This window comes from Nilaparvata lugens, chromosome 1 (assembly GCF_014356525.2).
Source record: "Nilaparvata lugens isolate BPH chromosome 1, ASM1435652v1, whole genome shotgun sequence".
In the NCBI taxonomy this organism is placed as follows: Eukaryota; Metazoa; Arthropoda; class Insecta; order Hemiptera; family Delphacidae; genus Nilaparvata; species Nilaparvata lugens.
The window spans coordinates 34,847,526-35,096,522 of NC_052504.1; the positions used below are offsets into that span (position 1 = coordinate 34,847,526).

Genomic DNA, 248,997 nt, shown 5'->3' on the forward strand with positions numbered 1-248,997 from the left:
AAATATCATTTTACCCCTATTACGTGTGCTTTGTGATTGGACATGTTCATTAAGAGTTGTTTCTGGTAATTTCTTTAAAGAGTAAGCAGCAAGTCCAAAGATGTAGAGATTGATGACCGTCTAATATTTAATTTTATAAATATAGGCTTACAGTGATCCAAGGGACCTGAATTAGCTGAATTACCTTCCTCTTCACCAATGCCGGATGGGTTGCGTCAAGTGTTGAAAATATATAATTTTTCACATTTATCGAGATGGCAGTACACGTCAGACAAGGCCTACCAAGTCGTTGAGAAAAAAATCCTGAATGGAATAAAACGGTTCTCTCCTAAGCCAACACTTGAGTCTCAGGTTGAATGCTGGTGTGTTCAACATCTTCAAATCCCCTGCAGCCTATTGAAGATCCGCAAGGCCAATGCAGGAAATGCATCACGGATCTTTGACAAGCGACGATATGGCACATCTATGAGACCTCGAATTCTAGTGTCGTGACCATGGAAGTCACTCCTCGTGTTAAAGTTTTCAAGATTTGCTCGCACATACACAGCACACAAGTAAATGTAATGACTGTAGATGGTCATTACACCTGTGGATTGGAAGAGAGAACAACAATGATCCAGAAATCCACTAAAAGTAGTAATGCGGATGGCCCTCTTTTGCAGCTTGAAGACATCTTCACATGCAGAAGCATGACCCCACAGCAGCAGTCCATAGCTCAGGATGCTATGAAAAAGCGCATGGTACACTACCAGCAAGTAGGGCCTGCTCACCAACTGCGTCAACTTCCTAAGCAAATAGGTGACTCGTGACAACCTCTTACAGATGCCCTAAATATGGCACACCCAGGTAAGCTTTGGATCAATGGCAAATCCAAGGAGAGACACATTGTGAGCACTGATGGCCTGACCGCGACTCAGTGTACAGACCCACTGTCTTTTCCACATTCAGTAGCAACTTATTATTTGCTTCCAACCAACCTCCAGCAGCATCAAACAGCAAATCAGCCTCCTGCTGTACCTGGGCCAGAAGAAATCAATGTGGTATCGTCAGCAAACTTCAGTGCCCTACCTACAGGTCCCAGAACCGAGCCCTGAGGGACACCATGATTTATAGACAGTGCCCATGAACTTTGCCCCTCCAATGGATATGACCTGTCTTCGATTCTTCAAGTACGATTTGAGAGCCCGAAGAACAGCGCACCACCCACACCATATCGCTCAATCTTGACAATCACTATTTCATGAGATACATGCAGTCAAATGCTTTACTCAGGTCGCATAATGTCAGAGACAGGCAGTTGGTTCCCTCGAAATATTCCTGAATTCTCTCAACAAGCTCAGAAACTGCTGTCACGGTCGACCTATTCTTTCTGAAACCATGTTGCAGATCAGAGAAAAGCTCATTAGTCTCGAAGAACTCCACCAGCTGCATCTTCATTACAGTCTCAAAGATCTTGGCAAAAACTGGAATGACAGATATAGGTCTGTAGCTATTCATGGTGCAAGGATCTCCTTTCTTATAGATAGGTACTGTGCGCGCAGTTCTCAACAAATCAGGGAAAATTCCAGCCCTCAAACACTTGTTCATAATCTCACACAAAGGCAGGCGATGACACCAATATAATGGCTTTCAACATGAGAGTAGTCATTCCATAGATATCCTTGCTGTTTGAAGTTTTAAAGTTGGACACAATTTTTATGATGTCAGTTGGTGTCACTTCCTGCCAATGAAGTTTTCTCACTCTTCTTGACTTCACACTACCTACTGGATTCTCATTTGTAGTTGGTATAGCCGAGACAATCTGTTCAATATTTCGCAGAAGAAATTCGTTGAACTCATCAGGACTAGCCTCACAAGCAACTCCAGATGCTCTCAAGGGACCCCTGCTTCTGTTTATCAGATTACATGCAGCTTTACAGGGGTTTGGTGCATTTGCAATCTCAACATTGGCACACTTTTTGGCTTAATTGACCTTACATTTATATATGTTCTTCATTTTAGAATACAATACATGTAGGTAGCCTAGACTAATAAGTTTTATTTTTCCATTGGACAAGTACTGACTACATAGTTGTCTCTCATCATCAGTAGCAAGCCTCTGAACCTGGACAACTCAGGTGAAAACCAAGATCTCACTATTCTAGCTTTACTCTTAGGCTTATTTTTAGACCTAAAATTATGCTTTAAAAGCTTCAATGGAAAAATAAATTAAATATTTCATCAATTTTGCCAAAAAACTTATTATAAGCCTCTTCAGGTTCTTCCCCCCTGTAGTTCACTATTCCAGTTGACCTGAGACACAGCATCTTTGAATCCAGGGAGGGTACCTTCATCAATCCTTCTATAGCTCCTCTTGAATAATGGCAATACCAAGTAGGAAACCGAGAAGATTCACTCACCATATGGATGTTGGCTGACACCATTATTACTGCACTATGATCAGCAACAAGAGAATCAGTAACATGTACTCTGAACCTCGAGTAATCCATATTTGTTGCAATGCTATCTAAACAGCGATCTCCTCTAGTGGGCACCTCAGATACAACATAGAGTCCATGAGTCCGCAGCAAATTCTACAAGTTCTTGTAGCCGGTTCTTGAAGCATTGATAATCCTAACAATATTTCTGCAACACTCGGAAAATTGCCCCATACAAGAAGATAGTATTTTATAAGGGACTCGAAAAACGCAAAGTAAGCCATTCTCACACGGTGTTGAGTCACACATTGCTTCAGACGTCCAATACTTCAGGACAATAATATTATTACATCATTGACGCTGACATATTTTTTACAATTTTTAACATATAGAATGAATATAATAGTACCTATCATACATTATCCGATAAAAACTCATGATTTCAATAAAATATAATACGGTAATACATTTGTATGAAATTTATTGATGGCATGCATTGCATTTCGATCATTTGAATGTCTTGCTTGAAAGATGTGTCGTGATTGGTGGAAGGAGTGTAGTGGTGCAAGTAGTTACGTCACCGGGTACCTTCCACTTCCACTCATCCACCTGCGCCTGCGTGCACTGTTCTTTCATGCGCTGCGCGGTGCGCCATTCATAGTTTTAGCGCAGAGTTGTAAACAACGCTCAAAGCTGTTTCTGTTTTGTGTTTTCAGTTTCAGTGTGTGTTGAGGTGCAGTGTTTCTAACTTTAAAACGTGGACATAGAAAACTATTTGTTTTATTTTAGTCAAGGCCTTTCAACTATTGTTTGTTTTAAATAAATTTCAAGGATACAAATTGGAATTCTGACACCGTTGTTTTTCTTCGAGGTTATCTTGGAAAGTTTCTTGGTAAGTTTAAGCAGGTTAATCTATTTTGTATCATATTCTTACTTGATTGAAGACTAAAACTACAAGCTTAGAAGTCTTTAAAACATTGACAAATTTTTTAAGAGAGACTTTATTTAAGTTTGTGGCTTAATAAATTAAGCTTAACCATATGATTGCAATGTTTATTTTTGATCTGGTCCACACGACCTTGAATTATCTTGGACCCTTGGACGTAGGTTTACGGTAGCATCTCAAGATTGAATTGAAATTGTTGCTGTTTTATTTCAGTGTCAATGAAATTTCAGTTTCAAAGCGCAATTGCTGCTGTCAATCAACAGGTAGACAAATATCTGACCCATTTTACGCCGCCTCTTTGTAACCTTGACAACTTTCTAGGTACGGTATCTGCAAGTTGTTTGCAAAGAAGGAAAACATTATTGTACTGCACAGACCTACCATATTCAGTGTAGAAAACCTGTTTATTGAATCTATTGCTGCTGGACTGTTGCTTTCGTTGTTGGATACTTTTATTACTGCAGTAGGCCTATAATATTCCACGCACTGACCAAGTACCGTACCGTTTTTTTTTCTTGAAATGTCGAACAAAACAATTTCTTTCAAAAACAAGGACAACAACCACCAAAGCATACATATTATTATTGTCTTGCCAATTTATTTAAAAAAAATGTAGAACTCTCAAGGTTTTTTTGTAGAGGATGATGCCCACATGAGCTCTAGGCTTGTGTGTGTGGTTAATGAGACGGATGATGTTGACATATGAGTGGACTTACAGCTGTAGGTGGGTTCCGAACCACCGGGAACCAATTTTTAAACTCAAATGGTATTTATAGGAATTTGGCTCTTGAAGTGGTCACCCTTACAAAAACGAGTAGCAGGCGCATGAAGTTTAACTTATCTTATCGATAGCTTATCAGCGTTCAATTCAAGTTACTTTTGATGAGGAGGGAGTTTGTAAACCACAAAGGTTATTGAACAGCAGAGGAAATATATGAGGGGTAAGAGAAATAATTTTTGTTGATAAGACTACTTACCGCCCTTGGAAATTTTACCATGGGCCCGGTCCAAGGAGAATTTTGCATCCCGGGCAACCTCTGTGCTTATTCCCTTTCCTGAGAAAACACCTACCGTATTTTTGATTTTTTAAAAGTCAATTTCTAGTGTTGCCAACGCTCTGCCAAGAGGGATGGATGTTGGCAGCATTGACAGCTGGTGCGGCCCGCACCGCAGTTCATAAACACTCTCATAACCCATAAGAATCATTGTACCTTCTGACCGCAGTACACTTGCGGCCTGCAGATCAGTCATCCTCGACCTGGGCGGGCCTCACCATAGCAGTTCATAAAAACGCTCATTATTCCACGTTCAATTACAACTCGTCTCCGCGCAATCGCAACTGTAGTGTACCGTACATCATAAACGGGTCCTTATGTTTTCAAAATTCGAAGCTGATTATTTAAAGCGTTCAATAGTTGTCCAAAATAGAAATGCCAAAAACCTCTAGTCCAAACTAATAACTCGCTAAGCTTTTGTTCGATTGTGGTCTCACGTCTCTTACATCATACACTCAATCTTGGAAACGAAAAGTTGAATTTCCAATAAAATAAGTTTCCAACAATATTTATAACCAAAATATGATACTATTTAATATAAGATGGAAAACGTTATTGGTAGTGAGTCCAAAACACAGTAGGTACTGTATATTCAAAATGGCGTCTTTTTGTACAAAACCAACTCCAAAAAACTTACTTTGTGTTTTCATTTGGAATTACTATAAAGTTTTCAAAAATGTTGTTTCAATTTTGTTATCATAATGAAGAACCGGTTTGTAGTTCTCTCTTCTTCACTCTCTATACCTGTTATAGCGAATATCTGTGTTTTTATAAATATTAGAAAGAAATATAATATCTTATGTTATTATAATATTTTCAATATCATGGAAGTTTGAAATAAGCAAGCGGCCAGTTGACTCTGTTCCGGTTGCCTCTATGACATTGATTTTACATTATCTATCTTGGATTTCAACTATAATTAGCATGACGTCTGCTTGATATTGTAAACAACACCATTCAGGCATGTTAATTCTAATAATAGCTATGCTGGATAGCTGAATTTTTGCTTTTACTGTGAGGTAAAGTAATTTATAAAAATCAAAACAGTGTTTAGATCATCAATAACATTGCACATTGGACTTCAATCGTGACAATGAAAGTAAGATCAACTTGGACTCCGAGTGATACATTTATTGGTGGCTCATTTTTGATTATAAAAATTCGATTGCTTTAGTGAATAAATAAGTGACGTTTGTAAAGCAACACTACAGTATCCGCCCATGTTTTTGAATAGCCGTATCTCGTCCAAGGAGACCCAATAATAAACTTTTAATTAAAAATATTTATTTTGCAATACATTCCTTCCCTAAAACAATTTCAGGCCCAACACAGTTTCTTGAGAGGAAAATACATGAAAACAACAAAGCGTTTTTCTGTATTAAGTAAACATACGCTCACACTATATTATTCAGCTCTATAATAATATTTTTTATATCATAGCTCTTCTCAACCATGGTATAGTCATATTCCGATGATCTGTCCATACATTTTATTCAGCCATCACACAAAAAAAAACTGTAAAAAGTGAAATACTGTATACCATGCATATAAAATCATCATTGTGAATTTATCTTTTCTTGTTTTCATTTCTATACTGGGTTAAATTTTTGACCAGCTCTAATTATTATGAGCGTCCTGAGTATTCCTGAATAGGATTGCAGTGAATGTTATTGAATTCATCCATCTATCCATGTACATATCTTGGGAACATGATATGAATGGTTTCATTTTTTTTTCTTGAGAGTAAGATGGTCATCCCAAATAATTAAAAGCGGTTACCTGTAACACTAACAAAGAGGAGGAGCGTTGTGAGTAAGGCCTATTATTTGTGCTAGTGTGAGTTGGTGTGGAATTCGATGAATTTGTATGGTGGTTATCAGATGGGCATATAAGGCATGGGCCGTGGATGTAGCAGGCTGAATAAAAAAGCCTGCTGCCGTTATGTTTGAGCAATGGTGGTGCTGTGCAAATAGAAAAAGAAGGCAGCGCCAGTTTTTTGTGGCGTTGACTTGGGCGCTGTGAACCGATTCAACTGTCAACAGCCGCAGCCGCATTCAACCGCCACCGCCCCACTGGCCCCTCCAGTCCTCTCACAATGCGATGCGCTGTGCACCCAATCAAAGCTCGCGAAGGAAATGCAGTTTACATGGCTCCAGAGGTTATTCACATTCATCAATTTTGAATAGATGAATCGATGGATGGTGTCCCGTCAAAAAGTGTTTAGAAAAATTGTATTTTCAAGACATTATTTACATTTATTAGAACTCAAGGAGTTTAGAATTCATCGAAACTTGCAGATAAATTATAAATTAAAAATAGAAGGAGGAACTGACTGTTGAACTAGATGGAAGCCAACTCAAATCTTATGTGAGTGTATCTGGGTTCACGCTTGCAAAGGGACGGTGATCTGGATGCAGAAATACAGCATAGACTGAATTGCGGATGGTTCAACTGCAAAAGGATGAGTGGTGTGCTCTGTGATAAGAGAGTGAACTGTAAGATGAAGGATAAAGTGTAGATCGGTAGTGAGACCAGCTATGTTGTATTGCGCGGAAACCTGTCCTGTTTCAAAGAGGCAAGGGAATAAAATGGAAGTGGCTGAGATGAGAATGCTAAGATGGATGTGTGGAGTCACAAGAATAGGATAGGATTCGTAATGAGGTGATTAGAGGTACAGTTGGGGCGTGAATATTGGGTAGGACGATGCAGGAGGCCATGATGAGGTGGTTTGGACATGTGCAGAGACTTGAGGATGATTATGTGGGTCAGAGGGTGCAGGATTTGTATCTGGGTGGTAGGAGAGAGCGAGGAAGGCCAATGATGCGATGATGAGGTGGTGAGAAAGAGTGGAGGCTGATCTGCGGGAGAAGGGTTTGATTGATTGAGTACTTTATTTATGTAGATTACAATATATACTGGCTTATACACTTATATACAATAGCTTACAATACAGCAAAATTATAGATGAATTTAAATAATATAGACTAAGAAAATAATTATTGAACTGTATATGATATGAAAAAGTAATTTGTAATATAATAACTATAGATAATTATATTGTTATGCATCTACATAAATTGGCGGAGATTATTATCTACATAAAAGGGTTGGAGAAACGGGGAGGAGATGGACAGTATTTTGATTCGGATAAGGTTTAGCCAAAGAAGAAGAAGAAAACTAGAAGATAAATTATTCTTGAGAGGCTATTCACATAAAATGAGTAAATTTGGAGTTTTATTGGTGAGGGTTCCCTTACGAAAAGATCCTAACTAGCCCGAATATGTTATTTAAACAATTCACTTATCTAGAGTTGGAAAAATGACATTTCGTAAAGGTTTAGACTCTATAGACTACACTTTTTTATATGTTTTGAGACGTTATACGTATTTTCAATAAATAAGTTGCTGATGGTAACAAATCTACACTAGAAAAAAAATCTTTCAATAGGTTACTTATATTTTTCAAACTCCAAAATAAAAATCAGTATAGGCTACATTTTTTGAGATGTTCTTCTCATTTGAAAAGTTATTACAAAGAAAGAAACAAAGTGCAATAGAACAGATAGAATTCAACTATTGAAAAGAGAAAATTGTAGATTTGAATTCTACAGTGGAAAAAATTATAAATTTGTAGTGTAGCATCCATGTTACTAGGTAATCAGCAAAATTTATTTTATACTCTACCCAAATCAATTTTGCTGAGTACCTTCACCAGTTTGCGCTAATTTAACATCTATGATCAATCACAGCTTTGAATTTCAAACTCACATTATTGCTCTAATTTGACAAACGTTTTCCCCAACACATTCCAAGATAAGCCAGATTGTGTGGTCGTTTTGCAGTTGCATACTCCTTGTTGACTGTTTAGCATAGCATTGCGACAGCAGGTAGTTTTGAGATTGTTTTGAAAGAGAATTGAACGCTGAGAATGTGGCCTATGATATCTGTTTGTCCTGAGGGCGTCACTCAGGACTCAGCTCCACTCGAATATTTGGAGAAGTGGTTTTTGTGCTCTGTGGACTATCCAGTGAAAGTTGATTCGCCGCAGCTGCGTTGCTCTCAACATGGATATTAAAGGTAGCGCATAGATGGCGTTCCGTTGCGCTGTCTGTCATCTTCTCACAGATTTTCCTTCTCAATTTTTATCAGTTCAGCTCAAAGTTTGTGGACATGTTCCATGATATTCATTTCTATGTTTTCGAAATTCATTACCTACACTTCTCCATGTAAAAAAACTTTAATCATATAATTAGTTTGAATATCAAAAATTATATTAGGGACCACCTGACATGAGAACCCACTGACTAATTTCTTCTGCAGATTGGCAAACGAGTTCAATCTGTAGAATAGTTCGAAATTATAATATGCTCGAAATTTGACGTCCATGGGTAGTTATCATGAAACATACGAAAGCCAAAATTCAGGAATCCAAACTAAGAGCTCGTTCAAGTTAGATGTGTTTATTCATTCTTATTATCATGATGCTTCAATATTTGTAATTGAACGAATAATGGGTAGTAAACTTGTCAAGCTGGCTCAGTTATTTGGATTAGCTTTTTTAACATGTTTTATCTAGTTTTAGACAGAAATAATTCTTTAATAGACCGCAAAATGTTGAGTGCTATGATCTATGATACTGGACGAAAAATCAATAGATGAAATTTCTCAAAATTTATCTAATGGTTTTTTCGGACTCGCTTTAAAGGATTCAAATAACGTATTTAATTATTTTTCCAGTAAGAAATCATTTTTGAGTGAAGATTGGAAACTGTTGAATAAAAACACTTTCTATGTGGTTTTTATGTAACTCGACGTTTTCGGTGAGCAGCTGAATCGATTTTGATATTTTGTGGTTATCGACGTGGAATGCTGTTTCGATTTCTTTTTTACATCGATTCAATGTCGGATACGATCTCACTTTCTTCTCACAATATTTCGAGTTCATTACATATTTGCAAAACTATAAAACTTGTTAGTTTTTGCGAAAAATTAAAAGGCTTTGAATATTTATATTATTCTGGGTGTAATTTTAAACTAACAAATGGCTGTTTGGAGCTTATTACGTTATTCTACAAAGGATCTACTAAGTTTTTCTGCAGAAAGTTATGAATAAGGGACTGATAATTATCTTATTATAACCTAATAACCATTCCATTATCCATTATTGTATCTACTTTCCAAATTGTATTGCTATCAAGAAGATTTGCATTGACAAGAGTGGATTAAAGAGAATGAAAACTAGGAAATGAGTTTCCTCCCAAGAGAACGTTCCGTGTGATGAAGAATGAAGTCTTCTAGTTTTTTCGAAAAGCTTGGTTGGGGGGGGGGGTCACGGTACGTCGTGGATGCAGTCTACGTTGAGCCTGTGAGAGAAAATATGATTTATTGCTTTTGGATAATAAGGAAGAAAAGTGAAAATAAACAGATTTACTAGCCACTCATGTCCTTCTCTCATATATTCTCAAATCCATTGACTCAGTCAGCGTTTAACAGTGATAATTTATGTTTAATTGTTCACACATTTGTGCAATTTAACCATCAGGGAGACTATGATGCCATTTAAACTTTCTTTGCGAAAAACCTCCCCGTGATGTGACACATGTGTGACCTTACGTTGCTGGCCTTCACAGCTGAAGTTGAATTTAGAAGAGAAGGAAATGCCTGCTGATATGTGACATTAGTTCCGTGTGACATTTTCAATGGTACATGGAGTATAGTATAGTATGGTGGTACACCTTGAGTAGTGTGGATGCTATTCCAACAATATTAATCATTCCCATTTAATCGCTTTGACTTTCTTTTGTTTATACGTCCTGCTTTTTATCAATGCTTGCATTTGACCTTCAGAAATATAGGAAGCAATGACAAAAAGTTTACCATTCTACTCGTTACTTTCATCTTTTAGGCTTGAGATATCGTACTAAGAGAGAGCCGTTTCAAGAAGATTTGTTGTACCGCATTTATTGTTCTTGTATTCTTATTCAATGATAAGAGTTGCATTTCCACATGAGACCTAAGATTTAGCAAGTTGTGCTGTAATATTTTAAAATTTACTTGTGGAATAGTAAATTATCTGTAGAAGAAATTTGCTGCCTCTGCCATGAAATTTTTATTAATCAAAATTTATTTTAGAGCACTTGCAGTGTTCTTCATGAACCACTCATTTAAGAATGGTGCTCGGAAAGTTGTATTCATGCATTGCACTATTTTATTGTCCATTTATGAATGCATAAATAAATATTAAATCTCCATCAAGCACAATAAAGGGTTTTTATCTTGTTACTATTCCGTAATATTATTTCTCGTGAAAAGCCATTTTTTTGGAAATTAAACCATCATTTTTCATACGAAATAATTACAAGTTTGATTAATCCCTCAGCATTGTGCTGGGTACTCGTTCAGACCATTCAAGGTTTGATAAGTTTATTTATTAATTTATTGGTTTAATTAGGCAAGGTTTGAATTCAACGTGAGTCTTTACTATTTGGATTTCTTTATTTCACTACCCTTTTATATTCCTTTTATTCATCAATACTTCTACTCCTTGAAAGCAACACCTACTCGATTATTGGATCTTATTCTAAAGTTTATTATTCTTATTCAAAAGTTCAATAGTTTAATCCGAGATTTACTACACTAGGACCTGAACACTGATTCTGGTTCACACTTCACACCTTGCACATTATTATGCATTGCATTGCCAGCTCAGGTGAGCCACTTGAGCCACAATCAATCACAATGTTACGTTTGAAGAATTCAGTAAATCCATTAAGGTAGTGCGATAAGGAGTTCCCAGAGTGCTTGAAGACAATGTGGTACGTGCTTGCATGTAATTAAATTGATTTCATCTGACGATAGGTGATCCATTGTTAAGGTGAAGGACCTTTTCTAATCACTATGACGTCACTACAGACTATAGTTATAGTTTATAAGTTCTAGACAAAATACATTAACATTTCTCAACGTAGTTTCTAACTCTTTAGATGACTTCGCGGTTTTGAAAATAGAGCTGTCAACATCATTTTTGTATCACTTTTGAATTTGAGAGTAGAGCGAATACATTTTATAATTTGGGAATATCTATTTTCTTTATAAAAACAATAACAAATAATCATATTTATCATTTTCTTACTTGAGTAGGGCAATTATAGAACAGAAGTACCGGTAGGCCAGTTTCACACGGCAGAGACCTCGCTCCTGGAATATCATATTACGGAAGATCATATTTCATATTTTGCAGCTCTCCTGTACTTTCACATGGGGATCTTACGAATAAGCCGACAGATCCAACAACTATGCCGACGTTTGCTCAAACCTATGACTCATCACTTTTTCTCAAAGTCTAACTTCCTTAAAAATATAGATAGAAGATTTCTGATTTCGGATTTGGATTCAGCGACCTCAAATTCTTTAAAGCGTAAGTCCCATTTTCAAAAATACCCGAAAACAAGGGAGTTATAGCTGTTTTTAATATAGCTTTCCATTATCATATGATTATATAGTACATACTAAGATAATAATACTCCTGCCTCACAAAGGGACAGGCAAAGGTTTTAAGAAGTTTTTGAACACCTGAGAAGTTTATACATAAACATTTTTAATTTTTAAAAATTCTAGTTTTCCAAAAAAATATTGAACTATGAAAAGATGAATCCAAATATGAAATCATAAATCATCTCCACTCATCACCCAATAAAATAGGAGGAAAAGGAATGTTGTACAGTAAAATTCACTGAATTTCAATTGTCATTCAACAATCCAATTTATCAGGTTCAAATCGTTGAATATCACTTTGAATTCCCAGCAATTATTGACTATTTCTTTTTACAATCTGGGAAATCTAGATCGATAATTCTAGATTGTTAAAAATCATCTCAGTTTTGATAGACTATTCAATTTAATAATTAATTAATGTTTATTGTCTCTTGAATTTTTTTTAATGTAGGCTTACGTAGTTTATCCTGAGAGTAAAATTAATTTGAATCCAGTGTACTCAGATTGAAAAGTTTAAAAGTTTTTATACTTGTTTCTCAATCTCCTTTCTAATACTTTATTATTGAGTTTCAAATGAAATGTGGATGTAAAAAAGGTTGTAATTTCTTCACTTTGCAATTAAACTCTTCTGATGTAGTATTCGTTTTAATAAAGGCTTGAGCTCAGTAGGATTGCTTATCAATAAAGAAGCAATAATAACGTCAAATTCATGTAGTTGGCGAAATCTAAACCCAGTTTTGGTACTTTCCTACTAGAAACTTGATCATGGTGGTTTCTCTCTACTGGTTGATTGCCGTTTATATTCAACCTGCCAATTGTTATTATGTTTTAAAATTTCGCTCAGACGAAATTTAATTGTTTGAGGAACCGGTCCGACGTATCTACGGCAAGTCAAGTCGCTTAGAAAGTTGAAGGTGACCAATTTCGTAAATTGCAAATCTGTTTCTATTGCACCGGATATAAAACTAGCTCTATTCAGTTATTCTTAGAAATGTAGTGACATTAAATAATAGATTCAACTCATAGGTCTATAAACTGATTGATATTCAATAACTTACGACTTATAACATGTTTATCAAAAGATTGAAATAAATTGACATCAAAAGATTGATTGATAGACGATATAAATCTTACAATATTTCCCAGGCGGTAAAATCTTATAATTATTTGCAGACGGTTGAAGCTAACTAAATAGTCATCGAAACCTGAAGATAACATTATTTCTTTCTTTATAAGTCATCTGGATGATCCCAGAAGTGAACCCCAAACTTGAAAAAATATAGACCATACGATTGATAATTATTCATTTTCGCTTTTAGTTATCTTTATTATTTGGGAAATACTTCTAACTCTCAACTTGAAGTTTATCTAGAGGTCTAACTGTATTAATGATTATTACGTTTAAGGCCATATTAGTGAGTTAACTGGCTGGTTATTATTGTTATAACTTTCACCTGTTTGAAATCATTGTATAATTTCAGGCCATGCTTTGTTCATTTGTTGGAACTCATTTCTTCAAGCTATTTCAAAATTTGCAAGTTTCCTGATAAGATACTTACCTCCTCAGCAATTCTTAATCAAGTTGTAACATTTAATTTAATATTCAAGTTATAACATTTTCAATTGCTTTTCTCACGAGATTCAATGTAGAACTTAAATTTAAATTGCTCATCAAAATTTAATGTGCAATTTAATTGTGATTTCATATGATTCTGAAATTCGAGCAAGGAACCAGTTTCCAGTCTATTATGAACAATATTTTCCTGAATACATTTCTCAATTCTTTTTTCAACTTATATCAGCTCATTAAATTTCAGGAAATATTTCTTGAGCTAAATATTGTCACATCAACTAAAAACATTGGTATTGTAATAATTGCCGGAAATTACACATTTTTCAAGTTTTCCAAGAGTGGTCAAGCATGAACGTAGCGTTACTACAAGCTGCAAGAGAAAGTGATTTACAATGTAGAGAATGGACTCACAATGCTCAGCAATTCAGACTGCTACTGGAAACTCTATTATTCGTGCCATGCAATTTAATATTTAATACTGATCTGTTGCTGGTTTCCTACTATTGAATATTGTATAACAGTACTAACTAATATTATACTGAACTATAATAATTATTATAACGAGTTCTGGATTACTGTACAAAATAAAAATTGACCATTGAAGATCAAAAGAAGTCGATGGTATTGACGAACCAGATTGAGATTCAATCAGTTTTACGCTGGTTGATTTTTCTTTGTGATAGATTGATCAACATATCGGTCTTCAAGGTATATAGGGATTCTCTTGTGGTTAAACTTCTCGAGTAATTTTCTCAAGGCTGCTGTGACGTTCTTGAGCGGTATCCACTTTCCTTTTTTCTGTTTAATTTGTTAATTTGTCACATTAGCATCCAAGTGTGAATCCACATGATTCCACTCGAGTCTGATTTATGTAAATGCTTTGAAAACCAAATTGTGGATTCCGACTTCCAGTATGAGTGCTGGTGCTTATCAAGTTTTGAAATATTTCTGTATACCAACTTTCTGAATCCACAATATTGACATAATATATTGAATGCATTAGAAAATATTGTCAGTTTTTCACATAGTTTAAAAATGTGAAAATTATTATTTGTTGATTCATAGATGGTTTCAAAGCTCATTAGCTCTGCCTGGGTAGTGAAGACAAGGATGATGTAATAATCAGTATATGCCATCAGGTAGAAAAGGAATCGAACCCAAGACTGGAGCAGTAAAAATTATATATAAAAATTGTAATACAAAGCAATAATTACAACTTAACAACTCTTATTACAGTGTCCTCGCCATGACCAAATTTCAGACCTCTCTTTCAAATTAATAGACTACTTGAAAAATCTGCAATACGCTTCAGAATCAGTCGTTCTGTATTGCAAATGTAAAATTATATTCAAGATGAGTTCAATTGATCTATTCATCTAGTGTACACTTACTCTATACATTGTGTGTATTCTATTCATGGCTCCCTTATTTTTGTGTTAGCTGTGAATCCTTGACGAAATTTATATTATTACAAGACTGAAACGACTGCTCTTTCTCATAGCTTGCTTTCGCTTTCGGTTCCAGTTCAGCTGTAATCCTGGTTATTTGTGTCGGTCACTGCTCACCAAAGTCCAAGTTCCAAGTACAGTATGTCTTTGAGGAAACATAAACCTCTGCTTCTGTGGTATGCTACCTTTAAAAACTAGTGTCAATTCATCAGTAAATTCGGTTGAGTGTATGATAGTGTGATGCGAGAGTACAAACAGACACTGTACTGGCGATCGCGCATAAGAGAGAGAGTAGACGTAATTTACAGTTTCGTGACCTGGTATGCAAGATTTCTCTACGGCAGCAATGCGTAGTTTCCATTGGCTGCTCCTCCTCCTCTCCTCTACACCATCTATCACTCACTCACTCTGATCGCGAAAAACTGCCGCATTTGACTAAAAACTGCAATCTATGCCACAGTAGAACAGGACGATGTAGATTAGCTCTGATTCGGTTGGACGAGCACAGTGCACCGACAATGAAAAGCTTATTCGTGTAAAGACCGCTTATCTCCAACAGAAGCATGAGTTTTAAATCATCGGTGATTTTCTCGTTCTCCAAGTGATAAGATTTCAACCTGAAGCGAAGCTTACGTTCCAAAGGACGTACCACGTGGCACACCCCACATTCATAGACGTTGTAGTAACAGGCCTATAGTCAGATTGCTAATTGACCCTTTTATTTTACAAGGCTTCTCCTGGCATATATGGGATTTAAACCATTCATACTATATTCTAACATGATGCAATTTCTCTAACTTTTGTACGATATCACGATTCTTTAGCCCACTATACACGATTAGTCGATCAGTACAGTTTTTGATTAAATATCTACAGTATATTATATTGTAAGTTTTTCAAAACAATGATAATTGAACAAGCTGTGAATATGTGCTTCTTCTGTTGGTTCCCTATCTTTGTTTACTGTAAAAATATCCTTATTGCTTTTATTGGTGGGAGTTCCTCTACGGGAGCTCAAACGTGCCTGATATATTATGCCATCAATGGGTCTCATACCTAGTAAATTAGTACGACTTTATGACTGATGCTATTTTTGCTGACATACGGGAATGCTATATTTGGTTAGTTGAATGAATTTGAAGTAAAAAATGATTTGAATTTAATATTACTGGTATAGTGTTATATTAATTCTAGTAGAGAGTATATTTCTAAGAATTTCTTGTAGAGAATTTTCAAATGAAACAAGACTGCAATTCATCTTATTATAAACACTAAAACAAGAAAAAAGGAAACAAGAGTTTTTTCAGGAAAAAATGTTTTTCTTCACAATAAGTTCATTCACTATAATTCCTTTACTTATTCCTTTCAAAGAGTCAAAATAGGTTATGTTCACAGTTTTGATCTTTGCAAGATTTTGTCCCAGATCCTAAACAATGAAATTTTCTGGATAGTTGACGAAACATTACTGTGTTGTTCTCATTTCAATTCGGTCATAGTTTGAGAAAGTGGTTTCCGCTTATTAAAGATAACTAGCTACCTGACTAGGAGACAGTTTAGTAGAAGATGGCGGCGTAGTCATTAGATGAAAAATATAGAATACGACTGGAATGAGAGAAAATGACGGAAGGCATGTTTTGTTTGAAACGCTTGTTGGCATTGTAGAGCATGTTGCTGAGTGCTGAGATGACTGCAATAATAACTAGGCCCACACCCGGCTTGGTTCCACGCTCAGGATTCCTGTTTCATATTCGTCCGATTTCATTGCACGAAACGCTGCTAAACCTGATAAAAATTAGAACTCCTTATAAATGGACTGATGTACCGTTTTGAAAATCTGTAGTCATTTTAGAGCTATGATTTGAGACATGAAAACTAAATTCAACTCACATGCTGATGTTTCAAACTTCGACTTAATCCAATGTTTTATGAACTTTGAGGATTTTTCTATTTACTAATCCATTTTGTAATTGTTAGAAAGTCTAGTGTTTTAAACTTTTGACAGTCATTCCAAGGAACTTGGAATACAACACACTCGTAAGTGTAATTGCATGATAATCAGTTTTTGAAGACTTCAAGAAAACTCCTTTGTTTTTTCTGGTGTCTCCCTTCTTCTGTTATACAGTACTACCAAGAATTTATTTTTATGGATTGTTTTTGACCAAAAAAACTAGAACCAAATCAAAGAAATCTAAAACTTGTCTCAATGCATTTTTCAGAAATTTCTACCTGTGGCCATTTGTATTGACAGTATATTCCGATCTTTCAATTTCAATTCACCCAATCTACTACTACTATGTAAGATATTCCTTCTTTAGTTATTTATTCATTTATTTAATTATTTATTCATCTTCAAACGGTTAACACCAATTTACAGGAAGATAACGGAGATAAATACTCCAATTTTACAGGAAAAAACCAAAAACAGATACAATATACAATATAAATATTGGTGTATTTGTACTATTAACCTTGTTCAGTAATAAATAGCTTTTGAATGAACCCTATTAAAAAACTTTTCTTGTCCTTAGAACCTTGACTTATGTTTCTAGTCTTATAATTTTTTGACTGGTGAAACGGTACTTCTGTAGCCTACATATTTGAGCAGTAAACCTACTGTTCTATATTTAAACCATAAACTTCCAACAAAATGTTAGATTGTATACATACTTTGAATAGAACAAAATGACTGATATTGTGCTCCATAATAAGCAGTACTTCCGCACTTTACATTCAGTTTTATTATAATGCACTATTTTCCCCATTTACCACATTTCTTCAATGTTTCATCCGCTTTCTTCAGAAACTCCATGCGCTGAGTGTGTGGTTCGACTTTTTTCCAACAAACAACTCTGCTGAGAATAATTGTAGGAAGTAGTAGGCTAATCCATCTAGCTCACAGTACAAGCCAGTATTGCAATTTCCATGTAAAGTTGGCCGTGTTTTTGTTCTAGAACAATAAAGTAGTGTCGGTAACGGTTCGAGCTGTTATAGAATTCAGTTCAAGTAATTCGTAACGAGTTGGTGTTTAGCTCGGCTGAAACTATTCCAAATGAGTTCTCCGTCCACGTAGCTGATTGCGGCCCAACCAAACTCAGTCTCAAATTGTGACCACAATGAGAATTTCGATTGTTATCACTAGGTGCCACTTCGCTAAAATGTACACTTTTAGAATGAAAGATTCGTTTTTGTGATGTGATATTAGAATGGTTTGTATTTTATTGGATCATTTGGCATCAGTATCGTATTTTTCAACCTGAGAAAAGTTGGAAATTCCGCTTTTACAATAATTATTCTAACATCTTCCTTATTAAAAAAGTTTTTTTTTAAGAAATATTATGAAAACTAGCCATCTAGTGAAAACCACCCACCTCGTTGTAATGAGTCGCCTTGTTGACTGGCAGTTTCATATGTTCCTCTTTCCTGGAAATAATTTTATAATCAACCATCCAAAACCACAGTGATTGAATCTTAAAAACCATCCATGTACACATCTCCAGTTTCTCATCTACAATCATCCCCTCAACTTTGGTATTTCAATTAAAACTTGAGAGCTGTTATTGTCCTTATTTTGTTTTTATTCTCGTCAAGTTTCACATTGATACTTTAATCTCTGTATGATCATAGTCTACATCACACGTCACACCTATTAACTGTTTTTAGATGATTTTATAGTTTGCTGCTTGCCTTCTAATATCCTTTTCAGTATCAGATCTCTCCACTATATAGGAGAATTACATGAAACTTTTATAACTTTGACTTTATTTCAATATTTTTCGCATAGAATATTCGATGAAAACCTTTCCTTATCCGCCAAATGATTCCGTAGATCGTCACATACCTACAGACAAGCATCTAATCATGTTCATTGATTAGATCAGATGAAATACATACAAATGAGAAGCCGGAAGCGGTGCGGTGAGTGCGGTGTAGTAAGGCAGTTATGATGGAACTTGAATCAAAGCACACTGCACACATAGTCAGGCATTACCGTAACGTCGATCAAATAACGGATCCCGGCTCTGTAATTAATTGAATAGCGCATCTCGCCCATATATAATACGATACAGGTATCTGGCAAGCATGAGGATTCCGATCCATGCTCAGACACACTGGCCACTTCTGAGAAAGTGTCAAGAGAAAGAAAGAGAGAGAGTGTATGTGAGAGAGAAAACTGAGAAGCGAGTGAAGAAGGGGTGAAAACTTGGGATGAGTTTGTGGAATGGATTGCAGTCTGTTCTCGAGCTGAGTGCAGCGCATCATGATCGGCCGTGTTGCATTTGTGGCGATTCGATGTGGTACTTTACACTTCACCAGTCGTTCAGCCTGTCGATAACTAAATAGGCCACTTATTGACTGGGGACATGAGTATAGAGTATTATCAGACAGTATAGAATGTAATACATTGTATACTCTGAGTATTATCAACCCCCGTTGCATCAAACGTCTTCAATAGATAAATGTATATTGTGCTAAATGTATCAAGGCTACCCGTGTGTCCCATTAAAGGTATTTTTGTACTGAACACGGGTATAGTATTATATTATTTCTCGAAAGCATTTTTTCGAGAGAAGGCCGAGAATAAGGTGGGACGATGAAGTAACAGATGATCTCCCAAAAATGAAATGTAGAGAGGGTGAAGACGATTTACAAAGGACCTATTATAGAAGCGAAGAGCTGCAGTGGAGACGGCTAAAGCTCATATTGGGCTGTAGTGCTGTAAATAAAAAAATCTTGAGAGAAGATTCTTAATATTCGTACTCTTCAAGTACAATTCCTCTTTTTATCAGATTTTGTGTATTTGATGATAAGGATGAGTTTTCTGTGGATGAATGCACAGAATGCATTGCAATTCAAGGTGTCATTGCTATTCTATGCTTTGAATAGCACCTTGCTTCAAGATGTAGTGTTTGCTGCGACTATGATCACAACCACGATCGCATTTAGGAACTCATTCAATACTATAGTCAGGTCCACGTTATAATGGCAGTATTTGATTAGGTATTGCTATCCTTGTCCATTATTCAACAAAGCGGATAGCGCTATCTCTTTCTCGCTTTGCTCTGTTGCCAGATCGTCTTTTAACAATGTAGAAGTAATAATTAATTAACAAAATATTTCATCTTCATTATGAAACTATTGAAAAATATAATTTCTTGCTTAATAAAATGTAATTGATTATTTCAAACGAGATTGAACAGTTGTTATTATCACATCAATAACCTGTATCAGCTACCGTCTATAGAAGACAGAGGATCGGCAACGTTGTTCTCCTATCTTTCTCCACTGCCATTATAACGTGGACTTCACTATAATAGTAAATGAAAAATGTATGAATCATCATTTAATCCACTTTAATCTATCACAGGTAAAATTCAATTCATTTTTGATTAGATGATTTGCTGACAAGTTTCTTATAAACTTGTTATCTCAGAAACAAAATCGATTCAATCTTCTACGAAATCTTTTAAACGTTTAATTAATTGCCGAGTGATTGATATTAAGCATAAATGAGCTGAAAATGAAGTCAAGGTGGACTAATGAACTCTTGTTTGTGATTAGGTTTGCAGAGCGAGATGATAACTGCACTGCTCTGCTCTCCTCAACCTTCTCAATTATTTCGACTTTGGCGATAAGATCTGCATTCACGTTGATCGTGTGCAGACAACGTATTACTTAATTTTCACTTTCCATGTATAGAGAGAGTAACTCTTTGTTTCCACTTCATAATTTAGTATGTGAACTTTCATTTTATAGCTGACTACTATATGCCAATTTTGGATATTGTAATATTGCATGACAGTCTAAGTTTTATGTGTAATAAAAAACTTTTCCAAATTTGATCATTTTCTTCATTTTGTGAAAATTGCTGATTTGATAGGCTTTATTGAGTGGATTTCTTTGATGCGATTCTAAATGTGAGCATAATTTATTATATTTAATTTATTTAGACTATTTTATCATCAAAATTAGGAAAAAACTCGTTTTGGATTTATCGGGTTGATTCTCTTCCAATCATTAATTTGATGTTGTCATTAGGAGTTAAGTGATTGTGAAATGTCATTGATTGTGAAATGGAATAAATATTACCGTATAAGTATTTCAATTATTTATCCCACAATCAAAGAATAGGAGAATATTTTTGGTCAGTCTCTTCTTTTCAAAATATTGTTTGTTAGTAGGTACTCCTAACTAACCAATATAATTTTTACCTTTTATTTCTTCAAGGATTTTTCTGTTTGTAACTGACCAATGAAGATTTTCAGTATTTTAAGAATTCTTAGTGCTTCTGTTATTGTTATGTAGTTAATTTTTCAATTTGCTTTATCTTGACCGAATACACAATTCACTCTTCTGTATTTAAAATTCGTAAGTAGAAATCGAGTTCAATAGTTGGAGGGAATCCACTAAAGTTAGTAGGTTCCAACCCTGTACGATCAACTTTTCTGTTAGAATGTCCTTACATCTCTTATTTCTGATTTAAAATAATATCCAAGTAATTTCAAAGTTCTGTTCAAATTGGAATTCTTGATGCAATCTAGCTCACATACTACGCGTTTATCATGATAGTTGTTCAAATTATTTTATTGGGCAAAAATTGTATTCTGGGTTTTGATTTTTGTAGTCTAACCTCCAATGTCGAGGCTCTCCACATCTATTTTGAATAAATTGATGAATAATAATAGTTTGATTGCTGGTTCCACTGTGCTCAGTAAGATTCTTTAATGCATGTAATCAAAATTTTCTGTATGAAAAATCTGCATAATTTTATTGAATGCTATCGTTTCTATGTTGAATTGTTGGTACGTTTCCTTATAACAAATAGTAATAATTGTTTGCTTGACTAACCTTCAATGATCCGTACTCATCTCTGTTTAAAATCGTGATGTTCATTATCTCATCTTCCGTGTAATTCATCTTAGCCTTTTACAACACTAGAGGTACTTAAAACAACACTCCACTCATCATCATATTAGCACTCGAATGCTCTTTTTTCTTAAAGCAATTTCAGACTTCCTTGTTTGGTGTGGATTTTTTTCATTCTGAAAATCAACTGAATGTTTCTTAAAAAGGCAGACACACCTGTTTTTTCGGGTTTAAATTGATGCAGCTTTATGGCGGATTGGCTGGGGGATGGGAAGTGTTCGGTTACCTGTGACCTGGCAAACAGGTGACACATTTCGTCGTGAATGGTTGGTGCCTGTGCCTGTGGTTATCTGCTGGTTGGGAAATAGAAAATGCTAATGAGATGGAGGCTTCGAGTGGCGGCCTTGCTTCGTTGGTGTAATTTATGGTTTTAGTAGATTACCTTGCAGCTTGCAGCAGCACTGACTGCTTTGGCATCAATGAGATAGCGGCCTTTTAGTGAGACTTAGTCAGCATTCCTCTCAAATCAAATCAACGCTTTCCATTCAAACAATGGTGACAGTTTTAAAAGAATTTCATCATAGATGGGTGGTGGACTCTATCTTCATTTGCATGCTGGAATTATAAATAGCAATAACAGTATGGTACCAGCCTGACAGCATGATTTTGCTCAAGTCGCATTTTTTCGATTACAAGGGACCCAATCACTTTTTTAAAAGTGCTAGCGTTTTTTGAAAAGTTTCTGTTATGTTTGAATAAATAATTCTTGGCGCTTGGAAACAGTCGTATACAATAACAACCTTCAGCCTGTTGTGATAAATTTCAGAAAGGTCGTTTGCTCGTTTGTGGTGTCTGGTTCATCTGCCGAGTACCGCTACACACATTATGATATAAAATCAACCTGTTTTCTCATTTCAGTGGAGATTATTTTGTTGTTGAACACATATTTATATTTTATATTGTTGATAATATATATTCGATGCTGGTGAGGTGAGGAAATGATCACTGTCGATTTGGCAAAAAGTAAATCTGCTTTTGTTCGATAGATTGATGTGGATGAAACTACATCTGCTGAGAAACTGGGCTTAGAAGACTGATTTACACCATCTTTATCCTTCTTTAACTCAATCAAAATTATTTTACTAATTTAACAAAATACATTCGTTCGCTATTGAATTCGATTCAATTCTTATTTAGAAATTATACATTCTGAAGGAAATATATCTTAATAATACCAACTCTGCAATAATTCCAATAATGAAGCACTGGCCAATAAACAATGGTCCAGTTTGACAAGACCTGATGGGTATTAGCATAGAGAAAAAATTACTATCTAATATCTGATAATTCCTAATATGATAAGATATCTAATATTCCTAAAATGATAAGATATCTAATATCTGGTATAGTAACTAATATTTTATCTCTGGTACTAGAGACCTTTTCGTAAGAGTCTTTCGACAAAAAAATCCATAAGAAATTTTGCACTATCATTATTATGTACTGATTTTTCCCTGGGAAGAAATTCAACCCATCTTCCATCTTCTTTCAATTGCATTCCCAATGAACAATATTTCCTGATGAGTTGTACAAGTACATAATTTTATTGGAAGCCGGATTTCCGAAAGTGGGAATTTTGTAATCGGGTTGCGTGGGTCCGCGTTTAGGCGGATGTCACACACTAGTCCAAATAATGTGGTCTGCGGTTTCCGGTGCCAAATTCCTTCTTTGCTTAATAATAACAGATGTGATGAGATGGCAGGCAGCAATCAAGCTTAGAAAGTGACTATGACGACGAAGCTGTGAGAATGAGAGTCGTCTTGTCTGTTGTAGGCAACCAGCCAGCGCAGGCAGGTATGAGTTTGGTTGCTTGCCTGACTACCTACGCTACGTGGGTCTGTCTGTCTGGTGTGGTGATTCCATCATCAGCCTCCTCCTCCTCTTCTTCATTTTCTTTTTCTTCTTTTTCTTTTTCTTCTTCTCCTCTTTCCTCCTCAGTCATCATCTTCATTTTCTCCTCCATCACCTGTTCTCCTCGCCCTTTACTTTTCAATTATTTTGTAGCTGGTCGTAGTTTTTTCTGCTGTAACTTGCTCTTTTTGGGTTGCTGCATGCAGGCAGTCGCGTGGAAACTGACGGCTCGCCATTAAACCTCCCCATCCCCATTCCCCTCCCTATTTCCTTCCACGTATTTTTACTCTCCAGCCATCAGCCAACCGATTCCCACATACAAGCATTACTTATAAAAATATCATCTATCTTCTGCTAGTCTTACACACTAGAGTACTCCTATAATTTTGTTCTAATTTTTGTTGGTGCTGCTGTTGATTTTGTTATCATTATTATCCTTCTTCCTCTTCCTTTTCTTCCCCTCGTTCCCCTCTTTTCTTTCTTGAATATTCTTTTCCCATTCCATTCCACTTCTCATAATTCACCCACTACTGTCTTCTAATATTCTTCATACTTCTCATCCTACATTCTTTTCTTTTCCCTTTCTTTCAATTCCCGGTTTCCTCTTGTTCCTCTAGTTTTTGTATTTTTTCTTGGTTTATTGCTCTTCTTCTTGCTCTCCTTCCTCCTTTTGGTCTCCTTCATCTTCTTCTTTTAAAATATTTTACTTCCTCTTCCAATTTCTCATCTTTCTCTTACGTGTTTCTTCTATTTCCACTTATCCCTTATATCCTTTCCGTGTCCTCTCCTGTCTCATCACCTGTATCTTCTTTTCTGTTTTACGCTTCATCTTCTTCTTTTATAGCTCCTATTTTCTCTTTCACAATTTCCTCCAATATTCTTTCTTTTCTCTCCCATCATTTGTCCACCATCTTCGTTGTCATATTATATTTCAAGTTGTTCTTCATTACGTCTCCACTTCATCACCTCGTTCTCCAGTATGTCTTGAGTGTAATAATTCGATGGTTGCATCTGACACATGTGATACTGCTATTCAATCGTCATGAACCATGGCTACTAGACGATTGCATTTCCTTTTTCTTTGGTGTATTATTTTCATCCATTAGCCTCTTCACACAGTACTGAAGTCGAATTGAACCATAATACGCATTACCAACAAATTGAGTGACACATTACACAGGACTGATTGCTCATAAGAACTACAAATCTTCACAATAATTCTATCTGAAAATCACATCACTCGAACAAAATTGTCAAGTCATTATATTTGTTGTGACTTATCATTTGTTCTCTGTTAATGTACTTTCCAACAACGTAACGTTCACTCTTACAATAGTTTTGCTACTTTATAACTGTAAAAATACTTCATATGCTCATCTAGTCATTGTTCTTTCATTTGATTAAACTAAATGAAATCTCAAAATAAGATATAAATTTTGAAATTATATTAAGTAATCATTTCATTTGGGTCATCATATATTTTATCTTTCATGATAAGTATTGAAAATTATGACCAACAACCGTCTTATTATGTAAGTAGTAAATATATATTTCTATAACTGAATAACGTTTGTTCAGGATAAAGATAAATCATTGACTTCTCTGTTTCCAGTTTCCGTTCTAATTGGCAGACTTAGCTAGAAGACAAGCATCTTCCAGAAATGTTGAATTTCTTAGTTCGAGAGTCCTATTTATAGAGTAGTCTGCCATACAAGCTATAATTGAGTGCCTGACTGTACTGGCTTTCTTCAGACAAATTTTGAAAACAAAAATCTCCAGCATGTTCGATGTTCTTCTGTATGAATTGAATTTATTTATGTCATTTACTTTCAGAAGGTGTACGAGTAGTTGAAGTAAACAATATTTCTCAGTATTATAATTTTTTGTTGATCCACAATCAGAGAGTACACAAACTGTCTCTTTTCTGTATAGGGCTACTTGTAATATAAATATAATAAAAATAAAAATCTCAGTACCCTTTTTTGAATTATTTTATCACAACATGTTTCAACATTGATGCCATTTTCATATATCACATGAAAATGGCATCAATGTTGAAACATGTTGTGATAAAATAATTCAAAAAAGGGTACTGAAATTTTATTTTTATTTCTATTTATAGTACACAAACTATCCACAATCTATTAAAGAATTTACAGTGAGAAACATGAAAATAGTTTCCAAAAATTAAGTTCTTGAATACAAGAGAGTTGCACATACTTAAGGAGTCAACTAAGTTTTAGAATATTGTAATGCTTGTAAGTTTCAGTGATTTAAACTTTTGTCTCTTCGTTTTTCTTACCAATGTTAGATGCTATTTGAAATCTTCAACCCAATGATTGAATGATATAATATTCTACTTTACTATAATGTATATTACATAAACGCACATAATCTTATCATGTATAGATTCTGTATGACAGGTCTTCTTCCAAAGTATCTTTACACGCCTATCACTAAATCTCATACGCAATTTAGTTGTGGTGGTGGTGTAGTATGCGACTTCACTCACTCTCACACATGACTGGCCTTGTTCCGCGTGACTTGTCCCCTACAAGCCCACGTCAAGGCGTTTTTTATTTATCTTTCATTCCAATTTAGTGTTGGACAGCCGATAAATTACGCCTATAGCCGAGTGCTTTATAACTTGTCAAACGATTTATCAGATGCGAATTAGAATAGATCGGCTTGACAGAAACAAGTAGTACACTCTATTCCTCCTGATAAAATTTTTCAAGGGAGTGCCCTATTAAATTCTTGTTTTTCTTGTCAAATGTCATTGTCATTTTTATGAATGTTTTTATTGCTTAGCACTTGATGGTTCTGAAACACATGTATGTTATTGTTGAGTTCTGTGGGATAATGTCTGCATTATTTTATTGTACTGCGGAAATGAATAATTTTAAAATAGTAGATATTTCATTTCATTTTTATTTCACCACCTACATCACAAGGATGAGGGGCACGTCAAGAAGTCACTACTCGTCAATCACACTCTTCACTGGAAATTCCTTCAGTGAATAGAGTGGATTGTCTAAAATATATTTTTTAGAGCTTGCTTAAAAAGTTTTGCCTGTTCTACATTTTTATCTCATGTGGCGTTTATCTCAGATACGTTTTTATAGTCACACACTTGAGATTCTTGTAATAAATATTCCATGTTCAATTTAATTCCATGTCCAACCTGGAAATGTGTAAATGTAATGGTATTCGTAAAATGTGCATTTCACTCGTTTATAAATTTATTAAATATAATTTTTTTCTCAAAAATGTTAATTTTATATTTGTTTTGTTACAGGTAAGAGAATAATAACATCTAAAAGGATAATATGTAAGTCGATCCAAGTCAATTATTTCTAGATCAAATAAATTTAGAGAGCAAATTGAAAATCATGAAGAGTTATTACCTTGATAATTAGTTAGGAATTTTATTATTCCTGAACCATTGTCTGTAGTTAGATCTATCCTAAATCTATAAAATATCAGTCTAACCTTAAGTTCTAAAAAATGTTCTTGTTGCTTAGTTCATACTGGCTGATGAAAATTGGTTGAACGAATGATGGCCAAGCACTAGGCTATCAAAAGATGCTGCAGACCTGAGCTGCACACCTGCTTTTAGGAAGATGACACAGTTTTAGGAAGTGTATTCCATAATGCAGCACTCTCATCAACTGATGGCTCTTTGCTTATACAGTAGTCACTTACCAAGTAATGACCATGAACTAGAGCATTTTCCACTTAATCTACTTCTCCCTCACAGCATTCACCGTTATGCACTTGAGGTCTAGGTCGGTTGCATGTAAGCCAAGTCCTCTTTAGGTCAATATGGATCATTAAATTCAGATAATCTTTGACATTGAATTGAACATAGTATACAAAACATCTCATCGATTTCGCAATAGATAGGAAGAAGTGAGACATTCTATTGTTATCGTGTGAAAAATGTTAATGTCTTCACCAAAACGATTTACTTCCGTTCCACATATTGTTATGAAATGAGCATATTTTCCGGGCCAATTAATTAACTTTAACTTGCTCTTAAGAAAGTAAAAATAATAATTGCTTGTTGGAGTGGTGGCGCCAATGCAATTCTATGTGAGAAACTGAATTTCGTTGGAATCATTGTAAGATGAATTATTGGAAAAAGTCATGAATCACAACTACTATTTTTATATGATTTTATATCACTCTTGAGTCGAGAGTGGGTTCTCACATGACGCACATCTTCTTGGAAACTCAATCCATAAATAGGTACCTAATATTCGAATTATAATTCACATACTTGTTTCTGCAAATTCATCTTAGACCAAGAATTTGAGATTCCCAAACCTTCAATAAAATGACACGCTTATGGTTCCTCAGTTCAAGATTTTCAATTTTTGTTTCATGGTCTGCTTACTGTGAAGCCTACAGTAACTACTAGAGGCAGGATTTTTCTTGTTTCAGATTTAACTGTGTGTTGCAACAAAAAGTACTGTAAACTGTTCAAATCTTACAAAACATTTTAATTGGCACTTTGGCGGTAGGTGATGCTACTAATGTTCAAAAATTACAACTAACTGTCCTCCTGTAGGCTATCATTTACTCGTTAGTCCTCATAAGAATTGCCACCACGATGAACACTTTATTTCTTACTTTCTTCCTTGGCCTCCAATGTGAACAAGATTGGCGACCTATTTTTTTGAGACAAAAATGTTTAATAAAGGCTTGAAAATACATTCAATTAATTAGGTTTTGGAACTCCTACATCACTTCAACATCACATTCAAACGTAGAAATGTATTCAAGCATATCATAGTAATTGAGAAAGTGTCCAACTCTTATTTTGTTGAGCTTGCAGTAGAAATTACATGATTAATAGGCAAAACCTTTGTGAATGATGTCCTATGAAGTATTCGATATCTACTTTTTTCATTAGATTTAATTTCAAATTAATCCTTATAATCTGAGTACTACAATCACATTTATCCAATATTCTGAAGAAGTGGGATATCATATAATTATATAATTTACGATCATTTTCAGAAGACTAGTTTGTTTCATAATTCTTCATGAGAGATAGTACTCCACTGTTCCACTCAGGGCTAGCTAGAGGGAACACAGAAATCATAAGTTATCTCATCTTATTAAGATAATTCCTCTTACAATATCAACACGAATTGCAGCTTATTTGATTGAAACAGCTACCTTTAGGATCGAATGTTTAGGAACCTCTACTTGAAATATTAAAACTTTACTTCCCACAAAAGTTTCTGCAATTTTGGTTTCACTTTTCTCGCTCAACTATTGTCCTGCATCCATACAGGACCAAGTGGAAAGTGCGATACATTCACATACGGTTACTACTCGTGAGTTATTGGACGGTGTTTTGCGAAATGAGGCTCTCGGTGGGTTGACGCGGCCTCGCTAATTTCGCTGTGGGCCGAGCACCGAGGGCGAGGGTTGAGTAGCGAGTACAGAGGACGCTGATTATTGCCAGCCGTCTCACCTTTTCCTCTCATATCCGCCACTGCGTCAATTATGCGTCACTGTGCTGCCATTCTCTATAAACTGTCAGCATTTCTCATATATAACGTCAATGCTTACCATTCAACCGTTGCTGACAGTTTGAAAGGAATCTGACTAGAGTCTCGACCACCTCGGAAGGTCATTTCGGTCTTTTTCACTTATCTCAATTCTCTACTTTTTCACTTCTCTGCGTTCGTTTTTATCCGGCTATAAGAAGGCGAATGCAAGTCGGTCACTCTGTCGGCATCGGCCTTCCCGCTGAGTGGAGCTGCATCAGCAGCAGCCCGGCTTCTAGACTTGACTCTCGTTTCGTTGGCCATTTCAAGGTGGTTGACTCATTTTCACTTTGCCTACTTTGGAGCACTATTCTTGTATTCAGCTACACTAATAATGGGTTGCAACAAGCGTATTTTGTTCTAATCGGGTATCAGTGCTTTGCCAAGATTATAATATTCTTGCAAAATTTGTTTGGCTGATTTGCACGATGAGCTGATTCATAATATAGTTGATTATGGTTGGTGCAACATGGCTATTGTATTATTGAACTTCGATCTATTCATTCAATAATAAAGAATTCAATGAATAAGGAATGAGAGAAATTGATGGAACTAATATTTGTTGCTACTAAATGGGTAATGAGTATAGAGCAATACCCTATATTTATAACTAGCAGCATAGAACAAAACTATCTTATAATTTATTGTTGTTTTCTCTAGCAGGTAACCCGTGTTTTGCACTGGGGATAATTTCCTGCTGTAAAATACATTCTCCAACATGTCTCGGACATTGATGCCATTTTCAAGTGATATCAATGTCCGAAACATGTTGTGATTAAATAATTCATAAAGGGTACTGAGATTTTTATTTTTCTTTCTATTTCTATAAAAAGTAGCCCTATACAGAAAAGAGATAAATACATCCTCCTTATGTCCAGGAAACATAAAAATTATATTTATTATTTTGTCAAAATGACGTGAATAATCTTCATCAGAGTTTAAAATTTCCAGCAAAGAAAAACGAGTTTGATTGGTCTCGAACCCTCAACCTTGCATTTATATGTGTCGCGCATGCTACTAATTAAGCTACGGAGTCACTTGGAAAAAGCTGTGTTTGATTGGGCTTTTATTGTTGCGTAAACTTTGAGTCACAAATTGGATAAATTTATTGTAATTGTTAAATTGAAATTGATTAAATTAATAGGTCTATAACCATCCTCGGTGAATTCAGAATCTTATGTAAAATGGTAATTTAATCAGTTCATTAGTTCTTAAGTGATGATGTGTCATTTGTGTATCTCCTATCCCGTACATGTCTAAGTCGATTCCTTCCTTTATAAAAATCATAGATAATTCAAATATTTTTAAACGAAACAGCTCTTAAATTTTCATATTTAAAAAAATATTTTACCGAATCCCATAACGAGTTATGATTTTATGGGTTGTTAATTTGTTAAACATCACATATTAATTAGCTATACAAACTAATTATAAGCCACGAATTCCCTTGACCCCATTGTCAACCAAACTTCGACCTCCTAAAGATGTTTTGAAATTTTCTGTTATTGTTATTAATGGCGTTTTTGAATGATAAATGTATGATAGTGATGAGTTTAGATAACAATTTGGCCTCTCATACTGTTAACCGCACTACACTACACCACCTACTCACACAATCCTTCATGTGTAACCTATTACAGGCTTCCTATATGCAGACCATAGGCCTACGTAACGTTTTGCAAATACAAGGCATAACATGATTTTCAACCAACAACCAAAAGTGCGTGTAAACCTAGGCGAAATGCCCGGCTCTACGGAAGTTGACCACACCGCTTCTGTATCCGATAAGTTCATATTATGTGAGTAATTAAATCCGGCCTGTTTTGATTGTAGTTTACACCACTAGTGTAATTTGATGCGGGCTAGTAATCACCTTGCGATGCGTATTCATTTCAACAATAAAGCTCTCAATAGTAGGTTACGGTAATTGTTGTAACAGGTAAGTTGATACACCGTTAAAACCGATCTAATAAATTCACTCTAGTAAGGTCCACGTTGTAATATCATTGGAGAAAGATTGGAGAACAGTGTTGCCGATTCTCTGCCTTGCGACTACCTTCTGATGCCGGTATATCTAATGTTAAATGTATTAACTGTTCATTCTTGTTTTAAATAAGCAATTATATTTCATTCGTCAAGAAAATATATTTCTCAATTATTAAATAATACATTTTTATAATTGGTTTTGAATATTTTGTTAATTATATTTTTACATGATGAAAAAACGATCTGGCAACATTATAGAGCTAGAAAAGGAAGCGCTATCTACTTTGTCGTATAATAGACAAGGATAGCAACACAATGTTAAAAACATTGCCATTATAACTTGGTCTTCATTATATCAAAAATAATAAATTCACATGCAGTTCAATCTCAGTCATGTATTTGCTGCTCCTCCCACAAATTAACGAATTTATTAATCTTGAAAGAATTGTTGACTAGCCTATTTTTTCATGATCCAGTTTCACGTGTAAGCATGTTTTGATTATGTATTGTACTTTCTATTAGTTTGTATTTCTTCTTTTAGAGTATGTAACTATGTTTTCAAACACTCTGTACTCAGTTGAACATATATCACTAAACTAGTTGATCATACACATAAAATTTTACCGATTCGAATAATGAGCAACAATTCTCATTGTATTTCCTTACACTAAAGCCTGGCTTATTATTGAATTCCCCCTTCGCTCTGCTCAGTCAGAAAAAGAATACCATTGGCTCTTATGGCAGTGTTCATTAAAATTCTACCTTTTTCTTTTCAAAAACTTGAAACAATGAGTTCTATGAGTGTTGATTATTATCATCATCATTGTTTTGAGGATTAGAGATTAAAACAGCTCTCAAACACTTCTCAATTCGTATCACTCAATTTACTTTAGTTTTGTAAGTGTTTATTCCTATCTCAAAATAACTTGAACGATAACCGTTACATGTAGAGCTATCATAATGTATGTCTGCTCCAACCTTAGTAGACAGACTAACTAACTTTGCCTACTAACTTTGTGTTTGCTCCACAGTATGATAATATTTTGAATTTCTGTTGAAATTAGAAACCTAACATTTTGAGTAGCTCAATCATTGCGGTACTCAACATTGTCATGTTCATGTTGAGACTGTCAGAAGAAAAACTATAGGGTCTCAAGTGTTTGTAATCGAGTTAAAAGTGAGTTACAATATTTTCTGAACTTGAGGGTTTGGTTAATAATGATCCCAAAACTATGCCAGTGAATTCAAATAATTCCAACCTAAATGATAGATTCAACTAGAAACAGATTATATAAGCATTAAAAGACTAGTTATATTAGTGATTGTGAAAGTTCTATTTCTTTTCAACTATTATGACTTGCAAATTGTTAACCAAAAGTAGTAGAATATTATGCAACATGCTGAATATGGTTTAAATGTTTTGGAGAGATTTGTATAACAAAAGAAATACTGTAGAGTATTTAGTGTAATCGTAGATGAGTTTTTCGTATTACTAGGAGACTGAACGAATTTAAATAATATTCCAATTTAAATAATTTTTATTTCTGTAAACTTTAGAGAAAAATTGTCAAAATGTAAAGAATTTCAAATTCAGAGGAGAAATTCACCAATTCATGATCGCCTCTGTAGAGTTGTTTTAATATAAAATCCAATTTAATTCCTTTGGAGCAGAAACAGAAACTGCGAAAAAACCGTCAACTCTCTAGGCTTTATGACAGAATAGCACTTTAGTACTATAGCTCTTATAGTACTAGTCTGCAATGAACACTGGAAAGCAAAGCTCAAGGAAAACAGTGATTTAAAATAAATCCTGAAATGTTGAAAAGTTTCCTCAATAAACGATAAACATTACGAAGTAGATTGTTATTCAACTTGAATAACATTAGAATAAACAATCCTTCAATCGGTTTCATGGATTCAAGCACCTTCAAGACATCTTCGATACGATATTTTGGAGATGAGGTCGGACCTCTTCTCCGCAAAGCGCCGCCATAGAACTGGTTCCCGAAGAAGCATGTCATAAAGTTGCTCATTTCAAATACCTTGTCTGGCACTTACAATCTCGGCAAGACAGATTCTATGTTATTAAGTCGATTACGTTCAACTGCCCGCACCGAAATTAGCATATATGTAGTCATTTTTCAGAAATGTGAGTCTTCTAAAATACAATTCGAATAGTATAACGGTCCCAGCAATAAAAGCAACTGGACTCACTAATTTGAGCATTCACGCTTTTTTCTCTCATTTATTACGTGCAGAGTTTCAACATTGTATCGTGTAAATTATATACAACCACTGAGAAATGCTCTTGTTGAAATTTAAAATTGTGGCACTACAAATTAGCTCTAAAGGAATCTGAACAATTTGATTGATTTTTTAGCATTATTCTGTGCAGTTTTATTAATGACAGCTTGGGCTAGCGAATGAATGTTACTGGAATGTTCTTTCAATATATATGATTTCTGAAGGGTCAATAATGAATTATAATTGCAAACAAACTAATTCTATTACTTTTCTGGAGTTTTAAGAAGTATCTATTCTATTACCATTCTGGTACCAGAATATAAATACTTTTCTTGATAATGTCATATCATGATTAAGGGCCAAAACAAACGAGGCGAGTGGCTGATTCTCTATAAACCAACCCAATCAGCAATCGGAGAGCTTCCAGTTCTGTCCCGCTTTGCCGACTCGTCTGAAAAACGCCTCGTTTGTTTCGTCGCTTATTGTTCGAGGAATTTTCATTTTCATGTGCATTCCCCTATGCCAAAAGGGGTTATTAATTGCCCATGAAGCCAGGAGATATGATGTTGTGCTTGGTCTGCAATCTTCTACATTCTAGAGGTCTAGAGCTGTACCAAAGTTGATATTATAACCATCCTGAGATGGATAGTAAACTATAGGATAATGATATTAGTGAACTTGCTTATCAATCCAATTTTTAACAAACATTTCATTGCTCAATGATCTTTTCAAATGATATTTCTCAAAGAGGACTAGTATAGATTGAGCATGTTAAGTGATTGGTCAGGATTATTGATTGATTTCCAGTAATATTGATGATTTTGTCGATTTACGACATACAAAGTGTAAAGGCTAAAATTCTTGCTCTGTGACAAGTAATTTCACGGTCTGTAGCCAAATACGGTCCACTAATTAATGAAAAGAGAAGAAAATGATCGAAGACCAGATGTTGCGCGCGTAGATACGCCTACAATGAGTAATGGCTGCACAGTAGACAAGTCCAAGGTAGCCTACTTTGTGTCTGCCTCTGGAGGTGAAGCAATGAACAATCAAACCGCACCAAAGTCCTACAAACTCTGGCGCTACAATTATATTTTACGATTCTGTCCCTGTTCACCACCATTCTGACCCATCTTTCACTAAAATGCTGGCATTCATACAACAGGCGAGGCAATTTCCACAATGAAAACTCCATCCCAACGTGAAACGATGTTTTAACTGCACTCAGAGCATCACAACAAAACAATAGGGAGAATTGCCAGGTAATGACAGATACTTATGTCGCGCCTCTCCAAACAAATCCCAGCTCATTCTGTTTCTCACGCTACTGCAAATTCAGGGTGAAAATGATGTAGTTTACTCAATTCTGGCTGCGAATATGAGGAGTTGTTGAGCGACGGAAACACATTTGTTGAATGACAGGCCAAATTCTACAGGAATTATTAATTTAAACAGTGGATACAATTTTCTCTTCAGGATATGATGGCAAGGAACTCACTCAAATGACTTTTGAAATTCTGAAAAAAGATTACTTTCAATTATATGAGGGAAACTTGAAGAGTTTCCATGTAAATTGAGAGGAAAATAATTGATTACTGCAACTAGATATCCTCTTATGATATACGAGATTGCCTTGTCACTATTTTGAATTGAACCTTTGATGTTTTGTTTTGGCATTAACCTTGAGAGAAACTATCTAAAAAAGATGTATTCCTGTTCACATCAGTTTCATTAGTAAGGAACTCCTTGATGATTCACCAACATGAAATCAACTCCTTACTATCTTCATTTTCTATAGCTTAATTTTCAGGCTTTCATTGAAGCATCCCCATATTTGAATGAATGAATGAATGAATGAATTTTATTTGCCAAAAACAAAATACAAAAAAGCTTTACAAAAAATAAATATAAGTATATGCTACTGCACTTAAACCAAGATACATACATTTATTTAATTAGATATAATAACGAAATGATATCCTTTACATTACAAACAATAGTTTTAAAATGAAGATTCAATTTATGATCACATGCATAAGTACAGTAGGTGAGGCAAAAACACCGGCAAAAGGAAGATTCCTTGTGCGCCAGTGTGAGTCGTAAATCAGCTTAATCAGGGATGTAATATATAAACTTGAATCTAGCGTATGAAGTGTTCGAAAATATAATTTATAATATGAAGTTGATTATTGTATAAAAGTCAACGATTGGAAATAATTCAAGTTAAGCCATGCCTCTATGGCTCTTTTTCTGTGTTTATTATTTCGGAAATTATTAAGTGGAAATTCACTTTCTAGTATATTTATGAATTTACTGCTAATGTAGTAAAGTTGCCTTCTAAGAAGAGCTGAGTTGGTGTTATATATTTCATATTTTCTTATTGTATTAGGTCTAAGATTATAATTTATGTCATCGGCTAGAGGGAAATTATGCTCGTATTTAAAACTGTAATTTGTTATGCAACTGAGATATAAGTGTCATATAGTTTTAACATCAAATTCACTGAACAAAATCTTACTATCATAAGTTCTAGGTTTCTTTAAAATTGTCTTTATGATGAATTTTTGTATTAGAAAAAGGTTTTTAATATGGGTATCGAAAGTCCCACCCCAAACTATTAAACCATATCGCATTAGGGATTCTACTAGTGCCGTATATACCTGTTTGCATTCTGAGAAAGATAGCACATTTTTCAATTTATAAAATTTATAAGATAGGTGTTTTAGTCTCTTACATAGGAAGTTAACATGGATGTTCCATTTGAGACACTCATCGATCCATACACCAAGATATTTGAGGTTTGATTTCCTATTAATAACAGGGCAGGAACATCTATTAATGTTTGGTTGATTTATTGAAGAACAGTTTGAATGGATTTTTAACTTATATTAATTGTTAGGTTTACCCTCTCTATTTGCTGAAAAAGCTATGTAATTGTTTTTTTCTACATTTAAACTCAAAGCATTAGAGTCCATCCAGTTCTTCACAATTTTCATATCTTGCTCTGCAACAATGAAAGTATCATTCCAATTATTTTCTGAAAATATAATCACTGAATCATCAGCAAAAGATGAAATTATCCCATTCTTTAGCTTAATATTCAGCAAATCATTTACATAAAGAATGAAAAATATTGGTGAAAGAACAGTTCCCTGGGGCAGGCCGTAAGATGACAGTTTCTCTATACTTTTATTGTTATTTATTGTTAAAATTTGGAATCTATCTTCCAAGTAACTTCTTATAAACTTATTCTTATATACTTCTTATATAAGATTTATTCTACGATTTCGCTAAATGGTCTTACCACAATTCTTGCAGCTGCTCAACAATATATATGGAACTAGAAAACTATAAATAAATCAGAGGTTTGTTTTCTTTAATCAGATGAGAAAAACATTTTTTTAATCACATTTTTCTTCAATCCTTATCTTCAGAAGGTGAAGGTTACTTCATCTTTCTAGGTAAGCTCGTAACTTGGGCGTAACGAATAATGTGGTAAAGTGTCAGACCCAATATAACGGGGAACAAAATCCGGAACCTGGGGTCAGTTATTAGTGTGCCTCTAGTATACATACGCTCAGCTGTAACTAAATGCGGAGACTCCTTCAGTTCCAGGAAAATTGGTTGAAATGTAGGTTAAAAAACGGTTATCAATGATATCGTGAGTTTCTCATGCTCCTTGAAAAATGTATTTCCTTGATTATTTTCAATTAAAAACACTTGCAAGAGGAATCAACGAATAATTAAATTGAACCCAATTCTCCTTAAATAACGTGTAAAACCAGAATAGATCAATTGCAGTTCCAGCTTCCAGGTTGACTTCGGAGGGGAGTAATTCATAAGGAAATACCTTTTATACTTTTCTAATGGAGGATTCTGTCTGATCAGCAACAGAATACCCAGTTCCTAACAGAACATATCATTTTTGTAGGTCCCTTTAAATTATCTTTGTTAAAATATTCATTTTTTTCAATAACGGGTTGGTCAATGCATTTAAAATGCTGTTTGTTTTCAATCTATAGACTGATAACTGTCATGCTTCTTACTCTACCAGTTAGTTATCTATAACAGTCGAAGGTACCACCCTACCACGTTTCATAATGTTCAGAGGTGTTACACAATTCCTATCATTATATTGTCTTATTGTGTTAGGCACGCTCGACTGAGTTGGCTCCATTTGTATAACTGTGCAGGTTGTTGCAGCAGCTATCAGTTTGAAAGTGTTTTGGGTGGAAAATTTATCACTTGTCCCGAGATACGTCCTCGGAAATTGCTTGTTTCCTTTGATTTCCAAGTCCACCCACAAAATCACGTAATTGGAGTCCCTGATGTGCTATATGATGATACCTTCTCACCTGTCCTTCAGTAATCACATCTATTTTTCACTGCTTTGCTTGACATTGAAACGTAATCATTCTCTTTTCAGATTTCAACACGAAGTTACAGAGTTGCCTGTCACTGTTTTCCTCTTCTTTCTAGACCTTCCTACTCCCAATAATTATTTGCATGTCAGAATCTATTCTCCTCTTTCGTTTTTTAGGTCCCCGTTGAAGGTTCTTTCCCAAAACTTTCCGAGATAACAATTTGTTTTTCTGATCTTACATGCGATTGTTAGAAATTAGGATGCTGAATTTTAATGTGCCTAACTGACTAATCCATAACGATACTGTCATACTGAAGTTCAAACTTTAAACTTCTTATCCTCTCAACTACGATGCTTTGAATTAATTGCTAAGAATGCTAAGAGCATCAAGCAATTAGATATGTTGTAAGATAAGTGATCATTGCAAAAGCTCATTTATATTGTACAATTGGAATTCAGAATTAGAATTTTACCTCCATAATCTATAATAGATTAACCATTATCTATATTCTGTAGGAATAAAGTTAGTTTGGAAATTCCCTCCAAGGAACTTCTTATCAATGACGTAATCCAGTTAGAAGATATATTCTTGAATTCTCCAGTTGAAAAATTGAAGAACTCTAAGTAGGAAATACTTAACTTTTTCTAGAACTATACCAGATTATCATAACGTAGTTGAACATTCTGAAATACATAGGAATTCTAGCGTGCTGGGTGGCCCCATCTAGCTTCCAGGGACCTAAAACTATTCTGCCTGCATCCATTATTCGATGCCAATATAAACTTGATTGTAGTATAATATTCGAGAGACGGGCGGTCATATATCAGATTTAATGAGAGGGTGAAAGAGATAGTTTTTGAGAGAGAGAGAGGGAGTGGGTTAGTGACATGCTGATTGTTTCTAACGGTCCCAGGTCCCAAGTTTTGCATGAGCAGGAGGAGCTAACTGTTCAAATGGGAAGTCATCTAACATAGTCATAATACAAGGAGAGAGACCATCACCCAACATGGCAATCACAATAATAAATGCAATCAATTTTCTTGTTATCAGTACACTCTGTAGACCCCAAGACCGGTTTCCCACGGATGCAATCTCTTCAATTATTGGCCTAGGGCGATGCAACTTGCAACTGACCACTGCTTACAATACTCACAATAAGTTGCCAGCTGATTGTTAATCCCTCTAATTTTTGGATCATATAATAGCGAACCGCTCTTTAATTGCGGTATTGATCTTGCCAATGCGGCAAAACAATTTTCATAACTGTTCGAAGCTCATTATTTCACTCACAAGTTGAATGTTGTAATAAACTTGATTAGTAGTTTACAAAATTGATAGCTGACTTCTGCCCCAAAAATATAAATTGTAATACAAGAAGTCATTCTAATGCAACAAAATGAGGATCAAGATGATTACTTCCAAGGTACTATAATTAAAAATAGACCATATATTCTTGGTTATATATTCATATATTCTAATCAACTTGACTATTATGAATGCAATAAATTTGTAGAGTGTAGATTTTCAAATGTATATAAGTATTTTATAGGGTTTAAAGTGCAACTATAGCGAAGACACATGAAGTAGAGATTATATTATGTGGTTCCTGAGTGACTATCCTATGAAGATTCTAGATTATTCCGTGTCATCTTATCCAGAAACAAATAGCGTTCAAACTTGTTTTCGATTTATTTTCTGTTTACTTTCGAAACGGAAGAAATAGTCTGCCTTCTAATAATAGTGTTGCTTTCACATTCCCAAACTGAATGAACGCTGAACAGAGGCTGTTTTCAATGTCGAAATCTGTTATTCTTCATTGAGGCATTGATCTGAAAGGTCTTATCGATTATTTCATTATTATCCAAAACAGAAACCATTGTTGATCTTGAACCGAATTATTGCGAATGGTGCGTCATTATTTGTGGTAGCAATCATGATTTGCTACAGTGGTGATTTTAGTGGCAAGTTGATTTGCTCTGACCACGACTGTCTGCAATCAGTGTACTGGCTCTGGCACTCTTCAGATGATCAGTACTCATTGGTCAATCAATGTTCATTGCATCGAATTGCTCAGTTAGATCTCCGCTAACGGAATACAATGAACCCCGTAATATTTTCCCCATGTGCCTATTAGATAAGATTACAGCGTAAGAGTTCATAAAATATTTGAAATCATTTCGAAATAACAAATATTTGCAATAGTTGGGCGAATATTTCTCAATCAGCTCGAGGCAAAAGGAATGCAGTCTCTTGCAACTACAGTTATCTCTAGCAGAACAACCTTTCAGTCTATTTGCACATAATGCTGCCCCAGGGGAGAGTTCTGGCTTCAGACCGACAGCCAACCACTGCTTCTTTTAAACTTTAACTCGACAATAATTATTAGTGGAGTCTTTATCTGAAGTTTTAGTATTGTTGTAGATGAGAATCAATATTCATTTAGACTTATTCGTTATGAACCTAGGATTATGTGTAGGCTACACATGATAATGTGTATTGGCACCTATTTATTTCACTAATTTCGTTATTAGCGAAGCATGCTTTGGTTTACCAACCAGAACTATTCTAGTAGCTAGTTCAACGATTTCTATTGGCTTCTGTTATTGATTGCTAGACAAAGTTTGAAAACCGTTCATAAGTACTGCCGTTGAATTGAAGCCTTATACGGTTCTATCACTAACTGATGTTGAACTGTATTGTACTTTTGATAACACTGATTTCAACATCAAAATATATTGAAAGCTTTTCTATTTTTTTATTGCGAATGATGTCCACATGAGCATTTTGCTTGTGCGTGGGCAATGAAAAGTGCGTTGGTGAATTGATGAGATGATCAAACGTCCTTGCCATCGTCGGGCCGATTCAAACCCACGAACCAGGCGATACTACTAGACCAAAGTTTGTAACGCTTCTTACCACCAGACCAACCCGACCGGCAAATGTGATGTACTTACCGCGCTTTAAATACATTATTATTATTAATATGCTTATGATGTTTTTGTCAGAGAGATCCTGTAAAGATGCCTTGTCGCAATATCCAATGTGAACAAATACTTATAGGTTATATTATTTCAAGTTCAATAATTAGAATTTACACTTTCACTTTCACTCCCGAATAAGATTTATTATTCTATGAAAAAATAAATTTATGTAAAAAAATATTTTTATGATACAATTTCACCTAAAAAACATTTTTCTGGTACATTTTTTATAATAGCCCACTTTTTGCTTTGATACATTTGATTATGAAACACAATGCTTGATCTTGATAACTCCTTAACTGCAAAAAGATAGAAAATAAGGTAGATGCAGTGATGATACAAATTAATTCTTGTTGATTTGCCATGAAAATCTTTGATTCTATTATTGTCGTCTATGTGGTTCAATTTCTGTTCCAACATCGTTCCTTGAGGCTGTACCCAATACGAATAATACGATAAATTATACTTTATTTTAGTTGAGATGAGAGTAAGGAATATTTTACCTGAGAATAAATTCCAGCAGTGTAAAGAATACTTTTTTCTGGAGTTGAAATAGCAAGTGTAGAAAGTAAATCTAGCATTATGGTCTCGAGTTTTTGACTGAATCTGGCTATTATCGAAGAAAATCTTCAAAACAATCAGGTTAGCGATCAGGTCATACGATAGCTAGTAGAGATATAACTCCTCGGATTGGACATCTAGTTTTTAACAAATTGTCACTAATATCAATGAAGCATGTCATTATCAAGGCAGTTCACCGTGGAGTTCACGCATTTTCCTGGTTCCTGTTGGCTACCTCCAAATGTCCATACAGCCCAATTATAGAAAATACTGTTCCAAGTTTCTCTCCAGAAAAAACTTTTTCCCCTCTTATCTAAAAAATAAATTGAAAATTGTGTTTGAGGTGTGTCTGTTTAGTAACGGGGGGGCAATTGTGTGTTCCTGTTGGGTCATTGTTCTTTAACAACTCTCGGTACGATCCAGAAGCGCACTTAAAGACCATGAAATTAGCAGAATCATTGTATAACGTTTGTTTGGATTGCTGCTCATTGAATAGTTACGTAATTATCTTGCTGAACGTTTTTGAAAAAGTTACTTCGATAACGTTCCACCTTTTTTTTGAACAGCTATATAGTGCGATCCCTATTAGAATGACCCACTTCTGAGAACGGCCCATTTGGGAAATCACATTACAATTCATATAATAAACTAGCAAGAACCCGTGCTTCGCAAGGATCTATTTTAAAACTTGACAAAATGAAATCTTGTAATGAAATTTTGAAGAATTGAGAATAGACCTATAACCATCCTTGGTTAATTAAGAATCTATAAGCAAAATTTCAAGTTAATTAGTCCAGTAGTTCAGACGTGATGATGCGTCAAACATAATTTTCCTATCCCGTACGTGCATAAGCCAGCTTTTATTTATTTAATTATTATAGATATAGTTAACGACTGCAAGAGATAGGACTGTGGAACAGAATAGTGGTGAAACTATGATAGCGCCAGAAGTGTCTCAAACACAATAGTAGGTACTACATGAACTTTTTGAAAGTGATTTGAAAAAATGTTGAAACAACAGAACTGAATCCTTATCATTCTACCTTCATTTAGAGAGGCTTTTGTTTGAGCCGAATGGAAATCTATTTATTAAAAAATGAATGTCTGTTTGTGTGTTTGCTTGTATGTTTGTTTGTTCCCTGTAGACTTGACATAACGGCAGAAACTTTGAGAATATGTTGTGTGAATATTGGGGATGGTTTCTGAACAGAAATTTTAATAGGGGGGCTAATAATAATTATTCATCAATCCATTTTACAGACATATGTTTTCGAAATTTTCGGCCGAGCGGCTACTGAAGAACGAAAAGATGATCATGATTCAAGATCATAATTATTGTGATAATATGATTTAGCATCTAAAGTTACCAGCTGTAATAAACACATCACCCTGTTATAAATTATTGTGTACTGGTATTAAAACGGTAGTTTGGAGTTGAAGTGTAGTTGATTGGTACCAGCTGTTGATAATGGTTCCTTAGAAGACCTATACAAATAATTATCACTCCCCTATCATTGAGAAACTGGAAAATGTTGAAAAAAATTATTCACCTAATGAAAGAGAGTATATATATATTGTACAGTATTCATATTGCATTCATTAATTACTGAAGAATGAAAGAATAATTTACAATTTTTTGAATTTAGCTCAGCCATATTCTTTCCATTTTAGGATGAATCTAAAATGGAAAGAATATGGAATTCTGTGTGATTCATCGTACATCGCATATTTCCTGGACCATATATCGACAATCTACAGCTATGAAAACATTGCATATTTTTCTTTAAAACACTGATATAACCTTTTTTTTAATTGAAAACTTTACTGATAGATATTACTACCAATTGATTGAGAAGAATAATATGTTTTCGGAATAATGAATACTGCATGACTAAGCACATAGGAAGTCCGTATTGAGATGTAAATGAACATGTTGATTGTCAGATAAATTTCATGATTCACCAAATAAAGTCAAGTGTAACATGAGATACATTGGCATTACGAAGTTCGCTGGGTAAGCTAGTTGTAAATTAAGCTTTATTATTAATAGACAACGCTGAAAAAGACAGGCTCAATCACCAGGAATACTATAAATCTATGAGGGACCAGTAAGCCATTAATTTTGAATAGTTCAATTACTTCCATTATGGACACTGGATACGTTATGGACAATCAATACGTATGAAATTCATTATCTACCGTACAGAATAAAAAATTTTTGATTGCAGTGACCCCGACTACTGTATTATGAATAACCATTCGGATCAAATATAAGGAATTACTCGCATCTCTCATCAACTCGTAATTTTTATTCACAAAATATTATCAAAAAATATATATCAAGTTATATTTAATAAACTCACGGCTAGTACTCAAGTTTGTCTTTTTCTGGCCGTGCTACAAATAAATGTAGGTATATGTTTGACATTCTGTTTCTGTGATCTTGTTGTCTATTAAAAAAGTTTTCAATGTGGTTTTTGATGGCAATAACATTTGGATTTGTAAAAAGAATTATCAACGAACTTCTAACCAAAGAAAACCTTTGTGCTCTGTTCTAATAGGAGTGCATGTGACTCCATATACAGCTGATAGAAGGCGCAAACCGAACTGGCCAAGCATACAACAATGGAACAAACACGTGGCAAGCTCGAGCTCTCAATCAACGCAAAATCAATTCGATCAGCCAATTGATAAAATTGTTTTAAGCTTTCCAATGATAACAACATATGTTAGAATATCATGTGTCAATTATCTCAGTTCCATATGGAGTTCACCTTACCATAAGCTTACTTAATAGGATCCTTTTTCATCATTTGAAACCCTTAGAGGCAAAATATCTCAAAATCTGTTCTTAGTGCGCATTTAGCATGTTTGAAGAATATTTGTGCAATGTTTCAAGTCTGTAGGCCAATTAGTTTGAGCTGTAGTGTGATTTTACATCAAAATATTCGAAAAGTGCCCTCTCCTGAACCCCCCTGTGCTCCTTATTGGAATTTTTCTGCATAGATCTGATGTTTTTGTTTTTCCCTGAACGAAAAAGTTCCTCATGACTTTGCTGTGCAATGAACGGTTAAAAAGTGAAAATTTTGGGGGGCCCAGCTCGCTCAGGGGGGGGGCAGATTTCTGAAAATCCTTTTGTAGTGGATGTTTTGAGGCTACAATAAACAATTGTGCAAAATTTCAAGTTTTTAGGCTTAGTAGTTTAGGTTGTGGTGTGATTTCAGTTTGTCGGGGCTTAGCCTTTTAGATATAGATAGATAGATAGATAGAAGAAGAAGAAGAAGAAGAAGAAGAAGAAGAAGAAGAAGAAGAAAGAAGAAGAAGAAGAAGAAGAAGAAGAAGAAGAAGAAGAAGAAGAAGAAGAAGAAAGAAGAGAAGAAGAAGAAGAAGAAGAAGAAGAAGAAGAAGAAAGAAGAAGAAGAAGAAGAAGAAGAAGAGAAGAAGAAGAAGAAGAAGAAGAAGAAAGAAGAAGAAGAAGAAGAAGAAGAAGAGAAGAAGAAGAAGAAGAAGAAGAAGAAGAAGAAGAGAAGAAGAAGAGAAGAAGAAGAAGAAGAAGAAGAAGAAGAAGAAGAAGAAGATAGATTACTATGTTGCTTTGGCCTGTGATCTATATAAATGTCCTGTAACAACTAAACCACACATGCCGAACCGAACCGCGAACCGCGCAGCAAACCGTGCATTCCTCCGAACATATTGCCTCTCAACGAACATGAGCATATGTTTCATAATGTTAAAAATCAGCTGTTAATCATTCGCCTCACCGCACTCCGAACGCTGAACTTTTCAGCCAATCAGAGCCCTCGATTACAATTCGCCGTGCAGCTCGCTCCACAATATTTTGGCTATCCATCACAAGTGGAAAACATGCGAACATGAATACAGAAGTATGGGCAATTTTTTATTTGATTAAAACATGTTTTGAAGAATTCATTGTTACGTATGATGAATTGATAGGAGCTTATAAATATTCTCCAATTCAAATGAAATAACTTCTGAAAAAAATAATGATTGGATAAATACCAATATTGAATTATTGTTGACCAAGAACTCAGTACATCGACAATTCATTCAACTACTTCTGTATTGATAAAATTATAATCATTTTCTCTATTGATAATCAATTTCATCAACTAACTGAAAAAGTACTTCAATTTCCATGAATTTATTAATAGAATTATATAAATCTAAAGTGTGGGTCATATCTAAATTCACAAAGAGTTCGATTCTTGTTGGCTAGAAAGATATTATTCAACGCAGAAATCATTGTTATTTTACTAAAAGATAGGATAAAATGAATAGTTCTCTTTCAGGGGGAGTTTTGACAACCCACAAAACTCATTTTTCATTTGAAGAAATAATATAAAAAAGGTGCATTGGACCTTACTTTTTTGTTCAGCTTGCCAAAATACCCCTCATTTCAATATTAAAATTTTCGACTGACTGTACAGTGAGTCAATCATTCTATCAAGGCTTGAATAATTTTATTATCATATAAACACATTTATTTAAAGACATATTAACTGCATGCGTTTTCATATTACCGATACAGCATTGATAAAACTGAAGATGTTTATTTAGCAGTCTCAAAAAACTGTTCTAGATGAAAAATTAATAATACATGCCACGTGTAGGCTTATACATTGCATCAGGAAAACGAAGTTCAAAACTATGGTTTTCCTAAACATATGTTTTTGAGTAAATTCTTTGATGCAGCTGTTTCACATTCACCATTATAAATTTGGGTGAGTTTGTGAAAATAAAAATATTTATTGACTACCAAAACAATACTATTATTATATTAATGATAACAATTAATTTTCAAAACAATACTTCTATTATAATAATAATGATATTATTAAACATATTTATTAATTATAAGAACAATATTATTGAGGTTGAGTGAAATCAGGTAGAAAGTAATAACAGAACAGATGTTCATTTTGAATTTCTATCATATTATTTTGTTATTTCCAATGATTACAACATATGTTAGAATATCACATGTCAATAAATAAATTATCTAATTTCCATATGGCACTCACCTTACCATGTTCATAACCTCACTTAATAGGATCCTTTTTCATCCTTTGAAACCCTTAGAGGCAAAATATCTCAAAATCCGTTCTTAGTGCGCATCTAGCATGTTTGAAGAATATTTGTGCAAAGTTTAAAGTCTGTAGGACAATTAGTTTGAGCGGTAGTGTGATTTTACATCAAAGTTTTCGAAAAATGCCCTCTCCTGGACCCCCCTGTGCTCCTGATCGAAATTTTTCTGCATAGATCTAATTTTTTTTTCGTAGCTGAACAAAAAAGTTCCTCATGACTTTGCTGTGAAATGAGCGGTTAAAAAGTACAAAATTTTGGGGGGGCCCCAGCTCCCTCAGGGGGGCAAATTTCTGAAAATCCTTTCTTAGTGGATGTTTTCAGGCTACCATAAACAATCGTGCAAAATTTCAAGTTTTTAGGCTCAGTAGTTTGGGCTGTGGTGTGATTTCAGTCTGTCGGGGCTTAGCCTTTTATATAAGTATAGAGAAGAGATAGAGATAGAGATAGAGAATAGAGATAGAGATAGAGAAGAGATAGAGATAGAGATAGAGATAGAGATAGAGATAAGGTGGTAAGACACCTTACCGTATAACATTATCACGTTTATCCTATTGTCATTAAATATCACTACAAGCAGAAGTAGTACTTGTAGTAACAGAACATCTTGGCTTCAATATGAATGTGCACAATGCTTCCAAATTCTTAATTTTTGTTTTATCCAACGCAAATAGTACTAAGATAGTTGGCTACTCAGATTACTTATATGGAAACTAACTAACTACTAGTAATGGTTGATGAAAGGATGAAGTTTTACCTTCAAAAGGGGAGAGATAAATTTTACTGCAGTCTAAAAATTTTCTTTCTTGAATCTTATTAAAGCTTACATCATGAGATCATCTTCAATAATATTGTGTATTATTTATAATCAACAATCAATACTGGCTAATTTATTCTATCATCACTAACAATGATTGATTGAGAGGATTATTGGAAGAATTATGATGTATTAACTCAAGTAACTATAAATTGATACTTTCAGATCATGGACTTACTGTAGGCTTAAAAACTGTTTAAAATGGCATCCATCTCAAGGTAAAGTAAGGTCATAATTACCTTCCTTGTAAGGTTATTTCTTCTAACTCTTCTATTACTGGGGAATTGTCCTAAGTAAGTCACAAATGGAATGCTGTGTCTAAAGAAGGTAAAAACACATAGGTAATAGGAGACATAGAGATGAAAAGTAGTAGACCAAGGAGACAACATCTGTGAGAAAAAGAGAAAATCATAGCACACACATCAACCTTGAGCTTGAGATGATTATTGTGGTCACGTGCCTCCTCAGTCTTCTCCGCAGTTACCGACCGCAATTTTCGCATTCTATTAAACCTCTTTTTCCTCTCCAAGTAACTCTGGTGCACTGTGTCATACAAACCGGTCTTCTGTAAACAAATCTTGCTATTTTTCATTTGTCACATAATATCTGCCACTTTTTTCAGTTTTTTCATATAGTGATTATAAGGTGTATATAATATGGTGGTTTTTGCATATTCTTGTCCAAGGGAAGCTTGCATGAAATAATAGGCTACAGTCAAAGTTACTTGGCTTACGGGTTTGTTTATTTTGATAAACCTGAAAATTGATCATTTCTACATTATTGAAAAGTTAACGGTTTGACCAAACATCTTCAAGGATAGGCAAACAACAGTTTTGTTTGATCAAAACAATCTTATAATGATTTTAATGCGTACTCAGCAAAACTTTGGCTGTTGATATCCGGCTATCCCCTATTTTAAGAATGGACTCTTGAAACAATTAGAACAGAATTGTCCAATCAAGATTTGTAAAAGGAAATTTCCTGTCAACTAATGTAGGACGCCGGATTTTGTGTATAGCCAAAAATGAATGAATCATTTCTATTTTCGGAAAAATTCAACAATACTTCTTGATTTCATTTTGGTAATTGCCAAGACTTGTACAAATTGAGACAGGCTATCATTCATTACCATAATTAACCATTTTAAGCTTATTATTGATTTGTATACATGTTATAAAGAAGCTTTTTTCTAGTTGTCACTTCTCCCTTCACAAAAATTGGCAGCAACTCGTTTAGTTAGAATTTGTCTGAAGACCTGAACTCAACTCTTTAAATCTCTCTAATGCAGTACTTAATACACGTATACAGTAAGTACTCAATTTATTTTTCCAGCTGTTCGTGAGTTGAGATAATTCACTGTTTCACGTGAACTTCAACTTTTTTCGCTTATCATTCAGAGTGAAGGGAACCTTGAAATCGCTCACTTTTGCAATCTAAGTTTGAAACCTCAGAATACTCAACTGAAGTTGAATACTATCAGATTTTCATTTGACAACGTCAAGCTTCGTTACAATAAATCATATATATCTGTCTTGACCTTTCGACAGATTGTGATGAATGCAACCACCACTTTCCCATTCATCACCCAAGGATCAGGAATTATTGCTGAATGAATGTCTCACCTGGTCTCAAAATGGATGATATTCACTCTGAGAACACGCTATAACTTATCCCTGCAGTGTTTCACAAGAATTCTAAACTATTCCGGATTGTGGTTCCCCATTTCGCACTCAAGAAATTGGTGAGTGAATGGTCACAGATTGGATGATATTCACTCTGATTGAAAACACGTTCTTTACCCAGTGTTTCTCAACAATCGCCAACTATTCCGGGTTATGGAATTGTGCTGAACGGTGTTTAGTTAACAGAGCGGTATCGGTTGTGGTGGTTTCATCATAGCGCCCGGCCAGTTATGCAAGAACGCTGCTGGATGGAATGAGTCGTGCAACTGGAACTGGGAGCGGGACTCTCTTTGATTTGTCAGCGTATGTTTGAATACAATTAGTAGAGGATGCTGCCAGTAAGAAGTGGATCTCACTATAGCAGAGAGCGAAGTGTGAGTTGTGGAACCGCGGATCCCCGGCCAATCGAACATCCTTGTCAAGGAGACTTGCCGGTGTTCTCCACTGCTCTGCTGTGGCTGAGAACCTGTGAGATGACCACCGACCAAACAGGTTTGGCTGGTGAGGCCGGTCCCTAAAACATCTCCCTCCAAACTACCTCTAAACACTCTTCCACAATTCACACAGTACATCTTGGTGAAATTCTATGCTCTACCCTTATTCCAGATTATTTCGTTTTTAAATAGCAGAGTAATATTGCATAAATAGCAGATGTGATGGGCAGGAGATTGTAAACTGGCTCGATAATCTCATAAAAGTAATGATTGATTTTTGTGTCTCATCTCTTATCTTTTATTTTGATGGAGAACTGAAACTAATATGTTTACTAAACATTGCTCCTTATCAAACCTTTCAATATTGATAAACAATAATGATCAATCAATCCAATAATCGGTTAACTCCAGCTTGATAATTGATTGTCTAATCAATCATTGATTCATTTTAGTTTGATAATCAAATATCAATTTACTTATAGACTCATCCCAGGTAATTGATAAATTTTGAACATCGTTTCCATACGTCTTCTTCATACAAGATCTAGTTTCATATCATTCCCAAGTTTCCATACAATACAATGTTTTCATATAAGATCCAGTTCTGAAATATTTTCGAAGATCTTGTTTCTCTCAATGAGTCGTTGTTTTTCACTGTAATAATTTTTTGAGTAACTTACCATAAATTTTATTTACAGTGCCCATTTTGATTGGTTTTCCTAAAATCTATCTTTTTACTACAATAGCAAACTTCATTCTTCTGAAATATATTCCATTTTCGTATCAGTTGAAGTGTGATAATGATATATGTATTTCTTTGTTACAGAAACCAGACTTGCAAACTCGCATGGAGTAATAATCGTTTGTTGACTTCAGATCTGAGTGGTGGAGGAGTCAGCAACTGCCCTGTTCATCTTCAATGTATGTGTTGATAATACATTATATACTTTATTGTAATTGAAATAAATCCACTCCTTGAAAAATCTTCCAAAATAATACATTAGCAATTCTAAGCTCCTTCCAAATATCTCGACTGGGAAAAAATAATTATAATCATTAAATACTAAGACCCGGTTCCTAGGAAACTTAATAAAATACCTGAAATCAGATTTAGTGAGTGTTCTAGAAACCGGGCCTCAATTTTTTTTTGTCTTTAATCATGAAATAAATAAGCACCTTATGCTGATGAAAACAGGATTAATTCACTTCTCTCCACCAATGTAAACCTGTTGCAATTGCGAAGAGAATAAACAATAAATATTTATCGTAATGTTTTGTATTACCTATCTCAATGTAGACTGTTATGGAGTGTAAAATTGACTATTACGCTAGGCCTACTCCTAATATTTAAGACTTGCATTTCGTCTACCCACTCAAAATTGAAAAAAAATTAAAATACTTGGCAAATCAATTATAAGATGTAAAATAGAAAATATAACTTCGGAAAACCCGATCCTCCAAGTTTCGAATGTTTGCGTGTTGTATTCAATTTGGATTTGGTTTTCTGATTGTCCGTACATGTTCATGCCTAAACAGCAGTCGCAGTCCCTGCTAATATGACTTCGGTTGGGAAAATATGTCATGTCACGATGTCAGAAGACATTTTCCATTAACAATTCAGAAGGAAACAAGTGCTGTGGGCCGGTAATAATAATTACTGCAGGAAAAGCAATTAGTCTGGTCGGTTTTGCCAATTGGTGCTACTTGTAAACCTGTTGCACTTGAACTCAGTCAACTTATTACTCTCTGTCAATCGACTTGTACAGGAATAATTATTCTGAGTATTTTAGTTGCACAAGACATAATTCTCGTTTTTCCTGAAATGTGCTGTATTTTATGACGTTCAAAGTTTTTGTTTCCATTATTTTCAACTAAGTTAGCTATGAATCACTGTAACCATGTTTCAAAATCTTGAGGCTATTTGATACAGTGTGGACTAGTATAATTGAAAATTGAAACATATATAGTTTTGTTACATGCTTCAAGCATGTCATTCATTAAAATCGAAAATACAACATGTTGAGCATTCTTTCATGTAGTGATTCATGATTACAGTTTAGTATCAACTCCAAACGTACATTATTTGGAATATAGAAATACAGGGTAGTATAAACTTTCACAGAAGAGGAAATATCTTTGTTCTTCCCTCTGTGCTATTGAGAGAATGAAAAGAAGGGAATCCAACCATATATAGGGTATTTTTTTCAAATTTCATCTTGATAAAGAATATGATTGAATCAGAATTAAGGTACAACATTGAAGAGTAAACCATCGTTGTAATTATAAGGAACCAATTTAAGGTGGAGTTTAATATTAATCTTTCCGCTGTGATATTATCAGAATGATTCAGTGCCGTAATTTACAACATTGATGATCAGGTGACAATTAATTCAGAGTTTTCAATATTGTTGTTGAAAATAATCAATTCTGGAAGTGAAATTCTCTCAAAATAATAGAAAATTCATTGCAGTACAACTGTACAAAACATCCTTCAATTGTATTCGGCTCAAAATTACACTAATTTTCATTACTCTTTACACATTTCAACAGAAATTCCATCCATATTGCCTGCACTTTGCTATTTGTATCTGAATACTTTTATTCAAATTTATTAAGATTCTGATTTCTGACTTTGATATTATTACTGAATAAGATATTAGATATTTTCTAACCACAGATTTTAAAATTGGAAAATCTGTTGACTAGTCTTTTATTCAGTATGGATAACTACCACATTATCACTTTCACAACTACCCAGAAAGACTTTGATATTTCATTGTTAAGTAGTCATTGAAACATTTTTGTACCGGAGATGCCTGAGTGGATTGTCACTAATTCCTTATAATTTCCCCGTCTCCATGTGTATACGCACATATTGACTGCTAATTTCATTCGACCTTGTCATATATATGCATGAAGGTTCTTTAAAGCATTCCTAGAGATAATGAATTTTTCAAGTTTACTCATCAATTCAAAATAATTTGCGTCTTATGCATTCTACTGATGCGTAGGTAGTCAGTCCAGGTACAGACCAAGACCTTATGTGGATGTATTGTGAAATGAATGGAATTTGTAATGTTTACTATGATGTGACGGAATTTCGAGTGCTTATAAAACGTGATAAGCTTACATTTCAGTGCAATCTTGAAATTGTTTGTGGCTGATAAATTATGTGAAGAATTTAGTAAGAAAATAACAACTTATATTCTTCAGATAGGTATATCTTTATCATATATTGCGTCTCATTTTTCAAGTTGTTGATCTAATTTAGTATTCCGATGCAGCTTATTGCTCACTCACCTTGGTGATTCACTTTATATTGAGATTACCTGAAGAGGTTCAAATACAGAGAATTTTCATTTGGATAATTACTGAATTGGGATAAGTTGAACATTATGACACACTTTAATTTAATTAATATTCACTCTTGTGACCATAATATTTCATGAACAAAATTGTACGATTATTGCCTAAAAATACCCATCTCAAGTTTAACTACTTAATCGAGATCAATTGGATATTAAATAATTCGAAATTATTATCAAATTGGTCTTTTCTAGCACATCACTGCTTCTACTGACCCCCCAGCTCTTTCCTTCTTGTAATGTTATGATTGCTCAATCAATACGTATTTTTCATGTGAAAGGCATTCTTTGAACAGTGAATACGAGTTGTCTAGTTTGTTGGACGGGACGCGACTTTCCCGATTCTCACAATAATTTGTCGTGTTTTTGCGTGTAATGTAACGAAGCGCAGCTGCTTCTGTTCATACTAAAAGAGAGTATTGGAGCATGCCAGATGAAGGGAAAGTAAATTCATGGTAGCTGCTGATACTAATAACACTGGTAATTTGTGGACACATTTCAGGTGATTCACAACACAATCACGCCAGTTGCCGCGGAAAGGTGTTTACCATCTTGAAAGTGTGTTTTCCAATTGACTTTTAGAATCGACGTTCCCCTCGTTTTCACCAGGAAACGTTATTCTTGAATGAAATCTCAACATATTATGCTGAATAATTTTCTAGGAAGAAATAGTGTTTCATATGTTTTCTATCCATCACTTTCAACATTCGGTAAATAAATAAGAAAGAGAAGATAAGATAATAAGAAATAAATAAGAAAAAAGGAAAAGTTCTACTGTGAATGAGCTAAGGTGAAATAAAATAGTAAGAACCAATAGCCCAGTCAACGAAGTGTTATAGAGGGAAAAGTTTGGAAGACAATTTTTGACCCCGCAGTTCTGTTTAGGGTAGTGAGGAGGTAAATACATCAAAATTCCCCACCCCTACCACCTGTGCTAAGGGGGTGGAGGTGGTTCAAAGGTACCATTTTTTGGTTTCTCGCATATAACTCGAAAATTATCCATTTTACAGACATGACTATTCTATAAGAAATTAAAGCTTACATAATTTCCTACAATATTGATTCAACAACTTTTTCTATATCTCTCTCACTTTTCGAGATATCCGCTCTAAAAGATGGGACATTTTTGAAAAAAAAAACACATTTTCCTTCGATTTTTTTGCTATTTTTGCTCTTATAACTTTTCAAATATCAATGAGAAAAATCCATTCTGATCATGAGCTTATAGAGCATCGAATTCTCTTCAATTTGATGTATAATTTCACAAGTTTACGCACATCCCCACGACTGTTGCAGCAGCTTCAGTATTGAGTGTGAGATCTTCAGTGATACAAAAATAGACCAATTGACAAGGAATTTGGAGAGAATGTTTTGAACACAATTTTTAACTTTGCTGCTTTGTTGGGACCATTTAGGGGGTGAACATATCAAAAGTCCCCATCTCTACCCCTTGTGCTAACGGGATGAGGGTGGTTTAAAAGTTGCATTTTTCAATGTTTTGCTTACACGCTCATATCTTGAGGAAAATGCGTTCAACCGACATGACTAACTATTCAAAAATGAAGCTTGATAAATTCTCTACCATATTTGTTTTGTGGTGATTTGTGATATCTCCAACAGTTTTCGAGACATACGCTCTTAAATGTGTAAAATTGTTAAAATAACAGCTTTCAATCCTATTTTTTGATGTTTCAGTGCCTACAACTCTCCAACAATGCGTCGTAAAAATGAATGCTCACCGTAGATTTGTAGAGCTTTGTTTTCTCTTTATTTTAATGTATTAATTCTCTACTTAATGTTTTCCTTCTATTGTTATATAGATTTGTAGAGCTTTGTTTTCTTTTTAATTTGATGTATTATTCCACAAATTAATGTTTTCCTTCTATTGTTATAGCAGATTCAATGTTGGGGGTGAAATTTTCAACTCTACAAGTGTCAACTTAGCTGTTCCACACCTTCAAAAGACGGGCTAGAGATGCGTATATTTTCTATGTTTTCCTCACAACTTGTCTCCATTAAGCTACAAAGTCAAAAATTGTCTACCAGATGTTCCAGACTTAAATTTCATTGTCAAGTGATCAAATGTTACAAAATTAAAATTTCACCCCCCACCTAGAATCTGCTATAACAATAGAAGGAAAACATTAAGTAGAGAATTAATACATTAAAATAAAGAGAAAACAAAGCTCTACAAATCTACGGTGAGCATTCATTTTTACGACGCATTGTTGGAGAGTTGTAGGCACTGAAACATCAAAAAAATAGGATTGAAAGCTGTTATTTTAACAATTTTACACATTTAAGAGCGTATGTCTCGAAAACTGTTGGAGATATCACAAATCACCACAAAACAAATATGGTAGAGAAGTTATCATGCTTTATTTTTGAATAGTTAGTCATGTCGGTTGAACGCATTTTCCTCAAGATATGAGCGTGTAAGCAAAACATTGAAAAATGCAACTTTTAAACCACCCTCATCCCGTTAGCACAAGGGGTAGAGATGGGGACTTTTGATATGTTCACCCCCTAAATGTCCCAACAAAGCTGCAAAGTTAAAAATTGTGTTTAAAACATTCTCTCCAAATTCCTTGTCAATTGGTATATTTTTGTATAACTGAAGATGTCACACTAAATACTGAAGCTGCTGCAACAGTCGTGGGGATGTGCGTAAACTTGTGAAATTATACATCAAATTGAAGAGAATTCGATGCTCTATAAGCTCATGATCAGAATGGATTTTTCTCATTGATATTTGAAAAGTTATAAGAGCAAAAATAGCAAAAAAATCGAAGGAAAATGTGTTTTTTTTTCAAAAAAGTCCCATCTTTTAGAGCGGATATCTCGAAAAGTGAGAGAGATATAGAAAAAGTTGTTGAATCAATATTGTAGGAAATTATGTAAGCTTTAATTTTTTATAGAATAGTCATGTCTGTAAAATGGATAATTTTCGAGTTATATGCGAGAAACCAAAAAATGGTACCTTTGAACCACCTCCGGGTGGAGGGGGGTCCTTAGCACAGGTGGTAGGGGTGGGGAATTTGATATGTTTACCTCCTCACTACCCTAAACAGAACTGCGGGATCAAAAATTGTCTTCCAAACTTTTCCCTCTATACCCTTTTTTGAGCATTCATTGCCTGGACTACAAGGTAAATGAAGAATAGAAAAAAATAGGATCACCAGTGATACTTGTGGAATAGGATAGAATAATTTTACTGAAATGACTTGATAAAGTTCGGTCAGATACACAAATTATAATTCACACAAATCAGTGTCACATAAGATAAAAAATCAATAAAATCCTCGGTTTTCGACCACTCTCAATTCAGGAAATATATTATATTCATTCAAATAAGAAATTCTCATTTTCAGTTCCAGCTCTATTGATGAGTTAGTAAGCTACTAGAAAGCTACTCGAATTCGAATTTAAATTCAAGGTTGAAGTTCAGCTGAGGTATTTGAGAATCTCGAACTTGATTCACAGATTTATATGGGCGAGGATTCCTTACTTTCCGATGAATCGGATGCCGACAAAATATTCATTTAATAAAAGTGTGACAGCCGCGCGTAGATCAAACTTTCGACCCAGACTTGACTGAAAAGTAAACCTGGACAAGTTGCCGATTCTTGTCACGACCCTGATGCGGCCGAATGCCTGCCCTGCATATGCCTGCTGCAAGCTGTTAAGCTCGTAGTTGCGCCATTCATACCAATGAGGACAACAATAGAAATGAACCATGATAGAAATCTGTAATCGGTACTATTGCCAATGACCAAAACAATGCGCTAGCAACTATTCAAGCATTTGAACGGAAATTTATTCAAATCGGATACTCGAACCGTAGATGGCTCTGTTCTGTTTATCAGTAATGTGATGTTCGTAGTTCGTCATGGGTTATAAAACAAATCATTCATCTTTTGACATTATGAAACAACTCTCTGTACAAACCTTTGTTTTTTCTTCCATTTGACTTCTAGAGAATGATGGTTTGTTTATGCTTGCAGTGTTGACCTTCGGTTGAAAACAATCAGAACATTTTTACAATTTACCATATAGACAGGTTTGACATCTTTGAATCTGTAGTGGAAATAATTACTGCATAAAAATAATTTATCATAATGAATTCTGTTCTAGCCTGATCTTCTCGATAGAAATGATAACATAAGCATCTAACTAAACTCAAACACCAAGACATGTAACAAATAAAACCTAGTCTTATTTTGTAGAAGTGATGGAATCATTGATCGTGCTAGGAGAGCTAAAGTACTTTGATTTATTCTTATTTCAATCACATCTTAAGAATGTTTCAAAAACATCGTTTAGTACGGTTAGCTTGCAAAATATGCAACATAAGACACAATAAAGAGGCTCGAACAGAGTGTAGAATGTAAAACAGAATGTACATTCTGTAGCCTACTTCACTCTCTGGGCTCGAAGCATTTTTATATTATTGTGGCTCCCAACAGATACCGTGGTGTCTCTATATCCTTTACTAAATCAAAAGAACTATTACCAATGCAACTTATTTCAATTCAATTGAGTTTATTATTGCCATTTTATAAAAATAATCTCTACTTCAGGGATTAGTAGGTTTATTAATTAACCTGTTCCGGTACCCATCTCTTTCTTGGCCTCCCTACATCTATCATGATGATGATGATTAAGAAAATAATAAAATACATTTTTTTACGTCAGTGCACCCTCAAATCATAAATATAAAATCACAAATGTAAACAAAAATAATGCTAGGAATGAGATAAAATTGAATACAAAATTTTCCAAATATCTGGCTATTCTAATGGCATTGCTAGCATAGATAATTAGTCTGTTCGCTAGCAATAAGTTGAGATTCAATGAGAATGAATATATTACAGCAGTAATTTATTATTTTTTTAATTTATTTTTCAAATAATGAATATTTTGTGACATTATGAGTTAACGAAGTTTATTCATTTATTCTCCTCATCCTAAAACACAGATGCAACTAATACAATCCTAATAAAACTATGAAATTTTTGTATCAGGATATATGTGTTTTGTGCTACTTGAATTTTATTTCAAAACTACAATCATTTACCCAAGTTTTCAAATTGTCTTAGTTTTCAATGAAATTCTCTAGTTCTGATCTACTGTTTTCTCATGAAATTTCAATCGAATTTATGCAATTTTAATCGGTATTGATTCAGAAGTCTCTCATTCAATTTGTGTTTTGTGCTACTTGAATTTTATTTCAAAACTACAATCATTTACCCAAGTTTTCAAATTGTCTTAGTTTTCAATGAAATTCTCTAGTTCTGATCTACTGTTATCTCATGAAATTTCAATCCAATTTATGCAATTTTAATCGGTATTGATTCAGAAGTCTCTCATTCAATTTCATTAATCTAGTCTTACATTGTATTTCAAAATAATTCTATGTTTTGTGAAATAGACACGAAACCATTTCAGCCATTTAATACTGAATGAATTATCCAATATTTATAACTCATTTCCACTTGAAAAAGTAATCATTACAATAATTGTCCATTTTGTAAGATGAAAACATGGAGTTACAAAGTGCATTATTGTGTTCAACATGCAGTCTTCTGGCGAGGTCATTGATAATACTGCAATTCAGAACTCTCCGAGAATTCTGCAATGGTGTCAGAAAGGCGTATTGCGATCACCCGTGATCAGTGATTATGGATGATTGATCAAACGTGAATTCTCCGATTGTGTTCTACCAACTGTCACACGATAAACTACATTATCTATATAATTCTCAAGCTTTCACCTCTTTCCAAATACCTTGTTCTACTCCACCACTCTAGAATCAAATACATAAAAAAATAGCGATCAGTTATTGCAGAAACACTCTTAATAAGTTGGGAAATATTATCATTTAACAATTACTAGTAAAATTTCAATGTTCCTCTTGAAAATTTTGTAAAGTAATATTTTATCAATTAGACCTATGTACTTGTATCGAATGCATCATAACAATCATCCCTGATATACAGTGCGATCAATATGTCGCACATATCAAAGTATATATGTCTTTAAAAAGTGGGGTTTTGATATTCGGTGTGTGGCTACAGTAAGATAGCATCTCTATTTAGGTATAAAAACATATTTGAAGCTATTATATGTGTACAGGTTACTATAGGTCGGCAGTATTGTTTTGTGTACGATAGATAAAATGAGCATGTCGTTTTTTCTGTAACTATTACAAATTTTCTCCTGTAATATTTCCAACGAATATTTCTTATCTTCCTTGTAATATTTATTTTTAGTTAATTCAGTGTGTAAGGCCTATTTATTAAACCCTTCTAGATAACCCCACAGGAAAGAGTCTGGAGGCGTTGAATACTGGTGACATACTGTTCAAGAAGGAACACTAGTTGCTGTTGGATAAAAGACATGCTTACATGTCTTACACAATACTATACTGCAAACCTATTGTAACCTGTACACATTAAATGACTTCACTTCTGTTTTTATACATAGATATTGATGCTATCTTACAGTAGCCACACACCGAATATGAAAACCCCACTTTTTACAGACTTGTTTATTTCGATGTGCGCAACAAAATGAACGCATATTTTCAAATTTCAAGAAGATATTTATAGTAGTTGTTAATTAAAACCCATTTATAAATTTATTAAAAAATTACCTTATTTATTTAAAAATAACGATTCAACACATTGCTTTTTCAAACTGAAATGTTAATTGCTTCTATATATTGAATTTATCAAATCTTTTATTATAACAAACTAGAAAAAAACAACAACATTGCATTTTATTGTATTAACAATAGTTGTAAGTCCAAAATATCTCGTTTTAAAACTTATTCTTGAACTTTCCATTTTCCTACTTTGAAAATGATTCAGTATAATATTTCAATAATTATCATTCTTATTAGCATGAACATCATTATCATCGTCATGCTATGTTGATAGAACGTCACACTCTTCTTCATATTTGGGACATGCACCGTCACATCCCATTATGAAACTACCTTGACTGTGTCAAACTTTCCTATTCGAGGATCTATGCAGTGGACAATATCTGAATTCTTTTCATTATTCATATCTTGAATAACCCTATTCTCAATTATGATTTATTCACTTTTCAACCTGTAAATCACCTTGGAATTTCCCTATTAAAATTTCTGTGACATTGGAATCACCATGAAAATCAAGCCTTGTTTTCTCTTTCCCATGTGGATGACTCGAGTTCAAAACACAAACTGATTTTTTCGAGGTGTATTAAGAATAGTATTTGTTCAAAAACGGACTCAAATTACTGTATTATATTCTTGTGATAGCTACAGTATGAAGCTTTGATATTATAAGTTCGATTTCAGTTTGCTGGATAATAATAATTGTTGAGTATATTTGTTGTAAAGTTTTGCAATTCATGTAATATAAATAATTTGATGCTAAAATAATGGAATTATGAATGTTTGCAGGTTGAAGTGATGTTGTGACACGTTGCGTTGCGTTGCGTTGGAATGGATGCAGACTTGGAGGACTATTGGGCAGAGTACAGAATCATTCAAGAGGCGAAACTCTTGGATGACTTTTTAAATGAAGAGTCGAATGTTGCGAGTGGTGAAGGTAATTCATTTTGTATTCGTATATACTCAATATTATGACACCTATTCTGTCCACCTATCCAAACTTCATTCAACTTATGATCACTTCTAAAATAACTATACGATACCCAAGTTATCATTTGTAATTATTTATTGTTAGCCACTAATTATATATTTTTCCTCCACCTACTGGCTAAAGTACTTACTTTACTCCCTGAAACATAATACTAAAGTGTCACTTTTTCGCTCTCGGTAGTAAAAAACAGAAAAACTCCCTAGGGAGTAAAAGTGACTCCATTTAAATAACATGGGAAGCATCTCTATTTTAAAAACTTACATTATAATAGGTTAGAAGGTCTAAGCTCAGATGAGAAAGCATAAAGAGGTGTCTGTCATTGAGTCAACTGAATTCAATACCACAACCAGAAATTTGATCAATGAAATATATGTTTGTATGATATTATATTCTTAATATTAGTAGACGATAAAAATTTATACAATTTTTAAAATATCTTATTCTATTCAAAATACCAGCCAACAAATATTTTTGATCTGCAATTCAAATCTGAACCGCGTGATCTGGAGTCAGCCATTTTTGGTAGACACCCAGCTGATATAATTGTTACAACTTTTGCTAGATAGCGCAATCGGCAGTGCCAATCAGACGGCCAGTTTTTAGGTTTTAGATTTTAGGTTATGTTGTTAGGAAACATTGTCACCAATACGTAAGTTATTAAAATGATTTTATTTGCAGTTTCTATAAAAAATGTAGATGGAGGAAAAATGTTGTGTACATCACGAGTGAAAAATACTTTTTCTCCCTCAGGAAAATTGTTGCCCTCGGCTTCGCCTCGGGCTTCAAACTTTTCCCTCAGGGAGAAAAAGTCGTACTTTTCACTCTAGATGTACAAATAACTATTTAAATGCACCATCAAAAAGTCATTCCAATTTACTTTATTGTTATTAGCTTAACTGATTCAGCTAATGTGAAATTGCGGGTCTCTGAAAATCAGGAGAGATAACTTATAAGTTACTAGTAGGTAACCCGTGCTTCGCAAGGGGCTATTAAAACTACAAAATGAAAACTTGACGTAATAAAAAATTCGAAATTTGAAAATAGGCCTATAACCATCCTCGGTTAATGAAGAATCTTTATGCAAAATTTCAAATTAATCAGTTGAGTATATTTCAGACGTGATAATGCGTCAAACATAATTCCCTATTTCTTACGTGTATAAGCCAGTTCTTTCCTTTATTATGGTATAGAAAACTGATGAAGACATAATACTTGAAAACCTCACAGAATCATATTGATTTTTCCAATACATCAATAAATTTTAGTATCGATTAGATCCTCCTCAATTTGAATCAGGCAGCCTTTTGTTTTCCCAATTCCAAACAAAATACCTAAACTACTCGTCTCACTGCGAATTCGTGTCTGATAGTATATTATAACTGAAGAGTATAAATTATTACTTATTTCATTGTGATCTATTCATGTTTTTCTTATGAAATTCAATGATAGGCCTACAGCATGAAGACTATGTCTATTTCATTTGTACTGGTGGCAAAATTTTACATTAAAAATAATTATTTGATAAAATCCAAGTTCAATTGTAATGAAAACAAATTCCTTCAAAAAATAATTGATAATAATACGTTTTGAGGGGAAAAATTAATAACAAAAAAATTGGGAAGTATCGGGTTTCAAACCGAGGAACCATCGCTCCGTAATCTAGCGTTTTACCATTGCGCTACACTGCTGTTCGAAAATGATAGTCTTGTAACAGCATTATAAGCATTATAACTCATAAAAAACACACTTTGGGCTGCAACAATGTAGGCTAATGGAACTTCATGTACGGTAGCATAGATGAAATGTGACACTTTAATTCTGAAAAATCTAGAAGGAAAATTGAAATTTAGGCTTCCAGGTGCACGAGATTGATATTTTTAGAATCTACGTGCAAAATTTGGAGATCTAAATCATTCCCGTTTTTCCGGTATGCAATCCACAAGTTGACATGTTTTGATGCGAACAAACGAACACACGAACAAACACAACCCTACTCTCTCTTATTATATAGATAAATAAATTGAATAATTATATAAACAAATTTTAAATAACTTGAATAATGATATAAACAACTAATTCAATGCAAAAAACATGTTTTTGGACTCAGGGGACCTTGAAACGTATAAAAAACTTGAGATTGGGGTACCTTATTTTTTTGGAAAGCAATACTTTCCTACACTAACTATTATATAACCATGATTATAGTCACTGTATACATTCCTTACCTAAGGTGCCTAAGGCAGTAGGTAGTAAGGTAATTAAAATCGTTTACTTGTATTAGGTGATTATGTTTTGATATAATTTTGGAAGGCAATATTATCATATTCATAGATTCTCGTCATCCTCCACCTATTGACTAATAATATCAATATAACCATAGAGAAAAGATAGTATTTCTCTATCTAAGGCATATATTTTCTCTTGATATACCTTCTCACATTTTAAACTTTTCACAAACTATATTTTTTATAGTTGGTATTTCTTATTGCTGTCTTCACTGAGTTCCAATAAGATCATCTTAAAGGCTACGTTTCGATTGATAATTTATATTGTTGATATGATGGAAAATTGTGTTATATCATATTATTATTATATCATATGTTTTACAGTCTTAATATTTTTAATAATTACTCTGTTAAACAATATTGTCTTGTAAAAAAAGAAGAAGAAAATTCAAGAATGATCTCTCCAAATTATAAATCATGAGCCACATAATTCTCTCATGAAAGAGAACTACCATATTTGCTAGTATTCCATCTGGCCATTGACGATCGTTCCAAGAAGCCAACACGCCACCCATAATGTCTTCTGATTGGCTGAGAATCAGCTGTTGGTGAGAATTAGCCAATCGGAGGACATTCTTGATGGCGAGTTGGCTTGTTGGAAGTGGCCAGCATCAGGAACTACGCTGAGGAAATACTTGTGTGTCTGTTGGCTAGATGCGGACGGCCTGGACGAAGCCGAGTGGCTGGTGGCGGCCGGTCTGCCGCAGTTCTCTGAGAAGTTCCTGGCGGGGAAGGAGATCGGCGACGTGGAGGTGGGCCAGGCGGTCAGCCTGATGTCGGGGCCGCAGGCGCAGGCGGTCCGGCGGCGGGTGCATTCGCTCAACCACACCCTCCGGCAGCGCGGGCGCCAGCTCAGGGCCAGGCATCGCAAACCCGACATCAGGGATGTTTTCAGGGATGTTGAGGTCAGTTAGCTCTCATAATGTGATATGAAATTGATTTATTTTCTTCTTCATGTTTTTTCAGTATATGTTATATACCTACTGGAAGGTCGAATTAATATAAGATTATTATTATTTTGTATTTAGAAATAATAATTTCTATACTACATTATAACAAGACATTGTGAAGTCTCATATTAAATTATTTCATATTTAGAAATAATAATACCTATAATATATTATGACAAGACATTATCATAGGGAAAAGATAGCATAAGAAGGTTTCTCATGGTATAGTATAGGGCGTTTATGTTTCAAATTCCACTGTTATATTTACTGAAGCCGATAGTCTTAGTAGTTCTTTTTCGTGAAGCTATGTAACGCGGGTAATCTCTCATACTGTGCCGTTCTTACACTCTTACCAGGCCAAACCAGTGAAAATAGATATTAGTCGACAGTAATGGCTTGACTTAACAAAAATCAGCTTGGAATTTGAAACATAAAGGCCTATACCATGGGATATCTTCTCATGCTATCTTTTCTCCATGATATTATCTTGTTTATAAGTAGATTTATTGTATTTCGCTCTTTTCATTTAAGTTTCTGTATTGTTGTAAAGGTGATGTTGTGGTAGGTATCCATATTGAATGAAAAATATTTCAGAGTTTGAAGAGAGGGTTCCAGATTGTTTCAATGAATCAGTATTCTTGACAGTATGAAGTCGTTTTCATTCAATTTGCATGTAAGTTTGTTAGTTATCAGAGATGAAAGAAATAATCTACTTTTAAAAAATAATATACTTTCTTTACTCTATGTGGATTATGGAGTATAATTCTCAATCAAGATAATGGAGTTCAATATTATAGTTTTCTTTACTATATGGTTCTATGTAAGGTATGTTTTCTGTGTGATGTTGAGTCAGTTTGATAAGCTTGAAATCTTGTTAGTAAGTAATATTTTTGTTTCTAATATTTCAAGCCAAACTCAATACCAAATATAGGTACCTACATTCGTAAATTACACAAATAGAAATTTCACTATCACTTGGAGGTATAAAGAACTATAGCTTCTCACAATTTACTTTACAATTACTTAGTTACTTTACAATTTTATAGTTTGTTTCCACATCATTATCAATCTCTATCAAACCTTGTACCTGACTATTAGATAACTTTCGATATTTCAATAGTGTGCTTGTAACACTCAACTATTACAATTCGGCCTTTATTACTACACTGATAGTAAACATTATTTATAGTCAAATCAATACTTGGAAACACGTTGAAAATGATTCTAGGGTGAGTCATGGCCTTTAGCACTAAAAAGTAGTCATATACGAATGCACAGTTTGTGGGTTATGGTTCATGAAAATTTAAAATTCAAAAATTGAGTTCAATTCTATTCCATTTGATTTCCTAGCTCTGGGTCCTCGAAATGAGAGTTTAAGTAAGCTCTGGTTACATTGTTTTCTATTATTCCACATTTTCAAATCAATTTCATGGAAACTGTAGATTGGTGTGAACACGTATCTCATCAATTGACTCATTATTATCGTCTAATAGATATTATTCGTTTATTGGTTATATCTACTGCATTCATCCAAATAGTATACAGTACATTGTAGATTAATACCTATGTTGAATTTACTAGAATTATCAGTTTTTGTTGTGGTTTGTAAATTCGTCTTTTCAAGACAATAATTAACACAATTTGAGATTTTCTATATTCTAGGATTGTAAATGAATGCCTTCAAATATCCTTTCCATTTTAACAATTTCAAATAATTATTGAACATCCATACTAGAAATAGGCTTGAAATTTTCACTCAGGTGTTAATCACGGAGTTGCTAAAAGAAACAATATCTATAGTTTATAGCTTGAATAAATTCACAGTATTAAACAAAACAAACATCAGTGGCAATGGCATAGAGAAACAATAGCATAAGATAGTTCATGTAATTCTTTCCCGTGGAGCTGTGTGACACTGGTAGTCTCTCATATTGTGCCGTTCATACACTCTCACCCCAACAAAACAGTAAAATTCGACAATAATCAACAGTAATCGGCTTGAGATAACAGTAAAAGCTGCGACATAAACTCCCAATACTATGGGATATATACTTACGCGAGAGAAGTGGAAAAATCTACATGGCTGTCATTGCCAAGCAGACTATTCTTTAATGTAGTACTATCTGTCTTCTTTCCCACTAAAAGTCTTACTGAATTGAGTCTCTAGATTTAAAAAAAATTAATTTCATTCTTACTAAAATTTTTCTACACCTACCTCTTTATCCTTGAATGTTTTGTTTTTGCCTCTGATTGGCTACTTTTTGTGATGGTTGGAATTGTGAAGAAACAATAATCTGTATTCGTTTGAAGTTGAAAATGGAAGTTGATTTCATGAATATTGCAGAGCTGGAGTACGGGATCCCGTTCCCGAAGTGCAACTCCGGACTCACTCGACTCGACGCCTCCAAGTCCCCCCTCTCCTTGGACGACTGCTCAAGTCTACCAAGAGAACAATCTGTGAGTAGGCCTACTTGAAACATAGTAAGATAGATAGATATCTTTCAAGTTTACTACCCAACACTTGAATTCAAGTCAAGTTTGATTTTCCTCTATTCAAATATTTTTCAGTCATTTATCATGTAACGGTGTAACTAGGTGAATGTATTGTTTAATTCTTGTCATACAAGAAATTTTGAATAGTTACCTATTGACACAGAAGCAAACGTTTTCGGCTCAATACATCAAAATTATCTAAGTGAAACATTCTGGAGGATAAGATACTATTGAAAAAATCAAGAATCAACAACACACAAATTTAATCGGTTGATTTATTACTTAAATATGTGTAACGCTACTTCGCCTCCATGGTGCACATTGGGTAACTCTAAATGGACTAGCAAATGATGGCGGTCAGACAAACGTATGTTCTCCTGACCGAAAACTACACAATATCTCAAAGAATTTGGAAATATACAGTGTGTATCTAGACATTTGAGACTCATGAGCTATATATTTGTTGTGTATCTGCCATACGCTAAATAAATAATAATAATAAGTCGGTTGTAAAATTTACATGTAATGAATACGCTACTGATAATGAATAATGAATTCCTGCAATTTCTGGGTTTGCAGAATCTGACTGAATACAGCGATTAAAGCTCTATTATTTTTACAAATCAACTCTTGTAGTATTTTCCAGTTTTTGACGAGATGAATAAACGAATTATTTCATCAGTAGTAATTTTAAGTGTTTGCTCCAACAAGATCAAAACGTTTTGGAACATTGATTGGGTGCATTTAAGCATGATGAAACTTCCTACAGGTACAGAGTCAAGGGTTTACCAACTAATGTTTCATATTTTTATATAACTATTTGGGTGTATCTCTATATGATTCATGAAATTGAAATCAATCCAATTCGAATGTTATTAATGTATGCATTATAAAATAATGTATTCATATTTTGAAACATTCATTAAATATGCATGTTCTTGAAACATGGATTGCAAAATGTTAGCCAACATGGAGTTTGCAGTGATTGCAGTGACATTAGGGTTTTATTTGTTGTTAGGCCGGATGCCCCGATACCAAGCTTCGTTCAGATCTTCGAGGGGCCGCCGTCCATAGCGACGCAGCGCAACGAGTCACGTCGCGAGGTGCGGCGGTTGCCTAGCGCCCCTCTTCCACCACACCATCACAACCTCTTCCGGCGTGCCAGTCGCTCTGGTGGGGACATTGTCGCTTCCGAAACTGGTCAGCACCAATTCATTCACTAGTTGAAATTTGTCAAAATATAGTGGAATGGTGAAGGTTGCTGAGAGTGTTGAAAAGTACTGTATATATTCAAATGTGGCGGAGCATTGTGCTAAAGTAGCTGAGAGTGTTGAAAATTACCGCATATATTCAAATGTAGAGGAGTGGCTAAGATAGGTAGAAGGTAGAAGGAAGCATATACATTTGCATTGTATTATCATTGATGCATTATTCTCTGCTCTCAGCTACCTTTTTTGATACCCTATACCTTCGCGCAGCTCCGCTTTTATTTTACCCTCAAGCTTGTGCGCATGTGAGGAGCATTCAATTTGTAATGTTTGATAATGTACTATTGTAATTGATTTATGTTACTTGGAAAATTAATATTTCAATTTAATTTCCATAAGCTTGAATTAGACTATTATTTTTTTCATTTTGAATGAATAGATTTGTACACCATCCATGTTCTGCTCTGCTCACTTATGAAGGATAACGGTTTTAGAAGTAGTTATTTGGTGTTCAATTTCTAGCTTCTATTTTCAATCTGTGTTTCTGAATATCTGTCATAGATTCCATATTTCCTGCAAAAACTACTGAAGCTGAATTAGCGAGTATATGTAATAAAATTAAGATGTTTTCAATGTTAGATTTCCTTGTTCTTCATGCTAATCATGTTAATTCGTCAGGAACTACCATATCTTTGAATAATTTCGATTTATTTTCAACTATACTGAACTATTCATATTCTTGAACTATTTGAACATACCACGAACTTCTTTAATTTACCTACTAGTACCAGAACTATTTGAACGGATGAATTATTTCAAGTACATTACAACCTCGCTAATCCATCCCCTACGGGATTGTTGGCATGGCCGGAAGAGCAGAAAGGAAGACCATACATTCTGACAGTTGTGAAGGAAATCTGATAGGATGATACTTTTAATTTTCAGCATTAAACTATAATTTAGTCCATCTGTGTTCGACACAAATAGTTAATAGTTCTATGGTACTACCAAACTACATTCATTCGGTCATCATTCATCCACTAATTCATTCGGTTTGTGTAACAGACACTTGCTTCACTTCTACTCGTTATGGATATGTTTTGTTTGTTTTTTGTGCAGCGGATGGCATAATAATGGTTGGCTACCAGCGACTGGGGTCTGTGCGCTATGGCATGCGTACGATTTCGACGGCCGGCATACGGGAGCGAGGCCGCAGTGGCAGTGACCCCCTCCACCTCAGCTCCAGTGCGCCCAGTGTCGACAACCTCATCGACCAACATCAAGGAGACAAGTACCTATTCCATAACACACTTTTCATTACCAAACTAGTACACATTCCATATCAAATACTAAAAAAGTGAGAGTACGCCTACCGGTCTTCCTTTCATATAAAATACTTGAACAGTGAGGTTCACTTTCAACTGTCAGTATTCCTTATAAATAACATCATTGCGTCCCCCATTTCAGCTGATACTGTCATGTTCACTTCGCACTGTCGAAATTGGTTGAATGGGAAAGCATCAAATGCTTTGCAAGGAGTGTTTATAATTGCAATCATTCCCCTTGGAGGCCGATCGATTAGTGTAATAATAATAAAAATTATTTAATGATATCACATTACAGATTAAATTTTACTGGTCGTATTGCAATAGTCATTGAATGCATTATTGTTTGTGTAGGAGTTTTTTTTCTGCAAACAGGAGGAAATTAAATTCAGACCTAAAAATCACTATAAATATAAATAATATACAGTATATGGAGTATTAAATAAACTTTAAATGTTCCAAAAATAATCTTTTCAAGACTACCACCGTATTCTACAAACAAGAATAAATTTTACTTGAAAAATTTACAATTTTGAGTGTGATATAAAGTATCAGTGAAAGTGACCGGCACATTTACAGTATAATTTGCATGAGTTGTGTTTGGACTATTTGCACTCAGCATACGGCTGAGTGAGTATGAAAATAGTTTTATTAGTACTTATGGCAATGATATTCCCATCATTGTACATATCACTGTAGCGCACACACTCTCTGGCACTCATATGTGGGAATCCAGCTTTTCTGAGTAGTAAGTCGTCACTTATGGTAATGTATGGGTACCACCCATATGTCCCAATATGTGGTGTAATGGTGATACTGGGGTCTCGCTATCCAGAAGCGCTCTATATCACATAATACTAGATACCATTTCAATAATGCATTAGATTTTTTTTTATTCAACTGAGTTTCTTCAAAGATTTTTATTCCTATTTCTTGGCCCAAAAAACGAAGAATCCGTTATACAAAGATGATACTTGAGTCGTATAGTTCCAAAACGTGTCTTATCCACCAAAAATCAAAATGGAGTTTTTGATGCCAGCGCATTCTTTAGTCAATTTCTTATCTATTAATGTGGATATTTTGTTCCAAAAAATCTTATTGTATTAAAAACAGCCTTTGAAAATCGATGTTTATTCCAAAAAACTGCCAGTTTGTTCCAAAACATGTCTTCTCCAAGTTCATTTCAAAACGTTTCTAAATCAACCAAAAATGGCTACTCCAGTGAACAGTTCATTCCAAATCAAGTCTCATCCATATCTTATTGTTGCTCTATGAAAATATAGTTAAGAATATTGTTTTATTCTCTTGTCGGTTGTTAACACTCATAGTTTCAATTATTATGCAAACAGCCATCTAATGGCACTTTAGAATAAACCCTTCAAAGAGAATTATCCTCACACGGAATGATAAATTGCAAAAATTTTGGGTGAGGGGTGAGAGACTTTATCAAAGTGACATTGGACAGTCAAAATCTTTATTGAAGTCAAGACTGACAAATGATATTCAACTCAATGTTCTGCCTAATGGCAATCCTGTGAAAGTTACCAAAATAAATGATGTACATAAGCTGTTATTGAGAGACATTCCTCATCTCTCCTTTTATAGACGTTTGCTGCCTGCTGGATTTGCCACAGAAAATGGGAGATGACCAAGAGCTCATGAATGAGTTATGTTGTGAAGAAGACTGCACTGATGATCGAGTTGTTAGAGAACTCAGGGTCTGAGTCCTGAACAGACTTTTTTCTTGTGTAATGATCTGAATGAATGAGATCCAATTCAGCAACTTTCATTACTTCCACTTTTTACTCAACTTTTATGCTCAAAAATAACTTTTCTAGTACCTTTTATTATTTTCATGTATTGTTCAATATTCTTAATATTTTACTCATACTCAACTTTACACTTTTGATACTCATTATTGTATCTTAAGTGTGAAATAAAATACATTCTCTATAACAAACATCTTGTACATATTGAACTCAATTATAAACTTTGTTGTTATTAACAACATAAATTGTATTAACTTAAATAATCATATGTGAATCATAAACTATGTTGTTATTAACAACATAAATTGTTTTAACTTAAATAATCATATCTCTTCAATCATCATCTGGTATATGACACTCATGATATTTTCTATAATGAAAATCTGGTGTGGCGCACTCACACAACTTTCCTTGCCGTTATGAGAATTGATCACCTGACGCTAGTTTTCACGCGCATCTCAAGTCTACTTATAAACAAAGATTGATTGATTGATTGATTGAGTACTTTATTTATGTAGATTACAATATATACTGGCTTATACACTTATATACAATAGCTTACAATACAGCAAAATTATAGATGAATTTACATAATATAGACTAAGAAAATAATGATTGAACTGTATATGATATGAAAAAGCAATTTGTAATATAATAACTATAGATAATAATTATATTGTTATGCATCTACATAAATTGGCGGAGCTTTGGACAGAAAGAATATTAAAAATATCCTCCCCACTAACTCTCTACCAAAAGATCTGAGCCAGCTGGTCACAGGACAATAACGCTGGAGACATACGAGGTCTGTTATCTCTTCATAGTGAATCATTCAATAGAATCAACAGTTGCCAACAGTTCGCAATTGAAATAATAACATTTTCTCGAATTTCAAGCTTATTTTCAGTTTTAGGTGAAAATGTTACTGAGCATTAATTGTAGAGATTTTCATGCTCAATCTTTTCCACTTAATTTTCTCTGTTTAAATTGTATTTGAAGCCTGATAATTGGGAACCTAAAATCGAACTTTGCATAGATGGGGCTGAGCTCCTGGAATTTTTACAGATATGGGACTTGTGGCAGTTGATAGAGCTTATCAATGACTATTTTAGGTATTAATTTAATCAAAATCGTTGGAGCCGTTTTCGTGAAAATCTCGAAAAACCCAGTTTTTGACAACATTTTCTCCATTTTAGCCGCCATCTTGAATTGCATTTGATTGAAATTGTTCGTGTCGGATCCTTATATTGTAAGGACCTTAAGCTCCAAATTTCAATTCATTCCGTTAATTGGGAGATGAGATATCGTGTACACAGACGCACATACACTCACACACACACACACACACACACACACACACACACACACACACACACACACACACACACACACACACACACACACACACACACACACACACACACACACACACACACACACACACAACACACACACACACATACAGACCAATACCCAAAAACCATTTTTTTGGACTCAGGGGATCTTGAAACGTATAGAAATTTAGAAATTGGGGTACCTTAATTTTTTCGGAAAGCAATACTTTCCTTACCTATGGTAATAGGGCAAGGAAAGTAAAAATGTTGAATTTTTTATGAAAATCTTAGTTTCTATTGTAGTCCACTTGTCAAACAAAGTTCTCTTCAAGTTAGTGAGTCTGTTCCATAAAATGTGTTATCCATGCAAATTTGTTCCAAAATAGGTCTGTTCCAGAACGTTCCTTATTCATTATTTTATTCAAATTCAAGTGGATAAAACTTTGCAATACTCCAAAAGTCAACATTCTGAACTGTTCATAATTAGAAATAATTTCTTAGAAATACCATATAATCTCTGCCAAGCAATAGTAGTAATAATTATGGCATAACGTTTTTTGTCATTCCTGAAAAATTTGAAAAAGTGGAGAAGACACATTTTGGAACTATACGACTCACTTATACTCTTTCAATCTCTGCTTACATAAGAATAGTTTTTTGCAGTAACTTTTAACAATACAATTAATGTTAATTGATTTACTTTATTGAAACATTTGCAGAGAGGGACGAGATTATGTGTCGGATGATAGGAGTGGAGGAAGCCAAGAGATTCTGTACGATGGTGGTCGCAGACACAGTGCTGGGGGAGTTGAACTGGGATTCGAGGAGATGTGGAGGGGAGAAGATCCTTTGGATTATCAAGATAACAAGGTTTGTAAATTTTTATACTGAATTAGAGTATTATAATACAATACATAGTTTTGAGTAGCCATTTGATTAGCTGTTAACCTGTTAAAGTAATGAGCTTTTGAGAGAATTTACCCAATATAAATATAGAATATTATAATAGAAATACAAATCAAACACAGGATATAATCGAATTGATTCTTGTAAGTTCAATAGGTTGATGCTTTATAAATTGTCAATTATCAACTTGAAAACAAGCAGAGAATTTATTAACCAATCATTCGCGGGTAATAACTTTTTCAGTTCGTTAACAACTTTCTTAGTATAAATTATATTGAATGAGATACGCAAGTAGGAACGTTTAGCTTCTTCCTACTGTGAATAGAGAATTTCTGTCTATTTTTCATCTTAAAGTTAGAATCGATAATGTGCTAATAAAACTAAAGTTCAATGAATAAATAATTGACAATTAAATGACAGTTATTAAAGATACTGTATATCTATTTTAAAAACAGTATACATATTTTATTATGGTAGCTTGTTAGTAATAAATTAATTTGAATATAAATTCTTACAATAATAAAAAAGTAGTATTTCCGAAATAGTAGCAATATTTGTTTTTCGTTTGGAATTGTCTATTCAGTTAGTAATAAATTAATTTGAATATAAATTCTTACAATAATAAAATAGTAAGTTGTTTCCTGTAATATACATTAGATAGAAAAATATTCCTGTCATGTAATTGATACATTCTTCTTATAACTTTCAGTAAATCATTTCATTGTGGTGTTTATATTTCTAGATTACATTTCTTGGTGTATGTTTTTCCAGGATCAGAAATTGAATTGCTCTGAGGATATCCTGGGCCACACGTACATAGACTGGTTGAGTGACGAGGATGTCGCCAAGCTTCGTCCGCTCCTTTTCGTTGAGTTGACCGCAATGATGGATAGTTGTGGTGTACATTTTCACAAGAGGAAACCACATAAAAGAAAAAGGAAAGAAGGTAATATTTGAATCATATCAACGTGCATTTTCTAAGCATTGGAATAAAAATGTGCCAGAAGAACTTACTGATTTCCCTGAGAATTTACAACCCGATTGCTGTGATTGGAAAGATAATGGAATTTTCTGTTCACCGAAGTTCAAGTTTATTGTTGTCACTTGGTGCTCTACTGTCACGTAGAAGCTCCTCCAGCTCTTGAGTTTATCAAGAAGTTGAAAGGTTCCATAAACAACTTATTTACGGTATGAAATACACGATTTATTTTTTGGGAAAAACTTATCTGGAAAAGGAATGTTTTAGTTTCACTCCCCATATAGCCCAGTCAACGAAAGATTATAGAAGGAGAAGGTTGGAACACAATTTCGACCCCGCAAAACACAAATTTTTGTTCAGTTAGTCATATGTAGTGAATAGGACGTGGGAGTCGATGCCCAAACGCTCTTCCAGAGAGTAGGCGTTTAGTGACGCGTTTTCCCTAGTTAACAATTCTCTTTGTAGAGGATTTGTGACACTTGCAATCGAGTCTTATGCGAGTACGCATTGAGTTGGTGATCGCTCTCTCGACATCTCAACCACAGGGCGTGGTCGTGATCCTGCTTCTTCCTTCTCAAGGTATCTGGGCATCCTCAGTGATCATGTTGTGGTGTAACACTGGACTTCAAGGTAATAAACACGAACTTTATTATTGCTAAAAATGTGTCTTCCTTCTAACATTTCCGAGCCCTTAAGTTCCTCCGAAGCCTCCGAAACCTATGACCCGCTCGGGCCACTACACACATCGCTGAAATGCATTGTTCTCAAGATACATGAGTGTAAGCCAGAAATGGAAAAACGCAACTTTCAAACCACCCTCATCCGTTAAGCGCAAGGTGAATGGATGAGGACTTTTGCTATGTTTACCTCCTAAAGTAGTCCAAACAAAGCTGCGAAGTCAAAAATTGTGCTCCAAACGTTCCCTCCAAATTTCCCTGTCAATTGATCTATTGTTTTTAAACTAACGATTTTACACTCAACATTATAACGGCTGCAACAATCGTAGGGAGATGTTTAAAATAATGAAATAATACATGAAATTGAAGAGAATATAATGCTCTATGAGCTAATAATTAGCACGGATTTTTTTAATCAATCTTTAAAAAGCTATAAGGCCAATAAGATGAGAAAATCGGAGCCGGAAGGGTTTTCTTGAAAATGTGACACCTTCGAGAGCTCATATCTAGAAAACTATGAGAGATATGGAAAAATGTTTTAATGTTACAAATGGAACTTGCAGGCTAATTTATAAACTTTAATTTTGTATTTCAATAACATTTTCGAAAGACGCATATAGTTCGAAATATATGCAAAAAACAAAATATGGTACTTTCAAACCACCCACCCCCTTAGCACAGGGGGTAGGAGTGAGGACTTTTGATATATTCACCCCCTTACTATTCTTAAAAGAGCTGCGGGTTCAAAAATTGTGTTCCAAACTTTTCTCTCTATACATTTTTTGAGCATTCATTGCCTGGACTAGTATGGTTGTTTTTAAATTGCATGTTTCACTGAGAATTGAAGTTTATAATGTGCAATTAGTACTGATACCTAATGTCAGTTGTATTCAAATTTTAAAATGTTTTCTTATAGAAAAGTATTTGTTTTCAGATCGCAATCTGTTTGGAGTATCATTAGAGACGCTAATAGAAAATGACCAGCATTTGACCAACGAAGCTCACAATGTACCTCTAGTCGTTCAAAAGGTAACATCAATTCATTTATGTTCATAGTGTTGAGTAGTGATGTAAAATTCCCGGTAATTTAAGATCGAGGAAATATTCACAGGGAATGAATAAATAAATAAATAAATTTAAGGGAAATATTCCCAAAAATCATAAATTCCCGGGAATTTATGGGAACTTAAGGAAATGTATGATTTCTTTCATGAAAAATGACCGTAAAAGACGTTTTTTGTTACACATGGTCTCAATCACCTGTTATACAACAGATTTATTTAAGAAATATAAGGATGAATAACTTATAAATAATAGTAAGTTCAAAGAAAACAGTAATTTGAAGCTCATAGACTGAAAGGAGCACTCAATAAATCATGCAATTATTATTATATGCTACTTTCATGTCTTACAAGTTGAATAAGATTTTTTTACTTACTAATAAATGCCTGTGAATCAGGTAAACAAAGTCAACAAAGTATTGAGTGTAATTTAACTTTCTTTGCATTATTTTATTCAATTTCTCCGCACAAAAATAATTGACCCCCTAAATGAAGATTAGAGTAGAATATTAATCCAAAAAATAGAAATTATAAAATACAGCAAAATAGGTTTAACTAAAACAAGGAGCATACTCCAGTTTAATTCAATATTAAAAAGAAAATAATTCCACAGCTCACAACCTTTCAAGAGTCATTGAGGCTCACTTAACTTGTAATGAGATACTAGTCCAGGCAACGAATGCTCAAAAAGATATAGAGGGAAAAGTTTGGAACCCAATTTTTGACCTCGCAGTCCTTTTAAGGATAGTGAGGGGGTAAGCATATGAAAAGTCCTCACTCTTACCACACTCAACACTGAAACTACTATAAAAATTGATGGAAAGCATAAAATGATGAAATAATACATTAAATTGAAGAGAATTGAATGCTCTACAACTTACTGTCTTTTAAATACTCCTATAGTTCAGTCAATGAAAGATTGTAGAGGGAAAGATTTTGAACACTATTTTTGACCCCGTAGCTCTTCTTTTAAGGATAGTAAGGGAGTAATCATATTAAAAGACCTCACTCCTACCCCCTGTGTGAAAAAATTGCATTTTTTCGATGCATTCTTGTTGAGTAATGAGCCCTGAAAGTGCAAAAAATTGGAAGAATAACTGTCTTTTCAAAGATTTTACACTTTTAAAAGTGAATATCTCAAAAACTAAAGAAGATATCACAAAACTCTACTGTACAAAACTTGTTGGAAATTTATCTAGCTTCATTTTTACTCAGTTAGCCATGTCGCTGAAATGCATTGTTTCCCAGTTACATGCGTGTCAGCCAGAATTGAAAAATGCAACTTTTAAACTACCCTCATTTCTCAAGGAGTAGGGATGAGGACTTCTAATATGTTCACCTTCTAACTAGTTCAAACAAGGCTGCGAAGTCAAATATTGTGTTCCAAACATTCCCTCCCAATTTTCCTGACAATTGATCTATTGTTGTTAAACTGAAGATTTCACACTCAACACTATAACGGCTGCAACAATCGTTGGGAGATGCGTAAAATAATGAGACCATAGATGAAATTGAAGAGAATATAATGCTCTATGAGCCCATGATTAGCACGGATTTTTTCAATGAATCGTTAAAAAGTTATAAGACTAAAAAGATGAAAAAATCGGAGCCAGAATGGATTTTCTTCAAAATGTGATACCTTTTTCAACAAAAAATTCCTAAAGGCGCATATTGTTCGAGATATATGCAAAAAAACATAATATGGCACTTTCAAACCACCCCCACCACCTTAGCACAGGGGGTAGGAGTGAGGCTTTTGATATGTTTATCTCTTACTACCCCTAAAAAAGCTACGGGGTCAAAAATTGTGTTTCAAAGTTTCCCCTCTACAATCTTACATTGACTGGACTATACGAGTAAAAAGAAGTGAGTGAGTGAGCAAAAACAGGCTCAAAGAAGGATGGTTTATTGATTATATCAATGTAGAATGTGGCTGAGCTTGATCAATATCGAATAGAATGATGATTTATTGATTATATTGATGTAAAATATGAGTGGGATTGATCAATTTCAATTATTTTTAGAACAATTTTATAAATTCCCTTAAGTTCCCATAAATTCCCAAAATTTCTTTGCCTCGGAAATATTGCCAAATCATAAGTTCCTTCCCACTGGGAATATTCCCGATCCACATCACTAGTGTTGAGGATACTTCTTAAAAATCTTGAAGAAATTCAAACATATGAATCGTTTATGAATATGAAGGAATTTTGGAATCCCCCGATAAGGCTACCATCTCTTTGTAGGTGGGAGTTCCGCTGTTTCACATACACTAAAACTCTTCTTATAAATAAGGAAAATTAAATTATTGCCATCCAGTTCATATTCATTCATTTGTCATGAACAACACAAATTACAAATAATTCAAACAAGTAGAATACATTTCATAATTTATATCATATTGATATTCTTAGTATATTCATTGTATCAAAATAAAATAAATATAAACTAAAGAATAAAATAGGCTAGAGCTTATAACTCCCACCACATGGGACTCAACTCTGTTTTTTTAGGGTGGGGTGGGGGTTTAAAAGTTTGGTCAGTTTGTTCTGGGCAGCCTGTATCCTCACTTTCAACTTTCTCTACACTGGCTGTATGCATACAGAGTGAAAGGGGATGATGTGTGAGAGAGACATTCTTACGGTAAGAATCTTACCCGTACATCCTACATCCCTACCACACCAGTAACTTTTCTACCATTCGATGTTGTGAGGCTCATGGCATAGAATAAAACAATCTTAAGTTTTAAGATTGTTAGTTAAGTATAAGTTTTCTCTGCTCATGACATCTAATACAATTAGTTAAGTATAAGTTTAATAACCTCTAATAAAATTTTATGAAACATATCTTCATGTATTAATGGCATCACCAACAAAATGGAAAGTTGAGTACGGTCATAGTAATTGTGATGAATTTGTGTTGTGGCAGGTGCTGCACGAACTGGAGAGACGCGGCCTGGACGAGGAGGGAGTGCTGCGAGTGGCGGCGCACAAGGGCAAAGTGGAGGCTCTGTGTGTTGAGCTCGAGCACCACTTCTACAGTCGACCCGAGCACACTGACACCCTGCTGCAGCGCGCGCCCATCCACGACCTCGCCACCTTGCTCAAGAAGCTGCTCAGGGACTTCCCAGAGCCGCTCCTCTCTCTCCAGCTGGTCGATCTCTTCTATCAGTCGCACCGTTAGTATACTATTCAAATCAAATACTGAATATCCATTAGTATTATATAACATGTTGTATATTGTGTGGAAATGGAAAATAAATTTGACTTTGAAACAATGTGATTCAAAAAAGAAGAATAGCACAATGGAGAATAGAATCAGAATAGTATTCTTTGTTAGTATTAAATTTGTTACATGGGGCTACCACTTTAATTAAGAACTGTGAATTTGGTGATCAGGCTGACTCTTTGCTTCGGGACCATAATTGCAATAAATGATGATGGGCTACAGCACCAGCAACGGTTGTTGAGGGAGCCAGACCTCACTTTGAAGAGAACATTTGAGTGCTGCAGAGCCGCTGAAATCAGCAAACAACAACAACAAACATTGAAAAACCTGCCACCTCCGGACCCGAGGTTATAAACTTGACCCGATGCAAATAAAGAAGCTGAAACAGTTGCTACAAATAAGCTTAAACAATTCATTCCTTGATAAAATCTAAAAAGGGTACCTTGCAGTAACATCTGCATTTTAATTTCAATTGTATTCTTTGTAATTTGAAATTTTATTTCATTCAGTTTTCATCGCATTTTCTGATAATTAATTTGTACGTGTCTATTTTTCCAAATTAATAGATTTTATTATATGATTTGATCTCATAAAACTGTAATATAATTCATATACAAACTACTAATTTTCAGTGGAATACTCATTCCGCCTTTCAAACGTTCTTGATATGGGGAAAAATAAGTCGATTAAACGATATTTCTTTTCATTGATTGATAAATCAAGAATTAATTTTGAAGAAACACTCACTGTTTTATTTTTGTAAAATCGACTTTTATTTATTCAATAACAGAACTGCAGTTTCGTGTTAAACCAACACATCTTCAGTTGTACTGTGTTGGTTTCAACATGGAACTGCAGCTCTGTTATTGAATTAATAAGAGTAGAATTATCTAAAATAAAACAGCGTTTTTTCAATTATGGAGAAGTTCCAAAACATTAACTCATATTCGTTAAATTTTAACAAAAATTTATCTGTTACATTAGCGACATGTGCACTAGTAATAGAGAAAAATCAAACATTAAACAACCAATATTACTTTATAATATTCGCTGAGTTTATGATATGCTGAGTATGATAAGAAAATTGAATCACCAAATAATAAATGATAATTCCAGTATAAGTATTTATGTGTCTTTGCCGTCATCACTGAACCTTTTAAACCAAATTCTTCATGGTAGCAGTAGGCCTACTATTCAATTCAATTATGATTTTAATGGTGAAAGTAATTTATTCCAATACAATACCCAATGAATTTCCTAATCAAACTAAACTTGTTACCCAATGAAACATCAATTCAATGATTCAATGATATATTTCAGGTGTAACAGACACAGCACGAGCGCTGAATCTACTCGTACTCCTTCTTCCTGCAATTCACCGAGCCACTCTGCACGCCCTGCTCTCATTCATGAACAACCTGATCGCTCATCAGGCTCATAACAAGATGTCTGCCCACAATGTCGCTATGATTATAGCTCCATCTCTGTTCCCTCCAAGGTAATAATTATACTGGCAACTGAATTGCAAACAATAAGTGCTAAATTCATCTAGCACTACTAAATTCATCTTGAATTGACTCATTTTATGTTTTTTTTTTGTTCGCATTTCTTAATTCAATAAATTGTTAGGCTACTTATTTATACAATAAAAGTCATACAAATATGATCGAGAATGAAATAAGTGCCGGTTGCACTAAATCCGGTAAAATTCTAATTGTGATTCAATTTCACGAGAACCAATCAGAGAAGCCTTCATTCGTGAAATTAGTCACAATCAAAATTTAACCGGCTATTGTGTAACCTGGCTTTAGAGTTGAAACTTGTTCATTCCTGTATATGTAAGTTGAAAAGTCCTAGCTGATTGAATAAAAATATCCATGTAATTTATTAATGAATTGGATTTGGAGATATGTATGAAACTATTAGAACTATTGAGACAACAGCAAAAATGATTTTCTAGTAGTTATGATCTATTATGCAGGTACTATTTAACTTTATGAACTTCTTGTTGATAATCATCATTCTATGCATATAGATAGTATTGCATCTTTATTCTATTTATTTTTAAATTACAGATATGTGAGAATAGAGAAGGAGGATTTGAAGGCGCAGGTGGGGTTGGCAGCAGTCAGCTGCCGGCTGACAGAGATGATGCTCAAGTGCGGTGACAGCCTCTGGAATGTTCCGCCCAGGCTTCTCAAACAGCTCAGGACTCTCAATGATAAAGAAAAACTGAAGCTAAAGGAAAATAATAAACCCGTTAGTATAGTTATTGTTCTTTATTCGTACTCTCATTCATTATTTGCAATTAATTCTTAATACTATAGAAAACAAGCTCCAAATGAATTATTGTTTTACTCAATGATCAATTCATCAATTTCAATGAATATCCTATTCACAACATACTAAATAAGTAAATCTATCTTTCATCCTAGAACAGTAGGATTATTAATGAATAGTATATATCTATTTCTAGCAATAAAATTTTCTGTGCAGTCAGTTGACTGGTTTATGTAGTGTGTTGAGTGCAATCACAGGCTTCTTCTCTCACCTGAAGACATCTATGGTGAAAGTCGATGAACGAAGTACAAAGTTGGAAGTACTATAAGTAGTTGATAATAAAATAATACGATTTTTCAATTTTTTTCATTGACAGCTGAGATAATTTGAAAATAAATCCTCCTTGCATGAATTATGCCGTGTCTCATTATTTAGTGATTCCAAATTACTCTTATTTGATATAGATTTTTTATTTTTCTTGGTTTTTGATTAAATTTCATTTATTATAAGGTGTATGAGTAAAGTATGATTGAGAATGTATGGGTGTATGTAGACTATTATAACGTATAATATATTGAATAGTAAAGAGCAGGTCTCTCTGAGCAGAGTAGGTCAATGAGGAGTCATGTACATTCATTTTTTTTTTGCTAAAGAAACTCCATGGTACTCTTTTCGATGCTTATTTATCTCAAGTTCCTCTTCCAAAAACTCACTTTCTTCCAATAAAATATATTGGTATTATTTCAGATGAAGAAGTTCTTGGGGCGTACGAGGCATGTTGCGAGGGACCAGATTACTAGGAAAATCGACAACGAAGTTGATTTCCAGGAGGGTGTCATTCGAGTGAATGCGCCTCAGTTCCAGCTCACAGAAGTTCCTTTCACGTTGACACCTTCCACGAGGGCTGGAGATGTTGTTCTAAGGTATTTTTCTTTGAACTCATATTATTTCAGTCTCATTTATAATTAGAACATATAGGCCCGGTTTCAAGGACACTTATTAAATACAATATTGACCATTGAATCTATATTCAATCTAATGGTCCATCAGATTTAATAAGTATAATAGAAACAAGGATATAGCCAAGAAATTCTAATGTTATGCGTCCATAATTTTATTATAGAGCTTCTTGTATCACAATTAAATTTATGCAATCAGCAGAAAAGAAACATGTTGCATTTATATACCCTATCCAATCTATTGATTATGTAGAAAAACTAGTAGGGAAGAAGAAACCAGGATAAACCAGTAGAGTACCAGAAGAAATATGATAGGAACTATAGAATAATAATATGTATATAATATAATAATATTTGCAATAAAAAGGTTCTTTTTATTGACACTTTTCATGTAATTTTCTAAAATAATTTGTGTATGCTCATTTCAGATGTTTCCCAAATCAACCTTGAAATGAATAATGTATACAAATCATAGAATATTGTAATTTGTAATGAATTAGTGAATATCGTAATACGATTGGTGTGTAGAATAAACCCTTGTTTCCTATTGCAGTGTAAGACGATAGGCAAATCAGGCAAATCATCATCATAATATTTATTTAATATCAATATCAAATAGACTACATTTGATTCTTTCCCATACATCACTTTTATATTATTCCAATATTACAAAAATATATACAATTCCCATTCAAAAATTTAGATAAGAAGCTTCATTGGAATGGTGTTTCATTTTTGTCTGCTATTTATAGAAAAAAGTCGGTTCAGTCAATAACATGTAAAACGATTTTTAAAATTTTCACCTGCAGGCTGGTAGAGAAAGCCGAGCAAATGCCAGTTATTCAGGCGGTGCCAGGACATACGAAGCTGGGTCGCCGTGACATCAAGTCGAGAGCGCTGTCCGAACTGGCCCCAAATGGCAATCTCAGCTGCATCCTGTCCACAGCTGATCCTGAAATGGCCCAGCAGACTCATTTCCTCCACGAAGTTGGCGGCAATATAGGTAAGCACTCGATTCATTTTCTTTTGCTTCTGAAATTTGAACTGAAGATTTCGAAATTGGGAATATTTCTTGAACTCAATTGAATGATGAATTATTGTAAAATGTTTCCATATCCATTCGAAAATCTGTTACGGAATGACCGCTTTACGGTTTCTATACTCAAGAAAAATCAAACTCTGATCATCAGATCAGTCAAACTTTAATAATAGAATTATTAAATAAATTGATTGGAATTTGAAAAAAATGATGGGGTTTTCTATCTAGCTATCTTGATTAATTATAATTATTCTTATAGTTCATCAGTTCTGTTGTTGGCGTAATGAATGAACACTATTATTTATGATCACATTTCCATTTACGACGAATTTTTTTATTATTAAAAACCCACAAAACAAGACAAAAAAATTACAAAGAATTACGAAACAAATAAAACACATTAAAATGTTACAAATATAAAAAAATATAAAATTTATTTTTGATCCATTATAAAATTTCAATTAGCAAATTTCTCATCAAATAGGTAACTAGAAACGTCTTACGAGTTTACCATCTATTGTGATCTCCTAGATTCATGGCCTCCCATAAAACTGCACATTATGAAATTATAAATGATATATCATGCTACTTCTTGTGACTAACAACCTTGAACGGTTTTTATTCTGAATGATGCATATGTATTCGTGAATTTCACTTTATATACCGACATGTAGCTTTTGACTACTCTAAATAAGATCAAATCTCAAGCTAGGGTGAAAAATTGAGAACAAATTGTGACTGAGATTTTTTCACTTTTGGATAGAGAAATTCACAACTTCAAATGTACCTTTCAGGTCAAAGAAGGATAGAACCGACTGCCAATGTATTGGCAATCTACCAAGAAAATCCTAACGCTCAATGGATCATTGAATGCGATCACCGCAACGGCATCAATCAGATGTTCTTCAGAAAGTGATGAGCATCGCATCGTCGTTCATTTTCTAGATCAATCCATATTGAATTAGTCATTACTTTATTCTACTGATGTTCTATTTCATGTCTTAATTTCTATATGAATAAAAATATTACAGTTCAAAGTATCAATAGCACAGAATTGATAAATTGTGAGAAATCGTAGATATTAATCTGATAAGATCATCAATCGAATGAAATGGACTAGGTTGTTGTCAGCATGAAGACAACATTTTTCTATTTCACTGAAGATATTTGTTCACAGTTCCCTTGTGAACAACGTTTCTTCTATAGTAATTTACTTTAAATGAATTGGTGCCAATAGACCAATCCAATCGGAATTGTATTATTTGGATTGACTTTACTAGGAAAGCCATCCAAAACAAGCTAGAAAATTCATTTTAATTCACCTCGGCTGGTAATAATTCAATCTTTACAACGATAATATATTATAATGCAAATATTATAGGTTATAAATCATCAGAGTGCGTTCGTTCTTCGTTGGATCGCGGTTTTAGATAGGTACTATATAGGGTTCTATAAATTAATTATTTATTCTATGATTTCGTTTATGTTTCGAAATCTTAATCTTCGGATTAGTCATAATTTATATTGATTTATTCTAAATAACAATTTATCATTGTTGTAGAATGATTGGCATTAATATCACTGATATTGCATTGGGTATTATAGAAATTACAGTAATTGTAGGCTAATCTAATACACTACAAAACGAATAATTTTATTTTAATAGTTTGAGTTATAAGCATCCCAATGATTCATGTTAGAAAGAAAAAGTCATTAGAAACTCCGAAATAAAACTGCAATATTACACTTGAACTTTCTAGTCAATATCTTCTTACAAAATCTGAAAACATTAATGAAAAATGTCTGGTTATAGGCTACCTGTATCTTGATGTAATCTTTCTTTATTTCTATATATCTGAAATTTTAATTCTTTGACCAAAGCGTCAAGAAGAGTATTTGGATTGGTGAAGATACTGAAGAAAGAGTAGATATAAATAAATTGTATCAATAACGGTACAATCTCTTGTAATGCCTCTGTCTCTATTAGTGCCATTACTTTGTAAAATATTATTCATAATAACTATTTTTTATTCTCTATTTCTAATTCATATTTCGAGCTCATTATATTCTATTTTTTGTGATTATGAACACTTGATATAATCACAATTATCATCAAGTTATGCTAACGAATTACGGTAGGTCACAAATCAATGAACAAATTCATAAAATTTATTCAAATTTGAGATATATTAAGTTCCTTATTATAAAAAATGTGTGCCTAAAATTGGCTGATATATACGAATAATTTTATAAATTCCAATAATAATCTTAAAACGACTCTCTTACTTCTTACTTATAAACTTCTCATAAGTCTTGTATTTTATTAAATTTATTATCTATTATAATATACTATAACGTTTACAACTCTTCATCATGGAACAAAACACTTCTAATAACTAATTTATAGTATGTAGCTTTGTGAATAACATTAATTTATTCTTAATTTCTTTCATCGAGTTTGTGATAGTTTATTATTGGAGATTGAATAGATTATTGTTTGGTGATCTCAGGGCTAAGTTTCCAGATTGAATGCAAGTAGCGTATTTACTGAAGCCTTGGTAACTTACCGTGGTAAATTACTTTGAATTTGGAATTAATTCTATCAATTTTGTTCTCTATCAGAAATTTTTACTATATTCCTACTCATATTTTGATTCAATATCTTATATTTATTATTTGGTTTATTTTATTATGAGTTTATTTTCAATTTTGTGCCAGTATTATACTCTGTTAAATCGTTACACTACTTGTGCTTGCAAAGGTGCTCAATGATAAATTATAATGTGAAACGCATGTCGATCAAATGTTGAATTATAAATGTTACCTTAATATAGGAAAAATACGTTGAGCTTCAGACATTATATTCTGCAAACCTCTGGAACTTCGGCTGTAAATATTGTACAAATTGTTGAATATTATTCCGATTGTCAATATATTATACTCATGAATTTTGAGTTTGATGGAACATGTTTGTTTGTATTAATTTATCCATACCCCTTCTCCTGTAATGAGTTACATGGTGTTCCACTAGTATCTTAGCGTAATACGAGCTTCATTCATCGGTTGAAAAACATAGAAATACTTTACTGTATTTTCAAATGAGCATAATATTTTTAAACGCTATTCTGTTACATTCTGAATCTCTGTAATTGTAGCCTACTAGGTAATGCAGTAAATACGAGAATGTGGAAATTTTGAATTCTGTAAAGTGCTGATATGTTGCAAGATACAAATATTTCTTTTATAATAAAATTTAAAACAGACAACGATGGAAAATATGAATTTATTGAAAAACAAATCAATTCACTTGTATCAACAACACAAAACTAACATCCCTTTTAATCAAAAGTGAATGAATAATAATACTCTGATTGTTGCACCAAAATAGTTGAGTGGAAGGAAAGAGAAGCTTGGCTTCATGGGGAATTTCTTTTGAAACGAGAATGTAACCATATTGAAAATTAATTATGATAAAGATAGTCCAGCCTCTTCGTAAGTTTCAAATATTTTCGACGTTGCATTGCAATAAGCTGCTAGTCTCAAGTTAAGTCCCAAATCGTGATCTTTGGCCATTTGTAACATTTCCTGAAACATTAATTCGTTACTTGAAATGCATGCTTTTTTATTCAAATCAAACATTTTCAGGATGGTAAAGATCTAAAGGAAATGGAATTAATTATCATCTCACAAGATCATTCTCTACTATCCTATACAATTTACAAAATTCATATCTAACAGCGTTATATAATAGGACATAATATAACCTATTTGGACTATTTGAGACAAAATTAAGAAATAGAAAAAGGTATGGTCAATAAACTGTTTTTTCTTTTCTGAATATTGTATTTGTTGCTTCATCCTTTCAATAAATAATTAATAATTAACTCTTAATTTTTATCCTGGAAGCTTGGATTGTTTTCGAGTAGTGGTTGAAGTAGGGTTTCTAATAGAATTTATTTCATCATCACTAATCAATGCTGTTGGTCTAGTGGTAAAGTACTACTAGATCAACACCTTTGATGTGTTTTGGTGTGAGCTACTTTACTGACCATTGAGATTACTATATTATATTTCCATACAGTCTCCATCAAACGTTTTTTTTTAGAATTTTCTGAGAAATATAATTTCCATTGCTAGGTAGGAAATGAAATTATATTGAACGCATCAGGTTTGCTAATTTTCAGTTACGTTGGAGCTTTTCTGTCAATGATCACTTCAGAGACAATCTAGGCCTTAATTAATTTTTTACAATTTTTCATCCACTTCTGAGACACGCAACACTATCAAAATATTCTATCTAGATTTGTTTAAAGTACTTTTCAAATGAAACCGACACAGCTCATCAACTTTTGTCATAAAAGATGCATAAAGAACCAAACTACCTTTCCAGATTTTCTCATATTGTATGCCAGGCTGCTGAGAACTATGTCTTTCTCGGAAGCTTCACTCATACGTTCCAACAGTTTTTTGGACATACCGACTGACACATCCTTCTTCAGCTCTTTCTTCATCGACTCCTCAACAGATTCTATTGGTGGAACAGAATTATTATTGTTAAATCCAACACTATTATACTGGGGTTGAAATTTGTATGATATTTATCGGTCATTAGATTGGATTCAATTCGGCTGCCACTGATATTAAAAATTTGGTACAGTCATAGAGAAAATATACATAAGCGTACACACTAGCGTATGCTTGTTCTTATGGTTTAATGTTTTTGATGAAATTACGGCTTATACCGTAAGGTACACTTACATATTAGCACAAAAATATTCCTGAAAAAAGGAGGTATGTTTGGAGGGAGGCTGAATTGCTCTTGATAATCAGTTTAGTTAGTTGTCTATCTTAATCCATGAATATAATTTTTGGTGAATATCTTGAATAAAATTGTTCATTAGTATTGATGTATTACACTTTATAAAAAAATATTAGGATTCTTTTAATAGAAAACTTGTAGATCTATCTCATATTCAAATGAAAGATTAGACAACTATAATCTTTCTGAATCCCACTTACCCAATAATAGTTCGGCCATCTCCTTTCCGTATCCAAAAGACAACTTTCCATAAGATACGTGATTTATGTTCTTCAACCATTCAAAGTATGAAGCTGTAACACCTCCAGCATTTACGTAGATGTCGGGAATGACTAGAATATTATTTTCCATTAGGATCTTATCAGCGCCAGGAGTAGTTGGGCCGTTTGCTCCTTCTATGATCATCTGCAATTTCATGACATTTCACTAGAATCACATTTTCATCCAGGCTACATAAATACAGGAAAAGTGTACAATACATATCAACTAATACTTCGATCAGACATGGTCAAATTAGCAATTTTGCTATTTTTCATAGACTGATGTCGTTTGAATGGGTGAGTTTGGATCCTGCAAAACGCATGGATTTCTGATGCTGATTGGATTTTAGATCCTCATTACTCAAGAACAAGTAAATTCTTATGTAGCAAACATCTATAAAACAAATAGAAATTCGATAGACTTCTAGATCGAATTTCCATCTAGCTGTTTACCCTGTTGTCAATATTTGCAGTAGCAGAAGTCTTCGGGGTGAATTACAGCATTATGTGGATTTTGTTTAATAATAATTACTTATAAAACAATTCAGATTAAAAATTCATTTCCATTGAAATAAAAAAAGTCAATACCAGTATCTAATGAATGATTGAATAATTTTAGTCAAAGAACATTATAATGAAGATTCATCATGATTCAATACCTACGGATATTCAATTTTTATTAGTAACTCATACTGAAAGGCGGTGAAAAATTCAAGATCATGATTAATTTTTGTTATATTATTATGTATAATCAGTTCAATATAATGACAATAAAAAATTTACATAATAAAAAACTTACCAGGCTGAATATTGCAGAGATATTTTAACGCAGAGTATCTTACAATAAACAGCAATAAATATTTTATCTTGAAAATTGTGAAAAAAACTTGAGAATTGAGTAATTGAGCAAAATATCATCATGATTTTCTAATATTTTCTCAATTGGCTTTATTTTTGTCTTACCTTTGTTTTTATGTTATTGGCATTTTCTGCGTTGATCAGCTTCTCATGTGCTGCTGGAATCAAAATATCGCATTGCTCGAACATCACGTCGATGGATGGCTCAAATTCTTTACATCCTGGATAACCTTTTACTGAGCGCTTGTTTTTCTCTCTGTATTCTTCTAATTTCTGAAAATCATCAATATAAAATAAATGCTACACTAAATGAAAATTTCCAACTCAAATTTTTATTATTATTAATATGTTATTGGAAAATGTTAGAGCTTCTTTATTGAATTAATTGGAAAAAGTATAAAATAATTATAAAGAAAAATTGATCACATCAATATTTCCAGCATATTCATGAGAATAGAATACCTAGGTGGTTATTAAATTCCCTTAGAAAAATAAATTATCAGAAAATTGAAATTACTTAGAAGGGATGAGAATTACTGAGGATTTGAAATTTAGAAGGGATGAGAATTTCTCAGGAGAAATTCTATAATATTTATTTTCAGACCAACCTTTTTATTTATATTTTTATAAATTGCGATCACCAGTATTGCACGTTCCATATCAGACTAATGATCCATTATTACTGAATAGCAATGTCTTCAAATCAATTGTGCAAAATTCGAATAACTAGCGACTTTATAGTGCTGCGAACTCCAACATTAAAAATTTCCCGTTTCTCTATGCCACTCTTATCTATTAAAACATTTTTATAGATTCTGTTGTCTAACTTATGTAGCTTATTCTCTCGTCTTATTTGTGGCGGCACCCAGTAGTATTTCTATATTTTTCAGGTTTTAATGAATTACTTACTTCTGGGTCGATTCCTTCTGCATTATAGATGCCGACATCCACTTCAGAGACTCCAATGCATTTGGCACCGGCTCTGGCCAAGTAGCGGCTCACATGATAACCAACATTTCCAAATCCCTGTTTAGACAAAATGAAAAAATAACATCATTCATAAAATATGTGATGTATTTGGTATGTGGAGTAAGAGCAGAGTTCAATTAATACAGTATACTAGCAAAATATAACACTCTAAATTGAAATGAAATCATAAATGACCAATAAAACGTATTTTCAACTATGTATCTTATTGAATGTTAGGCGTGTATCAATATTAAGTATTCCCAAATAGTTTTAAGGGAAATATCATAGATAGTGGAATTAGAAAAAATGGCCTAAACTATAGAATTTTTGATATTCTTGAATTATTTGGAAGAGTTACATTATTCATGTTTGTTCATAAAGAACATGATCTTAAACAACATGATGGCTTCTTTATCCATTGGGCCATTTTCTTCAACTATCAAAACACTCATGCTACAAAACAATTTATAGAAAAAGTAAAAACGTAATAGTTAATAAATCTAAGAAGTTGAAATATTTTATATTAAATTACAACAAATTTACTGCAGAGCAAAAAACTCACAAAATTATTAAAACATAAATCAATTCTACTACTGCACTTTTAATGAAAAACTAATCTAGATCTAGATAACAATAAAAATTCTATAAAAAATAGACCACTTTTCTTTTTATGGCTACTAAAATTATCGAAACGCAATAAAGTTATCAACTACTAATTTCATGTAATCAAAACACAACTAGTTTATAGCACGGTATTATTTCAGTAGATCTGGAGAGAGCTCTGCTGATAACTGTGTCATCTATGTAAATTCAGGATATAATAGTTAGGGTTCGCCTGGATTCTCTCCCAATCATTATGAACGATATGTTGTGTGCATGTAGCCTACTAATAAATAAATGCAGCAACATAATTATTTCTGTTTTACGTTGTTCGGTACAGTCTAGAAGTCATACCTGGACAATGAATGTCTTATCTTTCAAACCAGGGGAGAGGCCAATCTGTTTCATGAGTTCTTCGTCTTCCAAGAAAAATTCGGCGGCGGCGAACATGCCTCGACCGGTCGCGGACAGTCGGCCTCGCATACCTCCCAGGTGCAGAGGCTTGCCTGACACCACTGCTGCCGAGTCTACGTTCTGATGACCTGCAATCATCCATTACCACAATTCTCGACAAAGCATTTATTCTGACAAAATTCAGAACTTAGAAAACTTGTTTTTTTTCATTTGAACCAATAACATTTTTACTCTATATTAAATATTTCGACTTGAAAAATTAAAATGAATTTGTCTTCACTTTCCATGAAATTACGTTAAAAAATGAGTAAAGCTTGTTAATAGAACCATTCATCACAGACAAGGCTATATCCTATAATGTATTCAAAATAATTAATCAAATCTCAGCACTGATAAGATCTATCAACTCTACAGCCCAACATAACCCTGATGAGCCCTTGTCTCTTACTGTAAAAATGACTGATTATTATTGAATACAGTACAATTAAATAGTTGTATTATTAAATACAATTATTATTGATATTTCTGCTATTTAAATGAAGATTTTTAACACGAGTAAGTCATACCCAATGTTTTCATGTAAGCATCTGCCATCCATCCCATTTCTCTTGGCCCTGTATTCATATCTGGCCCAATGGAGTCAATGGCTGGACCTGAAACACAATAAAATATTTTTCTCGTGGTCAAATACATTTACAAAATTAAAAATTATATAAAAACACATATAAAATGAAGATGACAAAACTGCAAAACTCAGCATAGTAAAAATATTCAAGATTATACTCGCCTACTGTTACAATTGACTTCTTGCATACATTTTAAAAATTTATTATAACATTCCTAAGAGACAATTAAAATGCAATTAAAAAGTTGAACAGATAATTTGCATTTAATGTATTCCTAATCAATTGATTCTTATTCACAAGTATAAATAAAATTTAGATCTCACCAACGTAATTATGTTTTGTCAATTCAATCAAATAACGTCGAGTGATTGTCTGAAGTTCTGACTTGGAATAACATCTTGGGTCAATTTTGATTCCTCCTTTCGAGCCTCCAAAAGGCACATTGGCACAAGCGTTCTTGTACGTCATCAAAGCTGCCAATGCCTCTACTTCATCAGCGTCTACATCAATATGGTACCTCACACCTGCAAGAAATCAGGTACCATTATCACTTTAGTAAAAAAATTTTAGAATGGTGATTCAACAATTTTATTCATCTTATAAATTTTTGAGGAAGATTCAAGATTATACTATAGCCTAACATTATAATAATGTTATAACATTTTTTAATAAGTTTTTATGTTCAATAAATTACTAGAATAATAAAGAATATTATTACTGATACGCTTCTACTGGCAGGGTGCTTTAATTCAATAAATGAATCTTTTAATTGAAAAAATGTCAAGCTTTATATTATGTTAGAATAATCAAATGAGTAAAGGCGATAAAAAATAAGTAAATTTATATAAATCTCAAGAGAAAATAGTGCTATAGTATGTAAATTTTTCAAAGGAATAAGATCATATTTTTTAGTTGGTACAAGGATTGTAAAATTTAAAATAAAATTTATCATATTCAAACAAAATGGTTAATGATAACATAATGAAAAGAAGTCCAGAAGAATTTATTGAATAACAAGTCTATAATAATTATAGTCTAGCTAAATCACTGAGGCTTCTAAGTTAAATCTAAATTAAATAGAACCCTAATAACTTAGTTGTTACTTGCTTTAAAATATTTGAAAATTTGCAATATATTTATTTATTTATTTATTCGTGGGTACAATATTATAAATCATATAAAATAATATGGCTGGAGACACACGAAGTTTGCTATTTACATATTCTACTACTTCATTTGGAAGAATCTTTTATAACGCAGAAAATTGTATGCTTACCTCCTTTCATTGGTGTTCTGTGACTGCAATGATGGGCGCGATATGAGGTGATCATCTCATACTGGTTGTTATCTCTTTTTATTGGAAAATCTATTCTTATAATACTTTGACAATTGCTCATAATAGCAATTATAGCGTTCATCCTTGCCTTAGGATCTTTATATTTTCTTTTTTTCAATATGTCTATGAAAAAATCTTCTAAAACCTGTGCCGAAAGATGAAAATTGTATTTTACCATGTCAGAGAATTGAGGATCACTGTCTGTGGGTATTGATTCAAGATCGTCAGGTATTTCATGCAAAAGTGAGTTGCTAACTGATATTGGTCTTGCAAATAATCGTAAAGGTGTTACCGGTATATTGTTTTTGAGCTTAGCAGCTCTTTGAATGATATTCAGTAATTTCATCTTCCTTTATCTTAGTAGCAAGTTCAATTTTTAGCTATTTAGGTCTCTGAAATAATATTAAAACACTTATGAATAATTAATTATAAAATAATTTCACTCTATATAGGTTTTTGATAGTTCAAACACATTGGTGATAAACAGACTGATACGAATCGCAATTTAATTGCTTATTCTTATTATTTTGAATGAAAAACTTTACATTTTTTCCAGAACATGTGACTTTTTGGAATGTACGATTAGAAAGCTAATAAATAAATGCAGCAACATAATTATTTCTGTTTTACGTTGTTCGGTACAGTCTAGTAGTCATACCTGGACAATGAATGTCTTATCTTTCAAACCAGGGGAGAGGCCAATCTGTTTCATGAGTTCTTCGTCTTCCAAGAAAAATTCGGCGGCGGCGAACATGCCTCGACCGGTCGCGGACAGTCGGCCTCGCATACCTCCCAGGTGCAGAGGCTTGCCTGACACCACTGCTGCCGAGTCCACGTTCTGATGACCTGCAATCATCCATTACCACAATTCTCGACAAAGCATTTATTCTGACAAAATTCAGAACTTAGAAAACTTGTTTTTTTTTCATTTGAACCAATAACATTTTTACTCTATATTAAATATTTCGACTTGAAAAATTGAAATGAATTTGTCTTCACTTTCCATGAAATGACGTTAAAAAATGAGTAAAGCTTGTTAATAGAACCATTCATCACAGACAAGGCTATATCCTATAATGTATTCAAAATAATTAATCAAATCTCAGCACTGATAAGATCTATCAACTCTACAGCCCAACATAACCCCTGGCCTCCTGATGAGCCCTTGTCTCTTACTGTAAAAATGACTGATTATTATTGAATACAGTACAATTAAATAGTTGTATTATTAAATACAATTATTATTGATATTTCTGCTATTTAAATGAAGATTTTTAACACGAGTAAGTCATACCCAATGTTTTCATGTAAGCATCTGCCATCCATCCCATTTCTCTTGGCCCTGTATTCATATCTGGCCCAATGGAGTCAATGGCTGGACCTGAAACACAATAAAATATTTTTCTCGTGGTCAAATACATTTACAAAATTAAAAATTATATAAAAACACATATAAAATGAAGATGACAAAACTGCAAAACTCAGCATAGTAAAAATATTCAAGATTATACTCGCCTACTGTTACAATTGACTTCTTGCATACATTTTAAAAATTTATTATAACATTCCTAAGAGACAATTAAAATGCAATTAAAAAGTTGAACAGATAATTTGCATTTAATGTATTCCTAATCAATTGATTCTTATCCACAAGTATAAATAAAATTTAGATCTCACCAACGTAATTATGTTTTGTCAATTCAATCAAATAACGTCGAGTGATTGTCTGAAGTTCTGACTTGGAATAACATCTTGGGTCAATTTTGATTCCTCCTTTCGAGCCTCCAAAAGGCACATTGGCACAAGCGTTCTTGTACGTCATCAAAGCTGCCAATGCCTCTACTTCATCAGCGTCTACATCAATATGGTACCTCACACCTGCAAGAAATCAGGTACCATTATCACTTTAGTAAAAAAATTTTAGAATGGTGATTCAACAATTTTATTCATCTTATAAATTTTTGAGGAAGATTCAAGATTATACTATTACTATAGCCTAACATTATAATGATGTTATAACATTTTTTAATAAGTTTTTATGTTCAATAAATTACTAGAATAATAAAGAATATTATAACTGATACGCTTCTACTGGCAGGGTGCTTTAATTCAATAAATGAATCTTTTAATTGAAAAAATGTCAAGCTTTATATTATGTTAGAATAATCAAATGAGTAAAGGCGATAAAAAATAAGTAAATTTATATAAATCTCAAGAGAAAATAGTGCTATAGTATGTAAATTTTTCAAAGGAATAAGATCATATTTTTTAGTTGGTACAAGGATTGTAAAATTTAAAATAAAATCTATCATATTCAAACAAAATGGTTAATGATAACATAATGAAAAGAAGTCCAGAAGAATTTATTGAATAACAAGTCTATAATAATTATAGTCTAGCTAAATCACTGAGGCTTCTAAGTTAAATCTAAATTAAATAGAACCCTAATAACTTAGTTGTTACTTGCTTTAAAATATTTGAAAATTTGCAATATATTTATTTATTCGTGGGTACAATATTATAAATCATATAAAATAATATGGCTGGAGACACACGAAGTTTGCTATTTACATATTCTACTACTTCATTTGGAAGAATCTTTTTTAACGCAGAAAATTGTATGCTTACCTCCTTTCATTGGTGTTCTGTGACTGCAATGATGGGCGCGATATGAGGTGATCATCTCATACTGGTTGTTATCTCTTTTTATTGGAAAATCTATTCTTATAATACTTTGACAATTGCTCATAATAGCAATTATAGCGTTCATCCTTGCCTTAGGATCTTTATATTTTCTTTTTTTCAATATGTCTATGAAAAAATCTTCTAAAACCTGTGCCGAAAGATGAAAATTGTATTTTACCATGTCAGAGAATTGAGGATCACTGTCTGTGGGTATTGATTCAAGATCGTCAGGTATTTCATGCAAAAGTGAGTTGCTAACTGATATTGGTCTTGCAAATAATCGTAAAGGTGTTACCGGTATATTGTTTTTGAGCTTAGCAGCTCTTTGAATGATATTCAGTAATTTCATCTTCCTTTATCTTAGTAGCAAGTTCAATTTTTAGCTATTTAGGTCTCTGAAATAATATTAAAACACTTATGAATAATTAATTATAAAATAATTTCACTCTATATAGGTTTTTGATAGTTCAAACACATTGGTGATAAACAGACTGATACGAATCGCAATTTAATTGCTTATTCTTATTATTTTGAATGAAAAACTTTACATTTTTTCCAGAACATGTGACTTTTTGGAATGTACGATTAGAAAGCTGATAACTAGACTGAGCAAAAGCACCAATAGAAAAAATCTGTTGTGGCGCATCACACAACTTTCCTTGCCGTTATAAAAATTTATCACCTGACGCTACTGTTCCCGCGCATCTCAAGTCCTACTATTCAAAGATCCAAGCCAGCTGGTGACAGGACAATAAGGCTGGAGACACACGAAGTTTGCTATCTCTTCATAGTGAATGATTTAATAGAATCAACAATTGCCAACAGTTTGTAATTGAAATAATAACATTTTCTCGAATTTCGAGCTTATTTTCAATTTTAGGTGAAAATGTTACTGAACATTAATTGAAGAGATTTTCATGCTCAATCTTTTCCACTTGGAAGTTTTTGTTTGAATTGTATCTGAAGCCTGATAATTGGAATCTAAAATCAAACTCTGCATAGATGGGGCGGAGCTTCTGAAATTTTTACAGATATGGGACTTGTGGCAGTTGATGGAGCTTTTCAATGACTATTTTAGGTATAAATTTGATCAAAATCGTTGGAGCCGTTTTCGAGAAAATCGCGAAAAACCCTGTTTTTGACAACATTTTCACCATTTTATCCGCCATCTTGAATTGCATCAGATCGAAATTGTTCGTGTCGGATCCTTATATTGTAAGGACCTTAGGTTCCAAATTTCAAGTCAAGTCACACACACACACACACACACACACATACATACAGACCAATACCCAAAAACCACTTTTTTGAACTCAGGGGACCTTGAAACGTATAGAAATTTGGAAATTGGGGTACCTTAATTTTTTTCGGAAAGCAATACTTTCCTTACCTATGGTAATAGGGCAAGGAAAGTAAAAATAATACATTTTTATTGGATAACCGAACTTAATTTTTTAAATCTTTATGAAAAAACCCGCTCTCATTCATTAACTTGTAATACCTACGTAATATTGAAAATACTTATTAATTTCTAATTTTGACTAGGTTATTCAAAATCTTATAAATATAATTATTATCAATACCTAGTAGTTGTTTTTTGGTTATAGAATAAAATATATCAAATTCAACATGTGTTGAAAATCCTGGGTTTTGCACACTGTATAGAGCTTCAGAATTCAAATTTTGTACACATTTTTGATCAAATGGATGATAATATGTTACGGTATTTATGAATGAAATAATATTCTTAACAAATTGAAAAATTTGCAGTCGAATCTTGTTGTTCGATCAATTCTTTTGAATTCAAAAAGTACTCAAATCATTGCCGTCTCATGATTTTCATCCATGAGAGCCACGTACCGGTACACGCTTTCCTTCATGATAAACTTTGTTAATTTATAAATAGCCTTCAAATATCCTTTCTCCTCTTTTCAAATCATTACAAGAAGTGACTCGACTACGAGATGATGCGATGGGGTGGAGTAAGGGTGTGGGGTGTGGGGGTGTATGCGATAAATAATGTGCCGGCAGGACAAGCTGGAAGCTGGGAGTGGCATGGTGGCTGTGGTGCTGAGGGGGGGCATGGTGGTTGTGGGGCTGAGGGGCACATGTGCTCTGCTGCGCTCCGCTCCGGTCACTCGCGGACGATGACCGAGCGGCTGTGTAGTTTTCCGTAGTTGGCCGTCGGCAACAACCCAACAACCTGCTTTCGATTTCAAAAACTTGCCACTTCACCAGCTGCAATACTGCAAATAGCAAAAGTGGCCTGGGAAATCACTATTTCTAGATAATTGCAAAAGTCTGCATCTTGGCATGGTATAATATTGACGAGGTGTGGGATTTATAAATTTGCATAAAGAAATCAGGGATGGTTTAAAATTCGAAATTCGTGAAACTCCTTCACAAGCAGTTCTATTCTTCTATCCTACTGCCAAAGTCGGTAAGCCACCAAAAAGTCACTGGATTGCTGACTAGCCAGAGTATATCTCGCGGCATCCGACTATACAAGCCTATTGAAAACTTCTGCAACTACTACTGTATAATCATAATTTCAAGTTCAGTGATAATAATCATGTTTGTCAGATTGACAATATAACAGAAATGACAAAATTGTTGAATTCTGTAAAGGAATATTGCAAAAGTCAGTTGAATCAGTTGAAGTGAAGGTTCAATCAAACTTCTCAAATAAAGCTGTAAATCTATATCAATCACATCGTCATCATCATCATTATGTATAAATACATATAAATAAATAAATAAAATCAACATCATCATCCCTTCATTCTACACGCATAGTTTGTGTGGTAATATTTCATATTTGTGAATAATTTATTAAAAACTAGTCACATTGAAAAACTCAAGGATTTGCTTGAAGGTTTATTTCTATAATGAACATAATAATTTTAATGGCTTTTTCAAACTTGAATTCAAAAAATCTTATGTGGCGCACTCACATAACTTTCCTTGCCGTTATGAGAATTGATCACCTGACGCTAGTGTTCACGCGCATCTCAAGTCTACTTATAAACAAATATTTGAGCCAGCTGGTGACAGGACAATAACACTGGAGACATACGAGGTCTGCTATCTCTTCATAGTGAATCATTTAATAGAATCAACAGTTGCCAACAGTTTGCAATTGGATAATTTACATTTTCTCGAATTTCGAGCTTATTTTCAATTTTAGGTGAAAATGTTACTAAACATTAATTGTAGAGATTATCATGCTCAATCTCTTTCACTCGATTTTTTTTGTTTAAATGTATCTGTAGCCTGATAATTGGGAATCTAAAATCAAACTTTGCATAGATGGGGCAGAGCTCCTGAAATTTTTACAGATATGGGACTTGTGGCAGTTGATAGAGCTTATCAACACACACACACACACACACACACACACACACACACACACACACACACACACATACACATTTTAGCCGCCATCTTGAATTGCACACACACACACACACACACACCACACACACACACACACACACACACACACACACACACACACACACATACACATTTTAGCCGCCATCTTGAATTGCACACACACACACGCGCACACGCAGACACACACACACACACACACACAAACACACACACACACACACATCGGTCAAGTCATTTTCGAGAAAATCGTGAAAAACATGGTTTTTTAGTAATTATCCGCCATTTTTTCATCCATGGTATGAATTTGAAGAAAATCGTTGGAGCCGTTTTCGAGAAAACCGTGAATAACATGGTTTTTTAGCGATTATCCGCCATTTTTCTCAAGAATATTACGGAGCTCCTGCAATTTTCCCAGAAATGAGACTCATGCCAGTTGATAGGGCTTATTTTATAAATAGCTATCTAGGGTATACATTTGAAGAAAATCGTTAGAGCCGTTTTCGAGAAAACCGTGAAAAACATGGTTTTTTAGCCATTATCCGCCATTTTGAATTGAATTTTATTGAATTTCTTATCCTCATGGTTTAAGGACCTTAAGTTTAAAATTTCAAGTCAATCGGTTAATTAGGAATGGAGTTATCGTGTTCACAGACACACACACACACACACACACTCACACACACACACACACACACACACACACACACACACACACACACACACACACACACACACACACACACACACACACACACACACACACACACACACACACACACATACATACATACATACATACATACATACAGACCAATACCCAGAAACCACTTTTTTGGACTTAGGGGACCTTGAATCGTATAGAAATTTAGAAATTGGGGTACCTTAATTTTTTCGGAAAGCAATACTTTCCTTACCGTACCTATGGTAATAGGGCAAGGAAAGTAAAAACATTTATAAGAATGATATAGCTAGCTACTATGAAGTATGCACTATATGTGTCTATTTTCATTGCACATTTAAATATACATATTATTTCTTATAGTTCCATATTCCATTTCATTTCCTAACAGTCACAAATTATATTTATCAAATTACACATTTAGCTGGCGCACAATACATCACCTGCCTCCCCCTTCCTGTTCAGATTTCAGAACGTACTTTTATTCATGTCTTACTAGAAAATAACAATAGCAGGATTCCGGTGATCGCTATGGAAATAGAAATATAACACCTCATTTTTTGAGATATATTTTTAAGCATCAAACTTTAGAAACAGGTTTTCCGAAACGGAATTATAAATTCTGAAATCTCATGATTTTGACTTTATCTCACTCGTACTGTTACTGCTGAAAAATTCTGGAAACTTGACACGTTTTAAATATTTTCGCTTATCGGGGTGTAGGCTACCTCCATCGTCTCTGATCATGGAAAGCGCCTTTCCATATACAAATACACTGTTCACTTGTGCTGGAGAGATAAATTTTGAATTTATCTAAACATAATAATTACAAAGAGTAGAGAACACGCAATACAAAATATTGCACTGATAATACCTATTGGAATTTCAACTCTGAGTTGTCCTCAAAGGAAGAATAGGGTAATTATTACATAATATTATTAACATTATTATTACATAATAGCATAACATTTAATAACCAATAGTGTAGCCAGGAATTTTGTTCGGAAGTGCTAAGATCAATGCAAGACTGAGAAAATAGATTGATATTTCATAAGGGCTCCAACTAAATTTTTAACTTTTTTTCATGTTTTTGTACTTAGCCGGTAATGCTTCGACGTCACTACATCTCTTTATATCCGAGGAGTTGTGTGACGAAGACTCAGAGCTTTTCTAGATCAAATTATTAATCTATTCAAACCAAAGAATCATTCAAATTTCAAATTATTACATTATTTTTTAAATCCTTAACCCATGATAATGTACGTTTTTTGAAATACTTGTGAATAATGGTTTGTTTTCATTGAACGGGTCAAGGATATGCAGCATCTATAGGTCATATTTATGTGTACTCTGTACTCCAAGACACTCATCACTTTTTCTCTCTAAACAAACTTGAACTTGAACTCATTGGTGCACTCATCTCAGGTCACAACATATCGCTTCATCTCCAAGTAATTCTGAATTTTCATGAAAAATAAATACCGTAACGGAATAACGCTGTTGTCGTAATAATCCGACTTGAACAAAGTTGTTATATTCTCTTCAACTTGAAGCCATAAATCAGAGTGAACTCATAATTCACTGGCAGCGCTTTAACGGTTTGGGAGCTGAGTCACGACTGATTTGAGCAGTCGGAGATAATTTGATAGCGCGCGCTTCAAGTGGAGCATCTCATTTGTTCGATTGTGAAGTGTGATTACATATTCCGCCCGAGATCGGAGGCGGCTCTTCTCCACTATATGGAAGTGAAATGAATTACTTAAACGGCCAGATAGACTCCGGTTATGGGCATGCAGCAAGTCTTAAAACTGGTTCCTAAAATGACCGGATCAAATTATTATGGAAGAACACACGGCTCGCCCGATAAAAGGTCAAAGAGCGTCGAGTCGCTTCTTTTCTTTCAACTCGGATTTATAAAAATACTGGAGCGGTTAATACGCTCGTATAAACATACTGCACCCCGCTCTTCGCATCGTCACATATGGTTCACCATGGAATTGGAATCCATTTAGCCAAATTCATTATCAACGTCAGACCACTACGAAGGTGACTGATGAAATACAATTACGGTACAGTTAGTTATTATCGTAAAATAAAATTGAAAAATAGCATGCATAATGAGAAGTTGCAAGAACATTTGGTAAAATCATCCTCATCTTGATATACTCCGCAACACTAGTTAATCATGATATTGATTCATGCGGGTCATGAATCGAATTTGCGAATGTAGAGATTGTGATGATTGTTTCATGACAAGTATGGTGAAAAAATGTGTTATGTTGAAAATCGTCTTATAAGAAAAAATTGACTTTTCAATTCAGTCAATAATCTATACAGAATTGATTTGATAAATTTTTGCATCATTGAATCGTGCTCTGTAAAGTAATGGTAGGTCAACTTTACAACAAGGGCATACCGGCATACAGTAGAACTCCAATTATCTGAATCATTTTTCAATCATGAAATTTCCGATGATTTCCGCGAGTTCCAGATACAGTATGCTCAAAAGCAGTAAAGCTATAACTAAGTAAATTTTACTTTATAAAGTTGAGTATTCAACCGGTTATAATAATTGAATTGTACTGTACGTACTGTATATTATTATGTTTAATGAAGTTTTTCTTCTAAATTTCCCGTTTTTTGTGAAAACTACAATCATCCGAATATTTTATAAACCAAATGGGATCCTGTTCCAAATAATTCGGACAATTGGAGCTCTACTATTATAGCTAGAGTAATAAGCACACTCGTCTATTGTTGAGTTATATTCTCTTGATTCCTAAAAAATTAAAACTTGGAAAAATATTTCAATAATGAGAGATTGTGGGTTTATGAGAATGTCATACACAATATGTGAATATACTTCATACTAGGCTACTTCATATTTAAATTCAAAATTTGATGTATCGCTTTCTTGAAGCATTTTGAAACTGGTGTGAATAAATTTTGGTTCTAGTCAATTCAACAGTTTTATATACTGGAAGCAGACAAATCAATGGAATTTCATTTTCAAAAATTAGAAATTGCTGTCAAATGAAATGTTGTGTAAATATATTTTTTAATTCCTATCGGCAATATATTAATATATTATATATATATATATTATATATATATATATTATATATATATATATATATATATATATAATTATATATTAATCATGCAATTGGAATAATGAAAGAATCCTCAAATCAAATAATCGAAAAATGTAATTTACTAGACTTACAATCCGGATTAAAATATGTGTAATGGGAAAAACTATTCTTGAATGATTCGTCTATCCAAGGGGGGGGGTCACCTTCTTCTCTAGAGACACAAAATACGTATTTTTACTTTGCACATTATATTAGAGCGAACATTTTGAAAACACTAGGTAGAATAAAATATTGCAAATTAATTAAATCATTATGAATAAGCCTAGTGAGATATTGTAAATAATTGCAATTCACTAGGGGGCAAAATCGCTTCGCTCGCCTTATCCGTCTAGTCAGCTCTTCGTCTGGATCCCCAGCTGAATCAGCCAGAAGTGGGACCAGCAGGCTTGCTTTGCTCGCCTGTATTTTTCATTTGAACTTGCTTTCTTCGTTCAGTGACCTGTACCAAAAATTATTTAAATTATGAAGTAAATGGGAATATTGGACTAAAATCTACTTTAATAATATCACTTCCCCGTGGTTCGGAACGCACCTGAAATTGTGGGTAAAGTACAGTACACTCATTACTCCACGCATAAGCCTAGAGTATGTGAGCATCAATCTCAGCAAAAATAAAAAAGATGACTCAAAGCAGGCCTCTGAATTCGTCTCTGTCTATTTGGTTATTTGAAATGGGAATATTGGGGATTAAGCGTACAAAAGATAATAATATATTGCTTGATTCCTTGCCAATGTGAGTATTGTCAATATTCCACTAAAAGAAACTGTACCACCTCAAAAGAAAAAAACTTAAATTGTAATCGTTACATGTTGTACGTTCAAAATAATAGAAATTGTGAATTTGCATTTAAATATTCTTAACTGAGGAGAATAAATAATAAAATTTAGTCAGAACTTGGGCAATTTTTGATGCCAATGTCTCTCGAAAACTTGGCCTCCCACTTACCAATACAGTTCATAGTTATTCAGACGAAGACCGTTATTCTTCATCTTTGCAATACATTATTGTTGTTGTGCTATTTGACTTACCTTACTCTGTCGTTTTGATGTTTGCCAGGTCACTACGGGACAATAATTAGCATTTACACAAGAAACGCGTTTAGTATTGTATTTTCTATCTTACTGTTCAAGCATACTCTATTTACAAAAAGAATCAGATCCTATAGTGAGAAGAGTCTATAGAGAACACATTCCATCTTGATTCACATTGAAATTACTCACATGACTGTTGAATATATTGTTAATTTGAAAACTTCAAAATTAATAGACCTAAGTCTCTTTAATAGGCCAAAATTTATTACACGGTAACTTTATCTATAAATTTATCATATAACTAGCATTTTCTCAAATAAAAGAGAACAACTATTGGTAAAAATGGAAGATTTTATCCTGGAAGCAACCTCAAACTGATTATGGCTGAATTAGTGACTGATGTGATCTCATCTGAGTGCTCACTTCCATTAACTCTTCCAAAGAATCACAAACTGTTGAAAAACAACAAGCCTTATGTAATAATTATTTTCACACCAGTTGAAGGAGAGAATCATTATCGAATAACTATGATTTTTTTCAATCATCAATTCCATTTTTCCCTACTCGGAAGGAATAGATTATTTTTTAAAGAATCTGCTCATGGGGCAAGATTCTATACAACCCATTATAGAGAAGAGAATATGCAGCAACAAAGGCAAGGAATCAGTGTAGGGTTCAGTGCACCCTATATTGCAAGAACATAAAACAAGAGAAAAAAACAAATCGAGAAGTTGTAACATTCACGCTGACTACTATTTATGTTGGTACTTCATTTATTCATGTCCTATTCCCCAACACGTCCTCTCCATTTAATGGTCCAGCTTGTAGAAAAAGAAACACCTCTATTGGAATTATGAATAAATATCTCTCATGATAAACAGTCACCTTCGGGCCTTTTATAAAATACAGTTATTGCTACTACTAGAGTCTCGAGTGGTTTTTGTTTTTATTTTTTAGGAGGTATCGGTAAATCAAGGCAGAGACCGTCGGAGCGACTATGAGGGGATGAGGGGTTTGGAGAGTTTTCCAAGAGAAAGAAGGAAGAGGAGACAAGGTTGGGAGAGTGTGGAGCATGAGAAGCACCACAGGTGGGGATTGACCTTAACCGTGTATATAAGAGTGCACCTTCTTTGACCACACATTTCTTCTCTCATCTGCCGTTCGATTTCCTGTTTCATCGACGCCAAGCTAGGGTTCAAAGGTCACCAGTAACATTTGACAACAAACCATTGTCAAGGTAAGAACATTTTTACAAATTTGCAAAAAATGAATGGATTTTTTTTAGGAAATATACGAAAAGCGCTGATGTAATCAACATATTTTTTTGTAATGGTTCTAGTCACCCCACATACTATTTGATTTCACAATTGATTTTTGCTTTGGTACAATTTCAATTTTGCCAATAACTATAATCTCGATTGTAATGATAATGATTTGTTAATATACTGTGCGATTTCAAATTATATAATGGGTAAAATTCAAATATTCAAATTAATTTTTGGCTCATAAAATGTCTATATAAAAATGTTTTTTTTTCTGTGAAGTGAAGACCGTCATGTCGTAAATATGCAAGGAATGGAATCTAGTAATGATAGCCTGTTACAATAAAATATAGGAAACTATTCTGAGAATGTTATATTTAATAGGAAACTTAAATCAGATTTCTGGTTTCTTGAATAATTCGAAAGTCCTTCATATTTATTGAAACATGCGGTATTCAAAATTTCAGATAGCATCCCGAAATTGTCTCAATGTGGTACCCGCCCGCCTCCCATGGTTGCAAAAGATACGCATTCTTCATTTTATCATAACAAAAGAGGAGACTGGAGTCTTGAAGTAGTTTATTTTTGGGTCAAGCAATTCGTCACTTATAAAAGTAAATTCGTATGCTTTTTTTTGGTGGGGAGTAATGATAACATCCAATGTACGGATATTAAATTGATTCATCTCTGGAATATTGAATGCAAGGGTGCATTTAATGCATGCCTAAATAAGAACTATTTCTCGTCAACACTTTAATTGAATAATTCTAATGTCATTATTATCATTCTTGAATAATTCTAATGTCATTATAATTCAAATTTGAATGGAGGAAATCGGTTCTCATTGAATCGTGGTATCGTAATATCGATACGATATTCCAGAAACGTAATAGCGGATTGTAACTGTTCAATTCATAAAAAAACTAAATTCTAATCGGAGACATCCCTCAAAAACACTGGACCATTTCCTGCAGGTCATTAGTTTTGTAGTAACATGGTTTCATTTCTTCCGATCACTTTTCTCTTCTATTGTTAGTAATGAGGATGTCATGAGGCAACTTTGATTGTTCGCTAGCCAATGGCTTGTAAAAATAAGATTGCAAACTGAATAACCAGGAGATTGCTTACGGTGTATTGGAGGTGCTTTGAAAAGCCTTTCATTGTAGCAATGAACGGTTAAATGAATTGGGACAGTGAATGGGTTTGTAGGTGACTAATTGGTCATTAAAAAAGTAGGTCCAAAAGTAGTATAATTATTTTGGAGTGATAGAATGAGATGTCCATTAATAAATGAAGAAAAATTAAGAAGTAACAGTTAAATATTAAAGATAAAAAGAATGATGATTATTTTATGAAGTTATTGTGTGATTGTACTTTTCCCAAATATCGAATAGGGCTACAAAAAGCAAAGCATTGCATTCTTTATTTATCTAATACACAATAACACTGGTTGGGAAACTTACGTAATTGAAAATTGAATCCTCTTTCAATAATAAACGGAGATACCTTTTGTCGCGAGTTTGTATTATTTATTTACAAATGTACAGGCGCGGATCCAGGATTTTGACGTGGGGAGGGGGGATGTCACTGTTCGACCGTTCACCGTTTCACCCGTTCGACTCCCCCCACCCGGAAAGTTGTTGAAGTTTTCTATCGAAGACAGCATTTGAGAGCTCTATTTTTTAATATTAATTAGATTTTTGGTTTTGTTCATTCAAAAGCCAAGATCATGATATTTATTATTGCACCCTCTACATTTTTTCTGGCAACTGTATCACAAATTGTTGCAGATAAACAGTTTGGTATAGTAATAATGGCTTTGAAAAATTGATTTTAACTTATTTTAAAAGTTTTTTATTTTTTCTGCAGATGTATAAGATTTTATTGATGTTGGCGATGGGAGTGGCTCTCACGACTGCTCAAATTCCCAACCTGGGTTGGTGTCCAGATTATGTGCCAATGGCTGACTTCGACATGGAGAGGGTAGGTTTCTTGGCAATATTGAACATTTTGATCAAATTCTATAAGAATATCAATCGATTCTCATTTATAATATGCCTAGATGTTGGACTCAAAACTTCTTCTGTCACACAGATTATGTTTCTCATCTATCGGTACCTATCTTTCATTTTCGTTCCTATCAGAGCTTACAGGCATTCAACATTCAATTTTGAACGACCTATTAATATTGTATTATTATAAAGACCTCATTATAGTATTTTACTATGATTTACTTTAAATTACTCGTGAAATTTTTCCAATTGAATCATTATTACTAAAAACCATGCATTTGAAAGCGTTTATTAACAGTGCTGATGGCTGAAAATCTGAAAATAAACGCTAGGCAAAATTGCAGAAAATCAAAGTACCTTAATTCTTTCGGAAAAATTAAAAAAAAAAAAATGCATGGGGAAATGAAAAGATAGATTTTTTACAATTATTGTGAAATGATTAGACATTATTTAAATCAGATATTTCAATTATATATATATATATATATATAGCACATAACAGAAGACACTTAAAGTTTGTAATATAAATTAAAACAGGAGACACGATATAAATAGATTGAAAACACTTAAAAACTTACATTAGAAATGGGGAAATTTTCGGAGACTGTGTCTCCTTTCTCAACCGAGCACAGACTGCAGTTTTGAATCCAACGGTCGTGTGACCGTACTCTGTTGTGCGTACTCTGTGGTCACAAGACCGTTGGATTCAAAACTGCAGTCTGTGCTCGGTTGAGAAAAGAGACACAGTCTCCGAAAATTTCCCCATTTCTAATGTAAGTTTTCAAGTGTTTCCAATCTATTTATATCGTGTCTCCTGTTTTGATATATATATATATATCATATGAATCCCCAAATACTTCGATTTGATCTATGCATTTTCAATGAAATTTAATCAGTAAGAATGAAGAGTGACATAATTTAAATCATGCACTGAACTCTAGTTTTCTCACTAGAAATTGATTTAATTTTTGTAGTATCTTGGAACGTGGTACGAGCAGGAAAGGTACTTCAGAGTGATGGAAGCTGGCAGCCGCTGCGTCAGAACCAACTACACCAAGGCAGTCGACGGCCGCATCCTCGTCGCCAGCGAAATCACTGGAAGATTGTAAGTTTCATTTTGATCAATTACAGTTCCGCGCAATAATGAAAGATTGCAGAAAGATTAGTCATTAGAATTAGAATCAACATTATCTCAAATTATCATTACCTGTATTGTTTCTAAATTTATCTTCATGAAAGATTGAAATAAATAGATCTCTTTTGAGCAGAGCAGACTAGACTTGTTTCCAAGACTTTCTACGGAAAATTGAAATAGTTTTGATCCTCTCTTTAGCCCAATTTTCATAATTGATATAGAAACAAAAGAATCAGAAATACATATCAATTATTACCATATTATTTCAAAAAATCGGAATTATTTCCCTTTTTCATATTCATTTCTGCTGGAAATAAAATGGTAGTTGTCAACAAATTTAGAAAATTGATCGATGTCACCTGTTGTCTTCTTCTCTTTAAGAATCATTACCTATCTTATTCTTTATAGATTACTAGAGACTGCTACTGATCTATTTCAGAGGCTCGAGATTAAAATTTAAAACTATCCTTGAAATAAATTAGTCTCCTTTATTCAGAATATTGCTTGGAAAACGGGTAACTTTCAACTCAATAAGTTTATAATTGAATTATGCATTGCTTCTAAAGGTGCGTACAGATTCACGCGCCGCGAACATGAACAATTCACTTTTAATCAGCTGATGCCAAGCTTTTTATATCTGTATCTTGCCGTTTCTGTAAAAATACAGATATAATCAGATGATTAAAAGTGAATTGGTCATGTTCGAGGCGCGTATATCTGTACGCACCTTTATATATAGGTAGATATACCACTACCTATTCGCTTTGATCCACTTCACACTAGCCGAGTACCTACAAGAAAGTCCAGACTAGTCTACAGACGAAGAGAATAAGAAATTTAAACATTCTATTTTTCTAAGCTACAGACTACAGAAGTAAATCTAATGGTAGCTGAAACTCCGAATCCGATTTTGATTATTGAACTCGCATTTTCTGTGTTGTGCTTTGTGGAAATTGTACATTGCCTGTTCACTGCACAGGTCTGGCTTGAAGCGTGTTCTGGAAGGCCAGATGGATTTGCAGGGCAAGTCGCGCTTGAACGTCAAGTACAACACAACTCCGTGTAAGTTGATGGTTTAGTTAATATTATGAAGTTCACTATTAAAAATCTGCTGAATTGACTTTTCAGATCCGGAATCAAGCGCATCTTGGACGGCGAGATCCCTCACCTCATCAAAGGCGCCGAGTCAAAAATCAATGTCAAGTACTCGACACTACCCTGTAGGTATCCCAACTGCCAGCATCCTCATCACTAACTGCTTCCTTGGCTTCACCCGAATTCCAATTAACATTCATCAGCTTGACGCATTATTCATCCGCTTGTCTTGGACGCATCCAACATCAATAACACTCTTGCTTCATTCATATAATGCTTCAATGTCTGGACATTAATCCACAAATAATACTCTCCAAAATTTTCCAATGGAAAGTGTTTGTCTTCAGGATGATATCGAATATTCAAATGAACTTCCAGCCCAGCTGCAGAAATATGATCATTAATAATATTTAATTAATTCATCCATTCAGAATATTATTCATGCTCATGATATAAAATACGGGTTCTCTTGAAAAATTCTCATTTGAAAATTCAATCAGGATTGTCAATTAATTAGGTACCTACGGTACAGAGATAGTTTTTATTCGCTAAGGAAGAGAATTGAAAGTGTTTCTTCAGATTCAAGTTTGATTTTGCGTTCGGTTCTCATTTTATTCTGTTGGTAGGTGAGAATGAAGTTATTACCGTACCGTACTAAAGTTATGCAGAATATTTCAGCAGCAGCCAGATATAAAAGACAAACGAACATTTCTTGAGATATTTTTAAATGTATAATTTCATTACATACCATACTTCTACAATGAATAATATTCAATAATCGTGTAATCATAATATTTATTTAAAACAATTAAAAACTCTTATGCAAAACTAATGAAAACCTACTAAAGATAACTGTTACTTGGATAACAATATTCTCTAACAATGGTTTTACTGTATCACTGGTACTATATCATCCATAACTAATTTAATCTCCACAAATGAATCTTCACACTTCATTCGATACAACAATATTAATACCATCACCATCCACATAATGGAAAAGAGGGAACATTTTCATAGGATATTACTTGGTGAACGATTGATTATTATTCTTGTAATCTGGAAATTCATATTATAATTTATTTATAATTCACTGCCGTAATAATAAAATTATAATATAGCATAAAATATAAATCTTATGTAACGAAGCAAGTTTCACTTGTGGTATTGACAATGAGAGGCTTTAAAAAAAGCAAAATAGTGATCATATTTATGGGAGTAAACTTTGTAATGCAGTACTATAGAGTTCTATTCAAGTCTAAGAGCCTGTTTCTATTTCTTGGAATACATTTTTCAAATAAATAGTGTTAGTTGTAATAGTGTAGGCCTATAAGAAACTGTTGTGATGAAAACCCCTATCCAATTGTTAAATAATAGTTGAATTTTAAACTTTTATCTGTACGATGATTGATTGATTGACTATTTGACCTAAGTGAAGTGAAAAAAGGCGTCCTCTCAGTACATCTATATGAATATAATAATAGATCGATCTTGGATATAGATCGTGCATGATTTAAATCGAATATAATCTTGACCCAACTTCAAATTCATTGAAAATTGTCAATACATTTATATTATCTAACTCTTAATTCTCTCAACTAGTATTCTCTGAAAAGAAAATACTATAACCTATATGATAAAAAAATTAAGCTTTCTCTATTTTAATAAAATTTGAAAATTTATTTCTGTGACGATAATTGAGATCCTTTCAAATAAATTATTTTTTGTGTGGTTCCTCTCACACAATAAGTTAGTGTCACTGTAACAATCTCACTATAAATTGTATAGCAATCTTCTCATCCTATCAAGTCTTCTGTTATCTGTTGTTTGATATTGCTATTGATTCTGTCACAATATTTGATGCTATAAGGTAATTTGAATTGCATTTGCATTGCAGTCCCCATTGAGATGGCATACACAGTTCTTGACACCGATTACGACACATACTCAGTAGTATGGTCTTGCTCCGGACTGGGACCAGTCAATACACGTAAGTAAAGCATATTAATTACTTTTATTTTAAAAATGCATTTTAAAGAGTAAGAAAGACTTCCGGGTCAGAGAGCAGCATTTACCCATTTTTACAAAATGCTCCAAGTAGCCTAGGCATACTTCTAGCTAGACCAAAGCCACAGTATCTTGAATAATAGAAAAAATTAACATTTTGAAATGGGATACTCCCACTTCTTGTAGTTTTTATTTTTCTAATACTGCACCGGTAATTCTTTTTCTTTCTTTAGTTGGATCTTGAGGTCAAGATGAGTGTGCATACACCTTAAAATTTGAGATCATTAATCAAGCTCTCATGTATTCTTATTTTGTTTAATCTAATAGCGTAACTTACGCTATTGTTTCTCTATGATTCTAGTCTCCGCGCGACGTCACCATTTGAAAACACATGCTCTCGACTAGAGTCCAGTCTCTTCTCGACATGAGTTGAGCCTTAGAGATTTTTATTCAAAATACTCAAATAAATAGTACCTATTTAGAATGAAAGTACTATAATTATACGGTAAACAGTATAAAGTTAAAAATTTATTGCTTTTTTTATCAAAAGAGCCAAATATTTTTTAAATATAAAATTTGACCTGTGCAGTAAAATTACTAATAAAGAAATGAAGTTTTGTAAAAAAGGTTGAAACAGCTGATCAAAATATAGAAAAGCAAATCCATTTGGTTTCAAGATTTTAATTAATTCAAAACATGAAAATTCACGGTTATCGTTAAAATACTCTTTTGGAAGTTTGTGGGGAAGGTCAAAATTCAAAATGTCTTTACTCAAACTAATTGGAGCAGTAACAGTTGTCTACATTATAGTTAAAGTAATCAGTTGAGAAAAACAGGAAGAATTATATTGACGTAATGATCAAAATTATTACGTGCTGAATTCTTTCAATTTATACACCATGGCTTTAAAAATTGTCGGTTTTGTGATAGTAATTTATGTTTTAACCAAAGTATACAATTTTTAATATTTGTCTTATACTTAATTTCTATCATGATTTGCTTGGACAACCATTGATGGAAGAAAATCAAATTCAACAACAACATAATGTAAGGCATAATCATTACAAGTAGTATAATAAGATCAGTTTTAAAATTTGAATTAAATTAAAACACTATTACTCCTCTTCCAAATGTATAGCTTAATATTGTAATAAAATTTCAATGCCTACCCAACATCCACAATATATGGGCCAGAAGAATACCACAGCTATTTTCAAAGTGTATTGTTAAAGATAAGTCGGCACACTGTTTCATACTTAATTTATAAATATAATTATCGATAAAACTCAACTTATTATTTCCTTCGAATTATAACAAAGTGTAATGTTGATCATGATTAACCCTTTACGGGCTTTTTATAAAGGGAGAAAATTAAATAAAGGGAGAAAATTAAATGAAGAGAGAAAATTGTCAGCTTATAATGTGTAGGTACGACACATTGCGGTCCTTTGTCCTGATGTGAATATATCATGATTCATCATCAGGGCTAGCGCATATCATGAGTACGGTATGACGATGCTTTCACTCCAAGGCAAACAATCGTCACACATAGCCTACACCATTAAAAAAATTTCTGCTTTCATGAATAAAGCCTATTCAATGTTTCATACCTGATTAACAAATATCTTCAACATAATTATAAAGGCTAGGGTACTTGAATCTTGAATGAGATGAGGCTTCCACTAACAATGATTTTTTTTCTTAGCTTTGATCTAGATTTGCTGTTATTGAATGATCTATTTAATTCAATATTGAATAATTATTTAATTTTTTTGTTCCTTCAACAATAGTTTTCTAAGATGGTTTGTAAGAAATTGGATTATGCTACAGTACTTCATTAATAAATAGATAAAAAAATAAATACATTATTTGTTTGTAGAGAGCGCATGGCTGATGACGAGAGAGCGTTTGGCTCCTGGCACAGTGCTGCAGAAGGCTTATGGAGTGCTGGACAAGTACAAGATCAGCCGCACTTTCTTCGTGAAGACCGACCAGGCTGACTGCGCCATCGCCGAAGCTGCAGCCGCCGCCGGCCCCGACGCTGTCGACGAAAACAAGGTACAAAACTAAATACAAATTAATTGTATTCGACCTATACAAATGTAAAAACGTCCTCCTGACGGCTCTTTGCCATGGAGTATATGCCAGCGTGACTCTTGTAGATTAATTGTATAGGTAAGTGTAACGCAATTACATTCAATAAAGGCATTTATTTATCTATTTTATTTTTAAATGTAAAAACTTAGCTGAAACTAAAATATTAATTTTTATAAAAATAAATCAACTACGAGGGTCATTCAATAAGTAACGAACAAATGACTAATTTTCAAAAACGGCTAAAATTGATCCATATGAAACTTTCAGGACATGAAGTTGGCAACCTTGTGATGACATCTGATTTGTTCATCTGATGAGTTGTTCCACCGTATTTCGTAAGAATAATCGCAAATTGACTCAGTTAAGAATGGTGAGTCCACTTGAGAATTGCACTGTGGAATAACGTTCTGTGATCATTTTTTAGTCGCAGAAGGTAAGAAAGGTAGTGAAATCCACAAAAGAACGTTAAAAGTGTACAGAGACCATTGTTTGAATCGTTCAAACGTTCACAAATGGGTAGAGTAGTTTTAAAGCGGCCATACAAATGTTTGTGAAAATCAACGCAGTGATTTTGTTCCAGTCAAAGTTGGGATTTTCTCTCTCGAACCTCGAGTTTATTTGTTAATTCGGGACAATAGGCATATCACTATTTGAATTTATAAGTGAAAAAGTAAGCCAATTTGCGATTATGTTTACAAAATATGGTGGAACAACTGATAAGATGTCATCGCAAGGTTGCCAACTTCATGTCCTGAAAGTTTCATACGGATCAATTTGGCCGTTTTTGAAAATTAGTAATTTGTCTCGTTACTTATTGAATCAACCTTGTACAATGAATGGAGGAACTCGACATGAGAGATATCAGTGAAAGGGAAGAAATGAGGCAGTTGGGATGGTATGGACATGTACAGCGAACGGGGAATGATTGCAGAACAAAACAGTTTGTAATGTGAGAGTGTAAGGTAGGAGAGCAGTGGGATGTCCAAGATATTCGTATGAGGATTGGATTGAGGAGACGAGGAAAGACTGTTCCAGAGATGGAGAGAATGGCGATGGATAGGGAATCATGGAAGAAATGGACTGATGTCACCCCAACGCTGTAATGGCCCACTGGGAAGAGGCAAAGAAGAAGAAAAACAGAATGAACTAGGATTATAATTTACAATTATATGGAAAATGGATAGTGTGATAAGCTTCCATATTTTGTGGAGTTATTCACTTACTCTTAAGCTTCCACCTCCTGTTATTTCTTGGAAAAAGGGTCCTGGCACCTGCAATGCTTATATCCTGATAAGCCCAGCCTATTTGAATATAAGTACGGTTATCCTATCAAGTAAACACTTCAAATGCATTGTGATTGTGAATAAATTTTAAACATTTACATCGTTTTTAGATATAACTCTCTATAGAACTTTATTCATAAAACTCTTTTACCTAATTGAATTTTCAAATGAACGAATGGTGATGAAGTCGCCGTAATTTTTTTAAAAGCATTTTAGAAGATTACCGTCATGAAAAGTAAACTAATTTACAATTTGCTAAATGCTTTCCAATATAGGCTATTTATGTCCACATATTGACCATTTTCGATAATAAATTCATCTAGCTTTCTAATGAATTCCACCTGGAACATTATCTTCACATGTTTACATCCTTATTCATCATCGTAGAAAGTGAGAGATAACTTTATGACCCCTGTTGTGAGTAGTTCTTTCATACATTGTGATAGGCGAATATGGACCTTCTACGCTTCCAGACAAGATTGAATTGCTCTTTCTATGAACAATGTGACTCGTGACTCGATATGATTTGTCGGAATAAGAGTACAATAGGGCTGGCTAGTCCATTCAGTTATGACACTCTTCTTTCCACTTACAAACGAAACTCAGCTAGAAACTGTTACGGTACCAACTCAACAAAATAACTATTCGTAGGGCAATATCTATTAGTACAGTATAAATTAATAGGTTTCAAAATATAGTCTATTGTATTGTTTTTTCTGTTGATGCCACCATAATGTGTGACGTAAGTGGTTGATGAGATGAGGGATGATATAAATGTGATTGCAATAGAACCCATGATGCAGCGATGCAGAGTTCGTTTGTTCTGCGTTCGTTTGATTTTCTACGCAATGAAGTCTGCATAATTAAAATACACAATTTTAATTTTGACTTGTGCCCGGTACTTCTTATTCGATCAAAGGATGAGAACATTACAATATTATTGATGCTTTGTTTTTTCTTATCAACTTACTAGCTATAGTTAGATAGCGTACTAGCTGCCAGTGTACTTTCGTCAAAAGGATGATTAATTGAGGCTTACTACACTAATGTGACAGTTTTATAAACGTTAGAATAGCTTTCCGGTGGCTCGGAATCCACTATAGAGTATAGACGCATGCTTCATCAGGTGTGCAGACGGTGAGGGGGGGGAATGGTGGCTGCGTAGAAGCAGACTGCCAGAAAATTAAATTCATCAACATTTTACTGAGTGCCTCAATTATGGGGGGGGGTGATGCTTCTAAAATAGCCATGTTGGGGGTGCATGATTCGGTTTGGGGTTCAACTCTGGATTCAAAGCTCATTATAATTTTCAGGCATTCATTAAATTCGCATTATGATAATTCAAATTCAATATTCATACTCAACTTTTTGACATCAGCTTACAGGAATGATATGCTTTCGGTGCTTCTAGAAGTCTAGAACCCACCTTGAATGTGTCCATTTTAATCTCTAATTGTCACTTTTCCATCTAACCCAATCTGATCTAATCTCTACCCAATCCCTATGCTTATATGGGCATCATTCTCAACAAAACTCGAAATGTTTCTTATTGTATTTTGTGTGTTGCATGAGGTGATCCAGACCAAATCGGCGGCCCCAGTTCCATCTGCTGAGAAGACCGACGCCGTGGTGGCCGAGGAGGTCGTGAAGCCCGCACCTGCAGCAGTCGAGCCAGCTGTTGTGCCAGCTGCAGCTGTGCCAGCTGTTTCAGCTGTTGTTGCTGAGGAGAAGCCGCATGCCGACCACCCAAGCCCAGTCAAGGCCGATCACGCCCACCACGCCAAGCCACACCCCAAGCCCGTTCACTGATTGGTCCACCTCAATTCCTTGCAAACAAATGTTCACTCTTCAAGGACAACTCTTCCTAGATCCCAAAGTGAATTCACTTTCGGGTCAATTCATCTCAAGCTGTCCTATGGACATTGATCACATTTGTTTCATCAATTAATTTATTAAATTAAGAATAATAAGTAAAGTATGATTTTGTCATAATAAAATCGTAAAATCTATATTGATTTGATTGTTCATTTAACCCTTGAACTTCTATCGAAAACTGTATTCAAGGGTATTGTATTCAAGAATAGTAGCCTACTATTATTGGATACAAGATAAGGTATTAACACCCTGATAGTCTAGCCTTATAACCTAATAGTCTAGGTATGGAATTAGCCTAGGAGAATTCCATTGACAATAAATAAGGATGTGCCATTTATAATTCAGTTCCCTTCTCTATATTCATGATAAATAGCAAATAAAGAGCCAATGGTGGCTTTGTTTATGAGCTATTATATCACTTTCAGTACAAATAGACTTGTGCTATGTGTACTCGGCTCTTCTATATCCTGTTGAATCATGGACTCTGAAGAATTATAAAACTTCGAGACTTCAAGCATTCGAGTTATGGCTGTTCAGGAGAATCCTGAAGATACCATGGACCGATAGATAACTAACCAGGGGGTGCTGAAGTGAATGGATACAGCTCCAAAATTAGTCGACGTAATTCAAATGTAGGAAGCTTGAATATTTGGGCCATATAATGTGTGATCAGGGCAGATAGATAGATAGATAGCCTAATGTCTTTTATTTTCACTTTATAGCATTACAAAAAGTGATGTGGCCTGAGTAGAGGAAATAAGAGCAGATATGAGCTTTTGAAAAACATCCTGCCAGGGAAAATAGAAGGCAAGGAAAACCCAGGAAAAAGAAGAATATCCTGGTTGCCCAATCTGAAGAGCCTGGTTTGGAAAGACCTCAACCAAATTGTTCTGGTGGTTCGGAGTGCAACCAATAAAGTAATAGCTGACATGATCACTACCGATGGAACCGACCAGGCACCCTAAGAAGAAGAATATCTAATAATAAATGGAGAAAACACACAGTAGACATGTTTGGTTGTTTTAGTTATTATAATGTAATAGGCAAGCTAACAATAAATTGTTAATGTGTCAAAGCATCTAGATTGACTACAGTCAGTAGCGTAGCCAGGATCTTAAATTAAGGGGGTGGGAGTTGTTGACTCTACCTAGTGGAATTTGATGGGGGAAGGGTGGATGGATTGGATTTTTGGGCCTCTTGTTCGGGCTCATGAGGGGGAAGGTTGAAGAAGGGTCTGTACTGCTTGAGTAGATACGTTTCATGCCGTAAGAGGCTATTACACCAATGAGCTCCTTATGACAATATTCACCAATTTTTGTCTCCCTCATGTACCACCTGATATCGTGGTTCCCCCTTGTAATAGTGAAGCAGCCAATCAATGCTCACTAACTGGTCAAGACCATTAATTTTTCTGAAGCCTAAAATATTCTTTCATACTGAGTACCCACTATCATTACTTGTTATGTTTAAGTCATTGAGATAGCCAATTATATTTGATATCAGAGTGATAAGATGCTGTTGACTTGTTTACTATACCCAAATCTGCAATTCAGAAGGATTGTTATTCTGTGTGTGACGGTCAATGATAGGAAGAGTGAGCAAATGTGCCTTGGTATACTTGGTGAAGGGCTCCATGTTTAGAATGATAATGATGACATAGGCAGAGCTATCAATGGTAAGTTTTGACATCCTTCATCAATCATCTCATCTAAGGACACCCAATACAATCTGGGACAGTATAGACTATTCCTTGATTAATTTCACTTCAACTTATCTATGAATTAGATAATAGATCTGAAGAGATAAGTGCATTGAGTTCAAAGTATTATAAGATCATAATCAAAACACGCTCAATATAAAAAAAAATCAGTTATTCTTTTAGTTTTTCATATTCTTCGAGGCTCTATAACAACTGAATTGAGAGAATCCTTACTAGTACTTTATGGACAAGCACAAGCTCAACTACTGAAAAGTATTGAAAGAATAAAAAATTTAAAATGATTCTAAATCAACAAAAAACAATTCAACATCATCTGACTAGATCAAACTGCTTCGCAAAACTAGTTTTAGTTTATGGTGAAATCACGCCTAAAATCGCTTCTAAGCATTTCAAAATTTCTAAAATTTATCCCAGACCCCCTATCCTGAGGGGTAACTCAAACCCCCCGGGAGATTTGAGCCAAAAATTAAGCATTTGAACATTTAAACATTTAAACATTTAAACATTTAAACATTTAAACATTTAAACATTTAAACATTTAAACATTTAAACATTAAACATTTAAACATTTAAACATTTAAACATTTAAACATTTAAACATTTAAACATTTAAACATTTAAACATTTAAACATTTAAACATTTAAACGCATTTAAACATTTAAACATTTAAACATTTAAACATTTAAACATTCAAACGTTTAAACATTAAGAGCCAAACCGTCGACTTGAATCTTAGACCTCACTTCGCTCGGTCAATGAATAAAAAATACTTTAATAATTATTATTGAAATAGGAAGTCACCGTGGAATTAAAATCTAACTTCGAAGTTTGTGGTTTCCATTTTTCGAACTCACGATTCCCACTCAAATAATAGACACAATTCTCACTCTCCAGTCTTTTCAATGGTGACTGAAAATTCCTAATAACAGCTTATATTTATAATTTCGAATATCCAGTTTCCTCTGGTCCAGAAAATATTAATGTAGGCACATGATATTGCAGCCTGCGGCCATGGTTGGCCTGGTATAATGGAAACGTCGACTCTTTTTCATTAAAGGCGTCAATTTGACGTCTCCTCTCATGAACCCACTTGGTTTTGTTTTGAAGCGTTTCATAGGTGCGCTGCAGCTGTGCCAGCTGTTTCAGCTGTTGTTGCTGAGGAGAAGCCGCATGCCGACCACCCAAGCCCAGTCAAGGCCGATCACGCCCACCACGCCAAGCCACACCCCAAGCCCGTTCACTGATTGGTCCACCTCAATTCCTTGCAAACAAATGTTCACTCTTCAAGGACAACTCTTCCTAGATCCCAAAGTGAATTCACTTTCGGGTCAATTCATCTCAAGCTGTCCTATGGACATTGATCACATTTGTTTCATCAATTAATTTATTAAATTAAGAATAATAAGTAAAGTATGATTTTGTCATAATAAAATCGTAAAATCTATATTGATTTGATTGTTCATTTAACCCTTGAACTTCTATCGAAATCTGTATTCAAGGGTATTGTATTCAAGAATAGTAGCCTACTATTATTGGATACAAGATAAGGTATTAACACCCTGATAGTCTAGCCTTATAACCTAATAGTCTAGGTATGGAATTAGCCTAGGAGAATTCCATTGACAATAAATAAGGATGTGCCATTTATAATTCAGTTCCCTTCTCTATATTCATGATAAATAGCAAATAAAGAGCCAATGGTGGCTTTGTTTATGAGCTATTATATCACTTTCAGTACAAATAGACTTGTGCTATGTGTACTCGGCTCTTCTATATCCTGTTGAATCATGGACTCTGAAGAATTATAAAACTTCGAGACTTCAAGCATTCGAGTTATGGCTGTTCAGGAGAATCCTGAAGATACCATGGACCGATAGATAACTAACCAGGGGGTGCTGAAGTGAATGGATACAGCTCCAAAATTAGTCGACGTAATTCAAATGTAGGAAGCTTGAATATTTGGGCCATATAATGTGTGATCAGGGCAGATAGATAGATAGATAGCCTAATGTCTTTTATTTTCACTTTATAGCATTACAAAAAGTGATGTGGCCTGAGTAGAGGAAATAAGAGCAGATATGAGCTTTTGAAAAACATCCTGCCAGGGAAAATAGAAGGCAAGGAAAACCCAGGAAAAAGAAGAATATCCTGGTTGCCCAATCTGAAGAGCCTGGTTTGGAAAGACCTCAACCAAATTGTTCTGGTGGTTCGGAGTGCAACCAATAAAGTAATAGCTGACATGATCACTACCGATGGAACCGACCAGGCACCCTAAGAAGAAGAATATCTAATAATAAATGGAGAAAACACACAGTAGACATGTTTGGTTGTTTTAGTTATTATAATGTAATAGGCAAGCTAACAATAAATTGTTAATGTGTCAAAGCATCTAGATTGACTACAGTCAGTAGCGTAGCCAGGATCTTAAATTAAGGGGGTGGGAGTTGTTGACTCTACCTAGTGGAATTTGATGGGGGAAGGGTGGATGGATTGGATTTTTGGGCCTCTTGTTCGGGCTCATGAGGGGGAAGGTTGAAGAAGGGTCTGTACTGCTTGAGTAGATACGTTTCATGCCGTAAGAGGCTATTACACCAATGAGCTCCTTATGACAATATTCACCAATTTTTGTCTCCCTCATGTACCACCTGATATCGTGGTTCCCCCTTGTAATAGTGAAGCAGCCAATCAATGCTCACTAACTGGTCAAGACCATTAATTTTTCTGAAGCCTAAAATATTCTTTCATACTGAGTACCCACTATCATTACTTGTTATGTTTAAGTCATTGAGATAGCCAATTATATTTGATATCAGAGTGATAAGATGCTGTTGACTTGTTTACTATACCGAATTTTGCCGATCATTAACGAAGTTCGATAATTGATCGATTTTGAAAGGGAAACAAAATCCAAAATGTCCGACTATGGCTTGGGTTGAAACTTTGAAATTCAATAACTTTTGAACCGTGCAATGCATTGAGTTGAAATAAACGGAATTTTCACTTTGAGTTCACACACTACCGAATCACACAGCTCAAAACAACGGGACTTCAACATTTAAAAACATCTAAATAACACGACACGTACAGACACTGACAATGAGCGGAATGCATTTCCAAAAAACACTGATCTAATCCAACCCGATTAGGACCAAAATGGTGATTAGAAACAGAAATTTTACAAGTGGAGGACCACGGGTGAACAAAAGAAAAGAGCTGTGTGATTATAAACGAAAACTCACTTGAAAAAACTGAAGAAAATACAGTTGAAACCGGGGCTTCAAAGCAGCAATGATGGTGTAGCTTCGTGAACTTCATGCCAACTGAAACTGGAGGGGGAAGCTGCTTTTGGCTGCTTCCTTCTACGATGAAGAGGGAGGGGTGGGGGTAAGGAAGGAAATCATGATAACTATCTTTACCAAACATTTAAACATTTAAACATTTGAACATTTGAACATTTAACATTTGAACATTTGAACATTTAAACATTTAAACATTTAAACATTTAAACATTTAAACATTTAAACATTTAAACATTTAAACATTTAAACATTTAAACATCTAAACATTTAAACATTTAAACATTTGAACATTTAAACATTTAAACATTTGAACATTTGAACATTTGAACATTTAAACATTTAACATTTAAACATTTAAACATTTAAACATTTAAACATTTAAACATTTAAACATTTAAACATTTAACATTTAAACATTTAAACATTTAAACATTTAAACATTCAAACGTTTAAACATTAAGAGCCAAACCGTCGACTTGAATCTTAGACCTCACTTCGCTCGGTCAATGAATAAAAAATACTTTAATAATTATTATTGAAATAGGAAGTCACCGTGGAATTAAGATCTAACTTCGAAGTTTGTGGTTTCCATTTTTCGAACTCACGATTCCCACTCAAATAATAGACACAATTCTCACTCTCCAGTCTTTTCAATGGTGACTGAAAATTCCTAATAACAGCTTATATTTATAATTTCGAATATCCAGTTTTTTCTGGTTCAGAAAATATTAATGTAGGTACATGATATTGCAGCCTGCGGCCATGGTTGGCCTGGTATAATGGAAACGTCGACTCTTTTTCATTAAAGGCGTCAATTTGACGTCTCTTCTCATGAACCCACTTGGTTTTGTTTTGAGGCGTTTCATAGGTGCGCTTCAGCTGGCCGTTGTCAGAACAGGGGAAACCAACACTAATCTGGCCGCATTTAAGTGATTAGATATACGAATATCGAACATGTTCGCGTTAATACATTTATTTAAGAGCAGAAGCGAGAAGGTATAATTAGGCGATGAGCTGAGCGGTCGTTTGCTGTAAGTTTACCCTTCTTCGTCTTCCATCTTCGTTGCTCGTTGAACAGGAATAACCAGTCTCGTGCTGGGGAGCTGCTTTCTAGATACACAACTCAACTATCCTGCTCTAATCGAAGACTCGAACCTCGTACCTTGCACTTGACTTATTGCACTATCCAGGTCGATCTTGTTCTTCTAATCTATTTTGTTCACATGTCGCTTTATCTAGTATAGAATACCGTAATTACTGAGAGCACTAATTTGATGTGCCAGTAAAAACTAAAAATGAAATCCAGGCTTGATTTTTTTCATCTCAGGTGACTCATTTGCTCATTTCCCCATTTGTTTGATGTTGGCTTAGGCAACCTTTCATTTATTGGATAACTTTTCGTGTAGAGATTAAGTGTACAGAGCCTAACAGTCTACTGTTATTTTTGAAGAATCATGAGATCTATACTGTAGCTTACTGCTATTGAGCATGTTCACAGTTTGATTGCCGAGATAGCAGTTAAGTACAGTTAATATCGTTTAAAAAAAAAGTTTTTGATGTCTTTTTACCAGTGAAGAATGGAGCTGGAATAAAAGAGATTGAAATTCCACTCTGGCTTTATAGGAAAAGAGAGAAGTTGATTAGAATATTGAGAGAAAATTCATTTTAGAATAAATTAATAAATATCGATTGAGATAGATGTGAATGATTAGAATCTGATACCAAGTCTGGTGTTAATGACACTTCTTAGAAAAGATAAACTATTTAGAATAGAGTAATTAATAATATTAGATCACACTTTGACATTTCATATAGGTACTGCAGGAGCAGTACATGGTTGCTTCCTTGTTGCAGTTTCATATGACGAATAATGAAAGTAAAGTACAGTACAAAGAAATGTTTACTACAACTTCAATTCCATAGTTTTCTGTCATAGGATTGGGAGTAAAAGTGATAAAGTAAAAAATATAATAGTTTGATGGTCGTATTTAACACTGATTTCTAGGAACGAACTTAGCCATGCATGATTAGTTGCCTAGCAGCCATTAGCAGGAGCCAATGAGAACGATTCTAGGTTTTGATTGCTAGACAACCAAAGAGAACTTATCTGAGTTCATTCTTAGGAATTGTTGAAAAATATAATCCTGTGTGTATTGTGAAGTCTAATAGAAAACAGAGATCCCTTCGATTTAACAGCTTACGAGCGCCCGCAATAATTGTTTTCATAGACGTGTGACCGCTTGTCGGCCAGTACCTACTCAAGAATAATTGTTTTCCTTTCAAAATCACTTTGGTACTCACCAGCAACTGTAGAGGTGTATTCATTCATCTACTCTAAATTTTATTGCTTACGGCGAAAATTGTTTTTCACAAGTCTATGACTAATGGAGGAGCAAGCTTCCGGATATGGCATTGCAAGTATGTACGAGTACCTTACACTATTGAGAGACAGAGAGACTATTCAGTGGGGAAGCTAGACACTCGTCAAGTTAGTGGAACAGAGGGAGTGGATTGTGTAAATGAGGATGATGATTGCAAACATTGCCGTTAGTCCTTGAAGGTGCACAAAACTTGAATTATGCATCTTCATTCCAAACACTATTGGTTTTGATTCCAGACAACTACTATTGATTTCCAAACTGATTTTGACACACATATAGTAGGATAATGCGAAAGATAACCAATGAAAGCTTCAATGAAAACTGTGGGATTTTCCTTGTGACAAACAAATGTGAGATTAATTCGTGAGATGAAATAGGAGCATGATTTTAATCAGACAGAAATTTAGTTTAGTACAATGAGAAACACTTTCTGGTGGTTTCCTCAGATTAGAGGGGAATGAATAAGAAATTGTTCGAAATCGTCTTCTTTATTGTCTACTTTATTCAGAACTTAATACAATATTTCTGTTAATTTGAAGGGGTATCAACAGTTGATATCCTCGAAGGCAAGGACACTTCCCCCTAAATATCCCAAATTTCATTATCAGCCCCCCACCAAAAATGCATCCACCAAAAAACATAAAAAAGGTCGTCAGTCGTTATATTAAACACTGCTACCCTCTATTGTAGGACCCCCCCGTATGATTTCTGCTTTAGAGCCACCCCAAGTATTTCAAAGACGCAGATAGCGTCCTCGCCCCCTCCCTGGGGGCGTCCCTGTTAAGTTACATGATTTTCCCTTAATTTACCGTCTCTATCCAGAACTAGACCTCAATTTCCATAACTTCAATAGAAGTTGAAGTTCATCCATATCTATATGTTGTAATTGAACATTTATTATAATATCTGAACTTGAATCTGATTTAATGCTACTAACTACTTTGCGGATGATTGGGCTTTGGGGAGCCATTTCCCTAGAACGGAAATGGAAAGCCTCCAGAGGGTATACTCGTAGAATAGGTTTTAATATAATTACATTCTATACTCTCTGGAAGCCTCCCACCTTTCCAATCTTGGAGTGAAGATGACTTCAATACTACTACTTCAGTCACTAATACTCTTCTCGGAGGAGTTCTTTTCTAGAACAATTTCTGTCATTTATGATGTAACTATCAATTTAATATACATATACTCTTATATATATCTTACTCTCAATTGAAAAAAATGAAAATTAAAATGGCGTAGTGGTTTGCAATAATTATTGGTTTCCGTGAGAAAGACAAATTTACGACTGTTGGTCTAAATTGGGGCTATCACCAACATCCTGAGCCCATAGGCCTGCCTATTGTAAGTTCGCACCGAGTGCACGAGTAGGGTGCAATTGCATGCCCCAACATGATGCGTCAACACCACCACAATACACTTTTGATGCGCCTGGACCTAGGAGTGGTATGGTGAGATATTCACTCTGCCAGTATTGGTTGAATGAGAAGCTATGGTATTAATGATGAGAAATGCTGACAGTTTGAAGTGAATCTCAATAGGTAGTGTATGAGAGGAGGCATGGCGCTGGCGCGCAATGATAGTGACCTACTAAATGCCGTTACCTGGAGAACGTGAAGTTGTCTCTCATCAGCGTTGGCCTTCAGTGCTCAGTGCTCAGTCCTCAGGCTGCTTCTTCAGTCTGCCACTGAACTTCACTCGCTAAACTGACAAAGTCACCGCCGCCGCCTCCTCTCTAGGTCAAACGTGTTGTGTCTCTCAATTGTGCGTCCGCGCGTCCAGTCACCTTTATCAGGTACAGCGAATCTGATTGGTTTCTACTAATCTATCAATACTTTAATATTCGCACATATCTGATATCAACGTTTGCTAAATTGATGCTCTTCATACAGTTCTCTCACAACTATGATGGTGGTTACGGAGTGGTTAATTATAAATCATCAATATTTTCAAAATCTCTTTATCAATTTCTTCCATACATTTATCCTCTTAACTTTAACAGTGGTAAGAATTGCTTCATTTTATTGTCATCTATATTCTTATATTCCCTGAATCAATGCTCTCCAGCATTTCATTCAATTTTGAAGGTGATGATTGAGTGTAAAATTGTTTATTTATATTCTGATATAATTAATTTCAAAGCTATAATATAGCTCCCCTTGTATTCTCCTTTTCAACGTCTATTGTGCTTATTGAGCTATTAATTAAATCTATTGTTATTCGATATTTGATTTTCGTTATTTATAAGCTATATGTTCTCAATCTAGTATTCATCTCAATTTTAAGTTGATCATTGAGTGACATTTTAGTCAAAAGCTACGTTTACACTATGTAGCTGGAGAGCAATATAGTTCTGCTATATAGCAGAGCTATATAAAATTTGTGCTACATATAGCTCTGTCAGCTACATATAGCTCTGCTACATAAAATTAGCGTTAAATCTACTTATAGCAGAGCTACATCTATATGTTGTAGCTCTGCTAGATTTAGCTCTGCTACATGTCAATATTTGTTTATAGTAGAGCTAGATGTAGCTGACCTGTCCTTGAAGGAAGGCTGCCGCAGCTGTTTGCAGCTGTTTAGTGCCGGCTGGGTTTACACCAGATATACTGTACTCATTTGTTGTCAGAGTGCTAGTAGGTTACTGTACATTGCGTGCATTTATTTTTGATTTATATATTATTGTGCAATGCTGGAGAGTGAATTTGACTGGAATAGAGACAAAACTATTCAATATCTTCTTTCTCTTTTTCCCAGACTAGGCACTAAACAACTGCAAATAGCTGTAAACAGCTGCGCAGCCTTCCTTCAAGGACAGAGCAGCTACATCTAGCTCTGCTATAAACAAAAATTGACATGTAGCAGAGCTACATATAGCTCAGATTCTCTTTGATGTTTACAGAAAATTTTGAATAGCTCATTTTCTGCTATATAGCTGAGAAAATAGGCTTAAAACTGCTATAAAGCCGGCCTTTATAGCAGATATCCAGTGTCACTTTTTGAACTTGTAGCAGAGCTATAGCTGAGCTACATGTAGCTATGCTATATAGCTCTGCTACATAGTGTAAACCTAGCTTTTAAGAATCAGTATAACAATTTTTTCCATTCATTGATTTGGTAATTTATATTGGTAATCATTATTGTCTTGGTGAATTTATTGATAAGTGATAACAGGGTTTGTGATTTCCAAGTTTGTGGTTAAGAAGTAGATATTTTTCATAGAAGGAAATTATTATTATTGAAACTATTACTATTATTATCTCTTATAGAAAATAATATATGATTAGTTCATTATACATATTTTGAAATCAATATTCATTCCTGCTGAAAACAATAATAATTCATTTACGGTACTAGTCTATAGAAATACTTGAGCAAAGAATTTAGCTGAAAAAACTCAAAAAGCTGTGTATTTCTTGCTCCATGGTTACGTAGAAGAATACAAATCTCCAATTCTCACAAATGCTCTCTATCCATATCAAACAATCAAAAAAGTTAGAAAAGAGCTCAATTATTATATATTTGGCACATTTTGTTATGAGGTAGAAGTTTAACAACAGGGTGGAATCGAAAGATTGACAAAAATATTCACTTCACCCCATTACCGCATCAAGATTTGTGGACTCACGTATGAAGCCCCAAAAATTGAGAACGTTATGTGAATTCCTTGGAGAACTTCCATTCCACAGAATTAGATGTGAATCCACATCAGTTAATGAAATTTCTAACTGAACTGAAATGTATTTCATTCATTTGTTGATACAATATTAATACAACATATCATATAGATGATTGGGCAGTAGAACAACAGGCTTGGTTGTAAGTATTCCATACTAAGTAAGTATACCCATAACTATTATTTTCCTAAATTTTGATATAGAATGAATTACATGTGCCAAAAATCAGTATTCAATGTTCAGAATTTGAACCCAATTTTCTATCCCAATATATATTATAAGCTGCAAATTTTGAATTCAAAGGGATTAAAATTGTAGTCAATAATTACACTCAGTTATCTCCGCACATTGAAGAAAATAAATCATTTCAGAAAATTTTAAGCCAAAATACACACAACTTCTCAATAAAAGAGCGCTAGATGAGCATCTCCCATCAACTATCACCAATGAGTCATCAGTGTTTATTTTGACCAATCCACGAAATAACTTTTTGTTTACGGTTCGAAACAGGTTGACGAACTTACTTTCCTACAGCAACCTCTAGGTGTCCTTGACCTTCTCCAATCCCTAAAATTAATCTTATTGATCTTCACATATAAATTAGGATGTTGTAACAGTGCACCTCTGTTTTTCTCTAATCTCCATCTTTATAAGTTGATCGAAGTAAGCCAATCGTACATCCGGATCAATCATAAACTTTCTAATAACAGTTATTCGGTTCTAGACTGCTTAGCCTCCTACCCATTAAAACTGACTCAGTAACAATTTTATCCGTTGACAATTATTGTGATTATTGTGATAACCTTTCTGAAAATCCTGATAGTTAACTGGAATCTTAGCGCCAATGTCAATTAAGGATGAAGCTATAAAGAAGAGGATGTGCATATGTGCATCCATGCATGGTATCCATAATCCATGATATCCATGGTATCCATATTCTTTTAAGCCTCTTATCTCCTTCAATCTTAGGACCAATGGAATATGAGCATTTGGAAGTGTCACTTCCAGCTTGGTTCCTGTTCTTGGTCCGTCAATTATTATTGACTACTGGAAGTGTTTTGTAGGGCGGATAATTATTCTTTTTAAACCTCTTCTTCTTCTATTCCTACAATTTTATTTTCCTCGAATTGTTCACATGATATCACTCATGTCATTTCAGATTACTGTATTCGTGTATTCTAATAAACGTGTCCTCTAAGCAGATAGTGTAGAATGAATGAGAGTGTAGATTATAGCCTCCAACCAAAATACGCATTCTTCAAATATCTATTATAATAGATGTTTTTAGAAAACCAAATTCTTCAGAACTTTCTAACTTGATGCCCTTTTTGATATCTTGAACCTTGAAGAAGTAGTATTATATTCCTTATAGATACCATAGTCTATAATTACCACAACGTTTACTTCCTAAGAATCGAAATTTCATAAATATAGTCAAGAAATGAAATTTTTAATTAAATAAGGCACTCAGAATTCCATCAGATAATCTCGGAGAATGTGCAGAATATTTGCAAAAAGATTACCATCACAACTAATTTTGCTTTCAGACCAACCAATAAAGCTACCGTATAGGCTATATAGGCTACCACTATAAAAACTTGAGTTTATTTTTCACAGAAATTCAAAGTAACTAAATTACTCGTAGTGTAACAAGGATTACGTTAAATGTCATGTCTTGAGTCATGACTCTACCACCGTGCTATGGTACTCCATAGCAGAGAGGAACCGCACCTCTCCGTGAGAAGGAAGAATAAAATTTATTCCATTATCATCCTAAAATTATTTCAATGATATCCTGTGACAAAGAGTCGTATTTGACATTGTCACCCAGTTTGCATTGTCAGATAGGAAGGCATACAAATTAATTTGTCGTGTTTGGAGCATTTGTTGACGCTATTAGCAGGTTTAATCGCTTCTCTCGACTTGGATCCTCCTACTTTCTTCTTCTGTATTCTTCTTCCCTGATTTCTCTACTTTCTTTAGCCTCGTGCTTTCATGCCTATTGCTGCGTCAGATACGCATGCCATGCTCTTGCTTCTTTCAAATTTGCTTCCTCGCATTTCCACGCGGTTAGTTGCATAACGTGTAATGAATCAGCGCAGCATTGTTCTATTTCTCATCGTCATTAAGTTGCCAGATACCTAGTAAGCCTACTCTCCATTCCCACTGGAGAGCCAGACTAGCACGACAACTTATTCAAATAAAGCCTGAATAAGGAGGGTATCCAATTTGCATATAAAGATGATGATAACGGCATCATTCAGCTTTTGAAAAAAAATTACGGCTCAAATCAAGTGAAAACAGTTTGAGTCACCACTTTCTTTTTCACGGCCAAGTTTTCTTTGATCGAATTTGAATAAAATGATTGGCAAGTGCATATCTCATTAAATGCTTACCGTGGGGAGTGGATTTGTTTTGAATAATGGGTAACTATTTTAGAATTTGGTTATTGATGTTACTCGAATACCGAATTCGAGATAGATGTGCAATACATGAGGGTACATTCTATCGATAATTCACTCCATGAGCTGATCAAAGGCATGACGTTCAAGAAATGGAGTTAATACTCCTGCCTATATTTCAAATAATAATTAAAATAGAAATAAATTATTTAAATAAGTGTATTTTATTGATAAAAAGAAGTAATATTCACCTACTTGTTATTCAGTGAGTTTGGTTCTTTTGCCAAATGTATAAAAGTATTTAGCGGGTGAAGTTTTGTTTGTGATTGAAATCAAACTAATAAGTCAAGTTATTTTACGTTTCCACAATAGACATTCTTCAAATGGCCCGTTATATTCTGAATCACCGTACAGAATATAAGGTCATCTTAAAGTCAGATTCTCTAGTTATGAATGTGAGCACAGTTTGTATGATTGTAAAAAAAGTAAATGTATGATTGTAATTGGTTTTGGAACCTCGCTAAGAGCTTAGTAAATATCAGAATTGAAGAATTCAATATTCATTGTTCAAGTTATACTACTCCCACAAAAATATTGTCCCTCATTCTGCTATTGATCTCAATCAAGATAGACCTACTATTTGTCTTGACTATTCTTGTAATCTTGACTATTTTTGTGAATTCTTCACGAAGTTCTCTTAGACATTAGAAATAGGTACCTATACCTTGAGAGGAACATTGAAAGGGTACTCTTCATCAATAAGACTTTCTCTTGAAGATTTTGTCTTAGTGCCGTAGTGTCTGAAATGCTGGACAGTTTGAACTCAACAAAATCAAAGCATGAAATCCAAGCTGTCAGGTGTTGCATATTGATGGATTCCGAGGGCGGAAATGCTACATGCCCAGAATAAAGCTTTCTTTGTAAAACTCCTCTTTTTAAGTACCGATGCATGTAAAGAGATTGTTATGCTGACTACAATAATTATGAGAGCTTCTCTTGTCGTGGTGAGAAGTAAAACGCCACTTTACTTGATATATTAGAGGAAAAGCTGATAAAAACGTGCATGTTCCACGACACTGGGCCATATCATGCTTGAAAATCTATCGGACTGTAAACTTCACAAACAAACATTGTTGTAATGATACCAAACATTTTACACGCTGTTGAGTTGCTCAGAGTTTTCTAGAAAAGACGTAACACATGAGAACGAACTGTCATTTTCCCAACTGTGATCGCAATAATTACACCCCGATCGCTGTAATTCATTCCTGTTTTGAACATTAAAGTTATAGCTGGAGAAAGTGGTTTCGATGGGACTCGTTTTTTTCTCTTTCAAATTGAAGTCTAGATTCCTTGAATCTGAACTTTCGCAACAAACATAATATTTTATTCAAATACAAGAATGTGAAGAAATATAAAAATGTTATGTTGTTTATTCTTATTCATTCAAGCTTGTTTGGGAAACAGGTTTCAGCAAAATATTTTGAACAATTCTAAGATAAGAGTTTGACTATTTCGGAGTGAAAAATATGACTTCATGATGGCTTGAAGATAATGAGGATTCTATGATTAAGTATTATAAGTAGTATAAGAGCTTAGGCTTCGACCTTTTCGATTCAATTCCGCTCTGTTGGATTTATTAGTTGGAATGTAGTAGTACAGTATTACTACTATCACTTGTAGTAGTATTACTTGAAATGTGATTCAATTTCAATGAGAATTTTTCTCATATTAAAGAAGTGAGGGGGATCATTCTGAATCAATCTTCTCTTGGAAGAGAGATGACGACTTGAAAACTCAAGTTAAAAGAATAAAGAAACAACCTCCACGATTATTTCTAATATTATTCAAAAATTAATTTTTTTTATTGCAGAGTCTGCACAATGAAGGCTGTACCACTGGTATCGGTACTTCACTGCTTTTTGGTGTTGCTGGTGTTTGCTGAGATGGTTCACTGCCAGGTGCCGTTTCTTGGCGCATGTCCTGAAATGAACACCATGCCGGATTTCGAACTGAATAGGGTAAACACCAAACCTTCACCTTTAATCTTTTTTCATGATTTTGAATAAATATAGAATTAAAAATGTAATCAAAATGATGTAAATTGTTTCTACATTCATATTTGTATTACAAAAAAATGTATGGGGAAATAGAGTAGTGGAATTGTAAAAGAAATGAGGTTTTGGAAGAGATTTCTTATTCCACTTCATAACAAATTTCTGGGTGTGATAATTATATAACTTTATTGAATTGGACTAAAAACAGTACCATTATTAATAAGTTTATTTATCATCATCATTATCATCATAAAATTCTCTCTATTACAAGGCCTAGCCTATGTTTGAAATTTAAAACCCCTAATCTTTTCAATCCCTAATTTTCTCAGCGGATGAAATGGTTGGCTGATAAGGTGTTCACAATAAGTTAAGATTTATGCGCTTGCTACTCTACTTAGCCGATTTTATGAGTTGAAAAAGTTGCTTGCCGGTGCTTCGGAACCCACTTAATGCTGTAGGTCGACTCATATCTCATCATAATCCATATCATTTTTTCGCACATGCCTTATGCCCATGTAGGCATTGTCATCTCAAGCAAGGAAAAAATAGTTTTTTGTTCAATTCTATGCGACTGATTAACTTGGAATTTTGAATTCTTACTTCAAACAATAGCGGTGTACGGTATGAATTTTATTTTTCTTAATATGAGCAACATATTTGATGATGAGTTTACCAGTTCAATAAACGATATTATTCAATTGAGAATCATTATTTTTTATTTAAAATTAATGTTAATCAAAAAATGTTCAGAGCATCCTAACTAATTAGAATGATTTAATAATTTTGAAATTGTTGCAGTATCTGGGCAAATGGTTCGAGGCGGAGAGATACTTTTCAGTGTTCGAGTTCGCGGGAAAGTGTGTGAGCGCCAACTACACGATAGGCGAGGATGGACGCCTTAACATCATCAACAAGCAGACTAGTTCTTTGTAAGTTGGCTCACCATTCCCAATAAAATTATAAACAGATCATTAAAGACACAAATAACTTGAGGTTCACAAAACTTGAGTTGAAGGTCGGAATTGATAATTTCAACTCCAAAATGATAAGTTGCTGATTGACTATATAGGATTTCAAAATCAATATTAAATGGATGAGGTGTAGATGTATGTAATATGAATACAGTTTTACGGTAAGTAAAAAATATTCTATAACTAAATTTGACATTTTTTTCGATAAAAAAACTCAACTTCATTACATATTTATTTTCATTGCAGAACAGGAATTCATTCAAGTATGGCTGGGGAGGTTCGCTTGGAAGAGAGGATGGATACATCGAAGCTGAATGTTAGATTTCCTTCGTTGCCATGTGAGTAATCTCTTTGCATAGAGAAAAAAGTGATTATTGAACTCAATAATAAATAATAGATCTAAGAATTCAAGAGAATATATGAAGTTATTGGATAGAAAGTTTAGTACTGTGATAGACTGTATGACAACAGAAGTACGGTACGGTACTGTAGTGCTGGTCTGAAATCTTGATGGTTGATTAAATTATAATGATGAAACTAATGAACTGATGGATCACAACTTACAAGGTAGTTCACCTTATGAGATTAAAAATATTATATATATTTATACATGACAGACTATTCAAGTCAAACGATAGAATGACTCCACTGTAGACCTATTCTAATTCAACACCTTCAATTTATTTGACTCGAGCGAAATAATTTCTGTATTTCTGCAATTTTTCATTATAACCATTAAATTTTTGTTCCCGAACAACATAATTTGAAAAATGTTTGGAACTGAAACCCAATTGTTTAATATTGAAGAGAACGAAGAGCGAGTATTTGAAACCATTCTCTGGAAAAGTATAGCCCACTAGGAAAACATTGTATGAGGAAAAAATCAGTTGTATTTAATCATAATGATTGTTTTTGAAATCAATATTTGAATAAAAGTATTACTCATGTAATTCAGAATCCAATACTTGGCACCTGTCACCAAATTATTTTGAGCAGAACTTTGTCAATTATATTTTTTTCTCATTATAAATGTTTCTAACAATAATGCACAGTTGTCATGCTGCTCGACACATTTCCAGCACTCAATCGCATGCTCTGGTATGGATACAATATTTTTGTAGTGGAAATTGCACCATAACTTTTTCCATCATATCATATGGATTGCAAATTTTTCCAACTCTCTAACAGTACCTCTTTCAAGAGCACCTTTCATCGTAGAAAATAGTAATTACACATATTGCTGCACTATGTGCACTGTGAATATTGTATGTATGCACCAGTTACCGTTGGGAGTTATATGGTTTGAATGTGGTGTTTTGACAGTGTGGCATCTTGCAGTGATCGTCGACGCGCCCTACTGGGTCCTCGAGACCGACTACGACAACTACTCAGTCGTCTGGTCTTGCACCAACTTTGGTCTCTTCAGCACCAGTGAGTACAATTCCATTATTATTATTATTCAACCAGTCAAACTATCACACATGATTTCATCTTCCAGCATAAAATATACAAAATAAACTTATACCAATAGAAATAAAAGAATGAAGAAAATTATAACGAAAGAAACTTCACGAAGAAACAGCCAATTATGGTGTTATATAGACAAATTTAGTGTCACAAGTCATCACCCTTAAATGAGACAATTCATATTTTCGAAAATGTCTTCAATTAATTGGAGTACTTTTTTAATTATTGGAGCCGACATTTTTATTAGATAATAGGACCCTCCCGCAAGATTTGAGCCCCCAAAAAGTTTAAAATTCACGGATAATATACATACCGTAGTAAGAATAGTCACCTAATAAAAAAAAAATTGGATAGAGTAAGTTACAAGTAAAGGTTCGAACCCACTAGAACGTACCAGACACGGATCGTGTCAGACCATGCCAGGCACGTAAAATAACAACTATGCCCACTACAACGGATCAACAGCGTTCTATGCCAGTACATTACGCGTATGGTACGCGTATGGTACGCGTATGATACACGTCTGATGCCCGGTCAGAAGTTGTTGGGAACGCGTCAGTTAGCAAGAGAATGTAGCGGTGAACTGGTTACCAACGCGGTGCATGCGCGGTTACAACGGGGTTTGCAGGCGTCACGTGCCATGCAAGGAGCGTTCCGTCACAGACAAAATATACTGGCCGACAAATGTTGACCTGGACGTGCATGGCACGCTCCGTGCTTGGCCGGTGACGGAACGGTCTAATGGGTGTATTACATATCAAATGATGCAAAGAATATTTTTTTGCATGTGTCGGTACGGGCACGGTCATGGTATGATACGTTCTAGTGGGTTCCAACCTTAAGCTACCTAAGCAAGGGCGTACGCAGGATAAAATATAGGGGCATGGGGTGGGGGGGAGGTTTGTCAAGGTCGGATCGAAGGTATCAATTTGGTGGAGAAACCGGTAAGTCCGGGGGTATGGAATACCCTCCAGTGGGAGGAGGGTCCGGGGGCACTCCCCCGAAAATATTTTAAATATTTTTTGTCAAAAAGAGAGCTTGAAAGATATTTCAAGTAAAAAAATCTTATTGAATACGGTATGTCTACAGAGTGCGGCAGCGAAACTTCCTTTTTTTAAAGTAAATAAAACTCTCATGGATCAGAAAGTTTGTATTTATCTTTTGTAATGCAGACACATATAAATAGAGTTTTGTTTCAATCAGTTTTTTTTTGTTTTTATTGCCAAAAATCACATACAATCATTAGAGCATGCAATATTCAATTACCTACAAATGGACATTGATTGTAACTTGCACAGCAATAATATTATCAATGTAATATTCGGCACTGCCAACATAAGAGTCCTTGTGTGTTGGCAGTGAGTTGCGGTTAACTTATTCTGCTTCAATTCGAGTCAAGTAAGAATAGTCAAGTTTTGAATATCAAATCAGGAAGGTGACGTCCGGCCCCCATTCTCTTACACTGAGCAAACCGATTTCTGGCGTTTGTCGTGACTCATGCCAGAATTGAATAAAGCATTATGTTAGCAATTTCTACCCTGATATTGGTCTTCAAATCTTGTAGGGTCCTTAGACGGTTCACATAAACAAGGGATTTCAAGAACCCCATAGAAAAAATCACAAGGTTTCAAATTGGGAGATCGGGTTGGCCACTCCAAATCACTCCTAATTGAGATGAAAAGTGTTCCCTCAATTGAAGTCACGTTCATAAAGTTCCTGCACAATTGCCATCTATTGTATGGATGGAAATGAAGATCATCATGCAGAATAATTCGTCTTACAGAACGATCGGAAAGTCCAAGAGCAGACGCCGCATATTTGCGCGCAGATTAACGCTGTGGTGATGGCAAAATTGAAACTCACACTGCCTCAACTGCTTCACTGTTCTGCTCACACTCACACTGCTTTCTCTGAGTTATCTCAAACTCACACTGCCTCACTGTTCTCAGGTGACCAAATGGTCTTTTCGCATTTGCAGTTTGAACGTATAAGTGACCCACGTAACAATCGATTTCCGGTCCGGGACAGTAGCCAAAGGGGTAGAAAAATTAAAGCGATTTCGAAATGCGCGCTGGGTTGTGATCACAGAACATCCGCTCGAAAAATAAGTCTCAACGCCAAATGCTTCTCATTGTTCCAATGCATGATGGCGACTGAACATGTCGGGATGAAAACTTTATATTCTGACCTTTCTAGCGAGACCAATTTGGCTCTTCTACGACATCAGCTGACTGGATGGCGTTCACTTTAAAAAAAGGAAGTTTTGCTGCCGCACTCTGTATAACTTGGCCTGTTTTCAAAAGTACCTACCTACTCAATGAAATGACGGAAATAGAGATACTTTTTATTAATCTATTATTTTTTGTTTATTCATTGGTACAAGCTTCTGCCAAAACAGACACATTGCTCAACAGAAACACAAATGCTTACTAATATAAATTCGGCGTTGATACAAGGTGTTGACAAGAAGTGACATACCTATCTAAAATTTCTGTACTTCCTAGGATTATAATAATTAATTGTTGATGGCGAGCATCAATAATTATTGTTGAATGTATAAAGAACTACTAAACATTGATTTAACGATTTTCTCTGCAATTTACATGTAACTTGGAAAGTCAAGACCACTTACTACTTCTATTTCCTGTAACTTACTTGTAATTCCTGTAATTTGGAACTTAAAAAACTCTTTACTCTAATTATTATTGATAGGATTAAGATATTTGAAAGTTGAAAAATTTTAATTCCCTTCTAATTAATGTGAAAATAATAAATGTTTTCAGGAAATGTGTGGATTTTGACAAGAGCGAAAAATCCAACGCTGGAAGTAATGGAGCAAGCTTATGGCGTCATTGATAGGAATGCTATCAGTCGAGCCTACTTCATCAGAACCGATCAGAACAACTGCCCCGAGTATTACAGGAGATGATCACATCTCGCCAAAACGACTCATCATTCGATCCCACACGTAATTGCATTTTATTTCCATTGATTCTCTGAGAGAGATGTCAGTTTATATTTACCTCATTGTTATCACTGTGTGATTTATCTTGTACGGGAATATTTCAAACGATTTTCATAGATACAGTTTGTTCAATGCTTCTTATGAAAGAGTATGGAGAAAAAATAGACTGTGAATTTGCTCATTATAATGTCACTGCACTAATAATTATTTTAGAGAATTAAGTCACTTGAACTTATTGCACTTGATAACTTGACTTCATTTCCACTAAATAATTACTCCAAAAATGAATTTTCTCAAAGATAATGTTCTGATAAAAACTCTACATCATTCGCTGGAAATTTCAAACTTTATCAATGGTTTCATTTCATGCCAAAAAGAAGAAGAAATTGTGAAATTAGCTGTAGTGATAATGACTTGAACATATTTTGGTTCTAAATATAATTGATATGGGATAAGTATCATCACCATGAACATCATGTAAAATATACATTGGAAATCATTTTTGTAAATTATCATATTTCATTTGAAACTGTATCATCTTTCATCTTTCATGGCGGATGTTGAAGACTGACCCGCTTTCTATTATTTATTTATTGTATTATATTAGATTTAGTATTTATTAAATATATTCACTCGAAAGACTTTATTTTTTTATTATAATCCTCTCAAATCAAAATAAAAGAAATTCATCAAAAAATGTTGTGAAAATCATTTCTTTTAGATGTATATATTTTTATACATAATATATCTTCATGAATAATATAATTTACGCTCTTGGTAATGAAAAACTCAAATGATGAGTAGCCTATAATTACTTATTGTTCTTATAAGTATATTTGTAGCTATTAGCAAATCATATAAATTAATTATGGTTGGATCTTATGGTGAAGAAGACTTGCTCAATTAATACTGAACCACATTCAATGGTGGGGTGAAAAGTTTGGTGGGTGTGTTCTAAAACGTCGTGTGAGTAATTATACAAAAATGATTAAGTGTAGATGATCGTTACAGTTAATGTTGGAAGAAGACCCGCTAATTCATCTCTAGGCGGATAAATGAGTTTTTGAACGATTACAATAATACTTCTGTTCTCATTCGAGGAGAAATTAGACTAGTAGAATGTCAGACATCAAAACTGAGACTAGATTCAGTCCCGTCGGTTATCCTCAGTTGTGGTAATCTATCTGTGGAAACCTCACAATATTCAGCCAGTACTGAGCGGGTAAGTCATTGAATTTAATCAAACATGGTTTTTAAATTATTTTTTCGCATTTTCTACATTCCATGACAGCAGATAGCTTGACAAGAATTTAATTATTTTGCAAAAATTTCAAATTGGCTGAAATACATCATTACAAATTCCTACCTTCCTATCCAACAAATATTTTTTTTATCTGAAAAAGTTTCCTTCTAGGGAGAAATCTTAAAGTATTGTTGATATCATTATAACTTGTTACAAATCAATAATAAAATGTTTTGGGCCATGAATATATTTAATATTCTCTTGATATTCAAATCATAAATAATATTCGAAGAGAAGAACTAATTCACGAGAATGTTATCAGTACGGTAATAGTTTCTCCACGATATTATGAACCATAAATTGAAACACGTGAAGAGAATAATTGAATGATTATACAGTAATTATTAGAAATCACCTCATCACTTCAAATAATGTAGTGTGTAGAGTAATAGCATATTACTGTACCGTAACTGGTGTAACCAATACATTTAGGTTTATATCACACTTTAGGCCTATATTCTAACTTACTCATTTTATGATGTTGTAGAATGGAAACTGAAAGTCAAATTTGTTTGAAAAACAAGAACTTCAGTCCAATAATGCGCCCAGTGATGAAACAGAGGTTCCAAGCTAATGCAAGAGAACGAAATAGAACTTACAGGTAATTTAGGATCATTTACAATTAAGTTTTTCTTAAATTATGCTTATAAGCAGCGAATGCATTATTTATTTACTCGTTCGGACTACAATTCTCACGATGCATGTACAATTTCATGCATTGAAGTCTGTCACATGTCATAAAAGATGTTTTAAAGAATTACTGTAGGCCTACCATATATTAAAAATGGTCAAGTGGGTGTTGTATAATATTGGCATAGGATTCATGAGAACCGTTTTCATAAATATATGCTGATACCAGGAATTTTCCGCTTTACAAAGGGACATTAGATAATGTTAATGATATAGAATATCAAAAACAAAATTCAATATAGGCCTGAAACTATTCGAAATGAAAAAAATGTCATGTGCCTTTCTTCACTCCAATCAATCCATATTCGGACTGGGATTATTTTTTAAACCCTTATACTTCCTCCTCCCAACCATTACTATTCCAGTTGTTGGAATGAAAAAAATCAATTGCTAGTTGCATCATATAATTATAATTTGAAAATCTTTCAAGATATTCTGCAGCTTTTGCCTTGAGAATAATCGAAAATCAACTTCTACTGAGGTCTTCTCATAAGCAAAGCATAAAATATTATCAATTATTATATGAATTCAATTATATTACCATGCATGTACAATTCTAATTATATACTAGGCTATTAATGATAATCTTATTTCAAAGTTGTATTTTAGTTTAATGTACTACGCCTATTTTACCTACTTTAATGTATCGTATTTCAAAGTATCAGAGTTATTTAAGAAATTTGTTAAATATGTATCGATGTTTATTTATACTATTAGAACACACTGTCAGGATTCAGAAATATAAACAACAAATATGCACTTGAAATTATTATTTATTACTACTAAAACGCACAACGCATCAACACAACGCAATAATTACGAATCATCCAAAACTCACATAACCTCAATAATCAGATTCCCGCACTTTTGCCAATAGCCAAGGCCTATTAGATCGCATTATCTAACATTCGGCCATCCTACAAATAATTCGTCCTCGAATTTTAAAGTCCAATGTGATTACATAATACACTTTGTTAGGTAAGGCACAGACAGAGACAATAACAATAACTCATATTTAGACAATAGGTACTCATAAATTTAAACAATTTGTATAAAACAATAAGGTCGATCATGAAAAAAATTAAGAAAAATAAACGAGTTCAATTATATGAATCTGAGTTCATTTCATTTTTGTAATAATCCAAAGTGTGGAACAGTTACCAAAATTAAATATGATGGCCATGATACGAAATCAAACTTCTATAACAAAGTAACATTGTCACAGTAATTGAGTTTGGAAAAATTAGTATTAAGTTAAAAAAAATTCACAATTCAAATGTTAATAATTGCTGAAGTTATACACATCATAATGTATCTGTCAGATAGATCTAAATTTAATGTTAGTACATGTAAAAACATAATCAGTGTAAACCATAGTGCACATACTATATGTCAATTACACACACACATGTAAGCAGGTGTAACACATAATATAATTATATTCTCATTGAAGGATCATTATCATGATGTGGTGAATATTAATGTACTATAACCAAACTGTATTTGCAATAAATGGACATCAAAAACATGAAATAACTATGTAAGAAAACATATGCATGAAAAATCTTCCACCACACATTAAATAATTTTATGTAAGACAAAAAGAATTAAGTACAAGTAGCTTAAAACTATAAAAAATCTATATCAATATGCATGATAAGTAGCATGATTCTATAGGATGATCAAAACTTACAAAAAATACAAAATTATTACAATCTAGGCAATTTAATGCGTTTCAATCTTCAAGACAATTTTCAAGCATTCTATCATCATCTTCAGAATCGTCTTTATTTAGTATTTTCCATGATTTTAATTGGGAAGAATGAGCTGTACTAGAATAAACTCGAGAACCAGTTGGGTTCAGATCTTTTATTCTGTACGTGTCATTTGGCAGTACATCTACAACTACTAAAGGTCCTCTATACTTGTCCTGTAGTTTTGTTGGTTGACCAGTGTGATCTGGGGCCTTTTGCATGACTACCACCTCACCAACATCATATCTATCACCTACACAATGTTTACGGTCAAAGGTAAGTTTCATTTTCTTCTGCTCCTCAATTATTTTGTCACGTGCAGCTACTCTCAACTCCTCAGGATTATTATAACTGTCAGTAGTTTGTAATGCTGCATGAAGCACTCCAAGATGAAATTTTGGACAATAGCCGTACAGCAATTCAAATGGGCTCTTCCCAGTTGTCTTATTGATGGAGCCATTTAGGTTTCTTTCAACTTCTGGTAATACATTTACCCAATTACCTTTGTTGTTGACACAAGCAGCAATAGTTGGTACCAGTGTCCTATTTACTCGCTCAACCTGGCCATTTGCCTGTGGGTGTCTAGGAGAATTTAAAGAGTGAGAAATTCCCTTGTTGCAGCAAAATTCTTGAAATTCATATGACGTAAAGCAGGAGCCTCTATCACTTATAATTCTATTTGGTAATCCCTTCTCATTAAATAACAATTCCAGAGATTTTATCACCAGTTTTGTTGTAGTTGTCTTTACAGGAAATAGTCTAACAAATTTCGTGAGGTTATCCACCACTACTAAGATCCAAGAATATCCCGATTTTGTCACAAATGGTCCTACATGATCAATATGTATCACCTCAAATGGTCGCTTTCCAGGAGTGATTGGATGCAATAGTCCTGTCTTCTTACCAGAAGGTACCTTAACCAACAGGCACTGGAAACACATACGGATGTGCTGTTTAATATATCTTCTCATTTTTGTGAACCAATAGTTTTCCTTTATTTTACTTATAGTACGCTCTAGTCCGAAATGACCAGACAAGTCATGGTATGTGACAGCAATACTTTTCCTCATTGTCTTGGGAATCACAAATAACAACTTCCCTTTTTCATTACGATAGAGAATTCCATTCAACAAGGTGAAATTTGTCATTAGTGATTTTTCTGCTTTGGAGGTAGTTTCTTTTTGAAAAAGGCCAATTAGTTGCTGCAGTTCCTCGTCATTATGCTGCATCATTGCTACCTGCTCCTCTCTAGTAAGTCCTGTGCATATAACATTCTTAAATAAAATGTCATCATTATGTTCCTCCGCTTCCTCGACAGGTGCACGACTGAGTGCATCTACATGAGCCATTTTACTTCCACTTCGATGTTTAATTTCAAAATCATACTCTTGAATCTGATCAACCCACCGCGCAATTTGAGGGTTACTTGTCCTATGTACATTCATATAAACTAATGATTGACAATCGGTCACAATTGTAAATTTCCTTCCCAATAGATATGGTCGAAGTCGATTCAGTGTCCAAACAATAGCCATGAGTTCGAGCCTGCTAGAATGGTAATGTTGTTCAGTAGTTGATACTTTTTTACTAACACAGTATACCAAATGCAAATTATTGTCCCCTGCAGATTGTTGTAAGAGAATACCGGCAAGTCCTAGTGAAGATGCATCTGTATGGACTTCTGTGTATGCATTCGGGTCATACAGTTTCAATACTGGTTCAGAGGTCAATATAACTTTCAACTTCTGAAAGGACTTTTCTTGTTCAACACCCCAATTGAAGTGCATATCTTTTCTAGTCAAATTTGTTATTGGCTCAGTAAGTTCAGCATATCCTTGAACAAAGCGTCGAAAGAAACCGGTGAGTCCCAAGAAACGTCTGACTTCATGCACATTATTTGGTGTTGGAAATTCAGAAATTGCTTTGGTTTTCTGTTCACCTGGGCGGATGTTTCCATTTGATATCACAAATCCTAAGAATTCAACCATCTTAACTCCAAATCGGCACTTACTAGGTTTTAAAGTTAATTTAGCTTTTGACAATGCTTCAAAGACTTGATGTAAATTTTTCAACAAGGTGGCCCAGTCTTTAGCTGGAACTAGTAAATCATCCAAGTAGCACTGAACAATGGTGTTTCGGAGGGGTCCCAAAACTTTGTTCATCAATTTTTGAAACTCTGCAGGGCCATTTGTCAACCCAAAAGGCATACGTACAAATTGAGCTGTTTCATCCGGGGTAACAAAAGCTGTTTTAGGACGAGCATCTTCTGAAAGCGGGATCTGTAAGAAACCATGAGCCAGATCAAGAGTAGCAAAGATGTGTGCATCACTTAGGGTTTCTAGCTGGGAGTCCAGGTCTGGTAACGGATATGGAAGTCGATAAGTTTGTCGATTTAGTCTACGGTAATCCACGCAAAGCCGCTTTTCACCATTTTTCTTACTAACCAGTAACACTGGGCTAGCATATGGGGACGAGGTTTCTTCAACTATGCCGTATTTCTTCCAATCATTCAAAATGGCTTTTATTTCATCTCGTTCATATGCAGTGGTCTTATAGGGTTTGCTAACAAAAGGTTGACTGCCCTCTACTTCATTAATATTCATTTCAGTTAGGTTGGTACAACCTAACTCCTCTAGGTTCAATGCAAAACAGCACCTGAATTTATTGCATAGGTCAATTACCTGTTGTTTTTCTTCAGCAGATACATCATTACAAATTTTAAGGTGTTTTTCGGTAAGTGGTGGATAGTCATCTTTTACAAGGCAAACATGTGTATCTTGATTTGAGTTAGAAATTTTTTTATCTTCAATGAAAATGCTTTGAAGGGGGTTTATCACTTCCTCAATAATCAAATTATCTCCTTTTCGATAATAGTTCACTCTTGGGTGGTGGAGCCAGTCCCTACCTACTAAGATATCAACAGGGATTGCATTATCAGGAAGTACAAAAACTAATGTTTCGGGCACTTCAACTCCATCAATTTCGACAGCACAAATTGATTTACCCAAGGTATGGGCTGATGGTGAACTCATATCACCTACACCATATAGAGGGGTAGTAGATGAATCTACTTTCAAGCCAGCTTTGATTACAGCAGAGGCTCTGATCAAAGAATGTTGGACTCCAGAGTCAATCATACCTAGCATGGAGAAATTATTTACAGATACATTTTTCTGAAATGGATTTGTTGGCATTCTGGATTGGTCAACTGCTGCTAACACCTGAGGATTAACTGCTTTACAATATTTAGATGTATGTCCCTCTTTATTACATCTGAGGCATAGGAGTGGCCTTTTCGGTTCTGAGCAATCCTTAGAAATATGTCCATACTTTTGACAATTGTAACATCGTGGATCATTTTTCTTTGGAAATGATGATGAAATTTCGTTTCCTTCCTTACCAGGTGTACGGGAACTAGAAAATGGTTTCTTATAAGTTGAGTCACTCTGAGAAATTTCAAATTTGGAGGCTGGAAATTTTGATGATGCTGTGTTATCTTTTGTCAATCTCTTACCCTCATTGGTCATTACTGGTTTTAAGTGTTTTGTAGGTGACCGATCTCGAGCTCTTGTAGTTCTAGCTTTCACCATTGCAATGTAGTCTTTCATACCATTTAGCAGTTCATATTTATTCTTATGTTGAGTCCCCAACAAATGGTCACTCAAATCTCTTGACCATAGTCCTTCAATTATTTGACGTTTTGCTTCATTGAAAGTCATATCTAATGCTGAACATAATCGCAATTTGTCGTAAAAGTATTCACTTATATCCTCACCTTTATTCTGCACTCTGGCATGCATTGCCGTCCATTTTTCCGTAAGGCTCTCCTCACCTACAAATGCCATTGTGAATTGCTCCTCGAACGTTGCCCAAGTTGTAACCTCCTCCTGGCATTCAATGTACCAGTTTTCAGCTGCGTTTTTCAATCGGGTTCTGGCCGCTTCTAGTTTTACAGCATCAGTCCACTGGTGAATGGCAGCTGCACTTTTTAACGAGCGGAGCCAAGCGCGAGCTTCGCGGGTTGACTCGGTACCTGTGAATTCTTTTAAATTTCGCATTAAATCGGGCATTACATTGAATTGAGGCGCTGTCGCCACCGAATATATCCCCGAATTGTGAACAGATTCAGTTCTGGGGCTTTCTGGACAAAGTAATTTGTTCAATTGTACTTGTTGGTTCTGCAATATATTACTCATTTGAGTGATGATGTGCATCAACTTATCGTTTCCATTACCAGCATTTTCAAATCCATAAAATGGGTCACCACTCATGGATGAATCATGAGAACGATCAGCCTCAGGATTAGGCTGTTGTGACATATTAGGCTCTTGTTCACCATTCATATCGATATCACAATAGTCAAACAATAAACTGGTCAATCAACAATTAACTTGAACTCAAAATTACTAGCCTACTCAAAATTACTGTCAATTTTGTTGACATTCATATCAATCTAACAATATTCAAATAATAAACTCATCAATCAACAATAAACTAGTAACTCAAAATTACTAACCTAATCAAAATTACTATAGATTCAGTTGACATCCACATCCATTTAACAAAAGTCAAACACTCATCAATCAACAATAAAACTAGCCTAACTCAGAATTACTACTCCATAAATCTTTCCTCATTCATGAATATTGATTTTGAAATAAAAAGGTTGGAACTATCTCTGATATTACCTATATCGCTCACAGATTGGTTGAAATGGATGAAATATATTATAGAATGGCTTTGGAGAGAAAAAAAAATATATATTGAGATCACTTGAATTTAACTTAGCATGTAGATTGGTGGTTCTTATTTTGGTAATTTCTTAGAATTCAGAGGATAGAGGATGCTTAATAACAACTTTAGAATGCTAGAACTATTATCTAGGCTACTAAAAGGAAACTAAAATTATATTGCATCTTCTATCAGATTTCAAATCTTAGCAGATGATTTTACTACTTGTGCTGATATTTTGAAAATTTTCCTCATAGTTTCGTGGTAACTAATAACTATGGGTGCACAACACTGTCGTAGAATTGTTGAAACATGATTCAATTGAAAATATTTTTCAAATTGATTATGATAATATAAGTATAAATTGATTATTCAGGTTCAATATGTCATCCGTTTTTACTACGTATCAGGATCAATTGATAGAAACGTAACAAGTTCAATTGATAGAAACGTTACAATTTTAATTAACAACTCTGATTGATAACATGAAACAAACACAAGATAATTTGATAGCCACAGTAAAATAATATTTGAGCTATACTTCCTTGTAGGAACCCTGTAGAGAAGCTTTTTTCACTTAAATTATGCAGTTCTAAATTTGTTAATCATGATACGAATTATATACTCCATGCATGTTTCTATTTAAATATTTGACAATCCACATATCCTACAATTTACAATTAGTTATTGGATCACAATTTGATTTGTCATTCATTAACCTAATTCATTGGAATTAGGTTATGACGCCTTCAATGTTTACATTTTGCCTCATCCGTATGGCAAAATCGCGTCCACACGTACATTCAATGCTCGCCCGAGGCGCCTTTGAGCACGCCAAAATACCGACAGGGTTCCGGTTCGCCCACATGCCTCAGCGAACAGTGTCCACACGTGCGAATGCAAGCCCATACACGTATGCTCACCCGAGGCAAACGTACGTGTGTACACCGTTTTATATGATTGGGAAAGGAACAACAGGCTTAAATCCCAAAACTGTTCCTTTCTCCCAAATTTTGATAGAAATTGTCCAAAAATAAGTAACTTTTACACTCCATGATTTTTGTACAATTTTGAGTCCAAAATATTTATAAACTAGGAATTTAGAATTTAGAAAAGTTGGAAACCAAATTAAATAAGAATACTTCACTAAATCACCACTGATAACTGAAAAATACTGTATTAATAATTGAAAATGTTGTGGACTTCTCCATAACCGGAAAAAACTTTTGTCAACTCCACTTTCATAAAAGTGAGTTGACAAAATAATAAAACAGTTTTCTTTCTAATTTCACGACTTCTATTAATTCAATTATTGTGGATTTCAGTGTGAATTCGGCATTCACAGTGCTACGCTCTCTTATTCCCACTGAGCCAGCCGATCGTAAACTGTCGAAAATTGAGACACTTCGATTGGCTACAAGCTACATTTCTCATTTGGATGCTCAACTCACAACAGGTTAATGTTCTTTTAGTTCTTTATTATTAGGAATATTCAATACACTTTCTTAGATGTAAAATATAAGGTCTAATAATAATATCCAAGGTTGAGGTGGGAAGGCAGAATGTGGACCGACAGACAGATGAGAGGGCGGAGGAGGGAGGAGGTGGGAAGGAGGAGGCTGTGGACTGCGGATAGATTGCTGAGAGGAGGAGAAGGAGGATAATGAAGAAAGGAAGTTTTTGAATATTCAAATAAATTGTTCTATCACAGTAGAATAATCCACACTTTTACGTTGTAGAGTAATACGGTGTAGAATGAAATTTTGTTCAACAGTGAACTTTTTCGTTTCATATATGCCACAATCAAGTCAAAAAAAACACAAAAAACACGTATTATTGAACTATAAATTGACGAAAATTATAACAATCTACTTATTTATTTATTTGTTGATACAATTTCAGATCATATTATGAATATGATTGGGAAAGAACAATCGTAAAACAATGATATAAAACATAATTCTCCTAATAAACAATCGATGTTTTACATTTTTAGGTTCAGATAATCAACCTTGTTTAAAATTGAAAACTATTCAAATCAACGACAAAGCAAGGGATATTCCAGTCTGTACTTTCTGCTTATCTCTGTGTAGAAAGGTACAGTATTCCATCTATCATTATTTTACCAAAATGAAATATAGTTTTTAAACTTAATGCATCCAATATATTTTAAACGAATTTGCAACTAGAATTTCTATAATACATAACCATTTTTCCATTTAGTTTTTTATATAAATAAGAGGCTCAAAGATTGAATGAGTGTAGATAGGTTCTTATATAATCCACAAGGGTGTTTCCTTAACATAAAGTCGTTATGAGGTCACTAAGACAGTTTTTAATTTTGAGTTTTGACAAACCTGAGAATAACATCACAGTGGTGATCTGGTAATAGTGATAAGACAAGAAAATAGAGGTATGAGTGATGAGTGCTATAATTATTGATATTCAATTGATTTGATATTGATAAATCTTTGAGCACATCACATATTAAGCTCTATAGCTCTCCAATCACTGAGAGATAACTTTGTTGTAGTTCTGACACTGTGTTACTAGTAAATATTTGAAAAAACACTTACTTCTGTTGGAGTCTTGAGGAATGCATTCCACTCCTGAAGAGGAGCTTCATCAGCCTGACACCAGGGGCGCTTGCTCTTATGGGTTGGACTGTGTGGCCAAAATGTGGGAAAATATTACATTTGATTTGAAGGTAAGTTGATCATTTAATAAATTGGATTTGTCATAGTGGAGGTGTTTGAAAATTTCGTATTGTTCTAGTGTGTTGAGTCTCTGGATTTTTTGAAGAATGTGTAGGATTTCGATATCTGTTTTTATGTTTTTGTAATTGTGTCCTGTGGCTATTAAATTTTCTGCATATGTAGATTCTGAATTTGAATTTACTGCTTTTATGTGCTCATTGTATCTTATTTTGAAGCTACGGCCGGTCTGTCCAATATAGAATTTTGGGCATTGTTAGAAAGTTTAGGGCATTGTTGGTTTCATATTCTGCAGTGAAATGTATGTTTTTGTGTATTTTGTTCAATTCTGAGAGGAGTTGATCACATTGTCTGGCATTTCCTTTGTAGAGTAGTATTATGTCATCAACATATCTTTTCCAATAAATGATTTTTCCTGCAAGTTTATTTTTGAATATTTTTGTTTCTTCCATGTGTTGCAGGAAAATTTCAGCTAGTATACAGGAAATTGGGCTTCCCATTGGAAGGCCCTCTTTTTGACTGAAGTATTTTTGATCATGAGTGATCATGATCAAACATACATTTCACTGCAGAATATGAAACCAACAATGCCCTAAACTTTCTGGACCTCTCCATATCAAAACAGGACAACAAACCAAGATTTAATATTTTCAGAAAGCCCACAATGACAGATACACTCATACATGAAACATCAAATCATCCACCACAACACAAACTTGCTGCCTTTAACTCCATGATCCATAGACTAATAAGCATTCCACTTACAAAAGAAGATTACTAGACAGAATTGAACACTATAAAATATCTGGCACAAAACAATGGCTACTCATCCAATGTAATAGACAAAATACTTCATAAAATGAAAAACAAGAAACAGAAACCCCCAAATCCCAACAAATATGTCACACTAACATTTTTCATTGAAAAATCACAATCCATAGCAAACATATTAAAAAAATCAGGCTTCAAAACAGCTTTTAGAACCAACAACAACTTGAGAACCCAACTAAAAACACGAAAAATAGACAGCTCACAATTTGAAAAGACAGGAATTTATAAACTAAAATGTAATACATGCCCAAAATTCTATATTGGACAGACCGGCCGTAGCTTCAAAATAAGATACAATGAGCACATAAAAGCAGTAAATTCAAATTCAGAATCTACATATGCAGAAAATTTAATAGCCACAGGACACAATCACAAAAACATAAAAACAGATATCGAAATCCTACACATTCTTCAAAAAATCCAGAGACTCAACACACTAGAACAATACGAAATTTTCAAACACCTCCACTATGACAAATCCAACTTATTAAATGATCAACTTAACTTCAAATCAAATGTAATATTTTCCCACATTTTGGCCACACAGTCCATCCCATAAGAGCAAGCGCCCCTGGTGTCAGGCTGATGAAGCTCCTCTTCAGGAGTGAAATGCATTCCTCAAGACTCCAACAGAAGTAAGTGTTTATTCAAATATTTACTATAGTAACACAGTGTCAGAACTTCAACAAAGTTATTATATAGTGTTTCGTCATGGAAAGCAACTTCAACTGAGAAATAATTTTATTCTTGATTAATACAACTCTATAACTCACAAACTGAAATTTAAAAAAATGATGATAAAAAGGATGCCATAAGAAAATAGTACCAATCATTCTATATTTGTATGATTTCAGAAAGTGGAATATGATAGTCCTTACTCTTCTGTGTTTGAACAATCATTTTGAAATTTGGATTTTAGCCTGGAGTTGATCGTGAGAAGAAAGTCCAAAGGATAAGATTCTGGGCACTTTTTTCAAGTTAGGTGAAGTATTTGTAACCGAATTATGATAATGTGAATGAATTAGCTCCTATCAAGTTTAATGGACTGTGACGAGTGTTCGTCATATTAACGAAGTTGGAAGAGTTTGTCAAAAGATACCGATAATAACTGTAAGCTGAACTCGAATAAAATCTCTGCTTGTAATGTCTGCTAATAGATATCTATTCTGAATATTACATTCTCCATTGTCCTATGGAGCCTTATAAATTGAATATAGGGTCAAGTTCTTAGTTCTGAATGAATTTATAATACTGTAACTACTGTATAGATGAACACTGTTTTATAATAGGTACTATACACTCTTACAGAAAATGCTGAAGTATATTAAGAGATGGCTATCAACTCTATTCGTAAGTTTATTGAAATAAAAGAAATGCATGATCAAATAGACATCAATGTTATATCTAAAATCAATCGCGATCATTTTTAAAAGGTTTCCTGTAACTTTTTTACTCACTTCCATTCACTAACCATTTGTTTTGGCGAAATCATTTCCGATTTCATCTAAAGTTTTACCCTGAGTTTCAGGAAGGAATAAGATGACAAAAACTGTTCCTAAAGTAGCAGCGATGAAATAGAACAAAAATATTCCTCCTTCTCCCAGTTGTTCTTCCATATCTGGATAAAATTTGATAGATAAGAAGCTGTACACATAAGCCATACATGCTGTAAATCCGCTTGCTACCTGCAAGGTAAACATATTTTCACGTAAATAAGGTTTATATTTGAAGATATTGAATAGGCTACTGTACCTATGCTTTTTCTATTATGGGCATAAAAATATAATTTTCCCATGTTGCATTATACATTGGATTCAAAGTAGATTCGATATTTCAAGAGCATGCATTTTTCTTTATAGGAGCATTTTCAACTCAGATTATGCCAATTTTATCGGCAAAAATTATTAATATTATTAGGTTGATTCACCCAATCTTTCTGTAATCGGTAATATAGAATTTGGGTTCTATAGTTTATTTGCATAGCCTATGTTTAAAATTTATATTTCCCATCAAAATATAACTTGAATGGAAAATTCAAGCAGGAACCTATAGAATAGTGTTCGGGTTTGAATTTGAAATATTATATTCAATAATATAAAATATCATAATTTTACGTTAGTTTTGAAATATTAGTTGCATTCAGGTTGTAATCCATTCCAAAATAATGTTTCACCAATGTTTTTAAAAATTTTACTATCTACTACTTCTAATTATGAATTGATAGTGTTAGTGATTCACAAGAAAAAGTGTCTCGTTCATTATATCTACAACTCTGAATGATCCAGAAATGCAATTACATAAATAACTAAGCTAAAAGACCAAAACCATCATTATGAAATTTCCGATTGTATGTCTTGGTTCATATTTTGCATAATATCATATTTCACAAGAAAGACATATTTTCAAGAAATCACTTGCACTGGCTGGGGGGAAAACATGGGCCCATGTCGCAGCGAAGAGGTCGTACATTTATAAGTTCTTTCAAAGGGAGGAAAAATTGGTAGCGTTAGTGCACGTTTTAGAACAAGCCATCTTGACAAAGCGGAAACGGGAGAAGTAGTAGTGGGGAGTGGAACAAGCCGAGAGAGAGAGCAGTGCCATCTACAATGGGTTTGGCGCTATCATTGCGGCTGATGGCAGTGGCATGTTAGATGGCCATGGGTGAGCGCGGTTGATTCAAAACACACAGCCAACTTACCGACAGATATAAAAGGGAAACTGCCGAAGTTATATTGGCGGTAACATACCTCCCCCTCAAAAACGAACAGTTTTTCATAGTGGTGGAAACAATCTCCAGCGGGTCGGTGACAATACACAGTGAGAGCGTTGCACAAATGACCAGAAAGGTGGCGCAGACAGGAACAGTGGTGTAGCTAGGAGCAGCGGTGTAGACAGAAACAGCAGTGTAGACAGGAACGGCGGTGTAGACAATAACAATCCTCACGGATGTGAGCGAGGCGGTCTTCATGCGGTGTGTGCGGTAACTTGTAGAAGGTTTCAAATGATGCGGTGAACTTTGCGTATGTCTCAAACAATGTTCCCAGATGCGCATTTGATAGTGACTACACGTACTAGTCCATCTTTACCAGGGTGTAGCGCAATAATCCTGCCTAACGGCCAGCTGAGAGGAGAGGTGTTGACAGATTTGATTATGACCAAATCGTTAAGTTGCAAGTTTCTTTCAGCGGTTTTCCATTTTGTGCGATTGATCAAGGTGCATAGGTACTCCTTGGACCAGCGATTCCAGAAATATTGGGTCACTTGGTTTGTAAGTCTCCAGCGGCGTGCGACCAATAGTTCCTTCGTCTCTATGGGTTGCAGTGGTGCGGTAAGAGGTCTACCAATTAGGAAGTGCCCGGGAGTGAGCACGGAGGCAGCTTCAGCAGGTTCAGAGGACAATTCTGTAAGCGGTCGACTATTTAGAATACTTCCAATTCTAACGAAAATGGTGTCATACTCTTCGTATGTAAGAGCTGTGTCCCCAATACAGCGGTGTAGCAGTGTTTTGGCGGATTTGACGGCGGCTTCCCATATGCCTCCTTGATGCGGAGCATAAGGGGGAATGAACTTCCAGTTTATGCCGTAGTTAGACAGAAAGCACTTCACTTCAGAGGGCATCGTCTTCAAGAGTTTTTCTAACTCATACATTTTTCTTGCGGCGGATGTGAAAGTCTTAGCGTTGTCTGAAAACAGAGTGTGCGGCGCACCTCTGCGGGCAATAAATTGGTGTAGAGCGGCGATGAAGTTGTTGACAGACATCGAGGACAGGAACTCTAGATGAGTAGCTTTGGTGGTCAAACATACAAATATGCACAGATAACCTTTTGTTGTTTGTGTGCATTTCAATAAAGATGTTTTGCATGAGAAAGGACCAGCAAAGTCCAAGCCAGTTAAATTGAATGGTCTATTGGCGGTGACTCGTTCAGCAGGTAGCGGGGCCATACGTTGCTGTAGGTTGGTGCGGCAAAAGCGGTTACAAATGACACATTGATGTATTATGCGGCGAACTTGATTGCGGGCAGAGATTATCCAATACTGTTGGCAAACAGCTGCTTGTGTGGTGCGGGGACCAGCATGACAATTTTGAAGATGTATGTGTCGAATGATGAGTGAGGATACATGCTCATTTTTCGGCAGCAATAATGGATTTCTAGCTTCACTAGAAATCGGAGCGTGCTCAAGACGACCAGATAAGCGTATCAAATCATAATCATCAATGTACAGTTGCAACGTTAGTAGATGCTTAGGACATTTTCCAGCTTTCAACTCTGTTATTTCCTTCTGAAATTTATCCCGTTGCACAACATGAACAATGAGTTTTCTAGCTATTTCAGCTTCACAGGCGGTGGTGTCAATTGAGGCAGGCATTTCACAGGTTTCAATCTGTTTGACTATTTTGCAGCGATATTCATAACGGGCTGGTTTGATGCGGTTGACAAATCTTAGTATGTAGACAAAAATACGACATAGCTTTCAAATTTGGATACACGTTCTATAGCGGTATACAAACGATTCTCAATTGGTTCTTCAACAGTAGCGAGAATGTACAGCGGGTTAGTTTTCATCTCAGGTACAATGTTGGAAACAAGATGATTGGACACGGGAAAGTCAGTGGCGAGACAACGAAACACATTGGTAGTGTGCCACCAATCATGGCAGGAGACGATTTCAGCGGGAGTCAAGCCTCTCGAAGCAATATCTGCACAGTTGTTAGCAGAAGTAACGTGATGCCATGACTCAAGTTTTGTTAACTGAGTAATTTGCTGTACTCTGTTGGCAACAAAAATCTGCAATTTGTATGTGGGTGTGTTGATCCAATCCAAGGCAGTCTTGGAATCGGTGTAGAGTCGAATTTCTTGTAAATCATATTCGGACAGCGTAGGTAAGATGGCGGATAGTAAACGAGCAAGCAGCAAACAACCCATCAATTCCAGGCATGGAATTGTCATAGTTTTCAGCGGGGCGACATGACTTTTGGCGGCTATGAGATGGCAGTTAACATATCTATTTTCAGTCTCTTCATGAATATATATACAAGCAGCAAACCCCTTTTCGGAGGCATCGGCGAATCCAAGCAGCCGGGTAGTAGAGCGGTTACAGGCGAGTAAACACGGGATTACAACATTGTCCAAACGGGAAATTTCAGCTGTAATCAGCTCCCAATGAGCTCGAAGTGAGGCTGGAACCTCAGTGTCCCAAGCTAATTGCTGAGACCACAGCGTGCGCATGAATAGCTTGAACAGCATTATGAGAGGAGTGAGCCACCCAAGGGGGTTGTAGACTCGAGCGATGAATGATAGAACGGTTCTTTTAGTGATTTGCCCATTAAAAGGAGAAATGAAATAGCGAAAGTTGTCCGCGAGCGGGCTGTAGACAATTCCAAGAACTTTTGCAGTAGCGTTGTCATCAAACATACAATCTTGATTTTCCAAAAATTCTGCAGGCAAGTTAGCGATCAATTCAGGAGTATTAGAGTTCCATTTCCGAAGTTCAAAGGAGCCAAGCGACAATAACTCAATCAGTTCAGAAATAAGCGTTTGTGCTTCAGAAAAATTGTTACTTCCTCCCAGCAGGTCATCAACATAAGTTTGACTTGTTAAAACTTTACTTGCCAGAGGGAATGCTTCTCCTTCATCCTTGACAAGTTGTTGCAATGTGCGTTGCGCTAAATAAGCACTGGAAGTAAGCCCATAGGTTACGGTTTTAAGTTCAAATTCTTTTGCAGGTTCATGATAATTAGGTTTCCAAAAAACATGTTGGTGACGGCAGTCTTCAGGCCTTAACAAAATCTGGCGATACATCTGCTTGCAATCAGAAAGGACAATGTACTTGTAAGTGCGGAATTTGGTCAATACTTGAATAATATTGGACTGCAGTTTTGGCCCTGGTAACAAATTCTCATTTAGTGAATGCCATTGGTATCCTTGCTGGAAGCATTAAACACCACCCTGATTTTCTGAGTGGGGTCCTTATTTTTAAAAACTGCATGGTGTGGAATCACATAGTCAGAAGTGGATTTGGCAAGTTCCAAATGGCCAAGCTCATGATATTCTGTCATGAAGTTGTCGTATTTCTTCTTTAGTTCCGAAGAATTTTCCAAGCGTTTTAATAATCCAAGGTGACTTCGATAAGCTTGCTTGCAGTTTGAAACAAGAACAGGCGCGCTAGGCTTGAAGGGGAGTGCGACTACATATCTGCCTTCATCATTGCGGTAGGTAGTGGACTCATAGAGCTGTTCACAGAGTTCATCTTCAGGTGATAAGAGTTTCGCATTTATTTGGACATCTTCAGTCTCCCAAAACTTGTTCATGACCTCAGCAAGCGGTTCTTCGCGGGCAAACATGGTGCAGATAAGTTGCATCTGATGAAGCGGAGCAGGCGAGTCCTCAATATTTAGCTTTCCACTCAGAACATAGCCAAATATAGTGGCGAAGGCAGCGGGATTTCCTGGTATAATAGCATTGGCGGAAGAAACAAATACAAATGTCAGCTCCGATCAAGAGGTCTATCCTATTGGGTTGGTCAAAACCAGGGTCAGCGAGATCCAAATGTGAAAGTGAGGTTTTGAGCTCACTGCTGATTGGAAAAGCGGGTAGGTCACCAGCTATTTGCTCTAAGACAAGGGCTTCAGTTTGGAGAAAGGTGTTAAACTGCGGTCGAGATAGCAGTGTCAAATGAGTGGTACCTTTTACAGCGGTCGCTTGTTCAGAGATACCATTAATCTGAATGCGTGCGGGCATGATGGTGATACCAAGTTGCTGGGCAGCTCGGGTAGTGATAATCGATCTCATGGAGCCACAATCCAATACAGCACGTAGTAATTGTGATCAGTTGTATTGATCAACAACGGCAACGATAGCGGTGCCCAGTAAAGCAGAAGCGTGTACAGCTTTCACTTGTGCACAGCCACTGAAGGTGTCCGGCATGCCGGTGGATGAACTGCGGGTTGGGGTTGAGATATTGGTCACAGGCGCTGTGCCAAAAGGTGACGAAGAAGACCGTGAGGGACTGGCCGTGTTTTGTGGGATTCTCGAATCGGTACAACATGAATTACTTACATATTGTGATGAGTGTATGTCATCGGTAAACCGCTGTGTTGACATTGGTTCAAATCCTGGTGGCGGGGAGCGACAGCTAGCACCTCCAGAGGTGGAAGCTGGTTGGTAACTAGATATGGTAGGCCTATTATGAGAGCCAGAAGGGTAGCGATCTGGTCGGCGTTCAGCAATTAAAAAGGATTGTGAACTCTCATTATTTTTGCATAGCAGGGTATGGTGATGGATTGATTTACATGCACGACAAGAGGACAGTGAATTGCATTTGGCTTTGAGGTGGGACCTGAGGCATCCGAAGCATCTGCGGTTTTGCTTGACAATATCCATTCGTTTGTTGATAGGTTCCTTCCTAAAGCGCTCACATTTGTACAATGGATGAGGAATGTTGCATAGTACACACAGATTGCTGCCACTTTTGTTTTCAGTAAATTGCGGTTTTACTACTTGTGAATGATCTTCAGTCTTCACTTTTGCGGTTGGTATAGCGGTGTAACTAGCACTAGATAACTGTTCGCTCACCTCATTGATGGCGGTTACCTCCAGCGATTTTTCTTGGTTGGAAATGAATTTCATCAGGTGGTCAAAAGCAGGTAAGTCGTCAGGGCCCAAAGAATTCTCAAATTTGGCTCTTACAGCGTTAGGCAATTTCTGAAGGCAAATCATTGTTATTAAGAAATCAGCATGGTTCAATTTCAAATTAAATAGTGATTGCTTAGCTGAGCCTAATTCAATGGCAAAATGTCTAAGTACTTCAACAATACTGCCCTTCGGCTGAAAGTTTGTGATTTTGCTGTATAAGGCATAAGCTCGATAGCGTTTGTTGTCATATCGGTTATGCAAACTTTCGAAGGCAAGCTTGTATGCATTTTCAGTGTCAGCAAAGTTTTGAACTAAGCACAAGGCGTCTCCACGTAAATAGGATACAAGTAGATAGTATTTTTCATCATTTGAAAAGTCTTTGCAATTATGTACAGCCGCTTCAAATACGTTTTTAAAGGAAGCCCATTGCTCCATGTCTCCAGAGAATACTGGGATGGACAATTGCGGCTTGATAAAATTGACGCTTTAGATTCAGTAGGAGTGCAGGTATTTACTTCTTCTTTTAATTTAATTTGATCAAAAGTGTCTTGAAATTCCTTTTGAACGTTATCGAATTCGGTCAAAGTAGCTAAAGGCATTTCATCACGTTGTAGGTTGTTAAAATCATCAGCTAATTTTTCAAATTTTTTGTTTAAGTCCAAATAATATTCGCATAATTTTATCGGTATTTCAAATTCATATTTGTTGGCTAAAGCGCAAAGCGACAGCTGAGTGCGTTTTAGCTTGTTGAGCAAGAGTACCTCGGCCATTTCAGCAAAATAACATTCAAAAACAGTTCAAAAAATAATTTTGTAAACAAAATTTTGAGGCTAGGTTGATGTTTCAGTAAAATCGATAGTCGATAGTCGATATCTCGATGATTGATGACGGTTAATGATCGATATTTCGATAGTCGATGCTTGCACGCTACTGATTCGATTCATCTAACCTCAACCTTGAGAAATTCGAAGAATGCGAAAATAATTGAAGATTCATCCATAGGTCGATCGTAATAATTTCATCCGGCCCGGAGGACCAGAATCGTGTTAGAGCCAATGTAATGGGCTTCAAAACACGTTACTTAGTAGCTCAAAATAAAGTCGTTACCTTTAAGAAGCTTCTCGTACAAGGATGGCGGGTTCGCAGTGGACTGTAACAGCGGTTTTCTCGTTTGGGTAGGCGGTAGCACGTTATTGTAATAAGAAATCACTTGCACTGGCTGGGGGGAAAACATGGGCCCATGTCGCAGTGAAGAGGTCGTACATTTATGAGTTCTTTCAAAGGGAGGAAAAATTGGTAGCGTTAGTGCACGTTTTAGAACAAGCCATCTTGACAAAGCGGAAACGGGAGAAGTAGTAGTGGGGAGTGGAACAAGCCGAGAGAGAGAGCAGTGCCATCTACAATGGGCTTGGCGCTATCATTGCGGCTGATGGCAGTGGCATGTTAGATGGCCATGGGTGAGCGCGGTTGATTCAAAACACACAGCCAACTTACCGACAGATATAAAAGGGAAACTGCTGAAGTTATATTGGCGGTAACACAATTTTAAAATAAATGATAGGTTATACTCACCCCCCTTATCTCTGTTGGGAAGACCTCTCCTATCATGGACCATGGTAGTGTTGCGAACCCAACACAGCTGGTGAAGATGTAGAGCAGAAGGCAGGTTACTGGTAGCCAGGCTATTTCACCAGTATCAGACGAGTGTGCAATGCCTTGAATATATATGTTTAAGGTCAACATTGAAAGGAATATTGTCATTCCAATCCCTGAAAAGATAGCTGGTTTTCGTCTGCCAAACTTCCTTGAAGCCCAGGCTGCTATCAATATGGAAAACATTCTCACAACAGCTATGCTCAAAGCAACAAGTTGTATGTGTCCTGTTATACCAGCATCTTTGGCAAAGTTCGGCTGAAAAAAAACATTATTGGTATTTTAGTCATAAGGCTCATAGCATTATTTAAAATTATATATCTTACGGTATTTGAAATACAGGCATTCAAGCAATGAATATTAAGAAATAAAATTTTCAAAAGTTCCAAGCACTGATTGATGAATATGAATAATGCACATATTGAATGATTTTTGATGTAAATGAGCTTGATTTCAATTTACTGTATTTTACTTATTCCAACATAATTCACTTGTTACAGATCTATTATTCCTGTTAATTTGTCATGAGTATTATAAGTAATTGAGACTTCAAATCTCCACATTAATATTTGATTTTTCTTATTGTTTTGAAATAAATTACTGTAAAAAAAGTTAAAAATACGTAATTTAGAAGTTAGTTTTAAAATAGACATTGCACCAAATCGCACTAAATTGAGGTTTTTTTATTTTCCGGGGGAGGACCACCGGACCCACGTTTGGTGGTGTGTTCCATACCCCCACACCCCTCGGTGCCCCCCCCCCCAATGTTATAAGGTGCTTTCTATGCCAATGGTTAGGTGCTTGGGTCTATACCCACATACGGTACTTGGATTTCCTATGTATTATAACTTCAAGTACATCAATGTATTGATCCTTCAAGTATTATACCTCATTCCAGTAATAACTATTCTGGTATTATAAGATTATATAAGCTGTTTTATTGGAAATGAACAATTATTTCTGCTGAAAATTGAGTTGAGATGGAGAAACATTTTTGAAAAAAAAATGGAGAAATATTTTTGAGTTATCCCATAGACTTGGCACTGATAATATAAAAGATAAAAGACTTGATAAATTTCTCATGTGCTACACTTCCAGTACCTATCCTTTTATGTTGTTTGTCTTTTTTACATTATATCAATTCCATATAATTATTTAGCGATTTGTCACATGACTTGTATTAGTAGGGAGACCTAAAAATTGATCCACCTCGCCATATATGGTGACCAAGAGTAGCCCCAATGTTTGTGGAACATGGTGTACCAAACCTTAGTGGATTGTTAGTCTAGGCTAAACTCTACATACTTTATATTTCCACTTCCAAATCCAATGGGTTTGAAAAATAAAACAAAATTTAATTGCTGATGGGAAAATAGTTACGGAATAGGTTCATATATTGCATATACTCACTGCATATACGATTACAGCCATTATCCCAGAAAATTGTTGAAATAGGAAGAACAAGTTCATGATGATAAGAGGCTTGTAGCTCTGTGGCCTTCGGAGCTGAACAATAGTCCTGCTCCATTTGGTGTGTGAGGTATTCTCTTGAGAAGTGGAGGGCGCCAAAGTTTCAATCTCGCTCCGGGCTATACTGGGGTCGGAAGCATGCTGATCTTCCATCAAAGTCTTTTTGGCCTGCAATTTCTTTTTTCTATTGAGCAGCCAAATTGGAGACTCGGGTAAGAAACAGAGAGTCAGAAGAGTAGAGGAAATTGAAACCCCAGCAGACAACCAAGCCAGGTATTGGTAATCATCCTATTATTTCAACAAAAAATAATTCAGATTAGAGATTGATGAACTATAACTATTGCAACACTTTATTTGGCAATTCTATCCCAAGGTAGAATCCAGAGCATATTTATTTATTTACAATGTCAAGGAAGACTACAGGCATTACGCCCAAATCAGTCTTCACTACTATTTACCAACAAATTGAACCATGTAAGAAATGAAAAATAAATGGTAATACAATGAAAGATACGGAAGATAATATTATGATACTACATTCATAAAGTGTGTGCTGTGAAGCAATTAGGTATAAATAGCTTAAGATATAAATATAAGCATGGTAAATGGAAAGCATGTGAAAGTAGAGACTGATTAAAATAAAATTAACTAATATTAATAGAGAAATTGAATTATGTTAAATGTAATTTGAAGCTACAGATGAATAAATTGGAAAACATTATTATGAAGCAAAGAAAAGAAAATATTAAGGTTAACAAGTCAAGCTGTACTAAATATAATATAAGTGTTACATACATAATCATGTAAATTTGAAAAAAGTAAAATAATGTGAGACTAATCTAAGAATTACTAGTTTGAAAGAGAGACAAGTATTATTGAACAAAAGATTCATGTGCAAAAATAATTTACAAAGCATGCTTGAGAGATAAAAAAACCAAAGAAAATGTGAGTTATATCATAGTAGTTATACAGAGTGATTCATAATTATGGTAAAATAATTTAATACGTGATAGTAGAGGTAAAAATAAGAAAAAAAGTTCATATAGACATATATCCATATATCCATAAACGCTTCATTAGCGAGCTATACAGGATGAAAGATTTCGCCCAGAATTCAGTTCCTCTGGTGAAATACACCGATGCTGAATTGTTTGGGGACTAGTTTTTGAAAAACTTATGCTGGATTCATATGGAAAAATATCTGAAAAATTGAATAAAACTAGTTTGGAAGCTGTAGTGTGAGTAGTTTTTGAGAAAAAAGTTGAATTATGCAAAAACTCTAAGTAGAAAAACACAGACTTCTACGTTTGATGCCCAATAACTTCCTTTAATGACCAGTAAACAAATAATTTTTCGCAATAAAAATTGTAGAGAATTCAATTCTGAAAAGAATTATGTAAGCTGTGTAAACTAAATTTAAATAAAAGTTGAATAAAATGTATTCTTATGTAGTACATTACACCACAAAAATTTGCTGTTTTGTGAGGAGAGAACTAATAACTCATAGGTTGTAGCTGATTGCAAATAAAACATGGATTTTAATAACAGCTGTTCCAAAACAGCTGATTTATTATTCAAATAAGAAAATATTTAATAGAAATTATCAGCTGAAAATTATTTTCAGAAATATTTTAGCTCACTGTTGAACAAAAAAACAAACAAACTGTAAGTTAGGCCTACTGTAACCGCGCTGTGTTTTTTGTTAAATCTATTAACCAGTTATTTGTAACCATTCCACTTTGCTTTTGTATTGAGTTTCAACTTTTTTAAAAATGGCAGGTAATCTTAGACATTATTCATACTCCGAATTAGCTGACATGCATTTAATGTATAGAATGGGACACTGTAATAGTACTGAAGTACTTTGTATCAAGAGAACTTTCCTAACCGAGTATGTCCAAGTTCAAGGTTTTTTGCCACTATTCATCAACGTCTGTCTGAAACATGTTCTTTGATATCCCAAGAGCACATTTATGCAGGCAGACCCCGATCTACTATGACTGTTGAGTTAGAAGAACAAGTTCTTAATGAAATTTATGAACATCCAGAGAAGAGCACGAGAGAATTGTCAGTGCAGTTTAATGTCAATCAGTCTATTATTTGGAGGATACTAAAATAGCAACAATTACATCCATACCACCTCCAGAAAGCTCATACTCTATTGCCACGAGACTATATTCCCCGTGCTGGTATTTGCCGATGGTTTTTAGTAAAACTTGTTTACCCAAAATTTTTAACAACCGTTTCATTCACCAACGAGGCACACTTTACAAGAACAGCTATCGTTAACGTCCACAACCAACATATTTGGGCAGCTGAGTATCCTCATGCCATCAATCCTAATCTTCCACAACATCAGTTATCAGTAAACATTTGGGCAGGAATCATAGGAGATCATCTACTTCTGTTCGAGCTTCCTCCCAGGCTTAATGGCATAATCTACTAGTCTTCTGGTATAGGTTTAATGTCATTTAGATATGCTACTTTCATATAAAAAAAAAACTTTTCATAAAAAACCAAATATTTTATTTGCAATCAGCTACAACCTATGAGTTATTAGTTCTCTCCTCACAAAACAGCAAATTTTTGTTGTGTAATGCACTACATAAGAATACATTTTATTCAAATTTAGTTTACACAGCTTTCATAATTCTTTTCAGAATCAAATTCACTACAATTTTTATTGCAAAAAATTATTTATTTACTGGTCATTAAAGGAAGTTATTGGGCATCAAACGTAGAAGTCTGTGTTTTTCTACTTAAATTTTTTTGCATATTTCAACTTTTTTCTCAAAAACTACTCACACTACAGCTTCCAGACTAGTTTTATTCAATTTTTCAGATATTTTTCCGTATGAATCCAGCATAAGTTTTTCAAAAACTAGTCCCCAAGCAGTTCAGCATCGGTGTATTTCACCAGAGGAACTGAATTCCGGGCGAAATCTTTCATTCTGTATCGCTCGCTAATGAAGCGTTTATGGATATATGTTTATATGAACTTTTTTCTTATTTTTACCTCTACTATCACGTATTAAAATATTTTACCATAATTATGAATCACCTAATTATAATTATCTATAATAATAGGCTAAGTTAATAATAGGCATGGGGGAATTTAACTTTCTTTACCTATAATACGGGGGGAAATAAGGGGAAAATATATATTTCTAAAAATAAGAGAAAGCATCAGAGCAACTGACTATCCCAAAGACTGTGATTGATGTATTCAGTGAACAATAGCCTCAACAATTAGCCTTCTAGCCTCACTGGCAGGGCCATGTAGGCCTACATCAACTCCATCACAAAAATCATTGAAAAGTCTCAGTGCTCTGTTTAATGGAGAGCAATAATTATGCAAACTTCTTGACCTTGGGATATGAAAGGTCCTAAATCTTCTTACATTGAAGGAGGGCACCTGAAAACCAATTTTTGCGAGGAGACTAGGTGAATCGACAGAACTCCTCAACAGTGACAAAACAAAAAGCACCGAGAACCTGTCACGCCTAGTTCCCAAAGAGTCTAAATTGAACAGGCATCTCAAACGTCCAGAGGGAAAACCCAGAGGACATGCTCTTCCGAATTTCATGTAGAAAAGGAAGCGGAGAAGCTTATTCTGCACCCGCTCGATTCTCAATGTATCCAGATGAGTGGAAGGACTCCAAACAATGGATGCATACTCAAGAGCACTCCTGACCAGAGATTGATACAGCGTTACCGCAGTATTAACATTATTGAAACTAGTTTTTCAGGACAAAGCCCAAGAGCCTGTTTGCTTTGCTTATGACATGGTCGACATGTGCTGAGAAGGACAGTGCACTACTGAAAACAACGCCCAGATCCCTGCAAACTGTAACCCTCTCCCAGCAAACACCCTCAATCAAGTAGGAATGACAAATTGGTTTAGCTTTTCTAGAGATGGTCATACATTTGCACTTTTCAACATTCATTTCAAGTTTATTCTCATGGCACCACAATGCAACCCTGTCAACGTCAGCCTGCAAGGAATAACAATCGTCCAAGCCTCTCACCCCTCTGAAGATTTTCATATCGTCTGCAAAAATCAAACACCTGGAGTTGGGTATCTGGAGGGGTAGCTCATTAATCAGTAGCAGAGACAAAAGTGGTCCCAGATTGCTGCCTTGAGGAACACCAGAAGTACTGAAGTAAGCACAACAAATGCTTCCCTGCACAGATACAAAATTCTTTCTTTGAAATAGATAACTCCTGAAGAATTCAATTAATGCAGTGCTGAAGCCTAGCTGAGATAGTCTCTTCAATAATACACCGTGACTGACACGATCAAAGGCTTCACTAAAGTCTGTATAGATAACATCAACCTCCCCACCAGCATCCAGCACATTAGAGACAGATACTGTGAACTCCAACAAATTTGTTACAACTGATCTTCCAGGAAGAAAACCGTGCTGATTATCAGACATTATAGGGCGTGAATACCAAAGAATCCTATCATAAAGTGATCTTTCAAAAACTTTGGCAAAGACTGACATATACTTATTGGTCTATAGTTCATGATCTCATCTCTCCTACCGGATTTGAATATAGGGACTATCTTCGAGATCTTCCATCTGCTCGGAAATACTCCAGTTTTCAGTGACAAATCAAAGATGAACTTCAAAGGCCCAATTAGTAGCTCCCAACAACCCTTGACAATGAAGGCAGGAACACCATCAGGCCTAGGAGCCACCCTCGGCTTCAATCTATCAATTTCTGACTTGATTCTATCCTCTGATATTGACGATATTTCCAAAGTACCACTTGTAATATTATGAACAAAATCAAGCGAATCACCCTTATCGTAGCAAAATGTGACCGGTAAAAAAACAGAACCAAAGTATTTAGCGAATCCTGAAGTAATATCATCCCCAACAAAATTTTCATCATGCAGCGACATCCTCTCACAAAAGCCATTAGAATTGCGTTTATTATTAACAAACGTCCAAAAATTTTTGGAATTGTATCCTAGATCCGATTCTACCTTAATAAAATAATTCCGATAGGCCTCTGAAATAAGAGATTTCAGCTCTCTTCTCAGTCATTAGAAATTCATCCATGTATAACCAACTGAAGACCGTTTTTTACGCGCACATTTGCTCTTCCTCTTCACCATTTCAATGATTTGGTGAGTGAACCAAGGCGGGTACTTGGACCGTTCACGTGGAATTGATTTAAGAGGAATCGTGGCAATAAAACATTCATAGATTACACTGTAGAAGCAGTCAACAGCCGCATCAACTTCATCAATTCCGTACAAGCCACTCCAGTCGTAATCTTTGAGCAAGTTATATAAAGCAAAATAATCTGCTCTACGGAGATCAAAGACAGGAGCAGCATTATTGAGTGATCGTCTTTTCACAGCAATATCACTCAGCAAGTTTATTATTAAGAGCTGGATGATGTTCAATATCATCTGGTACCAGCGGATTGGGTTCGTTCTGTAGGATTACGACGGGTAAACGACAGAGGACTAAATCAAGTGTACGAAAATTGGAGTTTTGAATACTAGTCTATTAGTAGATTTCAAATCATAAAAATTTAGGAAATTCCCTAACCTTTTAGTGGTCACAGAACCATTAAGAAGATCATAATTTATTACAGTCTATCACTTCAGGCAAATTGAAGTCACCTGCAACAAGCAATCTATCACCTATCACATTGGCATAACCCTCAATACAATCGAAATACCTATTATAGTGATCAGAATTGGCGGAGTTGAGAAAATAAACAACATTAACGTATAGAGGACCATCCCTAACAAATATTTTTATCATTAAACTCTCAAAACTACGACAATCGAAAGATGAATTGATCCCTCCACGACAGGAGTCACTTCCGGGTCGATCCCGGCAATAGACGACATAAATTTCATCAAAGATCTCATTGTCAGAAAAACCGGAATTCAGCCATGTCTCACCATGTCTCAGTCAGCAAGATACTCACAAGTAAGTAAAGAATTCAATAACACATGAAGTTTGGTTCTTAAACCTCTCACATTCTGATAATACACACTCAGTTCCCTAGGAGCCATCATAATCGACCACCAGCAGCGTACACAAATAAAAGAGAAATATATATATATATATATATATATATATATATATATAACTCAAAATAAACAAGCAATATTCAAATAACTCTTAAACATAAATTTAAAAGAAATTGAGATGAGTGAAGAGACAAAAAAGCAGGTAGAACAAATAAAAAGTGTACTATAAGTAATGATTAAAAAGGTGGGACTATCTTTATGTAATACTGTTCTCGATAAGCATGAGATATAGAAAGAGATTGAATTCTCAGAGTGAGAATGAGGATTTTAAGATAAAAAAGAATATATTCATATTCACACCGCATGCCTCTGGCAGAAAAACAAACTGATGGATCAATATCTGTATATCACTTTGTCTCTAGCTGATCGGTTAATTGAAAACTTGCATCCAGCACAGGCACTCATTTTGTTGGTCGGAATAATATAAATGCAATAAATAGCTTGTAGATGAATAACACAGACAGTTCAAACAGAATTAAAATCAGAGGCATTTCATGAAAACTCGACTATTCCATCGCACTAATAATAATCACGATAAGAGAGCTACCGTACAACAAAACATCTTACTTCTGCTAAAGCTACGGGGCTACTGTCACTACGGAACTGCTTCGGAGCTTCTGTTGAAATATGTCATATTGAATGACAAATTAAGACTGTACAAAGACTAAAAATGAACTTTCTACTCGTGATATTTTTCAAAATTTTTCGATTTGTATATCATCAAGCTATCAAAATGAAAAAGTTTTCTCAGGAAATTTTTTTCTGATCATTACTTTTTGAGATATGAGCGCCTAAAGATTAAATTTTTGGAACAGAACATTTCAAATTCGGTAAGAGTTAAATCCATGAGATTCAGAGGATGGATTCTTCATGGTATTGTTGATCTAGTAAAACAAAAATTTTCTGAAAATATCAATTTTTAAGATAGTTATTCGATTTACTAAAAATAACTTTTAGTTGAGTTATTCTGTGTTATTTTTGGTAAATTGAATAACTTTTTCAACAATTGATATTCTCAGAAACTTTTTGTTTTACTAGATCAACAATACCATGTTATTTTAGATAGGTACATCCTCTAAATCTCATGGATTCATATCGGACCGAATTTGAAATGTTCTGTCCCAAAAATTCAAACTTCAGGCGCTCATATCTCAAAAAGTAATGATCAGAAAAAACATTTTCCCTGAAAAAACTTTCTCATTTTGATAGCTTGATGATAAACAAATCGAAAAACTTGGAAAAATATCACGTGTAGAAAGTTTATTTTTAGCCTTTGCACAGCCTTAATCTGAAGATTACCATACTACGATGAATGGTGATTTTATTAATGATGAGATTATTATTTGTAAGATCTAGATATCTGAGGCTTATAGGCTTTATTCATCTTCAATGAATTACATCCTGATAGTATTTCACTGACAAATAATATTATTATAACAGAAAAGGTGTTAATCAATGATTTTTCCAATCAACCCAAAGAGTTTATAATATTAATCCATCGAATTCCATATTTTTGAATACCTCAATCATTATAAGCATTTCAAAATCTTTGAGAAAATTCAAAAGATTGAAAAAAATTTAATAGAGAGATTATCGAAAATATTGTGTCGAATACAAATCTATTTGTTTTATGTACCCTTCATAGAATGGAAGAGAATAGTCTTCGAAACTCATATGAACTTAAAATATTGCCTGTTATTTTAGATAGGTAGGTACTATACTTTTATTGATGTTTATTTATTTATTTATTTATTCGTTGATATAATTACAAATCATATGAATATGATCGGGATAGAACAACAGGCACAGCCCAAAACTATTCTGTTCCCAAATTTTGATAAATAATAAAACGTCCGAAAAATAGGTTATGTTCTTACTGAGGAAATTTAAAGTTCAAAGTTCTGTCCAAGAATATAATTATATTAGCTAGAAATTTTGAATTTAGAATGATTAAAATACCAAATTATAGTAAAATTTTTCACTTAATATCACCGCACTTTGAATAAATTAAGTTATTTCAGAAAATTTTGAAGCCAAAAATATACACACAACTTATATATATATAAGTATCAACTTGCAACTTAAGTATTTGCAACTTATATATATATAAGTTGTATATTTATATTGGATTAATTTTTTAAAACTTTGTTTAGGATATTTTTATTCACTGTATAATAGTTTTTATTGCAGATAATGCCGACATTTTTGCTTTTTGCTTGTGCGTGGGTAATGGGAGTGCGAGGGTGATTTGATGAGATGATCTAACGTCCATGCCTATTCTTTGGGATTCGAACCCGAGATCAGGTAGCACTAGCCAGCACTGAAGGGTGCAATAGATCTAAGCAGGACTTCCTGTATACCGGACCTGCGCCTACAAAAAAAATGGCCGCCGTATGTGGTGGCCGGCATTGATATTTTTAATGGGAACTAGACGAACTGAGATTTCGACAAACTGAGACGCTCTCTAACAGCTGATTAGTGATTTTTTCTCAGTAGGAATTTCTATAAGACCACCACATACGGTGACCATTTTTCTTCTAGGCTCAGGTCCGGTAGTATATAGGAGGTCGTGATCTCAGATACGATTTGAATGCAGTGTATAAATACGTTTTTATTATTTATTTTCTATACAGTATTTACAAGAAACTTGAAACATCGCTATCTAAAACAATAAGCGTTCCAAGCTACTGGTTCGCATGTAACAGTGGATATTTGAGTTCTAACTACATTAATTTTTAAAAGATTAACTTGGCGCAGATTTTTGTTGTTGACAGCACCCCGTTGATTGGGGTGCAGAAGCGCTTGAGGAGGCTGCACCACTTACGGTAACATAGATTTTCGGACTATGAATAGTGGAGCTCCTCTTTTATAAGTCAATTGATAACATTTTATAAATACTTGACGTGAATTTAGAATGTTTGAATGAACAAATGATTTCTTACGTTGAAGAACATTCCAAGAAGATAGATGATTATGATTCCAGCAGATATTTCGAGCGATCCTATGATAGTGAGCGCTCCACGCATGCTCTTGCTAGTTATTTCGGTTATGTAGACTGCTGAAGGAATTGAACTGAGACCTATTGCTATTCCACAAATAATTCGGCCTATGTAAATAAGAATCAGTTCCTGATAGAGAGCAATGAGAATCCATCCCAGAATGAAAGGGACGTTGATGATCTTTATAGTTGTGGCTCGACCCCATCCATCAATCATTGGTCCGCAAATGAGACATCCAATCGGGGTGGAGATCGAAGAGAGGCTTGCTGGAAAAAATGCATCATCATATCATCAGATTCATCAAAACTTGAATAGTCTACAGTAGTATGTCTAACTTTATGAAAACTTTATCTTTGTCCTAAGTCTAACTTTGATTTTATTAATAGGTTTTAGACTAGGTATTTAATAATAGACCTAAAATTTTGATAATTTTTGCGATTTTGTGATTTTAACTGCCTACCTAGTTGTGAATAATATATGTACTATATCGTATCTGTATGGTACACGGTAGACCTTTAAGAGACGGCTGCTGTCGTTTACAGAAATTTCTCATTCAACATAGGTAATATAATAAAATTCTCTTCAAGAAAAGTTAATACGTAATATTATGGAAGAATTATGAACGAAAATCGTATTGTAAGTTATAAAATAATATTATAAGCCAACTCAATATAAACAATCATTCAAGCTCTGGATGGATAAGTTAATATAGTCTTTTCAGAAGTCTATCAATTTTTATTATCAAATGTGTATAGCCATTATAGCAAAAATGCATCAAGAAGATAATACAATTGAGAGAAAAACAAATATTCTGTCCAATATAAAAGTGACCCGGTTAGCTCCACTTGAGATGTGTTCAATGCTTCAATGTGTGCTATTTTCAGGATATGTTTCTTTTTTCAGTTTATTACAATATTGCTTTAAATTGATATTTCATATATTGTCACTGCCGAAGTTTTACTTGTTGAAAAGATAGTAAAATGTCTCACCAATCCAAGAAGCTTGATTGCTATTCACCGAGAAAGTACTGTTGTTGCCTCCTCTATCTATTATGGCAGGTAGCATCACCGCAGGATAGCCGAGCACCATTCCAGTCTGCAGCATACCTAAACTCGATATCAAACTCACCAATACCTATGTGGATCAATAAAAAAAATAGTTATACTTGTGGGAACACTGTAGATTTTAAAAACTCGTACGAAAATTTCTCAAGTTCTAGACTGGACCATATTTATGATATGCTGCTCAGAAAATGTATTAAGGTGCGTATACAGATATACGCGCCGCGAACATGAGCTATTCACTTTTAATCAGCTGACTATATCTGTATTTTTACAGAAACGGTAAGATACAGGTATAAAAAGCTTGGCATCAGCTGATTAAAAGTGAATTGCTCATGTTCGCGGCGCGTATATCTGTACGCACCTTTTATGTCGTAGAACAGTCACCTCCATAGTTGGATGCACCTGTCCAAGACGAATGGCAACGTTGCATAACTATGTTAAAATCAGTAAGAAGCAAATAAGATTGAAAGAAATGGACTGCAATGCAAATGTATTGACAATATGAACCTGGACCTACTATCGAAGCGTTACCAGCTCGCTGAACAAAGCTATTTCAACTGGAGATTGCTGTGATTTTAGTCCTAATGCTAAAACTTAATCCATCCGAACAATTTCCAAAATAGAAACATATTTTTTTAAATAAGTGATGATTTGAATATAGGAAATGCTTTCATGCTAGATATTAGTATTGTAATATTACAATATTCTGGAATCCAGAAATATTTCATTAGATTTTTATAAATTATTTCTCGGAAAATTGAACATTCAAAGCCCATGAATATAAATAAATTTCACTTTTATCGTTCAGTGCGACAGATCAATTGAAAAAATATTTATTATAGTAGGTGCCTGTATAAATTGAGTTCCATCTCACAGTATTACCCATGATTGACCAACAATTTTTTTTTCGTTTAGCCATTGCTGGTTTGAACCATTTATGTCTGGTTTGAACCATATAAAAGGGGCTGGCAATGGAGACCTAGTGGGTAAACAGAAAGTTATCGCCATGAAACAGGTCATCCAAAAAATAATTCAGGTTGCTTTGATTTATTTTTCAGTAACATGTGGTTTTCCTCAGGCTGAAAAAAGAAATAAATTTACTGGAATTGAAAAAATATTATTTACCTGCTTCAAATTACTTGAGATTGTGGATTGAAGTTCATCAGCCATGTTATACAAATCAATCAGATATCCACAGATTCCTCACATAAATAAAATTATGATAGAATATAATTTAAAAATATAAATCTCAACAAATTGCACGCTGTCATCGTAAAGTAATTTAGAAGTTCATTTCAGACTCTAAACACATGGATACTATACTATCTTGTTTGCTTAGAGCTGATAACATTGTAGTCTAATGGAGATTCGAAGCAAAAATGCTCAGTTCGAAAGGAAGTTTTGAACTTCTATATACTATAAAGATTAAAAGATGAAAAAAATGGGGGAATAGTTGATAAGCAAAATTAAATAATTTTCAAACTCTTGCATAACGAGAGATGACTTCAATAACGTATATTGCAGTATGAAGATATTCAAGTTGAATAGAATCGTGCATTTCCGTAAATTGTAAAGTATTTCCTGATAGTCTGCTCATTGATTATTATTGATTTAGTGTACACGCTTTCATATCTATTTCGTTCTTATCTCACTCCACACTCTACTATGTAGATTAGAAATCAATATAGGCTAAAATGATATCTCCAGTTCAGTCACCCTATAAACACGTTGAAATCTGTTCAAAATTCGTCAGTTAGCTATAATTCGTCAGTTATAAAATTTATTCTCTTGTAAATCCTTTACTGTGCCTGAAACAATAGTCAAATAAAATTAACATGCAACACCTCTATGCAATAATAATAACTGTAGTTATAATAATATGCTTATAAGATTTGCAAGAACAAAAATTCAATGCGTCAGTTACGAGTACTAACTGGAAATAAAATAATGAAATACTTTCAAATTTATTATTTCGGTTTTTTAACCTTTTCCAAGCATATAAAATTTAAAGACAAATGTGAATAATAAAAAATAATTTGGCAATTTTTCAAAATTGTTTACAGGATTAGCAAAATGAATAAAAAATTATATTTCTGAAACTCTATTTCCCTAATTTAAAAAAATATATTTTAAGCATTTGGAATAGGTTTTTAAATACTACAGCATGGGATATTACCATAGAGAAACGATAGCATAAGTAGATATCCCATGGTATAGGGCGTTTATGTCGCAACTTTTACTGTTATCCCAAGCCGATAGTTCACGTAGTTCTTTCCTATGCAGCTGTGTGACGCTGGTAGTCTCTCATATTGTGCCGTTCATACACTATCACCCCAACAAAACAGTAAAAATCGACAATAATCAACAGTAATCGGCCTGAGATAACAGTAAAAGTTGCGACATAAAATCCCTATACCATGGGATATCTACTTATGCTATTGTTTCTCTATGATATTACTTACTACATAAGGAAGTGATTTAGACTTATCTCATAGCATATAAATGAAAGTAAAATCAATCAAACCAGATAAGTGTTCAAGTATAGTACAGTTGCATTCTTATCATCTTGGGCAGAATAAAAATGACTTGTAATTATTGAACACATATTTATTTCATCACATGAAAATTTATTAAATTACCAATTTACAATAAGAATATATTTCCTTCCTCATTCTCAATGAGTTCAAACAAATTTCAACATATTAAACTAGAATATATATAAAACAAAATTCATCATTTATTTCATCTTCCCAGCGTGGTTCAAACATTATTGAATAATCTATTAACTTACACATGATATAAAATGTCTGAATTCAAGGCAAGTATGTATTTTATCGATTTCACAAATTATACTACAGATTATGAAAAAACCCTGGAGATTCAATTCTTTTACATATTTAAGGCACAATTTACTGTAAGAGAGGAATAATAATAAGACTAATCAATGGTAAGCATTATTAGCCTACTAACGACACCACAGTATGATATAGAAACTGGAATCACTACCGTATATTACTGTATAATAGGCTATCGTACACAAAATGCTAATAATATTCTAGAGAGATATGCACTGGGAAATTCTACAATGAATATTGAAGGCACATGAGAACTGATTACATATAAGTATCAAAATAAAATAAAATTGTATAAAAAAGTCTGACATCAATCTTCAAATTTAGAATTAGAATATATAAGGAGACTCTAGTCTTGCTTGAATGTTTGATAAAGTTATAGCTATTTTTATAAAGTTCATAATATGTGCTATTGACTAATAGCACCACTTCGCACCAAGCTGAATGATTATAGAAAACGTCAATTGAAGTCCAACTTTAATTTAAAAAATTAGAATTATAAAATAAAATTATTTTTGATTCTATTCAACACAGTATTTCTAATTCTTGATATACCTTGCTTACTGCAGATTTCAAATATATCATATAATTGTAAGAAAATATTAATTGAGATGATTTAAACAGTGATATTGGTCTAATTTAATATGGGTTTTTATGTAATAGCTTTAAGACTTAAGCCTCTATATTTGCAACTGTCAGCAATCATTTATAAAATATTATTGATTTTACGACATTATGTGTTTTATAAATCAGAGTCATATATTCATATTCATAAATCAGAGTCTGATATATTTCCTCATCCGTTTTCTTGTAGTTGTGGAGATTTTATCGGTCTAATGAACACATTGGAAGATTCAAATAGGTTATTCTATTTGTTTGTATATTTGGAAAAGTTAAGTAGGCTAATTATTAACTTGAAGAATCGTAGCCTCTCTCCATTTTACTCAGATTTCTTCAAAATTGCAGATTCAGGATGGAAAATAATTTTTTAAATAAATGTTTACATTATTTTTGTGATTGATTATGATGAATACGAAAATTACTTATAATTATTATTATTTGTGAACCTAAAATTAAAATGTTTTAATAATGTCAAATTGTTTCACAATCAAAAAGCAATACACATCACAGATATGTAATAAACACAGAAAACGATACAGATATTTCTCAAACCTGGAATGAAGGTTGGTAGGTATTCAATTTTAGGAATAAGAAAATCGACTGAACCAAATTAAAAATCTAAATAATAATCAAATATCCGAGGAATAACATCCTATAACTATTTTAATAAGTGTCTGTAAATACGAAATACCAGTAGAGAACAGATTAGCTATAGAATGGTCAGGTAAATACATGGACGCTAAATACAGCGTCAGGTGGAGCAAGTGTGCAGACGTTTTCGCAGTCCAGGAAAAGAGAATGAATCACATTATTTCTTCACGACTTTTCTCTGGACTTGAGCACTACCTGGAGTTGAGGCGCTGCTGCTTATCAGTGGTCGGGAAGTACTACTCGACGTCATACTTGAATCACTTCTCTGCAAACAAAACAGAAATAGATAATAGATAGTTCTGTCAACATCAATAAAGTGAAACTTCAGAAATCAAATATTTGCTGAAAGAAATTCTTACATAGCTTGAAAGTTGAGATTTTTGTATGAATTTTCCTAATGAGTCTATATCCAATTAGATTCAAGCGAATTGTGCATCCAAGCGGACACAAAGTGATAAGTGATAATATTATTTCCACAAGTACAGAGTGATTTTCTAATCCTGATACCCTATTGTAAGTGTAAGGTAATTTACTTCAAATAAAGTAAAATCATATTTTGTCGCACAAAGTTGGTAGTCCTACTCAATCGGTATACAGAAGGCAGTGTGAGTTGGATTATCCTTGAACATTATGTGTGGATTCCGGTCGTTTAAAAAAACAGAATGTCTTTTACCATGGAACATTAATATGGTGGAAAGAGTCAAAGCGTTTGTAACCTCAATGGGTGGATATTTTGAGAAGCATATTCTTTAATAATCTTTAGTAACTTAAAATGAGTAATAAGAAATCATATATTTTATTTTATAAAACATCTACCACATTTTATCACAACTGAATTTCCGTTTTATAAACTACATTAAAAATCGGCTAACAGGACTAAAAAATCATCCTCTATTATTTGTATGAGACATCGTAATAGGGTTTAATAGATTTTGTTGGAAAAACATACAGTAGATATGTTGATTTTCTATGAAATGGATATTACTTGGATGTTGATAATTAGATGAGATGATGACATTGAAATAAAATTATACGCTTGGAGGAATTCAAACCCCTGATACTTCCGGCAGCAGTTCACTCATGTCCAAAGTTTATATCGCTTTGATGTTGAATTGAGAAATTGGTTCTTGACAGTACTATTGAAACTTACTAAAATTTTTGAATTGATTATGAATACTTTTTCATTTATGAATGAATGAATGATTAATAGATGAATGAAAAAACTTGTATGAATGGTAGATTCTTTCAAATAGCATACATTTAATTCTTACAAATAATTCTAGGCACACCTACCTAAATAGAGGCAAACGTAGTTTGAGATGACTACTTACAGCTGGTGATGCTCGAGTGAGTGCACTACTACTGGTGGCTCTGGAAATGCTGGAAGCACGCTCTTGGCCTTGTCTGCTCGATCCAGAAACTGCCAAAGTGCTACCACTGCTAGTGCTAGTGCTTCCTGTTGGAGGCTTTGTATTTCGTTCCAAACTGAAAACAATCCAAACATGTAAAATATGACAATTTTCATCTAAAAACTTTCAAGATCAAACTTTTTACAATTAGGAAAAAATTGAATTTGAAAAATCAAAACTTCAAGACAAAAAATTAAAAATGTATAATAGAAAATGTGTAATTAAACATTCATATTTTGATGTTGTTATTAAATATTGACAATCGTTTATACAGTATTTACAGTTTTTACAGTATTTATATTATTTTGGCTCATGCCTTTCAATTATAATACATTACATGAAACACTGAAAAAATTATTCAAGAACGGTAAATAAAACTTCAAATTAGAGGCAGCAGTATTCATTGTCACACAGAAGTAGAAAAGTATAATCACTTGGGATATAGGGATAATAATTTTCTTATTTCAAACGGTAGAACAAACATTGGATTATAATCAATTGAAAATTCTAAGAAGACTATTTAAATAATTTCATTAATAGAGTTAAGAAATAGTTATACTAGAATGGAGTTACATTTTTTATAAAAATTCTCTGAGGTATTTTATTTGTTTATGAAAATTCTATTTATTATGATAGTGGTTAGTAAGATTAAGCATATTATGTGAATTTATCATAGAATTATCACATTTAGAAACAAAAATTTCCGTAGAATTATAGCAATAGTAAAATTATTTATGAAGACATCAGAGCATTCGTTAAAGAAATCAAAGTGGAAGCTTCCTAGAGACTAACATGTTTGGAATATAATGTGTATAACATTGACATGGAAGAATGAATGAATTTACTTATGAGGGTTCAGGGATGTCAATCAGAAAACAGAAAATACATAGATATTTTACAACAGTAGAGCTGTTGAAGGTGAGGAATTGGAATAAGTGGTGGAAAAAGCTCCTGAAATATTGTCATACTGTTTTCGAAAGACTACTTGAGCGAATCCTCCTTGTGCAACTCAATTCACCAAATGTAAGAATAGTATCTACGAAGCCTGTGAATAAAGTAATGAATATCATGAATTCTGTAATAGTTTAAATGTGATAAATGATCAAAGTTTTGAGCTGAATCATGAATCATATCAACGATAGCAGGTTCTCATATACCTATAATTTCCAAACTTGGATATCCTAGACACAAAAGTGAACTTTACACTACCAGCATAATAGTTAGTGAGTAATTTATTGAGAAATTTGTTATTAAAAGATTTTTCAGATTGACTCTAACATCATAATTTTATTGATCTACTCACCTGTGAGAAAATCCAGCATCTTAAGCATGTAAACAATACAAGTGTTTTAACGAATTTACTTGAAAGTGAAATACATACTTCTACTTACTAAATTACTTCTAGTCAACGCCACACAGAATTTCCCCTCAATTACATTAAATAGCACTTTCATATCAGAATATCAGATATTCTTGAATTGAAATATCTTATACGTTCACTGCTACGATCTATCATTCATTCTCGAATTGGAAGAGATTTAAAAAGAACTTCATGTGATCCAAGATTCAAAATTTCCTGAACCACTTTTGAATATTCTAGGCTACATTCACGACACTTTAGACTAAGCTCACTCTGAATGAGGGAAGCTATTTCATGATTTCGTTCAATCAGTTGTAGAAAAAAACAGGCAAAAAAGCTCAGGGACAGTTGCATTGTCCATGTTTTGTTGGTTGAATCCAATTCATGGCTTGTTATAGACTTTTATGAACGTATTTAGTTCATAGGTATAGCTGCTATTTTGCTTTGAGCTTATACTGTGCCAACGTCCCTAATATCATTACTATCTAATAATATATCAAGCCACTAATATATCTGAATCATTATTTGAAAATCTTATTTCACTTATTTCGAATGTACCTGTTTCCTCTTGAAGCAGAGCCGGACTTCTTGAAGATTCCAGTGAGACGGTCCTTGAGATCACGTTTGCTCACTCGTTCTGGTTCAGTAGCTGAGCTCAGCGCTGAATCAGACCCAAGGTCAATCTGAAAATAAAAGATATCAGAGATTTTAGGTTACTCATCTGAAGAGATTTATGTATCATAGAAATAGAAGGATTTTATTATAACAAAATTAAAATTGAAATCCATTTGCCATTCTGGAAATATAATTATGATGAAAGTTTGAGATGCAGTGAAAACAAGTAGTTTAGCTTCTGGAAACTGAATTAGGAGAAATACTATTTGTCCTCAATCCGTTCTATTAAACAGAAGAGCATTGAATGATTATTTAGTTCATACATTGTCTTTGAACCTATCCTATATCCATTTTAATGAGTTTGTTGATAAACTGTGTTGAGTTTCTTCTAAATTCAGAATAGAGGATTGTTGTAGTTATATGTAAGAAGTTAGAATTTTTGGCTCATATCACGGAGTAAAGAACACTAATTGTTATGTATTCTGTACTAATACCCAGATTTTGATCAATTTTTTGATAAAATGAGATTCGATTCATGAGAAGAATAGAGTATAGTTGGATTGAAATGTAGTTTTGTGATAAAATGAATGTTACCTGTCCAGTTGATCCAACTGAGGACATATCTCCCCCGTCATGATCGATACTCCTCGACGATTTGGTCAATTTCTTCAGCTTCCCGAGCAGACCTTTCTTCTTTTTCTTTTCAGTGCCTGACGTAATCACCTCACTTTGAGTTGAGCCTCCTGATAGGCGACTGAAAAAAATGCGACTCCAACGTGAGTAAGCTAAATTGGAATAATTTAATTCAATATATTGATTGATAATAAATACTATTTTCATATTTTTGATCATCCATAAGGCGGGGATCAAATGAAGATGGATGTTCTCTCTTCTAATAGCATAGTATAGGTAGAGCTGAGCCAGCATTATTTACTGTTTATTGTATTGTAACTTATTCTGTAATGATTATTATTATTCTGTATTGTAATGTTAACTTCAATTGATAATGTAAATTTCAGAGAATTCAATTAATCATGAAATTACAAATGGGCACCAATTATAGAATGGTTAGAGAGTAAATAAGATAGTTGGAATAAGCTAAAGGAATTCAATTTATTGAGAAGTGTTTTAAATAATCAGAACTGTTCTACAAACAGACCTGTTGAATGAGCTAAACCTGTTCTGGCGTCTACCTTTTCATCGGTCTACCAATGCTCCTTTTCAAATATTTAATTTATAGTATTTGTGATGAATATTTTGATAAAAATTCCACAACTGGACATTGGTATTAGTAGAACAAATTGAACAATGAAATGGATCACAGCAAACAAATATGAGAGAATCCAATCCACCATGTAGGAAGGGTTTACTCATTTATTGCACTTTGTATTGAAGAATAATTGACTGAATTCCAATAGATTACTACCGTAAATGTATAAAAGAGGAAATTATGAAATTACCTGTCGAGACTTGCGTCCCTCCTGAAAAATTTGGCATCGTAGGCGTCATCCAAGGAAGCAATGCTATTGAAGCTGCCTTCTGTTTCATTGCCATCTCCTTTCCAAATGCCCTGATCAACACAAGGAAATCGTTCATAAAAATGAAATACAACTTACTTTATCAACACAATATAGGATATCTATATGGTTCATTGTCCATGGCTTTCTTCGGTGATAATGATGAGCAGATAGATCATACATGATAAAGCAAACGAAGTTGATATTTTTTAAAATATGTATAATTATTCGAAACGTACAATATTTATTTATTTATCACCTTGTTTACAAATATTCAACATGAGGAAAGGTACAACAGGAATATTATATGAAAGGCATAACACTGAGTTATATAACAGCAATATTGTCTTATTGTGAGTGCATAGAGAGAACGGTTAGCGGTAAGAGCGATCTTAGGAGGATATAGATAGAGATATCAATATTCAAATCTTTTCCCTTCTAAGGGTACAACCACACTGAAAGCGGAGCGTGGCGTGGCGTCAAGGAGCGTCGTGAACAATATCATGTTAAGTATGTAATAAGCTGAAATACACTGGAAGTGTCTACTCGCAGAGCGGAGCGGAGCGTGGCGTCAAACTTTGGAACAAGCTGGTTTGGTTTTTGAAGCGTCTACGAGCGGAGTGTCTCGTACAAACTAGTGGTCTAAACTTGTACATAATAATGCACTTGTTCTACTTCACTCTCCCAACATCTAGTCCACTAGTATATTAATTTAATGTTATCCCGAATTCCCCTGTAATGTGTATTATTTGATTATTCAAAAGAGGACATTCATCTAATGCACTTTGAAATCAAAAGTGAGGCTATTCTAATCAATTTCATATTTCTATGAAATATAACCTTATTAAATAACCTTAGTGTTATTTATTTTTATATCTATTTACAATGAATATGACACTTATAAAATTGGTAGATGAAATAATAAGGTAGTCCTTGTGCTATTTTTCTTCCAAATTTATAGGTGACAAAGTCCAAGATAAGGTTAGAATTTCACATGTACAATTTTTATGAAATTTTAGTCCAAAATAAACATGAAAAATATAAATTTTTAATTTAGATGGCTTGAATTAATAAATTAATTAGAAATATTCCACTCAATTACCAATTGTAACGAATAATATTGAGTTATTTGAAAAAAATTGGAACCATTGAAGAAACACAGACTTTCAAACTTTGTAATCAATTTTCAATTACAAGTATTTCTTCAAAAGATGTTGGATTCCTCCAATTTAGTGACTTGTTTTTCCAAATCAGGCTTCACCCTCGTCTAAATATAATCGAAGGTTGAAGTTGACATTCGCATGTACTAAAAAAATCGGGACTCAATACTCTCAGATACTCAGATTCTCAATACTTTAAACAGATGGTAATATTCAACAAATAGTCGACGATTTGAGTTGATTTCATTAACCCACTCCGTCCTGGCAGGCTTAGCTAATATCCAATACTTAAGTAATATTCTCACAAAGTAATGTCCGTGCAAACTAGACAACGCCATTTTCTAGGCCCTTGACACTCTTGTCGCTCAGACGCTTCCTGTGTGTGTATCATGAACGCTCTGACCACGCCACGCCATGCTCCGCTCTAGAACGCCACGCCACGCTCCGCTCCGCTCCGATTTCAGTGTGGTTGTACCCTAAGACCGCTGGAACTCGGAACGCCTGCGTGTTTACACACTCATCGATTTTTGGACTTACGATTTTTTGCCATCCCTATGAATTCTATCAGATTAAACAGAACTTAACAAACATCTTCTGTTTAATCTAATAGAATTTATAAGGACGGAAAAAAATCGTACGTCCAAAAATCGTTGTGTGTATGGCTAGCCTTATAGTTTACCTGCTCAACAGCAGTGGTCTGTTCAAGAGATAAACTCTTGCGATAGAGACTTCCCTTCCTCTGCAAGCTGCTCGTCCGACTGCCATTTCCCAGCAATGCTTCAGGTGGATTCTCTGATTCACTCGATGCAGCCCTACGAAATAAGAAAATCCCGTTTTCTTTTAGTGTTGCAATTGGAAAGAAAGTTTGCATTAATTAATGCAAAAAATAAATGATTTTATGTGAGAAGAAATTGAAGATTGATGAATAGTAGTCAGAAACAGTTGAAATGCATAATATAGTGCCATGCATCATAATTGTATATTAATGAGACATTACAAGACACAAAGTCTTGAGTTTGTGGATTGTGAAACAGATTAATATTAAGCATAAGTGTGGCCTTTGAATGCTTGCTACCATCGGATATACCCAAACATTTCAAAATTTGATTGAATAGATGATTTACAAAAAATAAATGGACATCACAATATCACATTCAAGAAAAGACCTGAATGAAAATCCATTTTAAGCAACTTAAACATTTTTCCTATGATAAATGAAGGTTCAGAAAACCTCTTGATGAGAATATTCTTACCTTCGAGAACCAAATGATTTTCGAGCCTGCACCACCCTTCTCCTTTCATCAGATGTCTTTTGTGTTCTTCTCAACTCTTCAACAGCTTCTGATAACTTTTTCATCGTTGATTGAATTTGCTGTGATTTGCTATCCTTATCTACAGATGGCTCTGAAAAAAGTTTTTGATACTTTGTGAATGGGTAAATAAGAGTGACACAGATAAAATAGAACCTTGAACAACTTACCAAATTGGTGGACGATTACTAACTCTTTGGTACATTAGATGAACATTCTTAGGTAATCAATATTGATACACGTAAAGAATGAAAGTTTTTGACACCTATTCAGATAATGTTTATGTCAGGTTATTCAGCTCGACTTGAATAATAGAGTCCAGGCGCAATCTTCAGTAATTGCCATCCAGATGTGATGAGAAGTGATTTGTTTACCGGTCAGAGTAATGATCACTTGGATAAAATAAGTAACGACTATTATGTTGGATGTTTGAATAGAAATTGACTTGATTTTGACAAAAAAATATTCAAAGTTACTTCTCGTATCAGAACTGTAGGCCCATTCATCAAGATCATAAGGTTCTAGAAAGCTCAGCTCATCTTAACATCATTACAAAAAATATTCATGGGAAGGCATGAAATGTTCGTTCTATCACACGCTTTATCTGAAAATTGAATCTATTTTATGAAGTTCATCTTCTAGAGAAGATGAATCTAGTTGATCAGAAAACTGATGGGAGGAACTCACCTCTATCAATTGCTGGAGATGATTCTCTTGATTTTGGACCCTGAAAATTAGGAAATCGCTCAATTACCAATTATTTACTATACAAACTATTCTATAGCTTAAATGCCTTTCGGAATCAATAACATGAATCTTTCTTGTTACAACACTGATAATGATAATTTAAAATTTTCAATCTAGTGCTACGTGCACTACAAAATATAGAAACACTACCTACGAAATTATACAGCAACATAATTATTACCTCGTCCTGGACAGCAGCACAAGAGTTGTAAAAACAGGTTTCAGCGACACAAAATATGGAAAAGAAAGGCAGAGAGTTACGAAAAGCGAAAACAAAATTAAAAGCAAAGAGCGTAAGAAAATATTAGTTTAGTAAATCGATTCAGAATCGTTTGCATCAAATTTTATATCGAGCGTAAACTATAAGTTGATAATTAATTGGTGAATGAAAACGAATTCAAGGAACGTAATGTGAGAATTACTTAGATCTTAAAATAAACCAAAAAACGCTTTCTAATAAATGAATACATTAATTAACCATGAATCATATCAAAATGGATACGCTAAGTGAAGTTTGAAGCTTACAAGTATACACACTAAACTGTACAAGCTTGCACACCGAACTTGATAATAATTAATTACATGAACTCAATCTATCACATCAAGTACATAACACTTGCGGAAAAGAATAACAGGCTGAAGCCCAAAACTTTTATTTTTCCTATTCATTTCTTGGCTTATTTATCAACACTGCAGTCATTGGTTCACTGAGAAGTTTGAAACATGATCCAAATATTCACACAGTGAACTCCGAGTTTTAAAATAAGTTTATGATTGTAAATGAAAATTGTGATTGTGATTGTTATGAAACTCACTTTTCTTCTGATAGGTGGTGTTGGTGTTGTTAAATTAACCGTTGATCCTGTTGTAGATTTTGCTGATGGGAATAGTTCGGGTGCTTGTCGCATCAAATCTTCAACCTGTAATCAGGCAATCAAGATCAACATGTGATTTTAAAAAATCGAATACTGAATAGAGACAGAATCCAATTTGGATATCTGAATATTTTATTTAAAACCATCAAGAATGAAGCTTTGTATTGAAAGCTTCAATGTATTGAAACTTAATCAAATTAATATTATTTATAAGCAGTGTATATAGATGGATCAATTTATTCAGTTTTCACAAGCTCTGTTATTGCACTTCCAATCCTAGCCATGATTTTTGTGAATTATTGCAATTTTAAATTATTGATATAGTATATTTCGCACCTAGAGCAGAAAATAAGATTTTTCCCGCTCGAAATCGGTTTTCAAGTCCGAGGCCGTAGGCCGAGGACTAGAAAAGATTGAGAGCCGGAAAAACATTTTTGCCCGTGAACGATATTTTTCGCCACACTAAAGGTATTGCTGACAAAATAAATAAAGAATACTTGTTATCGTACCTATCTCTTGATTTTAGTTGTAAAAGATTTGCAGTCAGGATTTCAGATTCTTTTAAAATTTCACTAGGAATATTACGGACGTCATCATCTTCAAGCATTTTTGAAAATTCGGAATGCGCTAATCAACAATAAATAATTGAATAAAAATGGTTGCGAAGCGAATGCTGAATTAGTTTGATTCGAAATTCGAACTGAAATCATGGCGACTTCAGATGAAGAAAGTGGACACTCGCCCGATCTAGCGGATGACTTATTAAGTACGGACTTCCAAGAGGCTGGAAAGAGTACACTTTCCGGCCTAGACCGGAAAAGAAACCTGTTTCTTACGTCAGACGAGAGTCGTCTGCAAACAAGGTCTTTCAGATCTATGTAGGGACTGGGAAACAGCTGCTTTCTGTGCAGTGTGGGGAAAATAGTTTTTTCTAGGCTCAAAGCATTAGCTTGTATGGGATACGGTGAAATACGAGGTGATGAAGGAAAAGGGGAGCCTTAAAATAACATTCAGAGAAGTATGAAGAAAGAATTTTCAATGTTTGTGAAGATAATTTTTCAATGAGGGATTGAGAATTTCTTCTCGAATCCTTGTTTCCAAATCTATGATTGTCATTGGAAATGTTCATGAGATATTTTTTAGAGTCACACACAAAGAAATTAGATGATCTTGAGATTCCATAAGCTCCAAGGAATGCATACGTTCGAATAATCGTTGTTTGAAGGATGTATTCATTGGGGATTAAAACTATTTTGCTCAAACACAAGGGAAATATTTTAACCCACGTTTTGCCATTAACCATTTTATTTTAATCTCCGTATTCAAACGAGTGTTATTTTATAATTTTCTGCTACTCGGAGCCATTCTATAAGATTTTAAGAAACTTACAAGATTAAGCAGATCAATGACTCGCCGGTCATCCTCTTGGTCCTGACGCATTCGGCTGCTTGTCGCCTGCCTTATCAGATCTTTCTCTTTCTCCGAGCGATCTTTCTCTCTGCGAAGTTTCTCGTTGGTCGTTCGCAGTTTGGCGTGGGCATCTCTAAGCTCTAACAGATCACAATGTAGCTGAAATATGACAACAAAAGTCTATTTAGTGCTGGCAATCGTGATTTTTTTGTGAGGTTTTATGCTAGTGGGGTAATCTATAATAGGATCCTGTTGATTCTTTCCTTGAAACATCAAAGACTGACTTGATTTTATGCATGCAGAAATGGATAAAATAATACTGATGAGAAGCTCATATTCGCAGCAAAATATTGAAAAACATAATTTGGCTACAAATGAAATTTGAATTTGAATAAGAACATCCTACACCTTTTACAAGTGGAATTTTGTTTGGATGAATTATAGAATGAGCCGTTCATTAAAAATAATGAGCAGGTGAGCTCGTTATACTTATTGCAATGGTTTTCATTGTACATCTACAAATTTGAATATATCCCAATAACTCATATCGTGATGAATTATTTAACCCTCGGTTTTTAAAATAGAGAAAGAATTAAAATTGAGAACGATAAAGCTAAGGTTTTTAGACGGTGATCATACTGCACCTTATCAGCTTGAAAGGAAAGTATATTTTTTACATTGATAGTAGTTTTTATTGTATCAATGTTTAAAGATAGATTGACAATAGCTTCTATCAATCACCTCGTTCAGTTTCTTCCTTGTTTCTTCTTGTTCTTCCTCGCCGGATCTTTTCATTTGTTCCAGTTTTCTCTTAGCCTCTAGTCTTTCTTTGTCCCTCTCTCTTTCAACCTGCAAAAAATATCTAGTTACTTTGATCTGCTCAGAATAATTGAGCATATGAGACATGATCATAAACAAAAATTCAAATTACTTCCAATGCATATCATTTGAAATCACTTCATTTGTTTATCAACAAATAAATCACGTATCGAATGATTATCGTAATTGCTGAAAAATGTTATTGAAATCGTATTGCAAAAACAAGCCAAACCCACTTCAAACAAATAACGAGTAAACTATACAGCAAGGAAATTCTCGTCCACTTGGAGTGCGATATATATTATTCAGATAACATTTGTACCTCTACACTGGAGTTACTTGAATAAGTGTATAATATCGGGGCACCGAGCTTCGCTCGTTAATTTCATTTATTGATAAACAGAACACAATTTTCTAAAATTATCGTGTTTATATTTTACAGCTGGCTATACGTCATCTTATAAATTTCGGGAATGCAATATTTTGATTTTCCACAGAATTACTCGCTCACTTTTTACTATCCACAGACGGCGAAAGTCTCAGCTGTTTCAGCCAAGGATGAATTATCCTTTACATGTCGTTCAGCGAGTTTTCCCAAGGATAAGACCTAGTGCAATTTTTATATCATAAACCTACTATGTTCCAAATTTCGTGAAAATCGTTAGAGCCGTTTTCGAGATCCGTTGAACATTAATAACCAGATATAAAAATAACCAGATAAAAAAAGTATAAACAGATATACAGAAATTGCTCGCTTAATATAATAGGATTCTAGAAAGGAGAACAAGAAAAGTGTATGGGTGAAAAATGAAAGATTTCAACAGAATATGATAGTACAGTATGTGATAATCAATTAAGATTAATGCTATAAAATTTCATTCAATAGGACTATTGGTAATAATATAACTCAATCATGCATTCATAGTGCAATTTTTTCGACAAGATTGATGGAAGGGTTGTTTCAAAACTATTATATCTAAGAATCAAAGATTAATTGTTGATAGTTGAATAAATCAAGAAATTGAATATACCTATCTTATCATCCCAAATTAGATTGAATTTTGCGAGATTTGGAACAGATTATTGCCATATCATACCTCAAACAAAGTTTGTCTTAAGTCTCTTGCCAAGGTTGAAGCTTCTTGTAGAAGCCTTTGTTGATCTTCTCTCTCCTTGTGCCAGGCCAATTCCATCCTAGTTTTCAAACCAGAAATTTTTGTTCGTCCACTCGCCATTAGTCTCTCCTCTTCCAGCTAGATAAAGTAAGGAACACATTTTTGAAATATCAAATACCTAAGAAAATAGAAGCCAATAACATTCACATTCACGATTTCCGAGCTCGGGATTTGGCTAAGTTCTAGATTTTAAACAGCTGGAGTCAGAAAATTGGCTTTCCGAAACGGGGCGTAGTCGTAGTCATTATAGTCACGCTTGAATTAAATTTCGAAAAACTAGAAAATTTCACACAAAATAAAATAAAGAGAAAATAATGTGAAGTTTCAGCTATTTTGAATTATTTAGGAATGTTTAATTTCGTCAAGGAAAAACGTTTCCAATTAATTATAGAAATGAGAAAATAAAAACTGCGACTACGCCTCGTTTTGGAAAGCCAATTTTCTGACTCCAGCTGTTTGAAGTCTAGAACTTAGCTAAATCCCGAGTTCGGAAAATTGCCTACTCCATTTGATCTGAACAATTTTCATGAAACTTGGTTTATAAACTATTGGAATTTAGCAATTTCTTGATCTTTGCCATTCGATTCCACATAATTATTATACTGGACAGAACCCATTTTTAACTCGGTTAGCAGCCTAGTAGTATACCACGGAGATATTACAGCCAGAATGCCAGGCTCGACTAATCATGCATCGGATGTGTTCAATGCTGAATGAAGTTCACAATCAATATTATTGCAAGAATTAACTAATACCTTTCGATTCAATACAAATGACTTACCTCATTCATCTTACAGTTCACGATCAATATTATTTCAAGAGTCAAATAATACGTTTCAATTCAATACAAATGACTCACCTCATTAATCTTGGAGTTCATTTCTGAGAGCTTCACTTCCCATGCGGATCGCTCTGACACAAGTTCAGTTTTTAGTCGAGATGCCTCCAGACGAGATTCAGAAAGCTCATCCTCCATGCAATTGATTTGTTGCTCCAATGTGGCTATTTGACTCTGTAGTTCCTCTCCCTGTACAGAAACGAGCGCCAACACCAACATTATAGGAAAAGCATCTCAATCAACAAATTAGGCTATACATAATATGAATCATTCCTTACTCTTCCTACATTTATGTGTCAATGTATTTTAATTAAAGCGTCTGTTAAAATCTATTGTTGTTATTGTTTAAACTTTGGAATGAGTTACATAAGATGAGATGAGCGACGAGCGCACAGTTTTCGCGTTGCTAAGGTTTGCCAACTAACTACTGAACGTTAATCTATAAATAGTAATTATTTTCTCAAATTACATTAAAAATAATAGTTATATTAAAAAATAAGCTAAATATTATAGCTAATTATATATTTTGCTATAATTATTGAACAAATAAATCAATTAAAATTAATATTATTTTTATATAAACAATAAACTGTATTCGTATTCATCACCATTTGAACAAATGTAATCTCTAATTCATTTCCATCTACTTATTTTAAATCAATAGTGTACTTTTCTATAATCATGACTTGAGATTTCCTCTACTTTTCCCTAGTGTCAATGTAATTAAAGTAATAATGTAAATCTAATTTAAATTAATATAATAATGGAAAATAATAAATGAGAATATTTCTATTTCTATTGATCAATCAATATTCAACTAAATTGAGGGCTTGTCACAGAATAATTACATCAAGTAAATAAATTAATATTTTATCAAACCTCGTTTAAATGGCGATTAAAAACTTGATTATAACTGAAATTGCATTAAAATAATTATTATTGAATGTTTGGAAATTTTTAAACTAAATTATTTGATAATATGAATAATTTAGTAGCTATACTGACCTCCTCTCACAGGGGCCTAAGCGAGTATATGGATTACTTCTGCAAAGTAGCATAACTCTATTCTAGTAATGTAATTATACTCTATTAATTCAGGTCTTTGAAATATATAAATCTACATTACTAGGATACAATTGAATGATGCAAAAATGATTCGAATAATGGTATTCACCTCGACTGGACTCGTCGATCCTGAAGAAGCAGCTGTGCCTGCAGCTTTCAGTTCAGAAATACTCTTCTGAGCTGATTCGAGCATGTGCCTGAAATTATCGCGCTCCTTTTTGAACCTGGACACTTGAGTTTGCGCTTTCTTCAGTTCATCACTTATCACCGACACTCTGTTGTCATAGCTCAGCTTCAGTGATGCTACTTCCGATTTGCGCGCCTTTTCTTCCAAGAATAATCTGGAATAAGCATTTGGAATGTGAAAAACAAATACCGCCATACCAGATACCACGGAAAGTGCCATTTTGAGAAATTGATTATCAGTTCCTAGAATAGGTCACAATTAGTTGATGAATGACCCGCATTTTTTTGTGAGGGTGATGCCCACATGAGCTCTAGGCTTGTTCGTGGGTAATGAGGCGGATGGTGATGAGAGATGAATGGACATACAGTTTTAGGTGGGTTCCGACCACCGGGAAGCGATTGTACAACTCATGAACCATATTCATTCAAGAGGGAGAATACTGCCAAGATCATTATGTAAGACCGCTGAACTAATGAGAATGATCTTGCAATTTCTTGTATCAACCAGCTCGGAAAAGTTACAAAACCCACAGTAAAAAGGTTCTCTCTAGAAACTAAATACTAGCGATGACAATTTAGTTTCAACTTGATATAATATTGCATATAAAATAATTTATCAATATTTATATTGTGAAAATATTAATAATTATTAAAATATTGTGATCACAACATATTCCTAAAATCTACATCGAAGTGTGTATGGTTTTCAGCTAGAATGGGTGGTTTTAACAGAGAAAAACATTTGACATTTCATAATGAGCCTAAATCTGCAGATGTAGCTGATGAACGCTCAGCTCAATACTTTTCTCCACTCCCAATACAAATTGATAATCTGGAAATAATGAGGGTTTGTGTAGTGAAGCATGTCATTTTTACCTTCAGAAAATTAGGTTCTCATAGCTCGTCTGACAGTAAATCAAGCCCAAGCACCGCAATAGACAAGCACTATTGTCATATCTATTAGCATATCTCTCTAACAATATTGTTATATTTCTTTGTATTATAATGATAGTTGGATACATCAATCCATCTTACTTGTTTTTAGTTTCCCTCAGCTCACGATCGATATTCGATGTATCTGTGGAGTAGCTACGTTGAAGTTTAACAACTTTTTCATAGTCATCCAACTTTCTTTTAATCTCGTCTGCCTGTAGAAGCAATAAGAAGGTGTTCACCACAGAATATCACAATAGAATAATTCAATAAAAATATAATTTCAAATTGATCACAATTCCTAGATTGTGAGGTGTGAGTCTGATAAAAAATGCACAAATGATTACTGTGAAATAATTTATCTCATCGATTTAAAAAGAACTACTTTTCTCATTTATTGTGTGTTATAACATCTACTTTAGAAAATACACATTGATAGATTATTGCGCTTATATGAACATATTCAAATTAATAGAAATGAGAATAGGAAAATGCCGAAGAACTATACACAAGAAACAGCAATTGAAAAACAGCCAACTGAAACAAAAATATTAGAAAATACCAAACCAAATAATGCTTTCCTTATCAGGCTAAGAAATTATAGGTACCGGTTTAACAGAGCATCTTGTTCACTTACTAGTACAAGAGAAATAAAAAAGATAAATGCTCTTAGATATAAATAACAAATAAATATTCTTATTTATACGAATAAATAAATAAAGGCTTTTATTGAACGAAATTCATTACATTTTTGAAAATAATCAAGTAAATGTTAATATATTTTTATTGTCAGCATTTTCTCCTTGGCTGAGTGCCGTCAGGAGGTGTTGGCAAGCTATTTATATATGAATTCTAATATTATTTATTTATATATATTTTTTTTTAATTAGACAATATATACAAAAAATACAAACGAAAAATACTATTTTACAGAGGAAGAGAGGGTAATAGTACATCTTGTGTGTATGGATTAAAAATTGAATTCTTGAATCAAGAAATATTCGTACGCCCAAGCATCTCTGCAGTATTGTCCTATCAGCATCCAATTGTCACCATTTAGGTAAGTCTTCAGCTCCTCTACAGCAAGCAAAGTCTTTCCGAAGTATCGCTTTCTGAACTCTGCAAGCACCGGGCACCTGGCTATGAAGTGGACTACATCCTATTCCTCCTTCATGTTGCATAGAGAACAGATCCTTACATCCTGCCTGTGGGAATATTTGTTGAGACGAATGAGCTCGGTCCTTGACTTCATGAACCACTTAATCAATGTGAAGTCCACTGGTTCATACATGAACTCCCTGGATACAGGGAGTATCGCTGGCTTCTCTGAAGTCTTCCTCTGAGTCCCTCTCTCAGTCCCTCAGTGACTTTGATGACAAGAGCTTCAACATCACCAACAAGGAATTCAATTGCTGAGTCCCCATAAGCCGCTTCCATATCCATCCAGTCTCTGTACACAAACACCTTCCTCTCCATAGTTTCCTTGAGCAGAATATGCGGGTACCTGCTATTGGGCAGATTCATGCATCTCTTCATATACTTGAAGTGGAGCCTTAATGTGTAGACAAAGAGTGGGAGCAGTGCAGTCTCGAGTGAGAGGCAGTAGTTTGGCGCCCACATAGGTAGATTGAAAACCTTCTCAAGGAAAAGACATTGAACCTTTTCAACTTCCTCAACCATCTTTCCTCCCCATATTTGAGCGCCATAGCACACTGTAGAACGCGCCATTGCTTCAAATACTCCTAGCTTCGATTTGAAGGAATGTTTTTCTGTGAAAACAGACCGTTGAAAATATTCAATGAGATTTTTGCTGCCGACGACCTCTCCCTGAAGTGTTCTGTCAATGACAATCTGGACGTCAATGTCACTCCAAGATACTTGTAGCTGTTCACCACTTCAATTGGCTCATTGTTGTACAGCCAAACATCATTTCTGCTTATTTTTCCTCCTTTCCTGAAGATCACAATCTTTGATTTGTGGAGATTAACCTACCTGAAGGTTTCAACTGTTGCGATATCCTCGATCATTTCCCGGCCTCCACTGCAACTTTCTACGAATCGGTATTGGACAGCTGTCTGAAGTTTTTCTTGTACATCCTGGCAAATAGATTTCTGTGATTATTGGTAGGTGGTCGGAGAAAATCTCAGGAGCCACCTCAAACGAAGCGACGACAGGCAGAACGTTGAGAGAGGCCGCGCACAAGTCTATGACTGAGGAGCCTTGTGCCCCCATATACATCATTTCGCCGCCAGCATCCTTCCTCGACCGACCATTCAGTAGCACAAGACCAAAATCGTCAAACAGCGACAACAATTCCTTTCCACATGCATTTATAACTGCATCTTTCGAAGTCCTATCACAGCATAGGATACCAGGTGAGTCAGATAGGATTTCCTCTGGTATAATCTGCCTGTTGCCAACCCTACCGTTAAAATCGCCTACAACCACCAATTCGAGATCGCTGCATTCCACCAATAAATCTCTCATACCAATAAAATCATTCATCCATTTATTACAATTTAGATAAGTAGGAATGACGACAAATCTATGCAACTCCACATTTAGTTCGATAATATTGCAATTGAGTATTGATTCAAACTTTATAATCCCATTCTTGACCTTATCCCTCCTGACGCCATAAATTCTCCTCTCACTCGCTCTACCACGACGTGCCGCTCTCACCGCAGGAATCCAAATCAATTCGTATTCATCAAACTTCATTTACAATTTTTTAAACACTTCCTCATCATAAACAAATGTCTCGATCAGCAAGAATATATCATAATTTTTGATTAAGCAGAAAAAGGCGGTGTTGTTAGATTTATTTACAATTCCTGCCACATTATACGCCAATCTACTAATCGCTAATGCATCGTTCTCCTTTCTATTCATGTGCTCAGGGTATTCATTTTCCATTCTGTTTCTAATTAGCGGGTTCTGTATCTCCTGAGGGACGAAAAAAATGCGTGATATTGGGATTACTGTTTCGGGGTTGCCTCTGAAGGTTCTCTCCTTTCCTCTTGTTTCGACGATTTTCATCCGGTTTATAATTTTCCTCTAGTTGGCGATCTTCCTTCAGTAGACAGCTTTCCTCTGGCTTCCTGTTGTACTCCGTGTTCAAGATATCATATCTCATAAACTTTCTATCCATAACCAAACCATTTCTTCTCATTTTAACACTATGCGTATCACTGAGTTGTTTTCAAATTTCATTCAGTTCTCTTCGCCTCTCTCTTGTCTCTTTAAAATCTTTGAATTTTTAATTTACCACAGTTTTTCAAAATACTAGTTTTTTACATCCCGAGACTAGAGATAGGATAATTGGTCTTGTCTTGGAATCCGATTTTCTTCCCAGTCTTCTAACAGCGTTTATATAACTTGCTTTAAGTTTAATTTTCATTACTTCATTGCATATGTCCATAATCTTTCTCATTACCTGATCTCCGTCTTCGCCATCAGACTCAATAACTCCATAGAAAATCAAATTGTTTTCTCTCTTCAAATTGTTTATTAAATGACTTTGGTTTTGTAAGTCACGTTTCAATTCTTCATTCTGTTTTCTCAACACTTCAATTTTGCTATTCTGTTCTGAAATGATAGTTTTCAAATTTAACTCATTAATTTGCTGCTTTATGACTTGCTTAGTACTTTCGATAATTTCGCTCTTGAATTTTCCGAGAATCCCTGTTGAACTTTCCATATTTACGGCCATTATGAATATAACTGTCAAAGAAAATGCAGTGAATAAGCTTCTACTCAACTCTAACGGTTGTCGACCGAAATCGAATGGAATTGTTTGTGTAAGGATCGAAATAAATGTAACAGCTGAGCTTTCAACCCACTGTCTTATATCTCTAATCAACAGATAGGCAATTCCGCTAGGTTATTGAGGCAGGTCAGTGATTAATACTGTGTCTTACGAACAGACGGCTCACCGAGGAGTCGAAAAATAATAGGCAACGTTACAGAGCAGTCCTTCATACAGAACGGTCCAAATTTGGGGGTATTTTCACTGAAACAGTTGGTATAATTGCGCCAAAATTAAGTAAATACACTTACACAAACGCAGAAATAGGAGTGGTAAAAGATTGAAGCTAGTCTCCAACGCAAACAACGCAAGAGCCTGGCTTGAAGAAACTATTTTGATTTATCAATATTTGAAAAACTTACTTGCAATCCGAATATATTGATACTAAGAATAATGTTCCTACCGTGACTATCACACACAAAACACAATTAAACCACACTTTGTATTGAAAACTGTAAAAATTGAATAGCTCCAAATACCAAGAACAATCACAAGCAAGACAGGCTCGCCAACCTCTATAAGAATATAAGAATAAATAATTTAGTGTTAGCGAAATTTTACTCATGAAATAGGCTAGAATGCACTTTTATGATTTTCTGAATTCATAACTATCATAAAACAATTTACTTAAAATGACTTTAAAATTATAATTAATTCATGTGTTGAAAATAGGTGTAATGTCATAAGAGTTTTCTCTATAAGAATTTTAAAAATAAGTAGTATTCATAAAAATAAGAGAATTATCATGAGAGTATTAGTGGAAAGCATAATTATAGAAGACTATTTTAGATGTTTTATGATAAAAGTTCATCAATCGAAGAACTAACCTCTTTCCTCATGCATTCTATTTGTTCAACTTGTGTCATATTTTCTCTGCGGAGTGAATCCACCTCAGAAGCTTTTTCTTCGCACATGGCTGTCAGTCGCATCTTCTCCAATTGCCACGTGTTGTCCTGTTCCGCCTTTGATACGTTTTCCCGTAACTTTTCCTGCAAGATAAATTTGATTGCTTTAGCAATATGGAAAAAATGTCGATTGTTGAGTATGATTAGAAATGTGAATTCTAGATTGGGAGTATACTGTAAATTACATGATTTTGACAATCAAACAAAATTCGAATAACGTGAGTTTGTAGGCTAATCAGTGAACAGGATACATTTTCCCCTTGAAATATTATTGAAAAACAATAAACAATCGAGAAGATCATCATTCGATGAAAAATTTAGAATACGTACATTTGAAAATAAATTGAAATAATTTTCGTGATATAAAGGCATTTTTCTCTAGAAGGCCACTCTAAAATTGTATTGAACAGCCATGGTTTGATCTAGGATTTTAAGATCTTCAACAAGACGTTAAAAACAAGATCATTTCAATATACTTTGATATATGAGTATACAAGATACTTTTTTCAACATAATACTTACTTGCATTTCAAGCTTTTCTTTGGTCCAAGTGTCTTGTTTCGTGTTATAAGTTTCCCTGAGCGTTTTGAGCTCCACTTCGACTTCTGAAAGTTCTCGTTGGCTTTTGACAAGTTGCCTGTCGGAAGTAAGAAATCAAATATAAATATTCAAATGAAAATGTAGTGGGAATCCAATATAATCACACTAAAAATTCAATTATTTTCAATACTGAACCATAGTATAATACTGGGATAAAAAAGGGAGCTGTCCCAAAGTATATAATGTGATAAGAATTCGTAATGCACTAACGGAAATTCATCTAATTCAAGAGATTATATGATTCAGCTCCAAACTGATCAACCTTATACACTTCTAAAATAGTGGCCCCATACAAAATATCGAATATGAATAGGTATGTAATAGAAAATTTATGAGTTCTATTTTTGAATACCGGTAGCCTATCTGAATAAAGAAAATGGGACTTTGTAAGGTAATCTTCTATATAAGTACAAATATATTATAACAGCATTTTATTGTTAAAAAAGAAACAAAGTCTAGTGATGGATTTCTATGTATGATGAGGAACGACATATAAATATTGGAATTTGTATTCTTACCCTTGTATTACTTCTCTTTCTCTAACTAGTTGAGCTTTTGTAACGACATGCTCTTCTTCAAGTTGTTCGTATTTACTTGTGAGCTCATCGTACTCATGCTTTTCTGATGACAAAGCCAACTCCAACCCTAAAAAATTAAAAGAATTCATTAAGTCAAATATAACTGTTGATTGAAAATTCATCTCTTCATTGTGTTATTTTTCGTTCTAGTTATTCTAGCTCCTTGTTCTTATCGCGAGAACGTTTGACGCCATGATTGATTTTCATGATGTTATATAAGTTATACGCACCAAATAAGTGGGTTGATGATAAGGTGAATGATGATATGTATGATGCAGGGTGAAACCCATGGTCGGTGAAGTGACATCCAATGGGTACATGCATTTTCTGATGAGAATTGTTCCAAAGTCACAAACAAGCAATTTATGTCTGCCTTCGAGAACTTTATTAAACAAATCCTATAATAATATGAATGCCTTTTTGATTTGGTCTTAGTATATTGCAATGTCATTACTCATTTAAATAATATTTTAATGATGAATGGACTATTATCTTTTAAATTTAGTACTAGATTATAATAAAATTCAAAGTAGATTCTTACTGTCTATTTTAGCTTGAAGTTCCTGTCGAACTTCATTCAATTTTTTGCTTCCAGTCAAGGCTGACTTCGATTTCAAGGTCGTCAATTCGGATTCTTTGTTCTTGATTTCCTTCTCATGAGTAGCTTTCAATCGTTCAATCATTTTTCTTTCCGCCTGGAAAATTAATTTTAAGGCCTAATTAGTTTGAAACGTGTTAATTGTTAAATTAATTTATCTTTAAAAACTGTTTAGGAAAATCTTAAGAGTACTTGTTAATTCAATGCTATACAAATTATTATAACTCAAGTCTCCAGCTTATAGTTAAGATGAGTACAGCATAATTTACATGATTAAAAAATACAGAAGAAATGGTGTTAGTCCCAGAGCACCCGGAGGCTCGTTCACAATATTAAGAATCCTTAGGATAGCATTAGAAAATTATTCATCAAGGTTTCAGGGTAGAAATATCCTATAGATGAGTTCATATTGTTTGTTTTTTTTTCTCTGAATAAAGAGTGTGTTTTATGAGTAAGGTTGATGCTTCCGAAACTTGTAGTTCATACCTGGAGGTCCATTTCTAGATCTGATGATTTCTTCTCCCATTCTGTTATTTCCTTCTGATATTTATCTTTCAACTCTTTACTAGTTTCATCGCCTTTACTCTTTTCTGCTTCCAACTATAAGAAACACACAGTACAGAAAATTTTAATCCGTTTGTAAAATAAGCTTATAAGATACTAGGCCTATATAAAATGAGCATCAATTTCATCATTTGATAGATGGAAAAACAATTCAATCATGAAGCACTTTGTTCCGATATCTCATTAGAACTAACATTATTCGGACTAATATATTATATAGTATATATTATGATTATTAATTAATAGGATATACGGTGAGTTTCCGAACTCTCCACCAATATTCTAGGAATAGTCTAGATAAAGGAATCTCTTCAATAATCACATTTCTCTGTAAGAACAGTATAATCTTCATAACGTACGTATCCATGAATAGTAGAAATACTCTGAACATTTTCATCTTCAAAAAGAGTGAAAAAATCATGAATAGGAATTTTTATCGATGTTATATTTTTTAGATTTATATATAAGGAATGTATGTCAGTCTATGATATATTATTATTATTGTTGAATGACAGATTGGTAAATGGAAAAAATATGTTTAATACTGTTACCTTTTTGATTGTATCATTGAGCTCCTTAGCTTGTTTCTTAGTAGCATTCAGTTCATCCTTCAATTTTGAAAGCTCTTGGGATGATTGATTTCCAGCTTTTGAGTTGAGATCGGTCAGTTTTTCTTGTTCTTCTTTGAGATTTTCCTCCTGAATGGGGAAAACAGAATTCCATATTGATCATTTAAACAGCTATTCCACATACAGCGCTCTGCTTCACTTTAATTCGTAAAACAGAAGCTACTCAAAAGTCATACATTCGAAATGGATAATGAACAATTGAATAAAACTTTAGAAAAAACTATTTTCAATGAAAAAGTAGATTTGTTTAGAACCATAGATAAAAGATAGAAAATGCGTATCATATGCCTATAATAGCATATGCTATCTTTCCTCTGTGATAGAATGTACTAAAATTATTGAACCAATAAAGTGGTTTTATTGAAAACTTGACGTTGAAGTTTGAAATTGATAAGAAATTGAAAGGCGGTGGATGTTTTTAAATGTAGAAGAGTATTTCAGTCAGCATTATTAGTCTACGTGCCTACTATAATGGACTAAGGTATTTACACATTCTCAGTTAATTTGAACTTTTAAATAATATTCTAATTTAAATACTTAAAATTGGTACTGGTAATCGATCACAAATAATTATTAAAATCATTATCAACGGTGGTTCGCATAATGGGCATCGAAATCTATAGCTCGATTATATCTTATCTTGAAAATATTAAGATATTGGACTTCTCATTATAATTAGAAACATCTTTTGGATCTTCGAAGATTGAATGAATTCTAGTGTGAATTTTTAAAACAGTTATTTAACAGGTTTTTCATAAATAAATAATTTTGATAAAAATTCAATGATATGCAAGAATAACCTATTGTATACGCTCAAGGTGTATGAAGAGAATTTGAAAAACTCATAATAGATCCCAGAGTAGGAAATTCGTAAGCAGCAAAGCATGACTGGATAGCGTATAAAAACGCTAGCGATATAGCTGGATTGGCATAATGAATGCCAAGAGCAAGCACTCAAATAACAGTAGTAAATATTTACAGAATTATCATGGAATAACTGAAATTCCTGCAGAAGCATTTGAAAAACTTGCGAAACTCCATGTAGCCTAATAGATGAAAAATGAGAAATGAAAAATCGAAATTACGAGATAATTTACACAAAGAATTTCACATCCCCGTCAAAATTCCACTCTCTTAGAAGAGATGAAAGTCTCTATATGCATTGAAATGATCCCTTAAGAATATTAATTCTTGTCAACACTATATTCCTATCTACATTTACCACCTACCGTACTTAATTATAGTATTAACAATTTTTTTGGGAATGGGTACATTGACATGACTATCATGCATGATCACAATGGTGGCCGCATTCTATGAAGTAATGTATCAAGTTGGTATTGAGTTAAGAAAAAAGTTATTTATGTATCAGGTCATGGCGATGCTGATAATTACTTATTGCTACCATGATAGGTATCAATGTAATGTTAGCGATGTAACAAGGGTGCGCTTGAAATGGAAAACATATTGTATCTGTTCAAATAATAGTACAGTACAGAGTGTTTCAGAAACGGGATACTACGAGAGATACAACAAAAATCCATGTCACTATCACTACTCATATTCCTTTCCTGAACAAAGTTCTCACGGTATATTCTGGAAGTAAAACGGGGTAAAATCGATGATACTTTTATAATGCTGTTAGTATGGGAGTGAGAATGTGGTAAGAAACACTAAAGCAAATAATAACTGGGAAGCTGATCTGAATCATGACGAACGCAATCACAAACCGATTGGACAAACAGCGCTGAAAGATCCCACATGAAAATATAGCATGATCAATTGCAAGCACAATGACAAACGTAGCAGGCCAATGGTATGAAGTGGAGGAACACCATGCTGTATATTTCTACAGCTCTTCCAAACAGATTTTGCTTCGATAAACCCTCACCAATCGAAGAATATCGGACTTTTTAGCTGATAACTGTGATGACAGATAATCGGTTTCAGCTTGTAGTTCTGTAACTCGATCAATCAGAATAGATTTTTCTTTCTGCAATGTTTTCAGTTCGCCACTGCTACCAGCTTCGACGTCTTGTATCTTCTCTTTGTATTCACCTACCTAAATACAATTCAAGTCCATACTTATAGAATAATTAAGTAGAAACAATAAACTGTTAGTTGGTGGGTTAGAAATGTAAATAATCGTACTTGCGGATCAGAATAGAACAAGATTATAGGGTTAAAATTTGACAATCAGTAAAAACTCAATATAAACCTTTTTTACATTTTTTCCAAATATTTCTAATTGTCTTGTCGTTTGTAGTTTATATGACAATTTAAGAAGTTCAATCTTCTAATTCAATTGTGTAGAAATTAAAATGCAGTCCTAAAACCCATCTCATTGAAAATAAAAAGTGATTAGACGTCATACTACTGTGTCTTAGCTAAATTTGCTTAATTTTATCATACTGAGTTAGCTGAAAATATGTGATAAATAGAAAATCGAGTGTTTTCTTTTGTACAGACAAGAGGATAGACTTGTTGAATTATGATGCTTTACCAACCTCTTTCTCCAGCTTTGTTATTTTATCTTTCTTTGTGCTAACAAGTCGCTCTGATTTTTTCAACTTTTCTTCAAGCTCTTTCATCTTTTTATCCATTTCATTTATCTTTTTGGCTTTGTCACCAATCTGAAAATAAAGAATTTTTTTTTGAAATACGGAAGTGATTCTTTTGCCAGTATAAGTTATTGATATCTACAATAATACAACATTTTATTAGAGGATAATGGAATCAACAAGACAAGTACATTTGTCTCCAATCATTTTCAATGTTGTGAACTAGATAAATGATTATGTTCAAGATTTTAATGATAAAAATTATTTTTATAAACCAATTAACATGGAAAAGAGATGCTTAGTATAAATCAATAATAACAAGAAGAATGCAGAAATATTTTAGCTTTTTCAAACAAAATTGGATAAAAATGTTCCCACATAGATCACGAAATATCTAATTATTAAAAAAATGAAAACTTACATCTTTGATAAGTTTTGATCGATCTTGATCTGCTTTCTGAAAATCTTCAATCTGCTTGTTGAGTTGTTTAGCTTTGTTGTTCTCCTCTTGCAGCTCTGCAGTGAGTTTGTCCACCTGCTTTTTCAACTTGGTGCTCTCTTCTTGTGTGCTCTTAGATGACCCTGTTCAAAAACTAAATAATTTTTCATCGAATACTTACATCATTAGATAAATTCAATCAATTTAATATTATTATATGAGATTTGCTATATTTCATGTATCTCGATATCGTGATAGTAATTTAATCTGAATTTTCATAGAAAACTTTATTTCAATTAATTCCTAATACAATCATCAATACATAGGCCTACACTCCCAATACAATAGATAATAAAAAATACTCATAAATTTTGCCAAGAATGCATAATTTATTGTGTGATTCGTAATTATAAACAAGCTAGTTGATAATCAACACAGTTGTATCTCTACTTAGCAATTTCTTGGTTCGACTATTCCAAACGGATGTGGGAAGAGGATGACTGACCCATGCTCTTCTTTCTATTATTTATCATTTGAATTGAGCGCTTGTTGCTCCTCCGGAAACAATTGTTAGTTTAAGAAACTTGAAGTACAAATAAATAAGTTATCGAGATATCTGAAAAATATATGAAATAGAATTCTCATCACACTATGTGAGACTATAATAGAATATGTAAAGATGACATAGTTAAGGTAGAATGTGATATTTCAAATTCAAGAGCAAGTGTAAATAAAATAGAACTACCTATTTCTGATTTCATTTTATCAACATTCTGCTTCTCCGCACTCAATTTCTTTTTCTCCTCTTCCAGCAAGTTTTTGAGTTTTTCTTTCTCCTTATCCAGCTTCTTCTTGTCTGTGAACAAAAAACTTGATATAGGAAAAAATAGTAATTGAATTCACAAAGTCATAGTCCACTGCTTTCACTTGATTTACAAATATTTGATTTCGTTTTTTCATAATTATTGAGTATAATAATTGTAACTTGATTAAAATCACCGATTGCAATGTGAAACCGGCCTTAGGGCGTTGGTCATCTAAACTAAACTGTCTGTGTGTAACAGGTCGCAATGACGTGTGATGTTTCGTACACGATAGCTCGCACTGTATTTGTATCTTATATTAGTGAGATAATAAAGTACATAATCTACTCAAAATGTTAAGGGTGATTATTGACTTAATAACCTAGTTCAACAGTAATGATTGTCAAAGAAGAAAAAATATTAGTTATTCTAGTTTATACTTGAATAAATATCAATGAATTGAAGAAATAACAATTCACAAAACATATAACTTTTGAGGAACAGAATAATGTCAAGAGATTTATTCCCAAGAAATATCACAAATCAAAAAATAGTTCCACTCCTGAGGTCATGTATTGCATGATAAGGACAAATTTCAAGATTACAGCACTTATTGCTAACATGATTGAATAAACGATATGAGAAGCGTAATTACTAATTCCAAATTCAGAAGTCTATAATTCCAGATTCGATAAAAAATTTGAATCGAACTGAGAACGATTTCATTTAATTGCCAGTTAGAAATAGTACTTTTTCAAATCGACTCACCATCTTCTTGGGTTGAGATTTCTTTCTTCAATTTTTCGATCTCTTTCAGGGCCACTTCCTTCTCTTGCTTCATACATTTTTGTGCCGCTTCAAGTTTCTTGTTCAACTCTTCTATTTCAGTCTTTAATTTGTTACTTTCCAAACCTTCAGTTTTGGCGAGAGTTTTGTTATTGTTCTCAGTTGACTTTTTCAGAGCGACAAGCACCTCACCTGCAAATGCAGATAACATTCTTCAGAAGTGTGATATAAGATATTATCGAGTACTATCTTGTACAGAATAATCCCTTAAATCAATAATTTTAAAAGATTTTCCAACATTATATAAACAGAAGTATAAATAAAAATTTATATTGAAACTGTTGATCCTTTTTTAAAGTGGAGAATGGTTGTATTGAATATAATTTATTTTATTATCATACTAATTTTAACCTCAAAAATATTGGGATAAGCTCCTTTTTAAACGTCACCTTCGATGAGTTGATAAATAATAGGTATTTAATATTTTCATGATTAATATTCAATACAAACCAATCTCATTCTCCAAGTCTTCGACCATTCTTTTCAGTTGCAGTTTTGTTGTGAGATCAGTTGGCTTTTTTGGAGTACGCTTTTGATAGAACTTCTCAATATCTGTCAACTCAGCCTCCTTCATCCGCGTGAGAGTTTCAGTCAAACGAGATTTCTCATTCTCAGCCTGAAATAGAATCACAAATTGAATATTAGGTTCTTAAGGAAAATTATTCATAAAATAATAAGTTGATATTATTTTAGACATAGAGTACACACATCATTACATTGGATAGTCGAAGTTGACTTTCAAATACAAGAGATAATATAATGTTATGGGAGAGAGTGCTTGCAATTTATAATAAGAAACATGAAGTGTTAATTCATTTACTTTAATCCATATTAACAAAGTTGGGTTAGAGAACAATTTGCTCAACTTTACAAATAAGGGTTACTTCGATGCATATCATGATTAATGACTCAGATCAGTGTATATAGAATATTGTGAATAAACGAATAAATATATATTTATGAGTTTAAAAGCAGACAAAAACTATATAATTTTCAGTAGCACTTTTCATAAATAGTATTACAATATCATAACAATGAAATAAATTATGCTATCGATTCATCAATAGATTATTTAATCAATTTTAAAGTTTATAATTTATTACCTTGGTCAAAAGTTTCTTCATCTTATCGAGTTCTGCAGACGAAGGAACTGCCGGATCTTTGACTTCTTTTTTGATCATTTCTAGTTGCTCGTTCTCATGCTCTTTCAACTGTTAAAAATGATGAATATAAAAAAAATCACTAAAATTAATCAATTTGAAAAAATCATTAAGCGAATATTAATGTACCAAGCGTTCCATTGTAGAATAGATAGTATAGATATCACTATCGAACAAGTTAAATTATTTCTGTAGGATTTCATGAATAATTTGTCAAATCAAATGCTATAGATTCCATAATGGGGTTGTAGGATTAAATTAATAAAATTCAAATTTAATTGAAAAAATGTCAAACTGATGTCAAGTTTCATATCAATTATAAAATTGGAAAAGTCCTCCTTTCAAACAGATTTATGCTCTGCTGGACAGAAAAGAATACACTATAACTATCATAGTTTATCATGGAGTGTACACACATTGGTAGAATGAAAATGTGTGAAAACTTACATATGAACCAATAATGGTATTCTTTTTCTGTCCAGCAGAGCAGAAATTTATAGAAACGTTTCTTTTAAATCATGGCTTTTGAGACTTTTTTGAGAACAAATTGGTAGGATGAAAATGTGTTAAAACTACCATAAAACCGATGGCATTCTTTCTTTGTACAGCAGAGCAGAAATTCTTTGAAACTCTTCTGTAAAACACATGACAGAATTAAAACGTGTGACCATTCCCATAAGAATCAATGACATTCTTTTTCTGCCCAGCAGAGTAGAAATTCATATAAAAATGCACAGCTTATAAAAACCTTCTGTAAAACACATTGGCAGAAATCAAAATCCATTGGAAATCAGGGCTCAAGTGCAATGATAGAGTTTAATATGTAGCAATAATAGAGAACAATAATTGAGTTTGAGCAATTCACCTTGGCATTCGAATCCTCCAGCTGCTTCTCGAGAGCGGTGACCTTCTCCTTGAGTTGGAGCAGGGCGGACGAGTCGGAGGCAGAGGCAGATGCCTTCTTGGTGCCCCGAGTGAGCAGCATGCGCTTATTCTCAGCGACCAGCTTCTCGTTGTCAGACTCGAGTGACTGAGTGCGCGTGCGCAGTACACTCGCCTCCTGCTCCACCACCTGCAGCTGCCGCTTCAGGTCGAGCGCCTCCGACGAGGCGTCCAGAGATCTATAAAAAATCAATTAATTCATGAAGAGAATAATAATATCAATATAGTATTCAAATACTATGTGTAATGGCTTACAAGAACAATTTCAATCCAGGATCAGCATAATACTGAGTTCAAAGTCCTTGGAAAGTTCTTTTTATAAACCTTGGCTACGATTAGCTGATTCAGGATATTCTATAGCAGTTGGTGCAACTCAGCATTATTCATCATAACGATTGCTATCCTCAACACGATTGATATTAGCTTTTCTTGGAAGCTTAAACATTCTACAGTTTCAATATTTATGTATTTTATTCAACATTTTTTTAGTGAAATTATAAAAAATGTGAATTGAGATTAGGAATATGGAGTACAGTAATAAAGAGTATTAAGAAAGTACAGTATTCTCAAATTACGGAATTCTGATTTCTCTAAAAAATATGATACTGGTAACAAAATTATAGTCTGACAAGCTATACGTTTTGATTCCTGTTTCAATCTTCAAGTTTAGAAATAAAACCAAAAGAAATATTTATTTCCAAAGAAATAAAATTTATTTCTTTGATCAGTAATTAGAATGCATGATATTATCACTTAAAATTAAAGTAGGCCTAGGCTACATTGTAGTATTCCGATTCAAATAGTACATTAATGTAATATTTGAATCGGAATACTACAATGTAGCCTAGGCCTACTTTAATTTTAAGTGATAATATCATGCATTCTAATATCAGTAAACTAGTGATATATTGAGATTAATCAATGGTCCAAGAATAATATTACTCAAATTAAAAGGTGAGTTTTTAAAAATAAGAAGATTTAAAGCAAGACATAGCTGAATGAAGGTTAAATTAAGATGAGAATCTAGATTAAAAAGATTCAATACCATTCTCTTCTCATAATTCAGTTATTTAGACTACCTCAGATATGGAAGGTCGCCTTCAGTAAATTACTGTTTCACAAAAGAGAAAACCTATGCTTTTTCTGTTCATGTTGTATTCTTTAATGCTTATTGAGAGCCATAATTAAAAGAATTCTTTGAAATTATTATGGAATTATAAAATAAATTACATGGTATAAATTTATCACACTGATTGGTCGTTAAATACAAATGCATGACTCTACGAATGACGAATATTGAATAAAAAGGCTAAGAAATTGACAAAAAACACGGATTTTATTGATAGTTAGAAAGACCGGTTTCGGTTGTTATACCATTGTCAATCTCTGATAAACTGAAATTGACAATGACGATTGATAATGATGTTTATCAGAGATTGACAATGATGACCGAAACCGGTGTTTCTAACTATCAATAAAGTCTGTGGTTTTTGAAAATTTTTTAGTATTTTTATTTAATATAAATAATTACCACAATATCAACTTCTCAACTACACAAATGACGAATATTTTGATAAGGCGAAACGTACTTGCTCTTCACCAGAGTTTTAGGTTTCTTTTGAGCAAGTGTTATTTCTGTATGCAGTCTTTCACAATCTCTCTCTTTTTCTAGTAGTTTTTTCCTCAGCTCATTCATTTCCTCTTCCAGTATCTGTAAAAGAACAATAATACAATAAGTCCTTGAAAGAAAGATACCGTCGATTATCAGGGGATATCATGAGGTGATCATATCAGGCTTATTAGAGAGAAAAAATAACTAAAACGCAAGAAAGACATATTTTAAAATACACTCAAAAAGATTCCAGTTTAAGCTCAATTGGATTTATTTATTTATACATTAATAGATACAATCATTCTCAACTATGAATGATTGGGAAAGGAACAACAGGCTTAAAGCCCAAAACTGTTCCTTTCCCAAATTTAGATAGAAATTGTCCAAAAATAGGTTATGATTACACTACACGTTTTTTGTCCAATTTTGAGTCCAAAATATTTATAAACTAGGAATTTAGAATTTAGAAAAGTTGAAAACCAAATTAAATAATAATACTTCACTAAATCATCACTAATAACTGAAATACTGTATTAATACTTGAAAATTTTAAAACGCGAAAAGAAACTCAAACGTACTCCTAAAACAACAGCTGTCATTGTCACAGACTGGATGGAACTATTCCTAATATTTCTGATTTATCAGTTTGATTTTTATTTGATATACAGAAATTTCAAAAAATATTTATGTATTCAAATCAAGAATAACAATGCAACAATAAGTATTGTAAACGAATAATCAGAAATCAATGCTCTGTTCACATAGTAGCTTACCTTGATTTTTTTCTCATAAACGGCACTCTCACCCTTTTCGCCTTTCTTAGGGTCAGAGGTAGAGAGTTGTCTTCTACTAGCTAGAGAAGTTTTGGCAGCCAATTTTTCTTGTAAATCCTTCACTTTATTTCTCAAGCTTGTTCCTTCTCCCTCCAGTTCTTCCACCTTTCTCCGCAAGACTGCTGCTTCCTTCAACATAAGAATAGAAAGAATCCAGTATGAGAAGTAGAATTTTATAGGTTGAATCTTGTATAATACTTTTAGTGTCGTTATGAATGTAAAATTTCTATAGTGAATCTGAGGATTGATGAAAGGTCAATCCTGTTGGCAGAAGATGAGGCGAACTACTCTTACCCAAGCTTCTAATAAAACTCTGTCAATTTTTTCAGGAAAAAGCGTCATTACTTCATCCAAAATATGTTTTTTACTACCACAAGTAGTAAAATGTAGCAATGTGAGGATTTTATTAAAAGAATACTTTCAATATGATAAACTACGTCTCTTCTTTAAGAGTCATCTAAAGATGCCCGTTTTCTTCAAATTCTCAGATGGCACTTCATGGCAACAACATAATCTTATCCATCCAATTAATTTTAAATATATTGATTGATATAACTGAGAAGTTGGTCATCTTCTCTTCTCCCTCTCCCTCTTGGGTTAAATGGAAGAGGTGCTCTTATTACCACAACTTTGCCCACAACACTTTCAATATTTTCAAGTGTGATAAATAGAGGCATTTATCTATCTATCTATACTCCAATCCGTCATATCCAAAACAAATCTGTCAGGGTTGAACGGTTGATTTATGAAAATGATGTCATTCATTTATAAAATTGAACAAACCTGTTCATTGAGCTCAAGTAGAAGGCGCAATTCTGCAGGATCCTCCTCGTCAGAGATACCCTCATCTTTTTCCTGAGGTGATTCAGGGGTGAGACGTATGCTACTGGGGCTGTGTCTTTGCGCTGCAAAAGTTCAATTTTTTTAATATGTCAAGCATCAATATACATAAGAACACTTCACTTACATGGGCTATTTTTGAACAAATTTTAACGTTTTTTAAAAAATAAAGAGTACTAGAAGATTTTAATATTGTGTTTATTCATCAATATACATCTATACATTTATTAAAAAACCTTGAAGACGGAGAAAAATAATTCTTTTCACACTTACCGTGTTGAAAAGATTGCACTTGTAGAAATACATTCAAGTCAGAATACAGGCTAATCACGTTATATTAGAATTCACTTTGGTATGATACATACTATATTATGTTGTACTGATTCCACATCAGGTACATTCTCATTCTCATATTGGTGCATCACAAAATTGAATTAGCTAAATCCTAAAATTGTAGCAATAATCATAATGTGAGTAGGGACTTGACTTTACGTGTTACAGTATGATCCACTTCTCAATAGCACTGGAGTATAATTATTGTTATCTATGCTAGTAACAATTGGTCATTGATCCACTTTGATATAAATAACGAATGATAACGTTGAAAAATTAGTGAAATAAAAAATATATAGATTTCAATTATTTTATTTATTGAGTAATTGATAGACTTGTCACATTTGAGTTCTAATGTTTCTGTGATTTTAGACAAGTACCGTTTACAAAGAAGAAATATTGATTCCATTGAACGATTATCATATTATAAGAATGACATGCATTTTAAATATTATAAATCCATATAAACTTGAGTTAGTATAGATAACAATCTGCTGCTACAAAATACTCAGGTATTCGTGAGTTTGGTACAATCATAATAGTAACATAGAAATGTTATTTTGCACACTGAATAAATAGCCTGATTCAATATAGTACAGTCTCAGTCTATTATATTAAAAATAAGCTGAATCTCTGACATACTAATACTGTAGTGGCTCATAATAAATGTGGGAAACTATCCAAGAGTATTTAAATGTGTAAAGTGATCACGAAAAGAGACAGAAAATCGTTCATGCTCACAATTATTGCAAGTCTTATAGTTTGTCTTACCGTAGTATAAGTCTTCGTCTACTCTACTACCTGAACTCATTAATTAGATGATTTGAAAATCATCTAAAATTTAAATAATTAAAATTTGAAACGTCTTCGAGTGTTTTTTGTGATAGATTAGCTGATATAATAATTGTCTCTTATTTCAAATGAATCTAAAATAATGCACGCAAGATTTTACCAGAGAGATCATTCACAAGTTAAGATAGATATATGTATTATATATATATATGTATTATTCGACTTAATTCTGATCTGACATTTGAAAAAAAAGTTACATAACTATTTCTAAAAAAATGGGTATAAACATCAACACGAAATTATTATCACAGATTTTGGATCAATTTTATACAAGTTATGGGTAATTAACTTATTCAAGAATAAAGAAATTAAATCATGCTTATCATATTATTCACACAAATTTACAGTATGTTATCAAATGACATGCTTAGTAATCACACAAAACAGGAGAGCACATTGAAAATGTCTACTAACACATAAAGCATTTTACAATGAGTGTTCACGTATTCGATTGTTGTGCAGTCATGAAAATGGTACAGAGCCTTTTTGCTGTTTCAGTTGAAAATCAAAAACTGGTTGTAGAATTTCGATCAGTTGAAAATGTCACTCAAAATAAAGCACTCAGGAAGAAAGCAAAATATGCATAAAAAATACTGTCTTTGAAAGACACGCCAATTCATACTAGGAGCTTTAGCCAAAATAGCACATCAGCTGCAAACCTACTTCTGGCTTTCGTAGCCATTTTCTTGAGCTGCAAAACCAACGATTCATTATCATCCTCAACTCGAGATGCTTTCTTCCTTAGATTTTCAGCCTGGGAACACAAAAATTATAATTTTCAATCAACCGTGGTGATTACAAGATGGCCCAAAAATTGGTTGTAAATTCCTCATTCTCAACTCAGCAATTGAAAACCGAGTTAAACGTCCTGTTTCATGTTCAAATTTATAAAAAATATAATTATTAATAACATGTATAATGGAATAAATGTACTGATAATTAGTTTTCACCAACAACAATAAATCTTTCTGGAAAATTTTGGTACCGTATAATGATTGATCACATGGTAAAAATTATACACCAACTGCTATATTACACTATGAATTATGTAACATGGAAGTAAATGGTGGATAAACATAACGATCACCTTCGATTGATTTCAAAAATTAAAACTCTGTACATATGTGTCATATAAATATTTACATTAAGGTTCTCAAAATTTGTAACTCGAGTAAATTCCTAATCAAGAAAAAAGAGCTATGTAAAATAAACTTGATGGAATAAATAACGGATAACAGGATTCCCATCCCACATATTCAAACATAATAATAACAGACGTTAGAATTCAAACAAAATTTGTTCTATCAACTTGTAATGTTGACTACAACACACAAGTTCTAAGGGATTGAGCTCAAAAACAAGATGTTTAAATTTACGAGTGGATTTAGAACAGTGGTTAGTTTGAACAGTAAGAGGCACAGCAACATTGATTTACCTAGAGGGCTAAACAGAGTTGCGAGAGGAGATATTCGTTGCACTGCAGCTGAGACGATTGGCCCGAACGTCAAATTCATACCGAACGGAAACAAGGAACGCGACTGCGACTGAGCTTCAGCAACTGAATCAGTTTGAGTCGTGTGGTCGGTAAAACTGCTTACATTCAAATTTGGCCAGGAGTTTGCAAAGTTGTATGTTAGAAGTCTCCCTAATTTTCCCATTTTTTTCGCGTGAAGCATGGAGTAGGGATCAAAACATTCTTCTTCAAATTTACGGTTGTTATTGCCTAGTTCTCTCTTAGATTCTTCAGAGTTCAACCGACTATTCAAGGTATCACTGACATCACAACCTTTATCGCAACTGAATTCAGTTTGGGTAGAGTTTTCCACAACGTTCCTATCTATAAAAGTTTGAGCATTCTTGTCATTAAGAATATAAGTATTTGTCTCGTCATCTTTTCTCTCGGGAAGGTTAGTTTGACTTGAATTATCACCAAAAATACAATCTGTTTGAGTTTCTTTGATATCCACATCCCCTGAAACTTGGCTCGTTTGGATTTCCGCATCAACTGACAAAAAAGTCGTTTGAGTTTCATTAGAAATATATTTGGGAGTGAGTTTTGTTTGTATTTTAACGTTGACTGGTCTTTCAGTTTGAGTTTGTGATGAGGTGACTTGGTTCGCGAGAGAGGTTAATCTTGTCACATTTGTTTGAGTTTGCCTGGTTACATTAGCAAACTCCTCCGGCTTTGTTGGAACAACATCAGGCTGAGCTCTAGTTGGCAGCAGCACGTAATGCTTTCTTCTCAACTGAAGCCTCATTATCTAGAAAAAATGCAACATTCGTTTCCCTGCATTATTCTGACTAGTTTGATACATCTTTTAATACTGACACGGTTTTTCAATAAAGCTTCTGGGACTAGAGAGGTTTTAAAGGTTGAGATAGACTTATCAACACGAGTTTATAAAACTAACTGATATCTAGAATCAAATCAAATACCCTACGAAATGTTCTGTATTGAAATTACATAATGCTGTTACTCAAACATAATTAAATAATTCTTCTCATTAATTTTCAACTGTTATTGATAATATTGTGGCTATCTTCAATTATTACAAGATTAATTTAAATTTTCAAAAAATTGAGTAAATAGAAGAATAAACTAGAAAATACTTCTAAGTGGAGAACATTGCTTTCAAATGAGAAATACAACACAAATAACAAATCAAAAGCATAGAGAATGCTTGGAACTGTTTCAAACACTTATATAAAAAAATAATTTGAAACAATTTCAAATTTACTAGAAATGAATTCAAATTGTCACAAATTTACAAGCAAATGAAATAATTTGGAATTCACTATGCAAAAATGAGATTGACACATCATTTTCATTGATAAAATCAAGGAAATCTGATGACTAGACAAAACATTCTAAATCAAGTGGGCTCTATAGTTTTCAAATTCATATTAATATTCTTTCTTTTATAATATAATATATATATACTTTTTGATTCTCCAAAAATATTCTAAACTCACAAATTGCATGTCTTATCTATTTCAAATAAAAAATACAATGATATTTTAGTTATATAACTCCTTTGAAAACTTGTATGAAGAAATAAGCTCGATTTGGAAATCTGAAATCTGGTAAAATAACAACTTACTTCTTCTTCTGCAAATCTTAATTGTTCACGAAGATCAGCTTCTCTTTCCATTGAGTCCTGGAGATCTCTGAGTAGCTGAACTGGATCTTCTTGAGAGCCTCCTCGAGTCAACGATTCTCTCGAGACCTTCTGCAATAGAATTAAATATTTCTAATTAAATCAATTTGAAATTTATTGGTTGATCATTAATTTGTAAAAATACAAACATAATGTGGATGACGTATCTATTCTCTAGATTTATAATTTTTTTGCTGAGGGTGATTCCCACATGAGCTCTAGGCTTGTGCATGGGTAATGAACCGGATGATATGGACAATTCTACTGACCTGACAGTCGAGAAGAATAATAGTACAATACCACGATGTGTATTGATGGTAGATGACAAGAATTATTCTCATATCTACTTGAATACTTATATACTTGAAAAGTAACTATGTTGGTGAAAGGTAATTTCAAGATTTAATACTAATAATGGTACAATGAATTAAAATACTCATCAATCATCGAGACGAATGTAGAACTAATAAGTTGCGTCTGAATTTGGATAGAACCCAATCTCACTCTTATATCTCCCACCATTATACTGATATGATGACCTGATTAGAGTTTCAATTTTGTTAACAGTAAGCTAAAAAAATGTAATGAGCAAATTATTCAATTGAATAGAATAAATACTATCTACTCCCAACACTATCATATCATGTGAAAAATATAAAATTGAGAACTATCTATTCATTTATTCCTTACGAATAAAATACGACTGAAATAATTACTAATCTGAACTAGATAACATATTATTAGACAATGAATATTGAAATCAAGGAAGCACTGTTCAAGCAATAGTATCTGAACTAGAGATAAGCGAAAGCTCATTATTAAACTTTGGTAAGCTTATTTGCTTAGAATAGCAATAACTGTGTAAAAATAAATACATCCCTAATTCTAAACTGTAAAAAATAGAATCGGCTATTAAAATTCATGGAGGCCATTGTACAATGATATGATTAAAATGCATCTCACTCTCACCTCACCAGATGGTGTTTTAGGAATACTTCCTAGCATTGGAGCTTTCTTCTTTGTCTTTCCGTCGTCTTTATCGTTGATGGACTTCATCTTCTCTTTTGCTTCTTCAAGTTCTTTCTGCAATCTTTGAGCAACCTATAAAATTATTCGTTCAAAATATGGTTACCCGTTCCTGGTGTATCATAGGATGCGTGAGTTCATTCCTGAACTAAAACCCTCTTAATTATGATTAAGAAGCAATATTATGTAACTTAATTGCATAATATTATTATTCTAATTACATGCAAAGCTCAAACATAAAGCTTAACATTAAAGACTATTTCTCCTTTGTTCTCTCTTCCATAGTTTTTGTCATATTTCAAGTTATTCCACATTAAGAATGATAAAATTGTAATAACTACGTAAATATCTGCAAAAATAATCTACTTTGAAGTTATCGATGGATATCACAGTTCATTGATATTTATAAAAAATTAACGATGAAAATCTTCACAGTAATGATATTTCTTTAATGGTTAGTTCGAAGGACATTCTAGCAATATTGATACGGTACTCATGATCATATGTATTTATGATAATAAATAGCAATTATGACATGATCATGCATAAAAAATTGGTCAATCTAAAAATAAAAGCAGGCTTTCAACGTAACATGAGCAGATTTTTTCATTGTTGGATGAATAAATTGCCCTTTGTCTATTTAACCGACTATTTCAGGAAGAGATGAACATTGTTTTCGAAGTGATGTAATTTTAACGGAATCCTATTTTTATTATATTTTTACACAATCTACACTGGTTATTATTGGCTATTTCAGGAACAGAGGAGAATTATTTTTGAAGTGATGTAAGTTTGACGGAATTATATTACCATTACATTTTTACACAATCTACGCTGATTATTATTGACTTGATCTAAATCGTTTAGAAAGTTAAGATACACTCCGCTGATACAGAGCAAAGAAGCTGTTAAGCATTTGATCGATGCTGAAAAAGACTTCCGGTTATATTCTCTACTGCAAAGTTATAATATTGACAGCTCATAATTAATGAAATTACCTCATTGGCAACAGTGAGCTCTTTCTCCAGATGACGGATTCTCTCCACCTTATCTTGTCCTGATGATCCGCCAGCCAACTAGAAAGTATAGAAAAAATATTTCAGGATTAGATCAGTAGCCTACACTGTACAGTGCATATTTATAATATATAGAAACTGAGCACTATATTCAAAGATGTATAATTCTCCAATAAAAAATTGTGTTTTACAACATATTGTGTTTTTATTTCAACATATAGAAACATTGTAATCTACGATTCGCTTTGCCTCTCACGATGACCGTGAAATGAGAATCATTTCTGATTTGCATATACCCATTCACAGAACAGTATGAACCTATGATCAAATTAAATTATTTTTTACCATCTCAAATAGAAAAAGATACAGTACTAGATAACTCTAATAATTCTATGGTTAACTACAGAATCTGGAAATGGTATTACCTCTTTGCACTTTTTCTCTAGTTCTATTTTTTCAGCTTCAACAGTCTCGAGTTTCCTTTCTGCTTTCCTCAGCTTGAATGACAGAATTCGACAGTTCTTCGCTGTTTGCTCCAGTTCCTTCTTCAAAGACGAATATTCATCAGCTTGTTCTTCTCTGTAAAGGAATATTATAAGACTGTTAATATGGAATTGAGAATCAATACACGTAAACTACGGAGTGTTTAAAAAATCTGGTGTGGCGCACTCACAAACTTTCCTTGACGTTATGAAAATTATCAACTGACGCTAGTGTTCACGCGCATCTCAAGTCTACTATTCAAAGATCTAAGCCACCTGGTGGCAGGACAATAACGCTGCAGACACATGAAGTCTGCTATCTCTTCATAGTGAATGTTTTAATAGAATCAACAGTTGCCAACAGTTTGCAATTTAATAATCTTATTTTCTCAAACTTCGAGCTTATTTTCAATTTAAGGTGAAAATGTTCTAGTCCAGTCACTATATACATTGGTGCATGCAATTTATATTGTAGTTTTGATTTTTTAATATATTATTTGGGTACATAAGAGAAGTCCAGAACCAATTTCTTCATGCAAAATTTCCTTGTGCTAGATACAGTGGCCCAAAAACCTCGTATTTTCGGCTCAATTTCCAGTTTTCAGCTATTTCTGCAAATCTCGTAATCGGACAGTAAAATTTGCTCTTGCCTTTTTTTAGATTATAAAATTCTGAATAAAATGAGGTCATTCGGAACTCTCTATCTCTAATAAGTACTGAGTTATGATTTTTCAAAAATGAGTAAAATTTGAAGAAAAAAAAGTTTTGATGAATTTTAGTTTTTGATCAACAATATCTTCCGATTGTTACCATTTAAATGTATAATTCGAAATCCCTCTGAGCAAATTTTTGTGCTCTACAATCTTAGATCAGGTAGAGCGCTCTATCTCATATAGATTTCCAGGTACACCTGACAACAATGCTCCTTGAATTGTGAAAAACACCTAATTTTCAGCTTCAACCATCATCACAAACTACATTGTCCTCACATTGATATTTCGTACAATGACATAAGTTCATGAGATTATGTTCTATGAGGATCACCCGTTGGATGCACTTCATTTCAGTATTTCTCAGTGGAGAGGTGCGCTTAAGGACACCTCAAGGATCAAAATTTCAAACACTTATAACTTTTAACGCAATGCTCGGATTTCATCGTACTATACACTTCATCCTTCTCGGCTCGTCAAGGTGGTCCAAAATCAAGCATCATAAGTCAAATTAGGTCGAAAAATGGAAAATTTATTGTTGAGTGTGTACCCATATTCCAATACACAAAAATGGCCAACACACACACACACACACACACACACACACACACACACACACACACACACACACCACACACACACACACACACACACACCACACACACACACACACCTAGTGAAAAACTCAAGGATTTGCTTGAAGGTTTATTTCTATAATGAATATAATAATTTTAATGGCTTTTTCAAACTTGAATTCAAAAAAATCTGATGTGGCGCATTCACTTAAATTTTTTCGGAAAGCAATACTTTCCTTACCTATGGTAATAGGGCAAGGAAAGTAAAAACATTTATAAGGATGATATAGCTAGCTACTATGGAGTATGCACTATATGTGTCTATTTTCATTGCACATTTAAATATACATATTATTTCTTATAGTTCCATATTCCATTTCATTTCCTAACAGTCACAAATTATATTTATCAAATTACACATTTAGCTGGCGCACAATACATCACCTGCCTCCCCCTTCCTGTTCAGATTTCAGAACGTACTTTTTATTCATGTCTTACTAGAAAATAACAATAGCAGGATTCCGGTGATCGCTATGGAAATAGAAATATAACAGCTCATTTTTTGAGATATATTTTTAAGCAACAAACTTTAGAAACAGGTTTTCCGGAACGTAATTATAAATTTTGAAATCTCATGATTTTGACTTTATTTCACTCGTACTGTTACTGCTGAAAAATCTGGAAACTTGACACGTTTTAAATATTTTCGCTTATCGGGGTGTAGGCTACCTCCATCGTCTCAGATCATGGAAAGCGCCTTTCCATATACAAATACACTGTTCACTTGTGCTGGAGAGATAAATTTTGAATTTATCTAAACATAATGATTACAAAGAGTAGAGAACACGCAATACAAAATATTGAACTGATAATACCTATTGGAATTTCAACTCTGAGTTGTCCTCAAAGGAAGTATAGGGTAATTATTACATAATATTATTAACATTATTATTACATAATAGCATAACATTTAATAACCAATAGTATAGCCAGGAATTTTGTTCGGAAGTGCTAAGATCAATGCAAGACTGAGAAAATAGATTGATATTTCATAAGGGCTCCAACTATCGTTGGAGCCGTTTTCGAGAAAACCCCTGTTTTTGACAAAATTTTCGCCATTTTAGCCACCATCTTGAATAGCATTTGTTCGAAATTGTTCGTGTCGGATCCTTATATTGTAAGGACCTTAAGTTCCAATTTCAAGTCATTCCGTTAATTGGGAGATGAGATATCGTGTACACAGACGCACATACACTCATACACACACACACACACCTTTTGAAATACATAAATTAATGTTAGATTAACAATACAAAGCTTACGCATATGTGAGAACAATCTTCCGGTATTCTCTAGAAATGTTTCATGTTAAAATAGCTGTGAACATATTTCATGGGGATTAATATTATGTGGAGAGCTTACACAAAACTAGTGTACTTTCTGTGATACAGTTGAGGGATGACATGAGCAATGTTCTATTGAAATATTTTGAACTAACCTGAAATTGTCTTGCATCTCATCCATCTCCTCTTCGAGATCACGCAGCTCCTTCTTCATGTCCTCATTCTCATCCATCAACTCCTCACAAAGTGTTTCGGCAGCCTGCAGTTTAGCTCGCAGTGTTTCAGCCTCCTTCTCCAAGTCAGCTGATGATTTGCTCTTCTCCAGATCCGCTTCCAACTCTTTCACGCGTAAACTCAAACTGCGTTTATCATCTTTCAAATCCTCCAGTGTTGTGTTGAGTTCGTTCACTTTCTGCTGCAGTTTCAGATTCTGTAACATTATTGAATTAATTAGTTAGGTTTGCATTTTTAAATTATTCATCTCATTGATTATCAAGATAAGTGTATAATATATGTAATGAAGTGCCGCATACTTCTAAATTAAAAATTTCATGTTTTTTATTTGTATTAATAGAATTGAGCTCGAATTCTTGGAAGTGAAATTTAATCCATGTTACTGTTATAAAATTAAAATTTGGAAAATGAGCAGTTTTTGGACTGAGTCTGTCGCTCTCTCCCAATTACAGCTATATAATTGTATATAATAGATTTGTGATTGTATGAGGAAATAAAATTTAATAATAAAAAATTACTATAGTGAAAATACACATGATTATAATTTCAACATAACATTGATAAAATACTTCCACAATCTTGTTAAAACATAATACAATCGGCAAGCCAGGAGAAAGTCCCTAAATTCTTACCCAATGCTATCCTATGGAATGATGCTAACTTTTACACTTTAGCATTATTGAGTAGAACATCTGAAGTTACAATTTATAATCCCCTTTATAATGCTGATGTAGCTATGAATTGTTATTTACTAGCCATTAGTCTATTTGCTTTTTCAAGTTAGTCTGCTGCTAGAGCTCGTAGAGCGTACATCGCTTATAACCGTGTAATAGTTGTTCTGTAATTGTTCTGTAATTTAAATAATTGAAATATCTCAGTAATTTCCATCTGTACTAAATTAAGGAAACAGATTTGGCATGTAAAAGACAGATAAAAGCATATAAATTTTTTATAATAAAAACAAAAACCTGTTTTATGTGTTTATATAGATCTGAATTCTGAATAGTTCAAAATGGAATTGATGTAGCTAAAACTTAGAATAGATCTGGTATTTTTTTATTGTGGATGATGCCCACATGAGATTTTTGCTTGTTCGTGGGTGATGGAAAGTGCGAGGGTAATTTGATGAGACGATCATATATTTCATACTATATTGTAAATTGTTTGGAATGTAATCATCTTGATATTCATCATGTAACAAATCCCACTGTAAGAGAAAGAACTGCGCATCAACTTCTTTCTCTAGGAGAATAATTGCAGGCATTTCAATAACGCCCTAAAGTTAAATTAAAACTAATATCCTGAAATCCTGTTCTATATTTCGAAAAACTAAAAAAAGTAAAAGACCGCGTTTTGAAAAAAGAAGTAACAGGTTTGAATCTGGACTAGATATTTCAGACTTTCCGAAAATGCTGTTGTAAAAATATATCATTTGAAGGGGACATGTTGAATGCGTTAGCTCAAGCTGTATTTGCTTTCATCAGCACATAAAATTTGACTTATTGATAAGACTGGTACTTAAACAAGAATAAAATGAGGATTTCGCCATCAATTTTGTCAGTTGACCTGTAATTCGCTAGTATCGTTAACAAGTGTGGTCTCAGTGGTCTCCGTTCCTGTCGTGCTGCTGTTGTCATCATCATCATCATCCTCCTCGCTGCTGGATGCAGCTGGCTTCGATGGAGGAAGCTGTAATGATTTCTTAGCACTGGAAGTAGGTGGTCTGGGAGGTTTTGATGATTTCACCTGTAAAGAGTCGAAATTGCAGATATAATAACTTATTAATTATCATATTTCCAGTCACACGCTAAAGATTACAAGTGGTAAATCAAAGCTTATATTTTTGGAAAATTGTTGCAAAGGGGGAAATTCTGTAAGGTTGAATACATCTAATAAAACTTTTCTCGTTTTCTTCCATTTAAATTCTAATGAGAAGTCTTCTAATGCTAAGTCTTCTTCCTTAACTACTAGGATAACGATTTTGTTTCAATATTAACATATTTTTTAAGAACGTCCTACAATTGCTGTAAAAGAGCGATTTTATTGTTTTGAATAGAACAAAAACCAACTGTTGATCTTATAAAATGTTCTAAAACCGGCGGTTGCTGATTGTAGGATGTCGAAAATGACAAAAATGATTGAAATATCTAAAAAAACCAAGAATAGATAAGTGGAATTATGGATAACCACACAATCTGCAAATTGTGAGAATGACCTAGCTTTTTCATTATCCCTGGCGATAGTTTTATAAACAAAAAAATATCAATTATGTCATAGCTTCATTATTTCCAATTTTTATGAAAAATAAACTCTTCTAGAAAGAACCTTCTACCAAATCTATCAATAAAATATTATTAGACGATACATTATATTTATTACCTGCATCATGAAGTCCATATCAGCTTTGCTAGACTTCTCTGTTGTTGTTTTTGCGGCAACAGGCTTTTCAGGCAGCTTGACAACGACCCTCTCAGGCGTTCGTTCCGGAGTTTTGTCGACGACCCTGTCTGGCGTTCTAGAAGCTCTTGAAAACGTGGTCGTTATCGTTGCTGAAGCACTGACCGATGTTTTCGGCGTGTAGCTGGTCGATGTGTCGACAACTGTGCTTGGCGTGCTTGTTCTTCTCCGAACCGTGTACTGTGTTCTACGATAATCATCTGCCAAACCAATCATTATTTTCATTTGATATGTAATATAATTATGTTGATTGATGAGATTCACAATCACTGATGCAGATACATAATTGATCGTTTTTGAAGTCACATTTTCATGCAATCAATATTTTGTCTCCTCTATGGGAGAGTTTAATAATTAATTTTTAGATCGGAGTCAGCTAGTCGAAAAATATTAGGAAAAGTTACTTTATTTTGTCTTTTCTATAGAAAAATTGTTGATTATCTGGGTAAAGTCATTTTATTTCTTATATGAATGGGTTGAATTATTTATCTTATATCAATAATAATTTAGTCAGTTGGTAATATGAAACATTTGGCTAGTATATCACCTCACATATCATAAGTTGTAGATATCTTATAATCCTTGAACTTCTTAGGTGTTAACTACTGACTTTCTCACCTTATATTTCAAGCTTGTGTATGAATGGTGGATTTCGAACCAACGAAATGAGCTCAGTCTCCAAAATGGGCTGATGGACTCAGTCTCAAATGCCCAAAAATATCTGGAGGTCTTAGTTGAGTTACAATTATTGCGCTCTCGACTCACTGAACTGTTAGTATAATTATTTTGTAGAAAAATTCATAACAATCGAATGAACTGTTAGAGACATGAACTTGTTAGAGAGTTTCTTGACATCAAACAACGTCCAGACATGATAAAACTTCAAAATAACATTGAGAACACATGAGTTGTAATTGTTACCGAGAATGGAGCGGTATTGACTTCCTCTAAAGTTGTACATGAAGTTGAGAAATTCTGAGTCTCGCTAATTTTAACTAAATATTGCAAATAAAATGGTTGCGAATAAACGTCTGCAACGCTGGAAAACAAATTCTTTCCACAAGTTATTAGAAACTCATTAGATTGACACGAGAAAAGTTTATTACAAACACATATTAATATTGAAACACGAATATTAATAGTGAAATACCACTGATTGTATCTACTATTTCACTGAAACTGTCGACTTGCACGAGTATTTCTGTGTGAGATCCGCTCAACAACGGGAATAATACTGCACTCCAACGGCAATAAAACTTGCCTAGAACACAGTCATTTGGCAGACTATCTTGTATAATTATAATTATTATTCAGACAGTAGCCAAATTTGTTATATGAGCTTTGATGGGTCTTACATCAAGTAACCCACAAATTAATGTCTGAAAATTAAATTTCTTCGAACTTGAAGTCAAGATTTATTGAAAACTTGAGAAGATTGAAAACAAAAAGTAAACAAAGTTGAAATCCATTAAAGACGAAGGCAGTTTTATTGGGAATGATTTTTACTAGCATTGAAAGATGTTTAACATTTTAACAATAATTACAGTAAAATACCTGTTTGTATCAATATTTATTGTTTCATATCATTTTGTTTGATCTAAATTGATTTGACTTTTGAATATATGTCATTTTCTTAGTGGTAGTATCTTAGAATAAATTAAGGAATGATGTAAGTAGTACAAATAATTAATGTAAGAAGTATATCAGAGTTATATTGAGAGAATGAAACCTTTGCACGCCAAGGTTTTCGTTCCCGGCTGAACAATGTAAGATAGAATAATTATTGCTTTTTTTACAAATAGTTGAAAAATTTAGTTAATAAAAGTCCCAGGACAGGTAAGTTCTGATGAACACAAAACAATATGTTATAATACGAAAAGGGTAGCAGAGTCGAGAAACATTTCGTTTTGGTTAGAAAACTGATGAGAATTTTGTGAATTGAGTAAATTCAAATTCACTCTTGTAATGAAGTAAGCTCCACATGAGCGATTGAAACCAGACATAACATTGATTAGTTTTTCTCAAATAGTTTACTCATGCTTCTATTTACTTCTACTTCTTGGGGTTGGGGTGTCTTGTTGATTTTCTGATTCAGCGACTCCAGTTCCTCCTGTAGAAATAATTAGTCAATTGCTAGAAAATTTATTACATCAAAAAAATATTGAAACATAAAAACACCACCCTTGGAAACGAAGACGGCCATCAATAAAAGGAGTCAATAATATTGGAAACTGGAAAATTGGATACATTAAGACAATTTGGTGAATTTGCCCATTAACGCAGTTACTAAACAGCTATTAAAGCACAACTCTTATTAAATTCTTTCATCTTAATAATGTAGTTTTGAATTTATTAATTTCCATGTCCCATTCGGTACCCTATTTTAGAGATACACAAACAAGCTCGACAATAATTTCAGTTTTTTAATACGGCTAATCCAATATAATATAAAACCTATTCGAATTTGTAATTTTAGTAATTTATTCGAATTTGAGTAACCAAAAAAAATTTTTTCAAACTGATAGTTTCAATATTATATTTAAAAGTGCTAAATATTTTTAGTTTCAATATTATATTAAAAGTGATAAATATTTTTTTCAGTTAATATAGTTCTTTTTCAGCACAGCAACAAATTTCAACACAGCTTATGGAATAACCTAATTTATCAACAAAAAAAGAAGTTCAACAAATTCGAACACAGTTAATAGAAATTTATTTTTTTCTATTCCAATTAAGAAAAAATCACACTTCATTGGAAGCGCCAATGCTATGAGGCAAAATAAATATTAGGCCTACTCTATGAAGTCTAAAAATATCATGTTAAAAGGTAAATAAATAAATTCTGTCTTGTTTCACGATTCAATCTGATTATTTAGGAGGAATATAATACGTTGCGAAAAAATTGAGAACGAATTAGTTACCATCATCATCTGTAACAACAGGTTGCGGCCTCCTTCTTGGTAGAGTGACATTGACTGTTGTAACCGGTTGAGCGTCTTCTTTCATATCTGCCAGATTGGGAGTCGATGTCCAAGATGATGCTGCATTACTGAAGCTGAACAATATATGATACACATTTCTATTAGAAAATATAAAAAATCACTGAGTTCTGGTGTTATAAGTTCAAACTCTTCATTACTCTTGAGCGTATGAATGATCATGAAATTAATGATTTTATATTAAGAAACTGCAATACTTGAAAGTGGGAAAAAATTGACACAAGAAACAAATTGAATACAAATCAGGTCTGTTATATTTATTCGCTCCAATCTTTGAAGTCCCAGTTACTCGTTCAAAGCTCTTAAGTGACTTTTCTAATAGATTCTTTCGAAAATGAATAGACATGTCTTTGTCAATATAGATAACCTACTAGAAATGGCATGCCAGAAGCAAAGATTATATAATTCCTAGCAATTGAAAGTTGTAAAAATGCTATACACAGATTGATGGTCAAGTCGTGATTGCTTCCAACTACGAATCAAAATGCTATACACAGATTGATGGTTAAGTCGTGATTGCTTCCAACTACGAATCAAAATGCTATACACAGATTGATGGTCAAGTCGTGATTGCTTCCAACTACGAATCAAAATGCTTATTTTTACTTATTGATTTTATTATTTTACAAGGATAACCTATCATTCTTTTAGACACTAGTCTACTAATGACTTTGGATACTTCACGCTTACAGATGAGCTCAAAGCAAGTATACAACTTTATAGATTAGTATACTATGAATCTTCTATAAATTATAAGAGCGTTCCCATAGCAATTAATGATTTAAATTTAGAAAATATAAAATATGATATCTTTCAAAAAAACGCATGGTTTTTGCTTGCAATTATCTGATTTTTAGTTCACAGGACTCAAAAAACTTAATAACAATCCTGTGGAAACGTCAAAAACTAACTATCTTCAAGCATAAAGTTATGTTTCTTGGTGATTTATTTCAAAGCGTTGTTACCCTGGAGAGGAAGATGATGAAGTAGATGAAGGTGAAGAAGTCTTTTGGAAGGTGAGGCTGGAGGTGGCTGATGATGAGTCGGCGAGATTGGTGCTGCTCGTCCATGACCTTGATCCGATGCCGCTGTCTTTCTTTGAGTCGCTTTGTAATCTGAAACGACAGTCGAGTAATCAATAAACTATATTATCAAGTTCATTCTTCTCAAAAGAAACTGTATTATAGTCATTAAATAATCAATATTTTAGAGAGTATGATAAAATCCAGTTTATTTACGAATTCAAGTACTGCATGAAAAACCTTGTGAAAATTTCTAAAGTTTTCAAGAGTTTAGTGATATACTGATTAGCTCATGAGTCTGTGCTCTGTGTTGTTTACTGATTTTTATGGGCCAATAGTGGAATTATTATGTAAAAATACTTTCCAGCTAATTATACATTAAACATTTACTCATCAATTACATGATTCGGTTCAACCCACCTTGAATTCCATGATGATAAAGATGGAGATGATGCAGTCACTTCATCCCTCCGCAATGGTTCCACTTCTTTGTTGCGATTTCCATGTTCTTTGTAATCTCTGCGGAATAATATAGTAATAATTTAATTCGTAATAAAGAATCATTCTCATTGTTATTATTAATCAAGAGTTCTCTTTGTTTATAAAACTGAGGAGTTATTTATTTCAACCGTGGAGAAGTGGATTAGCTGATGATACGTTAATGAAAATTATCAACATTCATGCGATTTCCATGTTGTTTGTAATCTGCGGGAAAAATAGAATTCAGATAACCATCTGAATATTTCTCCAAATATGAATATACAATTCATGCACAAAATAAAATGGAAGGTTCAGTCATTTCAATAACAATTTAAATAGTTATTCCATCATAAGTGAATTACTTTTCCTTTATTTCAACAATGCGTTCAGAGTGAAATCAAGTACGCAACTATCTTAATTGAAGGAAAATTCAAATAGCATGAATTCAATAGCAATTAAGTTGTAATTTCTTGATAATTGAACATTTTTTCATACTTTATTGATCGCCAATAGGAAAATGATAGAAAATAAAGCTAGCTTCTATGAAAAAGATTATGAAGAATCTAGTATTTTCAATAATCAATTTCTAAATCCGTTTTATCAATTTCTAATTCTTCCATTAATGTAAAAATTAAATTTTAGATTCTAGCTAGATTCTGAAAAAAAATCAAACAACATTTTTGTGTAGGGTAGGCAATGAAAATGAGGTTTGGGTACCTGAAACATCTTTTGCAGCGTGTCGGCCACCGAACTTGGGGGTGGAATCCCAGCGGACAGAGTGGATCGCCCTTGCCGGTCGGCCGAATGTGCTGCATTCTGAAAACAAACATTCAATCATTCACATTATTATGGTAACGTTATTACAAGCTTCCGATTCACATGCTATTTCCATTACTTACATTATGGTTCCAAGCAGGCAAAACATTAGTCTTGAAGAATTTTCATCAACAATAAAATACTGTGACACTGAAAGCTGCTGCAACATACAAATTCTCAAAAACATGAAAGCTCTGAAGAATCAAGAGCTAATGCCATGCTAAGCCTTTTACAATGATTGAGCACATGAGTTACACGTTATGTTAGATTGCGGTGGAGGTTAGAGGGAACAATCTACTTGTTAATGGAATTCTAGAGAAGTTATTAGAATTATCAGATCTGGATATGTATGAATTCATTCTTATCTACCGTAATAATTCATTTATCATGTGAGATGATGTTCCTGCAATGTTTGATGATAATGAAAATGGGAGTGTAGATAATAAAGTGGATGAAGACAGACTATTTTGCCATTACAACGTAATATGAGAGTAGAATCAAGTATGAAATGATAGAGAATCATATTAGTGTAACTGTTTTGAAGAAAAAAGGTGAGTGTTGTATCTGCAGTCCTTGGGTAAGTGATTCAATTCCTATGATTAGTCAGTCTGTGGGAATGGTTCACGTTCATTTCAAAGGATCCTATCATATATTATTATATTCAATTTTAATACTTTTTAAAATTAATTTCAATTCCAATGATGATCGTCAATAACAAATATAAGTATAAAGCCCTTATATAGGCCTACATTCTTCTTCATAATGAAATTCCTTTCTTCTTAAAATTCGAAACTTGATTATTATTGAAGATTCCATGCTTGTTTATTAAATACTGATTGTTAAGTTTTAACAAAAATGTGGGAATGAGATGGACTAAGAAGTGGAACTTATAGTCGCCACACTATTGATTTTCAAAAATGATCATGATCAAACACTTGATAGGAGAGCAATTACCTTTCATGCCCATCTCAAACTATATTTCATCATCCCAATCAATAAAGCCGAAACGTTCCACTTCATAATCCATTTATTCGTGTGAGAAAATATTATTTTTCAAATGGAAAAAGCAGGTTTCCATTTAAATATTCTAATAGCGTGACAAACTCAGAGATTGTTAAGGAGGCCTACCAGCATAAAGCTTTGAAACTCTGAACTAGGTTCTCGATCCAGATTCAAAAATAATCAAGTTTCAAATAAATTAAAAAGTTTTATCACGGATGGAAAGTCACTTTTTCTTTTTTCTTTTCATTTGGCAGAAATTATTAGTCACAATAACAATAATAGAAAAACAACAATAAAAAGGTCTTAGTTTAGTAAGGTCTGCTTTCCAATGAACTTCTTTTCTGCTGAGCAGAAACTGAAACTGTGAATAAGATCCGTAAACCACAAGATTCTCATTAAATTGCTTAGTAGAACAAAAATGGAGAGCAGTCAGTACAGTATTCAAATTCATTGCTCTCAAGAAATTTCAACATTAATGTTATAGAAGAAATAATTGAAATGATGGATTCATCATTCAAGAAGTTTGATGTAACTATATGTTTTTTATTTAACTACATTTTAATGTAAGCTGAAAGCAATAAAATCAATTTCTTGTCAATACTGAAACATGTATTAGGATTAGCCTCTCAGACGCATTATAATAGTAAATACAGTACGAGGATTTATAAGAAAACATGCCAAGTTATTTTCTATGTAGAATTGAGATTCAAAAATCAATTTCAAGACAATTCAAGGTTTGAAAACTTGACAACACATGGAGTTATATATTCTAAATTTTCACTTTATCGTTATAGTACATACTGTTCAGGCATAGAGCTTCTTGCTTCTTTTTTCAATGTTTATTCTAATTATGCTCAACCCAGTCCATTTTTTGTAAAGTCGATTGCATGATTTGCAGAAATCTTATACACATGCAAGCATCATTACAGTATAGGAAAATGTAATCAATTTATCAATAAAAATTTAATATTATAAATTATTAAAATGCAAAGTATTCTATGCGGAGCACTTATCCAACAATGGAAATAAATTTAAGTGGAATTTGCGTCAAGTAACAAGGACTCCAGATTGCAATAAACGATCAAACAATTCAGACGTTTTTTCTTGAAACTGGGCGTACACAGAGCACTAAAACAAATGCGATCTCTGATCTAAGGAACAGAGAGCATTGGGGAGGAGTGAGACAAAAAATAACAGAAAGAAGATTGAGAGGGAAAGTGAATGAGCAGATAAGACAGAGAGATAGATAGATAGAGAGAGAAAGGGTGAGTGAGGGGAAGAGAGCAGAGCTCAGAAAGAAAAATATATGAGCAACAGTTCAAACGTGACGACGGTTCCAATTGGAATGCTTTTCATTGATTGGCAATACAGAAAATGGGAATTAATAATGAAAACTCGAGGTCATTTCTGACACACTAATGATACTGAAATAACTAACCTTTAAGGTCTGGTGCCTTTTACAGAAGTTCTATTTTCAATCACGTCAAAACAATCTTTTTCTATCCCGTTCCCTTTTTATTTAGGCGACATGTTTTATTTCAACGCCTATAGAACAACATTTTCAATTCCAGTGAAAGAATACGAAGAAGGCTCAATAATAATCTTGACAGAAATTACTAATGTTGTCTGAGGGAATTTTTTAGGGAAATAAAAGCTTGAAATGCTTTGCACCTTGATAATATTTAATTGATAAGAATATATTAGGGTTGGAAAATTCATTTTTTTTTGTTTTTGTTCATCAACACCATTCTTCCATTCTGCCTTCTGCCTATTCAATCATTCATTTAAAACACAAGTGTTTTTCTTATTGAAAAAATAGATCTGTTTTCTCTATTTCCTTATAGGAAGACAATTGCAATAAAATGCAGATTTCATGGCAGATTATCATAGAAACTTTCTATTCTTTCTATTCACGAGGCTAGATCAACTCAAATGATAGGCCTATTTTCAGCGTTATGTGGGAGTCATTCATAAGAAAAGTCAATATACATGCCAGAGTGGATTTCAAGCAATTCTTTTCATTCTATAATATTGAAATGTAAATTTATTTATCACAAAAATCTCATTATTACATTTTGTTGATTATATGCCATGATCTTAGAAAATATTATTATTTGTATTTGTGAGAACAATTTTAATGAGTAAATGAATAATAATGCCATCCTTTTTCATTGCATCCTCAAGAATTGTTTTAAAAAACTAATGTGATCGGCCCAAGTATATCGCGTTCTATTCTAAAATTTATTCTGCCAGAATCGAAGGTGCAAGCATCCTAGCACTTAGCAGCATAATTTATGGTATTGTGATACCACTTACTATACTCTTCATCCATCCAGCTTTTTACTCGAAACCGATCAGGAAGTCGCCGAACATGAGGTATTAGGTCAAAGAATTCTATAAATAAAGCATAGCAATAGCTTGCTGTGAACTCCACCACTTGGCAGAGAGAGTCACGTCTGTTGATTTGTGCTTGATATGGGCTGGCTGGCTGCATTTCTTCTACCTTCCAACTAAATCAAAGCAGGATGTTTTGTAATACAGATAAATATTGCCTAGGCCTGCTGAATGCTTTATGAAATTAGTTTATTCTTAACATTTTGGATCATTATTTTAGTGAGTTCACTAAAATAATTTAGCTAAGTAGAATAATTTTCTTCAAGAAATTTAAATTGAGAGCATCATAGGCTACTTTTTTATCAAGTTTGATATTATGATGGTGCCACATACAGGTTTCATCGGTTTGCTTAAAATTATTCATTCAACAGTGTTGTTGATGTTCTCGAAATTTTTGTATTTTATTTTGAAACGTAGACAGCTAAATTGCATTTATTAAAAAAAAATCTTCATTTTCTATTGGTACTGGTGTAGTGTTTGACAACACCATTCAAACACCTAGTGTTTGAACACTATTCGAATAAATTGAATTTAATTTGAGATTAAATCCTGATTTTCCCGGGAATCGAGTTTAATACGGGTTTAGCTTCACTAATAAACAATTGTTTGGAAAATGATCGACATAAATTATTTTCAATAATAAAAAGTTGGTGAGATGTGACTATTTATATTGTTTGAATGTTCTTCCACTCATCACTCACACACAAGTTTATGTTTTACCTATGAGGAAAGCAATAGAAAAATGATTGGTGTCTGATATCTATCACGATTATTGAGATCAAAAATTGATTTCAATTGCATTACAGTTAATGAGAATTCTGGACCGTTTATTGAGCTGAATTCACACTAAATCTATTATTATTATTATTATTATTATTATTATTATTATTATTATTATTATTATTATTATTATTATTATTATTATTATTATTATCGTATGGATTTCAATGGTGGGGAGACCCAAGGGTAGTTCCACCTCGCCGTATATAGTCCAAAGTTCCCTAATGGGAAACATTTGGAAACCTGACACTAAGGTTATAGTGAGCACAATACTTTAAATTTACACTTTTCTCTTAGAATTAAAGTTATTTTTGACTAAAGCAATTGATTTATTTATTCGTAGACATTTATTCGTAGAACAAAACACACAAACAGCTAAATATAGTTCACTATAGGTTCAGACTTTTAAAAGAGGAAATTTTATCTTTCAAATGAGTAACGATATAATTTGCAACCAATTTGAGATCCACTTATTTCTTCAAAACTGTTTTCAGATGAATATAAAAGGGATGTTTTACAGTAAAAAATTTTCAAATAAGGTACGGTAATGAAATACATAGCTTTGCGCACTTAATCTTAATAGTACTTAGTCCTACCATTTTGTTTTGAGAAGAAATAAGTTTAAGTCGAAGCCCACTTGTCTTCAAAAGAAGTGTAATAAATGTGTCAGATCAGCACATCTCACACATTCACCGATAATCTATTTTTGGACATTGGACAGTTTCTCATTCTTTTCGCTCAACTCAGTAGTTTGAAGTGGCTAAACGTTTGAAAAATTCACAGGCTGTTTTAGAAAAAACGCTCGCCAGTTGGGTCAGTGACAATAATTAACAAGTGCTAGAGCACACACTTATAAAACAATACAAGTTTTATCAGACGAGATACATCTCGCCATTTATATCTTAATACAATCGAATTGTATTATTTTTGTATTATACAATAGTTTGTAATATTCGGTTGTCCGAGTTTTCAACATGAAATATTATTTTTATGAGTATGAGGGTGATATTTACTTCTGGAACAGTAGTTTGATGAATATTTTATTATTAATTTTCTATGGAACTTACTAGTCTCAGATTTATATGTTACAAATGTGACACTTATAGAATCTCTGAAAGTGCAATTCGTGAGAAAATTATGGTAGATTTATGGAAAAATGTAATTTGTTTTTGTGTCTACATTAGCGAATATCACTAAACTAGTGTACCCATCAAGCATACAAAGATGTTTGTAATTGAGAGCTTAGTTGTTGGTTCTTAATTTTTCAATTAATTTTATGGAAAAAGTAGATTTAGAAAGGTATTAGAGCTGGAATATGCTGGAGTCGTCGAATCTGTTTTAAAAATTATCGTAGCTATCATTATAAAATTCGACTGAATTCGATGGAGGAATACATTTTCAGACAGTGACTTTACATGAACCCTATATATGATCTTTGTGACCTATATGAAACTGTATACATAGATACCTTGACCTATAGGGGTTTTTGTAAGGGGACAGATTTAGAAAAACTCCCAAAAATATGAAAAACCAATCAGAAGCAGGATAGGAGTATCCTTGAGTTTAACATTTACATTTAGGCTCAACAAAATTAAATGGAATAATAAATTCTCAACAGTGATTTATCGTTCATAAATTGATGCACCTGAGGAAACCTTCTTAGCAGAGTCCTTGAAAAGGAATGGACATGAGAAGGAGACCATGAGACCTCCATCGTAAGTCTCAAGTCAATTAGGGTTCATCAGCAATGGATCACCCTCCATAATTGCGACAGTAATAGAAGAGGACAATCATTCTAATCAATAGCAGCTTATTAAACTGATCAATTCCAGATAATTATCCTCAGAACTAATCCAGTTGTGTACAGAAGAGAGAAGTTTTAATGAATTTCAGTTGATGAGAGATATTAGAAATGATGCTCTGGAATGACTCACTTTTGGCAAACGTTCAAATTCATGACATTAGAACAAACGGAGTACCCTCAAATGTTTGATTTTATTTGACGTGTGTAAGTTCCCAACATTAATAATGTATGGTTTGAAATTGCCTGGAAAGGATATTATTCATGATGACTTGTAAATTGAGCAGAACAAGCACGAGGCTCTAAAGGATTAGTCGCATGTCTGTTAAATTATGTGCGAATGAACTCTCTAAAGTACGCTTCTAAATAGTGCTATACATAAATCTAGCTGAATTGTCACTGGCATACGTTCGAGCTCAACAGTAGGTAGCCTACATGTGCTTCTCAATCATTGCACAAAAAATTTTTGATACGACGTTGGATAAAAAATTCAACAATGGAGAGGTTTCTTTTTCTTGAAAGAATTCACTCACGATTGAAAAAACAACAACAAGGAAAATAAAAGAACAATTATGATAATTACTATTGATATTTATGTTCTATTACTATTGATAATTTATAGAAGAATGAGTATAAGAATAATAATTTATGGCAACTAAAAGATACAAAAAGCAATAGGCTTCGTCAATCAGTAGAATGGAATTTCAAAACTTTTAATTTTTCAATCGAATATATTCTTAATAGAATATATTGAACACATTTATATAATTTTATTCAATGCTTATGCTATGAGGTAAGATTTGGGAGGCTATTTTTGAAATGAAATCAACAAAATAAATCAGCTATCAATGAAGCTAGATAATGTTGATCAAAGAATTATGAGTTTTGGACAAGTATTGACAAATCTCTTACAACAAATTTTCATTATGAACATTTTACACAGTTTGAACTATTTACACAGTTTGAATCACCATAAAAATATTTGGAGATTGTTGAAAAATAATTATTATTTAAATCTTGTCCATTAGCCTACAGTACTGCTAGGGAATAAGGAATAGCTGACAGTTGAGTAACCAAAAAAAACCACAGCTAGAACGTTTTTATTAGGATAAATTTATGGACTTGATAATATTAAAGAATATTGTTCTAAATTTAATTGTTCCCATTACATAATACAGTTTTTCGCCTGCCATTGATGACAAAGATACCGTACTTTTCTAAAACTGCTATAACCTATCAGATAATTGAAAATATTCTGTTATTTTCAAATAATCCTACTCGAATAATTCTATCCTATTTCAGAATTTTTATTACTATGTTTGCGATGCGGTCCCAAAAATAATTTATTATTTCATCCAAAAACAAAAATGTTATGTTAAATTTATGGACTTGATAATATTAAAGTTTATTAATATTATTAATGTTATTCTTTGAAGACAATATTTCATTTCTTCATTGTCATAATATAATCAAGGGAATGTGTGAATCATTTGAATTCCTTGCTCTAACAATGGAATTAAATTAATCTGTTGCGATGTTTCAAATTCATGAAGATGACAATTGAAAGCCGAATCTTCATGCTGGCTTCTTATTAGTCCTCTTACCTAAATGCAGGAAGAATCGACTATATCTAGCTAAATGACTCACAATTTCATAGATCTATAATTGGAATTTTATAAACAAGCGTTCCGAGGTGCGGCATTATTCACTTCCACTCAAGACCACACGGCGAGCTAAGTGTTCAACATTCCAAGCATCCATGCCACAATTAATCAAACCAATTCTATATTATTCATCCCTAACTATTGCTACAAATTTATTAGGCCAACTGCTAAAATTTTGTGCGAAGCCTTATTTCAAATAGGGTTTAGTACTATGAAGAATGTGATGTTAGTTACTTGAAAGGTGTTTTGAATTTCAATAATCAAATGAAACAATTACTTCCCATTCCCCGTATAGTTTTGAATAATCTACCATTTATTTAACTGAGAGGTCAGTGAACTACATAATATATTATAAAGATTATTCCAAGAATAGAGGAGATGGGAGATATTCATATCATGTAATTACCAGTTACTTATTAACTTATTTGAAGTTTCCATTACACAATCTCCTTTAACTCGAAGAAGATTTTGATAGACATAATGTATGAATCTACTAGATGTATGGATCTACTCACTGGTTTTAAATCTCTACTTGGATGAATCGAGTACATTATATGTGATGGCTATTTCAAGGATAAATGAACTTTAATAAAAGTTATCAAGAAGAGTAGGGTGAGGTCCTGGGAATATCTTGATAGTTCATTGAACTCCTTAATATTTAGTATTATATTATTAATTTTTATAGTCCTCTGTATTTGAATGAATAGACTATCAATCGACTAAAAGTTATTTTACAACAGAATGAACGAACTTGTGGGAAAATTTTGGAGTGAGGTACTGTTTTTTTTAATTTAGTAGTTTCATAAATTATGAAAGGGAGTTTACTAATTAATATTCTTTTGACAAAATGAATTAAAATATAGTAAAACATTTGACTGTAGAAGGACTTGACTGACGAGAAGTTTTCAACCCTTCAAAAAGGGTAGAGCCCGTTTTCTATCATTTACTAGCCACGAGGCCGGCTGATGGATATTGATAGATGGATGTCCTCTATCGTCAGCGTGGAAAGAGTAGGTATAAAATTAGAGCTATGGATGATTGACATTGCATAGTAGTTGAAAACAAACGTGACAGATGTCGAGTTGGACTGGTTGGGTCGATCAATGCAGAAGAGTGACCGTGGTTATTAAATTATCGATTGTTATTATTAATATAATAGTTTGGAAGGGCGGTGAGAAGGGGGGAGGGGAGGATTAGGACACAGTATAAGTCGAACGGCTAAATATAGAAAAGTTGGACTCACTTGCAAGGGAAGGGTTTAAGTTCGGCTATCCGACGACGCTGAAAAACGTCAGAAGCTCATTGCGTCGTTGTCGCACAGTTCAGCTCTCTCTGTCTGCCTTCTTTCTCCTGGAGAACAACTAGAAACTTTTATTGAGATGCCACACCGCCTCCTAGTGCCTGCCGCAGCAAGAAACCGTCTGCCATCCAAAATAACAAAAGTGGCCGCGCAGTTGTGTTCGGACCGACACCGGCTTAGCAATGCCGCCGTCGCAAGGAATTCGTGCGCTAATTCGGGCCCTGCAGGGCTGGCCGCCGCATGGACACGCGCCAGAATACCCATGTCTGCCAACCTCCAAGCACCAAATGTCTCTCCCGATCGCCCGCACCCTAACCAGACTGAAGTCGCACTCAAATGCCATAGGTTCACCGTTGCCGGTCGGGGATTATCAAGCCTGGTGAATAACCTGCAAGCGCAATGTTACAGTTTTTTAATAACTTGAATAAATTATGTTAAATAGTAATGCAGATTCAAAAGTGATAAAATTATTATATGTTAATTTAAAGTTATGATAGAGAAAAATAGGTATTCAAAAAAACCAAGCTTTAAATGTATTTTAATAAAAAATTGCATTTTGAACGGAGCAGAGCTCATTCTGCGCGTGATAGTGGCGCTACGTTTGTGACAAGCGCTCAAGACTGCACTTGAATGGGTGATCGAGCAACTTTGACCAGATATCATTTTATTTTTCGAATTTAAATATTCCATATGATTTTCAGAAAGTGAAGGAGTCTAGGGAAAATGTGATAAACCACAAAATAACATAGTACCGTATTACTCCGTAAAATACTGTTTTTAATCTCAATTAGTAGTTGGTTAAAAAGGACTGAAATGGTATTTGAAATAAATAACATGGTTTCAACTATAATAGAATAGAGATATAAAAGGATAATTGTATTTTTATATTTTTCCATAAGCAAAAGATAGCCCCACTCAAAATTTTTACTAGTGGCTTACCATATTATATATTTTGTCTTAAGCCCTTGAATGCTTGACCATTGATTACAGATTTTAATGGATTTTCTACTGTTTTTTTTTTTAAATCGAATCAATTTATTTGCCATTTGAAAAAACAGCATAGAAATTTTAATAAGAGAAGCATATAACCTAGATTTCAAATGAATCACAAGTAAGATCAGAAATAAAACATTTATAGAAATACTCAAAACTTAAATATACTATTATTAAGTTTATTGAAATATTTCTCCATTTAATTATTTTCCTATGGCGGCAACCCAGCAAGGAAAACTTGTCCGCTGGGAGCGATTTTATTCCATTATTTAAATGTATGTTTTAATTTGTATTCAATTTTTCCATCTTCAATTTTTCAAATAAAAGATTTTGAATACTTGCATAACAAGCTTTAAACTATCTCTACCCTGTATAGGCCTATTTCATGCATAATTTATTTTTCATGATAACTTATATCTCTATTTTTGATGATTAATCATATATCATGTGTAATGGGAAATATCTTGAAATTGAAACAAAGATGTGTTTTTATTACTTATCAATTTTTCAAGAGCACATTTATTCAATGTAACTTTGAAGACCAATATAAAATGTTTAGTTTCTAATTATGAATTAATATTAATTTATTAGTGAGGTTACAGTAGGCCTACGAAGGAGTGGATGGAATTCGAATTTCAAGAAATTTATAGTCTATTGATTATTCAATAGATTGGTGTAATAATTAGAAATGCATTTTCAGGGTTAGCATTTCTGTATCATGGCGAGACAAATTGGGCGTTTTTCAGACCAGTTGGCAGGACAGGAAGCTTTCCTTCCGATTAGCTGATTGGGTTCGGGAGTCAGATAATTAGCAAATCGGAGAGATGCCTGCCCTGCCGACTCGTCTTTAAACGCCTAATATGGTCTCGCTCTTAAAGTATCAAATCTAATTGAAAAGTTAAATTCCAATTATTGGTATTTAAATACATTTTCCTTAGCTAATCATGCCTGAGGAGTTTCAATAATTCCAACTTACCTTTCAAGAATTAATCCATTCATCATTAGAATCAGCTTCTGTGAATAAACTTCGAATAAAAATTCTCTTGTATTATCATATTTATTACAGCTTTTGAGGAGTTAGACCTCATAACTTGTGGTATCAAGTGCAACCTTAATACGATTGCATTCATTTTCCTAACATTAATAGGAGTGATTGCTTTCGAATAATGAAAACAATACGCTTCAACAGTTTTTGACCTGTTTACATTATATTATAATCTTCCAGTATGGTAGAAGTAATATTGTGTTTGGTATCAATATATCAATTGACATGAGATACTTGAAGTTTTCAGAGTCACTTATTTATTAGAATATCATTTTATAAATAAAAGGCTATAGCCCAGTCAACGAAGTGTTATAGAGGGAAAAGTTTGGAAGACAATTTTTGACCCTGCAGTCCTGTTTGGGGTAGTGAGGAGGTAAACATATCAAAAGTCCCCACCCCTACCCCCTGTGACATTTTTTAGTTTCTCTGGTATTGCACATTCTGTACACGAATTGCACGGTATTGCAAGAATGTGCACGAATTGCAAGAATGTGCACGAATTGCACGGTATTGCAAGAATGTGCAATACCAGCACGAAACGGTCGTCGTCACACCAAAGAATGTGAGTGTTTTTTCTTTTTAAAGTTATATTAAAATACAATAGTTATAATAATAGTGAAAACAAGATGAATAACCAACAAGGGATTGAATAAGTGTTTTAAAGATGAATTCAATGTTCTCATAGTTGTGTTGATTGTGAATAGATAGTCCAGGAAATATGCAATGTACGATGAATTAAACAGAATACCATATTCTTTCCATCTCCCATTTTAGGATGAATATAAGCTAAGCTAAATCCGAAAAAAAATTATTTAGTCTGTCATTCTTCAGTACCGTAATTAATAAATGCAATATGAATAACTCTATTTCATGAGATGAATAATTTTTTCCAACATTTTCTAGTTTCTCAATGATAGGAGAGTGATAATAATTATTTCTATAGGTCTTCTAAGAAACGATTATCTACAGCTGGTACCAATCAACTACACTAACTTCAATTCCAAACTACCGTTTTAATACCAGTACACAATTTATCACAGGGTGACGTGTTTATTATACAGCTGGTAACTTTAGATGCTAAATCATAGGTAGCCACCCGGCCGAAAATTTCGGAGACATGGGTCTGTAAAATGGATTAATAAATAATTATTATTAGCCCCCCTATTAAAATTTCTGGTCAGAAACCATCCCCAATATTCACACAACATATCCTAAAGTTTCATGCCGTTCTGTCAAGTAGTTTTCGAGTCTATAGGGAACTAACAAACAAACTAACACACAGACATTCATTTTTATATATATAGATTGGGTCAAAAAATCTAAACAATAAATTATTCATTGTTCTACTTTTAGCAAGGAGGAGGACCTTTGAAAACAAACCTTTATCAAAGATTTTTAATTATCTAATAAAGAACATTCGTAGAAGAGGTTTTTCTACTTCCAAAAGCTCTATATATAGAAAATTGGGGAAAAACAAGCTTAGAAGAACTAGTAGTTATTTATTATTTCAGTTTGGTTGTTATTTTTATTGAAGTTTTTCAGTTTATCGGATTGATAGTAGATTCATAATTGTTATGGGTGATATTAATAATTATTACCATAATATTGAAACATTTCATCGGCTCATAAATAGTTGGACCTACACTGAAATAGCTGCGTTATTTGAAATATATACTGTACTACAAATGATGTTGTGATGGTGATATTTTACATTGATTTATGAAGAGCTATCAGTTTCATGGATAATCAATTCATTGTTGTCAATCGATTCCAATTATAAAGAGGTTACACGATATTTATCAAAATCCAAAATAATTAAATCTTCCAAGCAATCATCCATTTTGAAATCACTGTCATTATTTATATCCTTTATTACTGAACTTTTAAATCTTTGCCTCACATTCAAAGGTTTTCCATTGATTTGTGCCACGATGATCCTAATCTTCTAATTCTTCCTTTGCCTTCTCACCGTTATCATAATCACTATTATGATAACTATCATGATCACTATCATCTCCTCTTAATTTTTCACTTACAAAAGTATCAAGTCATAAATTGATTTTTTTCTAATTATAAGTTTATGTTCTGGAATACAATGTATTTGCATGTTTTGCGTCAAGGAAACTTATTTGGTTTTCAACTGTTGTTTCCATAGGAAAATTGTAAACGAATAAATCATAATTTAGAATTAAAATGATAGATAAGAAAACGGATAGTTTTTTAATAGAATCTGTCTACAAGTAATGGTAATTTGATGCATATAGGACAAAAATCTAAACATTTTCCTCAATTAAATAGTTAATTGAATTATAAATCTTGATTAAAGGTTATTATCAGAACGAGGTTTAGTGATAAGAAAATGTAACAGAGTTATAGCCTGAAAACTCATTACCGATTGCAAAATTTCAACGTTATTTCATTTGATATTGATTGGAATAATGACCACGGTACAACGGATAATTCTTACAGAAATATGTTTTTCTTCCATTTGAAAATAATTCCTATTTGAGCTTGGAAATTTTTTTCCCATAATAATAACTATAACGTTAAGATTACAATTTTAGTATGTACATTTCATGAGTGTGCCGCCGAGCAATGATTTTATTTGTGTCATTGCTTATGAAATAATAATAATATTGAATTTTTGAGCAGCTAGTAAGGCCAAATATGAAATTCATAGGTTAACGATATTACCATAAAATTGTTAAACAACAAACAAATAAAATATTAATTTGAATAAGCAGAAAAATGTAGTGTAAGATGACTTGAGAATCTTATCTTGAACAGAGTTAATCTCTTGTTGACAGGAGCTTGGTGTTGTTGACTATTCGCTTCATATTTAAACTTATCCAACAGCAGAGTTATTTCAGAGGCATATCAACACTACCTTCAATATTATGACAAGAATGATATATTTTAGAAGGGTGTAATTTCTACTTTCAAAATACTTTTTACTAATCTCTATCACAAGTTGAGTTTTTTAGTATTTATCAAAATTCATTTGGACACTGTCGAAAGGTTATGATTTAAAATATCCACATTATCATAATTAGTGAAATGCTCTATAAAATCACTCAACTTGTATAGGCTACTTTATTGGAATTATTAAAAAAAACATGAACTACCCTTTTATTTAGAACATTTTAAACTTAAAAACATTTCAAACAAGTTTGAGATTTTTTTTGAGATGCCTTCAAACAAGTTTAAAATGTTTTAAATAGGCTACTTTATTGGAATTATTAAAAAAAACATGAACTACCCTTTTATTTAGAACATTTTAAACTTAAAAACATTTCAAACAAGTTTGAGATTTTTTTTGAGATGCCTTCAAACAAGTTTAAAATGTTTTAAATAAAAGGGTACTTCATGATTTTATATTGCTCTATAAAAATATATAAATGAGTTTTTATAAAATTAAAATTTGTGATAGAGGCGTGATGGAAATTATTCAAATTTGACAAAGCAAGCTAACGGGAGTAATTTAAAAGCTTGCAATATAATAATTAAAGTAATCAATGACAATCAATATTGTTATGTTAGGTAAGAGGTATGAGGTGTTCATAATTCATATTTTATAGAAAACAGGATGAAATCGATGTTGTATTGATTCGATTAGATGGAATAGTTTTTTCACAGTGATATTTAAGCTCCCACAGATCTTAATATTCCAGCTATATTATTTTTAATGAATGTCTAGTTTATTGATTTCAACTCACTGGTGCATTGAAAATTCTCTAAAGCTCTCAAGTATAATATCAAAGACTTTCATCAATAAAATGAATAGACAACTAATCCTTGGGAATGCCTTGATTTTGGTTTGTCTTGAGATGTCTCGCCTAAACACGTAGGAAAATTCATCTAGATAAAATTTTAATTATCAAAAGACTTGGAATAAGATATTTAATCAATGAGGACTAATCTCAAATCTTAAATGATTTCAAGAAGAATCGCCATCATTCATGAGTAATGAACGCAAAGACTTATTCCTCGTGTTATCAGAGATGAATTACAATGTAAGGGGCATCTTTTTTATTATGCAGCTAGAATTATTCATGAATTCATCAAAACTGTCACCGAGGGCAACAATAATAATTTTTTTCAAGAAAGAAAATTCTATTATGAAAATGAGGATATAGCTGACAAGACATCGCAACGATTCATCGTGAAGAAGTGACAGCTTGAAATCAGCTGTTTTTGCGGATGAAAACTCGCAATCAATAGAGCTGCACGGAGGGGGAGGGGGAGGGGTCTGGGGAATGGGTGGTAGGTGGGTGGTCCCATCACCACCTCACGGCGTCGACGCCAAAAGACAGGCGCATGCTGCCTAGCTGCCAGCAGCCATCACAAACAAAATGTGCACTCAATTTTACTGCTACTCATAGTAATACTGTAATTGACCGTGCTTCCAGTGCTGGATACCGATTGCGAAAACCAGTCTTCTGTTGTATGTGAGGCGTCGTTAGTGACAGATAATCATGTGTGTGAGTATTGTACCAGTTCAATCTACACGCCTAATAACAGTTCCGTGTCAAAACAAATAGATATCTCGCGTCGGTAATGACATTTCGTATGGAAAATCAAACAAATATACGTTCACAAATTGTTGGAAAATCGTTCACAAACATTGTTCTGGATTGATCAGTTTTTCAAATAGACTTTGATATTTGTTGTTATACTCTGGTGACCTACTACCCAAAATATTGATTTGACTGAGGTAACCAAGTCCATTAGGTGAAATGATAATCGATACCGCTAGCGTGTTGTGTATAACATTGAACAAAATTGCCATACATTACATTTAACCTTCTATTTATTAGATGATGAACAGTTATGATTTGTTGAGTTCACATAATATATGGAGTGAAAAATAAATATTTTCAAAGCTTTTACGTGTTATCAAGGGGCTAGTGTAACAATACCAATCCAACCACAATGGCAATGGGAAAAGTTTTTCGTGTGTTCGAGAAGAAGGTTGTAGAGAGTGAATCTCCATACAGTATACTATTGGACCACAGAAACAAGAGTGAATCTATTCTATTCGAGTCGGACGCTGTCGCTATATTATCTCAACAAGAAACTGAAGCTGTTATAAAGCAATACACAAAAATATTAGATGCTTACGCTTGTTTAGGAGTTTTACAACTTAATGTAGAAGATGATAAGACATTGTTATTTTTAGTAACTATTACAGGATGTGTGTCGGTAGGGAAAATAGGACAATCTGAGGTTTTCCGAGTGACCCAAACAAACTTCACACCGTTGCATGGTCAAGCACAGGATGAGGAGAGAACGTCAGAGGTTCGAAAAGTTTTGAATTCGAATACATTTTATTTTTCCTGGTCAACACATGGTCCAGCACTTGATATCACACTTTGCGCCCAACGAACAAATAAAACATCGTCTACAGATAACCGATTTTTCTGGAATAGAATGCTGCAGACACATCTGATTCGTTTTGGGGTGGATGTTGGTGATTGGCTAGTGAAGGTAATGTGTGGCAGTGTTGAGATTCGCACTGTGTATGTGGGCCATCGACAGGCGAGGGCAGCCATCATTTCCAGACTGAGTTCAGAGCGCGCCGGCACTCGATTCATAGTTAGAGGTGTCAACGATGACGGACATGTTGCCAACTTTGTGGAAACCGAACAAGTGATCTACGTCGATGATGAAATCAGTTCTTATGTTCAAGTGCGAGGATCAGTGCCGCTGTTCTGGGAGCAGCCTGGGGTTCAGGTGGGCTCACATAAAGTGAAAATGTCCCGCAGTGCAGAGGCGTCATCGGCAGCGTTCGAAAAACATTTCAAAATTCTAAAACAAAGATACGGCCATCAGGTTGTGGTGAATCTGTTGGGAACGAGCCTTGTGGGCAGTAAAGAGGGTGAAGGTAATCTAAGTCAGTGTTTCCAGACTCAACATAAGTTATCCAAGAGCTGTGAAGGTGTGCCACATGTAATTTTCGATTACCACCAAGAATGCAAGGGAGGCAATACAAAAGCGCTTAGTAAACTCTTAACAAAAGTTGAAAAGAAATTGAATCAGTTTTCCACATTCTATTGCAAAGGTGATGAAGTGTTAAGTGAACAGAAAGGAACCTTCAGAACAAACTGTCTCGACTGCCTTGATAGAACAAACTGTGTTCAGACGTTTTTCGGCATACAAGTTCTAGAAAAACAACTGCAGTTAATGAATCTTGGAGAGAAGCAAACGATTACTTCTCGGTTTGAAGAGGTGTTCCGACAGATGTGGATCAATAATGGTAATGAGATCAGCAAAATTTATGCAGGAACTGGGGCGATTCAGGGTGGTTCGAAAATAATGGATGGAGCGAGGTCGGCAGCACGAACCATACAGAATAACCTACTGGACAGCGGCAAGCAAGAAGCCTTCGACGTTCTATTAATGGGACATTTATTACACAGTGAAGTCGCTCACAGAACCAGCTCCATTTTGCCTTCTTTCATGATGCATGCTCCTAAGACTGTGCTTTTTGAAATGTATCTAAAATCGCCCGACTATTTGAAAAGTTCAAAAATGAGAGTCTCCGTTGGTACATACAATGTTAACGGTGGCAAGCATTTCAGAAGTGTAGTGTACAAAGACCAATCATTGACTGATTGGCTGTTGGATGCTCCCTCTCTGAATGGCACACAAGCTCAGGGCTACATCGACGAGGACAGCTGCAACAATGGCCAACCTATTGACATCTATGCTATTGGCTTTGAGGAAATTGTCGACCTGAATGCAAGTAACATCATGGCAGCCAGCAATGAGAATGCAAAAGCGTGGGCCATCGAGTTGCAAAAAGTATTGTCACGAGACAATGAGTATGTAATGCTAACTTATATACAACTAGTGGGTGTTTGTTTATATTTATTCATCAGACCAGAACACATTCCTTACGTGAAAGACTTGGCAGTTGATTCGGTGAAAACTGGATTGGGGGGAGCGACCGGAAATAAGGGTGCTGTAGCGATTCGATTCACATACTACAGTACATCTGTGTGCTTCCTATGTTCACATTTTGCCGCAGGTCAATCCCAGGTAACTGAGAGAAACGCTGATTATGCTGAAATAACCAAACGGCTTTTATTTCCAATGGGCAGAAATCTGGATTGCCATGATTATATTTTCTGGTGCGGTGATTTCAACTACAGAGTTGACATGGATAAGGATGAGATGAAAGAGTTGATAAAGCAGAATGAATTGGATGATGTACTAGAGAATGATCAGTTGAAAAAAGAACAAGATGAGGGGAATGTGTTTCAAGACTACAATGAAGGCCCGGTAATGTTTGCTCCTACTTACAAGTACGATTTATTTTCGACAGATTACGACACAAGTGAGAAATGCCGCGCTCCCGCCTGGACTGACCGCGTCCTGTGGAAACGTCAAATGGACTCACTCAGTGAAGAGAGAATTCGTGATTGGAGTGCTGGCAATTTGATCTACTATGGACGTGCAGAGCTGAAACAAAGCGACCATCGACCAGTCATCGCAATCATCGACTGCGCCATCTATGACGTAGATGAGGCCAAACGAGACGAAACGTTCGCCGAGATAATAAAAGAGTTGGGTCCCCCTGATGCAACTATCATAATTCATATCGACGATGAACAGTCTGCATCTGACAGTGAATTTCTAAATCCTTTGTTACAAGAGTTGGGAGAGATTGGAGAAGTGATTCTGGTAAGGTTTGTAGAGGAGACAATGTGGGTGACGTTCAGAGACAGTAGGAATGCTTTGAAAGCTGTAGCAAAAGGATTTTTGCAAGTGGGAGATAAACAACTTCAGATGACTTTGAGAACGTCGAATTGGAAGGATCTTCACAACAAGGAGATACAGTTGTGGTCGGATAATACTGTGCCGTTGTATGATAGCAATATTCCAATAGATACAGACGAGCACCACTTGAAGAAACCTCCCAAGGTACCACCTCCGCCCAGTCCTTGTAGGAGTCCTTGTGCTACACCAACACGTCCACCGCTTCCCAATCTACACAAACCAAAGGCCGGCGTAATAAGCATACCGAAAATATCACCTAAAAAGGAAACCAGTGCGCCGTCACAGTTCACATTCAATGAAGATTGTCCAAAGCAACGCAAAGAAAGTGATCAAGTGGAGGCAGCAGCGGTAGCGGCTGAAGATGACAACATTCCTATGCCTTCCGGTCCACCGCCTCCGCCGCCTCCTTCAGCTCCCGCCCCCGCTGCACCCCCTACTTCACTGCCACCTCTACCACAGCGCAACCAACCGTCGGCCTCACCCGCTGCACCGCCTCCCATCCCTCCTCGGTCACCGCAACCAACAAACAGAAAGATAACGTGAACTAAAACTAAATTTCAAACGAAATGTAACTAGAATCTATAATACTAATGATATTTGCTTACCAAGTGTAACAACGATAGAAATCACAATTATAAATTGATTCATTTTCAAAGTTGTAATTGGAACCAATTAAGTTAATTATCTTCCGATTGATATAGGCAGGTGGGATTTACTTTTAAAGGTTGAAATCCAACTTGTTCTACGTCAGCAGAGCAAATTATAGATATATGTTGAGAAATAACTTGCAAATAAATAGTATTGAAAATTGGGAAGGAACTACTTAGATATCAAGCTAGTAATTCTAGATAAAAAAATTAGATGAAGTTATTTTTAAAGGTTAAAATTCAAAAGCAATGTAGAAAAATAAGCAGAAAAAATAGGTAATGAATTTTTGAATAAGTTTGTGTTACGGTATGCACTACTTGCAAGTAGTGTTGAGAAAAGACTAATAAAGCACTACAGCTTTTATGGTCTCTGGTAATAGACGAAGTGAAAATTGTAATTTTAGGAGCAAATTATATTCGTGCATTTAAGTTGAATTACACAGTTAGCAGAGCAGAATTTTTCTAAGAAACTATGAAAGTGCTTTATAACAATAGGTAGACCTAGCTGCCATAATGTTGAAAAATGGAGAAATGTGAATGAATAGCACTATAGGTACACGCAAATAATAGTTATGAGTTGTAACTTTAATTATTATGGCCCGCAACTAGAGTAGGCTAATCAATCTTTTGAGAATTCATATTAAATTTATCAATTGATATGAAGATAATCTTTTGTAAGTGAAATAATACATTCGAATAAAACTCGTATTTCAATGGAATCGCATTAAAATTCGTGATTTCTGAAATCAAAACTTGATGCACAGTATGATAGAAAATAGATTTTTCTGTAATAAAAACCTTGATGGCAGACAAACGGAAGCCTGGACTTAATTAATATATTACCGGTACCTCAATTAACAAATTGAATTGGAATAGAGATTATCTACCGTTTAATTCCAATGAAAGAGCAATAATAATGATAAAATATCATATCAGTCTAAAAAGATGTGTGTGCATTTGTATGTTGTAAGATTAGAAGTATTGAAAATTATGTTAATCTGGAAGTTGACATTGAAAATGTTGGAATTTTAATGGGTTAGCTTAATAACGAACTTTATCAATCAGGAACAGTTTCGCCGTTCTGTAATAGAAAATTAATAACATAAATTCCTACTTTCTTCAAGAACTGTAACAAAAAGGATCAATTAAATAACACTTGCATTTTGTGCAAAGAACAAATTCTAAGTAAAATGAGGAAGTTTAAGGGAACTTTGCTTAATTAAAGAGGTTTACGCTTAATTAATATATATTTGCAATTAGAAACAATATTGTACTGTTTAGAGAAATATTTATGTAAGTAGTGATTCGGCTAGAATTATATCAAAGGCCTGAGCAATCCTATGAGCATTGCAATACATCCACATCCTACTAAGAAGTTGATTGACATCGAATTACAGTGATGAATTAATTACTCAGTACATTATTAACAATTCAGTTATCCGATATATTACTCTACTGTAATTTTAAAATGATCAATGAAAACATAATCAACTTACAATAAATTTTATTATAGTTTAAACATTAAAGCTGCGTTTACACCTTATAGATTCTATTAGATTGAACGGAACATGACAAACACATAAGTTCATCATGTGTATGATAAGTTATGTTCAATCTAATAGAATCTATAAGGATAAAGTTGATAACATTTTGTTAATAACTTAGGTGTAAACGCAGCTTTACAACGGAATGCTAATGTGTTTCTATTAACTATTTTATTTTTATTTTCATCTTCAAAACAGAAACTGAAATAATAATATGAAATGGAAATATGAATGTAATAGCAATATTGATTAAGTGATGTTTCTGAATATCGAACATGTTTCTCACGGGTTTGAAATAATCTTCTTGCAGGATAAAGTTTTGTTTAAAAAATGCATATGATATGTATTGCAATTGATATAGAGTTTGAACACAGACTAATTTATTTTTGAATTTGGGAATATCTTGATCGCTCTTCCAATTGAAAACATGGTTTCTAATTAGGATATTTTCATTAACATTCCCAAAAATGTTATTAATTTATCATTGAATTGATACATTGTAGAATACTATATCTGGTTATAGAATTACAAATTGACTGTACAACATAATATTATATTGTGTACAAAAATATATTAAAAATTATTTATCAATAATAAAACCTATAAGAAAGCCATAAAACTATGTAAGTTGTAACATTTATTCGTGTTACTAATAATATTGAGCAATATGTTACAAATAATATTGGGATTGTTGGAATGCTTGGGCCAAAAATAGTATATATAAAAATGTACAGAGTAAAGAGTTTAGACACATTAATAATAATTCACTGTTGAAGTTTATGCAATACATCTAATACATAAATATAGAATTATATTTTTAGATTATAAAATTGATTTATCAGTTAAGCCTTATAATCAGTAATATTCACTGGAAGAACAATAATGCATTTGTTGAATGTAAAATATCCATAGGTAACGACAATGTTTATTTTGGTTCAATAAAATGTTGATGCAGTTAATTTTTTTGAGTCTTTATATATTTATGACTAGCTTGCTCGGCGAACTTCGTACCGCCAAAAAGTCAATGTATCTCATGTTACACTTAACTTTATTTTGTGAATCATGAAATTTATCTGACAATCAATATTTTCATTTACATCTCAATACGGACTTCCTATGTGCTTAGTCATGCAGCATTTATTATTCCGAAAACATATTTTTCTCAATCAATTGGTAGTAATAGATTTATCAAAAAGTGTTGAATTTAAAAATAATAAGTTATATTAGTGTTTCAAAGATGAATTTAATGCGTTCTTAGTTTTTGATTGTCAATAGATGGTCCAGGAAATATGCGATATACGATGAGTCACACAGAATTCCATATTCTTTCCATCTTCCATTTTAGGATGAATATCCTAAGCTAAGCTAAATTAAAAAAGTAAATTATTCTGTCATTCTTCAGTAATTAATGAATGCAATATGAACAACTCTCTTTCATTAGATGAATCATTTTTTTCCAACATTTTCCAGTTTCTCAATGATACGGGAATGATAATTATTTGTATAGGTCTTCTGAATAATCATTATCTACAGCTGGTACCAATCAACTAAACTTCAACTCCAAACTACCGTATACCAGTAATAACGTAATATCAGTACACAATTTATCTGTTCATTACAGCTGGTAACTTTAGATGCTGAACCATATTATCACAACATGATCTTGAATCATAATCATCTTCCCGTTCTTCGGTAGCCGCTCGGCCGACAATTTCAAAAACATAGGTCTGTAAAGTGATAAATAAATAATTTTTATTAGCCTCCCTATTAAAATGTCTGGTCAGAAATCATTCCCAAAGTTTCATGCCGTTCTGTCAAGTAGTTTTCAAGTCTATAGGGAACAAATAAAAACTAACACACAGACATTCATTTTTATACATATAGATTAATATTTAATTAATTAGATTTAAAAAAATTACATTAAATTTTATTTGCATTAAAAGTTTATTTGATGAAATCAAAGTTCAATCATAATGAAAACAACTTCCTTCAAAAATAATTTATAATAATACATTTCCAGGAAAAAATTGAGAACAAAAGGAATCTAAAGTTTCGGGATTTGAACCAAAAATCTTTCGCTTCAAAGCCGAGTGCCTTACCACTACGTCACGACCACGCTTGGAGATGAATGTCTTGTAACAACGTTATAACTCCCATTGCATTATCCTTACTCTTATTTTGCTTCTCTTATTCAGTATCTTTTCAGTGATAAGAATGAAAATAAATGTAGGTAGTATATTTGAAAAAAAGATTTAATTTGTTTCTGTCTGATAATTCATAACGATATTCATTAATTTTCGCATCTATTTGTGAAGTGATACAAATAAATTGCAGAAAATTCCGGCAATATTCAAATATGCTGTTAAATTTTAGGTTGGGCTGCGATTGAATTTGCCACCAAAATAGATAGAAAATGATTATTTATAGCACTTTGTTCAAAATAATTCGACACATATTATTTTAAATGTTTGTTCAAAAAGCTGAATAATATATAGCTGTTCAATTGGGTTCAACAAATTTTCGTTCCTGATAATCGGAATTCAGTACATACGGTACCTAACCTCACCATACTTGAAATAAATCTCTTATGTTAAAGAAAAAGTTGTCAATATTTCACGGATTCAGGAATTTGTCAGTGGAACAATATTGTATGATGGCTAATTGGCTATATTATTGTATTGATTTCATTTAAAATCAAAACTCTTACATACTTTTATAACATAATTTAACCTAGGCCTACTACTTGTACCGGCGCCGGTAGTTTTGTTTGGCAAGATAGATGATTTTCAGTGTTTAATATCGTATTACTAAAACAGCTTTTTGGAAATTCAAAAGATTCAGAATCAATAGGTTGTTACTTAAAACTTAACAACTCACAAT

The 248,997-nt window shown here is 33.8% G+C and overlaps 7 protein-coding genes across 10 annotated transcripts; 4 read left to right on the forward strand and 3 right to left on the reverse strand.

Annotated features, from left to right (window-relative positions):
- The first annotated feature begins 3,045 nt into the window (after nucleotides 1-3,045).
- LOC111051599 (rho GTPase-activating protein conundrum) lies at nucleotides 3,046-85,918 on the forward strand. Of its 2 annotated transcripts, none has more exons than XM_039420139.1 (16): nucleotides 3,046-3,309; nucleotides 50,270-50,364; nucleotides 60,262-60,409; nucleotides 63,403-63,653; nucleotides 66,043-66,155; nucleotides 67,210-67,391; nucleotides 68,519-68,690; nucleotides 72,547-72,697; nucleotides 73,505-73,679; nucleotides 75,324-75,418; nucleotides 78,379-78,628; nucleotides 79,999-80,176; nucleotides 80,754-80,937; nucleotides 81,706-81,881; nucleotides 82,727-82,920; nucleotides 83,751-85,918. In XM_039420139.1, exons 3-16 carry the CDS (start codon nucleotides 60,304-60,306, stop codon nucleotides 83,870-83,872), a joined length of 2,349 nt encoding a protein of 782 aa, XP_039276073.1. In that variant the 5' UTR covers nucleotides 3,046-3,309; nucleotides 50,270-50,364; nucleotides 60,262-60,303; the 3' UTR covers nucleotides 83,873-85,918. The 2 variants fall into 2 exon arrangements, with proteins under 2 accessions (XP_039276073.1, XP_039276078.1); XM_039420144.1 differs by lacking the exon at nucleotides 3,046-3,309 and adding an exon at nucleotides 27,005-27,038.
- Nucleotides 85,919-86,220: 302 nt separating this feature from the next.
- LOC111051606 (glutamate dehydrogenase, mitochondrial) lies at nucleotides 86,221-101,179 on the reverse strand. Of its 3 annotated transcripts, XM_039420157.1 has the most exons (10): nucleotides 101,081-101,179; nucleotides 95,467-95,671; nucleotides 94,516-94,716; nucleotides 94,133-94,219; nucleotides 93,497-93,684; nucleotides 89,803-89,919; nucleotides 88,999-89,166; nucleotides 87,976-88,180; nucleotides 87,339-87,484; nucleotides 86,221-86,541 (listed from the first exon to the last, which is right to left on the reverse strand). In XM_039420157.1, the coding sequence occupies exons 2-10, from the start codon at nucleotides 95,606-95,608 to the stop codon at nucleotides 86,422-86,424; spliced, it is 1,374 nt and encodes a 457-aa protein (XP_039276091.1). In that variant the 5' UTR covers nucleotides 95,609-95,671; nucleotides 101,081-101,179; the 3' UTR covers nucleotides 86,221-86,421. The 3 variants fall into 3 exon arrangements, with proteins under 3 accessions (XP_039276091.1, XP_022193839.2, XP_039276098.1); XM_022338147.2 differs by lacking the exon at nucleotides 101,081-101,179 and having other exon boundaries at nucleotides 95,467-96,151; XM_039420164.1 differs by lacking the exons at nucleotides 93,497-93,684; nucleotides 94,133-94,219; nucleotides 94,516-94,716; nucleotides 95,467-95,671; nucleotides 101,081-101,179 and adding exons at nucleotides 90,817-91,004; nucleotides 91,443-91,529; nucleotides 91,826-92,026; nucleotides 92,779-93,401 and having other exon boundaries at nucleotides 86,226-86,541.
- A 3,637-nt stretch (nucleotides 101,180-104,816) lies between these two features.
- LOC111051600 lies at nucleotides 104,817-138,133 on the forward strand. Its single transcript, XM_039424062.1, has 13 exons — nucleotides 104,817-105,022; nucleotides 106,917-107,030; nucleotides 108,034-108,164; nucleotides 109,323-109,414; nucleotides 111,187-111,279; nucleotides 113,176-113,354; nucleotides 116,243-116,484; nucleotides 119,390-119,503; nucleotides 131,908-132,055; nucleotides 132,890-133,020; nucleotides 133,309-133,400; nucleotides 134,386-134,493; nucleotides 137,313-138,133. Exons 2-13 carry the CDS (start codon nucleotides 106,917-106,919, stop codon nucleotides 137,456-137,458), a joined length of 1,590 nt encoding a protein of 529 aa, XP_039279996.1. The 5' UTR covers nucleotides 104,817-105,022; the 3' UTR covers nucleotides 137,459-138,133.
- A 97-nt stretch (nucleotides 138,134-138,230) lies between these two features.
- LOC111051601 (transcription factor 15-like) lies at nucleotides 138,231-150,539 on the forward strand. Its single transcript, XM_039420179.1, has 5 exons — nucleotides 138,231-138,716; nucleotides 139,285-139,398; nucleotides 147,298-147,428; nucleotides 147,969-148,069; nucleotides 150,372-150,539. The coding sequence occupies exons 2-5, from the start codon at nucleotides 139,286-139,288 to the stop codon at nucleotides 150,420-150,422; spliced, it is 396 nt and encodes a 131-aa protein (XP_039276113.1). The 5' UTR covers nucleotides 138,231-138,716; nucleotide 139,285; the 3' UTR covers nucleotides 150,423-150,539.
- Nucleotides 150,540-150,775: 236 nt separating this feature from the next.
- LOC111051608 (facilitated trehalose transporter Tret1-2 homolog) lies at nucleotides 150,776-171,796 on the reverse strand. The gene is made up of 6 exons (XM_022338148.2): nucleotides 171,527-171,796; nucleotides 170,327-170,471; nucleotides 169,281-169,603; nucleotides 160,215-160,562; nucleotides 158,724-159,062; nucleotides 150,776-151,202 (listed from the first exon to the last, which is right to left on the reverse strand). The coding sequence occupies exons 1-6, from the start codon at nucleotides 171,569-171,571 to the stop codon at nucleotides 150,984-150,986; spliced, it is 1,419 nt and encodes a 472-aa protein (XP_022193840.2). The 5' UTR covers nucleotides 171,572-171,796; the 3' UTR covers nucleotides 150,776-150,983.
- Nucleotides 171,797-172,993: 1,197 nt separating this feature from the next.
- On the reverse strand, nucleotides 172,994-234,372 carry LOC111051602 (myosin-2 heavy chain). The gene is made up of 47 exons (XM_039424152.1): nucleotides 234,050-234,372; nucleotides 225,067-225,165; nucleotides 224,290-224,388; nucleotides 223,813-223,962; nucleotides 222,770-222,903; nucleotides 221,899-221,958; nucleotides 219,771-220,048; nucleotides 218,958-219,137; nucleotides 217,313-217,587; nucleotides 214,473-214,626; nucleotides 214,030-214,107; nucleotides 212,975-213,106; nucleotides 211,949-212,077; nucleotides 209,511-209,601; nucleotides 207,606-207,727; nucleotides 206,763-206,951; nucleotides 205,967-206,088; nucleotides 204,301-204,556; nucleotides 203,379-203,486; nucleotides 202,726-202,891; nucleotides 202,198-202,407; nucleotides 201,372-201,482; nucleotides 200,609-200,769; nucleotides 200,134-200,259; nucleotides 199,518-199,688; nucleotides 197,549-197,695; nucleotides 196,920-197,033; nucleotides 196,377-196,530; nucleotides 195,776-195,902; nucleotides 195,180-195,294; nucleotides 194,580-194,741; nucleotides 190,047-190,159; nucleotides 188,935-189,166; nucleotides 187,782-187,949; nucleotides 186,845-187,000; nucleotides 185,670-185,777; nucleotides 184,908-185,087; nucleotides 183,459-183,563; nucleotides 182,825-182,830; nucleotides 182,584-182,623; nucleotides 181,840-181,990; nucleotides 181,266-181,398; nucleotides 179,370-179,479; nucleotides 178,504-178,663; nucleotides 177,853-177,977; nucleotides 175,857-176,010; nucleotides 172,994-174,790 (listed from the first exon to the last, which is right to left on the reverse strand). Exons 2-47 carry the CDS (start codon nucleotides 225,162-225,164, stop codon nucleotides 174,683-174,685), a joined length of 6,468 nt encoding a protein of 2,155 aa, XP_039280086.1. The 5' UTR covers nucleotide 225,165; nucleotides 234,050-234,372; the 3' UTR covers nucleotides 172,994-174,682.
- A 6,075-nt stretch (nucleotides 234,373-240,447) lies between these two features.
- On the forward strand, nucleotides 240,448-247,077 carry LOC111051609 (synaptojanin-1). Its single transcript, XM_022338149.2, has one exon. The coding sequence runs from the start codon at nucleotides 241,077-241,079 to the stop codon at nucleotides 244,467-244,469; it is 3,393 nt and encodes a 1,130-aa protein (XP_022193841.2). The 5' UTR covers nucleotides 240,448-241,076; the 3' UTR covers nucleotides 244,470-247,077.
- The last annotated feature ends 1,920 nt before the right edge of the window (nucleotides 247,078-248,997 follow it).

Bases quoted from the DNA above. Each gene is read 5' to 3' on its own strand.
- LOC111051599 (XM_039420139.1), top strand. From the start codon at position 60,304: ATGGATGCAGACTTGGAGGACTATTGGGCAGAGTACAGAATCATTCAA. The intron at 80,177-80,753 runs GTAATAATTATA...TTTAAATTACAG, and splicing joins CCATCTCTGTTCCCTCCAAG to ATATGTGAGAATAGAGAAGG. The intron at 81,882-82,726 runs GTATTTTTCTTT...TTTCACCTGCAG, and splicing joins GCTGGAGATGTTGTTCTAAG to GCTGGTAGAGAAAGCCGAGC.
- LOC111051606 (XM_022338147.2), bottom strand. From the start codon at position 95,872: ATGAAATTACTGAATATCATTCAAAGAGCTGCTAAGCTCAAAAACAAT. The intron at 94,717-95,466 runs GTAAGCATACAA...GATTTCTTGCAG, and splicing joins CAGAACACCAATGAAAGGAG to GTGTGAGGTACCATATTGAT. The intron at 89,920-93,496 runs GTATGACTACTA...TTGTCTAAACAG, and splicing joins ATAAGACATTCATTGTCCAG to GGATTTGGAAATGTTGGTTA.
- LOC111051600 (XM_039424062.1), top strand. From the start codon at position 106,917: ATGTATAAGATTTTATTGATGTTGGCGATGGGAGTGGCTCTCACGACT. The intron at 133,401-134,385 runs GTGAGTAATCTC...GTGTTTTGACAG, and splicing joins TAGATTTCCTTCGTTGCCAT to TGTGGCATCTTGCAGTGATC. The intron at 134,494-137,312 runs GTGAGTACAATT...AAATGTTTTCAG, and splicing joins CTTTGGTCTCTTCAGCACCA to GAAATGTGTGGATTTTGACA.
- LOC111051601 (XM_039420179.1), top strand. From the start codon at position 139,286: ATGGAAACTGAAAGTCAAATTTGTTTGAAAAACAAGAACTTCAGTCCA. The intron at 139,399-147,297 runs GTAATTTAGGAT...TGTGGATTTCAG, and splicing joins GAACGAAATAGAACTTACAG to TGTGAATTCGGCATTCACAG. The intron at 147,429-147,968 runs GTTAATGTTCTT...TTACATTTTTAG, and splicing joins GGATGCTCAACTCACAACAG to GTTCAGATAATCAACCTTGT.
- LOC111051608 (XM_022338148.2), bottom strand. From the start codon at position 171,571: ATGGCTGATGAACTTCAATCCACAATCTCAAGTAATTTGAAGCAG. The intron at 160,563-169,280 runs GTAAGAAATCAT...TTGAAATAATAG, and splicing joins TTCTTGGAATGTTCTTCAAC to GATGATTACCAATACCTGGC. The intron at 159,063-160,214 runs GTGAGTATATGC...GTTTTTTTTCAG, and splicing joins TGGCTGTAATCGTATATGCA to CCGAACTTTGCCAAAGATGC.
- LOC111051602 (XM_039424152.1), bottom strand. From the start codon at position 225,164: ATGCAGCACATTCGGCCGACCGGCAAGGGCGATCCACTCTGTCCGCTG. The intron at 214,108-214,472 runs GTAATACCATTT...TATACTTTCTAG, and splicing joins TAGAGAAAAAGTGCAAAGAG to TTGGCTGGCGGATCATCAGG. The intron at 195,903-196,376 runs GTAAGAATCTAC...TTAATTTTTTAG, and splicing joins ACTTCAAGCTAAAATAGACA to GGTTGGAGTTGGCTTTGTCA.
- LOC111051609 (XM_022338149.2), top strand. From the start codon at position 241,077: ATGGCAATGGGAAAAGTTTTTCGTGTGTTCGAGAAGAAGGTTGTAGAG.